General features: G+C 43.1%; 6 protein-coding genes and 3 long non-coding RNA genes across 13 annotated transcripts; 5 read left to right on the forward strand and 4 right to left on the reverse strand.

Moving 5' to 3' along the window:
• Positions 1 to 14,612: 14,612 nt before the first annotated feature.
• Positions 14,613 to 32,731, forward strand: RIPK1 (receptor interacting serine/threonine kinase 1). Its single transcript, XM_068198552.1, has 11 exons — positions 14,613 to 14,764; positions 16,439 to 16,592; positions 17,511 to 17,648; positions 19,964 to 20,192; positions 21,001 to 21,150; positions 22,326 to 22,402; positions 25,327 to 25,417; positions 27,619 to 28,176; positions 29,594 to 29,665; positions 31,472 to 31,624; positions 32,308 to 32,731. The coding sequence occupies exons 1-11, from the start codon at positions 14,613 to 14,615 to the stop codon at positions 32,592 to 32,594; spliced, it is 2,061 nt and encodes a 686-aa protein (XP_068054653.1). The 3' UTR covers positions 32,595 to 32,731.
• On the reverse strand, positions 14,762 to 38,370 carry LOC137478526 (uncharacterized). Of its 2 annotated transcripts, XR_011001623.1 has the most exons (5): positions 37,623 to 38,370; positions 22,187 to 22,285; positions 19,152 to 19,244; positions 16,054 to 16,158; positions 14,762 to 15,176 (listed from the first exon to the last, which is right to left on the reverse strand). It is a non-coding gene; the product is annotated as an uncharacterized lncRNA (long non-coding RNA). The 2 variants fall into 2 exon arrangements; XR_011001622.1 differs by lacking the exon at positions 14,762 to 15,176 and having other exon boundaries at positions 15,723 to 16,158; positions 37,623 to 38,366.
• A 2,929-nt stretch (positions 38,371 to 41,299) lies between these two features.
• On the forward strand, positions 41,300 to 60,346 carry BPHL (biphenyl hydrolase like). Of its 2 annotated transcripts, none has more exons than XM_068198587.1 (7): positions 41,300 to 41,480; positions 44,414 to 44,517; positions 46,507 to 46,673; positions 50,852 to 51,005; positions 53,361 to 53,492; positions 57,146 to 57,269; positions 60,125 to 60,346. In XM_068198587.1, exons 1-7 carry the CDS (start codon positions 41,371 to 41,373, stop codon positions 60,210 to 60,212), a joined length of 879 nt encoding a protein of 292 aa, XP_068054688.1. In that variant the 5' UTR covers positions 41,300 to 41,370; the 3' UTR covers positions 60,213 to 60,346. The 2 variants fall into 2 exon arrangements, with proteins under 2 accessions (XP_068054688.1, XP_068054692.1); XM_068198591.1 differs by lacking the exons at positions 41,300 to 41,480; positions 60,125 to 60,346 and adding exons at positions 43,647 to 44,271; positions 58,708 to 58,864.
• A 152-nt stretch (positions 60,347 to 60,498) lies between these two features.
• On the reverse strand, positions 60,499 to 63,307 carry LOC137478596 (tubulin beta-1 chain). Its single transcript, XM_068198581.1, has 4 exons — positions 63,148 to 63,307; positions 62,371 to 62,479; positions 61,989 to 62,099; positions 60,499 to 61,774 (listed from the first exon to the last, which is right to left on the reverse strand). The coding sequence occupies exons 1-4, from the start codon at positions 63,202 to 63,204 to the stop codon at positions 60,714 to 60,716; spliced, it is 1,338 nt and encodes a 445-aa protein (XP_068054682.1). The 5' UTR covers positions 63,205 to 63,307; the 3' UTR covers positions 60,499 to 60,713.
• A 10,843-nt stretch (positions 63,308 to 74,150) lies between these two features.
• Positions 74,151 to 76,797, reverse strand: LOC137478535 (tubulin beta-2 chain). Its single transcript, XM_068198567.1, has 4 exons — positions 76,650 to 76,797; positions 76,033 to 76,141; positions 75,658 to 75,768; positions 74,151 to 75,443 (listed from the first exon to the last, which is right to left on the reverse strand). Exons 1-4 carry the CDS (start codon positions 76,704 to 76,706, stop codon positions 74,383 to 74,385), a joined length of 1,338 nt encoding a protein of 445 aa, XP_068054668.1. The 5' UTR covers positions 76,707 to 76,797; the 3' UTR covers positions 74,151 to 74,382.
• A 13,598-nt stretch (positions 76,798 to 90,395) lies between these two features.
• Positions 90,396 to 96,628, forward strand: PSMG4 (proteasome assembly chaperone 4). Its single transcript, XM_068198571.1, has 3 exons — positions 90,396 to 90,660; positions 90,784 to 90,859; positions 96,096 to 96,628. Exons 1-3 carry the CDS (start codon positions 90,487 to 90,489, stop codon positions 96,215 to 96,217), a joined length of 372 nt encoding a protein of 123 aa, XP_068054672.1. The 5' UTR covers positions 90,396 to 90,486; the 3' UTR covers positions 96,218 to 96,628.
• Positions 96,629 to 97,608: 980 nt separating this feature from the next.
• Positions 97,609 to 207,138, reverse strand: SLC22A23 (solute carrier family 22 member 23). 3 transcript variants are annotated; one of them, XM_068198572.1, is made up of 11 exons: positions 205,701 to 207,126; positions 188,913 to 189,016; positions 183,512 to 183,666; positions 132,889 to 133,057; positions 127,385 to 127,512; positions 120,857 to 120,946; positions 115,192 to 115,294; positions 111,961 to 112,193; positions 109,292 to 109,324; positions 107,383 to 107,506; positions 97,609 to 101,999 (listed from the first exon to the last, which is right to left on the reverse strand). In XM_068198572.1, the coding sequence occupies exons 1-11, from the start codon at positions 206,229 to 206,231 to the stop codon at positions 101,642 to 101,644; spliced, it is 2,028 nt and encodes a 675-aa protein (XP_068054673.1). In that variant the 5' UTR covers positions 206,232 to 207,126; the 3' UTR covers positions 97,609 to 101,641. The 3 variants fall into 3 exon arrangements, with proteins under 3 accessions (XP_068054673.1, XP_068054675.1, XP_068054676.1); XM_068198574.1 differs by lacking the exon at positions 120,857 to 120,946 and having other exon boundaries at positions 205,701 to 207,125; XM_068198575.1 differs by lacking the exons at positions 97,609 to 101,999; positions 107,383 to 107,506; positions 109,292 to 109,324; ... (1 more) ...; positions 115,192 to 115,294; positions 120,857 to 120,946 and adding an exon at positions 126,367 to 127,164 and having other exon boundaries at positions 205,701 to 207,138.
• LOC137478588 (uncharacterized) lies at positions 109,483 to 112,703 on the forward strand. The gene is made up of 2 exons (XR_011001682.1): positions 109,483 to 109,989; positions 112,411 to 112,703. It is a non-coding gene; the product is annotated as an uncharacterized lncRNA (long non-coding RNA).
• Positions 207,139 to 271,470: 64,332 nt separating the features above from the next.
• On the forward strand, positions 271,471 to 273,053 carry LOC137480743 (uncharacterized). Its single transcript, XR_011003072.1, has 2 exons — positions 271,471 to 271,685; positions 272,997 to 273,053. It is a non-coding gene; the product is annotated as an uncharacterized lncRNA (long non-coding RNA).
• Positions 273,054 to 283,236: the final 10,183 nt, after the last annotated feature.

Below are 283,236 nucleotides of genomic sequence, written 5' to 3' on the forward strand. Positions count from 1 at the left end.
TGTGGCACAGGTCGCAGTGCCCAGACAGCTCGACAGGTGACAGAGGCAGGGTATTGCAGCGATCGTAGTTCCCAGAGAGCTCGACAGGTGACAGTCACGGCGTGGCAATGATAGTAATGCATGGAGAGCTCAGGCCGGGACACATTCTCTGGCAGCGATCGCAGGGCTCAGCGCTCAGGCACTGAAAGGTTCTCGGCCGGCAACGATGGCAGTGCCCGGAGGGCCGGAGCAGCGAGAGAGTCACCGGGTAGCAGGGATCGGAGTGCCCAGAGAGCTGAGGCAGTGACAGAACCATCGAATGGCACCGACCGCAGTGCACACAGAGCTCAGGCAGTGACAAAGTCATGGTGTGGCTCGTACATCGTAGCTCGTGGATCGTAGCTCGTGGATCGTAGCGCGCAGAGATCTCAAGCAGTGACCGATTCTCTGGCGGCACCGATCAGGGTGCCCAGAGAGCTGAGGAAGCGACAAAGTCACCTCTTAGCAAGCATCGTAGTGCTCCGAGAGGTGAGGCAGTGAGAGAACCATCGTGTGGCACCGACCACAGTGCACACACAACTCGAGCAGGCAGTGACAAGGTCATGGTGTGGTTCGTACTTCGTACATCCTTCCTCGTAGCTCGTGGATCGTAGCTCGTAGCGCGCAGAGATCTCAGTCAGTGACTGATTCTCTGGCGGCACCGATCAGGGTGCCCAGAGAGCTGAGAAAGCGACAAAGTCACTTCTTGGCAAGCATCGTAGTGCTCCGAGAGGTGAGGCAGTGATAGAGCCGCCGTGCGACACCGACCGCAGTGCTCAGAGAGCTCAGGCAGGGACACATTCTCTACCTGCTCCGATTGCAGTGCTCAGAGAGCCCAGGGAGGCAGTGACAAGGTCATGGTGTGGTTCGTACTTCGTACATCCTTCCTCGTAGCTCGTGGATCGTAGCTCGTAGCGCGCAGAGATCTCAGGCAGTGACAGATTCTCTGGCGGCACCGATCAGGGTGCCCAGAGAGCTGGGGAAGCGACAAAGTCACTTCTTGGCAAGTATCGTAGTGCTCCGAGAGGTGAGGCAGTGATAGAACCATCGTGTGGCACCGACCACAGTGCTCAGAGAGCTCAGGCAGGCAGTGACAAGGTCACGGTGTGGTTCGTACATCGTAGCTCGCTGATCGTAGCTCGTAGCGCGCAGAGATCTCAGGCAGTGACGGATTCTCTGGCGGCACCGATCAGGGTGCCCAGAGAGCTGAGGAAGCGACAAAGTCACTTCTTGGCAAGCATCGTAGTGCTCCGAGAGGTGAGGCAGTGATAGAGCCATCGTGCGGCACCGACCGCAGTGCACACACAACTCGAGCAGTCTGTCACAAAGTCATGGTGTGGTTCGTACATCGTGCATCCTACATCGTATATCCTACATCGTAGCTCGCTGATCGTAGCTCGTAGCGCGCAGAGATCTCAGGCAGTGACAGATTCTCTGGCGGCACCGATCAGGGTGCCCAGAGAGCTGGGGAAGCGACAAAGTCACTTCTTGGCAAGTATCGTAGTGCTCCGAGAGGTGAGGCAGTGAGAGAACCATCGTGTGGCACCGACCACAGTGCTCAGAGAGCTCAGGCAGGGACACATTCTCTACCTGCTCCGATTGCAGTGCTCAGAGAGCCCAGGCAGGCAGTGACAAGGTCATGGTGTGGTTCGTACTTCGTACATCCTTCCTCGTAGCTCGTGGATCGTAGCTCGTAGCGCGCAGAGATCTCAGGCAGTGACGGATTCTCTGGCGGCACCGATCAGGGTGCCCAGAGAGCTGAGGAAGCGACAAAGTCACTTCTTGGCAAGCATCGTAGTGCTCCGAGAGGTGAGGCAGTGATAGAGCCGCCCTGCGGCACCGACCACAGTGCTCAGAGAGCTCAGGCAGGCAGTGACAAGGTCACGGTGTGGTTCGTACATCGTACATCGTACATCTGCTCGTAGCGCGCAGAGATCTCAGGCAGTGACAGATTCTCTGGCGGCACCGATCAGGGTGCCCAGAGAGCTGAGGAAGCGACAAAGTCACTTCTTGGCAAGCATCGTAGTGCTCCGACAGGTGGGGCAGTGATAGAACCATCGTGTGGCACCGACCACAGTGCTCAGAGAGCTCAGGCAGGCAGTGACAAGGTCACGGTGTGGTTCGTACATCGTACATCGTAGATCGCAGCTCGTAGCGCGCAGAGACCTGAACCAGTGACGGATTCTCTGGCGGCACCGATCAGGGTGCCCAGAGAGCTGAGGAAGCGACAAAGTCACTACTTGGCAAGCATCGTAGTGCTCCGAGAGGTGAGGCAGTAATAGTACCATCGTGTGGCACCGACCACAGTGCTCAGAGAGCTCAGGCAGGCAGTGACAAGGTCACGGTGTGGTTCGTACATCGTACATCGTAGATCGTAGCTCGTAGCGCGCAGAGACCTGAACCAGTGACGGATTCTCTGGCGGCACCGATCAGGGTGCCCAGAGAGCTGAGGAAGCGACAAAGTCTCTTCTTGGCAAGTATGGTAGTGCTCCGAGAGGTGAGGCAGTGATAGAGCCGCCGTGCGACACCGACCGCAGTGCTCAGAGAGCTCAGGCAGGGACACATTCTCTACCTGCTCCGATTGCAGTGCTCAGAGAGCCCAGGCAGGCAGTGACAAAGTCATGGTGTGGTTCGTACTTCGTACATCCTTCCTCGTAGCTCGTGGATCGTAGCTCGTAGCGCGCAGAGATCTCAGGCAGTGACGGATTCTCTGGCGGCACCGATCAGGGTGCCCAGAGAGCTGAGGAAGCGACAAAGTCACTACTTGGCAAGCATCGTAGTGCTCCGAGAGGTGAGGCAGTAATAGTACCATCGTGTGGCACCGACCACAGTGCTCAGAGAGCTCAGGCAGGCAGTGACAAGGTCACGGTGTGGTTCGTACATCGTACATCGTAGATCGCAGCTCGTAGCGCGCAGAGACCTGAACCAGTGACGGATTCTCTGGCGGCACCGATCAGGGTGCCCAGAGAGCTGAGGAAGCGACAAAGTCACTTCTTGGCAAGCATCGTAGTGCTCCGAGAGGTGAGGCAGTGATAGAGCCGCCGTGCGGCACCGACCGCAGTGCCCAGAGAGCTCAGGCAGTTACGCAGTCGCTGGGCGGCACCCGCGCCGCTTCGAGTCTTCCGAGCCGCCTCCTTCGCTCCGCCTCCTCCTGCCCCGGGAGCAGGGCATTACTTAAGGGGCGCTGGGGGAAAGCCCCATTACCAGCGGCCCCCGGAGTAGCGGCAGGATTCTCAGAGGCCAGAGCACGGTAAGTCAGGAGCGCGGAGCGGGGGCAGCGCCGTTTTCAGAGAGCTCAGGCCGGGACCAAGTCACGTTGTGGCACCTATCGCACTGCCCACAGAGCTCGAGCAGCGACACAGGCACACGGTGGCTGACAGAGTCAGGTTGTGCCGCCGATCAGTTTGCATAGAGAGCTCGAGCTAGTGCTACAGTCACCGTGTGCTACCGATCACTGTGCCCAGACAGGTCGACAGACGACAGGGCTACCGTGTGGCACAGGTCGCAGTGCCCAGACAGCTCGACAGGTGACAGAGGCAGGGTATTGCAGCGATCGTAGTTCCCAGAGAGCTCGACAGGTGACAGTCACGGCGTGGCAATGATAGTAATGCATGGAGAGCTCAGGCCGGGACACATTCTCTGGCAGCGATCGCAGTGCGCAGAGCTCAGGCACTGAAAGGTTCTCGGCCGGCAACGATGGCAGTGCCCGGAGGGCCGGAGCAGCGAGAGAGTCACCGGGTAGCAGGGATCGGAGTGCCCAGAGAGCTGAGGCGGTGACAGAACCATCGAATGGCACCGACCGCAGTGCACACAGAGCTCAGGCAGTGACAAAGTCATGGTGTGGCTCGTACATCGTAGCTCGTGGATCGTAGCTCGTGGATCGTAGCGCGCAGAGATCTCAAGCAGTGACCGATTCTCTGGTGGCACCGATCAGGGTGCCCAGAGAGCTGAGGAAGCGACAAAGTCACTTCTTGGCAAGCATCGTAGTGCTCCGAGAGGTGAGGCAGTGATAGAGCCATCGTGTGGCACCGACCACAGTGCACACACAACTCGACCAGGCAGTGACAAAGTCATGGTGTGGTTCGTACATCGTGCATCCTACATCGTATATCCTACATCGTAGCTCGCTGATCGTAGCTCGTAGCGCGCAGAGATCTCAGGCAGTGACAGATTCTCTGGCGGCACCGATCAGGGTGCCCAGAGAGCTGAGGAAGCGACAAAGTCACTACTTGGCAAGCATCGTAGTGCTCCGAGAGGTGAGGCAGTAATAGTACCATCGTGTGGCACCGACCACAGTGCTCAGAGAGCTCAGGCAGGCAGTGACAAGGTCACGGTGTGGTTCGTACATCGTACATCGTAGATCGCAGCTCGTAGCGCGCAGAGACCTGAACCAGTGACGGATTCTCTGGCGGCACCGATCAGGGTGCCCAGAGAGCTGAGGAAGCGACAAAGTCACTTCTTGGCAAGCATCGTAGTGCTCCGAGAGGTGGGGCAGTGATAGAGCCATCGTGTGGCACCGACCACAGTGCACACACAACTCGACCAGGCAGTGACAAAGTCATGGTGTGGTTCGTACATCGTGCATCCTACATCGTATATCCTACATCGTAGCTCGCTGATCGTAGCTCGTAGCGCGCAGAGACCTGAACCAGTGACAGATTCTCTGGCGGCACCGATCAGGGTGCCCAGAGAGCTGAGGAAGCGACAAAGTCACTTCTTGGCAAGCATCGTAGTGCTCCGAGAGGTGGGGCAGTGATAGAGCCATCGTGTGGCACCGACCACAGTGCACACACAACTCGACCAGGCAGTGACAAAGTCATGGTGTGGTTCGTACATCGTGCATCCTACATCGTATATCCTACATCGTAGCTCGCTGATCGTAGCTCGTAGCGCGCAGAGATCTCAGGCAGTGACAGATTCTCTGGCGGCACCGATCAGGGTGCCCAGAGAGCTGAGGAAGCGACAAAGTCACTTCTTGGCAAGCATCGTAGTGCTCCGAGAGGTGAGGCAGTGATAGAACCATCGTGTGGCACCGACCACAGTGCTCAGAGAGCTCAGGCAGGCAGTGACAAGGTCACGGTGTGGTTCGTACATCGTACATCGTAGATCGCAGCTCGTAGCGCGCAGAGACCTGAACCAGTGACGGATTCTCTGGCGGCACCGATCAGGGTGCCCAGAGAGCTGAGGAAGCGACAAAGTCTCTTCTTGGCAAGTATGGTAGTGCTCCGAGAGGTGAGGCAGTGATAGAGCCGCCGTGCGACACCGACCGCAGTGCTCAGAGAGCTCAGGCAGGGACACATTCTCTACCTGCTCCGATTGCAGTGCTCAGAGAGCCCAGGCAGGCAGTGACAAAGTCATGGTGTGGTTCGTACTTCGTACATCCTTCCTCGTAGCTCGTGGATCGTAGCTCGTGGATCGTAGCTCGTAGCGCACAGAGATCTCAAGCAGTGACCGATTCTCTGGCGGCACCGATCAGGGTGCCCAGAGAGCTGAGGAAGCGACAAAGTCACTTCTTGGCAAGCATCGTAGTGCTCCGAGAGGTGAGGCAGTGATAGAACCATCGTGTGGCACCGACCGCAGTGCTCAGAGAGCTCAGGCAGGCAGTGACAAAGTCATTGTGTGGTTCGTAAATCGTACATCGTAGCTCGTAGCTCGTACATCGTAGCTAGCTGATCGTAGCTCGTAGCGCGCAGAGATCTCAGGCAGTGACAGATTCTCTGGTGGCACCGATCAGGGTGCCCAGAGAGCTGGGGAAGCGACAAAGTCACTACTTGGCAAGCATCGTAGTGCTCCGAGAGGTGAGGCAGTGATAGAGCCATCGTGTGGCACCGACCACAGTGCACACACAACTCGACCAGGCAGTGACAAAGTCATGGTGTGGTTCGTACATCGTGCATCCTACATCGTATATCCTGCATCGTAGCTCGCTGATCGTAGCTCGTAGCGCGCAGAGATCTCAGGCAGCGACAGATTCTCTGGCGGCACCGATCAGGGTGCCCAGAGAGCTGAGGAAGCGACAAAGTCACTTCTTGGCAAGCATCGTAGTGCTCCGAGAGGTGAGGCAGTGATAGAGCCGCCGTGCGGCACCGACCGCAGTGCCCAGTGAGCTCAGGCAGTTACGCAGTCGCTGGGCGGCACCCGCGCCGCTTCGAGTCTTCCGAGCCGCCTCCTTCGCTCCGCCTCCTCCTGCCCCGGGAGCAGGGCATTACTTAAGGGGCGCTGGGGGAGAGCCCCATTACCAGCGGCCCCCGGAGTAGCGGCAGGATTCTCAGAGGCCAGAGCACGGTAAGTCAGGAGCGCGGAGCGGGGGCAGCGCCGTTTTCAGAGAGCTCAGGCCGGGACCAAGTCACGTTGTGGCACCTATCGCACTGCCCACAGAGCTCGAGCAGCGACACAGGCACACGGTGGCTGACAGAGTCAGGTTGTGCCGCCGATCAGTTTGCATAGAGAGCTCGAGCTAGTGCTACAGTCACCGTGTGCTACCGATCACTGTGCCCAGACAGGTCGACAGACGACAGGGCTACCGTGTGGCACAGGTCGCAGTGCCCAGACAGCTCGACAGGTGACAGAGGCAGGGTATTGCAGCGATCAGGGTGCCCAGAGAGCTCGACAGGTGACAGTCACGGCGTGGCAATGATAGTAATGCATGGAGAGCTCAGGCCGGGACACATTCTCTGGCAGCGATCGCAGTGCGCAGAGCTCAGGCACTGAAAGGTTCTCGGCCGGCAACGATGGCAGTGCCCGGAGGGCCGGAGCAGCGAGAGAGTCACCGGGTAGCAGGGATCGGAGTGCCCAGAGAGCTGAGGCGGTGACAGAACCATCGAATGGCACCGACCGCAGTGCACACAGAGCTCAGGCAGTGACAAAGTCATGGTGTGGCTCGTACATCGTAGCTCGTGGATCGTAGCTCGTGGATCGTAGCGCGCAGAGATCTCAAGCAGTGACCGATTCTCTGGCGGCACCGATCAGGGTGCCCAGAGAGCTGAGGAAGCGACAAAGTCACTTCTTGGCAAGCATCGTAGTGCTCCGAGAGGTGAGGCAGTGATAGAGCCATCGTGTGGCACCGACCACAGTGCTCAGAGAGCTCAGGCAGGCAGTGACAAGGTCACGGTGTGGTTCGTACATCGTACATCGTAGATCGTAGCTCGTAGCGCGCAGAGACCTGAACCAGTGACGGATTCTCTGGCGGCACCGATCAGGGTGCCCAGAGAGCTGAGGAAGCGACAAAGTCTCTTCTTGGCAAGTATGGTAGTGCTCCGAGAGGTGAGGCAGTGATAGAGCCGCCGTGCGACACCGACCGCAGTGCTCAGAGAGCTCAGGCAGGGACACATTCTCTACCTGCTCCGATTGCAGTGCTCAGAGAGCCCAGGCAGGCAGTGACAAAGTCATGGTGTGGTTCGTACTTCGTACATCCTTCCTCGTAGCTCGTGGATCGTAGCTCGTGGATCGTAGCTCGTAGCGCACAGAGATCTCAAGCAGTGACCGATTCTCTGGCGGCACCGATCAGGGTGCCCAGAGAGCTGAGGAAGCGACAAAGTCACTTCTTGGCAAGCATCGTAGTGCTCCGAGAGGTGAGGCAGTGATAGAACCATCGTGTGGCACCGACCGCAGTGCTCAGAGAGCTCAGGCAGGCAGTGACAAAGTCATTGTGTGGTTCGTAAATCGTACATCGTAGCTCGTAGCTCGTACATCGTAGCTAGCTGATCGTAGCTCGTAGCGCGCAGAGATCTCAGGCAGTGACAGATTCTCTGGTGGCACCGATCAGGGTGCCCAGAGAGCTGGGGAAGCGACAAAGTCACTACTTGGCAAGCATCGTAGTGCTCCGAGAGGTGAGGCAGTGATAGAGCCATCGTGTGGCACCGACCACAGTGCACACACAACTCGACCAGGCAGTGACAAAGTCATGGTGTGGTTCGTACATCGTGCATCCTACATCGTATATCCTGCATCGTAGCTCGCTGATCGTAGCTCGTAGCGCGCAGAGATCTCAGGCAGCGACAGATTCTCTGGCGGCACCGATCAGGGTGCCCAGAGAGCTGAGGAAGCGACAAAGTCACTTCTTGGCAAGCATCGTAGTGCTCCGAGAGGTGAGGCAGTGATAGAGCCGCCGTGCGGCACCGACCGCAGTGCCCAGTGAGCTCAGGCAGTTACGCAGTCGCTGGGCGGCACCCGCGCCGCTTCGAGTCTTCCGAGCCGCCTCCTTCGCTCCGCCTCCTCCTGCCCCGGGAGCAGGGCATTACTTAAGGGGCGCTGGGGGAGAGCCCCATTACCAGCGGCCCCCGGAGTAGCGGCAGGATTCTCAGAGGCCAGAGCACGGTAAGTCAGGAGCGCGGAGCGGGGGCAGCGCCGTTTTCAGAGAGCTCAGGCCGGGACCAAGTCACGTTGTGGCACCTATCGCACTGCCCACAGAGCTCGAGCAGCGACACAGGCACACGGTGGCTGACAGAGTCAGGTTGTGCCGCCGATCAGTTTGCATAGAGAGCTCGAGCTAGTGCTACAGTCACCGTGTGCTACCGATCACTGTGCCCAGACAGGTCGACAGACGACAGGGCTACCGTGTGGCACAGGTCGCAGTGCCCAGACAGCTCGACAGGTGACAGAGGCAGGGTATTGCAGCGATCGTAGTTCCCAGAGAGCTCGACAGGTGACAGTCACGGCGTGGCAATGATAGTAATGCATGGAGAGCTCAGGCCGGGACACATTCTCTGGCAGCGATCGCAGTGCGCAGAGCTCAGGCACTGAAAGGTTCTCGGCCGGCAACGATGGCAGTGCCCGGAGGGCCGGAGCAGCGAGAGAGTCACCGGGTAGCAGGGATCGGAGTGCCCAGAGAGCTGAGGCGGTGACAGAACCATCGAATGGCACCGACCGCAGTGCACACAGAGCTCAGGCAGTGACAAAGTCATGGTGTGGCTCGTACATCGTAGCTCGTGGATCGTAGCTCGTGGATCGTAGCGCGCAGAGATCTCAAGCAGTGACCGATTCTCTGGCGGCACCGATCAGGGTGCCCAGAGAGCTGAGGAAGCGACAAAGTCACTTCTTGGCAAGCATCGTAGTGCTCCGAGAGGTGAGGCAGTGATAGAGCCATCGTGTGGCACCGACCACAGTGCTCAGAGAGCTCAGGCAGGCAGTGACAAGGTCACGGTGTGGTTCGTACATCGTACATCGTAGATCGTAGCTCGTAGCGCGCAGAGACCTGAACCAGTGACGGATTCTCTGGCGGCACCGATCAGGGTGCCCAGAGAGCTGAGGAAGCGACAAAGTCTCTTCTTGGCAAGTATGGTAGTGCTCCGAGAGGTGAGGCAGTGATAGAGCCGCCGTGCGACACCGACCGCAGTGCTCAGAGAGCTCAGGCAGGGACACATTCTCTACCTGCTCCGATTGCAGTGCTCAGAGAGCCCAGGCAGGCAGTGACAAAGTCATGGTGTGGTTCGTACTTCGTACATCCTTCCTCGTAGCTCGTGGATCGTAGCTCGTGGATCGTAGCTCGTAGCGCACAGAGATCTCAAGCAGTGACCGATTCTCTGGCGGCACCGATCAGGGTGCCCAGAGAGCTGAGGAAGCGACAAAGTCACTTCTTGGCAAGCATCGTAGTGCTCCGAGAGGTGAGGCAGTGATAGAACCATCGTGTGGCACCGACCGCAGTGCTCAGAGAGCTCAGGCAGGCAGTGACAAAGTCATTGTGTGGTTCGTAAATCGTACATCGTAGCTCGTAGCTCGTACATCGTAGCTCGCTGATCGTAGCTCGTAGCGCGCGGAGATCTCAGGCAGTGACAGATTCTCTGGTGGCACCGATCAGGGTGCCCAGAGAGCTGGGGAAGCGACAAAGTCACTACTTGGCAAGCATCGTAGTGCTCCGAGAGGTGAGGCAGTGATAGAACCATCGTGTGGCACCGACCACAGTGCTCAGAGAGCTCAGGCAGGCAGTGACAAGGTCACGGTGTGGTTCGTACATCGTACATCGTAGATCGCAGCTCGTAGCGCGCAGAGACCTGAACCAGTGACGGATTCTCTGGCGGCACCGATCAGGGTGCCCAGAGAGCTGAGGAAGCGACAAAGTCTCTTCTTGGCAAGTATGGTAGTGCTCCGAGAGGTGAGGCAGTGATAGAGCCGCCGTGCGGCACCGACCGCAGTGCTCAGAGAGCTCAGGCAGGGACACATTCTCTTCCTGCTCCGATTGCAGTGCTCAGAGAGCCCAGGCAGGCAGTGACAAAGTCATGGTGTGGTTCGTACTTCGTACATCCTTCCTCGTAGCTCGTGGATCGTAGCTCGTAGCGCGCAGAGATCTCAGGCAGTGACGGATTCTCTGGCGGCACCGATCAGGGTGCCCAGAGAGCTGAGGAAGCGACAAAGTCACTTCTTGGCAAGCATCGTATTGCTCCGAGAGGTGAGGCAGTGATAGAGCCATCGTGTGGCACCGACCGCAGTGCACACACAACTCGACCAGGCAGTGACAAAGTCATGGTGTGGTTCGTACATCGTGCATCCTACATCGTATATCCTACATCGTAGCTCGCTGATCGTAGCTCGTAGCGCGCAGAGATCTCAGGCAGCGACAGATTCTCTGGCGGCACCGATCAGGGTGCCCAGAGAGCTGAGGAAGCGACAAAGTCACTTCTTGGCAAGCATCGTAGTGCTCCGAGAGGTGAGGCAGTGATAGAGCCGCCGTGCGGCACCGACCGCAGTGCTCAGAGAGCTCAGGCAGTTACGCAGTCGCTGGGCGGCACCCGCGCCGCTTCGAGTCTTCCGAGCCGCCTCCTTCGCTCCGCCTCCTCCTGCCCCGGGAGCAGGGCATTACTTAAGGGGCGCTGGGGGAGAGCCCCATTACCAGCGGCCCCCGGAGTAGCGGCAGGATTCTCAGAGGCCAGAGCACGGTAAGTCAGGAGCGCGGAGCGGGGGCAGCTGGATGGGGCCGCGCTTTTGCACCGAAACCGAAACCACGGTGGCGACCCCGCGAGCGAGGTTGCGAAGCGGGGCTGTCGGGTTCCTAGGTGAGATGGTCCGGCGTCGGTGTGCCGCCCCGTCCCATCCTGCACCATCGTGGAGGGGCTCCTGGGCACAGGGGGTCGAAGTGCTGGGCGAGGGCGCGGTGCGTAGGAGAGGAGGCGGCCGCGGCGGGAGGAAGCCGCCGGGAGGAGAAGGGCGATATGGCAGATCCGGCAACAAGGAACTAGGCCAGAGCAGCCCCGCGTTAGCCTTCCCGGCTCCTCGGCGAGTAGACGCTTTCGGCTGCGGCGGGGCTGAGCGGGAGCGCCTGGCAGCGCCTGGCGCCCGTCTCCGACAGCTGCGGCCTGGCGCGGCGCCGCAGCCAAGACAGCCTTTCCCGATTCCCATGTGGAATGCACACTTTTGTGACCAGAACCGACTGTAACACCTTTGCACGGGTACTGGCTACTGCACAGATGCTATCCTTTCCTCTTCCCACCCTGCCTCTGCTCCTGTGAAAACTTGTGTTGCATAACACCTTTGTTTACCTTGTACTGGCTTCTCATCCCTTTCCCACGGAATCCTTTCTGTAACCTGTTGACGATCTGACACATATATTTTCTTTGCTATTTCCAAGAGGAAAAAAGAAAAAAAATCATTCCTTAGTGAAAAGATACATCAGCTGAAAAATCTGAGCAGAAGGGAAAGGTTTAGATGGAGTGGGTTATGACATTTACAGCAACAGATCTGAGATACCCTGTTTTGAAACATCATTGACAGTGGCAATATTTTTGTTATCAGCTATAGCAACCGTTCTGTTTGTCTCCTGTTGATCATTTGGGAATACCAGCTTTGGCTTCTGTTCTTTTTTCCTTTCCATTACTGACTGATATCTCAGTGCCCACTGAGTTTTGCTACTTGTAAAGGTGCTAATTTTCTCCAATTAAAGTTTGTAACACCTCTTAAGAACTTAGGTGCTGGAAGCATCATTAAACTACAAAGGCTCCATGTTTTTTCATATTACTGTGCTAATGTGCTTAGCGCTCCTCCTTAACCAGACAGGTCACATCATTACAGATTTGTAACGGCATCAGATCAGTTACAAATCGTTAGAACTGAGCAAAGCACTTTTGAACAGTGATTAGGAATATCACGTGATGACCTAATGTCCAGGTTATGATTCTTGTGAATTTATATGCCCTTTAGGCTTTAGAGGAGGGGACGTAACCATGGTGTTAAAAAGAAAAACGCCACAAACCCATTTAGCGCAGTTCTATCCTCTTCTAAAGAACACCAGTCATACTGGTGGACAGAAATTCCTCTCTTCTAGCAACTGGTATTCAAAATTTTTATAACACATGTTGGTACTTGGTAAATATGAACCCAACCGAATACAAATGTTCAGAATAGTATACAGGAAGAACTGCTTTAAACTTAATCAAGTATACAGATGACAGCTACTTCACAGAACATAAATTAACCATTAGAAGTATGCATAGCTTCTATAAGGGTTGGCTAAATTAAACTACAAAATTTCTATTCTCTTAACCACAGATACATAATGCATAAATTGGTGTGTCCTAAGTATTGAGGATACATATCAATTACCCTGTATTTCAATAAGAAACAGTAAGGTTGGAGTGAACCTGAGTCTTTGAGCTTCCATCCCTGCTTTTTTATAATTTGACGTTTCAAGCTATCATAAGCTAATATCTCATGTTACATAGAATAAGTAGTCTTTGCTTTAAAGCCTGGCTAGACATTGTTTTCCTGTGATATTCATTCTATGAAAAACCCCCCAAAACTCTGGGTTTGAAATAAATAATCAGAACAGAGAGCTTCTAGTCAGAGTACCTCATTACTTAATAAGAACACCAAAAAAAAGCAGTAGCATCTTACCATGCCGAAGGGGGAAGGTTCCCTCCTATCTAATAAGAAACTTCACTCTTCTTGAATGTTACCCAGCTCACTTCAACAGAGTTTTAGAAGTTATTTTAGATGATTTAGATGATTTTAGAAGTTATTACTTCTTTTGAATTTCCAAGACTTTTGAATTACTTCTTTTGAATTTCCAATACTACACATATAGTGACTACATGTGGCTTGATTGGAAGGAACAGGTAATTAACATTGTTAATAGGAACAAGGTTCTGCATTTGTTGCAGTTTTGGGCAGAGATATTTTTTGCCAGGTTATATGGTATTGAATGCCAGTCCCAAGCAGTCAGTGGTATCAATGCAACTTTAGAGATTTGCCATTCAAAAATACACATCTACACACGCAAGTCTTATAACTGCTACCTAGATGCTTAATTGCTGTTAGCATGGAAAAATTAATATACATATGTGACTTCAAACTTATTTTTGGAAGGGAGACCCAGATAAAGAAGCAAGATGTTAGTTTATGCCATGTTTGACTCTCATGACTGAATTTAGTCCCTTGTACATGTGACATCCACCCCATCTGCACAAAAGTCTGTACGACCACGCCAACAAATCCAGAGAACCATCACCAGAAACTTCCAGGGAGATGAAAGCTCAGCTATGAAAGCAGCAATGGCACTGCTTTGAGTAATTTGTTATCTATTTTATTTGCTGTAAAGGATTTTAAAAAACAAAACAAAAAACCCCAAAACAAGCAAACAAACCCCACAAAAACCCAAAAACAACCACAAAAAAACCCTACCACAACAAACAAAACAAGAACAATTTCATCTAATCATTATTACACACAGCAGGACTTACCTTCTTACTAAATGAATGCAGCCATGTCCCCAGGCCTGTGCTCATAATGCAGGCTAGCACTGCAGCAAAACAAAGCCTGCATCTTTTTGAAGTCTGTAAAGCCAAAGCAGAGAACTCGGAAGAGAGGACACTGCTCTGGGCGTAGGGAGGTTGTTCCCTATCTGTACTATGACAGCCCGTAGAGTCTCGATGTGTACTTTGAAAAGAAAGCTCTTGGTCTATCTCTTCTACAGGCACAATTCATTTATTTTTTTAAAAATTAACTTATTCTTCCCTGTTTTGGTTTGTCAGTATTAAACTGATCAGACCATTTCCAACTCAGCATTGAAACGTCTGTCTTCCCTCAGGTACCCACCTTCCACCCCCACTAAGTCCTTAAATCCCAGGCTCCCCAAAGAGGCTGTGGTAATGAGGCAGTCAAAATTAGGCTACATCTGATGTTCACAACAACATTAAGCAGTCTTTTCAATTAGAGATTGGATAATACAAGTGCACAGTAGTTTGCAGGAGTTAGCAATCATTTGTTGATCTGGGAAAACTTGGGAGTCCCTTTGCTACACAGGTTAGAGCTCTTAGTTACCCAAACGAGAGCCAATCTACTGTTGCTGATAGTGGCACTTAGAGCAACAGTAGATTGGCTCTCGTTTGGGTAACTGAATATAAGTGTAGTGAGTTGACAGGATAAATCTTTAGGTTTGATTCTGTGAGAACAACAGCATTTTTGGCTTCCAAGCTGAGCATTTGTAAGGGTCATGAGAGTTTATGTTTCTATCCCAGGCCTTAAATGTACACTTATTTAGTGGAACAGCTAAATGCTTTCAATGACACTTATTTTTCCTCACTTCTTTTTCCTCCTTTATACTGCAGGTCCAGAAGCACGAGGGTGCTTGATTTTGTTTTAATTGCTAAGCTACAAAGACTGCAGCCATGTCTCTGGAAGACATCCACATGAACACCAAGGATTTGCTTGAAAAAAAGCAACTAGATGCTGGAGGATTTGGAACAATTTCTTTATGCTTTCACAAGAAACATGGATATGTAGTATTAAAAAAAGTGTATACAGGACCACAGCGCACTGAGTAAGTTACAAATCTCAGTTCTGATTTTCACTTCAGTTAGTCTAAGTACTCTAAAATCAATTAAGATAAACCTAAAGGGAGTGTAATAATTTCAGGTCTTTGGCTTCTGGAGATACTTTATGTAGGGAAAAGAAAACAATACCCACAGCTGTCCTGCAAATTTTCTTCTTTTTTACCTCTTGAGACAAATTTTTTAGCTTAACTCATCTTTGCAGTGAAGTTCCTGGTCTTTGTTACAAGGTGAGCACTACCATGAATTGTTAAAAGTCATGAGGACTCTTGCACACTTAAGGAAATGCAGGAACTCAGTGACCACACTTAAGGAAATGCAGGAATTCAGTGGCCACACGATATTTTCAAACTTGCAGATATGTTTTCAATGAAATTATCCAACTGTAGATGTCCCTAGGAACTAAACGCACATAAATTATCAGCAGGACTCCAACCTCATGTGTGTTAATACCATGAATGTAACCCTCTCTCCCTTGAGAAAGAGTAGAATGAGCCAAGCCCACTGATTTAATTCCAAGATTGAATTAGCTGTTGATTTCAGTGGATTCAGGTCATATTGCAGCTCTACTGCCTCACAGCCGTAACAATCCTAAAACTGTCCCATGAGTCATCCACTAGAGACAAAATTGCATGTTTTTTCTACTTTGGGTTATGATAAATAAATTGAGTTTTTATTTTGCTGATAGAAAGCAAATTAAGAGATTCTAGAAGTTTGCAGCCTGCAATGACTGTTTGGGATGACTACATTTAAAATGGACAAGCCTGCCAAGTGTATTTTTGGGTTTGTGTTTTTATTTTTTCATTACACAGGCTCATAATTTTGTTATTTCTTAAAATATTGAACCATAAGACTTTAGCAAATTTTTTAAACTGAGCCTAATGCAAACAAAACAACCAGTTTCTTCTCTAGTAACACAGAGGAACACAGATGGAGAAAGCAGTTTCCTTTTAAGTCAGAGGGTAGGAAAGCATTAGCAAGCAGTAGAGTTTCAAGATTTTCTTACATCCTTCCATCTGATGACTAGAACGGGAGCAATAATAAAAATACCACCCCTTCTATTCATTATATAATGGATACTATCCATTTTAAGACCTTTAGTGAGCTCCCAGCTATTTACCTGTGATTATTGATGGGTTGTACTGAGGCTGAGGTAATTGATAAACCAGTAATTGTTAGCAAATGCTGTCATCATTTAGTATGTGTGTGGCTGCCTTGTAAGAAATCCGTTTGGAACAGGAAGCCCTTTGGAAACAAGACCTCTCTATGTTTCCTGTACTAGAAGTAGTGGAGTGGATGTGGATCTTGATCCTTCTTGTTCCAAGGCTTGTTCAGCTCTGCCCAGCTCTCACCCCAGTTTAAATATTTGCACACCTACAGCTACCTACAAGAAGAATGCTTATGCAGTTTCTGAAAAGCAGGCCTTAAAATCAGACTGAGCAGACAGTCTTTGTGTAAGGCATTTTAGCAAAATCTTAGAGAATATAACCTGGCATGAACAAATCTGTATCAATTTAAAAGCAGCTGAAGGTATGGTTAATCTTGCAGGGGTTGTAGGGATGTTGACATTTTTGACCATGGTTTTCATGATGAATCAGTGTGATTTTCATCCCTTTGTTCTTTATAGGCTGGCACCTAAATTCAGTGTAATTTCTGTTTTACAGGTACAATGTTTCCCTTCTTGAAGAAGGCAGGATTATGCGCAGACTGCAGCATGACCGTGTGGTAAAGCTACTCGGCGTCATTTTGGAAGACGGAAACTACTCACTTGTGATGGAGTATGTGGACCAGGGGAACATGATGAAAGTGCTACAGAATGTGAGCAGTCAATTACTTCATCCCTTAGGGTTGGTGAGCTGCTTGAAAGGGACAGGATGTTACTGCCATATCCAGAGAACGGATTCTTTAATTTCTTACTCTTCTTTTTGTATTAAAAAGCCAGTGGCAACACTGCCTTCTCTAGAGACAACAGACAATGACAGTGGCTTTCCTGTGCATCACAGAGGATCAAACCAATTACAGATTAAAAAGTTCTAGAAGGGCTGTAGAGATAAGTGGAGAATTTGCTAAATATGTAGCAAGTATTTGTAAATATGGAGTGACTCTAGAATTATTTTAATGCCAAAATGTCAATCCAAGAAGGACCTTAGAACCATAGAATATCCCTAGTTGGAAGGGACCTTGAAAGATCATTAAGTCCAACTTGCACAGGACAACCCCAAAAATCACAACCACCCTCTGGGTAAAGAATCTTCCCCTAAAGCCAACCTAAACCTCACCTAATCCAGCTTCGTGCCATTCCGACAGGCCCTATCACTGACCACCAGAGAGATCAGTGCCAGTCACTCCACTTCCATGAGGAAGCTGTAGACCATGATGAGGTATCCCCTCAGTCTCTTCCAGGCTGAACAGACCAAGTGACCTCACCCCTTCCTCGTATGGCTTCCCCCCAGATTTTTCACCATCTTTGTGCCTTCCTTTGGAGACTTTCTTATGGCTTTACATCCTTCTTAAATTGTGGCCAAAACTGCACACAGTATTCAAGGTCAGGTCATACCAGTGTGGAGTAGAGTGTGACAGTCACCTCCCTCAACCCGCTGGTGATGCAGGTTTTTCTTACCATAGCTTAAGCAGAGGTACCCTTGGGACTGAGGAACTTTTTTTAAAGACTGAGTTTTAGTTTGATTGTTGTAGTTGAATTTTTTAATAGATGGCACTTCTTGTTCTTTCTTTTAGCTCTCAGTACCTTTGTCAGTGAAAGGGCGTTTCGTGCTGGAAATCACAGAGGGTATGCTTTATCTGCATGAGCAAGGCTTTGTACACAAAGACCTAAAACCAGAAAACATCCTTGTGGACAGAGACTTCCACATTAAGGTATTTATTTGAGTGTGAATGGAGAAGGTTGGTGATTTGGATTGAAGAACCCGCCACAGCTATGCTGGTTAGAGTTCCTTACTTGGTGGAATTGGTAGATGAATGCCTTTGTAGTTTAGTGAGCTATCACTGAGAGAGTGGTCCCTGAATCGCTGAATTATGGTGGCCTATACAACCTCTGACTCTGAGATTTGCACAGTATTCCTCCAACTGCGAAAAAAAAAATCACTGAGGTAATTTAAAAACAATGTTGTTGAGAATTAACAAGCTGCAAATAACATAACAATTAAAGGAAAAAATATTAATACGGTGTTTGAAACAAAATAGAATGTTTTATGTATGATGTCTTTTGTTCTTTATTGCTGTATTTTCTCGTCCTGCCTTCACTTCCTTTTTTTATTCCTTTCTTTCTTTTATCTGTTTTCTTCTCCTCTTTTGTATCCCTCTTTTCCCTTAGTCATCATTTTAAAATGACATCCAGGAGCTACAAAAAACCCCATCAGGACACTACTTCAAAGAATGGTTTATAAGCCTATTCCAAAGCCCTTCTATTAACTTTAGTGGGGTTTTGGATCAAGACACATAAATATAGAGGCTACTGTGGAATAAACCTGAGGGGAATTTGCAGCAGTCCTCATGAAATATCCTGTCTCTGGTCAAGGTGAGTTGTTGAAATAATGACCCCATTACAGTTTGAAACTATAGAATAAATTTCTGTGAAGAGAACATTGTAATTTTCTATTTCTCACACATAAATTAGTTAGAAGTTCTTCGACAAGGTTAATATAGTAGCAAGTGCAGTAAGAGCAGCTTGCAGGTAAGAATTACAAATTTTTTTCTTTTCCAAAAATAAAAACCTCATCATGATCTGCTTTAAATGTAAATTTTATGGGGAGTTGGGTTTCAGCTCGCTTATATGGACAGGACCAAACTAGGCTATCATCACATTTCATGACAAAGGGATCAAATTCAGAATCAGATAAGACTTCCTTAAGCAGCTTGATCAGAAGCATAATTTGCTGTTGTATGATCTATCTGCTTGAATGTGTCTAACATTGTCAGTAATTAGAAAGGAAAATGGTTGTTCCAGGAAATTGTAAATGTAGAAAGATTTATGTCATATTCTTCTCTATCACTTGACTTCCTCTCACTTGTAGACATGAATGTGGACTCCTTCCTTAGCAGAATGTTGCCTTCATTTTCCTCTGAATACACAACCTCTAAACGTAGCCCAAGGCTTTAGAAATTCAAGAGGAACAATAAACTAGTTAGAGGCAACAAGCGAGAAAAGTGAGTTAGAAGTGAGGCAAGGTGTCATCTCACTTTTATCTGAAGTAATTGAGTTACACGACTGTTTGACAGCTGCCTATGGCCAAGAGAGACAGGCCCATTTTCTTTCAGCTTTCCTCTCCTGTTGACCTCCTGATCCTTTGTGTTAGCACTGGTGCTAATGTGAACAGCCTGTCTTCATTTAGGAAGCCAAACCAACAGATTACCATTTACCTTGTTGGCAGTGCTATCCTTCTGTTGGGGAGCACTTGGTTCAGCTAGCTGCTTGACTGCCTTGCACTGGGTCTTCCCAAGTAAGTGTCAGTGCTGGAACAAGAGGAGCAGAGGGAACACATAATAGGAGATGGTGGGAGAGGAGGGAAGGACTACTTTCTTCATCACCAGTCATAAGTCTAGTTGCAAAACTGCACCCTAAAGTTTCAATAACGTCACATTGTCAAGCACACAGTACCCAGGTATCTCTGCTTTAATCTATTCCATGCTATTCTTTTCCATGTCTGTCATACATATCACACCATTTTAGATCCTCTTCTTTCCCTTTTCTGAAGGAATATCTAAGGTGGTTGAGTTAAATGTAATCTGAATGGAAAGGGCAGGGAGGGAGGAGGCATATCTGCCCATCTCATAGATTGATTCTAAGGTTTGAATCTTAGATTCTTCTCCTATGAATCTTCTGTTCTCCCATGAGCACTGCAAGCAGACCTCAAATATGATTGCCAATTTGAGTGAAACCAAATTTCTTCTATCCTCACATTGTGCACGTGTTCCACAATTAATAAAAAAAGTTCAGCCTAATGGCTCCCAATTGGCAGTGATACTTTATTTAGAGCAAAAACCAAACCAAAGAAAAACAAGAAAAACCAAAATAATTTGTTTTCCTTTCTTAAGTTGTACTTTGTTCACTATTTAGTTTTTAAATAAGTTATTAGATTCATATTAAGACTTGATAAAATTGAGCACTGAATGCAATACTTATTTATCTCCTCTTCATTACAGCGCTAGTTTTGATGTGTCTCATTTTTCAGATTGCAGATCTCGGTGTTGCCTCCTTTAAGAGCTGGAGTAGGCTGACCCAAGAAGAAACTGTCCGACAGAAGCAAATGAAGAGCACTTACCAGAACAATGCTGGGACTCTTTTCTATATGGCTCCAGAGCATTTACGCTGTGTTAATGCTAAACCAGTGGAGAAATCAGACGTTTACAGTTTTGGCATTGTGATCTGGGCAATTTTTGCTAACAAAGAGCCATACGAAAGTACGTTACTTCCCAAAGGATGCTATCAGAAAAAGAAGTTACAAATATTAAGCATTTCATGTTATAAAATTAAGATTAGTAGATTGTATTACCTCTGGCCTAGAATTGCACTGGGTTGGCGCCTCATGGCCAATCAGAGGAATTAGTTGCATCATTCCTGACTTCTAAGCACGGACAAGAACATCTGAATGAAATGCAGTCATAAGCTGAATCTACTCACATCTACATGGTGTAGGCACAAACCAGACTTGGTGGCAGAAATTAGGCAAACCTCAGGTGGGCCAGGATGGAAACTTTGATGGACACTATTTCCTGAGGTAGACTAGTTACACATGGAATGAGAATGAATGGTGCTGATTTTTCATCATGCACCGATGGGCTTATGTAGAACAATAGGACCCAACTGTAGAATTCCAAAGTAACATGTTTATAATTTTGAATTGCTTTTTTGCTATTTAAATGGCTAAATGTTGCCTGTGTGGCCATCTTTGTGTTCATATCTAATGCAGAGCTGATGCACCTGAGAAGCAGGTTCTAGAGAGGTACATCTGTCACCCTTACTCACACTGCACATGTCTTACATATAAAAGTAAATCCATTAATCTTAAAATAAGTGTCTAATCCATGGAAGTCAGAGCAGTGGATTCAAATTCACTAATATAAAAGATTTGTAGCTGTAACCTGGACCTCTTAAAAATCATGTTTTACATACCCACAAACACACAGGGAGACACTTCATTGTTTCTTTTACCTATGGAAAGGTAGCAAAACCCATGAGCAGAGCCTGATAGGAAATTTTATCTTTCAGATGGTATAAATGAAACCCAGATTTGCTTTGGCATCATGAATGGAAACAGACCAGACATAAAGGAGATCACTGATAAATGTCCAGTGGAAGTTATTGACTTAATGAAGCAATGCTGGGATGAAGATTCAGAGAAACGTCCAACCTTTGCAGGTAAGGGATTACTTTAGGATTTGTATTTGTTTGTGTCCATTGATAGCTTATAATGCAACAAAACAAACCTGAGTATTTTCCTCTTGAAATAAGGTGGGGTTTTTTTTTAGCCATGCACATGTTCTGTAAAGCAGGCTCTCTGTACTATGACCAAAAATGGGATCTGATCCAGCATTTGCAGGTTTGAGAAATCCTAGTAAGTGAATGGAGCTAATTAAGACACTTTATTCCTGATAATTTCTTTTCAGCACAGTATAATCTTATTGCTGAAATTTACATATAACTAATATCAAGGAATATAGTATATCTTGACCATGACTGAGAAAACATCCTATTCAAAATACTCTAGATTCAAAAGCTGTCCTGGTTATCCTTCCATAAGCAATGTGACCGACTTTGATAGCTAATCATCCTTTTATATGGTCAGATGGCAAAACACTTCCAATCAGTAGAAGTATTGTCTGAATGGTGTGGGAAGGAGACTAAGAGCTAATAAGTAAAAATTCTATATCTCATTGTCTCTTCTTTCTGCTTCAATACATAGTGCCAAAAAAACCACCAACCAAAAAAAAAAAAAAAACAAACAAAAAACACTAAAAAAACCCAACAACCCAGAAAACCCCAAAACAACAAAAAGAGGGGAAAAAAATCCCAGCCCACAAAAAAGAGCCCAACAAATAATGGGAAACTGAGGTTTGTATTTAGACAGGAGCACCAACAGCTTTGTATACAGCAGGCATGTATTTAAATACTCACAGGTAATGTGTATCCCATGAGGAACCCACCTACTATCTCCATATTAAACATATATAATCTACTGCTAGTAGATTAAGTTTATACTTGTATTGGATCTTAGCTTCTAATTTTCCCATATTCAAGTCAAGGAAAGATGCTCTCAACTACTGATCATAGACAGATTTCACCCTAAAAAGCAATGCAACAACAACAAGAACAACAAATCCCTAGAAGTCATCCTGTTCTTGTTATTGTTTGAGACTAAATGTACCGTGTGAACAAATTACAATTGTATGTATACCTTTCTTGTTTCTGACATCATAGAAGTCTTCATTCTTCATTCCTTTTCCATCAAGATTGTTAATCAAGATTGTTAACAGTACAAGTCACTTCTACTTTCCTTTGAAACACGTTTTCACTTAGTTCTTTTATTTTTGCAGAAATCAGTGAAAGATACAAGCCATTTTACTATGAAGATCTAGGAAAAAGTATTGAAGAAGATCTGAAGAATTTAAAAGTGAGTAGCTTTCTAAGCATTTTAAGGTTCCCCACATTCCTTCTTCCCAGCCCCAATTATGGCCAGATTCTGCTACTTCAACACTGATGATGCTTGACTGATATGATTTCCTGCTGTGATAAAATGGCTGGATTTGTGATTGAGGGCAGAGCAGTGCATGTCATTTATCTCAACCTTCAGACAGTTTTCAACACTCTCTCCCAAACTACTCTTGTATTCAAGTTCAGATATTGCTGTCTGGATGAGCAGATGAAAACAGGTTGGATGGTGAATCCCAGAGGAGGGCAGTTGATGGGTCCTACTTCACCTGCAGGCCAAAAGCAGCTGCAGGAGTGCAGGGGGCTGGGACCTGACCTGGTTAACTCCTCTGTCAGTGACCTGACAGAAGCGATGAACACAGTGTGCACCAAACTAGAAGGACTAGTCAATACAGTCACAAGGATAAGGCTGATAGCTACAGGCTGGAGGTATGTGGTGACAGAAACCTTGTGAAATTCAGAAAGCACGAGAGGAATGTGTTGCACCTGGGATTAAATAACCCCTGGCTTCAGTGCCAGCCAGCAGATCTGCTCAGATCTTGTTAGTCCTAATAGGAGATGGGACTACTTCAGCCCACACATGTAATTAATGGCTTTGGAGGACAAAGCAACCTGCCCCTATGTGTGAGGAGTTTGAGAAGCCAAGCTCTTCACAGCAGCGCATTGTGTGAGGACTAGAGAAAAAAGACATATACAGAAGCAAGACAGATTTGAACTTGGATGTAAGAGTGAAATTAAAAAAACCCAAAACTTTTCCCTCTGAGGAGAGCAGAGGCACAAGTTACCTAAAGAGGTTGTCCAGTCACCCTCATTGGAGGTTTTTAAACCTGACTGCACAAAGCTCTGAGCTACCAACTGTGATCCCATAAGTGACCCTGTTTTGAGCAGGAGGTGGGCCCAAGGTCTCTTTCCGCCTGAGGGCACACTGATTCTATGATGATATTTTGCAAAAGCTCCTCATATATCCATTAAGTCTCACTCATGAAATAAAATGTTATTCCTATCAATTCAAAAGTGGCAGTATCCGATTTAAAGTAACTTCATAAAATTCTTGGTAATTTTTGCCCTGCTTTCAGGCAGTGTCTAATGAGTCTCAGCCTGCTTGAGGCCAGGAAGCTATTCCATGGTAATATTAACAGGTAAAAGTTAAATTCAGATAGTTTTCCTGAGGGTGCAAGTTAGCTTCTCTTACTTTCCTGGCTGTAAGTTTAAAAATTGTGATTAAAAGAATAATTTCCTGACTGAAAACAAGAGAATCAGAACTTCTTGAACAACTGGGCTGATAATGGAACCTTTTTATCACAGATATTATGAATTTAAGTACTTGACTATATAGACTTCACTCACAGACAATACAGACAGTATTCTTAACTAAGGAAAAAAAACAAAACAAAACAAACTTCCTTGTGAAACCATTCTTTCACATTTTTTAAGTGCTTCCTTCTCACCAACTCTTCAGTTGTGGAATTTAAAATTACTCATTTCATGTGCTGTTTACTAAGCACCGGTAACTGTTCAAAAAAGCAAGAGTTTTACAAAATGAAACTGATGAAACAGATTTCTTGGACTGATTTGATCAAACTCCCAATATGAACTGTATATATGTCTAATTTATGACAGCAGATCCAAATCAGGACCATGGCAAATTTTACTACATGCATTAGCTCTCTGCAGATGCACCTCTCATATCATAGGGACAAAATGACTATTTAGGAAATAGGCTGTGAGTTTATTATTTTCTCAGGAAGGAAAACATCCATTATAATCAGAGCACAGATTGTGAAGAGTGGATCCAGGGCAAGTCACTATGTGAATTACTAGTACAGCTTCAGTAGCAACATGGCTCAGAGAGTTTGGGCATAGCCTTCCTGCTGCCTGCCCAGCAATCATGGAAGCCTACTAACTAAAAGGATCACTGAATCACAGAATGGTTGAAGTTGAAAGGGACCAGAAGTCATTTGCTTCAACCCCCCTGTTCAAACAATTCCATTACTCAAGTAAAATCTAAGGACCAATGGTTGTAATGTGTGTTAGAATGTTACATTTTGCTGTTGGAGAGAAGTAGATTCTTTGGTAAGAAATAGGTAGGAATTGTTGGTTTTTAATCTGTAAAACTATTTCTTGGGTTTAATTAGAAAAAAAACCAACATGAACACAAATGCTACTTTTGGAAATTATTTTGTGAGTAAGCAACACTTGGGGAAGTTGAGAAATAATTTTTCCAGATAAATAAAAAATTACTTCCAGCAAAACCTGAATAATGGGAGCATCAAGAACAGGAGTAGATTTGGCCTTCATTCTAGTTAAGTGAGGATGAGGGTTATAGAAAGGAAATTGCACTGCTTCTTAAAATTTACTCTAAACTCCTCATTTCTGATAATCTTCATAAAAGTCAATGTGCCTATTACCTGAATGTTAATTATTTCTCACCTCTTCTTCCATATTGATGAATGAACTTATTAAATATAGGTCCACAGAACAGGATGCATGTTTGCTACCTTTACCTCAGCAGCATCCCCTCACAGAGATTGCTAGCCAAAAGTCTGGCTATTAAATACAAGTCAGGCAATCCAGAGCCACTCTGGATTAAGGTCACATTCATGTAGGCAAGGGTATTGTTTGGCCAACTCAGAGTATTATATACTGCAGTTATACTGCAGTCCTCCCTCCCTGCATTGGAGAAAAGATTTTTCCCGCCTATAGCAAAGCAATGGGTATTTCCTGTCAGGCTGTGCTATCTTAAAGAGTATGGGATCTTTTCCCAGAGATTCACAGAATCTGTTCATCCAGGTCACTTCACAGTGAAGCTATGCTGTTTCATACTCTACAGGTACACCCTTTAAGTTTTTGCCTATAATTTGATGATTTGTTCTTTCTCACATGCAGAAAATGTTGCCCGAGACAAATGAATTGCTGCATAGCATGGAATCCCTTCAAATAGATGCTGTACCAGAAGATACCAGCAATGGTCAAGTAGGTAAGTCACTAGCACATAATTATTCTGTGTATTTGCCAAAGATAAAGTTGTGTACAAAGCAAGTAACCTTGCCATTAAGGGTTATTAAGAGACTCAATTTTTCAGCACCTCAGAAAGAATTGTAATCACTGAGATGTTGTTTGTTCCCAGAAGTCACAGTTACAATTTCCATCTCCTTTTACACTCTTATGCTTTCCTCTTCCATGCCAAAAATTTTGTTCAACATTAAGCTTTTACAGTGGTCACTTCAATAATTACTTTTCATACATGATCTTTCTTCTCATCTTTTTAGTCGTGCCAACTGCTTGGTTCGTAGGCTTCAATTTCATGAAGACTTTTTTTCCCCTCCATTCTTTCTTATGAATGCTCTGAATATGAGCAAGATACATAATTGTAAAGTATTCCTTTGTTTAGGACCTTGCTCTCTGAGGAATCTGAGGAACACTAGTAGATAGTTTTTTCTCTCTTTTCTCTCACACCTTCATCAAATCTTGGAGGAGTTGCATGTTTTGTGATTTTATAGAGCTGGCTGTCTACTGTGTGATAATATATCTAATATAATAGAGTTGTGTAGTAGTGTATCTGGAATTCTCTTACCAAGGTTTCTTAATGTCAAGGGACACGGGATCTTATTTGCAGCACTGATTTACAGGAAATAATAAAAAATCCAGTAGAAACAAAATTCTGCTGAGTTATCTAAGACATGATTAAATTAGTAATGTTAAACTGTAACATGCAACTAATAAATCTTCCCCAAAGCTAGGTTTCCCACAACTCTCCCTCAGTAGAACTGATGGACTTAGGGCAGCCCCACTGCTGTATTTTTAAGTGAGTGTAGTTACATTTCCTGCACAGAAAGAATTGTGTAAGACTGCTGCAGATTGCAGATGCTCTCATGTTTTAAGTACAAAAGACTTTGTTGTGAATCTCCACTGCAGAAGATGCCATCTTGCCAGCCTGTCAGTCAAAGGCAGAGGTTTCTCTAGTCAATGGGCATCACTCAGACAGTGGTAGTGAAAGGCATCCCACAAGATCTGTTCATACATCTCGAGCTTGCCCTGGAGAGCAGATACCATATAGTTTATGCTAACACTGAATTGCTAAGAGCTGTCACTTTGGATGGGGTTATTTCTGTATTAGCCATTCCTCCCATTCCATGTCTAGCAGTGGTAACAAAACAAGCAGAGCAAGTCCAACTGAAGGTGTTCTAATATACAGCTGTCCAAAGGAACTATTTTTGGTTCTGCCTAATATGGGCTGAAATAATGTAATTTTGGGGGGTGGGGCGGGGTTGGGGGTTGAGGAACCCAGTTCACTAGCATTATCTGAGCTGAATAGAAGCACATAGATACACTTTATTCCAGTTTTACAGTGCTCTGTAAGTGTCCCTTTCTTCAAGCAATGTATGATATTTTCTAGAAAAGTGTGAAGCTTTCAGAACTTTTAAGAAAGCATCTGTAGTCTTACCCTTAAAAAAATAATTACAAGTAGTAACTAACAGATTTTTATGTTTCTTATTTAGTCTTGGAATGCTACAGCATCATACAGATTATAACTCTATCTAGCTCAATTCTGAAGTAGAGCTTCCTTTGATACTGAGAATTATGTTGAAAGGTATAGATGACACACACTATTTTTTCTGGTAGACATTACTTGTAAAAATGTATTCTTTGGAAGAGTATTCATCATGAAATACCCAGACAGGACACTTTACATAATCATTTAAAAATAATATTTTAATGACTAATTATTTGTGCTGTATGAAATTACATCTGTTATTACAGTGGCATTTTCCATGCTGTTACACCTCAGTTTTGCACTGATCAAACTCCACTTAATGCCAGAGGAGACACACCAGTAAATCAGATCCTACAAAGGCCTCCAGGAATGTTTGTTTCAATGGTTGAAAACTTGATATCAATACAAGCAGAGTACACAGTGAATTCTCACACTACTCGAGATAGTGAGATTTGAACACTGATAGCTTAAGCAAACTTGTACTTCCTAGATAAAAATCTGTTCTACTTGTCAGTAAAGGTGTGTTTTATTTTATAGAATGTCTTTTGCTGCAAGTAATGTTTTATTGAAACCTTTTAGATATACAATAATAATAAAGTAGGTTAATAGATCTTACTATCATTGCAACAAGTTAAATACTTGCATTTGAATGTTTTCAAACATTTAATGTTCTTCCCTTTCAGATCAGCCTAAATCTCTACACAGCTCTCAAGGTCCCATGACCAGTGAGGTCAATGAAGCCCTGTTTGCTGCCTCCGCTGAGAACCAGCCCGTTGAGAGCTGTGAGACCTCATTTGCACCTCCTGATAATCTGGAAAGAAAACTTCAGCATGAATACAACTACCACGCATTTGGGAGCCGGATGGATAAAGCAGTTCCACCTGTGGTACACAGCCCTGAAATGCTAGAGGAGGAAAGGAGACAGAGAGTTTCCTGCGATCCATTTGCAAAGCCATCCCCTACTTCTCAACTGAGTAAGCTGTATCCAAGAGCTGAGAAAACAGGATCGAACACTAATCCATATTTCTGGCCAGCTGCAACAACACCAAAATGGGGAAATGTGGATGTTTTTTACGGGCCCAATCCCAACAGTCTTCTAGCAGGAAACCCAGTAGATGTCTATGGATTATGTTCAGCCAGTAACTTTATCCTAAGTAAACCTCCTGTGCTGGAATCTGGACAAAATGTGAAATCACAGACCAATGTAAACTGGAATTCAAAGAATTCAGACACAGATACAGGTGAGATTCCTCCTTCTCCAACACCTATGTTTCTGAATATGTTTTCACCTATTTTTCCTCTGTTTAGCTCATCGAACAACCTGCTTATTGCAGGCTGATCTGTAATACAGAAAGGGTGAATTTATTCCACGAAGTTCTCTTTGTTTACTCAAAGTTAAAATACTCTAGCTCTGACTTCATTATGCTGCTTTCACTGATGTCAGGCTGCCAATTTCAAATGAATTATTTCTAAAGCACCAGTGTAACAGAAGAGCATGAGACCCAACAGCTGACTCTTCAGCTACCAGCCAAGGAAGAACAGATAGCAAGTACTGCCAAAACAGCTCCCAAACCCAGGAGCTGCTACTAGTCATTCTAGGAAAGCTTTGACTCTCAAAACCATAACATTCATACCATAGGTTCTGCTCATGCAGAAACAGCACTTGTAGCATTTCAGAAAATAGATGGGTATTTTTCAGCTTGACTTGCAGCAAGCTTAGAGACGCCTGAACCTAGGGAGCCAGCAAAGAGCTAAGGCTTGTGACTGGTTTCTCCAGGGAGCTCTGCCTGGTGCTGAGGGACAGCTTCTGTTGGTGTTTGCTGGTAAGACATGGAGTAGAAAGGTATGAAGACAAAGAAGGAAGAGAATATTGGGCATTAACAAAACAAAAAAAGTTACAAAGTGGTAACTGGAGACCTACAAGATACAACTTTGAGGCACTAGAGACAGCATGAGATGCTTGCTCCTACTCTTGAATATTTTTAGCATGGTGTTATTTTCCAGGTCATCTCACAAGAAAATGCCTAGCTTTTTACAAGCAGAATACCACAAAGGTGTTATTCTGTTAAATACTTAATGCAGAAGCTGTGATTAGTTATGTGAGTTTATTTACTGAAATGAATCCAAGGGCTGTCATGTCAGAAGGCAGGCATTAAAAATTTCAACATCACTAATAAAGAAAAACCTTCTGTTTGAAAAGAACAAGGAAAACATTTATTATAGAAAGCTGTGTGAAATAGTGTAGCAGATACCAGACTGAGGTGCACAAGAACTGCATTTCTGTTCCTCACTGACTTGTTGGGTGGCTGTAATCCATCTGCTCTTGCTGCCCCAGTATGAGTTGCAGAGCTCATCTGTGAGCATCCAAAAACTCCCACATTCCAGGTATTCCTACACCCACATGGAAGCCCATTGTCCTCACTGAGATCCAAAGATGGTTAAGGTTATTAGTAACTCAGCTAAACCTCAATAAGATCATTGCTTAAATTAGAGTTATTCAACAAGAGACAATGCTGCTAATTAAAAAGCTTCTCATCTCTGTATTTAAGAGCACTGTATACTCACATTGTTACAAATATGGCAGTCAATGTTAAGTATATCTGCTTTTCTATTTACATAATGCTTTTGGCATTTCTTTGGTTTTTTCTCTTTCTACAGGTTACAGGGATTCCACTTCTTTCACAAGGGGAACGTTTGCCTACCATCCTAGTGCACCCAGAGTAAACCCAGGTAAGTGCCCTGGTAGCCAACAGGCCGTGCCTTGTATCCTAACCAGTAAAGCAAAAACCTTCAGGAACTTGAAATAATTCCTGTTATTGCTTAATACCTCTAACCAGTTTTCAGTATCAGTAGGTAAAACTAATTCCTGTCTCTAGCAGGACCTAAACACAAATACACAAATGTGTATTTGATAAATCAAGGACAACATATTCTTTAATGTAAGAACTTTAAAAATATGAGAGCATTGCAAGATCTCCTGTACACCTAAACTAGTAACTTTCTTAGATTAAACTTCAAGTTGCTGTCACTCTGCCCAGCTCTGGAACCACACACACATTTGGGACACTTTGTCCTATCTTGCTCTACATTTTAATACAAATTTCTAGCTACAGGCTTCATGCTGATCAGCCTTCACTGGGGGACAGGTCTCTACAGTTCTACTGGCTTGAACCCCTAAAATCATGTTATATCCTTCATCCTTCAGGAGTTATTAATATATGCTTCTTTAAGTTGTGTTGCTTGGGGCATTCTGAATTCTTTAATTAACCCTTTCAAAGGGTTGTCCAGTTTCTAAGTGGTCAGCACTACAAAGAAAACTTGAAAGAGCTTTCTGTCTTCTTGACTCCACACCCCTTAAATGATGACCCAAGCCTGAGAAGCTGCGAAGTGTAAAGGCTTGGGAAAGGAGATTTATAAGCATAGTAAGTTTTCCTGTTAATATTGTAATATTGACAAAGTATATCTATAAGTTTTCATATCTTATGCTAAATTAATTTTGTTGCCAGATAACAACATAGCAAATATGAGGTTTCTTTATATTTTTAACTACAAATCTTATGTGTTTCCTGAATCCTCTGGCTCTTAAAAAAAATACAGAAATCATAACGTTACGAGTAGAAGTAATAATGTTATGGGACATGATAAAATGCATTCCTTTTTTGCAACTTCATCAATCTAATCATACATACATATAATATTTCTGACTTGCAGTCCCAGGTTAGCATATATTAAGTATACTTAGTCAGATTTTCATACATAACTATAGATTTTCACACTTCACATTGCATTTGAGTGTGTAACAAGGATGTAACCATGATTCCAGGTGATTAAATACAGAGCTTGGTGTATAATTTTAAGTATCTGTACTTCAATTTTGGACACAGGTTGTGAGATTCACCATTTAAGCTAGAGTTAGAATGTTTAGTGGATAATTATCAAAGCAGAGTTCAGACAACACTGTCAAGAGCACAGAAAATTGACATCACCTAAAATGAATAGTGACCTAGCTTCATGCTGCATGTGGAAATCAGACAACAGTAAACAAAAGATCAAATTATGTGTTTTACTAATCATATTTTATGAGCAACATGAAACAATTTGCTGTAGTCTCACAGACTCATAACTGTACTTACATCAAGGAAAAGGAAAGCTGAGAGGCAGAAGTGAGGCTTTAAAATTTAAATAAAAAGAACATTCGAGTCAAGGCTGACCTCCTGAAACTGTTAGGCAGCAGAAAGCAAGACTGCTACTATGTATTCCCAAGGCAGAAAGAACATTATTTACAGTCTAGTAACTATCAGCTTGGTTGTGGCACTCTGTCGTAAAAAAGACTGGGTTTTCACTAAAGTACACTCGCGTCACACTGCATAGTGAAAATGCACTTAAGAGCACAGTTGCCAGTAAATGGTTATTTCTACATCTAGTGCAATGAATATCACGCCCCTTATTAGTGGAACTTTTTCCTCCTTATGTTACTTCTTGACATTTGAAACTTATGCTGTTGTTTGTAAATTTGTGTTAAAGTTCCCTATACAGATGATTCAATCAAGTACAACATAAATAACAGCTCTGGAATTCAGATTGGATCCTACAATCACATGAAAATTGAAGAGCAGAATCCACATGTCAGCACTTATTCTGTTTCTATGGAAGACATTTATACTCATTATGAAGCAGTAGGTGTATTTGGTAAGAGAAATATCTCCCTAGTTTTCATGTTTTCACCCCATAAAATTACCTGAGAATCATTTGGTTTGGAATGTATAGAATACTCACACTAGTAGAAGCAAGGCTAGGATTGGAGATCCTCACCTGACTTCTACTTTAAATCGTAGAATACCCTGAGTTGGAATGGACGTGTGCAGATCATAGAGTCCAGTGCCTGACACGACACACGGAAAACTAAAAGTTAAACTGTGTAAGCAAGAGCCATGACAACTTTGTTCAGAGAGAAGTGGGACAATTTTGAAATGTACTTTTATTTTCATTGGTCAATACTGAATTAAACTATCTCTGTGTATTCCTAAGTAACATTTGTGTCTTAGAATATAAAACATATACAACTCTTTAAGAACTCTAGAAAGGGTTTTTTCAATCTTGCAGGTTTAAGTGACAACCTATGATAGCTTCAGATCAAAGGCAAATCCAGCAACTGACCTGTGAATACACATGTTCTGTCTGGACATTTCTTCCATGCCTACCATCACTGGCTTATGCTGCCTCCATGAAATCCACTTCTGATTGCATCACTAAGATTCCGTCTCTAAATATTACCAATAAATAGCTGGGGGAGGACAGGAGAGAGAGGAGAGAGTGAAAGGAACAGAAGAATTGTTCAATGATGCAATTTTCTTACACTCTTCTTTTTGCAGACAATACTACTGTCCTGACAGAAAAGCATTTGAATCTAGTGAGAGAAAATCTGGCTAAGCAGTGGAAGCACTGTGCTCGGAAACTAGGCTTCGGTGATCCTGAGATTGATGAAATTGATCATGACTATGAACGAGATGGACTAAAAGAAAAAGTGTACCAAATGCTGCTCAAGTGGGTAATGAGGGAAGGTGCCAAAGGTGCTACAGTTGGAAAACTCGCCAAGGCCCTCGTTGGCTGCCAAAGAGTAGATCTCCTTCGTAGTTTGATGAAAATCCAAGAAGAATAAGTTTACTGAGAACAGACTTTCTAGAGTTCTCCTTTTTGCACAGACTTTTTGGAATGTATTTTTTTCACCAACCAGTTAATACCTGCAATAAATCAAAGAGTTCATGTCACAATATTTCATCTTCCAAAGGATAAAAAGAGCATCTTCCTTCCAAATAGAACAATTGCCCAAAGATAACAACAACAAAATGCAAGACAAATATCAATTCAAGGAGAATGCATTACACAAAATTTTTACATTCGAATCTTGAAACATGTTGGTAGTCTTGTTGAGTTCCGAAGATTGACCTATTGCTTGAAAAACTTGTATAGAAACCAAAATCAACCCTTATGTTTTACCAAAAGTGCCAATACTTATCATGCCAGTATTTGACTGGTCTAAGTCAATAATGCTTTTCAAATATTTTTATATTTTTTATTGAATATAGATGTATAGAATTATACAGAACAGCAGCATAAATAAAACCAAAACCTATTTCTGGCTGTAAAAGTCTGTAATTGATATTTTATAATGTTGCATTAGATTTTTACATTGTTTGGTAGAAAAGATTTTCCAGGGTAGAAGTCTCATCTGCTTTATGAAATAATGAAAAAAATAAGTTAAATCAGTATGCAATCCAAATTAAAATCTCAAGAACACAAGAGTTTTCGGAAGGGAAAGGTGCCTTATTACCTCTTGACTGAAGACCCATTCTCCTGCCTGCTCTGAGGGCTCAGTGTCACTACATTCTGAATCTCTTAGGCTGCATATATATTAGTACGTTAAATGTGCCTTGAAATGTTATTAGATGCTGAGGTAAAACTGGCATGCTGCAGCCTGCTGCCAGAATAGCACATTCTTTAATCCTCCAAAATGTTGTGCAAAGACTATTTCACAGCACTCAGGTTGTTTCTGGGAAACACTGGAACAGCTCTATAGTTTAGGTGATGGTATCGCAGTGCCTGGAAATGTTCCTTGTCACTCTGACTTCCTAATATTGACATAAATTCAGTGTGTAGTATCTATGAAAGAAGAATTACTTCAAGTTTTTTGTCCAAAGAATTATGCCAAACTCTTCTTATGAGGGACAATGCCTCCTGTTCCATCAGATTTACAGATATTTCAAGCAGATGTTTTGGAGCACGTAATTGTTTAAGCTGTACATAGAGCACTAGGTGTTCATAATTATTAATTTTAATTGTCAAAAAAAAAGCGAATAACTTAATGGAGCACAGTTAAAATGGATTTCTGCTCCTTGATACAGCACCCTCCATTTCAGTGGAAGCAAAATGAAACTGTAATCAAAGCAAGCATTTTTAAACCTATTTAAAATGTATTGCATTGCCCTACAGTTTTGACTTAGCAACAGGCTAAATTTTCTATAAACTCTTGAGTTTATACAGGCTTCAATATAATGATGTGGTTTGTCTGTCTAATATAATAAGCATACACTTCCCAGAAAAAGAAAAATTATTCTTTAAACAAATAGAGAGAAGGGGGTATGGGGGTGTTCTCTGTGTCAGTCCACAGAGCTACAGCCAGCAGTTACTGTGTTAGTTCATTAAACAGATCCCTGAACAGATCACAAAGTCCATTTATGTTTTGTTAACGCCGGTTGCACTGTATTGCTACATCAATTCCTCAGCCCCCCCTGGTTTTTAAAGTCTCCCATATCTGCAGTCTTTATTTAAACAATATGCAATTTTTCAATCATAATATCTTTGTCTTATTTGGTACACAGAATGAATGGTGATCATTTAATGGGCCTACATTAAATGCTTCATTTGCTCTTTATTAAAGCAAGTCTGGACCTTACTTTCTGAAACAAGAACAGAGATGTAGAGCACAAACATGAAGCATTTTAGAGCAAGACTTAGGCATGAGACAGTCCTAGATCTTTAATTCAAGACTTGGGAGATGAAGGTCATTTTAGCTTTGGTGCTTATCAAGTCCAGTTCTAGACTAGTGCTCATAGTTCATGTGACACTGTAGATGGTACAGAACACAACTGAACTCACCTAGAGACAAACTCCTTCACTACAGCCCTTGCAGAACTCAATCACAGAGAGGATTCAGATTCCTGGGCAGAAGAGCTAAAGTACTACAAGTCCTTTAGCATATTGTGGAAAATCACATAGCAGGACACAATGTCTGAAAGCAGCAGCCAGGCATGCCAAATTAGAATACATATTCAATCATAAGGATGATGAACTACTGGGATAAACTGCCTAGGGAGTCTGTGGATCTTCTTATTATCTCTTAATTAAGACTGGTCTTGTTTCTTAAGATAGCTATAATTGAAATCAAATTTGTAAGTCTCAATACAAGGTTAACTAGGTGAAATGTAAAAGCAAATGGTGTACAAGAGGTCCAAGGAAAAGTTAGTGTTCTCCTCAACCTAAAAATTTACAGAAACATTAAGTATGGAAGAGAGAGAAGCTAATACGAACTTATTGGATTGCTCATTTAATCCACCACCCCATACCCCTCTCCCCCTTCTCAAAAAAAAAAAAAAAAAAGGAAAAAAATTAAGGATGGAGCTGATTTTTAAAAAGCAACCTTTCACAAGAGATAAAAAATGCAGGAAAATAATGGGGACAAAGATGAAAGAGAGTGATGTATTATGACATAGATCTGATACCTTTCTTGGCAAAACAAATGAGAGAAAGGACAGAAGAGAAATTTCACATCAAACTGGTGAGCTATCAGCCTCAAGGGCAGAGGCAGCAGTAATGCAGCAGCCTTACAGAGATTTTTTATAAGATTGGTGAGGTGCAAGACGGGGAGGAAAAGGCTGTGGGTTGCAGCAGCAGCCCTCCTCATGGTCTCTCCTTGAAGAACAGGAGGTGAACTCATCCAATTATGCACAAGGACATTATGTTTTCCCATTTTAAGAGAGTTAGTGCTTGGAGACTTTAGATCAAATACAACTCAAGCACAAACCCTGCCCATTAGCTACCCTCATCACACAGCAGCCAGTCTGTGCTGAAACTCTTAAATGCAGAGAGGACTGAGTCCATGTAATTTAGAGCATTTGTTCAGTTTTGTTACTATGTTGCCACTAACAGTGTACAAGCAGCTAAGGAATATGAGGAACTTTTGCTCCTTCCAAAATAGTTGCTAAATAATACCAATTAATAATGTTGCATTAAAAACTCAGACATTGTTACAAGTGTTTGATATGTGACCTCTGAACTGAGCTGGCAACATACAACTCCTCTTCCTCAGAAGCCAGTTTCCAAGGAGAGGCAAAAGTCAGCACTTAACCTCTGACTGATCAAACAGCTTTAAGTAAACTATGCCACTTTTCTCTGATGGATTTTTCAGCACTGTTCAATAATAAATGAAAACCATCTATCAGCATGGAGGCACACAGGAAATTGAGCAAGAATCCCTAAGCCTCTGAAACATGCCCAGCCATGTACACAGTGAGAAGGAGCTACAGGGAAACAAAGTAGGAAGCATCATCCAGTACAAGCAGGGACACATTACAGCTAAGTATAGAATGGGAGAGCTTTCTTCACAGGATCCTAGTGTCCTCCAGGCATTTTTTTCCTACCCCTTCCTCATTGCAGCCTCTACAGGCTACAGAAAGTGCTCCTTGCAGCATGCTAGATTTCCCTTCTAGCATACCAATTAGCAATAGGAGTCAGCCGACCATGCTCATTTGTTCCTCGACACACAAGAGCAGCTAATGAAAGTGCAGCCCCTTAATACAGCCCCTGGGAAAAAAGGAAGGGGGAAGGCAGGATCAGAACAGGCTCTAGGCTGTACAGACTAGAAGTGATCTTTGTGCTGGAGGAAGTATTGCCTATGAGTGAAACAAAGCAGACCAGAGTGACTTATGCTGGGTTTCCCCCTCCTCTACAACTCTTAAGTAGGTCACTTCCTTTCTCTTTAGCACAGTTTCCTCATCTTTTTGTACAGACACTAACTTCTGCCAGAACTAATATGTGATCTGATAATAAGCATTGTAGCCTATAGAGCTCAGAGAGATGCTTGATAAAAGCCACTTGAAACAAAACCCCACACTAATGTCCTTAATAAACCAGTAATACTGCTGGATTTTGAATGATGGGTTGCAACTCCTGTGCACCCTACACACACCCCTCTCTCATTAGCTGAGAGACCTAAATGCAGCACTGGAAAGGATGTTTTGGTCACTGAGTTCATCAAAACAGATTCACACAACCCCTTCCATAAACAAATCAAGAACTGTCTTCTAGATGTTACTCTTGCCTTCTCCAAGGGACAAGCTGTTTCCTCCTTCATACCAGAGTATCTGGAGTCATTTCAAGTCTCTGTGTCTAAAATGTCCTAAATAAGGTCAGAAATTATACCACAATTATGCTTGGATTTACAAGATGGAGATTATATTCAACTTTGAAATTATGAAACCACCTCCCATTAAAGTGCCCGAGTGCAGTTGTGTCAGATTTATAAAGCAGTTATTCATGAACATACAAAAGATATGCAGACACTGCTTAAGTTGACAGACACTATCCTTTGTGAGCATAAGAAAACTGCAGGCAAGAAAATAAAATTATTACATACTGTGTTTTAGTTTCTTCCTGAGTCTGAAATGTTCTCTGAGCCAAGGTATCTGAGATCTTTTTCTACAATCTGTTCTGCTTATGACAAAGCATCCTTTCCTTTGTGTTTGGTTAATATTCTAACTAAATAGGCCTCCTGCTACAAAACCGCATACTGCCACTCCCCACATTTCACAGCTTCAAAAGTCATGCCATACTCAGTCTTTCTCATTTGGAAGGTCAATACCAAATCACAGAAATACCAGTATTTTCACGTCTTTGTTCTGAATTTGGCAATTCCCCACTACCGAAATCTTACCTTTTTGTGAAGCTGAAGTTGATTTTTCTGCTAAGGTGAAAACATAACAATCAACATCCAAGAGTCACAAGAGCCCAAGCAACAAAACAGTCCTGAAATAGCAGGATATTTCACCTCATAGAAGCAGCTAAAATAAATGAGGCAAAAATAATCAGCCAGTGTGTTCACAGACTCAGGAAGCAATGTCTACAACAGTACTTGGATCACTGGAGACCCCAACAAGTCACAGACATGGCTGTAACACAGCTGGAGCAGGGGCAGGGACTGATGGCACTGTGCTGAGCTGAAATTAGGCTCCAGGACCCATGAGCCAGGGTGTGGGAGAGACCTCAGCTGAGGCTGATTGTGGCCATTAAAGCCTCTTAGTGCCTTGATGGTCCTGACAAATGAACTCCTTGAAAACTCCAGAGTTAAATCCCTGCTAATGCTGATGACTCTAGTGCCTTGTATGGGATTGCAGTTCCTGATAGGACAATCCCATGTGTGGGTGAAAATAATGCCTCTTGAGAATTGGAATTAGTCTTTCTGCCTGATGATCCAGCAGATCTCAAGGGACCCACTATGTCAACTACTGACTAGGTCTTCTAGATTTTCTACAACCTGCAGAAGTACAAAAATAACAGATACATATTTTCTATCCAACCATGAGTCAGAACACTCCTCCTAGCAATTTAATAGGCATACTGAAAATCTCAGTGTTGTGCAGTTTTGTCCCTTACAAGAAGCTTTGGAAAACTTTTCCCCTGGTGTTCAGGTCTATAAGGAACAAATCCATGCAGCACCATCAGTGCAGCCTGGCTGCAGGGACTATGACGGTTCCTCAGAGGTGACAAAGTCCCACTGTGCAGCAGTGATGCCCTGCAGAGCATTACCTGGATATGAGGGAAACCCTGCCAATAGTAGATGACCACAGTGAAGAGATGGTGCAACACTAAGGGGGTCAAAAAATGAAGGGAAATCTGTCCTCAGGAACACATCACCTGCAGAGCAGTGCTACCTCTTCTAAACATTGCCTTTTCCTTTTTTTTTTTTTTTTTTCCTTTTTTATTTTCTTCTCTATGCAATGGCCAGAAACAGGTAGTTTCCAGCCTGAACCATCAGAAGTAATCGGACAAATAAAAATATTTTATGGGAGTGGTCAGGAAAACTAGTGCTCCAGTTGTTCTCAACTCTTTCATGTGTGTAAAAGCAAGCCAAAAAAAGCAAAAAGCTTTGAGCAGCCTGTGTCTGGGTCGCTCAAAGCTTTTTCTCTCCTTTCAGCCAGTAATTTATGAAAACATATTTGAGGAAATAGTTGAACTGAAATACTGCATTCTCCCAGGTGCCCATCATTATGTGCAAATCTGCTTTACTAATAAGACTGGGTGTTCTGGTGAGCTGAGTAGGTTGAATAGAGTTTGAATCTGCGAGTTTACACTGTTTGTCCTCACATCATCCACCACCTGCATTCAGCCTTGGCAGAGTCCTGCTTTCACAGCTCTACCTGGGGCCATTTCCCTGTGGGCCCAGACAGCAGCTCTCCTTGAACTGCTCCCCTCACAAGGCCAGTGATTTAACACACACACAGACAAGGGTCTTTTGCCAGTGCCATTTCTGCCCAACTGCCACACTATTTTTCTCTCTTCTGGCCAAAGAAAGCAGGACACTGCCTGTGGAAGGGGTTGCATGGTCCAGGCACTTGGGAGAGGAATGGCCACTTTAGAGGCCTCCTATGCTCCAGAGCTGCGATTGCAGCTGGAGATGACAAACGGTGCAACAGCTCAACTGCGACAGCCTTTTCTACAGAGACACCTCCCAACTTCTGTCACACTGACTATTGAGTTAACCCACCTGAAACTTTCCCAGATCTAGGTGGTACATAAATCTCCCCATCTCCCTTTTCTCTCATCTGGGAAGGGCATTTGGATTTACTTTTCTACTTACCTCTTCCCCCACCCCTACACTGTATGACAAACCCTTTCTACCTCACCCTTCAGCACACATTCTGAGAATTTGTTATGTTTCCTTCAGCCTTAGTAAGTAGTTGATTTGGAGGAAGAATAGATTGAAAGGCATTTTAACCAGCATGAAATTGGATACAAGTTGGAGACCTTTCCCTCTGAAAGCTCATAGTGACACACGTGATAGGAGCCTCTTTTGATTCACAGAAAATGCAGAGTTCAGGAAAAAAAAATTACATTTTTACAGCAGTAGGCCAAGCTACTTCTTTGTCCTACAGAATAGCCAGCCATCTCCTTCAGTCATTTTTTACCAGAAAGAAAATTAGGCAGTGAGACTCACAACAGAGATGAGCCTCTGAAAGTAGCCTAAGAACCAAGGAAACTGCAGGGGCTTGTAAATGTCACCAGGCAAAAGCGAAGACAGCTTGTGCTGATGAAGGATTGCTTGTAATTATCCATACTAAAGACCTTAATCTTAAATGGTTTGATCTGCTCAGGGGATAAACCGAACCAGTATGCTTACACAGTTGAGTTAATCTCTTTATGCACTGGGATTTGTTATGACTGTCATTCGTCTCTAAGTCTTGTTAGTTCCATGCAAACATATGGCAATGGGGTGAGAAGGATGACAACTATTCACTCTCAGGGCAGTCACTGAGCTTCTGCTGGGCTGGAATACGTAAAACTGACCTGTCCCGAGGAAATTCCTCTCATCCAGGTATAAGGCAGGAGACCTTTAGGTCTGTTTCAAGCTTTATATCAGCTCTGCAGCTTTCTGCTATTTTCCTCACTACCTTCTTCACCATCACCCTGGCAGACTGTGACTCAGACTCATCCATTCTCCTCCAGGCTTGGAAAACAGACACCAAGGAACACAGCTGGACACCAAGGAAAGCAGTTGGTCTCCTTGGTGTTTTATGTGCAAAGTGTGAGAATATGCAGAGGAAAGCCGGGTCAAGTGCTGTGTTAAATGAAAGCAGACAGGCTGCTTCAGAAGTGGCCAGCCCTGATCAGTACGGGGACTTGCCAGGGCAAAACCTTTTGCCAGATGTTCCCCACAAGCAGGCCCTACAAAAATGGTGAGGCAGGGTTAATGATTCCCGCCAAGGGCTTGGGAACGCCTGGACTCTGAGACGCTGAAGGCATCGCCATCGGGGAGCCTGCACTATCCAGAGCTCAGTGCCCCAGCTGCCCAGGGAGCCGTTCTCCAGGCAGACCCGGAGCCACAGACGACCCCGTGTCCTCTGTATTCTCACAGTCCACGGAGCTTCTGCATTACGGGCAGTGCTGGAGGGGCAGTTCACGGCTCCAATTCCCATTCTCTCCCAGGGCTGGGATCTTTGCTCCCGGCACACACCCCGGGCGCTGCCGTGTCTCCGTCTGTCTCCGCCTCTTGAAGAGGAGGGAGGCGCTCACAGTGCCCCGCTCCCCGCCACGGCCGACGGCGCAGCCAAGCACCTGTGCCGCGCTGGGCGCTGCTCTACTCTTGGAGGAGGCTGGAGAGGGCAAAGCCCTCAAGCCTCGCCTCGTGCTCTCAAGCGGGGGCAGCACTATCCCTTCCCGGCTCCTCAACCCTCTCCTCGTGCTCTCAAGCGGGGGCAGCACTATCCCTTCCCGGCTCCAAGGCGGGATCAGGAACCTGGGAACGACCCGGGAGGAGGGACCAACAGGCCCGCTCCGGCCCCACTGCTCCCGCCGGATGACCAATCAGCGCCGCGAGGGGGGGCGGGGCCACAGCCCAGAAGCCAATCCCTCCCAATCCTGCTCTGAGTGACAGCGGCGGCCACCAATCAGAGCGCGGACAGCGCACCGCCCCTCTCCCTGCACAGGCCCTGGAGGTGGCCCCTCCTCCCGCCTGGCGGGGCAGGACACGGGAGAGGAGGGGAAGGGAGAGGAGGGGAAGGGAGGGGAGGCGGGCCGGCCCCGCGGGGGCAGCACACGGGAGGGGAGGCGGGCCGGCCCCCCCGTCTCCTTCCTTCCCCGCCGCGCCGGCCTCGCTGGGTGCGATGTTTTGCTGGAGCGGGGGCCGGGCCCTCCGGGCTCTGGCGCTGCTGCAGTTGCAGCCGCGCGCCCGGGCAGCGCCGCTCACGCCCCGCGGACTGGCCGCCTGCTACGGGTAAAATCCACAGCCGCCTCCTTCTCCCTTTCTCCAGCTCCCTCCTCCCTTCCCGCGGCTTGGGGAAGGGGATATTTGTCAGACAGGCGGCGGGACGGACAAAGCGTGTTAGCAGAGGGGGTGGTGAATCGGATGGGGAGGGCGGAGGTGACAAAGCGGGGACTCGGGCAGTGTCCTGAGGAGCCTGCTCCTGCTTTCCCTGCGCTGCAAGGACCCGCACCAGGGAGGCTCCGCAGCGCCGTCTGGTCAGTGCCTGTCACCCTCTCCCCTGTGGCGGTCCCCGTAGGGCAGGACGTGCCGCTGACCGCCAGCCCTCGGCCACCTGCTGCTGGTAAGGGGCTCCCTGGAGGTCGCCGAGAGAACACATGTATCTAATGTATATCGTACTGCTTATTCCGCAGATCCTGTTGAGGAAAACTGACATAGTACCATAATATGTTTCCCCTGCACAGAAAAAGAGCAGGTCGCATTGTAGCACAGCTGGAACAGAGGTAGTTCCCAGATTAAGCTGCACTTCTACAGAGTACGAGGCACAAGATCTGCCCACTCTGCATCGGTGCTGCCTTGGTAAACATAGGCAGTATGTATCCAACGCTTCTCAAAGAGTTGTACACCTTAACATTAATAATTCAAAATACCAGGGTGGGTTTTTTGTTTTGTTTTACCAGAGTTTCCAGTTCTTTCAACCAATGAAAAAAACATTCTTTACGAAAATTTAACAGAAGTGAAGTCATCCTACTGACAAGCACACTGATGAAGCCTGAACATTTCAGGCTCCCAGAAATTTGGTATTGGAAGGACTAGATGCCTTGGATGTTGCCAATTCCAATACAATTTCTCAGTGCATAAGAAACCCAACTCATCTGTTGTTAGTCCAAAAAATATTGAAAAACCCTCTGTGTGAAACTCCTGGATTTCAGTAAACTTCACAGTGAAGCATAATCCAAGCATGGAAAGGCATCACAGACTCGGCAAAATTCTCAAGGCCCAGATGTTAATAATTAATCCTAAAAACATAGAACTGTGTGGAAAAAAATCTGAATAAGGAAAGTAGAATACGTAACTGTCTGTTAAACTGTACATTGCTAACCCGTTTCTAAAAAAGTAACAAGATATTCATTATTTCTGTTTTGTTAGAAACTGAATGTGGGTTTGGCAATCATAAGCATAAATCCCATCACATTATTTTTAAAATTTAATAAGAGCAATGTGCTGGTATACTGTGGTGAGAACTATAATAAAGTACCCGTTGAAATTGATGGCAAAACACAAGATGGCATATGAAGAATAAAAAAAACCCTTATAAAGAAAAAAAGTGAAAGTCAGTGTTCAAAAAGGGGGTAAGGCAGCCATATGAGTGCTACATTCAGAATTTGAATTGTGAGATGCAATAAACCACATCAAATGTGATACATAGACTATGGACTATAAGGAAGTGCTCATTATATATATATATATGTATATTGCATTACAGGCAAACTATAATTTGGATCTCATTAGCGTAGCAATTCAGCAAAACTCACTGAAGTTATAATTACACAATTAATTTCTTTGAGCTGTACTCTTGCCACAGATCTGCATTTGTACTCCAGTTCTCAAATTGGATTCTTCACAGTCACAGCTTTTATTCGGGCATGTGGCATGATGGGTTACACAGACCCAAGATTTTACTTAAAATCAAAATTGGCTTTGTGTTGAAGAGGGTCTGTGGTTTAACTGCCACTTATGTATTAGGAACCTGAGTTTGCAAGCTATTGTTCATTTTTCTTATGAAAAGGGCTTAAATTAGTGGGATTGTTTTTACCTTTAATCCACTACTTTCAACTCTATACGTACTGTAAGTAGTTCAGACTTTATATATTAAAATTAAATTGTTAATGAATTGCCCAGTGCATATAATGGAATAGATATTGTTATTAAATCTAAGACTGGAAAACAACGTGTCTCTATGCACATGAAATTCACAGTGATTAAATTCATAGGGCATGAATATTTAATCTAGGTGAAATTATGATTACTCAACAGGTAACCAAATGGCAAGATTTTTATCATATTAGCTTTAAATAAAATTAATTAAGCTGTTGAAAAGATGTTTTGCAACCATTAGGGCACAAATTTGCCTGGGAGAACAGATGTAATGGTCTATACTGTTAAGGAGATACTCTGGATCTGTGGTACTTCTGCTTTCTCACTAGAGGTTTGTATCTGGACATGGTTTCTTAGGTCACTTATTTGCACTTACACATATATCTTTCTTTGTACTGAAGATTAGTGTAGGGGTTTAAGTGTTGGGGCTGAGAGATGGCCTGTGCAGTCGGTTTCTGTGGAGATTTTTTAGTGGGTGGATTTATTGCTCATGTGGTATTTTCCAATTAAGTGTTATCTCCTGGTGAGATTACACTGACAGAAATATTATTATGACATTCTTCATCTCCATTCTCATCTCAGTGCAAAGTGGTTTTCATTGCAGACCCTGTGGTTCATGAGGAGCAGCAACAATAGATTGTGGTTTCTCTGGCAGATGAAGAGGCTCAGTTTAATAACAGCAAGGTGAACACCAGCCATTTTGAAAGTTATGCTGTGAATGAAGGAGCTTTCTCCTCTCTAATGTATTTGTTTCAATGTTTCTGTAGCCATGTAAAGCTGCTTTTATATTTTCCTGGTTGCACCATCAAGACTGTTTTCCCACACCCAACCCTTTAGCCCAGGCATGAATGCTACATAGTGGTCACAACTGAATAATTCTCTGCTCCTGAGAAGCTTTTTTTAATATTCTATGCACCCATGAAAGGCAAGTGACCCATTAAAATCTCATAGTGCTGTCATTAATATCTAGGAAAAGTAATGATTCTGTATTCCTGGAGTGACCAGGTAGTAATAAAAATTAACTCTCTGAATGTTTTCCTAATTCTCTCCTCTTTCCCTGTCCCTAGTACTTCAATAACATCTGCCAAAATCCAAGTGAATGGAGTCCACCTGCATTATCAGCAAACAGGAGAAGGAAGCCATGCAGTTCTTCTGCTTCCAGGAATGCTAGGTTTGGAGATTTTATCTTGTCTTTGTAGAGCAACAACCTCTTTATCCAAGTGGTCTCCAGCAAGAATGCACAACACTTTTGTAATGTATTCAACACCTGATTATGGAGCAATGTCATTAAAAAAAATTGCTACCCTTAAAACAGAAGGAAAATTGCAGAGTTGTTGCCATCAGTTAACAGTCTTCAGAAGATTTCATTTATCTTACCAGGCACCTTTTATACAATGTCTTGACTTATCTAGTGGTCACTTGGACTTTTGGATTTAACTGTGCAAAGGCGGAGTCCAGGACAGGTGGCAAATAGCTACACAAGGTGGAAAATAGCAGAAGGGGGGAAAAACAGGTCAACTATATTTGTTACTCAGACTGAATTATGCATTCCTTTTTAGAAGCTGTATGGATTCCAACTGAATTTATAGACATAATGTAACCCTTACAGTTTATTGTGGAAAAGTCAGTGTTAACATTTATTTTTTGCTTAAAGATGTATTTTCACGTTTTGTTTATTCAGGGCAACATCATTAAGATTCTCAGTGATTTTTTGAGATGGACAAGAGGTTCTGCTAGCTAAGTGGTGTCTGTCCATCGGAAACGCTGTTTTTGATAACAACCTTTTAAAATTAACACAGCCTATTTTTTCTGGGTTCTTGCAGTTCTAAAGGATCCATCAGACTTACCAACAGTTCATGCGAGGCTGTCAGTAGGACTGTTACTGTGTTCAGAGTTGGGCGAATGCTTAATTGAATTGCTGGATAAGATGATAAAATGTCAAGAACTGAAGAGCAGGAAACATTTGTTCTTCTTGGCAGCTATGTTTTCAAGTCTTCATGGAGTGGTTCTTTCTTTCAAAGAATTCTCAAGGGGAGGATGGAAAAAGATTAATACTAGTCATTCTTCAAGTAGTCATATGTTTCAATCTATTGATTTTAAACAGCTTTTTAAACTAGCAATACTGTTGCCAATGCAAACTCTTTAAACAGAAATAATGTATTTCTTCAGTTGTAAGCAATATTATTATTATTGATTATTATCATTATTATTATGCACACATTGCTATCATCATAGCAGGCAATATAAAGCCTCTTTTATAACTTAGACCTGCTGATGGTATCTGAGGACTGTTGACTCCAAGTCAACAGAAAAAAATCTCTTAAATTCCTTCAAATAGCCTTTTTAATATAGCAACAGATGGCAAATTTAATATTTCAGCACATTAAATTTGAACAAGTTTTAATCAAATATCATTTGATACTATTACCACATGACCACAATACAAACAACACAAACTGGAGTCTTACCTTCATGCTAGGTTACTTTCATTCACAGATAGCTTAGTGCAATAGACAGGAGTATTTATTTTTTAAATCCTTTGAAGGTCTGAGTCATTTATAGGAGGAATGGTTCTGCATCAGAAAAAAAGGCTGTGTTTGGCTTAATTTTACATATTAGAAAAATAAAATTATATAATTTTATGTTTCTGTGTCACCAGTCTCCTCAGGCAATAAAGTATTTAAAGGTCAGCTTTAAGCACCAATAGAGATGATTTATCAAATAATAACGGTCTGACACAGTGCTTTTTCACTTACAAATTTGTAGCAAAATATTCCTGCCCTCTCAGTGTCACCTGTATTGCCCACGTAAACAGCAATGACCATGCTGGTGCTTTAAATATGTCATATATAAATCCCTACTCATGTACCTCAGTTTAAGATACTGTATTTAATCATATGTGAGAATGCTGTTCTTGATGACCTTTCATATCTACCAGAAATGGTTTGCTCTGAACATACTGCAGATGCTTCTAAAGATTTTAGTTGTGGCATTTCTGTCTGAGAGTTGCAATGGATAGTTACAATTAAAGATACTTCACTGTTGGATAATCTCTTATTTGGAGATTAAAGTTAAAAGTTTTCCCCACTTTCCCTTTAGAGTATGTATACTATGTATGCAGTATGGTGGTTAAAAAAATTGAAAAATTATTATGTTTCAGGGAGTGGTCAAACTGATTTTGGACCACAGCTTAAGTCTATGAATAAGCAACTTTTCACAGTTGTTGCTTGGGATCCTCGGGGTTATGGAAAGTCCATTCCTCCATCTCGAGACTTTCCTCCAGATTTCTTTGAGAGGGATGCAAAAGATGCTGTGGATCTTATGCAGGTAAATCTGAGATTTTTATTATTTTTTTTTTTTTTAAGTTGTTTTCCTTAAATTTTGAGGAGGAAGGTTGTTTCCAGCAGACAGCAGATTATGAAAGACCATACAAATGAAGGCTTAAAAGCATATACACACTATTCTAGAAAATATTTTCTTCTTCCACCTATTCTGCACAATACATAGAGCTTCAGCAGCGAGAATTAATAGAAAGCAATATGCTTTTGTTCTGAGGCCCTGCCCTAAGTATTTTGCAGCCAAAAACCATATAAGTTTAGTTAAATGTGTGTATAAGAAACAAAGTCTCTGCAAAGTAATTTAATTGAAGGGACTACCATACTGAAGGTCTCATAGGAAATTTTCTATCTAATAGAATATTGGCATTTTGCCTTGAGCAGCCCATTTTAAGCTACATTTGATTCTAAAAATTAACTTGATTCTTTGCATTTTACAGCATATTACTGAAGTAATTTTTGTGGGAAATCAAAGGCTTCCTGTGACCATACCAAATCTTACTAATTAATACAGCTATTGTAGTTATAAAAATATGGCCTAAAGCTGTTATTATTTCTCCTTCTTGCAGAACTTTTTATTCTGTGTTTCTGTGTTCCTCTTTTATTCTGTCCTATAACTGCTGAACACTATTTTCTAGTTTAGCTTTAACTAATATTCTGGCTTTTTTATATTAAGATACACAGTCTCTTTGGTCATGTTAAGAAAGTTGACAGAGCATTAAAATTCCAAAAATACGAGGCAAGATTCAGACAGTCCGTCCAACTGTATTTCTGTAATAAACATTAACCTGGCTGAAAACCCATCTGAAACTGGAAAGGTGGCCTTCCAGGTGGATTCTGCATAGTGAAACAAAGTAAGTCTGACAGCAGAATCAGGATTAAGACACAGATTTGCCCTCTAAGCATAAAAGATATCTCTCTGTACTGTAAATCTTCTATTTCTTCTGCTACACTAGCAAAGAAAATAAAGATGCTGCCATGAATAGGTGACAAACTTGCGATCTAAATGGTTGTCCCCCTTTCTTGTCTCTCATCAAATATTAATAAATGCAAAATATTAAACAGAGCTTTCCCCACAGGGAATGTAACCATGTAGCTTCCAGTCAAATGGAACAGCAGCCTACCAATCTCTGAAGCTGCCAAAGCAAATGAGGCATAGCATTCTGTTTTTTGAAGATGATTCTCAATATAAGCATATAATAACAACCTAGTAAATTGTTTCCAAGCATGCATGGCTTGCTTCTATTTTAGGATATTATAAAGGATAGCACAAATCCCAAGGAATCATTCCAACTATGATTTCCAGAATATAATAGTTTATATACATCATCCAGCCTACAATAATCCAAAAAATACATCCATATGGGTGAGCCTTCAGAACCTTGGTTCTAGTCTCCTTCAGATTCTGGTGTCTCTGCTGGAGCTGTGAGTGATGCAAGGTTTCTGTGAAATAACAAAAGTTGAAATTCTGTGGAGTATTTAGCACCTTTATGCAGAAGACACTGTTCTGTATCTCCATTTGTCTTCTGTGAAGGAGTTTACTTGAAATAAAAGGAACATAATGCACCTGAGTCCACTTTGCTGCCCTCCACTCCAATGTCTAATGCTAACAAAGTCAATAGCATTAAAACAATCATTAGGGAAATAATTAGTGTTGATATTTAAGAAGTTCTTACTCTTCAGAGCCACTGTCCTAGCAAAAGGATGGGCTTGGGCTTCTGTATGTTTTTGTAGATCAACTTTAACTTTTGCTTGTGTTGCACTCCCTGTGATGCAGTGAAAACATACATGCAGTGCAGAGTGATGTTGTGTTGCAGCTCACTGTTCTTTGTGGTCATCAGATTGCATTTCACATAGGCCTGGATGGAGAAGGTGACTTCAAAAGAAATTTTGTTCACTCACTGAGTAAAGGCAGCACAAAATCACCCACAAAACTGTGCTGTGCAATCAGCTTTCAGGTTATTGCCCATGTTAGGTTAATGACCTGTACTGTAAGTAATTAAAAATAAAAGCAAGCAAACATGCACACCTTATCCATCACACCTGTTACATCACACTGTTTTTCTGAAGGCTGCAGAGGATAAATTAAATTCCTCCTGCTGGAAAGGCATCCTGAGATACCCCAAAGAATGCATCAAGATAAAGGCTATTAAACACGAGAAATACTGGAGGCAAATAGATCTCAAATAACCTGGCATGAAGAACAAGAATTTAATCAGCTATTCCATCCATCAGCCAAATTTGAGCTCCATCATTTGTTACTGGCAGTAGGGGAACAGTAGCAACATCAAAAATTTAGCTTTTACAAGCACTGCTGCCAACCCCCAGGATCTGCCAGGATACCAGGAACCCTTCAGGAACACAACAGTGAAAGTTGGACACAGATGAACTACCTCTTCATCAGACCAAGGCCAGATTCTGATCAGCTGCAAAAATTCAAAGTTCTCTTTTCTTGTTATCAGCTCTTACTTCACATGTCCCTTTCTTTTCCCTACCTTATTTATTTTCTGTTTAGTAATTACAGCTTTGCAAAGTGAAATCAAAAATTGATCAAAACTACAGTGAGCAGAATACTGAGGATGAAGCCAAAACCAGAAAGGCCTTGTAGGGATAGTAGTCTGCTAAATATTGAGTTGATTAGTGAAGTTGTGCCTCACTTGAGCATCAAGTTTACAAGCAAAGTAGAAACTTTTTTTTTCTCCCTCTGTATGAGGGAGAGTTGTCTCTGTCATTGCCTGAATTTTTGCTTTCTTCTGTCACAACAAAGCAGGCCTGGATTTCTGACACCACCAAGCACCAAAGCAGCTCATTCAACTAACTTGCTCTTTTTGCTCCAAAAGTACAATATCCTCCTTAATTACATCTAAAAGGCTGTAATTTCTGCAGAACAAAAGCAAAAAACACTTTGAAATATATTTTCTTGTGAATGAGTTCACAAACTGCAGTTCCTGTATGCAAAACTTCAAGTATTGCTTAACCATTGAACCATTGGTTAACCATTGTCCCTCTACAACCTTCAGATGAGTGCCTTTACCTTCCCCAGTCTTTCTCTACTGAACATAACATGCACAAAATTCTCTCACCTGTGACTATCAGTACTCCCTACAACATATAGTGATTTATGAGGAAACAAGTGTTTCAAATTCTAGTAGAAAGAATCACAGAATATGCCGAGTTGGAACGGACACATCAGGATCATCGAGTACAACTCCTGGCCCTGTGCAGGACACTCCAAGGCTCACACCATGTGCCTGAGAACATTGTCCAAATGCTTCTTGAACTCTGTCAGGCTTGGTGCTGTGACCACTTCCCTGGGGAGCCTGTTCCAGTACCCAACCACCCTCTGGGTGAAAAACCTTTTTCTGATATCCAACCTAAACCTCCCCCAACTCAGCTTCATGCCATTCCTTTGGGTCCTGTCACTGGTCAGAATGAATTAAGGTCTTGGTTGTCATATTTTTTGCCCTAAGCTTTCCTTTTGAAGAAAGAGGAATTTAGTTATTAATGTTTCAAATCACAACTGACCATGAAGTAACATTTCAAACATACACTTACAAGCTTCAGAAAATGTGAATAAGCAACTAAAATTTGATACATTCCTTTAGAAAATACTTTAAGCATTTTTTGGTTGTTACCAAAAAGCAGATTTTTTTTTTTTTAGCTCACATAGCATCAGTAAACCAGATCACTGGCTTCCATTTTTCAAGTCTCACACTTTTCTTTTTCTTAAGTTTAGCTTAATCTTGGATTGCTTACCATCCACACTGTGGTATTCTTTGCCAGCTTCACACCAAGAGAAGCCACAGATTTTTCATATCATCAGGCTCTCTAAAAAGGTCTTTACTCTCCATTTTAAATCAACTTTTCTTTTTTCTTTTTTTGGAGGGCTTTTTAAAACGCAGCAAGAATCTAGTAGGAATACTGCTTGTTTCATTAAAGAGTTATAGAAAATTGAAATGGCAGGTGTAATTTCTTGTTTTCTAAATATTTGACTATTTTTAGCATTTTTATGTATAGTAAGAAAATTATGTTTTCTAATTATAAAAGCTAACTATAGTTCAACTACGTACTGTTGTGCCTAAAACACTACAGTTAATTTTCAAGAAATATTTGATGTTTGACTGTAAAGCCAGCTGATGACTTGCATATACCTTTCTTGTATGAATCAAGGCACTGAAGTTTAAGAAGTTCTCCTTGCTGGGATGGAGTGATGGTGGAATTACAGCACTCATTGCTGCTGCAAAGTACCCAAATCTTATCCACAAGTTGGTTGTCTGGGGAGCAAATGCCAGCGTTACTCAAGAGGATGTGAGAATTTACAATGGTATGTACGAACTGCATGTTGTATTCTAAATGAATTCTTTTATTTTCTACTTGACCCAAGGATCTTAGTCATGTAACAGCTAAGTGGAGACAGAGCTGAGGACAAAACAAACCTAAAGAGACAGGACACAAAATTCACTGCATTGCTAGGTATAGGGATAGATTAAAGTTACAGTGAGAAACTCTCTAACAATTACTGTAAGGGTAATATAATAGATTTTTTAACAAGCCCTTACCAATTTACCCTGATGAAAAACAGAACTTACCATAGCTTATCAGCAGTTTTCAGAAAGTCAAAGTTTTGTTGCTATAACAAATTTCTAAAAATAAATTCCAAATAACGCTATCAAAACCCAGGTTTGATTTCTTATCTCACATCTTGCACAACCCTTTTAAAACCAGGTCCACAGATAATTACTGGGCTAGCTCATTACAGCTTTTGCCTCTAGGGGCTATATAATACAGACAGTAAGAAAACAAGTTCATAACTTACCTTTTAAGTTCAGGAAGCAAACGAATCATTCAAGTAAATGTCCCAAGGTGTCTTTACCAATTGCATTCCTTCAGAGTTAATTATTATCATTAGAAAACCTTTGCAAAGTAAAGAAACATGGGATTTCTGATCCTTATTCCACTCATGTGAAACAGTATCTGAGATCACTGCTCACTATAAAGAAAAATAGGAAGAAATGGCTGGTGAACTCCGAAAGGGGCCGTATTTCATGTTGAACATAGAAATGAAAAGAGTTAACTATGTCAGCTCTCAACAAATATAACCCAGTATAGTTTCATTTTAGTGACTGGAGTTTGATTTATACCAGCTGTGAAATCTCTCTGGCTTCAGCAAAATTACAAGTGCATATATTGCACATCTGTATTTAACTCACCTATACTAAAACTTTAAGTGGTAGTAGTAATAGTAATATATTTTTTAGTTCAGAAAGAAAAATGCTTTTTAGCTCTGTAAAATGCTTTATTTCTTTACATGTTTTTATAGTTATGATTTTTTGTTGTATAACTATGAAATGGACATCTCCTCCCTGCACAACAGAGTAAAATGTAAAAGAAAAATTAAAAAAAAACCAAAACAACAACAAAAAAGAAGCCCTATTTACATGGAGCACACACTGCAATATTGACCTCTGTCTTTTGTGAATTGTTGCTTTCAACATCTCTCCCTGGCTGATAGAACTCAGAGAGTAGCAGCACAAGTCTTCTACAACTTCTGCATGCTTATCAGTGCATGTCAGCTGCATTGGACAGTTTAGCAGGAAAGAAAGGTGTTGATTTGGTATCTGTGTCCTTTCAACATTGGCTTCTCCCTTCTTTTTTTAAATTAATGCCAATCACAAGGACAAAACAGTAGATTATATGGGAAACAGTTGTTCAGTAGCACCTAGCCTGAGATGAGCAGACTCATTTCCAATCAGATGCTGTTATAAAATACTTTCAGTCACTGCTACCTTTGTCATTTGGCTGGACAGGTTCTCTTTGTTAATTAACATCTCATTCCTTTCTTCCCTTAATTCCCTTTTGAAATCAATTAAAACCTTTGCTAGTAGCCTATTTTCCAGTTTGATGATTCAGTACTGTCCTGGTCTCTGCTATGCCAGCTTTGTTTCAGATTTTGTCAGTACAAAGCTGCACAGCTGGAATATAGTTTAGTGAAAATAACCCCTTTGAATACGTAGTTTGTGAGCAGTACCGAAAATTTTAGAGGAAAAAAAAAATAGAAAAATCTGATAAATATATAACAAAAATGTCAGATTATTTGTACAGTTTTAGCCAGCCTGTCATGAGTCACAGATCTGTACTGAGTCATTTAGTCACTTGTTTTTGTGTAAAACTATGGCAAATGTACCATGATGTCAGCTTGCTGGAATGCCTTAGTAAGAGCTTCCTTCCTCTGAGAGTTGGTAGGAGCCATGGAAGAACTTCCATCCATGATGCGATGCAGAAGGCTAAAGGATATGAAAAAGAACTGCCAGGTCTAGAACACTGTTATAAAACAGTCCCATTTTTATACCCAAGGTAGCCCTTGGACTTCTCTTGTGAAAGCCTTCCAGAAAGAACCATCAGAAGTTTTAGGACTGAGTCCTTTAAATACTATGTTTTTTCTGTTTTTCCTTGTGTTCCTCTACAACTCTGATGTTCCTCAACAACTCAGAAGACCACAGCAGAGGTTGTACCACTGTCATTTTTACACTTTTTCCATACTATGAATTACTTAAAATATCATTGCATTTGAGTTTGAAATATATATTTGCAGTCTGGTTTGAGAACTTCCCCATATTAGGTGTGGCTTGTACCTTTTTGCTGGAGAGGACATGACATATTTCAACTTTATTTTATGTAGGCATCCGAGATGTTTCCAAATGGAGTGAGAAGGTCAGGAAACCACTGGAAGAGCTGTATGGACATAAGTACTTTGCAGAAACCTGTGAGGCTTGGGTAGATGGAATATCGCGCTTTGCTGAAAATTCAGACGGTAAGGCTTTCACAATGTTGAACTGAGGCAATTAGAGTAGCAGGCAGTTTTGGATTAAAAAAAAAAAAAAAAAAACAAAAAAAAACTAACAGTACTTCTAGCAGCCAGTAAAGGAAGGACTCTGCATATAGCATTAAAAGCTGGGTCTGACTCACCCTCAGGAATAACACAATTTCTCTGTAGATGGTTCACAGAACCAGAAAGGTACGGTAGGAAAACATTAATGGAAAATGTTAGCTGATGAGGCTCTCCTCTTGTTCCACCACAAAACTGCATTAAGTCATTGCTTTTGTGCAGACTAAATAGGAAGGATTCTGCTCAGGCAGAATCTTTCGCTCCTCTTCTGTCTCTGTGTCAAAGGATTATCTCTTGGTGACATAGTTAAGATCTACCAAAAGTAAGGCATGCTCTTTCTACTTATTGCAAAACAGAGCTGAAGAACTCTTTCAAGCCTTGTAGCATCTGAGTTAAAAAAGAAGGTACTTCAGATTTTGAGAACTTGGAATTAAAAAAACACATTTTAAAAACACTATTGAAGCAGCTCAGATGTTTAAGAATATAACAACAAAAAAAGTTAAACTAGACAATATAATTGTTTATCCCTGAAGATTTCTGCAATTACTCTACATAGACCTTTTCAGACAAGGATATTATGAATAAGAATCTGCAGTTCTATTTTGATTCAGAGGGAATTTGCTTTTAATTTGCCTAAAGCAGTAATACATAATGTATAAAAAAGAAGTTTGTAACTCTTATCCACATTTTCCCGTAGCTCTCATAATGAAAGATAGAAGGTGATGTACATTAACAGGCAGCAGGTACTACAAGGAAAGTGTTCCTTCATGTCATATTTTTTCCATAAATTTTTGTATAGGATCAACACGGGACTAGGATTTATCCCAGTAAAGTGATGTAACAAATTAGGTTCTAATTTTATTTTACCTTTTCTGGAATCTCCTTAAAACTATTTTTTTCTGAAGTGCAAAGCCCAGGCTGGTGAATCTGTGGCTGTGACATCCCTTCACTGCCTGCACATGCCTCAGACGCTGAAATAAAGTGACTGTGAAAAACAAGCCACCAAGAAACATGTAACAAGGAGCTGAATTACCTAGATGCTGAAACTGGGTCACATACTGGGGGAAGCCTAATGTTTGCTGCAAGAGATGAGCAGCTATCAGACTGCAGGTTTTTTTTCCAGGGGAAAACCAGTTTTCCAACTTAGATTACAAACAGGCCACCTTGCAATTAAAGTTAAAACACTGCAACAAAAGCACAGATACAGCAGATATAAGAAAAGGTGTTAATAAAACCCATCAGAGATAAAAGGAGGACAGCAAACCCAATGTTGGTCAAAAACTCAAGCTCTTTTTAAAACTAGACTGTTTTCCCTAAATGACACAGCTTTTAGTGTAAAATACCATAAGAAATGAACTTTTAGAAGGAGCCAACAATTAATAAAACTGAGTAAGTTGCATAAAGTTGCAACATTCAAGATTCTTATTGCTGTTCCATGCTTTTAGAGTAAATACAATTTCGTGATTATTGTACAATACAGTTTTAGTAATGAAAATAATAATGGAAATAATAGTTTGACTGTCAACTATGTTCCTAGATAAATAACCTAAATTTACATGGTACTTGTTCTGAAAAGTAGTCAACATTTCTGCAGGTGTTAGAGGACTATGGGTAAAATGTTCTAAATGAAATTATTTAACCAGTAGAATGGCAAACAAAGGCTGCATAAATAACCAAACAATTGGAAAAACTGTGGAACAGTCTCTGACTTTGGAGCTAAGGAAAGTGTGCATGTATGAGCATTAATCTTAGAGCTGTTGGTAGTTGCAATGTGACAACTACAAATAGACAAAATTATCTCAAAGAAAAATGGAATGTAAAGCCCAAAGAGGTTTTGCCCAAAGATTCCCTTGCAAAAATGTGAGAATTTAGGCAATTAATTTGGAAACTGGGTTACTATGAAGTGAGGAAAAAAAGGGGAGAAAATTCAGAAAAATCTTTAAGCAAAACCATTAAAATTACTTCTCATGAGATTAATGACTAGTAAACATAAAACTATAAATGGGCAGGGAAAATAACTTTTGAATAGCTTTAGTACAATTAATATCAAATGGTTATGCATTTGTACTGGGTTTGCATGGCCAGGTTTTGGTACCAGGGGAGTTGCAGGGCGCCTAGAAGCTTCCTCAGTGTCTGGCAGTGCCAATGCCAGCCTGCTCCAAGATGGAAATACCACTGGCCCAGGCCAAGCCAATCAGTGATGGCAGAAACACCTCTGTGGAAACATATTTAAAAAGGAAAAAAAGTTACTGCACAGATGTTACTACAGACAGAGAAGAGCAGAGTGAGAATATGTGAGAGGAACAACCGTGCAGCCACCAAGGTCAGGGAAGAAGGAGGGAGAGGAGGTGCTCCAGGTACTTGAGCTGAGATTTCCCTGCAGCCCATGGTGCAGACCCTGGTGAGGCAGCTGTGCCCCTGCAGCCCATGGAGGTCCACAGGGATGCAGAGATCTACCTGCAGCTCTTGGAGGAGCCCACACTAGAGCAGGTGTAGGCCCAAGACCGGGCTCTGTACCTGCTCCAGCAGGCTCCTGCTGGGACCTGTAGACCCATGGAGAGAAGAGCCCACCCTGGAACAGGTTTGCTGGAAGGACTTGTGACCCACTGGGGGACTCATGCTGGAGCAGGCTATGCCTGAAAGACTGCACCCTGTGGAAAAGTGACTCACCTTGCAGCAGTTTGTGGGGAACCATTGCTTGTGGAATGGATTCATACTGGAGAAGTTCACAGGGAACTGTTGCCTGTGGGAGGGACCCCACATTGTAGCAGTGGAAGGACTCCCTGAGCAGCAGCAGGAACTGACCACAACCCCCACTCCCCATCTCACTGCACCACAGAGGGACAGGAGGTAGAACCCAGCAAGAAGCTTCTAAGATTTATTTTACTTCTCATTATCCTGCTCAGATTTTGTTAGTAATAAATTCAGTGAATATCCCCAAGTTTAGTCTGTTTTGCCCATGATGGTATTTGGTGAGTCATCTCTCTCCTGGTCCTTATCTCAACTGGGGAACCTTTCATTCTGTTTTCTCCCCCTGTCCACTTGTGGAGGGGAATGATGGAGAGGCTTAGGTAGTTGCTTGGCATCTAGCCAGGGTCAGTCATTAGAACATTGCAGACAGCAAGGGGCCTGGAAGGTGCAGGTATGAGTACAGCCTAAGTTAATTTGTTCCAAAAAAGTAGCAAGTCTTGTAACCTGACAACTGCTGTAACAAAATGCAGCTTAAACTGATGGCCATAAGACTCTAAGGCTGAAAAGAACAAAGCCGAGAATGAGATCCATGTATTGGTTTTGAAGAGTCAAAGGGAGGCTGGGGGAAATGTGGAACAGAAATACTTCATTCTCTGTATCCTTTTGTGCTAGTATCCATTAATGGAGCAAATTTCAGTGAAGTAAGATTTTGGAGAAAGAAATGTTAATCATAGTCCTGCTTATGTAGTTCTGTAAATTAATCACACACAATCCAAAAGGAGAGGCAATAGCTAGAACCCAATGGAATTCAGAGTCCTTTATGAAAGCAGTTTCATCTTCCATACAATTTTAAACCAAAGTGTGACCTTTGTTTGTTTTCTCCCTAGGTAATATCTGCCAACAGTTGCTGCCAGATATTAAATGTCCCACATTTATAATTCATGGTGAGAAAGACCCTTTGGTCCCACAAGCTCATGCAGAATACATTCATAAGCACATCAAAGGCTCTCGGTAAGTTAAATGATGGAATTTTTATAAAATTCCTTGTTGAAGTAATGAAGTAGTTCAAACTCACTGTTAAAAACGTATTTGGACAAGTTGTCTCTGCCATACAGAGAGCGATTCTGAACTTCCCTAGCAAGTTACAATGCAAATAGGGTAGCTGGACTTTTCTTGCAATATAAAAAGTATAATATTTTAATAAGCTCCTTCCTATAGCCCTCTGAGAGAAACCAAGTAAGTTCCTTTTCCTCTTTCCCCTACACAAACAAAACTACTGCTCCCTAAGCTTTATCAAAGCAAGCAAAGTTGTTTTTTATGACCATTGCATTCCTTTTGCTGTAAGAGATCTCATTTCTGTCCCATTCAGTAGAACAGGAAATTTAGATGCTATAAATGGAGATTCCCAGTTACTAGAGAGAGAAACACAGTTTACTTCTGTTTGCTGCGCCCTAATAGTGTGAATAATCTCAAAGATTCTATTTCCACCTGTTCCATTAATTTTCACTGTCTATAAGAAAAGCAGAATGAGGAAAAAAATGTACAGGTGTGCTCAGAAACCTTATTATATAAACAAGAAAAATATCAAGAAAAATCTGCTTCATGTGTGTTGTGGTTTAACCCCAGATGGCAACTCAGTACTACTCACTCACATACTCATGGGGTCAGAGGCAGAAACAGATGAGTAAAAATGGGAAAAAAAACCCCTCATGTGTTGAGATAAAGACAGATTAATAGCTAAAGCAAAAGCCACACATGCCAGCAAAGTAAAACAAGGGCTTAACTCACTCCTCCTATGGGCAGGCTGGTGTTCAACCGTCCCCAGGAAAGCCAGGTTCCATCACACATAGCAGTTACTTGGGAAGACAAATGTCATCCCTCTGAACATCCCCCAGCTCTGTATGCTCAGCATGATGCCATATAGCATGGAATATTCCTTTGATCAGTTGGGATCCGCTGTCCCAGCTCTGTCCCCTCCCAACTCCTTGTGCACCCCGAGTCTCCTCCCTAGTGGGGCAGTACAAGAAGCCAAGAAGGCTTTGATGCCATGCAAGCCCTGCTCAGCAATAACAGAAACATCTCTGTATTACCAATACTGTTTTCAGCACAAATCTAAAACATAGCCCCATACCAGCTGCTGTGAAGAAAATTGACTCTATCCCAGCCAAAACCAGCACAACTTGGAAAATTCCAGAAAGGCTTCCTATAAAAAGCTGGGATTTTACCAGCTGAATTTTCTTCATGAATTTGCATACAAATGCAAGCATTCTATTACTACTTAATAACAGACTGTGATGATTAGCACTGGAGAACAGAAGTAGTGAGAGGGGAAAAAAAGCATTTTTATGAATGCAAAGTGTAGGAAACTGTTTTACTGGTGTCATCTCAGTGCAAAAATGAATGATCTCAAAGTCAGCCCTGTGGATCATAGTAATGCATTCAGCTACAGGAAAGATGAGAACAAGAGATCTTCGAAACAATCACATGCAGGTGTTTTATTTCATGTCTGCTGGTTTATCACTCCTACATGCCCTGTTCAGAACAGCTTGGTTTCACTGAGCTCCAAAGGACTCCAGATGCTGACTGACTAAGGCAAATTATCCCAAGAAAATAGACAAGAATCTGATAGCTTCTCTTTGGAAGACAAGTCAAAGAAGAAACACTGTTAGAAAGTGATTCTTTGCATGCCTTTGTGCTGAAGGGCTCCCCTGTATGCTTATTTGTCAGAAAAGACACCAGACTAATGATGTTCTCAGAAATTAATGTTTGGGCACATGGTCCTATTCCTCCCTGGTTGCATTGGAAATGTCATTTTCCATTGTGAAGCAGAAAGAAAAGCCTAAATTCAGTATGTCTTCAGTAACACAGGCTTCTACCATCAGTTTTTCTTGCCTTGACTTTCATCTAGTAGTAAAATAGAAAAGGCTTCTTCTGATTATAGTGCAGATACATTGCTGGCTTCTCTCATAGTGAAAGAGTGTGCCATCATTCTGCATTTGCATGGTATGGCTGGAGTTCGGTAGCATTGCAGTAGCCAGAAACATGAACAGCAATAGGAAATAGCATGCACAGTGCTTCGCTTTGTGCTTATCGGTGTGCTGCTTATCTTTCAAGAAACAGACTTAATGAAATTCAGACAGAATTCACTAGAAAAGCTGGATATGTTCACATGCTGCTGCTTTTCTCCCAAAACAAAACAGCACTTGTCACCACCAAAAGGAGGTTGATTCCTCTTGCTATAGTGGGACTTGGACATGAAGGCAACATGGTATCAGTCAAAATGGTTTTAGCTCTATAGAAACTGCTTAGGATGTGGCAGAACAAAACAATATAAAAAAAATCCAACCTCCATATAAAGAAGTGCACATCCCTGATGTATAAAGTTTTTCTCAGAAAGCAAAAGTAAGTAGAATTTTAGACATGTCAAATTCATATTCATATTACACAAAGTACAAATACTAAGTTTAGGTAATGACAAGAACTCTACATTTCACTGCCCGGCACAACTACTGTTCTTTGAAAGAGGCAAAAGTGCTCAGGTCCTTTACATACCTTTCAAAGAAGCATCTTAAGTTTTGGAACTCATCTTCTCTGAAGATCACCAGAAAGTTTTCTAAAACTGAGTCTAGGACACAAAAATTTGGTTTAGGCTTATTTTATCCTCCACAGAGTGGGATAAGTAGTATGCTTGGTGTTCCAACTGTTGCTGTGGTTCACATTCCAACCACATGCATAAGGACAGTACTTAAGAGTTACTACAATTCCTTACTGGGTAACCAAGAGCAAGGAAAATTCAACAAGCATTTTAATTACCTATAATCACAGAATAAAATGTATAATCAGTGGGGTTTTTTTTCTCTTTTAAGGTTGCTTCTGATGCCAGAAGGAAAGCATAATTTACACCTGCGTTTTGCAAAGGACTTCAACAGAGAAGTGGAAAATTTCCTACACTGACATGAACTGTAAAACAAGTCAGAGGTGCTTAGCCTTTGCCTTGCTTAGGAATTTTGGTTGGCTTTCCATTTTCAATGGAGTTATAGGTAGGTTTGAGTCATGTAAGAAAAACATTAAACATATTTGCATGAGAAGCATATGTCTTAAGAACACGTAAGCCTCAGCAATCAGAGCATACCACTGTAGTGCAAGATTTCTGACATGTCTTAAAACTTACTTGTTGCCACCCAGGCTGAACAGCTGTTCTTTGTCCAATAGAAGTGTTAAAAAAGACAGAAACCATGACCTTGAATACATGCCTTTATGTGCTCTTAATATTAAAGGACAAAAAACACTATAAGAATTAGGATTCAGAACTGTTACATTGAGAAATCTGGCAAAGTCACAAAAGCTGAGAGGATAATTGGGTACATAGTTTCTAGAAAACATGCTTCACCACCACTACCAGAAGTCATTCAGATGCATGCCTGCTTTACAGAAGTTCCTTTGATACCAGGCAGCTTAAGCCTCATCCTCCTCTCCTTCCTCTTCAAACTCACCCTGCTCATCAGCAGTGGCATCCTGGTATTGCTGGTATTCAGAGACCAGGTCATTCATGTTGCTCTCGGCCTCCGTGAACTCCATTTCATCCATGCCCTCGCCGGTGTACCAGTGCAAGAAGGCCTTGCGCCGGAACATGGCCGTGAACTGCTCCGAGATCCTCTTGAAGAGCTCCTGGATGGCCGTGCTGTTGCCAATAAAGGTGGCCGACATCTTGAGGCCGCGAGGGGGGATGTCGCAGACGGCCGTCTTCACGTTGTTGGGGATCCACTCCACAAAGTAGCTGCTGTTCTTGTTCTGCACGTTGAGCATCTGCTCGTCCACCTCCTTCATGGACATGCGGCCCCGGAAGATGGCGGCCACCGTCAGGTAGCGGCCGTGGCGGGGGTCGCAGGCGGCCATCATGTTCTTGGAGTCGAACATCTGCTGCGTCAGCTCGGGCACCGTCAGGGCGCGGTACTGCTGGCTGCCGCGGCTGGTCAGCGGGGCAAAGCCCGGCATGAAGAAGTGCAGCCGCGGGAAAGGCACCATGTTGACCGCCAGCTTGCGCAGGTCGGCATTCAGCTGGCCGGGGAAGCGAAGGCAGGTGGTCACGCCGCTCATGGTGGCCGACACCAGGTGGTTGAGGTCCCCGTAGGTGGGAGTGGTCAGCTTCAGGGTGCGGAAGCAAATGTCATACAGGGCCTCGTTGTCAATGCAGTAGGTCTCGTCCGTGTTCTCCACCAGCTGGTGCACAGAGAGGGTGGCATTGTAGGGCTCCACTACTGTGTCCGACACCTTGGGCGAGGGCATCACGCTGAAGGTGTTCATGATGCGGTCGGGGTACTCCTCCCGGATCTTGCTGATCAGGAGGGTGCCCATGCCGGAGCCCGTGCCTCCGCCCAGCGAGTGGGTCAGCTGGAAGCCCTGGAGGCAGTCACAGCTCTCCGACTCCTTCCTCACCACGTCCAGCACAGAGTCCACCAGCTCAGCGCCTTCCGTGTAGTGCCCCTTGGCCCAGTTGTTGCCAGCCCCGCTCTGACCTACAGGGCGGACCACAAGCCAGGTGCCACATTAGCGCCCCAGGGACAAACACAGATGATGCCACTGCCCCCTCCCCGTGGCCCCTCCCCTCTCTTCCATCCCCACTCTGCTATGGGGATTGAAGTTCCCCAGGGTCACTTGCATGCCCACTCCAAGCCTTTTCTGTGTGTGGAGTTCCTACTCTGGGAACTCCTCCATGCCACAGTCACTCACCAAAGACAAAGTTGTCAGGACGGAAGATCTGTCCAAAGGGGCCGGAGCGCACGGAGTCCATGGTGCCGGGTTCCAGGTCCACAAGGATGGCACGGGGGACATACTTGTTACCTGTGGGAGGAACCAGCAGCAGCATTACAGCCCCGCAGTCGGCAGTCAGTGTCACAGGAGCCCTGCTGTGCTCTCTTCCACCTCCCTGCATTTCTCTGGAGAGGCACTGTCACAATCAAGACTGCCGTGTTATCAGAGCCTTTCTGAGAACAAAGGTCTCTTAGAGGAGTCACTGGCAGATGACAGCTCGTGCTCAGGGATATTTCCAGCCTCAATGAACTGTCATGGCTGCCCCATTTATTTGAGGACATCTGATCAAGCAGGCACTTACCAGCAGCTTCATTGTAGTAGACGTTGATCCTCTCCAGCTGCAGCTCACTGTCCCCATGGTAGCTGCCCGTGGGATCAATGCCATGCTCATCGCTGATGACCTCCCAGAACTAGAGGAAATTTTTGAAAAACTACAGTTAGCCATTTTCAGTGCCAGTGGAAACAGCTGGCCAGTGCCAATCACACACCCCCGGTGCAGCCCATGCATTCCGCGGCCCTGACCACTCCCTTGCATGGCAGAGCAGCTGCCGGGTGGGAAGGTGAGTCAGTGCACAAGGGCTTCGCTGGCCGCAGCAGCTGAACTAGCAGGAGGTTGATGAGCAGCCATAGCACTGAAGTGCAAGTTAATTCCTTTGTAGCTTGTATTCAAAGGGTAGCCATATCTGGCTATATCAATTTGGTGTCCTCCCATTGTCCAGCCTTGGCTTAAGAGCCTGTAGCCAGTACAAGATGCCAACACCTGCACACGTTCAGTGGTTCACTGAAACACCTCCCGTTCCCCCTCCTCAGCAGCTGGCGCCGTGGCCGCAGAGGGGCGAGGCAGCACGGTATGGCCGCGGCTGCCTGCGGGAAGGCCGGGCACGCCAGACGGGAGCGCGGGCATATCCCTGCCCCGCCCAGCCCCAGCCCCGCAGCAGCTCAGAGCGGCACGGACGGGGGGGCAGCACGAACCACGACGCCTCAGCAAATTCCGGGTCGCTTTTCATTTCGGGACGGGCTGCGCGCCACCCTCGGGTTGAGACCTGCAGGAGCGCCCCGCTTCCGCGCCCGTCCGTACCTTGGCGCCAATCTGGTTGCCGCACTGCCCGGCCTGGATGTGCACGATCTCACGCATGGTGCCGGTCTCTGAAGCTGCTCCTGCTGCTGTTACCACCTCCTTCGCCGCCACTCCCGCACTCGCAGCTGCGGCGACCGCGCCCCTCGCTGCCCCTTAAATCGGGCGCCGCGCTCCGCCCCGCCGGTGACGTGCGGCGGGAGCGGCGCGGGGCGGGCCCGGGCATTGTCTCCCGCGCCCCGGTCGGGCTCCGCGTCCGAGTCTGGTCCGGCCTGGGAGAGGCAGGCTGCGGGCCCCTCCGCATGCTTGAACGCCGCTGGCTTGGGCTGCTGGGGGAACTTCGCCTTCAGCCGTCGGGGAAAAGGCCGGGATCGGATACGACATGGCTTATCGTGGAGTGAAAAAGTGAAAAAGAAAACAAAACCGCCTAACTCGTCTTTGCACACCGGTTGGAATTCGGGCCCTTGCTTCCTTCCCGTCTACTATGCCACAGCAGCAAAGCACATGCTGCTATGTTTTATTAATACCCTCAAGCCTGTATTTCTAGCTCAGGCCTGCTTAATCATGTTTCAATATGTTTGAAGCACAAGCATAATTTTTCCATAGCTTGGGCACCTGAAACAAGCCGAGATTGGGTGGTGATGTTAAAGCCCACAGCCAGTTTCAAGCACAAAACTCTGTTTTAGATAGTGCTGCTAAACGTGTATACAAGAGGCTCTAATTTCAGGAACACAGAGGGCTGGCATAAAATTTTATGCTGCTGCTAAAGAATGGCTTTTTCTGGGAGTTACCCAGCAGTGATAGCAGTTTAACACACACAGGAATGGACTATGTTTCTTTTTTGAATGTGAAGTTATGTTTTGTGTTACCAGACACCTGCCACACACCTCATTTTGGAAAACTTTGAATCCTGCTAGTAGCATCACTGCTTGATTTCTCATAGAAAAACAAACAAACAACAACAAAAACAAAAACACAAAACAAACAAACAAAACCTGAGAAAAGTACATGGTGGATGACCAAGGGAGGAGGGACAGTTCAAGGACAACAAGGAGAATATAATTGAACCAGCTGTGATACACACCTGTGTCTGCACTGCTGCCAAGGCAAGAACATCTGAAATAAATTTCAGCGGACTCTGTAATCGATTGTGCAGAAACTATTGAACTTGATTGTAAAACAGTACTTGAGTCACAGCTTTAATTTTTTTTTCAGAAGTGAAAATAACTTTGCTACCCATCTGGCCACCCGGTTGAGGACAGCTTTACACTAGCAGCAGGGAAGGGAGATGACAGCCCAAAATGAAGCAAGGAATAAGCTGGTAAAGAGGATGCAAAACAGTGTACCTTGTGTTCAGCATAATGGAACTGGAGAGAGTTCACCTTAAGCACAACATTAAAGCACCAACGGGACAGCATGGTGGTGCAAGCTCTAAAACTTTGCCAAGTATCAACAGGCTCAGCATAGTTAACCTTGTTTATTTTGTGAAGGCTTTTGAACTGTCTCCTATAACATCCCTGTAGGCCAGTTGATGAGGTATGGCCTAGATAAATGGACAGTGAGATGGAGTGGAAACTGGCTGAACTGCCAAGCTGAAGGGCTTAACATCAGCAACATGAAATTCATGTTGAAGCCAGACACTGGTGCCATACTCCAGTGGCTGATCCTTGGCCAACACCATTTAACTGCTTCATTAGTGAGTTAAAGGGCTAGAGAGTGCACCCTCAGCAAGTCTGCTGATGATACAAAACTGGGAGGAGGGTCTGACACACCAGGGGATTATGCTGCCAATCCAGAGTGTCCACAGTAGGCTGGAGAAATGGGCTGACAGGAACCTCATGCAGTTTAACAAAGGGAAGTGCAAAGTCCTGTACCTGGAAAGGAACAACCCATTGAACCAGTACATGCTGGGGACCACCCAGATGGAAAGAAGCTTGACCAAAACCAGCCTGGAGATCCTGGTGGACACCAAGTTGAACATGAGTGAGCAGTGTGTCTTAACAGCAAGGGTTGTCCAGCAACATCCTTGTTTAAGGAAGATTGTTACCAGCAAGTCAAGGAATGGGATAAGCTGTGGTGAGACACATCTGGAGTTTTACATCCAATTCTGGGCTCCCCAATATAAGAGAGAAATGTCCATTTTGGAGTCAGTCCATTGAAAGGCCATGAAGGCAGTTAAGGAAGTGGAGCATCTGTCATACAAGGAATGGCTGAGAGCTGGGACCAATTTTCCTAGAGAAGGCTCAGGGGATTTTTATCAGTGTGTATAAATGCTTGATGGGAAGCAGTAAAAAAGATGGAGCCAGGCTTCTCTCAGAGGTGCGCAGTGACAGGAGGAGAGGCAGTGGACATGCCTGAGCAACACATGATATCACATGATTATCAGCGGATGGACACAGACTGAAATACAGAAATCTGAACATTAAAAAAAAAAAAATCCAAACCCAAACCCACTTTGCTCTGGTACAGGTTGCCCAGAGAGATTGTGGTGTGTCCAGTCTTGGAGACAGTCAAAACCCTGGAGGGGACAACCCTGATTAACCTTTAGCTGACCTTGTCAGGCAAAGTAAAGGACTAGACTAGATGATCCCAGAGGTTCTGTCCAACCTCCACAATTGTGTGGTTGCATGAAAGGGAAAGAAAGGAATGGGAGGCTGTGTGTGATCAGCAACACCAGACTGACAGTTTATTCATCTCAGTTTCTCACTACAGTATAACATTATATTGCAATTACAACACCTTCAAAACAAGAAGATTTTTGCAAAAGTGAGGTAATAATTGATGTGGGAAATCATTACCACTATCAAGAATAAAGTCAGAATGATCAGAATAGTTTACATAATACTCAGGTTAGCTATGCTTAACACAATATAAATCAATGCACAATGTCACCAGTTTCACTCTCTTTATTTTTTTTTTTTCATCAACAGCAGGAAATCCTAGTGGCTAAAGAAGTACCATATCTTTGCCTGGAATTTGGCTGCTGTGACCTTGAAAAAGTGCTTTGGCTGTATTTTCAAAAGTAGCTCTCAGTTTGCTCCAGTGAATTGACTTTCTTATCAACTGTAGCTTATTTTCTTCCCTAGTGCAGAAACCTCAGCTGCTGTGAAATGTCATGAGCACAGATTGGCTTAAGCTTAGCAACACAGGGAATTAAGTATGGTGATATTCCATGTGGCTTTTGCAATCACAAATATCCAGGACTGTCACTGCTGGCACTGAGATTTTTTCACCAAATTCTTTAGGAGTTTGTGTTCTTTATATCCCAGCTGTCATCAGTATTTTCCTTTGACATATTTTGGCAACACTTAATCACAGGCAGCTTTTGTTATTGTTCACACCACTTATGCATATACATTTGTACTTGCTCTAGGCATGCCCACCTTTTTGGGCAGCAGCAGGCAGTTACATCTAACTACTGGTGGAACTGCAACATAACTGCATCTCTGGTATCTCTGAGAGATCCACACAGACACTGAAGAGCTTTTTGGGTGCCAGAATATTCCTGGTCATCCACAAAGACCCGGCTTGAAGCATTATGATTCTTCTCTTGAAGACACCTGGACACTCCTTGAAATGTTGTCTTCCCACATGCACACAGTGACCTCCTTTAGAGTTATTCCACTAAGAATTCTTTTATTAGGAAATTAATTCTTAGATACTGTAGTAGTGGTCTCTTTGTAGATTCCCACTGTTTCTTGCAAGGTGGGGATGTAGCTCCAGGTTTTATTCTGTGTACCTGGAGGGAAGTACATATTTATGCATACAAGTTCCTTCATCTTCAGCAATGCTGAGCATCCATGAACACACAGTGAACCGAACTAAATGTCAATTACTTGAATGTCGATTCAGAACCTTTCCTTATGGCAAACACTTTAACAAATCTTAGCCATCAATGATACTTAGATATGGGAGTTCCCTATTGTTCTGGTTTTTTTTTTTTTTTAATACAGCTCTATATAATCTAAGTTGTCAGAATAGCAAATGAAAGTGAAAATTTTCCTGTTCATGCAAAGGCAGGGCATGTGCCCAGGAACATCCGTGGACCCCTCAGCAGCTGAAACTCTGCCACAGCCTCCTCCCTGCCTACCCAGTTTCCAAGGCAACGGTGGAGCCTGGCGATGGATGCACAAGGGAGGCAACAGGGATCCCACAACATTTTCATGTCTGTCTGTGATTTCCCATTGTTTGAGAAAGAATCACAAGTGTACAGATAGGAAAGCTTCTCATGCACACAAAATGTCTGCCCACGGCTTTATTCTCAGTTATTTGTTATGGGTGATATAATGCGTTGCTCAGATATTTGTATCAGAGACTACATGGCTTTTTGAGTCCTTCTGTTGGTACTCAAATGAGCAGGCTCTGTTCATTTTGTTATCGTTTGCCTTCTACCTGGTAACTATGACATTACCAGCTGATGAGGACTGTATGAAGTCACCTTTGGAACATGATGCTTAATCATTTGCAATATGCATTAAGATAGAAGAATATTCTGCCAGCAAGAGGATGGGATGATTGTGAAAGTGATTTTATTGCTAATAATAAAATACCTAAAAGGGAAATCTATTTTTATTTCAATACTACAACTCACTGCAGGCATCAGAAGCTATTAACTACAACAACGCTGAGCATGTCTTTATGAATGAGCAAAAGCACTTTCATTGTAGAGCCCTCTGGACTTGTGTTTATTATACCTGAGGGTCTATGTGTTTCGCCAAGAACAAAAGAGGAGAGAGGATAAGTGTGTGAGAGAAAAATCACATTACAGAGCAATTCAAAACACAGTCAATTCTAAAATAACCCATGCACCTTTAGAAGGGAGAACAGTTTCTCAGTGAATCTAATATTTCTTCCACACCATATGGCTCCTCTTGTGGATTTAGATTATAACCTCTGAGAGTCAGGCATTTCTGTGCATGTGCTTGTACAGGACACAGCAAACAGAATCTTGCTTCTCTGGCTTTCAAAGTCACCATAATAAACATGATCACATGTCACAAAACGATTCCAAAAAGGAGAAAATGTGATCATCATCAGGCAGTGATTTACTGAGAAGAAAAGCAAAACAATGCAGCCTCATTATTTCCTTTTGGCACACCAGATGTGATGTGGTAGCAGCCAGATGGCTCCTGCCCCCATCCAGGCTGCATCTACCTTTTTTAGATTGCTCAGTAGATGAAACACATCTCACATCCCTACGAATTGGGTCCTCCAGTCAAAAGATGACTAAGATTCCAGCATCAATATAAATGAAATGCTGATACCATATTTTCCAGGGCAGTTCACTTCCTGCACGTCATCGAGAACAGGGTAGAGATAGAGACTTTGATCTTCTAGTTACTGTTTCTTTTGTTCCTTAGCCTCCTTGCTTTCTTGCAATCTGATAGTTACTTGTAACTCAAACTGACACTGGGCAAACTCTGAACTACTTCTTGTGAGGTTTGCTAAGAGATGCCTTAGTTTGTGGTGGGATTCAGCGTACATTGTTTAAAATTGCTGGCGTTCTCTGCAGGAGAGTTTAGGGTGATGTTGCAGTAGGTGGCTGAATCAACCAAATACCTTGTTTTGCTCTCTCCTTCCAGCTGCCCACATTTCCCTCCTTCTTTGCACATGTTCTCCCTCTGGCACACCACCTAATAGAAGAAAAACCTTCTTCCACCCCCTCAGTTTTCTGTCATTAACTGTGGAGTTAAAGAAAAGACTGGTAAAAGGGTCAGACATGCCCTGGAGTTGGTAGAGGAAATGACACAGAGGTAACACCTGAAGAGGGGCAAGGGGAATAGGAATTCTTTTAGGCTGTTGGAGAATACTGAATCAGCCCCAGCTATGGATGTAGCAGTTTTCTCAATCCAATAAAACCTCTAATCCCTGCCTGCTAGGGTGGAGCTGGAAATTTCTTGGCTGAAGTTTCAAAAAAACAGCCACACAATAAATTTATTAATTATAAGACCAGCATTAGGCTGCATGCAGAGAAGCATGCTGTAAGAATTCAGTGCATGAATTTCATTAAGTTTTGTAGAGCTTGTTGTGAGAGCATTTCAATTCTGCTTGAAACCCCTGTTTAATTATTCACTATGGAGGCAGGCAATATCTTTCTATTACATTCATGGAAAATGGGAACACATTTTTCACTGCAAAACAACACAGAACCTTTTACTGAATAAGCTACACAACTTCTGTCAGGGTAGCCACTTCACTTTAGCCACTCTGGAGCAAGTGTGGTTTTTTGCACATTCTGTGTAAACTGAACTTAACGATAGAGGCATTATTGTGAGGGAAAAAAAAAAAAAAAAAAAAAAAAAAAAAAAAAAAAAAAAAAAGGAAAAAAGAGAAAAACCTATGCCTTAAGCTTTCCAAGGAGGCCTAGTGAGAAAAATAACCTGATTATAAAGGATGACAGATGGATAAATTGAGACCAGTTGGAAAATCGCTACACTAGAAGAATCAAATGTTAATAAACAACAATTTAACAGAGTTAACTTGATTTCTTCCCTTACAAGTGGAATTCTGCCCGTAAGGGAAAAATGACTTTGAGTGGGGAGGAGGGAATGACCTATTATTAAATTATTTCTTTTTTTACCTAGATACTGTAAATAGATAGCCTTCTTATACACACACTTCAAAGAGACACAATTTTTCTTTCTGGCAGATTCACAATTAAAACTCTTAAAATAGGAGTGAAGCCAGGAGCAGGGAAACAGTTCACTTCTTGTCAAACTTCTCAGGGAGAGGAGTTGTCATCTGCACTGTGTCCTTTGCTGGCAGGATGTCTGGGGATGGGCAGGCTTTCACAGTGAACCCCACACCCTCCCTCTGCCTTGGTTTCCATTGCTCAGAGGGCTCCAGCTGGACAACTGTCCAGGAAACTCGGGGCCAAGAAATGCCTTTTTCCAAAATCCATCATGTCCTGAGGCATTTTCCTGTGACCAAATGCTTCAATTTTGAATTTTCTTGTAGGCAAGCTAAAGATAAGACCCATTTAAGTGGGAGTATCTGAGAACAAATTGTCTGCTCTTTCCCATTTTAATAAATAACAAACAGACCAGGACAGGTGATCGCTGAAGTATCAAAAGGCAGGTGCGTAGTATGAATGGATTTTATTGGAAGGTGAAAAATTCTCAAATTTTTTTTTCTTTTTAAGTCACATACAAAATCAGCTCCTTCTCTGTAGAGATTTATTTTTAGCTGAAGAAAGGGGGAGAAAAATAACCTTTACTCAGATTACCCCAGGCACATATAAAGCATCAAAGGTGCCACAAGCTTTGTTCTGTGGAAATGTAGAAGCAGCTGAAAAAACAAATGGGACCATTGAGAAGGGGATTATCTGTAAACAAAAAACAGTGCCTTCCTTACAATGAACAGACTTCGAGGAATAATGTTAACTATTACTCCTGTGCAGGCTACCATTTCTGAAATTTGTTCATTATGCTTTAATGTGGAGAGGAAAAGCAGAATAACATCCTTTGGGAGAAAAGTTGTGTATCAAATAATAGGGGATAGTCACATGATTTCTCCAGAGAAGATTTTACTTCCTCATAGCTACAATAGCAATGAAAAATATTAGGCTTCATTAAACAGAAAGCAGTAGTTAAAGCACCTCCCAGTGTGAGGCAGAATCTAATATAGATTAACAGCCCTTCTTAAAAAAGTAGTAATAAAACGATGAGATGTGGGGGGTTGTGTTTGGGTTCTTTTGAGTGGGAGAGAGGAGGGGTATGTGGAAAGTGATTTCAGTAGAATCTGGATTATCTTCTTTCTTCAGGCTTTAAATCCTATTGCTACTTTGGTTTATTCTGTTCATCACCTCATACCTTATGGAAGGATACACGTGTCAACAGAATGGGCCACCAGGACCATTTAATACTTAATGCAACCAAATTTTTGATTTATATAGGCACTTCATGTATCTTGGGAAGATGAGAATCATTATTGCTCCCACTCGAAAGACTGGAAAACATGCGTTGGAAAACAGATCTAAGTTTACAATCCCATTGCAAGTTTTGAGATATCAAACCACATACTGGATTATATTTCCACCACACTGTTGCTACAATGGTTTAGACTGAAGTTCGAGAAATTAGGAGAGAGGGCATCCCAGTGCTACCATGACTCCTACCATTTCTATGTAAATTAAACCTGCGTGCTGCCTCCTTGTTTTTACAACCTTGTTTATCTTTACCGTCTTGCACTTAACAGCAGTCAAGCACCGATTTGCTTCCTTGGTCAAGACACTACTAACATGCTTAAAAATTCCACACATTTAACAAAAGGGAATTAAAAAATAAAAAAAAAAAGAGTCTGTTCCCTTCCCCAACACAATCAGCTCCAATTGTCAACAGAAGAGAATGCTTCCCTTCAGGCCACAACTGATCTATTGAAATGAGAATAAATTGCTCTATACTATTAACTTACATCTCAACACAAATCAGTCATTATAGGAGGCTTAATCTGCAGACCACTAAATTTGTATTATCTATCTCCATTTCTTCCAGTCAGGATGCCTCATGCAAGACCTTTAACCCTAAATGTATTGTTCATTACATGGACAAATATAAATCTACAGCCAGGAGAGGTTAAGGCAGTCAGATAACCTAGTCTGAAATCCTTCCAGTGGTTCTGCTTTTTTTGTGAAACAGAAAAATTGCAACCATAAAGACCGGTGAAGATGCATCTTTGTTGTTTGGCATATAGCAGTCAGCTCCAGTTTTTATAATGAAAGGTCTCCTGGGCAATAAATACAGCTAAAGATCAAAGATAAACAAAAATAGGTACTGCAGTCCCAGGCCCAGAATGAGACTCTACCTCCCTTATATTTGACTTACTGTTCCTACCAAGCTTTCAACCTTCCCTTCAAATCTTTCAGTAACCTCTTTTCCTATATTTCTCAACTCCTACTGAAATGATGGCTTGATTTTTAATTTTTAATTATTATGATTGGCAAATAAGGCATGTAGAATTTATGAAAGGACATGTTTCTTTCTAGAGTATTTCTATTTCTGTTTTTTTTTCCGCTAGAAAAGAAAAAAAAAAAAAAAACAGACGACAAACAACAGCAAGCCATGTAGGATGGTGTCCCACTTTCTATTAAGGGAGCTGTAGTGAAATGTGTCACTTGGGTAGCTATATTTAAGGATTAGCTAGAGACAGAGTGTAATTACACTAAGAATTAGATGCTAGACATGTTGAATACTAGTGAAAACTGCTACAGTGTCACAGCTGAAAGGAAGATCTCTACTATCAAAGATCAAGGTCTTCTCTTTTAGTGAAACTGTTTAGATTCGTTTGCTGACTCAAAGCTATATGATCAACAGTTTCAAGTGCAACCCAGCAAGGTAATTTCAAGGCAAGGTTACTGTGGCAACCAGACACAGTGTTATTTCCCCAAAGGGCCTGAGGCAGCATGTTGTTTTAGCAGTTACTAAAACAACCTCAATTTGTCTAATGTTTAATCCTTGAACGGCTCAAGTGTTAAGAAATACAAGTACTGTTGTGGATATACACAGCTGTATTTGTTTACTGACAGTCCAGGTAGTTTAAGAGCTTCTCACTCCTCTGTACACCAGAAACCAAACCTACAAATGAGAGAAAAGCTTTTGCAAGTGCCTGTTGTCCCACACATACCAGTGCAGCCAGGCCCATCAGCAAAGAACAGCGTACATTCAGAGCAGTGTCCACACGCAGAGGACTCAAACAGGCAAGATATTAGTTATGCACAGCAGCTCCCTTTTAATTCTTTTTTCCAGTAATGCCTTGCAAGCATTTCAGCAAAGGCTCACAATAGAGGCTGCACACATGTGAATACCAGCTCTTTCAGAGCAGTAAGGACTGCAGTAATTGTAGCATTGGTAGCAGTTCTCATAGCAACACTTTTTTTTAGTGCAGGACCACTCTCCTAAGTGGTATTTGGATGAACTAAGGACTAAGCTTACATACTGGGTAACTGCTAAACTCCAGGAGGGATTTCACTCTTGCTCTGTAGGAGGATTAGGATCTATGAAACTTTGCTAACTACTGTTAACAACATTGTAGATTCATTCAGGGTTCTTGCATCCCATAAGAACTTAGGAACACCAATCCCCCCCCTCCTCATTGTAAAGGAATGACACTTACCTTTGCAAAGATACACAGCAGGGCGCAGCTGCACTGCTCTCCCCTGCCTGGGTAGAGGTTCATCTCCTGCTGCAGGGACCAGGAGCAAACAATTGCCCTGTAAACATGTAACTTGGAGACAGCTGTTGTCAGGGGATCTACAGGTGACTAAGATTGTGTGGTATGCTCTGGACACATGTTTGAGCCTAGAAACCTGCCCATCACCTCCTATCTCCTAAAGGGAATTGATTGCCCTGTAGAATCAATCCCTTTACAATTAAGGGCAGGTTAGTGGCTATTTTTGGGAAACATAAATTTTATTCTTGAAGAGAAAAAAATTGGGTTTTTACTGGAGCTCTCAAGTTGCCTGCTAGTACAAACCTATGCTTCTCTGCATGGAATGTTTGTATTTAGAGAGGAGAGATGAGGGGAAGAGAAGTGAGCTCAGCATCAAGTCAAATCACAGTCAGCCACCCATATGCCTGTACTACAGTCTGTGGAACAAGTTAAATAAGCTGCTGGATGGCAGTGGGGAAGCCTGCAGCTCTCCTGTCAAATCAGTTTTGACAGCCTGTAATGTGGAATTCAATACCTTATCTCTGACCTCTCTAGCATGTATGTCCATAAAGACGAATTGCACGATTCAAGTGCAGTGACTTGTTTTTATCAGATAAAGCAGCTTTTGCCTCAACAGTTAGCTAAGCTGTTAAACACAGCAGTTTCTATAAACTACCTGGCACCTTAAGCTGAGCTACTACACGAGTTTCCACGTGCTGCTAAATTCACAGCCTGAGAAATCTTGTTTTATTGAGTTTAACCTTTCACTGAGGTTCAGGAATAAACTGAGAAGCAAAGCTACAGAAAACTACACAATAATTACTTGCTTAATCTAGAGAGAAATAAAGTAGAGGAGACAGTTTAGGACACAAAAAGCCTTTATGTTTGAGAAGTTAACCATTTCAACAGAAGACTGTGAAGTATATTGCAACTACTGTTACATTGGACAGTCAAGGATACAAAACTGCTGACAGAAGCAACAGTGGAGAGCACCAAATTAAAAAATGCATGCTTCAGCACAACTGCACAGATTCCTTCTCTCAATGAATACTTGCCTGCTCAGACTATACTTAACTCCTACCCATCTCAACTTTATGCCTCATCCTCTTCTCCTTCCTCTTCAAACTCACCCTGCTCATCGGCAGTGGCATCCTGGTATTGCTGGTATTCAGAGACCAGGTCATTCATGTTGCTCTCGGCCTCCGTGAACTCCATTTCATCCATGCCCTCGCCGGTGTACCAGTGCAAGAAGGCCTTGCGCCGGAACATGGCCGTGAACTGCTCCGAGATCCTCTTGAAGAGCTCCTGGATGGCCGTGCTGTTGCCGATGAAGGTGGCCGACATCTTGAGGCCGCGAGGGGGGATGTCGCAGACGGCCGTCTTCACGTTGTTGGGGATCCACTCCACAAAGTAGCTGCTGTTCTTGTTCTGCACGTTGAGCATCTGCTCGTCCACCTCCTTCATGGACATGCGGCCCCGGAAGATGGCGGCCACCGTCAGGTAGCGGCCGTGGCGGGGGTCGCAGGCGGCCATCATGTTCTTGGAGTCGAACATCTGCTGCGTCAGCTCGGGCACCGTCAGGGCGCGGTACTGCTGGCTGCCGCGGCTGGTCAGCGGGGCAAAGCCCGGCATGAAGAAGTGCAGCCGCGGGAAAGGCACCATGTTGACCGCCAGCTTGCGCAGGTCGGCGTTCAGCTGGCCGGGGAAGCGAAGGCAGGTGGTCACGCCGCTCATGGTGGCCGACACCAGGTGGTTGAGGTCCCCGTAGGTGGGAGTGGTCAGCTTCAGGGTGCGGAAGCAAATGTCATACAGGGCCTCGTTGTCAATGCAGTAGGTCTCGTCCGTGTTCTCCACCAGCTGGTGCACAGAGAGGGTGGCATTGTAGGGCTCCACCACCGTGTCCGACACCTTGGGCGAGGGCATCACGCTGAAGGTGTTCATGATGCGGTCGGGGTACTCCTCCCGGATCTTGCTGATCAGGAGGGTGCCCATGCCGGAGCCCGTGCCTCCGCCCAGCGAGTGGGTCAGCTGGAAGCCCTGGAGGCAGTCACAGCTCTCCGACTCCTTCCTCACCACGTCCAGCACAGAGTCCACCAGCTCAGCGCCTTCCGTGTAGTGCCCCTTGGCCCAGTTGTTGCCAGCCCCGCTCTGACCTACAGGGCGGACCACAAGCCAGGTGCCACATTAGCGCCCCAGGGACAAACACAGATGATGCCACTGCCCCCTCCCCGTGGCCCCTCCCCTCTCTTCCATCCCCACTCTGCTATGGGGATTGAAGTTCCCCAGGGTCACTTGCATGCCCACTCCAAGCCTTTTCTGTGTGTGGAGTTCCTACTCTGGGAACTCCTCCATGCCACAGTCACTCACCAAAGACAAAGTTGTCAGGACGGAAGATCTGTCCAAAGGGGCCGGAGCGCACGGAGTCCATGGTGCCGGGTTCCAGGTCCACGAGGATGGCACGGGGGACATACTTGTTACCTGTGGGAGGAACCAGCAGCAGCATTACAGCCCCGCAGTCGGCAGTCAGTGTCACAGGAGCCCTGCTGTGCTCCCATCCGCTTCCCCACGATTTGCTGCTGAGGACATGGAGGCTGTGGGAATTTGGAAACCTCCAGGAATAGGAAAACAAAGCAGCCATTTAAGCTGTGCTGGGGCGTCTCCCACTGCAGGGAGGGCTGGGGGACCCCTGCCTGCACACCCTTTGCCCCCTCCCCCGGGAAGCTCATTACAGAGGGGCGTTACCGGTGGCTTCATTGTAGTAGACGTTGATCCTCTCCAGCTGCAGGTCGCTGTCCCCGTGGTAGCTGCCCGTGGGGTCGATGCCGTGCTCATCGCTGATGACCTCCCAGAACTACAGGGACAGAAGGGTGGTCAGTGCCGCCACGCCCCTCTCTCGCCCCCCGGTCAAATCCCCGCCACGTGGAGCGCGGGGATTTGCCGCGCGTGGGCGCGGCCCCCCGGCCAGACCGAGCCGCTACCGCGCCCTGCACACTCCCCCCGCCACCGACGGGAGGGGTGTGGCACTGCCCGGCGCCCCTTCCCCCGCCCGCCTGGGAGCCCTGCAGCCCGCGAAGGGCTGATGGACAGCAGCTGATGCCCCCGCCCTACGCTTCTTTCCCACGCCATGCCGCACCCACGGCGCGGAAGCCCCACCGGGCTTCCCCCTAAGGTGGAACAGCCGGGAACCGTCCCGCGCGGACCCTCCCAGGGACGGGCGACCCCAGGGATGGTGCTCCGCAGCGGGAAGCCGGGAATTCTCCCTCCCGGCAGCGCTATCCCCGGGACACGCGGAGCTCGGCTGAGCGGGCACCGCCCCACGCGCGGAGTCCCGGGCGGACGAGCGGATCGCCAGTCCGTACCTTGGCGCCAATCTGGTTGCCGCACTGCCCGGCTTGGATGTGCACGATCTCACGCATGGTGCCGGTGTCCGAAGGTGCCGCCCCGCTGCTCCTGCCGCCTCCACCGCCTGCTCCGCCCGCTCCCGCACTCGCCGCTGCGGCGGCCGCGCCCCTCACCGCCCCTTAAATCGGGCGCCGCGCCCCGCCCCGCCGGTGACGTCAGCGGGATCGGCGCGGAGCCAATGAGCGCGCGGGGGTGGGGCGGGCCCGGGCATTGTGTGGCGTGGGGGGCGTGGCCGGGCGCGGGGGGGCGTGGCCGGGGCGTTGCCGGCGGGAGCGGTCGGGGCGCGCCGCCGCCGCCCCGGTTCGGCGCTGACAGCGGGGACAAAGGCGCCGAGCGCCACATGGGGTGGCCGAGCCGGGCCGAGCCGCCCACGTGTGAACCGCGGAACCTCCCTGCGGCCGCCGTCCCGCTCTTCGCCCTCCCGCGGCCGCCGCCGCCGCCTCAGCCTTTTGTTCCCATTGAAGAGCAGCCTTCCCTGCCGCAGCAGCGGGCGTTGCCGTCGGGGGGGTGGGAGGGGGAACCTCGCGGTTGCCTCCGCCCCCCCGCCAGTGTCTCGTTCACACGGTGCCGGCGGGAGACTCCCTCCCCGTGGAGGCACCGTGTACCCGCCGGCATCACCAGACGCCCGTGGTTGCCGCCCGTCTGCCCGCACAAGCCCGCACCGGCGGTCAGGAGCCCCGCGCCCTGACCCGGTTTATCCACCCCCGGCACGACGCGGGTGGGCTTCCCTCCAGCGTGGGCTGCGGTGATCGCGTCCGCCAGCCCTGCCTGCCCTCGGGCGGTCCCCGCCTGCCTCTCCTCGGTGCCGAGCTCGGCTTCTCTTTCTATGCCTAAAAAGTTCGGATTCGGTCCGAGGCTGAGCCAGGAGCCGCTCTCCAGCCAAGCGCCCTGCTCCGCGCCGTCACCCGTCCGGCCGCAGCCACCCGCAAGCAGACAATAGCGCAGGTGCTGCTGCACAGGGCCGGGGGCTTGAGGGGGGTGGTTCCCTCAGCTCTGCAGCAAACGGGTCTTGCTCTTCGCCGCTTCGTTGCGGATTTACAGATGCTGAGGGATGAAGAAAGGAAAGAGGGGAGGCGGGGAGCAGGAGACGGTTGAACATGTGGTCTCCAGAGATGCTTTCTGGTCCCTCACTTTATTTTCGAGCAGCCCCGTATGTCACCGCGGGCATTACAGCGGTGGCAGGGAGGGCAGGCGGGGGCCGCGGCAGCGGGCAGGGCACGGCACTTGCCCGCGCCGCCGGAGGAGGAGGAGGAGGAGGTCGCGAGGAGGAAGAGCACGGGCAGGGCGGCACCGTTCCCGCCGTGCCCGGTGCCCTTCGGGGCGGTCAGCCCGGAGTGGCGGCTCCACCTCGGCATCGCCTGATTCTCACCACGGTCTCGGTGTGCGTGTGCAGCGGAGGGAGAGTGCGGTTCCCTCGGGAGGCTGCTCCGAGCCACCGACAGCCCGGGCAGGCTCCCCGTAGCCAGCGCCGGGCGGGACTCCGCTAAACCCCGTTTTAGTGACCCGCTAGATGAAGGCTACTTCATCTATTCTACACTTCAGCTACTCTAGAGGTGCAAGTTAAAGCATATCACCATTTTCAACCAGTATTTCTTCAATATATTTCTTCTTATTTCTCCCTCCTTTGTTCTGTACACATGCCGATGTCCCTAATCTCTCTAACCTAGTTTATGCAGATCGATAACCTTGCCTATGCCTCCAGATCTGATTTTACCTTCTTCCAAGGCAATCCTCAGCACAACCTGGTTTCCTCTGATTAATATGCCAACGCATCCACACCTTTCTTTTGTTCGCCTTACGGCAAGAAGGCATCCCATCTACAAAAGGCGTGCTAGAAAATACAGCCCCATGTTTGTCTCTTCAGTAGTGATTTTGAGAAAAATTAATCCGATCATTTGCAGTCCCTGTGAAATCTGTTTTTACTGGCCTAAGCCAGGAACAATTTAATTGTTTGGTTGACTACTCTTCACAAATGATGTGTAGCTGTAATTCCAAGCGAACATTTTTTTTGTGGCATGCTAAGTGCATAATCAACATCCTCATCTATAATTATTTGTTCAAGAATAGCTTGCAGATTAGCAGCTCCAGGGGACCAGTGACCGCTTCACTAAATGATTCAAAGTAATGCCAGTCTTTCCCATGGCTGCGGCGGGTGTGCTCCTGAAAACCTTGTCACGGCAAAACTCGGTTACAGCAGAGCTGGTGCAAAATACAGGTACTGTGACTGTTTGCTACTATTCTTTCCAAGCATCCTGCGTGTTGTACACTGCATATTAGTTTTTTACGAGGAGAATGACATTTCTGTGAGAAGGGGAGTAGCTGATTTTACACATCCTCCATACCTACGCTAAGCTCATTCCTAACAGCTTGAGGCTTCAAAGGAAGCCATTTTAAAATCCAATTCAAGGAAAACAGATTATTAACAGTGGAGGAAAGAAACCCACCCCAACAGCTTTGCCTTAAAATAAACTAATACACCTCTCTGAAGCAGGGGAGATTCAAGAATATCTACTGTATAGAACTTGTTGAGACTGTAAGAAAAAATTAAATAGGCGAAATGTTTCTTTTTAAAATAAATAGCTGCTTTTCAGAGGGATGAGAGAGGAAACCCAGGTCTAGCTTTTCTGCAGCCCCCAGACCAGACTCCTTAGAGGTGAATGGCAGCCGTTCAAATCACTTCAGGAGACTTCAGACAGAGTCCATTTTAATTCTAAGATGAGTGTTTGGGACGGAGGGCTCCTCAAAGGTTCAGCACAGCTTGTTGAGAATTACTTGCAGGGAAATGAAGTGTTCAGCTGTTGCCTGCCCGTGCCTCTCTCCCCCCTCTCCGGATCTGCCTCACACTGCTGTGTCTGTCAGCGCAGCCCCTGCCCCAGCCTCGGGGCCGGCCCCGGCTGGGATCCTCCATCCCCATCTCCCCGGCAACCGCCCCCCCCCCGCCCGGCAGAAACGAGCTAAAAAAAAAAAAAAAAAAAAAGGAACACCAAAAAAAAGAGCCTGCAACGTTTTCACTCGCCAGGCTCATTTCCCAGGGAGTAAAGGCACTGTGGGTAGGGGACTGCCGTTCACAGTTGCTCTCGATTTTAGAGGGAAGGACATTAGAAGAAGAGAGAAGGATATTAGAAGAACACAATCACAGTCAAGAGTTTGTTTAACGAAACTCAGAGGATCGGGCCAGTTTTATCTAACATGTCCTCTCCTCACTCTCTTTTGCGGTTCCCATTCTCCCACTACAAGGTTGGGTGTGATCACAGTCAGAGCCTCTGTCTTACGCTATTGAAGTGAGCACTGATGAAAGAAAGTCTTGGTTTCCTTGCTGGACGCAGAAGGTTGTAAAAGCCAGCTAACAAAAGCCCAAGGGAACGACTTAGTAATTTTAATTTATAATAGAAAATATGTGCTTTTGTGGAATGTGCTGCAGCACAGTTTGTGGGTCATTAGAATGTTTGTTCTAAAAAAAAACTTGGACCTGTCCCATGGCTCAGCATCACATTTCATGGAGATCCCACGCCTTGTCTGTGGCTCATCTCAGAAGGATGGAAATTCCTTACAGACCTTGCCCAAACCCCCAAGAGAGGCACCTAAACCTGCTGTATATTGAGGGAAAGGATACTGTATTATACAAAAATTAGAAGTTTGGACTCTCATGAGTTGGGGTCTTAGACCGTAGACCAAGCTGGACGTCTAGGGTGGCTCATTAGGTCATTTAGGGTAAGCCAATATTTTGCTCCTGAGTGTGAATCATTGTAACTCAGCAGAGGGTCAGTGATGGACAGGCTGGGAGGACCTTGGGTGCATTTGAGAGGAACTCAGGGTGGTGCAGGTGGAGAAGGAACATTCTGAAAACAAAATTTTGCTGAGTATCTCTGTTTCTCTGTGTCTTCACGGTTTTGTGTACAGGTTGCTTGCAGTCTGCGTCAGTGGCTGGAGCCACCTGTGCCGGCTGCTGGGACAGGACAAGGCTGGTAGTAGCCACAGCTGTGTGCTGTGACCCTCATTACCCTTGCTCCCAACAAAACCCCTGGCTATAACATAGCCCAACTGCATCACCCAGAACCAAATTCCTGAGAAAATTGCTAAGCTGTGGGAAAGCCAGCAGCACAGTCCCCTACCTAACAAGGAAAGGTACAAATGCAGGCAGAGAGAAGATTATAGGAACATGATCATCAGTGGCTGAAGGACAGGGTAGAATCAACACCAGCATGGGAAGCTGTGAGGCCTAAAGGTAGAAAGCAGAGAGGCAGCGGAAAACTGCAATGCATCGACACTGAGGGTGCTTTCATGGGAGCAGCAAAGTTCGGTCCCCCTCCCTCTGTCTGCAGCTGCCCGGCCAGCACACCAGAGTCTGTCTCTGCCCATCAGTGCAATGCTTAAACCCCACAGCTCATCAAGGCCAAGCTGCCTTCAGGCCACAGTACCCCGGGTTAATGCCAATGTGTGCCCGATGTGACAGGTGATCACAGGGTGATCCAGGACTGGACAGAGAGGGATGGTTACACTGTCAGCAGTGGCCCCACACCATCCTGTCTGCTGGGTGAGCTCTGGTCACCCAACAAGCCCCAGTGGGTGAGGTCTGGGCCACGGTCCTGCTGTATTCACAGCCACCATGTCCTCTCAGGCAGCCCCCCAGGGGAAACAGGGTCACCCCTACAGTGCTGCCATGCTTGCCAGCAGGGCCCAGGGCCAGGGCAGCTGCCCCGTAGCCCCTGCCAGTGCTGCCCATCCTGGGCCATCCCTGGCCTCATCCCTGCTGAAGCCAGGAACTTCTGGTGCATCCTCCACACAATGGGCTTCAGCCACATCGCAAGATAATTTTTTTCTCTTTTACTGCTGCTACAAGTCATTGTTCCTAGTGAATAGTTAAAACTCTGTGACTGTTTAATTTTTTTTTTCTGAGAGCACCTGTATGCTCACTGGTTCCTCTTTATTACAGAATATAAGGATTGCTTTTGCAAAACAAAAGCTGGAGCAAGGCAACCACTCAGTATTCTCAGAAAGGAAACCCCCCAGCCTCAGCTTAAGGACTCTTACTGCAGCACTTTGTCAGCAAAAATTACAGCAGTAAGAAGCCCCAAAGGAGGCTCTAAAGGACATCCCAGGACCACATGACACCTTTCATGTGCATAGTGACACATATTGTGCACTCGGTTTCCCATAGCACATAATGGATCTGTGTCAGTGTTATTTCCTGGTTCATCTCGTTCACACTAAGGCTGATGGTTATGCCCCCATATAAGCAAATGATAATATTAATAATAATAATTCAAACATCTATAAAGTCGTCAAGAATATATAATACATGGGAATATCAACTACAGAAGTGCAAAAGAGAGATGAAAAAGGGTTTCTCTAATTAGGAAATTACTAGATGACGAGAAGCAAAGAGCAGGTAAGACGAGGCAAAGGGCAGTTTGCCTACTACCGGGTGAGAGTGTTGATGAAAAATTGATCTGCTCTCTAATAAATCCGCTTGCCTGGCCCCAAACGTGTCAAGACATTGAATGGACACTGGGCTCCCTGAACCAATGATGGGAAAGCATTTTGATTCCTGTGTGCTCTGCTTGCCAGGCATAAATATTAATAAGGTTCCAGCCTCAGTACTGTTGCTGATGCAGCTGTTTCTACATTCATGTGGAACAAATTCAGTAAATGCAAAAGAGCAAGGCATGAAAGAAAATATTCACTTGCTTGTCTGAGTTATTCTTGAAATCTGGTCTTGTTCCTTTCTTTCATAAGCAGGATTTTTTTGGGGTGGGTGTGTGTGTATCTTCGGGCTGAAGTAAAATGGGACAAATTTGCACAGTTTGAGGATCTTGTTGCAAATGGTAGTGTCAGAGGGTAGAAATGCTGGCAAGACCCTCAGTTGCAGCCGTCAGGTTAGAATCTGGAACCGCAGCGCTACAGGAGCCACATGCCCAGCAAATACTCCTTTTTTGTTTCGATTCTCCTTGGTTAAAAAAAATTTCTTTCCACCCCAACGACTCATCCTTGAATCCCCGATAGCACCACGCTGCCCTGCATCAGTACTGTCTAATTTCTACTGAACCCGCTGCCTCCCTCGAGCAGCTCGGATTTGGTATGTTAGGGAAGCAGGCGCCTTTGTAACCGCTTTGAACAAAGAAATTTTTTTCAAGGTCTTCTGCCACCACCCTGCTCTCTCCTCCCTGCAGTTACATTGCGGCTGGCAGCGCTGCTTGCCGTACGAAAGAGTGTGCTTGTCAACTCGGTAACACGTTCTTTTTCCCTTTGCTAAAGGCACGATCGTGCAAATTAATCGTAAAGACCTTATCAAGCAGCTGCGTTGGCACTCAGGTACCTCTGCTAAGCATTTTCAGAAGAGTGCAAAGAAATATGATTTTGAAGGCTGAAAAAACCGGTCCCAGATCACACATGCGTGTATTAAATATCTGTCTTACTGGCAAAGAAAATGACTGAGAGATTTGTCTCTCCCCGGCACCAGTTGCCGTCCCGTGTTGGGCTGGAGGGAACTGATCTGGGTGTCAGGAGCTCGCAGCTGAGAAAAGCAGGGTTTGGGGGAGCTGTGCTGTGCGGTCAGTGCAGCAGCACAGCCGTTCTCCTGATGGCAGGATTTACACAAAGGCTTTGATCGTCTGATTTATTGAAGCTGGAAGCATCCTCACCAAGACAGAACCAAGAGCACAGCTGAAAGCACCATTTCCATCCCTTCCTTCCCCTTGTGCTTTAAGGAATCCCTGAGCTGGAGCTGCAGTGATGAGGAAAAGGCGGCAACATTGGGGTGTGGTGACAGAGGACCACTGTGCCAGCACCGACATTGTCACTCGGGGACATCCGTGTAGGTAATTGATAGGCACTTGTAGGGGAGCAGGGGAGAGCCAACCTGTGCCCGCAGAGTTGCCTGGGTTTTATGGGCTGAGGCCTCACCTTGGCACAGGTGGGGATGCAAGTAGGTAAGCAAACCATCCAGCACTACCTCTGAGCACACACTGCAGCATTTTACACAATGGCTAAGTGAGGTTCATCATTACAAGGTTTATCTTCTGCTCACAGGAGCAGCTATTTTTTCAACCGATTTGTGTAGAGGCTGGCTCAGATTCTGAATGCATTAAAAAAAGGTATCACTTCCAAATGGCATTAATTCCTTTGTCCTGTTCTCTCCTCCCATTTTTCCATTTACGGGTCTTCACAGGATTTAGGCATACTTTTCACCAATTTGTGTTTGCCTCATGAAAAACATTTAACTTCGTGTACAAAATCTTTCAATCCTGAGGAAGGTGATCATCCACCCCATAACACTGTAATAGCAGCAACTGTGCCTGGCACCAGCTTTTTCAAACACACAAGCTGAAAAGGGAGATAATGGGAGATACTTTCTCATGCTTTCTGAGAGGCAGAAGAGGAGGGTATTTTTCAGCTGCTGTTCAAGGGTGGGACACAGACTTTTTGAAGATGCAGTTTCAGCCTCTTGGGATCATACTTTGAAAATGCAGTATAGGGACTGATAACATTTTCCTAGGGTGATATGTTCTGACAGCCAAACTATTCTGTCTGTTCTGTTGTCATGCAAATAGGGAGCATCCCCATCTTTGGCTACTAGTGTGAATTATTATTTTAAATGTTTTTTAACTCAGGAATTTGGAAACAGATCACTGAAGTGATGTTCGCAAAAGTTATGTCCAGTGTAATCACCAGTAACATCAGATATACTGATGAGGTGTCAAACAGTAGCTGTTTGACATACTTGTGCTAGGAAATAAAATACACACCAGATCTAAATAATGATTTTCAAGAACTGTACTAGGAACTTGGAGATCCTGGCCAAAGCAACCATATCCTTATGGATCAGGTGACATTTGCTGCTCTCTAGTTATGTACAAATTATTGTTTGAGATATTTACTCCTTCTGCTAAACCACTGTGTTCAACAGAGCAGGAAGGAAAAGCCAAGAGAAAAAACTGGATTGAGCTGAGGAACTCCTGAGTGAAGACTGGGAGGCTGCTAAGGGACAATGCCAGGCCTGTTAGCTTCCCGCCTTGCCCAGGGAAGAGGATGGAAAATAATCAAAGCTGGTTTTGTACAGCTAGTTTTGCTTGCTTGCAAATGGAAAAATAAAAAGGCCATGGCATCACTTTAAAGAGAAATGAAAGAAAGTGGCTGTTAGGAGAACCAGACTGAGAGGCAGGCCCTTGCTGGCATGCTGGAGAATGGGATAAGCTGTACGCAGGCACATCCAGCTGGACCTGCAGGTGAAGGGTCTTGTGACAGAGACTAATAAGTCCAAGGCTCAGTGTAAAGAGCAAAAGAAGATTCATGGAAATCCTGGCATCAGCAGAAGGAAAGTACCCAGACGGGTGGGGAAGAGACCAGAAGTGCAGCAAGTTCCATAACCATGGCAACAGCAAACTATCTGTCAAAAAAAGGAATTTCATTCCACTCCCAAAGCAGCCTGAATCTCGGTCAAACCTTTGTTTATGTGGCTGCCAGTGCTGCATTTTGAATCAGTAATTTCCATGACTATGAACGTGACTCTCTGCAGCCTGAGCAGACAAGTGAGCCCTTGAGTCTGCAGCAGACTGACATTCCCTCTGGTTCAAGGACACCACATACCCTCTGCCCTGGCCTTGCACTGGTCTAGGTGACCCAGGGACAGAAAAATATCAGGATCCACCAAGTGTGTTGTATGTCACATCTAGGAATTGAATTGAGCAATATAAAGGAAAACATTTTTCAGTACTGTCTCATGGGGCTTTTTCCTTTCTCAGTTCCATCAGCCTTTCACACCTGTGCCCTTCCCTGTCAGATCGCAGTTGCGTAATATCCCATTGCTCCTGCAGATCTCACTACAGCTGCTGACATCTACAGGGAGTTGATGTTGGTAAGATGCTTTGGGATTCTCCACTATGAAGTGATCTATCTGCATACAAAATATGATTTCCAGTTGACTGCATAAACCTCTTGTCCCCAAGGGGAGCAATGAGTCACTCCATGTTAGTGCCTCCTGTCCAGCAGCTACAAAACCACACATCTCAAATGCTCCAGCAGATCTAAGGCAAGGTCCTCCAATGACTCGTACGACAAGGAAAGGATACTGTCTGATTTGATAACAGCAGAAATTTAGTCTGGGCTCACCAAGGTCCTTATCAGCTGTGTGTCACACAGAGTTGTGTTCAGCTGCAGGGAGATCAGCAACAGTTATTGTGCTCTTCTAGTCTGCAGAGGAGTGAAATAGAGCAGGATAGAAGGGATTTGCAGGAGGCCACTGCGTCAGTTGGGCATAAAACCTAATAGACACGATTTCTAATCAAACACACTGTGCAGAGGATCACAACTGACAGAGAATTGCTGTGCCACCTGCATTCCAGGCTTCACCCCACATGTATGGAAATCCTCACAGCTGAGGTTACAAACTCAGGGAGGGAAAAAAAAATCTGTTACCTTAAGTCTTTTGGGAATTAGGAACTTAATTTCCTTATAGTAATGCCTGCCTAGGTACCAACATGTATGATGAGGCGGTGTTGTAGCAGTTCTGCTAACACCGTCACAGCAGCTACTGCAGATGTGGAATTGCTCGTACATCTATATTTTACATCTGCTTACTAGTGTTTTTCAGAGAGAGCTGGCTTTGACAGTGCTTTGGATTGCAGGATTCATAGCATGAACTTGGTGCAGTCCCCTTGCAGATCTCTTAAACTGATTTTCATACAAGTTCACAAGTCTGATTCCTCCATTTCCTGCAACTTTTTCAGAAGTTCCAGCCTGGATTCTCTTTGCATCTCTTTTTCTGAGACTACAACTCAGGCTGATCAACACTTGACAAAGTGTTTTGTGTCCTCAAGTTACCCCTATGGCCATAGTTAGATGATTCAGAAGCAATTCCCTATCACAACTAACCAACAACCCATGCCAGGATCCCAGGAAAAGGTTTTGACCAGTTTGATTCCCCAGACTGACTCATCATCATGTTAGATGAGCATGAGAAAGAAGGACTGGGCCAGCCCCACCTTAAACTGGTTTAGATAGCCACAGCCTCACAACCGTGGTAACAGTAAAGTGTAAGCAGAGGCATTTCTCCCTTTCTTACTTGCCTGATTCTGCCTTCCATGATGACAGCACAAGTTTTTGAGCAGTGGCACAACAATCTACTTCAGAGGATGGATCCAGCTGAGAAAAACCATTCAATGGTGGGGGAAAAAAGAGGGGGAAGTGTTTTTTTCCAGATCCTCAGGTGCCTTGATGTAGAGGGAGAGAAAAGAGCCCCTTCAGCCATCAATGCCACTGATGGAAGTCTACATACAATGAGCATCCAAAACTCCAACAAAGTAGATCCCTGGAAGCCTGGGACTGCAGCACAGCTACTGCAGGAGTAGCCTGGTGTCATGGAGCCTTAGCAGAGCAGCAGGAAGGTTTTGCTTGGCTTTATCAAGGGCCATTTACTCCTCTGCAGAGGGATGGCAAATCAAGAAAACTAAAACCTCCTGGGCATCAACAGGATGTTCACTGACACACACTAATGGTTACCTGCCTTCTCACATGTCAAATTCACTCTTTATTCATGCAGGAGCCAAAGCACAGAATACATTTTGGAATCAGAAAAAATTGCTGGTCTCAGTGATATCCCAATTCATAACTGTGCTTTATGGGTCTTGACTCCTCAGTTACCAGGAAGAAGATTTACTCCTCACTTAAAACTATACTGGAGGGGAGATGATGATCAGTAAAAATCAAGGTTTAGGATCTAGTGACTCTTACAGGCAACATAACTTTTGGAGAAGAACAAGGTAGATAGAAGTACATACCTTTAAATCACCTCTCCCTGATCTCATCTGAGCAGGAATACATACACATCCATATAAACATGCAGTGCTTTTGCCAAGGTGTGTTTGCTTTGTCGTTATTTTTCTCTCCAGTGTGTCACTACACCTGAGACTCATTGAAGCCTCATACCTGACAAACAAGGCAGACTTATGGATGCTGCTTTCAAGGCCACAGGGAAAAAAAGATGAGCATTTTATAAGAAATGCAAGAGAGTCCATACACATATAGAGTGCTTTCACCTCTCATTTTGTAGGGATTCTTATGGCCTTGCAGTGCTGTAATAAATTAATTTCACACTTGATGGTCTGGTTCTGCACAGCTCTACTCACACACCTGCACTGCAAATAAAAATGCTTAACCAGCATTTTAGTCACAAGATGAATGTTTTTCCTTTTCTGAGCTTAAACAAGGATTTAGCATGATTTACAGAGAGCAGCTGCATTTCACAGAAAAGCATTGAATACACAGAACTGCTAATGTGCAGAGGAGCCCTGTGACTTACTTTTAGAGGTCTGCAGGGTTTAGGATAAGGGAAGTTACAAGCACTTTGGAGAAGACTCCTGGTGAGAAGAGGAACAGATCACAGCATGATGAAATAGGAGCAGTTCCCTGTAGGGAGAAGCAAGTCAGGAGGCAGTCTCGGAAGCAACACCAGACATTTGCACCTGATGTGGAAAGACCAGTGAAGAAAACTCTTACTTCAGTCCAGCAGATGACTTTAACAAAGGTTCAACACACAAACTTCTACTTTGTAGGAAGACACACTGAGCTGGAACTGTTAGAACAGATCCTCCACTAGGACTCCATTGCAGAAGCCAACTCTGACCCAGTATAGCAAAGAAACTGGCTCTGAACACTTAAAGAAGGATTAGCCTGTATGAATAAATCTGTCTGCAAAGCGGTGCAATGCCTTACCTTTCACTCTCACCTCCTTTCAAGTCAATGGAAACCAGACAAGAGGGGTTCCTTCTCTCTCAAAGAGGGGACATAAAGCAGCTCAGGTGAACTGTGCCCTAATATTTCCTCTTCACTGATCAGGCAAGCCTGGGGCAAATTCCTCCATCACCTGCAGGTCTCAAACCACAGGAATCTCACCACCACCACCTGTGTAGCTGCCAGCAGACATTTTATCCTGTTAGAATTTTATTCCTGCAGTGCTTCTGGCTCCTGGCTGTTTTAGCTGGCAGGCCTGCCTACCCAGCTGCAGAGTGAACTTGCAGCTGCAATAAGCAGAGTGCATGCAGCCAACACTCTCTCCCTTCCAAGGTGGCTTTTGTCACCTATTTGCCCGTTTTCACAGCTGTCACAGGTGAAGTGTCAGTTTGCAACAGGCTGTGGGGACAGGTTTTTGAGCCCCAACACAAGACTCAGCTTCTGCAGTATCTCACCTTGTGGGAGGCCAGCCCATGTGGAGGGAAAGAGCTGGGACTGGCTGTACAGTCGGGGGCATGGGAGGACCGGCACAAGCCTGATGCTGTTTCAGCAGTGAGGCAGGGGACAGACATAGTGGGGGTCTGACACCATATATACCATAATGCTTTGTGCAAGAAGCAAGAGACAAATGTAGGGCAGGGGAGGTGGTGTGCAACCCCCCCTCTCTCCAAGCTGATCCTGTGCCATGGGATGTCGGGGTATGGCAGCTGAGCCGGGCTTAGCTGCCTCCCGGGATTTAGTGTCAGAGCGGCAGCATGGGCAGAAATTAGTACAGGGCTGAGGATTTTCTTTTGGCAGACGCCAGGAGAACTGGAGCGGCTCAGGGAAGAAAAGAGATGAAGGGTTCCTTTCCCTCCACCCATTTCTTCAATGGGACAATGAAATCTTACCATTTAGAAATAGAAATTTTGTTTTCCAGCGGTATGTAGGAAACCGGAGGCAGAGGAAATGCTGATTAAAAAACCAATCTGTACCCTTAAAGTGCTTGTTCTTTGTGCAGCGATGATTGCCCTGCCGGTGGCGTGAAAATACACGTTTCCAATTGTAAAGGGCCCACGGCCATCAGGGAGCCGACAATATTCTTATCAGCAACAGACGGTACAGTTACTGAAAATCCTCTCCAGTAATGACCGACTTTGGTGTGCTCCGGCTGAAAGAGCGATGAGCACAAAATTCACACCCAAAGTAGGGCTTTTAATTATTCACGGCTCCGTATTCTCCAGAGCTATGCAAACCCAAACCACTTGCTTTGTAGATCCCCAACGCCGAAAACCTCCACAGCTGAATGAAGCCAAGGTCGCTGTGACCTTCCTCCCCCTTCCCGAGGCTGCACAGCACCGCGCTATCCCTTTCCCTTTCGTCTGAAACACCGGGGCTCCTCTCGGGTGACTCCCCGGAGCCAACGATGTGCCGGCGCGCGTCCGCACGCAGGGGTCACTTGCCACCTAGTGGGGTTTGCCCATCCCTGCGGCTGCCTCCGCTTTATCCCTCTCCCAGGCGGGAGCGCGGCAAAGCCCGGGGAGGTGTGAGCCGCGGGAAGCCGTGCGCGGAGCGGGTGCTCACCGGGGCTGCGGGTGTGTTCCCACACTGGGGGTGTGCACCGGCGGGCTGCCTGCGCACCGGGAGGGGGCTGTGTCTTTTGGGATGGGAGGGGAATAGTCGGAAACGGAGGGGGTGTGCACCCACCGGGGGAGTGCAAGTTCAGGGGGTAGGGGGCACGGAGGGGGCGCGCTCCCGGGGGGCCGTACCCGGCGTGCGTGTTCGTGCTGGCGCGGTCTGTGCACGGACGGAGGGGAAGCTCGGGGAGGGGCGTGCAGGGAGCGGAGTGCGGGCACCGGTGTGCGTGTGCGGGTATTCCCTGGGGAGTGGGAAGCGTGCATCCCCCGGGAGCCGGACGGGGCGGTCGGCCGCGCTGGGCCGGTGCCGGGGGCGGTGCCTCCCGGCGGGGCGGGGCGGGCACGGCGGAGCGGAGCGAGCGCCGCCTCCCCGGGGCCGCGGGGCGGGCCGGGCTCAGCCTCCCGCTCGGGCCTTGCGTGCTCAGGCCTGGCCGCGCCGGGGGAAACGGCGATGGAGGCGGCGGGCGGCGGAGCGGCGGGCGGCATCGCCCTGCACGACTTCAGCGGGCAGCTGGGCGAGCAGCGGGTGCACTTCCACGCCATGCGGCTGCGGGACTCGCTCTTCCTCTGGGTGGGCGCCGCGCCCGCCCTCGCCAGCCTGGCCGTCGCCATGTGCAGCCCCCGTGTGAGTGTCGCTGCCGGGGTCCCGCCCGCTCCCCGGAGCTCTGCGGCGCTGGGGGGCGGCCCCGCCGCACCTACCCCGTGCTGCCGGGACTAAGCCGTGCCTTGTGCTGTGCTCCGCTTGCAGGACAGCATCCCGGTGGCCGCCTCGCTCCTGGGGGACCCTTCGGACACCGCCTCCTCCTGCCTGGCGCAGCGCTTGGGTAGGTGCGGGGGTGCGGGGAGCCGCCTCCCGCCGGGAACGCGCGGGTCGGGACCGGGCCGTGCCTCTCTCGTGGCCCTGAGCCACCAGCCCGGGCCGGGTGGGTGCAGAGGGATGCGGTGCGCGCTGCCCTGGCCGCGGAGCCTGCGCTGCTGCAAGTTGCGGCAGCTTCGATGCAATCCATCGATTCACTTTTATTTTCCCATCCGTGTAGGGGTCTGTGGCACCTGAGTCAGCGGCCATGAGCACGCTGTGCCCTATCAGAAGTGAATTATTTGATATCTTTATCCTGGCTTTGGGTGCGAGGCAGGGCAGCACATGCTGCACCTGCAGAGTGGGGTTTCAAGTGACCTCCGCTCCGTAAACCTGTGACAGTGCTGTGCTGGTGGGCGGGGTGGCCGTCGTGCCAGGCACGTGCATTTTACCTGAAGATGAAGCCAACCCTCATCACATCTCACACTTTTTAGCCCCCACATTCCAAGAAGTTCTGGCCTGGGAAGCCCAGGGTTGTCTCACAGATGCCTGGGCTTGATCTGACTGAGCCAAAAGGGGACCGCTCGGGATGCTTCCTTTTCCATCAGGTGCAGTGTGCTACAGCTACTGCAATAGCTGAAATCCTAAATCATAAGGACAGCTTGCAAACTCCCATGTCCATATAAAAAAGATTAAAAATACACGGCCTAGTGCATCCTATCACCTTCACAGCTCTGACAGCTGTGTCATGCTGGTTACTCATCATCACCCACCAGTGGCTGATGCAGCTCCAACTGGTGAACCGCTGATGTGCTTGTTACCAAGTTTTAAAAGCAACATGCTGAGCTGCTCGGTTTCATCCTACTTCCTCTGTTTCAGATGGAAAGGCCACAGAATTATTAATGATCTGTGTGCTGAGCTCAGTTTCAGACAGTATGTCCTGAATTTGTATTGTCAGGCACTTCCATGAGTCTACAGCACCTGCTTCTCCTTCATGGCCACATATAAAAAAGGCTTGCTTACAAGACCAATCTTTGAAAAATGGTATTAGCATATTTTCTTCTTCACAATAACTTGTGTTTTAATATACACTGTTTTAGTCGACCCTGGTGGCACAATTTTCTCTACATACTGAGTTCAATCCTTTCTACTTTAAGTAATAATTTTATGGCGTACTGTTTAACACAACTTCTTTATGTGTAATTAATGCCTTATCCTTAGGAAGTCAGTCAAAATGTAGTCAGAGAGGATTTACTTTGGATAAAATGTAGTAGTTTATTCCACTATTCCAGTTTATTCCAAATGGAAATTTGGTCTCCTTGTCATTAATTTCTTCTGAATCTTGCTGTAATCTTCTGTGTAGCATTGCAGCCCAGCTGACAGTTCTAAGTTATCTTAGTGATTGCTGTACTCCTTTTGTTGTTTTTTTTTTTTTTTTGTACGTGTGCTTGCTATCTCTCTTAAAACAATTACATGTTTCATAGCTGAAGTTCATAAGAACTTGCCATTTCTTCTGTTAGCTCTTTCAGTGTTCTAGGACAGAGGCTGCCTGAGTCACCTGACTTTTCTCCTAGTGAGTTGTCTCAGTTTTGCTGCCCTTTTTTCTTATCCTTTTTTTTTTTTCCTTAAGATGCTTTTATAATTTGCACTATTGATTTCCCATACTTTGTTACTGAGAACTGATACTGTTGCTTGGTACTGGTCTATAGGTTACTCTTTATCCTTGGACTATAATGTACCTTCCTCTTTTCTTTTTCTTTGTGTGCTTAGGTGTCTTTTGTTATTTCATCTTACATTTCTGAGCCGGTTGTGGCCCTAGCTAGGCTTTTGGTCCATGTTCCTCTGTATCCATGACATCTATCCACTGGGTTGCAGGTTTCCTTGCCAGTCAACTCCTTTCATATTTTTTTAATATACTGTTCTTGCTTGTGTGATCCTGGTAAAAATATATTATTTTGGGGAAGGCCTATAGACCTTTTTCACCATTAGTTCAAAGGGGAAAGTCAATAATACACTTATGGCTTTGAATAATTATGTGCTTGCTCTTTACCTGAGCTTCTAGGAAAAGAAATACATATTTTTGAATCTCATACCACAGTGTTTAGGCTGGCTTTTGACAGTCCAGCAATTTAGGTCACTTCCTTGTCACTTAGTCCAAATTTATTTATTTATTCATCTATTAAAAAAAATTAAAAAATATTTAAAATTATTTATCCTGAGACCAATGGATCTGCAAGATCATCAACAAGCATCCCTTATCTTTGTTTCACAAAGTGTTTGGTAAGGAAATCTGTGCTCCACCTCAGCTAGAAATACGCAGCTTTGCTGTTATTGGTGTTTAGTTTTTCTCTGGGAATTTAAATCCTTGTTACTCCCACACAATCTGTAATAGCAGAGATGCTATTCACAACCAAGTCTGACTTGTAGTTGTGCTTCCTAGGTCGCCTTTTTAACCATCCTGACATGTGGTAACCTTCAGGCAGGCAGTTTTTCTCGCCTCTCTTGCCCCCGCCATGCTTGTCACCCTTTTTTCTGTGCAGTTTTTGTCTCCACAGGCACTAGCAGGAGTAGCATGCAGTGCCATTTGCACATAACTATTTCTATTTCTTACACTTGCTAGTCACATTCCATCATCTGCCATGTGTTCCTGCAATGTCAGGTTTCCTGCCCTGGAGCAGGAGTTTCAGTGCTGCTGTGCATCACAGTGCACACATTCTCCTTTTGTTTTCTGGATAGTTTGGTAGTGGTCCTAGCCACAACAGCTGCATTTTGTATACTGGCTCTATCTCCCTCCTTATTTCTGATTTTTTTTTCTTTTGCTGAAGACACATGTACTTCATTCTCATTCCTCTTTCTACAAATATCTATCAACATCTGCTTTTATGAGGTGCAGTTTCCCACCACCCTGCCTGATCACTTTGGCACAAGATGTGTCTCACTAGTCAATGAACCCAAATTCTAAGAATGTTTTCTGTAGGATACTGGAGGCCAATTCTTGAGAAAGTCCTTGTCCATTAGTGCCTCCCTCACGTACATATCCTGAAATCACAGTGCTTTGGGCTGCAGTACTGATTAGGGCCATGTCTTCAGTCTTCCTTCTATAGGGACTGGCAGACTCTTGGTGAAGATCACCTCAACCTTTTCTTTGAGTATTTTCTTTGAGTATTTCTCAGCTGGGCACTGGTCACTTCCATCAGCTCTTTTCCAGCATAAATAGTCTACAAACTCATACGTAACATTTGTCCTGCCTCTTCTGCTCCTGCTGGGCTCCTCTTCAAGCTTTGGTTTGGGCCTTTGCTCTGTACATGAAGTTGTAGGAGCAGGTGTGTGCTGCTGTAGTTTCTCCTGGTACTCAGCACATCTGGGACGATGGCTGTCAAGGATGTTTTTCCTCCACTTTGAAGAGCCAGTGGAACAGGGGTTATTAACCAGGCTGCATGGGAAGCAGTCCTGCTGGAGGGTTTTTTAGGTAAGTCTTGTCCTTTGCAGTTTTCTGCCTTACTCTGAAGCTGCAGATGGTCTTCCACAGAGGCATAAGATCTGCCCTCTTTTGTCCTTTTCGCGGGAGTGCACATGTCCAACTGAATCCTCAGGAAGCAGGGACAGAAAAGGTCCTCCTGCCCCTCAGAGCTGGGGCAGAGCCCTGGGACTGGAGGTCCTTGGCACAGGAAACCCAGAGGGACTCCCAGATTCACACTGTTCCTGGGAACTGGAGCAGCATCCCAGAGACTCTATAGGCAAACATAATTAAGAAGTTGAGTTTTGACACTGCAGTGCACTATATAGTTTTGTTAGCTAGGATAATGGCATTAATTAGTTCAGAATTAGCATTGTATTCATTTAGGCCATGATGATGAAGCACTAGTGCTTACAAAACATGCTGCTTTATACCACAAAAATCTGGTGCCAGATGCTAATTTTTGCAATCGGAGCAGCACGCTGCATTATATCAGCATTTTGTAGTGCCAAGTCTTAAAAGGCAAATGAATCCTTGCAGTTCAGAAGCAGCTCTATTTACTGAGTCAGGAAGCTGGTAACCTGTTAGGATAGAAAATAATAAAAAAATGATTTGCATAATAAAAATGCCTTAAAGGAGTTGTTTAACTACATTTTATACATACATATATATGGGTTTCTGTATTTAACTATTTTGTTTCCTGTTTAGAAAGGATTAAAATCTTAGAAGTCCGAGTGTCTCTGTTATGAATTGTTAAAAATTCAGATGACATTTTTGAATATTCAGCAGAACAGTCTGATTTGTATCTGGGATCATTTGCTCCCAGCTCATTCCCGGACAAGAATATCTTGTGACCCAAATACTATTTTTTGTCTTCTATTTTACACAGCTCAATTTAAATTTAGTGCCTCTTTTTCCTGTATAGTGCTTACATTTTTCACAAAGTTTAGCTTCAGTAATATATAGGGAGAGCCACAATTTTTTTATATTACTGTAGTAAACTCTAAGTAGATGTTTATTTTTTTTATAAAACACTTCTTGGTGTTGTCTCTTCTACTCTGATAATTAAGTCTTCTTGTCCCACTGGACAGTTTTTTGGTCACTGTTAATTAGCTCTGTCATGGAAGGCAGCTCATAATTTTTGTAGCACCTCTCTCTAGGTACTTGTCATTACAGTAGCCTGGAACTTGTGCTTGGCTTCATCATGTTCAGCAAAGGCTCTCCAGCTCCTCCTTGGGGCATTCATGGACACCATATGAAAAAAAGTTAATGGAAACAAAATTGATAGCAAGCTTAGACAGAACTGGTGCATAGCTTTTTGGGGCCTTTTAAGGCTTATGAACCTTTTAAGGTTCATTAAAATAACTAATTTGGCCCAGTGACTTTCTTGAGCACTTTCCCTCTAATGTTTTACACAGCACAGATTTTCAAACTCTGAATTTCAGTGCTAAGAGTCCAGTACAGTCTGTGGTGTCACTTACAATGTAAGATATTTAAGAAGTGTCCAAATATCCACTACAAGCTGTGCAAGGCTCTCCAGTGACTAGTGCTGTCTTGCATCAGGTCAACAACTAGTTGACAGTCACCAGTCTTATATTGTTCACTTCTGTGATGTGCAAAATATTGCCCAACTCCCCTGTGGTCAGGGACTTGTTCTGCTTTTCATTTATAACTGCACTCAGCACAGCAGGAATGGAGAACATCTTAGAAATCTGCATGATGTGGCTTTTTAAGAGGCTTGCTCAAATACCATAATCTCTTTAATATAAGAATAAACTCTGGCTGACTACTCTGTTTTGTGTTTTAGCCAGCAAGACCAAAAAGCAGATATTTGTCAGCTACAATCTTCAAAACACAGACAGCAATTTCACCTTACTCATAGAAAACAGGATCAAAGAAGAAATGACAGCTTTTCCAGACAAGTTCTGATTGTGCATCATTGTAAAAGAAGATGAAGGTTTTGTTTCAGAAAAACTTATTGCAATTTTCACACTGACATTAAGTTAGTATATTTCTTTTGTATTATTTTGATTGAATTTGCAGTTGTTATTAAATATAGATACACTTGACTTGGATTTTCTTTTTTTTCAAATAGAATTTGAATTCTAAAAACAAAATTTTTTTGCTACCCTGCCAAGTAGGGTGGCAAATGGATGCTGCAATGGATGAACATGATTGAAAAAGTGCATGTGGTGTGTGGCCCCTACACAGTACTGAGATCTGATGGCAAATCAGTTCCAAATTCTATCTGTACAATTAATCTACTGTGTACTAACACTGAACATAGTATAGCAGCTTTTAGTGTTCAAATAAAGAAACTCCACATTTTTGTATGGTAAAGCTGTGACATGAGTGTTACTTTTTTCCTTTTAGCCCCTCTTGGTCATAGTACTGGTGCTAAATAATGGATTTCCTCCCATCCCTTGGGCACTTAGAACACGAGAAGGATTTCACAAAGGGTCATTTATGCATCCCTGAGGACTACATAGAAGGAAAAAGCACAAGCCACGTTCTGAGCAATAAGTCAGGCTGCTAGAAGAGCATAACTTGTAAAATTAGCATATACATAAAATCAGAGAGGTCTACTACCATGACCACCAGTGAAAAGCATCCTGCTGCTACATCTCTGGGCTTGCTTTCAGGTAGGATGGGTATCTTTTCAAAGGCAGATCCATCGGCTGTTTTGTTTAATGAAACAGCAGCCAGGCGTTAACTATCCAGGTTTTCCAGGTTTTGGTGTTTGTTTTTTTTTTTTTTTTTCTTTCATTCCCCGTTGAGCCCTGACTCGAGCTCAAGCATCAGCTTCTGATACAAACAAAAATTAAACTAGTGGTGCTGCTTCTAGACAACTGTCCTAAGCACCTGATGAATTTACCTTGCTGTGGTGCAACAATCAGCAATTAAAACCTGTAACTGAGAGGCTGCTGCTGTAGAAGGATCAGCTGCTGAGTCTTTTGTCCAAAAGGGTTTGAACACCCAGTGGCTTCAATGTCTCAGATTTGGTGTGGGGGCAGAGGGCCCCTCCTTACCTGGTGGGAACAGCTGCCCATCCTTGGCTGCAGTTCAAGATCAGAATAGCAAAAAGCAACTGTTGAAGGGTATTTTCTTTTTAATTTACATCACCCAGGAAACAGTCAACTATGCTTCTGTAATTGACTGTAAAGGATAATTACTTGCAAATCAATGTGCTGTTTTAATTAGCCTGGTTTACAAACAGCTCTTTCTGTTTGTAGAGCAGGGTAGGGCTATTTGCTGAGGTATCAGCTGCTGCTGGGTGTTTGAGAAATCACTGCAAGGGAGCCAGACGAGGGAGAGCAAACTGATGGGACAACGTCATTTTATTCTGTACATTTACATACAAAGTTCTTCTCAGTAGGTACAACAGATGTAACATCATGCAGACATTTAGCTTGTAAGACTGTTTTCAGTACTTGATTTAAGCTTGTGCTATGAGGAAGCACCACCAGACTATTCATGATCAAAACATACAGTAACACGATTCTTTAAAACTTCATCAGAAACTGAAATGGGGAGGGAGATCTCGCCCACTAGACAAAACACACCATACTCCTTTCCCGAAACATTTTACACAATACATTTAAAATGAGGTTTGTAATTCCATTTTTTCTTAAAAAATAAAATAAAAAAAAAGTTACAGTGGGGGAGATCATCCCCCTACTCAATAATGTTGTCTTATGTGCCAGCTACAGGCGCAACTTGACTTGACATTCACAGAGTTCAGTTAATGGCACTTCTGCTTCCAATTTGGTGACCAATAAAGTGTTTGTCTCCAGGAAATGGCAACAGTTAAGTAAAATACTTCCACTAAAAAGGACAACAACAAAAAAAAGCCTGCTCAGTGAAACCCAAAAGTAAATCACACAACCCCCTTTCAGAGTGGCCACAAAACACTTGCAAACAGGTGGTATCCATTTGCAGAGTGTCCAGCAACAAAAGCAGTACTGAAACCTTACAAGGGGGACAAAGCCCCCAAGATCAAGCATAATGTCACTTCACATTTTTGTTTGAACTTACAAAGATGGAGAAAGCGCTTAAATGGTAAACCCAAAGAAAAACCTACTGATGGGCTTAGAGGTTACTGAAGGGTCACAGAAAAAGGCCAAACATGGACAAGACAGCTTGGACTGCTTCTCCTGTTGTGGTGGCCAGAAAGAGCCACCTGAGAAAAGCCTTTCCTGGTGATGGGCTGCAGAGGAGACATGGCCAAGGAGCCAATGGTGCAGCAGGCTGGGACCCCAGCAGAGAGTCATGTCCTGCTGCAGGACTAGACAAGGCAGGGCAAATATCCCCACGCTTCCTTTCTGCCCTGCTGCATCACCTGGTACCTGGCTCCTCCACACAAGATAGGTTTAGTGAAAGCTTTCCAACTCTGTGAGCATGTGTGGAAGAACATAATCATCACAGAAGTGTTCATGTTTTCAGGAAAAGGAGCAAAATTAGAACTGCCAAAGCAGAAGTTAGTTTTTACTTTATTGTTGCGACAGAGGCAGAGGGCCAGACTGACTAGAGAAGCTGGGGCTCCCTTCATTGCAGATCAGTACTGACTACCTGGTTTCAAGCAAAAAAGCAGCAAATCAAATCAACTTCATAAGATCTTTTTCTTAACAAAAAAAAAAAAAAAAGTTGCTGCATGTTCCTGTCACCTAATGTATTTATTATCTAAATGTTGATATGTTTAAACAAGTATTCTTTTCCCTGTGCCTGTCTGTCATCGGAGAGCAACCACCAGAATAGGAAACGATAAAGCGCTGTGGACAGCAGCGGTGAGCTCACCAGGACCACTGACATTGCTGGAAGCAGCCGGGTTTACAGGCCTGTGGATGGTCTGCAAGAGCTGTACCACAGCTTGAGCACACGGGCCACGAAGAAGACCATGAAGGAAGGAGCCACTGGCTCTGCAGCACGATGGATGGCAGGGTGCTGCTTTCTGCCTCTGCGCTTGCACCTTCTCCTCTCTCAGGCCCTTTTTCTCTTCCCTGAAGCCTTGCTTTGCTTCTTCAGCTTTTTGTCATGAACCCATTTCTTTCGTCCCCGAACATGTGTGGCTTGCAACAAGCATCTCATATTGAAGGCAAAACGTATTGCACAAATTTGGTGTGTGAATACTGCACGAGTGGGGAAGGGCTGGGTTCTTTCCTCAGGTGAACACAGATTGCAAAGGCCTCGGCACAGAACAAAAAGAAGCAGCCGCACTCAAGCCTAACAATAAAACTTGAGTGTAAGGAAGATCAGGCTCTTGCTGTTACAGCAAGTTTAGCAAAGGTGAAAAAAACCAGTAGTGTAACCCTGGGTGAAACTACCATCAACTGGTCCAGTGTTTCTTACCAGGCTCAAGAAGAACCCAAATGTCCACATCATCCTCTGTAAAAATTAGCAGCTTTAGGACAACATTGTTACTCTGAACACAACCACCTCTGTTGCTTCTGTAGGTCTGCCTGTCCCCTTGCATCCGTCAGCGTCTGAGGCTGTGCTTCTTTACTGCATGGCCTGTCGGGAAGCATGGATTTTTGATTTATTGGGAACTGTAAGAGGACATCGGCAGCCTAATGGAGGATGGAAATTGTTAGGTACAGTAGTTAAACGACAATATATACAGCAAGGGAGGAAGGGGGAGGGAAGGTAAAGGAGGAGAGTGCAAATGAGCACTTCCCCTGCATATGAATGCAAGATGTACATCAAACAAAGTGGCAATCATATGGACACTCAGTACAACACTGACATCCTGCTGCTCTGCTTGAACGTCTGCACTACCGAGCAATCACAAATGGATGGCCTGAGTGGGAAAGGACAAGAGGGAGGGAGAGAGGGGAGAGTTAACTACAATGCAAGAAAGCTGTTTACAAGGTCCTTGCATTGAACTAGATCCTCAAGTCTGAGTGAGAACCAAAAGCCAATGGCCAAAGGAAATAGTTTGGGGGCTGGAGGAGAGAAGTCAAGTGGCTACTATCAAAGTGCCATCTGCACAGCAGGAGGTAAACTGGATGTTCACTTTGTGTAGAATTAATCAAATTTAAGTAAACTTTTTTTTTTTTCCTGAACTAAAATCTTACAAGAGCAGTTGGGAAAGCGGGGAAATAAGGGTGAGTTCATTGTATATTCTTGGGTCAGAACCAGAACACATAAGAGCCCAAGACAGTTCATTAAGTCATTATTCACAGGCTACCAATTAATTCCTTTCCAACAGTCATTTAAGCAGTTTTTCCACTTAAATTGAAAACCCAAACCCTGATTCTAAAAACACTTAAGACAATAAATACCAGGAGCAGAAACACCCAGGAGCAGAAATTCCAGCTATGCTGCCTTTTGGAATAAAGGTATAGGTCATTGCCCATGCTCCTTATTATTTATCACTGCTGGTCTATGCTTTTTTCCTGGAGCAGTCAGAGATCCTGGGCCTCCTGATAATTATAGCCATTCTAGACAAAACTCATTTTTGCATCATTAGTCAAATCATTTGCATCATCTACATTATAATTAAGGACCAGTGGCAACCACCTAAAATAGATTAATATATTCTTAAAATGCAGAAAGCTGATTCTTATTGAAAAACCAGCTTGTTGGGGTAGGATTTTCTCCAATGCATTCAGTGGAAACAAAAAAGGACTAATTTAGAGAGTAACTTTTAAGTGCACATGGGCTATAAAGACAAATATAAGCTGCCTAAAATGCAGTCAGAGTTTGAGTCACAACAGTTTTTGCTTTGCTTTTTCTTTTTTTTTTTCTTTTTTAGTGTATACAAACACAGCAGGCAATCTGGGCACTTGGACTTTCTAGACAGGCAGAAGAATGTTGCACAAGTCTAAGTTTAAGTCAATTCAACTTTGCAGTGAATCCCTCTTTCCTTTAAAGAAACACAAAAACAAAACAGAAAACAACACTCCCCCTCCCCCCATGGTTTCTTTCTTGGAATGGCTGCACCTCTTAAAAGATGGCTTCATTTTTGTGATCTATGAAAGGAAAAGGAAATAAAGTGCTTCTTGAGAATAAATCAAAATAAATATACATATTTAATGGCAGGAAAAAGAGAGTTCTGAAGGGCTACTGCCAGCCAGGTCTTTTCTCAAATGAGTCTTTTCCCCCAAAACTTTTCAAGAGTTATCTGCACAACTGTTGAAGATGCCAAAATTTGCTTTTGTAGCACAGTTGAATTCCTCTAAGTTTGTGTCTGCTCCATCACTGGTTTGTAAAATCTGTGCAAAACACCTTTGCCCAAAGTGCAACTCCTCCTGCACAACAGCATCAAATAAAATACAAAAGGATGAGAAGAAATATAAGAAGGGGAAATAAAATAATTAAAAAAGAAAAAAAGGAGAAGGAAAAAAATCCACCCAGTTACATCGACTTCATCCCGTTGGCAGTGGTGTTCTCCGAGATCCCGTCACTCACAGCTGCTGAGTCATGGAGGCCAGAGTAATCCTTGAGTTCAGAGTTTGTCAGGAGCAGGGGCTGCTCCCCCTTCTTGTGCGGCAGGAGGGGCTGCCGGGTGTAATGTTCCCCATCCGGGATGTTCTCAGGCAGGTTCTGGTTCTTGCTCTCGGGCAGCAGTAGGATGCAGATGATGCAGATGAGTGTGCAGCAGGCGAAGATGACGTGGTGGAGGAAGTAACCCTTCTGGTTGTGGAGCTCCATGATGGGGGCGGTCAGGCGGCCGAAGCCCGCGCTGGCCAGCACCAGCCCCAGCCCGCCTCCCCTGCAAACACAAGCAGAGGGAGAAATAATTACACTCAAGTATCTTTTCACACCCATTTAACTGCCCCCACATAAGAAGAAGAGAAGCTTTACCATGTGAGTGTGTAGAGGCACTCTAAAGTACTCCCAGTCCCAAGTATTCCCACATTCAGTGAGGGAAAACCTGATTTTGCTTAGCATGCCACCCTTCTCCACTTCGACAAAGCACACCAAGGAGCAATAAGTGCAGAAGTCAATTTTGACTGCCTCTAAAGTATCTGGCACCATTCAGCAGTGGAGGCAGGAGATTAGACTTTACAAGCCACTGCCTTGATCCATTTTACCAAATACTGAATGCTGGAATATTTTTCTACATAAAATCATGTTATGGCTGGAACTTCTCAACACACTGGAGATCTAAAAAATTGCATAATTTTCCAAAAAAAAGAAGTGTGAAAATAAACTCATCTTCCTCCAGCTAGAGGCACAGAATCTGTTTGGGAAAGGCTAGTTCAGTGCTCTCTCCTGATGCTTGGCTATGCAAGCAAACTCTCTTGCAATTCCTTGTCTTGCTCATCAGCATCTCTCCAGACCCTGGTGCAGGAGGCCTGGCACACCTCACAGTCCCGGGTCTGTCTCTGCTGGCTGCCCCCAAACAGAAATGGCACTGTAGGTGTTTCTTTGGGGTGGGCCATTCCCTCCTGCTGTGACAAGACTGAGGTCTCCTGCCAGCAGAGTGTCACCCTTAAATCATTCATTTTAACAAAAATCTGTGAGAGTGGCAGCTCGTCCTTCATTTTCCAAATACTCTGCTGCCTGCAGAGGGAGACCTCCCTGTGAGTTTAATCACTGGCACCCTGCTTCCCTACCAAGCCTGTGAGGGCAACACACTTCCTCCACTTCCTCAGGGAGATGCCATCTATTTCCAAACCCTCTGCAGATCAGAGGGGTTCAGTTCCTGGCCCAATGCAGAACTGTTCCTATCAACAAAAACTGGCTCTTACAGAAGACGACTTGCAGAAGGCAAATGGACTGCTTTATGTCAAATATTTGGGAAAAAAAAAAAAACAGTTTCCCTGGCTATTAAGCATCCTGGAAATCACTGTACAAATAAACCTACAAATGCCAAATTCACTCAGCCAACCACAGTGTTAAAGCTAATCTTCACTCAATCCTTTCCAAAATCCACTGCTGCTTACTTGACAGCTGAAGTACAGCAAAAATAGGTTTCAAAAGATGCTCTTGGGACACTAGCTGGATCAAAAATTCACGTATGTATGTTCCAGTTCTTCGGACTCAGCAGAGCATCTTTCACAGACAACAGTGACTTCCCCAAATGCTGCGAAAGCCCTTATTAAAAACTTGCCAGCTTTCTGATGGCAATTTAAAAACCCAGCTGAATGCAACTATTGTGCAACTGGCCTCCCTGCAACTTCATTAATACACTCACATGAGTAATTGACACAACCAGTCCCAAATGCATTGCAAATCTCTCTCCAAGTTGGCTCTGGAGCAAGAAAAGCCTGGCTCATTTACATCAGTGATTGCAATGGCTAAATTGTATCTCAACCCCCCTGAGAAGGACCTGAGGTGAGTTTTAAATGCTGCTGTAGAAGGACATCAAGCAAGCTGAAAGAAAACGGGAAAAGGCAACAACAAAGACAGCTCTGTCATTTATGGGTCAAGTGGCTTCAGATTTACAGGGGGGGAAAAAGTTTTTCCATATGACGTCAGTAATTAGAGTAGGCATTACTTTTTCCAGTGCCATCAAAACCTGGCAGAGGAAGGCTTGAAAATACATTTTGGAGTGTTCTAAAAGGGGTTTCTTTAAGGTTTAACTATACTGTAGATGTGAAAATGTGAAGGGGAAAAAAAAAAAGAGAAAACTGAAAATACTGTCAGGAATTTTTGTTGTTTCTGTGCACATCAGGAAAAAAGCTAAAGGGCAAAAGAGGCAGCATGCTCATGATTCACACCGTTTTTGCAGGTGACAAGGTGCAGCAGGTGGAAAAGAAAAACATTCTGAGTGCTTTGGGGCATTGCTCCTCCTCAGCACAAGGAATCCCATGGCAGGGGCCAGCGTCTGTACTTCAAACACTCCAGATGCAGAGTAGAGCCTGGAGAGGGAGTGCGAGGGCTGCTGGCACCCACAGCGAGTCCCAGCTTTCTCCCTTGCACCTCTGCCTACCAGTGGCTGCTGTGGGGGGGCTTTCCTATGGCATGGCCCCATGGATGATCAATCACAACCACTTTCCCAACTCCTGCTCCCCCACTGACAGTGGGGAGGGATGGTTTGCATGAGGTTTACGGTCCTAACGTGGGCAAATCGCAAAATTGAAAATTCTGTCCTCAGAAAGGACCTGCTTGTTCATGGGGTAGAATTTCCTTGCTTGCTGCCTCAGTGTTTTGCCAAAGAGCAGCAAGACATCCTCACTGACATCCTAAGGGAAGGGTCTTGTCCTTCTCAGCACCCCTCAGGAGAGCAGAGAATTGCTACTCCTGGCTTCAGACAGCATGTCTGCATTGAGCAAATGGGTCAACACACAACATGACTCAGAGTACAAGTGAGCCAGAGAGATGCCCAGGCTAAAGGAGGCTTTGGGAAAGCTCCTGGTCCAGCCTTCTGCACAAAGCAGGGCCAGCATTGAAATCAGATCAGGTTTTCCACCTCAGCCACTTCTCAAAGTCAGCCTGAAAACCCCCACAGCTTTTCCCTGCCCATACATAAGGGACATTTTGTGCACTCAGTCCTAGGCCAGAGATTCAAGTAATACACCAGCATACCCTTGGTCTCATGGAGCAAGCACCACCTTTGAGAAGCCAGGCCTTATTCAGGTCCCAGTAAACAGCTCTGCATCCCACTGTGTTGAGGAATACATTTAGTGCAGGTGGCTGGGTGGGCAATATGTGGTGTCAGCTGCAGATTGAGCCCTGGGGGGTGGGACCCCAAGATGAGAGGCTGTGAGCTGGTGCAGAGCCTCTGTGTGAATGTGAATGGCTCCTGGGTGGTCAGACAGGAAAGTTTCCTCAACAACTGGAAATTTGGCTTGAGGCAGCTTTTGATGGGAAAAGACCCTAATTCAGCCATTGCTGCCCAGTCTTTGGCTGTGTGGGCACAAAAGCAGGACACTGAGAGAAAAAGCCAGAACCATCTTCTACTTGATAGTAACTGAGTATGTGGAGGATGAGGAGAGGACATGCTATATTTTGTTTAGCCTATTCCTATTTAGTAGACATACAGGCTGTAGTGGTGTGAAGATTATTCCATGTGGATTATCAGTGACACTTGGTGCTTTAATTCAGCATTTGCATGGAGGTCTGCACTGAAGTCCCAGGACAAAGAAGGGTGGCTCCTGATGAAGCCCCTCTGCCTTCTGCCATGAGACTGGGGTGCAGGGCACAGATCCCAAGGACCTCTCTGTGACACATGACAGTGTGGAAGGTTCATATTGCTGGAGCAGGTGTCACCTCTTGGTGATGAAGATCTGGCTGTTCTCCTCCTGGAACCGTTCATCTCAACACTACAGCAGCAGAGATAGATGGGTGCTGTGGGTTTGCTATCATGCCACTGCTACCCAGGTAATGGCAGTGCTATTTTCCACTCTCAGTGATTTGCAGACAATGGATTTGATCAGGAAAACCCCAGAGACAGCCCCAGTGCTCTCTTTGCCTTCCTTTTCCTTAAGGTTGCTTGAGATCCAACCAAAAGCATATTAGTATCATACAATGGTTTGGGTTGGAAGGGACCTTAAAGATCACTTAGTTCCAACTCCCATAGGGTATTCATTGTGGCATTTTGGAAAGCAGGTTATGAGGGAGTAGCCAGATCCCACCAAAAGGCAAGACAGAAGGCAGCTTATGCACATCTCTGCATGAGACAGACTTATGCACTGTCCTATACAGTTATACCTCCTAATTACAGTCATCAGGGGATCTTATTGTGATGGTAGGATCACAAAGTAGTGCAGTGTGTCATCATTTCTATAAATAAACAGGGACCCTGAGGCATATCTAACTGTTGTCACTCGCCTGGTGTCAGCCAGCAGAGTCAGGGGAAGCAGAATTTTGGCTCCCAGCCAGGATTTTGTCCCCCTCCCTGTAGCAACATAAGTGATTTAAGGGAAAAAAGCTTGCTAAGTTCAGACTGCACATCTGACCCTACTTGGCAGATTCTCTTCTGGCTGACATGGTCAATTCCTTATCTGTGTGTCTTTCAAATAGAGCCAAGGAGAAAATTAAAAAGGCATAAAAACACCAAACTGATTGACACACACATAAATAAATAGCTGTTAGTGTTTCAGGCTGCTGTATAATCTCACTCCTCACACTGCCTTTTCCCATGGAAATAATGTTATCCATAAAATACATTCACAAATTTAGATTGCCTGAAAAGAAAGACCATGGAGCAAGGAGACTCTGGCTACTCAGAGGACAGTTTTGCAGTAATACTTTTGTGAAGTTACTGAAAAGGCATATAATTTGGAGGGGACCAAAAAAAAGTATCCTCTTTCCTCCACTCTCTCTCCCTCCCACCCATATGACCTACATTCCTGAGAAATTCAGTGAAGTCAGAGCAAACTCCTGAATTGCTGTGGCATTGCTGAAAGCATAATCCAGGACACAGAAGCACAACCTTTGTGCTGTGAAAGATAACAGTGCATGTATAAAATGATACAAACCCCTGACCATACAAAGATGTGTTATGGGAAACTCTCCAACAAAGACCATTTGTCTAATTTCTCCTATTTCCCAGAATGAAAGTGTTCCTCTTTAGAAAAACTTTGAGCCTCTGCTAAGATAGGTCTGTATGTGAAAAGAAAGACAGCTTTATCTGAAATAAAGGCAGAGAGGCAGGCTTGCAGAGGATCTCTATGCACCAAAAGCATTTATACCACATGCTTCAACACCTTCCTTCCGCTGAAGCATCCCTGTAGCTGTCCTGGTTAACCTGCCCTATGGAGTCAGGGATTGCTGGCACCTATGTCCTCCTCTGCACAGTCGTGGAATTTCTCCTTCAATATCAAGATGCAGACTCACCTGATTGCTGCTTGAACAAATCCCGCAGAGTTAGTGAAGCAATGACAATGTTCAACCGTACAGACTGGTTCAGCTGAGTATTTAAGACCCTACCAAGCTGCAATTCATGTGCTGCCAGGCCTGCTGATCATCACCACGATGGGACACAAGGTGGAGCCATGGAAAACAAAGCCTCTCTATAGACAGACACACATTCACTTTGCACAGACTGACTGCAGCCACTGCAAAAAGCAGCCCCCAAGTTGCTCTGAGGTCTCCAATTATGTGAGGCTTCCCCTCCCATACAATGTGTTAAGTCACACAGCCAGTTAGGGATTAAATGAAGATAATTTTGTCCCCATCTTTTGAGGGGGGCTTCAAAGTCTCACCTGATTACTGTGGGTGTGATTTCAGCACAGAAGAACACGCTGAGGCTTCCAACAGCATGCGAAGAAAACATACCCACGATGGAAAATGCAACAGAAAATTTGTCTTTGACACTGTCACTCATACCTGGCAAGACAAGTGCGTTCATAAAAAATAAGAATGAGGTCAAACTTCTAAGGAAGAAAACAATCAATGAAGTTTATATTACTCTTTTCCCTCAACAGGAATTTGAGTAATTTTGTAATACTAATTTAAAACTGGTATTTATAAAATCCATTACCCAAGCACCTGAGATACAAACACACATGAAAAAAACCCATAATGTCATGCCAAAAAATGGCAGTGATCTCTGATTTTTTTATGTTCAGCCACCACATGAAAGGTAAAACCCATGAAAAACCAAAACCTTTGGCCAGTCTTTTAGGCACCAGCCTCTTCCCTCTCATGTTTGACAGACAAGTGGAGGCAGGCAGTGTTCCTCAAGCTGCCAAACATCTTGTACAGTGGGGCTTGGGCACTGGAGAGGCTTCCAGCACAAGAGAGGAAAGAACTAGAAGTGCTCCCATCTCTGTGCTAAGCCTCTGCATGTGATCATTCTGCAACCTCTGTTGTAACTCCCAGCTTGACAACTCTGGGTGAGAGCAGCCGATGCCAAGGACGGGGAGGCACTCCTAAAGTCAAGGCTGTTTGCTTAATCATTTCATGGCTGGATGGCAGCAAGGTTTCCAGGAGCAAACAGTGTCTATCAAGCACTTGCAGAAACTCCAGTAAATCTAAACAAAGCTCAAGGAAACTGTCTCTGGCCATGATGACAGTACATCTCTCACTGAATCTCTGCTTGCCACCTTCTGTGGGCAGGGGTGGGATCTCTGACCAGGGTCGTACAAGCTCACGTGGCCTGTCCTGGCCAGTGAGGAGGCCACATCACTCACAGATATTATTGCACTACACAAGGGGAACACATCATGCCTGACAGGAGCACTGGGGAAAGGACTGGAACTTTGCAGCCAATGCTCCCTCACCTTTCTACACACACATCCCAAGGCCTGCCTGAAGAAAGAACTGCTTTGTGCAGTCCCAAGCAGGCATGCTGTCTGAGTTGGATCCAGTGAAAATTAACACCTGCTTTTGTTCTTGCTGAATGTATCAGCTGTCAGGAGAGCAAAAGGTATTTGGGAGGTCTTTGGTTAGATCTTCTGAAACTACTAGCAGGCTACAGCCTGCTCAGGGCTAAGCTCTTTCTGCAATGCATCCCAAGTCTGGGGGAGAGAGCAAACTCTGCCAGTTGATGAGGATGTGGGCACAGCACCTTGCAAACCATGGGTCTCTGGCCACTCTTTCATAGCAGGTGAGGCTACACCATTGACCCTCTCAGAGAGTCATGGCTGCTCAGCAGAACAGACCTTGGAAAAGCTGGGCAAGGAGAGGTCCATCAAATCTGATACACAAAGGTAAATTTTGTTACCTCGTAGTTTGTTACTGCACTGCTTCTACAGTACTTCATCTTGGGAAAGTATTTTTTAAGGTGTTTAACTCCCCTTATCTAAAGAGTCCTTAAGGTGTTTTAGTTCCCTATTCTTATCTGGAAAAAAAAATCTGAGATTCTTGAACTGGGAATGTTGCTTCTCAGAAGGAGACTTTCTGAGAAAGCCTTACCCTGTATATCAAACCTTGGGGGACCTCTGCACCCTCTCTTGACATGCAGAGTGAGCCTGTGTGGAGGGCATGCTACACACAGAGGCTGTGCATAGATGAGCAGGCCTGCCTGTGAGTGGGGTCTCAAGGCACTGCACAGAAGTGGACTTTCCCCCCTGCACCCCTTGTGGCAGCAGCTCTGCTCTGGGTGCTTTGGATCTACCTGTTCCTGGGGGAGTGCTTCCCACATGATGCAGGTTTGTCTGTAAATCATACCTGAGTCTGGAAGCTGACTGTATTTTCCAATCACTGGATCCAAGACCACGGAAGTCAGAAAATGACGAGAAAGAGAAAAAAAAAAAAAAAAGAATATATGGTTTTTATATGTTTATTTATCTGAAAAAAGAAGGGTAAATCCCACATGCCACCCTCACCCACGCTCTGACTCCAAATCCGTCAATCCATGCCAAAACCATCACATCTTTCCCTGGCCACCAGATAGAACATGCTGTTTCCAGGCACATCTCAGCTGGAGGACAGCATGCTAAAGAGACAGTGATAACAAAACCAGCAGTAAAGCATATTTAAAAGCCCCAGAATTACCACTGGGATTAACACAAAGGCCTCTGTTGTTAATGAAGGGGGAGAAGAGAAAATGCCCTCCTGCTGCAGCCCTGAGGGAATGGCCAACAGAAGCTTGGGTTAGAGAGCAAAATCTGGGCATCAGTGCTGTCAGACTGGTGGGAGACCTATTCCTCTCCAAAAACATGAGCTTATGGTCCATGTGTCACACTAGTCACCAATCCTAACCACAGAGGAGCACATGGCAGCACTGGGCAGCAAGGGGAAAAGCATCAGCACAAGCTGGGCACGGCTCTGCTGGTCATCTCCCACCCAGATTCTGTGACTTTCCAGGTCACACTCCAGAGTTCAGAGGAGGGGTCAAACAAGGAGAGCTTCAAGGTCTGCTGCAGGTTTGTGGCTGGTGAAGAATACCCCTCCCTCTCTCTCTCACCATTCTCAAATTCTGATTTCATTTTCTGATTACACCCAAATTATGCTAAGTTAAAACATGAAAGATGCTGTGACAGGTTTCATAATAAACAGGGTCACTGCTTCTCTCCAAACAACGTCTAGTTCTTCTGAGGAAGAGGTGGCCATGGTCAAGAGTGGGGAGAGCTGCTCTGAAGTTTGAGGCTGCCTTTGCCTCCTCTTCTCACAGAGGAAAGAGTGGAGTCAGAAAGGCTGACAAGGGCACTGCATTGAGAGTGCCAATGTAGCACAAGTCACCTAAAGCCGTGCCTGATCTTAGTTCTAGCAACTTGTCTCACAAAACCACCTAAGCCTGTTATGGAAAAGGTTGTAATGTGTCCTACAGGGTGTTGCCTCCCACCTCCCTCATAATTTTTTTTGAAAAAAATGCAACCAGATTTTCGTGGCTCTGGAGCAGACTAAGGGCTCTTACACATTGTCTCTCAACTAAGCAAGAGCGTGTTTATTGCCTTGACATCCTCAACAAACATCTCCCATCCTTAAAATAAAAATTAAAATGGGTAAATTCAGTGTAGAGACACCCTGATGGACACCCTCAGAAGAACATGGAGTTTTGGGAGGTTGCACACATGTACAGTACAAATTTGCATGTGAATGGTCTCAGCCCATCAATAGACATGGTGAGGTGCAGCCACGGGGCTTCTTCCACTCTCAGCTGGGATTGCTGGACATGGTAAATATGTGCTCAAAGGGAATGTAAACATCTGTGCCAAGCTGGGAGCAAACACACATGATGCTGGAGTTTCCTCCATGTCATGAAAGAGGATTCCTGTTTCCCTCCTACACTCCCACAAATAGCTTGTTTGCTAAAGGCGAACTTAGTAAATGCCTCCGGGAAACAGAGTCTGTAAATATGAACAATTCCTGTTGGCTCGGAGCTGCCCTCAGTATGCAAGAATGTGAAAGCTTTCCATCCTCAATGCAAAAGGTCTTTCTTATTCAGGCCCTCAATTATTTCTAAACTTAGAAATTAAAACCAGCAATAACCAGTGTTCTGGTGTTCGTCTCACATCCAGTTTGTCCAAAGTATGTCTCAACCCTCTTCCCCCTTCCTTGGGGTGGGGTTTTATGGGACAGGGGTCTAATGATTGGACACTGTGAGAGTGGCAAAGCACATCCCACATTCCCTCGGCTTCAATACCTCTCTGATTCATTAAGTTCAACCTCCTCTACCAACAAAAAATGAAAAGAAGGAAATAAAATTGAAAAAGGAAAGGGAATATTTTTATAGCAGTTTTAATATCTGAAGCAGCTCAAAAGGGCCAGACAATAGTTACTGCCTGCAAAGGAAGAGGTGGGACACTCTCACTTTTTGCAGGAACAACCATTTGAAATGCTGTGTCACTTCCCAAAATCATGTATATACATTCACATGGACTATACATACACAGCGTGTTAAAAGCAGGGTCTTTCATCTGCACGATTCCTGTGCTACCTTTTTATTACTTGTTCATAGCAAGATGCTAAGAGCAGCAGAGGACATAACACCTACTGCTCTAACTGCATGGTTCAGAGGCCTCTTGAGAAGCAGACTCGACTGGGAAAGTTTTCCCTTCCCAGTCTTGATACAGCTCTTTCCCTGGCGGATGTTGCACTAAAACAAAATTGAAAACGTTTCTGGTTTCCTTGCTTGTTTTCTTGGTGACTACCCCGGATACAGCACCAGAGCTCAATAAGCTTCGCCATGGGAATCATCCAGAATACAATGCCTTTTGTTAATGAGCCTGAGAAACAAGTGTTTGGGGAAACCTTCAAACAAATTCAGATTCTAAAGCTATGCAGGTGTATCACATGACAAATCTGGGAAAGGCAAAGGAAATGCTAGTATTTCCTGGTCCCTTATTTGCATGTGAAGCTTGCATGGTCCTGAAAAGCTCTCATCTCCAACTTACAGTTGAGAAGGCCCAGCTGCAGAAGTGATGCCAGAGCTGTAAGTATCATGAAGAGCAGGAGTCCTCCTCTCCTCCCCAGAAACCCGACCACAGGGCACATGGCCAGGCAGGATGCCAGCGCAATCCCAGCCATGGTGTAGTAGTCCGCATAGAAGTTATGGGTAATCGCCATCTTCGCTTCATGCCCCATCATACTTTTTGCAAAACAGTGGTGTATGCCATAACCAGTCAGCCTGGGGAAAACAGAAGAGGGCAAGAGAGACCATTGCAGAGAGGGCAGAACACACACTGCAATGTTTTTCAGTGTGGGGAGGCATTAATGCAGGAATACAACACCTTAAGTTAAGAAACATATCTCTAGGTGCCACTGTGAAAATAAGCATTGATAAAAAGAAGTAAAAGGAAAAAAGGTTCCGTTCAACCAAATATTTGCTGTCTTTATTGATATAGCTACTGCTCATGGTATGATCAAGGCACGGGGAACTTTAGAAGAACTCCTAGTGTGTGGTAGGTTTTCCCATTGTATTTGAGAAATCCCATTCCCAGAGGAGCACATCTTTCTGTTCCCAGTGCACCTGCTGACAGCTACAGAGCCAGCATTGCTGTGACGAAGTAGCCTCTGTGCTTGGACAGGAAAACACCAGGAACACCCACCTGCCTGTGGCATTTGGTCATACTAAATACAAGCATTACACCTCACTTCCCAAGCTAACCAGTTAAAACTGAAAGCCCCTGAGAAAGGAGTATTTGAAGTTGTATGTGCTGCAATGATTATTACAATTATGAAACAATAAGCTCTAATTCAGTCTACACTTTACATCACCCTTCATAGCAATGTGTTTCCTCCTCTTTGAAAAGTTTCTTTGAGATGCCACTGATCAACACCTTATCATCACATTTCACACATCTTTCTCCTGTCTCACCCTGTGCCTCCAAAAAATAGAAGAGGAAAAAAAAAAAAGAAGAAAGAGCAGGGGGCAGGAAGTACAAAAGTCAGTTGAGAAGCCCCAGCATCACCCCTGATGTGGTACAAAATAGCAGCAGGGGTGCAACAGGAGAGGTCAATGCTCTCAACTGCACCCATCACAGCTCAAGTACCTCTGCCAGGAAGAAACTCCTGTCCCTGGCACTTCTACAAGATAAATCTCATGGCACAAATTAACAGTGCCTGAGAGAGTGGGAGGTACAGATCCAGGTCTCAAAAAAAAAAAAAAAAGGTAAAAAGGCAGGTACATTACACTGATACACTTCTATACTTCTGCAGGTCAGGAATTTGAAGGTCTGTCAGTGTAAACTGGATATCAAAATAAGCATAGAAACAGTGGCAGGGGTATGAGTGCATGACAGCCCATGGCCTGAGGAGCTTTTCTTGCAAACTTATGAATCAATGCTCCAGTTCAAAACCCTACCCTCAATACCAAACATCTTGCCCCTGATAAAATCCTAATACAAGTACTTGCTGCTACACAAAAATGACATTTGCTTAGATTAACTAGATTATAGCTGACTCCTCCCATAAGACAACTATTAATCAGCAAAACAGTAGTAATAAAAGGGCAGAGTTAACCAGCTTTTCTTCTTTCTCTTCTATGCATGCAAACACAGTTGCAGAAGTTGCTATTGAGGCCATGACCTATGAAGTAAATTATTGTATCATTTGGAATTTGCTTTCCAGCCTGTTTCCTAAGAATTACTCTATTCTCTTCACTTGGTAAGCAGCTTAGAATAGTTACTCTTAAAACTGAATCCTTGTCTTCCTTAATTTCATTTTGTTCCCTGCAAAAAGTTCCTTCTCCATGTACTAAAAATTCAGCACAGTCCTGTCTAACAGGAATAACAGAAGTAAAATTAAATATTTTTTTCCACCCCTTATAAACAAACACGAAATCTATTTCCTCAGACATACATCTGCTTCATGCTCTGCTTGGATGGCAAACAGCCTTCATGTGAGAATGCCAGAAGTTTTTTTTTTTTACTGTCTAGTTCTGATTTAGGCTGGTTTAGGGAATTTCCAAGTATACAAATTAATGTGGGTGAGGGAAAAGGGGAGAATTCCCCATGTAAACAGTTTTCACAAATACATTTAATTTTCACAAATACATTTAACACTGTCTCTTAAATGTACTTGGTGAGCTTAAGGAGAAAGCACTCTTTCAGAACAGAGGTAGTCCTTCACTCGTGGGTGGAAGAGAGACACAAAACTCATAAAACAAGTGTTGATTCTGCAACCAATAACACTGGAGACTGACCCCTGAAGTCTGTGTGCTCCTGGGTGACTACTTGCCCAGCATGGGGGCTGTCCCCTCTGGGTGATGACTGATCCATAGCCTGCTAACAGGAGTGAGGGCTGCAGAGTAGTGCCCCGAAGTGAGGAAAAAAAAGCTACAAGAGAGCGACATACTTTGAAACTTAGCAGAGAAAAGGGATTCCCAGCCTTCTCCAGTCCCACCTCCCATTTGAAAAGAAAACCATGAAAAATTCAAATGGGCATTTTACAAGATGGAAAAATTAGAAAATGCACTGCTGGTGCCCTTCCAGTATTTTCAAGCCAATATATTTCCTCTTTAGTAGGTGTTCAGTTCTGGACAGAAGGACTCAGAACCTGTAACCTGCAAACCCCTCAGGCTGATGCTTTTTTTTGTCCACATGAGCATGTCCCAACTGAAGCCTTAGGAGGCAAGCACCACATTATTCTGTTGGAGACTGCACATTCTCCCTGTGACCCCCTGCACATAATTTGGAAATGCTGAGGCACTTTGTAATCTGCCTTTGAAGACCCACCAAGCACAGCTGTTATACGAGGGAGCAACTTGAATTTACTGACAAGCAACCTTTTCCTCTGCACCACAGCCCTATCAGATGTAAACAACTTGAACCTGTACTCCTGGGGCATGAATGGTTTCAAAACTCCCACCTGGGAGGCCAAGCAGCTGTCTGCATGCATGAGCACCTATCAGCACGTGGCCACATGAGACCACTGGTGACAGCAACACAATTGCAGCACGGCACCTGAGAAGATGCAGTTCTGCTGCCTGAAACAGCCAGTGAGCTCCTCCATGTTTGCCATAAAAAATACAGTTCCCTGCAACAGCTGGTGTTTTTCCAGGATCATTTATCAGAGATGTTAGTGAAGGGTCTCACAGTAGGAAATAGTGGAGCTCCCTCATCACTTCCCATTGCTGCTCCAGTTCACTGACCATCCAACTATTTAAACAAAGAGATTGGACTTACGAGTTGACACACAACACTACGATGTTTTTCCACAGGTTCCTTGTTCCAACCACTTTAACAATACAGACTTTCTTCGGTCTCCTGGTGATTTCCTTTTCAAGCTCTGAAACAAACCAAATCAGATTATCCTTTCACTGAGGAGAATGAGAAGATTTACTTGCGAACTAAGATATTCTGAGAGATGTTCTGGAAAGCAGAACACTATTGATTACATTTACAGGAGCTATTAAAACTCTGAACTGCCTGCCTAAAGTCCAGCACAGGTTCCTCCTTTTCTTCCAGGCTTCCCTTCATCTTCTTGGGGCAAAAGAACTAAGAACTCCTTCATACTCCAAACCTTTTCCCAGTTAAAAATGTGTATGTAAAGTGGGAGCAGTATGGAGCTTGGACCCAACAAGCATGATAGCAAATTTCTTGAGGAACTTCAGGATTCTGTTAATTTTTAAACCCCTCCACAGAGAGGACTGCACTCATGCAGCTACAGGCTCTGCTACCTTTGTGCAATGCATACCTAAAAAGCCATGGAAAGGACTGGAGCTCAAACTCATTTTTCATGGATCATCTTTTGAAGTTTGTTCAAATGCAGGTTTCAGAATGAAGTGACTAGGACATTATGTCAGCTCATCCATCTTCCACTCCACTCCCTTTTCAAATATTTTAGATTTTTCTGTTGGATGTCCTAAACCTTAAGAAATTTCCTTAAAGAAAAATCATTGGGCATCAGCAGCTGAGGTGTCTGCATTTAAGAACTAAAGCCCCACCATGTCTTTCCAGTGCTGGGCAGCTTCAAGTGAACTTTTCTTTGCAATGCTGAAATAACACACAAGCTTTACAAATGTTGCCTCTGATGCCCTTATTGGCATGGGACAATAATGAAGGCCACTGCTTATTTCCCAATTATCATTAAGTTGGAGCTTGAACACCTACCTAAGCGTGCCAAAGCAGCCACTGTTTCCAAGCTACCGGATCAGTGAGCAACAAGTCCAATAAAAGCAGGAGAAGCTGCAGCTATAAAGAAACATCACAAAAATAATGCCCACCAAGAGCACAGACTAGGTCTGGTTTTTGGGGTGAAGGCTTTCATTGCTGCTGTCTAGCCTGACTGTGTTTAAAGGCAGCAGCGTGGCCCCGTTGTGAAGGGTGCACGAGTTCACTTTGTGCATACTCAATGAGCTCCGGTGTCCTCAGTCGCCCACACTGGCCTGCCCTGACCCCTGCCTTACTCTGATGAATAGCAACTCCCTAAAGAGATGCAAGACAGGAGAAAATAAAAGCAAGCTGGGGTGGAGGAGGGGGTTAAAAAAAAGTCACCTGAATTCACAAACAAAACAAAACCGACATTTACCAGATATTGTTTGAAAAGTGCATCACAGAAATAATAAATCAAGCAAACACTATTTACATGCAAATACTTGATCTATCAACTGCTCACAGGTCACTCCTGGTCTTCTCTCTAGAGTAACTACTGGGAAGGCTTCCGACAAAAGCAGCAAAGGGTATTTTACATTAGTGATTGTATTTAGGCAGAATATTGCTATACTACTTTCCTAACAACCTGATAATGGCCATTTCCCCCCAAATTCTATGCAGCATGAAGTGCACAAAAGCAGAAAAACTAAGGTGGAGCAAAAGAAAAAATTAGTTAAATTAATATTTGTCATAATATTAATTTAATAATTGTTTATATTAAAATATAAGCAACAATATTTAAATTTAATTAATTAATAAGTACATAATTAATCTAATTAATTATATTAATAACTTAATATAATAATTGCTTATATTAAAATATAAGCAATAAAAAATTGGAGCCTAATCTCAAAGAACAAGGTCAAAATCGTTTTTGTAGCAAGATTCTAGAAAGGAATAAGTGGGAACAAAATAATTCAGAACAATGGAAGCAGTTAGATAAAACATAATTGTAAAGGCCATGATTGAGCCCAGGCCAAACCTTCTACAGCAAAAAAAGTCAAAGCAAGCACTAGAAGAAGCACAAAGGTTTTGAAAGGCTGTTGGTGGGTGTTTACTATTTCAGCTGAAGGGCAACAATGAAAATCACTACCCAAACAACACATACTGCACAGATTTCATGTGGACAAAAGGGTTCACTCTCAAACTAAGAATGACCAGATCTGGCCTATAAAGTAAAACATATCATCTGTCAGCTGAAGGTACATATGCCATATTCTTCAGATTTTCTTAATCTGATAGGGTTTTTTGTTTCTTTGTTTCTCAGAGAATTTTTTTTTCTTTCAAGACAGAGACTAGACTTGTAAATACTTGCTGTATTGAGCCACAACTTAATAAAATCAAGAGAAGCAATGATCACCTTGGCTACACTTTTCTTTGCAACAAAACATTACTTTGCCCTCCACTCCTCCATTGTATATCAGGGCTTTCTATAATCCATATGTTCTTTGTTTATTGTCATGCATCCTTCTCACCTGCACTCAGATCCCCCCTTTTAACCTTTCTTATAAGTTAATGCTTCTGAACTAGTTCCCACCAGCGTTTTTCACTGAACTGCTGTTCTGCCCTCAAGTAAAGGCTCACTTGGTTATGTAGACTATCAAACAGCTCCTGTGTCAGCTGCAGTGAGGATCACACATGATAGGGGAGCTCACCCCTTCTCTACCCTACTTGCAGCAGTCTTTCTGCAGTGGACCCTTGCTTCTGCTCTCATGGGGGTTATACTCCATGGATACATCACAGCATTATACAAAAATGTCTCGATTCCAGATGTAACAGCATCACAAGCATTACAAAAAGGGGAAAAAAGGGGGGAGGGGGGGAAAGAGGGAAAAAATAATCTGGTCTCAAACCTTACACCAAAGAATGTAAACAGAATCTGGCTTTTTATTGGGAGCCTTGTGACTCCACCAGCTATTTACACCTCCATCCCTCTGCGATGTTGTTAAAACTCCAAATCTAAGTCATCTGCTTTAGATTAATGACTTATCTCCAAGTCTCCAACAGAATCTGTCTTTCTGATGGCTTTCTCTCTCCTTTGCTTCTAAGAATACTAGTGAGATATTCACCAAAAATCCCCACTGCACTGCAAAATTAATGACCTGCAATAACCAAAATGTCATTCTAATAAGAAAAAATAAGCTATGTGACTTGCAAAAAAGTCATCAGCTACAGAACTGGCTCTCACTTAGGTGACCTGCTGTCTTTGGAGGGAGCCTGTCTGCATGAAAGGACCTGCTCTGACTTTGATGAGCATCAGGACAGTGACAGCTCTCAGGCTAACTTCGTAAGTCAAAGTTAAGATATTAAAAGTCAAGCCAAAGCCTATTAAAACTTCATAGAAGCAAACTATTTCGCTTTCAGGACTAACACCAGAAAAACTCCCTGTACCCCAAACTTACTCTTTGATTTTACACAGAACTCACCAGTATAGAAGGAATTTGGATTAAATGTTTCAGTTTTGATGTACCAAAAGGGAGAGTGTGGAATATAAAAGTATTTCTACCCATTTATTCAGAGGTTCCTAGTAAGTTTTCCCATACTCCAGAGCCTACACACACTCTAGGTTTCCTATTCAGGGACTCAGTAGGAAAACTGCCAACAAGCTAACTCTTTATATCTCAGTGGAAATTAGAACTATTCACTGGCAGACTTTAAAAGTCTCATGGGAAGGGGAACCCTACCAGCTCCCAGCTCGCAAAGATGCTGAATTCTCAAGGGACCCTTTGCATTTCAGAAGCATGCCTTTCAAAATCAGAAAGTATGTTTAGAGGCTTTAGATGAAGCCACCCTTCTCTGCATCACTTGGCATAGACAAAACAGACAAAAGCCCAAATCAAGCTGCTGAAAAATTATGTCCAAAATGACAAGTGTCCTGTGGTGATGGACTTCTGCTGGATTTTTCTGGCTGCTAAACGATACTGTCAGAAGCTCTTTGAACATTAAAAGATCTATGGAAGCCTAGCACAGAGACTCAATCAATCTCTGAAGCATGACAGCTCTGCAGCAGGAGGTGGACCAGTCTGAAACACAGAGGTGAAGCAATCTATTCTCAGGCAGGCAGAGTTACTGGTACACAGGTTTATTTATACCTTCCAGGACTTTTGTCCAGCTCCCAAGCCATATACTGAAATTATGAGGTAGGTAAAATATTGACTGATGGGCAGAGAGCAATAAGGGATAGAAAAAGAGAAATTATAAGTGGATGGCAAAATATTAGTAGTGGGATGACTCATTTAAAAAAAACATTCTTGTTTAATAATCTGAGTATGGAGCTTGGTAAAAACCTCAGAAATGCACCAATAAGACCTGCTGGTGACAAAGTGAGGCACTACCTTACTATCAAAGGTAAGTACAATGCAAATGGGCTGTCAGAGGGAACCGGGTGAGCTTGAGGTCCAGCGTGTGGCAAAAGCATGTGAAACTGTGAAATACAATGCAAAATTCTCAGTGATTAAGGGGAAATGTTTCTGGTGGAAGGTAAGCAAAACCTGTGTTGGACTTGGTTGTGTACTACTTGAACACAAGTGACTACGTGGCACCAGTTTAATGCAGCTATGAGGTATTTGCAATTCAGACAATGAAATACTGGAATTCTTTTACAATTCTGATCATCAATATTTGAGAAACTAAAGCTCTGGCAAGCTGAAGTATTGTATTTATAAAAGGAGAGGAGATAGAGGAGAACTTCATCTTAGTACAGGAATAGGACTGCTCTCTTCTCATATAGCATGAGGAAAAAAACAATTTAAGATAGGCACAGACAGGACCAAATGGGAAAGGGAAAAAAGAACAAAACCCAGACAGCTATAGTGTATTTGAATTGAATGCTAATATGTATCTGCAGTACAAGAGGAATATAGAGACTGGCTTTCTAACAAAAATGGAGTGGCTTTCTAACAAAAGCACTGGACATAAGTACTAACAGCATTTAAAATGAACCTCCTTTCAGGAGAGCAACTCTGTAACTCTAGGACTATAACAGCTAAGGACTGATTGCAATGATTTATTTCAATGCTCTATCTCTAATTACATTCAAAAAAGACCGAAAAGTCAGACATAAGGTTGCTGTTGCAATCTTCAATTGCTCATGTGCATTATGATACAGCATTTAGATCATCACCGATTAGTTTTCCCCCCAGAACGTTCACTGCAGTCATCCAAGGGGCAGGTATTAAAGACATCTCTGCCTTTCCCATTCAACATGTATCCCTCAGCCTCATTATCCAAACTTCCCAGTGAGTACAAAAAACCATAGATTTCCTTAGAGACATTCCTACAGTGCTGTCAGAATATACATGTATTTCATAAAGGCAAATGAAATCATCCCTACCACCTTCTTTTAAGAGTAAGGGCAAAGATTACTCCTGTTTTGCAGGCAGGGAGATAAAAAAGTGAGGACTTGTGTCCAGAATGAGAAAAAACCATGCAGCAATATCCCTTGTAGGTGTTGATATAAATCCTCCCATCTTTCTGCAAATCAAGCCCCAGAATTACATGCTAGAGACAGACACTGAAGAAATTGGGATTAGTGACAGCACTGAAAGGGCCTGATTCTAGGGAAATCTCCATCATCATACAAGAACATCCCTGACAGACCCAGAGAATGAGTGCAGCTCTTCAGGAGGTATTCAGCTTCATTTCCCCAACTCTGTCCTTTTTCTTTCTGCAACCCTCTGCCTCATTCACTACACACCTTCCAAATTCTGCAACAAATGAGGTACAGACAACAGCTTCATTCCCACATCATCGTCCATCCTATGCACTGATTCGTCCATCCTATGCCCTGTGGAAAAAATAGGTTGTAATCATGTTATTAAAGGCTGTATCATCATGCTTTCATGCCAGGAGGCCAAGCAGGGGTTGCCCAGGCAACCTGACTTCTTGCATTTCCCAGAGCAGAGTTTTCTAACATCATCAGTGTTAAAAAAAACCCCAACAACAACACAAAGAGCACCTCCGATGTCCTTGTGTGGACCTGTGGCCATCGGGAGATTGCAGGTACCCACACATGCATTGTTGCTCTCTGTTGCGGGAGCTGCGAAGGGAACCTCAGCAAGCTGAGCAAGTGAGCTGGGTAGCAGGGAGAGGGAAGCAAACATTTTAGGAGTGGATTTTGCAGAAGAAGTGTTCTGAGAATGAATCCTTGGGCTTGACAGCTTGCTCTGGAAGGAGGGGGAAGCAAATGATTGCAGTCGCTTTGGTCTCCATGCTCTAGCTCTCCTCTGTTCTTCCTCTACAGAATGTTCTTCCTCCTTTGCTTCTCCCCAGTCCCCTGTTGACCTTGCCTCTCTAAATCCCCTCCAACTATCTTTATTCTTTGCTCCCATAACTTTTTAAAGTCTCTTATTTCCTCTCTTCTCTGGCCACTGGTTCCCTCTTACTGCTCTCCACTTCCACTTGGTTCTCGAGGTCTCCCTCCTACCCTTCACATCCACATCCGGACTCACCGGTGTGGTGCCCGTGGGCTGGGGAAATGCCAGCAGCACCAGGGCTTGCTGCCAGCCCTCTGCACTTGGTTCCTGCCCTGTAAAGCTGGCTCCTCTGGGAGCATAGGTACCACTGTGCACAAAGAGCCAGTGTGCCAGCGGGGCACAAATCAACAGGCTGGAGTGCAGCCAGCCAGAGTCTGCAGAGGACTCAACTAGTGAGAAAGAATCATTCAAACTGAAATAGAGGCTGGCAGCCCCCTCTCCTTTCTTTTTTTTTTTTTTTTTTCCCTTTAAATTTTCTAGCATATTTGGCTTTTCCCAGTGGCATCAAAAGGCACATTCTCAGTAGGCACATTCTCACCCTTTTCCCCCTGATTCCTCTAAAACCTGATACTGTCAGATATCACTGCTACCTTTGCTAAGAATACAGTCAGGGCATGCACGGGCTCCCCTCTTCCATTACTATAGACCCAGCCAGGAGAGGAAGACCTAACTAACTTGTTTTGCTCTTGTTAGTCACTATGATGTACTGTGCACCCGGAAAGAGTTGCTCAAACTCCACAAGTTCCTGCTGCTGGACAACAGGGGCCCAGCAGGAGAAACCCAGACCCTCCTGAAACTGATTTAACATACAAGAGGAGAATAGAAATTACTTGCTGGGTTTTTTTTTTTTTTTTTTCAATTTTGAGATAGAAATCTCTGTGGCTGACACACAGCCTTCAAGCAGCACCTTTAATTGTTTTAACTACATTTCCCACATTTACCTAACCACCCTCTGGGAGCTGCATTAAGTTAGCACCATTAAACACCCAAGAAACAGGATCTGGCAAAAGAGCAGATCTGGCAGGTTTGTGCTTCACTATTGCATAGAATCACCTGTATTATAGAACCAGGAAACTTGCTTTTCTTCTCCAGCTAATACATTCCTCATGTATTTCTTCTCCTACATTTCTTCTCCAGCTAATACATTCCTCATCTATCCAGTAGTGTAGTGATAGGTGTGAATGGTCTAAAGATATGAGTAAAGCTTTATAGGGAAAGAGACTGACTTTCAGACACAAGGCATTTTCACCCTTCCCCCTGCTATTTACCCAGTGGAAAAGGAAAAGGCATATAATTACATAGATTCAAGCCTCATGCTTAGGGAAAAAATATCTATGTAGCAAAACCAAACAGAAAAATAGCTTATGTTTAAAGAAAAGTAATGGCAGCATGTTGTTCAGCAGCAAGAAAGGTGAAAGATAATTAGTTTTTTTTCTTCAAAGGGAAACTCCCTGAAAACCACAGCTTTCCTAACTGCAATCCACACACATACACACACAGAGTACTTATCACCACCGTACCCCTGCACCTTCTCCATGTTGTGTCCTACATGCTAAAGTACTGCCATCTATTTGGCTGCTTCACCTTTGCTGTCCACCTTTTGTGATTACATCAATATAATTTCTCAAAGCTCAGAAGGGATTTTTGGGAAGGAAGAACTATAACCTCTCTGCCCACATGAGCACGGCTAGTTTGTGTTTCCATCCAGAGAGGAGCAAAAAGGGAGCTTTGTTTTTTCAAAGCTGCCAAGCAGTTATTTTCATGTTAAGGAACACCTGAAATGTCTCCCCACACAGGGGAAGCCAAAGAGAACAGCACAGGGGTGGGTTTCCATGGAAGCATCATGTGTGACACTTGGGTAGCTGCTGATACAGCAGTGTCTCGAGTGGAGCATTTCCCAGCGGAGCATTTCCCAGGACACCCAAACACGGCAGGGCTGGGTGCTGGTGCAGCCAAGGTCAGCTTGCAGCAGAAAATGTGTTCCAGGCAACAAACAGATCCTTCAGCCCCACACAAAGAAAAAGAATGCATTCTATACAAAGAATGAAAGCCACCTAAACTGTAACACATCTTCAAAAGGTGTAAGGATGGTTGGTGCTTTAGGATTTCCAATTCCCCTAAACACTCTTTTCTCCTGTTTTTTAAACAATCTTCATACTTCCTTATAATTTATGACACTAAGGTCAAAATGACTGTCCCGCTGCTGCACTGAATTGTATGTTTGTTTCTTGTTCTACAGGAAAACAAGGAAGAGATGGTGAAGCTGCTGGAGAAATTGGTAGTGAAAAACCTGTACTGAATTAATATTATCAAAATATTTAATTTGCTTGTGATTAAAGCTGACTTTTTTGGGTAATGCTTTGAAACACTTGTCAACAAAATTCAGCAAGCCTGTTTTAAAAATGACATTTCAATACACAGTTGAATAAAAATAATTTCCCTGATGCAAAAACAGATTTAAACTTTTATTTCTAAAAGAGGGCAAAGTTTAAAGCCAACTGGTGAAATTTTGAGTCAAAACATAGTAGGGGTAATTTAACCAGATCTAATTCACCTATGTTTCTTAAGCATTAAAGAAGAAAACACAACCACATAAACCCAAAAATTTCATTATAAAGGCAAATTATTCCTGCCCAAAATCACAAGGTACACCAAGCACTCAAAAATAAAGCCACTTAAAGCTGCTGAGGAAAAAGGTCCCTTTATGCAATCAACATCAGTCCTGGGACAGGCTAGTGAAGATAAGGGCAATGTAAATTTACAACACCCTAGACTGCTATCAACACCCCTTGTCTCTCTTTAATTTGTTTCCCATGTAAGCACACTCCCACTCCATCTTGCTGGCTGGGCATTGCCCATCAGCTTCCCACCCTCATTTTCTCCTGGCAGGGGTTGTTACAGCAGCTGCTGGACCTTTCAGCTGCAGCTGGATCACTGTATGGACTTATAGTTCTTGTCTTTAGAGACATCTCCCAGGAGAGCACTGGCAACCACCCCAACCCAAAGGACTTTCAAAAACAGCAGATAAATTTTGCTCCCTTTTCCCCCCCTCCCACCTCACACATGGGCCACTTCCCCATGGAGCAAAGAGACCCTACAGATGGTTAGTGGCACTCTCCACTAAAGGCAGTGTAGCCAACGGACAAGCAAAAGCCTTCAGAAGGCAGTGGAAATGGTACAATTCTTCAGAAAGGAATATCAGCCTGCTCATTGCTCAGAGTGCAATTCAAAATTAAATTTTCTTGCATCCCAGAAATACTTTGAAATACCTCTTGAACACTGCTTCTTTTTACTATGGGACTCATATCAAGTGCCAAAATAGGTATATATTAAAGTCCTGTAACTCCTGCAATGATCTATAATATTGGATACACTAATTTGACTGGTATGTATGAGCAAAATTACAGTGGGATTTTCAGTTGGAAGGGACTGCAAGTGAGCAGTTTGTCATTTAAATGCATTGGGAGTAATTCAGTCACAGGAGGCTCTTACAACAATGCAGTGAGGAATAATAAACAGCAACACAATGGCCCCTAACTAGAGCAAAGAGTTTCCAGCCCTTTCAGATGGAAAACAAAGAATAAAACAAATCACAAACAAAAATCCCTCCACACAGATAGGAAAGCTCAGCAATGGAATCAAGGGAAAACAAGGCATATCTGCATCAAGCTCAATGGCACCCTTTCTCCCGCACAAGTACTCGTTTTTTTACCCATTCCACACTAGAGCAACTATGGGCATGTTATTACAGCACACAAGAGCAGAGAAAGGGTTCCTTCTCCTTCCTGACCCCCTGCAAGATACAAGGCCTGCAGCTTGATCACATTCTTAATTCAAGAATCCTACTGTTTTCCTGTCCTCACTCACACCATCAATAACCCCATGCACCCAGAATGAGAGAGATGGTCCTTCCTTCAGTAGTTTGTAGTTAATCTTATTTAATTCTTTTGATATAGTTCCTCTCTTACTCTTCCTACAGAAACACAGCTTCCCTCCAGGGCTGCATCAAAAAAGCCTTTAAGTGTGGGGCTGTAGAAAGAGTTTAAAGAGAAAAAGTGAGGGAAGAAATAATAGAAAAACCCCTACAATCTCATCATCAACAAGGAGGTAGAAATTACCATGTTCTGAATAATTTATGAATTGCAAATGATGTTCTACTGACAACTGCTATATCTAAATGTATTTGCAGTCAGAGGATCCATAGCATCAAGGGGTGAAATAATGCTCTGTTTTTCCACATGAAAGGAAGTCTCCTTCTTAAACAGGAGTGTACTCTTACCATGAAACTGCTCAGAAAAGTAATCAGTCACAAATAATAGTCATAAAGCCATTATGACATTTAGCATTCCTCCATGGGCAATATCATTATACATGGCTTCAATAAATCCCTCTAGCACACAGTTGTGTCATTATTTTCCTTAAAGGAAACTCATGTAATTAGTTTTTTCTTTCCCCTAAAATACATTTTATTATATCTGCAAATTCAAGAAGCTGACTGACAAAAGTCAAATTTAGGAATTGGTTGGGAAACTCCAAGGCCAATTTTTGGCTCAGGGACCCATAATTTTTCAAGATCCATAGTTTATTCCAAGGAAGACCTGCAAAAATGAGGTGGGGGGGCATATCAACAGGTTAATGACAGCTCTCACACTCCTAATGTTTTTCAAAACTTTACCAGAAAAATGGCATTTACACTGCAAAGCCATGTTGTGTGATGCAGATCTGTAACCCCAGATGCACAACTACATGCAAGCCAGCTAATTAACATCAGTGGGCTGATTGCATCAAAAATCACACCAATGACCTGGATATGTATACCAGAGATCCTGAACTGGGCTTTCCATCTGTCACTGATGGAGACTGCATTATTCATTAGGCACTGATGTTAATGGTGACAGTTTTCTATCCTGGATTAAGCCTGTTCCAGTGCTGACTGATGGAAACTACAGTTACCCCAGAGATCTTCGACAAGGATCAGACAAGTACAGGAGCATCACTTCTACCCACTGGCACAGCTACTGGCTGAGGTTCCCCTGCAGCCCCTGGGGTCACAGCAGGTAGTGTTGGAAAAGTGAGGGAAAAGTTTCCACCATTTTCTGACAGGTGGGTAGTCTGATACAGATAGCAAATGGCAGTGCAAAGTGGGTGTTTATGGGCAGAATCAAGCCTGTGAGAAGGAAAAGCGGAGCCTGAACCAAATCTGACAGGTGCATTGGGGAGATAAAGATCCAGAAGCTCTTTGCCTTTGTTGTAATTAGACAAACACACATACACACACACACACAGAGTCTCTTCTGCACAGCAATCTGCAAGACAGGATCTTGGCTATTTAAGTGACAATTTTGTGATGAGGCGAGCCAGCTCTTTCTAAAAGCATCAGTAAACCAAGGAATTGATACTTCAGACTCTCAAGCAAAAACTGCACCCTACCACTGTCACTTGCAGCAATCCTCCATCCCTAAAGCAGAATCACTCAGATGATGCAGGAGAGGAAAGCAAAACAGCTCTTGGAGCAAAGCTTTAAAGAGAAACTCTAATGTGGTTTAAGTTTCCAATGGGGCTAGCGCTTTAGAAAAGGGGGTTTGAGTGCTGCTGCTTCTCCAAACCAACAGAGTAAGTGTTGGGTGATGGGCAGGATCCCAGCAAGCAGCTTCCTCAAAACACAGTTTCCAGAGGCACACAGAGCTGAAGGCGCACTCTTGTAGCCATGGTAAAATTCTTCAAGAGATGTCTCTAAAGACACACGGCACTGCAAGACAAGACTATAATTACTAGGACTGTTCAACAGGCCATGTAGTTTTTAACACAATGCTGGAGTTTGGAATGGATTTTCCAGAGCAGAATGAATGAATGAATGAATGAATGAGATGATTTACAGGCAATAAATAGATAATTTAATTCCAGGCAGTAATGCCATGTGTGGCCTTTCGAGAAGAGCTGGGGGATTTGCAGTTGTCTGTCCAACTCACCGGGCACCACTCCTTTGATGTCGCTTTCTGTGTTCATCCTGTTCTTGTGCGTGAACTGAAGGATCAGGTCCTTGGATGCCTCAAACTGTTGTGTAGCCATCAACCACCGAAGAGACTCTGGGAAAATACTTTAAAGAGGGAAAACAGGTTAGGGCTGCTTCCAATTTTCTGTCAGAGGAGGAACAGGTAGAGTTTTAGCTGTTCATTTAACCACTCAGAAGCTATGTAATTCAAAATACAGAAAAATAACTTATGAAACAAAAAAGAGGGAAAACAGATTCAGAATGTGCAAATTTATAGTATTTTCTTTTACCCTGATTCACAAATCATAGAGCAAGTATCCTATTACATGGAAATACGACACATTGGAATTTTATAACATATTACAGGTGCTCTGTCCATTAATATAACTTGAAAGAAAAGAGAGGAAGAGGCAGTGCTGTCTGCAATAGACATTTGATGCCAAGAAGGGAGTGAATGAGATGAGCAGATCACACATGGTAATTCAGACCAAAGAAAGGAAAGAGTTGACAGAAGTAATTTGGGTTCTCTTTTAAAGACAGAGGAAAGAGAAGAATTACTTAGGATGATAAGCTTCCCTGACTCTAAAGATAATATTTTTTTAGTTGCCTTAAAAACATATACATGCATGCAGTTAAAAAAGTCCATTTTCCATCCAACTGTTTCTTTCAAGCGCTCATATTAACCAGATTAATGAGCTTAACTGGTAACTCTCCCTTTTTTTTCCCAAATGATTTAATTTTAAGGCAAAAGAAATACATAGCTCTTAGAACAAACCCCCAGACCCTCCCATACTTCTATGGACATGAAAACTTTCAGATCTCACTCTGCTTTTTTTCATATTAAGACCTCGTTTTTACTACTCTTCCAAAAGACTTTACTAAAAACAAATTTAACAACTACTTTTAACTTCAAATACATATTAAACCTTCAAATTTCCTTCACAAAGCACTGATCTTTTCTGCGGATGCTGCCCAGTTCTTGTCCTTCTAAGCAGTCAACTGCACAATTATCATACTATCTCTTAGGGCTGATACAATTTGGAAGACACCTTAGCAAAGCCTCCAACTGAGACAGAGAAAGTATTTTTGGAAGAAGAAATAAAAAGTAGGGAAATCAGGCAGACTGCAATCTAAATGATATCAGCCAATAAAAATATATAACAACTATGATGACAGCCATTCAGCTTGACAGCTTATTTACTACCCCCTGTGCTGCACAGATAATTTGGCACATCTTCCAGCAGAAGGTCTTGTAAAGAAAAAGCATTTTTTTAAAGTACTAAGAATTTTTTGAATGCAAAATCTCTGCATGCTTGGCCCTAGTGAGGGTACAGCCTCAGCCACCAGCCTGTAAGTTTTAGATTTTCAACAGTCTGCCTACAGGTTCTAAACAACAAGTCCTGTGATGACCACTCACACGTAAGGAAAGGAAAGGAGCCATGAGGATGGGCATCACAGGCTGGGGACAAAAAGATGTCTCTTATCTTCTGGATCCTGCAGGTTTCTCAGACTGGAAACGCTGAAGCCTAGCATCTTTCAGGTGCTCCATCACTCAGTGTGAGCAGCGAGACTTGGGGACACTTAAAAATCTGTGGGCTGCCTTGAGTCCAGGCACATTCAATATGAGCTCCCATGGTCACAAATTCTCAAACAGTGTGACACACTAAGTCTGGTTGCACCCAATGGACTCTCATGGCCAGAGCAGAAGTCCAGTCACGTTCAACAAATCTCATGCCAGCTGCAAAAGCGTCACTTACTGAGCAACAGGAATGCAAGTTCTTGGGTTGCTGGTGATAAATACGTTGTCTGAGAAAGCACACACCAATAATACTCAAAGTATTGAGTACTCAAAGAATAATGCAGCCATTGACAAATGCATTAAATTGTGAGATGACTAAGTAGCACTAAAAGTATGATCACAAACAGAAGCTTGCTTTTTGAATTTCCTGAGGAAGCACTCGCTATTGCTGAGTGTTCAAGTCTTACACAACAGGTGGTGAAAGATTAGATAGGTATAGACTGTCATCGGTCCCAGGATACAGAGGTGAAGCCACCTCTGACCTCCTTCCTCAATTAAGCTACATTTATAATGTTTTCTTTGAGGGAAGGGAAAAAGTAAAGTTACAGGTGATATCATTTCATGTTTAGGCTGGAATTTGGGTGACTTCAGTCATTAGCATATGGGGGTATGTGAAAAGTGATACATATTTTTGAGCTAATGTCACAAAATTCAGCTTTTGGTCACCTTTTGGGTCATTCCTTTGGCTTACAGTTCCCATCATCTGCACTGTTTAATCAGAGCATGACCACAACCCTTCTGCGCCACTCCATCCTTTGTTTCCTGTCTCACTTAGAGCATTACACCAAAATCCCTCAGTGTTCCTGCTCCAAGGTGTGCAGACAGTTTGTGCCTGGTGCACCACAGCCAGTGCATGCACTCCTTCCTGCTGACTTTGATTTTCAATATTTTCCTTGCATAGATGGCTGATAGTCTGCTACCTCCTCCATCAGGAAGGAAAGGACCATGCTTTCACTGTCAAGGAAAGAACAGGGGGTGGGGGTAGGGTTAAAATTTCATCTCCTTTTCCACAGCTGCTGCTGCTTGGGAGAGGAGAGGAGGATAACTGGAAGGCACACTGGGGAAAAAAGCTCTTAAATTTGAGAAATCCTAAGAGGAGAGAAGAATCCTTGATAAAGACCAGGAAAGTACCACATGTAGCTGGAAGAAGAACTGTGATTCTGTGCAGATGGATGGAAAATTGATGCCCATGGAAAGGCTGTAATGCGCTGTCAATTAGGAGTCTGCCTCAGGTCAACAAGCACAGTTATTGCAACTTTGTGTCTTGGTGTGAGTAAATCCTATCTAAAAGCACCAGAAAAGAACCAGCCACCTCTTCCCGTTTCTTCAGTTTTGGTTAGAATGAAGCAGGATTTTATTTCAAGTTATTGATAACCTTTACTGACATTCATGGCCTCATCCTGTCTGGAGCTTCCTTTGTGCAAGGGAGAAGAAATAAGGCCTGTATCACTAGAGTTCCCCTTCCTTTACGGCTCTTACACACACACACACTTGAAAGGAGTCTAACTTCTATTACATTATCTTTATACACCTGTCACAAACCCCTGTACCCATGTCTGACTTACATGGGTGCCTTTCTGCCCTTCCAGAATGACCTAAGAGCCCAGTAGGGGTATCTGTTCCATACTTTTGTATCCAAGCCCATCTGCCCATCCCTCCTAGACAAATCTGCTGCCTCGCCCTTTTCTCCCATCCATGCCCAGTTTCCCAATCCACTCAGCCATGCACCTCCTAGGGACTGTATAGCCTGCCATGTGCATGTGGCCAACAGAAGAACAAAACCATAGGTGGGAAGAGGGCTAAGCCCCAGCCCGGAGGGGCAAACAGCACTCTCACAGCAGGAGATGGAAGTAAAGAGAGTACAGAGGAAGGAGGAGGCAGTGCAGGGGCTATTTGCAGCATCTGTTGACTCACTGCTTTGGGTACATGATGGGGAATTAGCAAGCAGTGCAGTTTTCCAGTTCTTCTTTTATTACTAATCAGTTAGTTTTCTTCCTTTATCTGTAACACATGCTACGGGTCCATGTTCCATTTGGAAGGAAAGAAAGAAAGAGGTAATAAAATGGTAATGCTTCCCAGAGAATATGCAACAGATGGAAGCAAAGTACGTACTGTGCTGACAATATAATTAAAGAGACATCCCGACCAAGGCTCATTTCTGCAAATGCAAAAACCCTGGGCAACACAAATCCTGATCCTCTGGCTATTACCACTACTTATCAAGTTGCTACGCCCCACAACATATAAAGGGGACTTATTTGCTTGGTTTGCCTGCCCTGCCCAGCTAAAAAGCCACAGAGCTCTTGCAGATTACAGAATAATTTTTAGCATTTCCTATCCCTTTCAATGTCACTCAGGAATGACCTCTCATTCCTGTCTGAGATTCTGCCAAAACTACCTGAAAGATGTGTGGCCTCCAGAAGACTGCTGAGGGGTGCCTGTTCTCCATGCCATCCCCCATGTTCACTAGGCATCTCCATACTACTGTACCATACTTTTGGACACAAATGTCTCTAAATATTCTGTTTGATATTGTGTTTCATCTAGTGGTGGACATCAGGTATTCCAGTTGACGGGCATTACTACTTGAAGCTTTGGAGCAGACCAGCATGTGTATAACATACAGCAGGTAAGGGAGAGAAAAACAGCATCACAGATTAACAAGAACACTCTTCATTATTCATCGAGATTAACACTGTCAAGATGACAGCTATTTAAATGCTGTATGTTGGAATACGGGGTAACCCCCCACCTTTGCTGTCATTATCTTGCAAGGGACTTGTAACTCTCCTGAGTGCACATTTTGCCCATGCTGAGGCACGTCTACCTTGGGAATAAGCAGTGCAATAAATCCCCACTGAGGGTTACCACAGTCAACACAGGAGGGCTCTGTAAGAAGTTAATACAAAAATACAACTGTTACACACTGTAACATGTTTTTACATGTTGTAACTGGTCAGGCATTACAACTAGCAGCCTAGCTCGCCAAAGTACATAACAAGCTTGGTCCTGCACAGAGTAGTGGTCTTTTCCCTCATTTTTCTCAGTGTACAATAACGAAATATTTTAGACTTGTTAGTGTTCTTATTGTTATGGTTTTGTACAACACTACTCTGATAAGCCTCTGTTGTCTTATGCCACCACTGTGTGTCACTATTAAGACAGAACAACAAAGAAAGATTTTTTGGAATATTTATAAAGTCATGGTGGAGATGGACCTGACACTATTCCCAAGGTGAAAGCCATCCTACTTCTCTCAGGACAGCACCACAGTGCCACAGGCAGAGAGGAGTGGGACCGGTTGGGAGTGGGGAATTCCTTGTAGGAACAATCCTGAGCCACTGCCTGGCACAGACCAGCCACCCAGGCTTCAGCATAGCATGTGCTAATTTGGGCAAAATCAAGTCTGGTTCAGGGCTGACTACCTCACGCATACAAAACATCCAAGTGTGCTTGTTCCAGGGCTGACAGATGTTATTTGTAACTTTTCTTGGATCAAAGAAAACAACAGTGTCAGTCCAGAACCACAACATAGGTATTAAGGGAAAACATAGCCATGCAGTCACAATCTGACAACAGCTAGGCTGGGATGCATCCTCTCAAGAACTATTTTAGTCTTTAAAGGGGACAAGACAGCCAGAATAATAACAAAGTGCAACTTCACCTCAGTGGAAGGGGACTGTCTCACAAGTGCCCACCGTGTTGCAGGGTGTAGCGTATGTGCATGCTACAGCAGATTGTAAAGTTATTCTTTCTTATTTCAAAGTCAAGCTTTGCACAAGGTGAGTGGAAGAGCAAAGGGAAAGGCTCATACGTATTGTGAAGAACACACACTTCCCGACAGTGGAGCATCTCCCAAATCCAACATGAGGAGTTCGTTGGCAAGAGAAAGAAATACTTACACCCAGTAAAACAGCATCAGCAGGAAGGGACAGATGATGACTGCCTGGAGGACCTGCCAGTCCCTGCAGAGGGCAGCCAGCCCGGGCATGAGGAACTGCCCCGCCATCTCGATGAAGCTCGCCACCATGGTGACCATGAACCGGTGCCCGGGAGGACAGAGCTCTATCCCTGAAACACAGAGTACAAAGGCAATCAGCCCCCATCAGCAAGGCCACCCCCAGAGCATCTCTAGGAAACTTTAAGGGAGTTAATGTCCTTCAGGAGCTTTGGTCAAAGCTATGCTGAATCAAATAAATTTTGCTTCCTCCCATATTTAGGCTCTAGAGAAGCCCATTAACAGCTGTCTGTGGTGCAAACATTGCAACTTCCATATACCTGCTGTATCCTCATTGCCAGATTTCTTTCAGTCTTTGCCTAAGGCAGAGAAGTATTTTACCTAACAATAAGGTGGTTATTTTTAAAAGGGAACGTATAGTTAAACACAAGCCAAAGATCTTGGGTCATGGCTTTTCACATTTCTCAGAGACACAATCTGCCTTTCCAAACAGTTTGCTGGGAGGTGGAAGAGCACAGCAGGATGCAGGCACCCAGGATGCCACCTGCCCACACCTTAATATGCTCTGACTCAGCCAATTCCAAGCTGGATTTTGCTGAGTGTGTTGTTTCTGGGTTTGCTTTTCCCAATAGCTTATCTTGATCAACTTTCAAAGAGGCCAACCTCCCATCTGTCTTATCCTGCCTTCCATCCTTCCTTTTGCTGTGGGGCAATTTACCATCACCACTGATATCTCTGGTTGCCTCAGCTGTCTTGTGACAAGCGAGTAGATAAAACACAGTTCACTAGATCAAATGTTTCCTTAAGCCCTGAATTCTGGTTAACTTTATTCAGTCAGAAGATAAATTTATCAGAATCACAGCCAAATAACAAAATTTTTAAAAGTCACAGAAGAAATAGCAAACACAAAAATGGGACTGGCTTGTGGAAATTTTTTCTCCAGTAAGAATGTAATAGAAGCCTCTATATCATATTTCCCATTTGCCCACATTCACTTGCACAGACTAATACTTTAGCTCAATAAACCTGCCACAAATGCTGTGTAGCACTTATTGGAATGCTGATACAGAAAGAGGCCTGGAAACATTAGTGATATGTTGCCGTCAGCATTGTTGCTTTTCTATGGGGTGTTTCCTATGGTGGTTTTAAATTAGAATTTAATGGTTATTAAAATTTTTACTGAAAAGCTATATGAAAATAGGAAGAGATGACAGTTGCTCCTTCATTCACTCTCTAACTTGCAGTTTGCATTTATCACTGTAACACAGATTTAAACTAACAGACCAGGAATTAGCTTGTAGATCAAATGCAGGATTAAACACCACACATTTTGTTCCATTTCTTTTCAGCCAATACAAAAACTACCAATGGATTTTTGCCAATACAAAAGGAAACTACATCTGTTGTCAGGCAGCCCAAATTTTCATTAGCCTAACCACAAACACAGCAGCTTTGGAAACAAAAGGGGGAGAAAAAGCTCTCAAAGACTCTCACATGCTATAAAAGGCTTTTACGTTTTAATTTGGTAAAAAAGATTAAAACACAGAGCTCCTTATGACATTAATATGGTTTCATTCTTACTAATGAAGTATCCCAAGCTTAGGAAATTTTTCTTGTTCTATGCAAAGAGGTCACTTCAGTTTTATTTCTCTAATCTCCAAATATAAAGTGCTTCCGTTTGTTTTTCGAAACCTTAAAAGTAACTGACAGTCCAATATTCCTTCATGAAGTACAAGGTGGAGTTTTGTTGCTATAGAAACAGGAAGTCTGCATTAGGTATGCTTTAGCATTTCAATTGCATTGCTCAGGTTAGTAGCAGGTAAAAAGAAAAATAAGTGAGATATCAACTTTTATATAAAGTCAGGAAGCAGTGACCAAATAATAAAAGTATATTTTAGTAAGACACTGGTACACAATACGAAACTCTACATGCAGCAGTTATTCATTGTATAGAAAGGAAATAGCTTCAGAGATTGTTTAGCATTTATTTTCTTCTCTGGAATATCACATGTATATGATCAGTTTCTGCCCTTTCCTCTAAGAAAGCTGGAGATGACAAGAAAATAATCTCTGCTCTAGCTGGGTGAGTGTGACTTTCAAGCAACATCAGTAGCATATGAAATTCCACATCTCTGTTGAAATGCTTAACGTATTAGGACAGCCTACTGACTTTCCAACATACCCGGCTTCAATTTTATATGATAAAAGATTCAGCACTGCAGTTTTCAGCAAGCATCTATCTGTCAACCCTTTCCCACCTCTGCAGCAAAGCCACCCTCCACAGCAGCCTTGCCCTAGCAGCAGGAAAGGCACCCAGCTGATGGTCACATTGGGGCCTCGATGCACCCAGGAACGAGGCCTCTGTGGCTGCAACAATTTCCACCCAGTTCACATGACAAAAATACTGACTCAGATAAAATCACTACAAGACTGAGATCAGCTCTACCCACCCATGGCAAATCGAGCAAGCAAGTTCCAGCTCCCCGAATCAATGAAAAAGTTTCCATCTCAATTACTTTGTGGAGCATGGAGCAAACCCTCATCATACACACTAATCATGGAAATTACCGTCAATACCAAAAACTCCCAGATACATCCATTTGCTCTATTTGGAAAATTTTGTGTGGGCAAGGAGACATGCATATGAAGGATTTTGCTTCCTTGCCCAGTATTCCTACTCTATGCAGCTTGGTCAGAGCAGCAGATGCACATCAGAGACCTTATTTCCCTAAGGCCCACGTAAGTGATCATATGGGCAAATGGAATCCTGTATGCAAAGCCATCCTACAGCACTCGGGCAGTGAAATCAGGCATGCTCAGGCCACATGGGGCGGACTCTCCCATGGTCAATGGGCACTCAGCAACAGTGGACAAACAACCTGGACCCAGACAACCCCTAAGGCGAAACTGCTCCCAGCCTGAGGGCAGCTGTCTTGCCACAGGTGTGTCCAGACCTGGTCCCCACAGGCATCCCAGGCACAGGGCACTGAACACATGAGACTTGCCGCACAGCATTACTGCACCTCAGGCTGGGAAATGTGGAAACCGGCTCCTAGGGCCAGACGTGTTATGACCACGAGCACTCAGGTTTGCTGGGGTGTGAGTGAGGGAGCTACTGAAGAAGCTCTGCAGCACCCTGGGGGCTCAGCCCCACTGCCTTGCGCAGGAGGTCACTGCCCTGGGCATCAGCAGAGAGAGGCATGGTAAAACCAGAGGTCAGACAACAGCTTAACCAATGCAAATGCAACAGATACTGGTGACAAGAGGTACAAGTCTCTACACTAGAAAGGGCAAAATGTCTTTGCTAACAGCTTCTCTCCCTGGCACTGGGATGGACAAACTGGGCTGGTGGCCTTTATAACAGTTTTTCAGGCAACCTCTTCTGCAAAGAAGATGGGAAAATGAGATAAAATCACCACAAGTATGCCACAGCCTGACATCTGAAATGCTGTCCTCTCCCCTTTCCAACTGTTTTTTATCTCCCATCCTCTCCACCTGCAGCTGTGGAAGCAGCAGTCTATGAAGATACAGACAGGACACTGGGAAAAACTGCAGTATTACTGGGTTAATATCAGCTATGTACTGATACTGTAAGAGCATGGCCCTGCATAGCCCACCTCCTCCAAATCCCACCAGGCAAGCTGTCACTGCCATGGAGGGACTAAGAGCCACATCCTGTCCTTTCTCACTCGATCTCGCACTTGCACACTGGTAACAACCTGTTTCAGATTTCAGAAACCCTCTCATTTTTCTTAGAAGGCTGACATTTATTCTCAGAATATTTGCACAAGGATGAAAGGCAAATACTTTTATTAAAAAAAAAAAAAAAAGAAGTTAAGTCATTTGCAAGTAGCATATCAAGAGGAAAAAGAGGCAACATTGTAGTGCTTGAACAAAACTCTCTAGCATTCACTTGCCCATCTCCAGACCGAAAACACAAAGCAATTCTTGTTCTGCAGCCCAAGTTATAGCTCCATCTGAAACCACAAGGTAGCAGCTTTTTGTGCCTTTCCAGGGTTCTCTTCCTGCCCAGTTTCCATCTGTAAGCCACCAAGACTGTAATTATATAGGAGTATCCCTTGGAGAAAATGGCCAAGTCAAAGCATCTGCTGGCTAACAGCATTCACACTGAAAAAATCCCCAAGGAAACAGTCTGATTCTAGATTCACATTCACAGTTGCACATTATATTTAAAAAAAAAACCAAAACAAACCAAACAAAATACCCCAGTTTCTGTCAGTTTCCCTCATATTACTACATAACCAATACTCTTAATTCCTTCCATCTTAGCACCCCTCTGAGATGTTCTTCTGCTTCAAAAGGGAAGAAAAAAATGAGATGCAGGTAAACAACACTCATAATTTGAGAAGAATTCTCTGGCAACATAGCTTTAGGAGTAAAATGTGGGACACCAGAAATTCCCAGTGGCAGTAACAGCCTACAGCACCAAGGCTGTGTTTGCCTCAGCCCCAGCAGTTGCTCTGCTCAGCCAAAAGTCAAGCGCAGGATGTGACCCTGAGAAAGAATTCTGCATTTGGACTCTGCTCTTCATCAGAGCACAAAAGGAAAGAAAAACTCAAAGAGTATTTAGTTTCCCAAGCTGTTCAGCACCTCCAGCACGTCCCACCACCTCCGTGCTCCCTGAGGTCACCCTTTTGGCACGATGAGCTCTGCCGCCTCCGTCACAGTGATCCTGAAGACTGCTGGGAGGTGACCCTGTCCCTGCTGCTGCTGTGTTTCCTAATTCCCACCAAGCTCGCTCAAACCTCTGGGACCTTGTCTTCCTCCAACACTCTCTGTGGGATTTGCCCTCTGCTGTAAACAAATGGTCTCACTGGATACTCCTAGAATAACATGGCCTCCAAACTAGCTTTTGGCTAGCTGACCAGATAAAATTGCAGCAAAAACTATCAATAATTCCCAGACAAGTTTGCAGCTGGCTGCTAGGGGGACAGGAAAATAAAATCCAGCATATCTGCTTATATACACAAATTTCCCTTTGGTTACTAGACACAAATTTCTAAGAGCTGCAAGCCCTACCCATGGGCTATGTACACTTCTCATCTCTCAGCACACTTCTGATTCAGACCTGGCTGAAATGGCCCAGGCTAAGCCAACACTCACTCCTGCTTGAATTTATACAAGGAGCACATTATCTTGATTGCCTTTGCTGTCACCAGAAGGAAAGAAGCATTATGTGTAAATACAGTTTATTAGGGAACAGCAAATGAAGTAACTTGTGGAAGTAAAGGTTATCACACACACTGCAGCGCACAGACAGCCACCGATTGATGTAAGCACAGGACAGAGACAGAGTGAAAGGGAAGGAAAAATCTAATTTCATCTCTGGAGAAATCCAATCCACTGCCAAGAAAAGAGAACAGCAATAGACTGAACCTCCAGTGGTGGAGTAATAGCATTATTTTCCCCTAACAGCACATCAGGACAGAAGTTACTTTAAAATACACCTGTGAAGTGACACAGGTGGTCCTTCAAAGGTACTTTTCTACACATCATCAATTTGGTGAGAGTTCTTTTAAACAGATGCTAGCCCACCATTTAATTAACACATTTAATATGTGTCAAATCAGTTGCCTGAGCACTGACATAAGCTGAGCTGACAGTGCCGTCAGGCTGGCACCAGGGCAGGCAGCCAGCACGACACCTCACCAGATGTGCAGCAACACATTTAATTTCTGACCTCAATAGATTGCCTGGATCTACTGCATGGAGCTACCTTGATAGGGAAATATCTAATCAGAACAGAATTTTTTCTTATCAAAACTAATTGGTATACAAAGACCAGGATAGCGCCAAAACTGATGCCAGGCGAAATACCCTTTAGATATACTGTGGAGCCTCACAGAGAGGCATAGCAAGAAAAAAGTAAATATAGCTACACCTCTCATGCAAAATCCAACTTAAACACAAGGTGCAACCTTCCCACTCTTTACTTTCCACATGCCTGACTTGCTCCTGTAAGGCACAGATGAGTAACACACCATCCCTATTTCAGGCCTGGTACTGCTCAGCTGCTTCAGGGTATTTTAGGAGGAGCTCTCCTCTGAGTTGCAGACAGTCTGTAGCTACCCACAGGTGAGGGTTTGGACCACAAGCACAGAGCCAGGTTAGATTCAATGCAGGGTGTTTACTCAATCCTCATTAACTTGGTCACAGGAGCCAGGAGCTGTGGACTTCCCAGGCACTATGTATATGCAGCAGAGCAGGGCAGGGCAAGGCTGACCTCAGCTCCTCCAGGGACAGGAGACCCTGAGCAGAAGCTGCCTGACCAGTGTGTGGGATGCAGAGATGTCTGCAACCATGCCCTGGATGCAAGCTATCGCCCAGGGAGCATCAGTGGCAGAGAAAGAAGCACGTGCCATTCCTCCATTCATCTCATGGCATCTGTATTTGCCGAGTTTTACATTGCACAAGACAAACAACATCTTACAAAACAGATGGCTGGCTGCATAAGAAACCTTTAATACACCATGCTGCCTGCCATATACAAAGCAATAAACCCAAAGAAATGTTAAATCACATTTGAGGTGCTGCAGTTGCCATCTATCCTACTTCCAGAGGAAAGCAGCAGCAGCATCTCTGCAGCTCCCAGCCAGCACTGACTTTTGGTGACAGTTCCTGCATGTGAATAGCAGCATTCTGGAACAACACAAGGAGAATGCCCCTGGAAACCTAAACAGCAGTGACAAAGACCATGAGAAATGGGTAGATACAGAAGACACTAATTTCAGTATAAAGATGGCTTAATTGAAATGCGATTAAAAAGTGATTTAAAAGCTTTACCATGACACATGTTTTTATGTATGTTAACTGCCATCTATAAAAAAAATCTCCCCCACCTCCAGTCTAAAATTTCCTACCCATCTTAAGATACTCTCCAAACCCACATAAATATTTGATTTTTTCTGAAAAAAACTGAGATTACACATATATATATAGGACTCTTTCTTGTTCCAAAAAGGTGTCTTTCTCTAAAGGAAATGCACAATTGGTCACAGCAATGCTTTGCAAACCTAACACCTCTGCTGTTCACGACAGCTGGTGCCTTTTCTCTTAGCAGGATCTAAATCATTATTGACATATTTTTGACAGGAGTGCATATGAGAGGAGCTGAAACAAAAACTGATGTAGGATGTATCAGAGAAGCTCATTTTCTTTGATGCTTTAGTTGAAAGGGATCTGCATCTGTATTTGTTAGTGAATTTTTAACAATATTGTAGCTACTTAAAATAAGAACAGAGAAGAAATTCAATAGCTGGAAATCTGCACTTCTCCTAATTTATCAACTGGCAAACAATATTCCAACAGCAGCTGTTTCAAAAGCTCAGTTTGCAACCTGCAGATGGGTGCAGATGGATGATGGTCCTCAAAGAAGCAGGAACAAAGAAGTAACAGTGTAACACCTTGTTTCAGGTCTATTAAACGCTTCCCAGCTCACTGAGACAGCAGGGCAGCCCTCTCTCTGCAAGCACTGATCTCACATGAGGTGCTCCTCCAAGGAGGACTTTTTCACCATTACCATCATGCTGTTGGATGAGTGAATAGATGCACTGAGCCCTGGCTTTGAGCACACTGTCAGCAGAACTGCATATTGCTATCAAGAATTTGACAACGGGAGACTTGAGTTGGTTGCAGCCTAGCTTACCAAACAGAAAGGACAAGAATGGAAAAAACTAAGTGGAGGATCAAGAAACATACTTGGTACTTTTTAGGTCATAATAAAGCTTTGCCTGCCCTGCATCCTCTCCCTCAGATCAAAGGGAGACAGCTTGTCTGAAGCACCTCACATCCAAAGGCACAACCCCTGGAAAGCACTTTGCTCCTTTCACTGGTGTCAACTGAATGGGACTACATCCACAGAGTCTAAGCAAACATTGGGTGCTGCTTATTAAACTCTCATAAATACAATTGTAACCCCATAGACATGTGCATATATATAAACTTATACACATATTTATGGATATGTGTATATTTACACTCCAATATAACTGTAAAGGCAAAAGCCCCTAGTTCCTTCTCCTCCCCTGATCCCCCTGTGATGTCAGAAGCAATTAGTGAAAATTAGGGTGAGGCCCTGAATAACCCATCCCATCTCAGAGGACCTGAATTGCTCAGGTGGCATCACCACGTCGGAGAGAGCCTGGAACAGGGCAGCACTGGCTGACAGCGCACAATGAGGGCCAGCAGAAGTGAAGGCAATTTAATCAAAAGCAATTAGTGAGCCTCTCTGTGAAAGGCTGTCACACATTTGGCCCCCAGGGCAGCCTCGTTTTTAAAGATTTATGCCACACACTCTGGATAGATATTTAATGAACACTGTGAAAGGGGAACTGCAGGGATGCAGAGCCAATGAGATGCTGTATATTGGGTGCTTTAAGCATGCATTCACATGCATTCACTGGAGAAGGAGGTGCCACTCAGACTAAGGGGTGACTTTTGCATTAATAACTCTGTCTCCAGGGTTCAGCATTAACCCTGACACAGGTCTGGGGAAGGCAAAGGCAAGCAGACAGAATTGGGACACCCACTCAACAGGAGAGAACCATGCCAAACACTGCACACAACCACTGTGCCTGAATAAGAACAGGCAGGACAGCCCCATGTCAGATCTCTAATTTTAAGCACATGAGGATACAAAAAGAAAAATGAGGCTGTGGTAATGCATGGATGGTGAGAAAACTTCTCCTGATACAATAGCAGATGGTGCACAGTTAGAAGTAGTACAGATATTGTTCTTCCTCTTCCATTTCCCAATGAGCCTTTATCTTTCAAGTAACATTCCCATAAGGAAAGAAAAAATGTATTCTAGGGAAAAAAGAGGAAAGACCAGTGAAAATTTCCTTTTGGTCAATTGATTTTAAAGTGAAAAAGATATGACTTCCAACCTTGTGAGAAAATCTCCTTCCTGAAGCAATGAAAATTCTATTTTTCATTTAAAATCAAGTCTTCAGTATCTGGTTACAGGCTTTTATTCCTTATGTTAAATGCATGATCTCTGTGCTGTAGAGAACACTTTCCACCACTCTGTGCACACGGAGTGCTCTGTACGGCAGGGTCTGCTTTTGGCTGGTTTGTGGGCAGTTCTGCAGTGAAGAGTGTGATCTAATGGGCTCTGTGACAATGCACAAAACTTGTCAGGGAAAGAGCATTCCCTTTCCAGCCCTTTTCAAGCACATCTCTTCAAGCCAAGGGGAACTCAGCAGGTTAGCTCCTGCAGGTGCACACACACAAAGGTGAGCACATCCCTCACTGTGCTGTTGTCACATATAACATAAAATGACCTCAGAATTGCCAAAGCTTAAATATTCCTTAATTTTCTTCCTTGCTATCTTTAAAAATACCAAACAAAAGCTTTTGTGAAAGCTCTTTTCCTGTTAAGTACCAGAATTCTTTGATTTGGTATAAAACCTGATTAGACAGTGAAGAACAATAAAGAGGGAATTGGCATTACAATGCCTCCACCATCTCATATTTGCATGTAAATTGCTGTGCTAAGGATGTCTGTGCAACAGCAAACCAGACCACCCAGAAACATCCACTGGGATTCAAAGTTTATCCAGAATCACAACGCTGAAAAATGTGTGAGTTTATCACAGCCAAGATGAATATGTAGTTTCAAATAGTAATATATCCTGTTAAAACTGGGGTAAGAAATAAATGTTTTTGCTGAATGGATGGAAAACCTCCTATTGCTTTGCAATAACTTTGGAAAAGAGAAAGACAATGTTTCTTCACATCTTCCTTCCACGGAAGCAGGCAAGTAGGCTGGGAATAGATGGATCTTCCTGAGTAGAAGCCATCCTCCCATGGGTATGTTCGCTTTTCTGTGGTGAAAGACTTCTTTCAAGAAAACTCCTGCCACTTACAGAAGAGTTCAAATATGGCAACACTTGCTGAGTTGCTCCAAATAAAACTAGAATGAATTGCTGAGATAATTAATAGCCCAACACTTAAAGGAAACCAAGCTCCTTGGAAATAATCCAGCTGCAATTCACGAAAGCGGATTTCACTTGTTTCAATTGCAACAGCAGTAGACTTTGTACACATCACAGCTACGGCTGAAATTGTGAAGATATATGCCCATACCCACACCTTGAGAAATGAATGACTCTTAGCCTTCTCTAAGCACCAGCTAACTATTTCTTTATGTGATTTTCTGTTTCAAATGCAAGCTCTTTGGCTGTGCTGCACCTGTGGTGGTACAAAGTCAAAGAGAAGATCTGTGCTTAGGGGTAATGCTTTCTAGAAGGCCACCCAGCAGAGCCTGCTGCAGACTTCACCTTGCCTAGGGACAGTCAAGCTGTACTCTTAAGGTCAGAGGATCTTAGGCAGGTTCTCTTTGCAGTAAGTTCTGCTAGTGACTTTGAAGACAAATGCACACTGCAAGCAGTTTCTCCATTATTTGTATTTTTATTTGTGCATCAATACTTTGATTGCTTATAGTACATAATTGGCAACACGAATCTTATGTGCTGCTTCCTATGCAAGAGTTGCATCATGTGTGGTGTTAGATCATCCCCGCTAAGGGAACAGTTTCAGGTACGTCCAAAAAACCTCCTATATCTTTACCACCCTTTTGTACCAAGAGTAAAATGTATAGAAGGTGGAAGAGTGAGAGAGAACGACAGAAAGAAGATTATGGTCATGAGAGGGAAGATAGATAACTAACAGAAGGAGTGCCCCTGGCTCATCATATCAGATTTCCTTCCCACATTCAGCTTTGAATAAATCATTCCATTGCTTGACACAACAGAAATAATTCAGTTACTGTTTCCAAATTTTCCTTTGTATTTTCTTGCAGTGCCAGCAAGGGAATAAAAAAGGACTGAACTGGAAAAGTACAGGAGAGTAGATACAATTTTCAACTCAAACACCAGTTTGTTTCCTAACCGTATTCAACCATATAAAGGAACGTGATAAACCACATAAGAATTCCTATCCATGAGAAAAATGCTGAGAGATGGGAGGAAAAAATCCTTTGTGGCTGATCCTGCCTTTCCTGGTGTGACAGTGGATCCTCAGCACCCCCATACAGGGTTCAGACACCACCACCTCCCAGGGCAGGTCCCTGAACCTGCAGGCACACAGCAAACCTGAGCACACTGTGGGCATGTGCTCCTCCTGGCATAAACAACACAGGAATGTCTTAGGGGCTTGAGTATTTCCCAGATCAGGTAACCACACATCCAACAGAACAGGAAACACTCTCCAGGACTCCAGAGCAGCACCAGGCACATGGCTCAAAGGCAAAGCATCCCCAGGAAAGGAGGGCAGAGCCCTTTGCCAGACCATTCACTCCACAAGCTTACAAACTATTTTCTCCAACACTTGTGGGAACAAGGAGAAACTGATTTCAGGCTACAAACCTATCTAACAAGTTGCACAGTCCAATTAGGAAAATCACCTTATAGCTTATGTCCAGATTTTACCAAGTTAGCAGCTAAAGAACTATATCCAAAAGGTATTCTGGGTTACATGGGAGGTAAGCATAACTAAACCTTAAAGATCTATTTTTGCTGAAACAAAGTCTGTGAACACAAAATTTGAAAAAAATAAACATATACAAATGTAAGTGAACATTAATTTTATGGAAGCAGAGAAGACAAAAACTGCTCTCCCATCTCGCTGAGTGATGTTTCTAATAAAAATTAGAATTTCTCCAGACCCCTAGAGAAAGCTGCTGCACAAGGCTGTCCAGCACTGGACAGTAAGCAGGTCTCTTTACATATCCCTGTCCACTTGCATGATGTTCCCAGACACAGGGAAGGTTTAATCACTGTTTTCTCATCTAAACACAGGGCACAGCCAGAAAAACTGGAAAACTTGGAATTCAGGCTGGAACCACTGAGCACTTGGTCTGCTCCAGGTGGCTCCTGAGGGCTTTGCATGGGGAACCACCTTCGTCCAGCATTGCCTGCCTCAATGCAGAACACTAGATTTCAGCTCAGGTTTTTAAGAATGGGGCCTTCTGTTATTATCACTATTTGCTTATTTTAACAGCAATATGAGGCTATATTTGGCCTATGCCACAATGAGATATAGAATTTAGAAATCAGAGCTACAAAATAAACAAATAAATAACAATTCAGTTAAGCAATTTCTTCAGCCACTTCCTCACATTTATAATTTAGCCAGATGTTTCACACGGAAGCAGGAATATCTTTTCTACCAAGAGTATGAATAGACAGAAGTAAACAAAAAAAAACCCTTCTCTAAATAAGCCAACTTCCTTTCCAGCTCTTGCCCATAGAAGAGGAAATGTCAGGCATTCACAAAAGCTGGGTGACATAACACCCTGACTTGCTCCAGATGAGTGAGGTGCCAGATACCTGCATCAGAAATCACAAATGTGAGAGCAGCCCAAGGCACACCGAACCTGCCCAGCTTTGTATCCAATCTCAGCACGGTACAGGTACCACCTTATCCCAGAGTAGCAAGCAGGGAAGGGTCCTGTTATTTTGCTCGCTCTGCCTCTTGCACCCATTGTGCAGAACCAGTGCACTGGTGGTGAAATAAAAAATTACCTTTTCATGAAGAAAATAATTGCAAAGCAGCTAATTAGCTTTTGCCCTCTGTTTCACTCTGCAACAAGAGACTGTCAGTTCCCAGGGCACTGGGATGTGCTGTCATACAGTAGATCTCACTCACCTGCCCTCACCTCCCTGCTTGTATTTTCCAGCATACACTGCCAGAGGGTAAATTGCCAGTAAATACAGTGGATGAATACTCCAACAACACACAACCAGCCTCCAACAGTTTCACTACCAGTAATGAGTTTCCCTCACCCCAAAATCAGACATCACACACCCGCACCTTTGTCTACATAGAGTTAAGTTATTTGTATAACTTTCACCCTGGGGTGGTTTTTCTTTTAACCTGACCAGGAGCTGTTGCTCAGATCACTTTGCACCTGACTGCTATGGGGCTATAAATAACACATCCACATCACAGCCTTGTACTTACACGCATTTGATTAAAATAAAGTCAACTAAAAGGCAGACCACCTCTGAAATGGAAACAAATGGATACAGAAGGGCTGAGGAGTTGAAAGACAGAATTTCTGAGCTAGTTTACTGTCAGGCTGCCATCTCCATTGCCGTCTGGTATCACCAGTTTCTGTATAATTACTTAAACAAAAATCAAAGCAGAAAGAAAATACCAAATTTTTAGAGGGTGTAGAATTGAGGACAACACATCAATATAATAACAAAAATACCACCATCACGGAGGGACAACTTAACCACATTAATATATTCATTCATGACTGGCAGAAAGTGTTATGCAAGCCCCAAAAAGGAGAAGACAAACAAACACTGGTAAACAAAAATGGAACAAAGCAAATGATCACCCCTGCCTTGCCCCAGGCTGGAGATGGCTGAGCCTTGTCACTTGTGGCCTTCCTCCCTTAAAGGGAACTCAATTTATAGCCAGTTTTGGAACTCCAGATATGAGAAATTGGAGGCACTGATGGGGTTTAGGCAGCATAGCTTGGTTTAATATTGACCCAGCTGACTGGCAAAGTATCATCTGCAAACAGCAAGGAAGATTAAGATCTGAAGTGCGGCAGCAACTTCATTTCCAAATCCTTCTGCAACACAGGAAAACTCCTTGTGCAGTTCACCACACAGAGGAGAGCAGGGAGCAAAAAATATCCAAGCTGTGTTTAAAGAAGGAAAAGTGTAGGCGTGCAGGGCTTGCACTGATTTATTACTGGCTTATCAGTAGCTAACATATAAAACCAACTATAAAGGCAACAGATGTAACATATTTTCTATTTTAAAAATCATTGCACACTCTTCCTTCCTAGAAGGTACAAAGACTCAGAGCTGACTTTTCAGTTGAACAAATGCCTGCACAAGCATAACAAAGAGGCAAAAAATGTTAAGGAGGAAGGAAAAAAACTCTTAATCCCAGACTTGTTCTCCCTCACCTAATCACAAATAACGTAATAAGTGTCCTTGCATTCAAGTACAGGTCCTAAATACACAAACTCTAAGTTTCATTTTTTGGGAAAGTGAATTCATTGAGAGGCACGCAAAATAAATAAAAATGTTTGAAATTGTTGCTAATAAGGACATCTTCTTGTCTAAATATTAAAAATATTTGTATCACATTTAAAGCTCTAAGCCTAACCATTAATTTTCATACATCACACCAGATTCAATTCTGTTAAAAGGATCTTCCCTTTTACTCAGCAGTCAATTATTCATTAACCTCCTAGAAACATTCAAAGAAGGCACAGTTTATTTCAGAGACAGATAGGAATTTGTAATTATAAAGATAACAATTTTTTTTTTATGGCAAAAACAAAACATGAGGCAACAAGACCCCTAACTGGCCAACATCAGGGTGAGCTCCATAAAAATAATTTTGGGCATGATTTTTGATATTGAAAGACCCATATGATCACAGCATCTGCAAACATTTTCAGCTAATGAAACTATGCCCAGAAGGAGTCTTACATTAAAACCACTCCTGCAGCCTGTGAAACAAGGACCTGGACCCAACGCTTCAGTTATGCTTCCACTTAGTCACTGACCACATTATTTCTGCTTCAACAAAACATGCTGGATGTTAAAGGATCCAAACAGATATTTGTATGTACCACTGCAAACATCACCACGTGCAACAGACAAGGCTTAATTAAAACAAGAGTACAGTGTATATCCAACCACCCTAAGAACATGTTTCTCTTGATTATATCTCTCATCACCAGGTATTTCACATCAAACCGGAGAAAGTGTCTCTGTTCCAACACCTTCCTTCCATGGTTTCACACATAAACCACTTAATGACTATGTGCTGCAGCATATGCAGTCAATATTTATCCACACTTCCACTACCTACCTTGTATCACCAAAGGACCCTAACACAAAACCTACTGACTCTCAAAATATGCATCAGCCTTTTTGCTTGGGACTGCCAGCTCCTGGGACAGGATAGAGCAGCTTTGCGCAAATCCACTGCAATAGTTTATTTCCAGCTCAGAAAAGCAGCAAATTAAAAAAACAAACAAACAAACAAAAAAAAAAAAAAAACCGAACAAACAAAAACACCACCACCAACAACAACAAGAAAAAAAAAGAGAAAAAAAAAGGAAAAAACCCATTATCTGCAATGAGATGGTGAATTTACCTAGGTATGAATGCAGCAGCTTGTAACAAACCTTCACTATGAAGTAGTCTGGGTTTCTTTTTTCACATCTTGCCAGAAAGGTGGTGGGCTGAGGGAAGAGTATTTCATCTTCATGTCCTGACTTTTCTGACTCAAGTAGGGCAACAACAACTGGCCCATGGATTTTGGAAGCAATTTATAACACTTCAGAAGAGGGGGAAACTACACATGCCTCAGTATCAGTAAGCATCAGAATACAGCTGACTTATATTGCACTCTCCAAAATCTAGGTAATTAAAAATATCCAGTCTCCTAAAGATTCACAAATTGGGCCCCACAACAGCTGAAGCAAGTTTTCTAAAATTCAAATGGGTAGAAGTTGAGAACAACAGGCAATATTTGAGACATGATTTCATTCTGAATTCAACAGAACTAAGATATCATATTAATTAGAAACATGTCTGAAAACAGTTAACTGCAAAATTCTCTGGGGTGCGATTAACATGGTGCTGTTTGCTGCTGGGACACTCAGACTATTTGATCCCCTTTACTGGAAAATGGACTACAGTTCTTCCACTTGAGTGAACTTCTCCCCTCTTTCAATTTTTTTTCGCAGTGAGAACATAAAATTGTTTTGGCATTAAAGAGGGATTTTTGTTTTGTTGGTTTTGTTGCTGTCTTTTCTTATTAAAAACAAACACAAAACTACTGCAAGCTTTAAGCAGTGATGAGCAGGAGTGGGCGGTCTCCAGCAAGGGGTGGCAGATCTTTCTGCAAATGCATATATCTAAGAACACCTTGTGCACGCTAGATCTGGCCAGAGGTTGCCTGGAAGAAGCCATGTATGGCTGTGGTGCAATGAGCAGCAATCCTCTAGCACAGGAGTTTTTGGGTATTTGCACAGATGCCAACCCACTCAGGGCTCTCATCCCTGCCCCAGATCTTGGGGCTGCTTTGACACCAGGATGATGGTGGAGGCCATGTGGGGAACAGAGCACATCACAAGAGTGGAAGCAGGGATGGCAGCAACCAGAGGCACCTTCTCTAAATATAAAGAGGAAAACAAAAGCCCAAATTTGGGGCTAGCCCTGCCACACCGCATGTCACTACTGTCTGAACAGCAAGCTGTTATGTCAGAAAGACTGCTGGTCGTGCAGCCCTGGGGAATGATGTTTGTCACCAAAACACCAAAGGCACAGCATGAAAATATGAGGATCATGAAATATGATCCTCACCCCATTCCTTGTCAGGTGAGCAACCAAAGCACTGAATTCCCAAACACACATGCAAATGTAGATAAGATGGGGTGAGTAAGGTCTGGTTTCCATAATGCTTTAAGATAACTGGTGATGTCTGCAAGTGCTATAGATTTTTAGATGAAGCACTTCATAAAAGAAATCACAAAAGTTTAATAGTACCAGCATTTCCCACACATACTACTCCTTGAACTAGCTGATCCCTGTAATAAGTTACACACTGAAGGGTATGAAGATCCAAAGCCCAAGGTCTAATGCACTTTATATAGGATTAGAAAAAAGCAAAGCCATGGCTGAAAAAATGAAGTTCTCTGTGACTGCATTCCCCATGAGAAGCTCACTACAAAGTGCTGTACGAGCTCCAAATGTAAATGTCTGTTGGAGTGAACATAACAGCCTGGAACACTAAGGGGCTTAACATCTTTGGAACGAACTAAAGAGAGGCAATAGAGAAATAACTTCTTAGTACATTTACAATGCTGGCAACACAGCAGATTCCTGTATTTTATATTAGAAAACAAAGGCATACCAATCTGTGGTGTTACAGACTTAGTGTCGTGGGCCAAATCTGCTCCTAATCCAAAGGCATGGATCTGAGTCTTAATAAATAATCCCCCAAAACAAGCAGCCTGACCTGCCCTCTTTCCCTCTTCCTATTTGCTTCTGTGTTAGATGCTTGATGGAATTTTTTCCCAAATCTAGACTTGCCATTGCATGCATTGCAAATGCTTCAGCAGGCACCACCAGATGCCTCTTTGAGAGAGGCCAGAGTCTCCTCTGGGATAGCTCTTTCAAAGAGTAAGATCTTCCTCCCTTACATATCATAAGCACACAAATGCAAGTGACTGAAGAAGTGAGAATTTGGAGAACTGTAATTTCTTTTTCAGGAAAAAGATGAAGGATGTATTCTTCATGGGAAATCAAGGAGCACAAGTGGTGATGTGAAGGAATTAAGGCATTTCTCTTCCTTGGAGATACTAGCAAACAAAATTTGCCTATTTCATTGGTGCAGTCCTGTTTATTTCCAAAGCAAGGCAGCGTATCAGGTCTGTGCACTGAGCAAAGAGAAGCATAATTTTTCAGAGATCCTGGTTCTCTCTTCCAAAAGAACTACATCCCAAGCAGCCTGGCACCCAACCCCTTCCCACAGCCAAATGCCATACACCCCAGACATTCCTTGCTTCTGGTACAGGCTTATAACCCTTTGTACCATTTTTTTTTAGCTATGGCTAAATTGTTTCCAGCACCTGAGAACACTTTCTATTCTATTCCATCTTCAAGGTAGACTTCGACAAAGATGCTTTTAAATCGTGACTAAAGCTTGCTGAAATCTAAAGTGCACTGAAGTAAGCTGGTGACCTTTGACTTGACACTTTCATTCAGACATCTCAAAAGAAAAATTAAAGCAAAAAAATTAAAATCAACAGTTAACAGGAACAGTTAAAGAATGGGAACAACACTTAAGACTGAGACCACTTGGGTTTTTTCCCCCAGAGAAATTCAATGCATAAAATAAAATATCCTTATAATTTCTTCTTAAATCACTGCTTCTCCTTTCCCTACTGGGTACACACCCATCCACTCAGATAAACACTGACCTTTCTCATTCCCAGACTCCTGACAGAGGATTTGTGCCAATCTCCCTGCAAACACCACTCAAACAGCCTTCCCCAATGCAAGAACTACCACACAGCACAGGAGTCAGATAAAGTACAAAGGTAAATTTACAAAGTCAAATACATTGAATGACATTTTTGTTGTTGCTCTTGCACACCCTGAGGTGACCTGGGCATCCCGAGATGGGGTGAACGTTGCTCCTTCTTACACAAGCAGCAGCTGATGACAGGCTTCAGTTTTAACCTGCTGACAAGTGCACTGCAGAGATACCAGACAGCCCAAGAAAAACTCACTTTATTTTCAGACATACCCCCTTGCCACTTACTTTTTATCTCCAATACTGCACTGCAATACGTAGGACTAGTCTTCCTTTCTAGAAAACACGTTCGAGTGTGTGGCTTTTCATCTGCAGATAGTTCAGGTATGACAGCTGGCTGACTCTTATTTTCAGAAAAGGTTAACAAGCAAAGGCAAGAGCTGCTGGGGTGGGTGGGGGTTTAGGAAGTGAGTGGGAGCCCTTGAAATACAAATCACACTTTTCTGCAGTTTTAAAGCTGGAATTATATCAGCTCTATTTGAATCTCTAAATAAAATCCTTTTAACTCTACATTTGAAAAACAGTACCCTTACCATGAATTATATTAATTCTAAAACACTTAAAACTATATTAATTCAAAACACTGTTGAAGGAAACAATGGTTTTCTTCTCAAAGATTTCAAGCAAGGCAGACAGGCAGACACTGAGCTTGCAAAAGCTATAGACCAATGCTCTGAAACAAGAGTTTGCAGAAGGTCTAACTCAGCTCCTGACAGCTGAACTTTTCCCCAAATGACAAAAACACAGTTTGCAAATGTAAGTTTGTTTAAATTAACATATTTCTACGGGCTTCGGAATGTACCACTGAAAGCAAGCTATGGGAATTGGGAAGTTTCAGGATGTGGAAAACTTATGCTTCTCTTCCCTCCGGTATCCACTACGTTATCTACTCTGAAGGACGTGATGACCAGAAACAAAAAACTACAATACTTCCTTTGTTTAATGACAGGTTAACCTGAAAGAGCAAAACCATATTTTGGTAAACTTCTATTTTGCTCAAAGAGAAGATAATTTGAACAAGCTTTTGTTTCACTAATAATTGGTCTTTAAATGAAGTGCTTTTTAATTCCATTTTCCATCCAAGCTCATCTTGGCAAAGACCGCAAGGGAAAACAACCATTAATCAGGGATCTGAGCAAATGTAAGCTGAGCCCTACAACTACTTCAGTGAGCGCATGTACACATCCAGCATGCAGCCACCCAGTTCTCCAGGAATAATGACAAATGAATGTGACAACCACATTTAATTACGAGTCAACACATTTGAATTACTACCAGCCAGTGACCACCTATTTCCTCTCAAAAAACATCTTAAATAATGAAATTCTAACTTTACCTTAAAGATGCAGCCTTGCTGTCTGAAGGCAAGAATATAAAATCTATAGCCAGTCCCTGACTTTCTGCTTACTAAATACCTTGTCTACTTTAAGATGCAAATTTGGGATTTTAGAAGGACAGAAATCACCTCATGCACTGACTAGCAGACACTCTGCAATTTTGGGTATTACACGAAGCACTCTGACTACTTCACTTCCTCCGTTTCCCACCAATTTCTTCTTGAATTCTGGCTGAGACACAGAGCATTCAAGACATTTACATTTTAAAACTGCTCTGGCCATCCTTTCATTACAGACAAAAGAAGGTTTTCTGGCTCAGATGTTGATGGTTGTCACCAGCCATGTTAAAAACCAATCAAGTGAATCTTTAGACCTTGCTTCATACAGCCAGCAAAATCTTAGTCTTAGGACTAAGTTAAAAAAAAAAAAATTAAAAAGCATCAACATCACAGTCAAGTATGCAAAACCACTCATGGTTCTCTTACAACAACCAGCCAAGTTCGGTGCTGGACAGGCTTGAACAATATTGTCCCAGGCAGGACAGCAATATCTGATAGGTAGAGTTACAGTGGTAGACAGATAAGAATGGATCAACATCTTCTTCTGAGAAGGAGGTGGGGTTTTAAAAAAATTAAAATAGAGTTCATATGTTCTAGTGCATGCAAAAGAGATATGTCAGAGTGAAATTGTCCTGAATAAACTTATCAAGCCCACAGGGTTGCAAGGTGCCTCTGATCCCACAAAAGCCATCTTAAATCCAGATTTACTGAATCATAAACTTACAACCTTCATATTCTAGGCCACTGTAACAATATTTTATGGATATGAGTTTTGTTGAGACAAAGAGCTGTGCAGCTATGGGGCAGCAAGGTGAGGCCTGACCACTGCTACAACTTCTTGAAATTTTTTAATGTTAGAAAAGCTCTTCCTCAATTAGTTTGGAGAGGGGAGTGAGGAGGGCTGTTTATTTTACTACTTTGGCTTTTTTATGTTTGGAGATATAAGAAAGACAATGTTCAGAAACAACTCTGTGTGAAGCTTTAAATGTGCATTAAAGGGAAAAAAAAGAAATAGGCTCATATCTCAGGGGCAAAAATTATAAAACCATATAAACCATAAAGGCACACATATAAAACCACACAAAACCAAACTAACAGGTAAAATGCATTTATGGAGCAAATTACAATTTTGTCAGAGAGATTAGATAAATATATTTAAATACACTAAATAAAATTTAAATTGACTTGCATGTGGGTTCACTACAGTCTCCCTCTTTAAATATATCCCTAAGCAGATCCATTCCATTTCCCAACAGAGAGTCTTACTGCCAGACGCATAAATTCAGCTCAGTTTGATGATCATGACACATTCTTCATTCTTCTCATCCTCTTGTTTAAGGGGAAGTCTAAAGATTACATATCCTCACAAACAGCTTGCTCAGGCAGGAAAAATGTGGAGTCCTGTCAGACAATGGTCTTTGCTTAGAGGATGGAGACATCTCACTGTGAATGCTGTGCTGCCCCTGGCTCAACTCAGCTGCCATGCTTGGATGTATTTTTTCAACAGGCACCAGCCACCTCTGACCAGCAGATTACCTCCACCTGCACCACTCACCAAACCTCCAGAAGACTTCATATGAGCCAGATATCCCAAGCCCTGCCCAGCATGGGTTTCAGTCTCCTGTGAAACAAGTCAGAAGAGCCACCAGCCTCAGAGCTCTGTGCCTAGTCATTTAACCCAAAAGGAGAGGCCTGTTCCTTTCATCTCCAGGCTGTGCTACTTCTTTTATTCAGCTGCCTTTAGGGGACTCCTCTGCTCCAGGAGTAGGAAATATTTCACATCACAGCAGTTTGTCCAGGAAGCTCTGAGACACTCAAGCATTTTCCAGCCTTGTCAGCCATGCAACAAGGCTTGATCACTAGAGTGTAGTTCACAGAGTCATTAGGTCAGTCATTGCCTTGGTTATACACAGGCATGTACAGGGTTCTAAGTGAAACCTCAATGGCCACCTACACAAAAGGAGGGTGGAGGCTGACATATTATTTACAGGAGCACTCAATGTTCTAAACATGAGGAAACTTGGCAATGGTGAGCAAAGCTTAAATGACTTATGAGCTTTTACCTATTTAGCTAGCTACTTTTAAAGCACATGCAAATGCCTCCTCCTGCCCTTCAGCTGAAGCTGAGAGCCCTCTGAAGGTGTCAAATGCCAGCAGTGTTGGAGTTGGTGGGATGGTATTGCCCTGAAACAAAACACAAAGCCAGGCTAATATACTTTGCTCTGTAGGTCTGCTGACCTCTCCGATTCCAGTTGAACCTCCTCTTTGATTTCTCCTTCTGAATTCCCCAATTGTCAAGCCTGGCTTCAGAAAGAAGGCCAAGGTAATGAGGAGGAGCTGCATGCCAAGTTTGTGGTGTGTTGCTGGCAGAGATCCTTGTAAATAAAGGAGGCTGAACCAAATCCCCAGAAAGGATCCATGATTCATCATGGTATATATGGTACTTGGGGCAGCCTACGTTGTCTTGTCTGAAAGACCAGCTCTCACTCCAAGATAGGGCTTAGAAGAAGGCAGGCATATTCTTCCTAACTGCGCTGGCTCTCTAGTCCTATTCTTCTCTCTGGATGGCTTCTGCTGAGCATAGAAGCTACCTGTAAGCAGAGCCACTAACAAAGCCTGAACCATTCCAGGTCCTTCCTCCACCCTGAGGAAAAACCTTGAGGATTTTGTCTCAATTTTGTGTGACTGAATCCAGTCAACAGGCTTAAAAGTGATGCAGATACATGGTAATGAGAAAGTAGTGAGGCAAGGAGGAGGATACACTGTGACTTAATGGGTTGCATGAGTTAATTTTTCTTAGGAGAACAAGTTTTTAAAAAGTTAAATGGAACAACGAGCACCTTGGCCTAGAGGCACAGAAAATTTAAGGCAAAGTTGTGATATTTTGAGTACTGTTTTAGATTGTGGTCTGTGGTAGAAGCATACAGCAAGACTTCATTCAGGATATTTACTTTACAAGGCAAGTCCCCACCTGATGCAGCCACAGAAGACAAGTGACAAAGCTGCTTTTAAACTACAAAGCTAGAGAAAGGATACTGCTAAAGGAAAAGCTCATTGCTTTTGTGGGAGCTGTCACACCTTCAAGACTGAGTGTTCTGTCCTTCTTGGCACCTGGAGACCTGTCAGAGCATTTAAAATGGTTTGATTCTGATTAACACTAATTTACTCTGTCACCAACTTAAGTAAGCCGCAAAACTTGCCTGAAAGAACCACATGAATAAGTTCAATTGAAGATCTGTGCTGCTAAAATTATCTACCAACCCATTAGAAATATCCATAATTTAACCTTGGTGCAGCAAGGGTGGGTATTTTGCTCTGATGTCCACCTAGTCCTAGCAGGTACCATAAGCTGCTCATGACTCTTCCCTTAGGTTCTCTACTTGTTTTCTACTGGAAGATTTCATCTTAAGAGTATAGAATCAGTTAATATAGAAAATGTATAGAAAGCTTCAATATAGAAAAAAAAATGTTTTTCCTTCAGGTCAAGTTGGTTTGATATTTCAGAAAAAATCTGGAGTTATTATACACAATATGAGATCGTACGTACTATGGAGAAGGGAGAATGTGTTGGCAGCAAAGAACATGAAATGATATGGGCAATTTGGCTGACAGCAGGAAAGATTGTTTGGATTAAATAAAAAGAAGTGTTGAATGTTTGCCTGTACCAAGAAAGCTTGACCCTATCTTTTGAGAGTGGTATATAAATTGGTTCAACAATTAACAAAGTTTCAGTTATGCAGTAGTTAGTCCCTGGGAAAAAAACCCCAACCCTTTATATTGCTACTTGCAAACTGCTGCATCTCTGCAAACATGTTTGCTCAACACTTAGTACTGCAAACACAACACCAGGAAGAACTATTTTTTCCTCCCCACTTCTGCAGGGGTTCTCTGCCTTCCGTAGGTTTTATTCAATATTGTCACAGTCTATCAGTTCTGTCTGGCACAGGGCAAAATGAAAGCAAAACAAAGTATTTTCCCCATTCTTTCCAAAGGTTTACTGATACAGATAAACTAGCAAACTGGATTTCACTTCAGCACCTGAGAAGCAGCAGTGAGTAAACACCTTACAGTAACACACTGGAGAAGCAGTGCTCTTTGCAGTAAGTTGGATGTGACAATGCCCAAAAGAGTATGGAGAACCTATAATGCTAGACAAATCCAGTCTGATACCTGTATTTCTGCATCAATTCTGTCAGGCCCAGTCTTCCTACTGGTACAAGTAGCTATAAGCATTTACCCTGAAGGAATAACAGTGCTGCCTTACATAAATAATGAACAATTCAGGTGGAAACAGAGCTCAAATAGGGAATCAAAATCAAGAACAAACAAAACAAAAGATAACTCCAGTGAACTAACATGCTTTGTCAAGCTGGCAGCCAAGCAATCTGTCTTCCCTGCACTCCCACCTTACTGTCAATTATCTGATTTCACTGCAGTTACTTTTACTTCACATATTCCAATGTGTCACCTCCCTGCTCACAGGTACATTATGATACCAATAAAAAAGACATGGGAAATTCTGTTAAATAACAGAAGCTCAGTATGCAACTTGCTGGTCTTTCACAAGGCAAACTGTATGACAATAAACAGAGAGAAATATATATTGCAGCAACAAGGAGAAAACCCACAAACACACAGCCAACACACATGCAGTGGGAATCTCTGTTTGGGAAGCTTTTCTGTGTTTTTGTAGGGTTTGTGAGGGCTTTTTGTAGATTTTCTTTTTGTTTGCTTGGGTTGTTGTGGGGTTTTTTTAAAATACTTTTTTCTTTTTCATTTGCAAGTAAATAAACTTGAAGTTTAGAGTTTGCTGATACCTCTCTGTTTTGATCCAGAGCTGCTTGTCCTCCCCATATGTAAAAAACTTTCAGTGGGCAGAGAATCTCACCCTGAGTATGAAGAAACTGCAGTTTATGTGTACCTCAGGTCTACATGAAGCAACCTGCCAGTTTGCATCCAGTTCCTTCAGATGGCTCTCATACTTGCCAAAGAGTGCCCAAGCTGCAGGGAGTGAGGGATTTCACACACCCCATCAGATCACTGCTTAGACACTAGCACATCAACTCTACTGAAATAACATTGTAAATTTTAAAGTTACAAGAATAAAAGCTATTAACTGTTTCCAGAGTCAATTTAAGGAAAGGTTTTATGTTTGAGATGACAGTCTTCCCTCAGAAGCTCATCACAGTTTTTCTGAAGGAGGAGCGGAATAACCCCAAAGAACAGGTAAAAATTAAGCAAAACTGCAACAGTTTGGTCTACATCTTGCTGATTCTATATTTAAAAAAAGAAAAAAAAAAAAAGACTTGAGTGACAGTACAATCAAGAATATTCTCCTACAAGAGGAAGAGGACATAAACAATTATTTGGGCCACATGAACAGTAATGGACTCCCGTGCAGAAGAGTTAAATGTGAGGAAAACCAGAGCATTTCCAAATTAGCTGGAACACAAACTGAGAGCAAGAAGCCAAAACTACATTAGGTAAGGAAGTGTCTGAACTCAGCACATGGTGAACAGAGGTAAATGAAGCCTCCTGTGACTTGAAAGGTACAAGAAGTGGAGCAGGCTAGAACAACCAACTAGAGTATTGTCCCAGGACATAAGATGATATGAAAAGGCAGAAGGACCAGAAAGATGTTTGAAGGACACAAACAGAAGGTCATCCACCAAAACCAGAGCACTTCAGAGCTGTAGCAACACAAGATGAACTATAAGATAACTATTTAGTTATTGACAGAGGCAGGCACATTTCTCAGAAGAGGTAGGTAGGTAGGGACAATCATTTTGGGGAAAGAAATGTGCACTTGCTTTCCCAGTTTCACATGAAGTCTCTGCAATGTCTCCCAGGCTACATGTAACATACAGAAAAAACAGTGGCTTCCACTGTAGGCCCTGGATGATAGTCTTTCTTTTTGCAGAAAGCCATTCACACTTTATTTGTACACCTACCTACACCTCCCTGCTCTCCCTCCTCCACTGTTATTTTTCTGGTTGAGAATCAGTCTCTCCTGCAGCACAGAAAACAAGATACTGCCAAGAAGCATTACTGAATATAAATGAATTTATCAAAAATGAAGGAAGCCTAAAATACTATCACAACCTGAATGTTCCAAATAAGAATTTCTTATCCCTGAATCAGCATATTTTACAGCTCTCTGTATGGCTTTCTTTTCCTGTTATTGCTTCAGATGAGCTCTGCGTCATGTGAGATATTTGTATCAAGTACACACAGAACAACTTATCAGGAAAAGTCTTCTTTCACACTTCCCCCAACCTTCCCAAGTATATCTAATATAAATCCTGTCCAAATTGTTCGGGTTTTCATTTAAAACTGAAATTGATTTTCATTCCTCAGAGAAAAGTTCCCTCTCATTTTTTAAAGTTTCTGTTAAAGACTTCTTGCACATATTTTAAAAACAGATCAAGCAAATTCTAAATTTAGAGTTTTAGCTCAGATGATCTTGCAAAAATATTCACATACATTTTTCTATTCATGTCTCTGTCAAAGTTACTTGGAAAATAATTAGCAGTATCTTTGTTGTGGCTGTCTAGGAGCTATATATATATGCACAATGGCAGAAGTTTCCTGGGTCATTTCTAGTTCATTCCATTTTTGGTTCTACAAATGCCCGCCCACACAGTGATTATTATTAATTAATATAAGAGAGAAAGAGAGAGACAAGTGGGGTCAGGGGGAGGGGTGAACAGAGAAAGGCACAGAAGAGCTTTGTCATCCTAGCAAACACGTTCCCTTACAGCTTCAAGAGAATTAACTACTACCTTGAACGCAGACTGAGCCCTAGCACTTCTCAGAATTAAATCACACTGTTCTAACATCTGAGCTTGTCATCAGTTAAGGCAAGACCTTCATGTTCATGAGGAGAAATATATTGCCTGAAGCACTACTAGTGATAAACAGAGAAAACAGATTTAACAGGATTTTAAAAACCTTGCTAAGACCTGGTTCTTGAACCCATCCTTTCCACAACAGCATTAAAAAAGACCAAAATAAACAGGAGGAAAACCTTGTCACTCAGTCATTCTAAAGCTCTCAACACATCATTCACCTTTGCTCTGAAATGCAGAAGATGCATGCCACTCGCTCCAGCAAGAGAGGCAAAGCAGTCACCTCCTCTAAAACAGAGTCAGAAAATAGGCTGTTGAATAGAGATGATCAAAAAAGGGAGAGGCTGTGAACTAAAAGAGGAAGCCATCAATTTTTAAAACACTGATGGAGATTCAAGCATATACGATTAACAGCTGGAAACAGAGCTCATGCAAGAAGGGGATACAAAGGAGGTTGACATTACAGGAAAGCCTGATATACACATTTACAGGACAAACAGCAAGGAGAAAAACAAATGAGAAAACCTGGAGGAGGTATAAGACAGCAGGTGCAAAGTGGTTCCAGATTAACTGGCAGTGCCGTTACCTATTGCTGATACAGACTAATTCCTACTTTATTTAAGCTGCTGGAAAACAAGTCCAAAGTTGATGAACACCTGGCATTATCCTTAGGAAGAAGGTGCTGTATGCACTCAGGCAGCTGCCAGCACCGAGCTAATTGAGAGTGTGGTCTTTTCCCAAGACCACAACTATAATTTTAGCTCATTACAGCCTGCATTGGGGTGTGCTCAGTTTACATCTTTGCATACTCTTCTTTTAATATTCTGATGAAGCCCTTTCACATTCAGCCATTTTTTCAAGCCTGTCGATGTGGTTCCAAAGTATAGAACTGGAAGACACCCAAAAGGGGCTGTATCTGTTCCTCCCTCCTCTCCCTGTATTTCCCCTGTTCTGTAAAAAGCAGAATGCAGAACACAGGGCAGCCCAGAACCTACAGCAAGATGCATTAGCCTAAGGAAACTGGAAACATTGCACCATCCTGGTTTGAGTCACAGTGGAGCTGAAGAACAAAGGAAAGGCAAAGTGCTTTTATCTCCCTGAAAAGCGTGCTCACATAATTCATTTTCCCAAACACCCAGCATGCATTTGAAGGCTTGCCTGAAACATGGTCAGGGGGAGCTCACAGGGGACTCAGCTCCACTAGGAGCCAAGTGACAGATGTATCAGGATCAGCCTCAAGACAGCCAAAGGAGGCTGCGGGGTTTCCTCTCGCTGTCACTTTGCAGCAGCTTCCAGGTGAGCAGGCAGGTCCTGTTATGGAGATCCAGCATCACTTCCACTCATGGGTGCCCCCTATGTGTCTGTCGCTGGCAGCTGGCACCTGGCTCTTCCTCTCACCTCTGGCACCCCCTTCCCAGTAGGAAAACTTACCTTGCAGATGACAGTACACATCAGCATTTGATTTAGCAGTGAACCAGCTGATTTCTTGCACCACAGAAGCAAATCCTCTCCTGCAACGTCCAGGAGAGAGTCTACCCAAATTCATATGGCCAGAACAGAGAAGGTGTTACAAAGGCTTTTTTTTTTTTTTTAATAAAAAAAAGTAGGTATTATTACAGCATATGCTTGGTATAATAAACATCCTTCCTCCTACAATCCTGAGGTAAACTTGAATTTCTTCCCTTACTGTGTGGAAAAGAATGTCATGAATATCCATTTTGCCATCTCTAGCATGCAAAAAAAAAAAAAAAAATTCCTTCACTGCTTTATTTGTCAGCCTGACCACAAGGAAGCCCTGCACTTTGGCTGCTGAAGTCCTTCACACACACACAGACACTCACACACTCCCTGCAACATGAAAACTACACCACATTTCCAAATAGCATCACAGGTTGTTTACAGAGACAGGCTGACTAAAGATATTTTTATCCTCAGCTCCCAAGACCAATTTATAATTAGTGCAGCCTTTGAACAAGATGCACTTGCAGCACAGCATCAACACACAGACTCAAAATAGGGCTTCTTGTAGTGCCAGTGGCCTCCCCAGGGCAGCTCTGCTTGATGGCTTTTGGTACAGAATGCTGGGCCACAATAATACAGACACGGGCTGGCTCTGGGGCACAGCATGGCCAAGGAGCTGGGCAGTGAAGGAAAACACCTTGCTAGTAGCCCTGAGAAGTTCCTCAAGAACTGGTATTCCTTCTGCAAGTGGACAATGTAGCTGCCACCACAGCTCTCTCTGGCCTCTGTACCACTGGTCAGATGTCAAAGAAGTTTTCCCTATTTCATGGATATCCTTAGACTCACTTTGCTGCTCTGCAGAAACACTTCCACAGCACAGACAGCCAGTGTGTTTCCATGCAGTTCACATTACAGCATCCTTCCTGTACCCCTAAGGCCTCCCTACAGCTCTGCTGCTCAGCTCAGAAGGGTGCTGGCCATACAGATCCCCTCGGAGACATCCCCAAGCACAGTCTCAAACATAGGCAGCTGCCACAATGCTTTTCACAGCATTCAGATACAGCACTCCAGCTAAACAAAGGCTCTTTTGTGCTACTGCTGCATGGCCTGAGATGGGGTGAAAAGAGCATGCCATGGAATATGACTGCCAGGAATTTAGGGAGAGGCATGAGGGGGCAGGAAAGCAGAGGAACACAGCCAGATGAGGGTGAACAAACAGGCAACCTGGATCGAGCTGCCTCCTCCTCCTCCCCACAGCTTGGTTTGAGTGAAATACCCACAAAGCATGGCACTTTCCCCCCCGCTCTGCACTCCTGAACAGGATTGCTGAAAATCTGGAACACAGCAAGAAGGGCCTTCACAGTACCAAGTGCTCTGTGGTGCTCCTCCTAAGAGATCTCCCACTGCTCCGGGGGCAGGGAACAAGCGGGCACCACTCAAAGAGCAGCATTTCTTCCCACCTCTGTCCAGAGGGCAAGGGAAGCAAAGAGAAGGCAAACCTTTCAAGTCTCATTTGTGGGATAATAGAATTATAACCCTTTGTTTGCCCAGGACCATTGATTGTTTCACCCAGCAATTAACCTTCCCTAATAAATCTATGCAGAAACACAGAAAAAAAGAAAACGAGTGAAGTCTATAGACATCCACCCTGAATTTTTCTCTTCTTAAAAAAGAAAGTCTGTGGGCCTAAATGTGACTAAAAATATTGATGACAACCTAACAATCCTCCCAGACATAATTAGCAGTCTCATTTTATTCAATTATTAGGTCATGGAGACTTCTTTCTATACTTCACCAGCTTTTGCTATGGGAAAAAAAAATAAAAGCAGCAGAAACCTCACGAGTGAAGCCCACATTAAGTTAGCTTGGCTTCTTGGACTCCTTTGGCTTCAAATAAAATCATTGCCTAGGTACAAAGTTTGACACCTGCACTCATGCCATTCTAGGAGAGTTTCAATACAAGTGAGAAACCTGATTGAAACAACCACTGAAGTGACTTGAGAAACATTGTCCAGGGAGAGCTGTTTAATTAAGTTGACCCACACTCTTACTGAGAAAATGTTGTCCAATGTCCATAAAGTAGGCATTTCCAGACCACTGAAGGTAATCCTTCAATGCTAGCTTTGCCCTTCCACCAAGCCAAAACTTGCTTTATTCTGTTCTGCTGTCAGTTAACCAAAAATTAGTACAATCATTTCCTACAGCACACTCTGTAATCACAAACCAGCATTGATCTCTGCAAGTAAAACCCTCATGTTTTCCAGAAACACAAAAGATTAGTTGCATATGTGCAAGAGATAGTGCTTACTATCTGCCCGGATGGGGCAGTGCGCACTTCTGGGCTGCAAACCAAGGTTTCTGAGACCCCAATTAGCCTTGGTGCCCCAAAACCAACTGTTGCATTGCTTTGCCTAAACCCTCCTGACGATAACAATTATAACAAAGAGAAGTAATCCTGTGGAAAACACTGGCCAGTTTCCAAGACAAATAAATGGTTATAAGCTGAGAACAGCTCAAATACTAATTACAGACAATAGTAAGTTGTGTGGTGCATGTGGAGTAGACAAGGAGAATGGATAAAGTCTCTAATGCAAAGGGAAGCAAGAGGGGACACCTTATTACCCCTACAATGCAGGTGGACTACAGCCAGGGCAGTATAAAAAAAACCAGTTTGTTGTTTCAAAACAAACCTCTTGAGATTCTGTGGATACTCTACATAGAACTGGCTCCCTAAGAGAAGCTGTGTCTAATCCCAGCACAAAATCATCCTCTTCAGCTCCTGGAAGGAAGAGTACTTGAGCCTGTGCTAACATCACCAACACAACTAAGCTGTGAGCTATTAGGGCTTTGTTCTCATTTTATACAACTATTCCTTACAGAAAACTAAATTTCAGAGAATGAAATTAGTAATCACTGTTTATAATGTAAAATCCATATGGCTTTACAACAGAAAAGCAATATTTCTGATGGTTTAAAGTGTCACTGCTACAGCAACCAACCAAGGTAAATTGTGTAACATTGCAAATCTAGAAATTTGTGCGCTCAACCACAGTTAAAATAAAATTAAGAACCTTGTATTTCCATGATTGCCATGGGAATGGCAATGACTTTGTTCTGATGCAGCACCCTTGCATTAGAAGCAGATATTCTGCTGCAGACTGACCAAAACGAATAAAGAAGCACTCCAGATTGAAAAACAGTACCAGTGCTCCTCCCAGCCATCAATTGTAGCCAGTGCTCCTTGTGTGTGTAGTTACAGCAGCTCCACAGGGAACAAAGCAGCACAGGCCTGGTTTAAGTGAAAACTTGCCCACCAGCAACGCTGGGCAGTACAACCATGCTGCTCCATTACTTCTAGACAATCTGCATGATGTCATTTGGAGACTGAAGAATGCCCTAACTGAATTAAAAACAGTTCAATGAGGCAGAAAACCATAACTTTTTGCCTCTGGAAACCTGGGTTAAAACCATGGCTTCATCCATGAAGGTAAACATCATGTGCTCTTAACTGCATGGGCTGCTGCTACAAATAGGGAAAAAAACACCACCCATCTAGGAAGATCCTGCTAAGATGCAATTGGAGGTGCTGAAGAGACCTTCAGAATTGAAGCTCTGCATATATGAAAAAATTAAATGCAAACACAACGTGTGTGTGGGGGGTCTTTTAACAAAAGGATCTATTGGCCAATAAGCAGCTCCAAGTACTAGCTGGAAACAACTCTTATCAGCAATCAGGACTCCATATTTTCATCTCTCTTTTCAGTGTTTCAGAAATACATGACAGAGTCAGAATCCTGTTGTTACTTTTTTCTATCCTAAGTTTCCTTGTCCTTCCCTCTCCCCAGTGCACAGATGCAGCTTCAGCAGCTCCTATTTTCATTCCTTCTGCTTCAGTCACTCTCCCACAGAGGTATCCCTCTATTCATAGTTAGGAGGGCTTGCATAACTGGCTGCCCCAAAGCAATTTCATTCAATCAAACACTTCCTTCTTAGAAGCACAAAAACTACCTTGAGACGAGTGCCTCTGTCGCTCTCCATACTTCTGTTTTCCCACATCCCAGCCTCACTTCTCTTCTTAGCTTTATCACAGGGATCAGAAATACATCAAACAGACCTTAAAGGATAAAAGACGTTTTCCTTCATCCCATCTTGCCTAGAATCACACTGAACACACAGATGGAGATTCTTCCTCCTTAATGATGCATTGGAGCATGCACAACATGCAATCCACGGCAGTATCATTTACATTTGATGGAAGTCAGAATGGTGAGCAAGGCAGACTGTGAGCATGGCACACAGTATTGATTCTCCACTTGACAAAAGCAAGAGCTCCTCATTTCAGAGAATTCCATCAGGAAACTTAATGGGATCTTCACAAGCAAATGGGAGTAGCTGAGCATGCTGCTTCATCCCCCCTTTTGCTGTAACAGACATTATATACTAATTCAGCACTTTTCTACACCAACAAGACAGGAAAGGAAAAACACAAAGCACACAGGCACCAAAAAACTGCAGTGCCTGCTGACAGGTCTGAGGAACATCTCACCAAGCAAGGTCTCTCCCAAGAAAGCACGGAAAAGCCCTGAACTGGCGCAGTCATTGACATGGGGGAAGGAGTTTATCCCATAGGCAGCAAGATTTGTGTTTAAAGGCACACATTTCCCCACTCCTAGCTGAAGACAGGAGTGCAGCAGCCCTTTCAGTCATGCACATGCCTTCTTTCATAGCCTAGTTCAGAGAAACCTGCCATTTACCATTGCTAGTTGCTAATGCACCAGCCCTCCAAGCTAATGTAGAAGAGATTTGTAGAACAACACTGGAGATTTTGTGTCTGAACCTGGCAGCAGAGAGGGATTAAAAATGCTTTCTATGAAGACATACGAACACACGATCAAAGATGGAACAAGCCCCCTGCAGCAGATTCTTGTGGTACCACTTAGCTTTCAGGACAAGGTGGTAGACATGGGGAAGTTAAGAGTGCATTAATCCTGGGCAAAAAGCCTGCAGCTTCCAAAGGGTAGATTAATTATTAAACCAGCAGCAATAAAAATATTCAGCAGCTCAGAGATATATACCTATATTATAGACAGATAAGAGCGCCAATAACCTTGAAATTCAATTTATAGATTCACTCCCCCTTCCCTGTAGATAGCAACAGTTATATTTTCTAAATTGTTCTTACAAAGGGAAATTGATGAAAATGGTCGTTTAAATTGGCTAAGAGGCACAGTGTACACAGCAGTAGCATTTTTCTCCATCTTTCTCTCTTCTCTCCTGTCAGTACCCATAAGAATAGAGTATGTTTGCTTCCCTGAACAACAAACAAAAAGAGGGAACATGACAATGATTAAGGGCTTTTAAGTACATCTATTTTTCCTTTAAAATAATTGGGATGGAAAATACTGGGACATAAGAGATTAGGCCTGTTGAAGTTTGAAGAGACACTCCTTAACATCCTTGCCTTTCTAAAGTCAGGTTAGTCAAGTTAGAACACCTGAAACTCAGATATTCAGAATAGGGATGGGCACATGTGCCCTCCAGACATTATAGTTTTGGGGTTGCTGATATGTACATGCAAAGATCACCCAGTTTTGTGAGTAAAGCAGAGTGTATTCTGTGTTTGAATGAAGAATAGTTGTTATCAGCTGACAGAAATTCAGTTTCACCTCAGTGTATTCAACCCAACTGAACTCCAAACCACCCATTTATAGATAGAAAATGCAAAAAAGCAAAAATAATGTTTTGCAGTGTTTGGCTGTGAGTCACTGAGTTGAGCAACTCCGGCTAGCAATATTCAACATGGTTAAATGAAATTGTTGGTAGGGAGGCTGGAATCTCAGCAATTTCTCAACAGATTAATTTACTGTATTGTCTCTCAAAGGGAGGAGCTTGAAGTCTCTAATGTGTGTATCACTATACACTGAGTATTAAACAGGAGAGGACAAACAATGGCCAAGCTGGCTGTCCTCCAGTTAATCATCCTGCTTTGACTCAGATTCATCTGCGAGTTGCTGTTAAAAACCAATTGCTTGTTTAATGGGGCAGAAAGATGAAATAAATTTCAATATGCATCTCTAAAGTGTCCCTCTTGTGTAAAAGTGCTGCCTGAGGGAGCAAGAGACACATACATTTCCTTCTGCTTGCGCCAGTTTTACTTCCAATTTGCTATCTCTACAGGTACCGAATTCTAAAATTATGTGGAGGAAGAAGCAGCAGCTGAATGCAAACCGTCTCTCTTTAGTTCAGGGCATTCTCAAGACAGAACTTCTCCAGGGAGGTGACAGCCATACACCCAAGTGAGATTAGTTAACACTGACTCATCAGGTGTTTCATTAAGGAGCTGTGTCAAGGAAGAAACCAAGTGCGGTGAGCAATGCTAACGCCAGCGGCGCGGTGCTCTGGGGAGAAGTGGCGGCTGCTGGGGTGGAGGACGTTTCAGGGACAGATGACACTGGCACAGGTGGGAAAGTCAACCCAGGCCTGTCTCCAAACCAGCAAAAGCCATTAAGTGGCACTGCCCGGAAATTAGGATCAATAGTAATGCAGAAATACACACAAACATTATGTGCTTTTAGTCAGGTAAGGAGCATTCAAACCAGATCAAAACAGATTTGCTGACTGCAGGGCATCCCATAATCTTTTTCCATACCAATGCTTAAAGGCAATAGCATCGTTTGGGACTTCACCTTTTTTCCTCTTTCTTTTTAAACAAGAAAACTTTCCTAAGCCGAGAAATAATTCAATTTTACATTCTAACTTGAAAATTACAAGTTAGAATGTTAGAAGCATTAACAGAGAACACAGGACTTTGCTGTTGATTTTGCTGTTGTGTTTTTTTAATTACGATTTTATGACAGAACATCCACACATGCGCAATTTATGTGATCCTTTGCTAACCTAAACCAGAAATTTATGCTGCTTTAGGAAAGCATAAGACAGACCAGTCTGGACTAGTGGTCAAAACACCACTTCCACAACCCACCCTCACGCTCCCTGTGCTTTCTAGCCACATTCCATTAGTCTGTAGCTATCATACAAGGAAACATTCCTGTGTCAAAATGCCTGTGTACCTGCTGGCCAGGCATTGTACAGCACCTATCTTTACACAAAATTTCGGGGTGCCTGCCCAACTTTTGCAGTTAACTGGAAAGTTGGTATTCCCAGAAGCCTGGCTAGCTCCCTCTGTGTCCCTCACCACAGCTCCAGGAGCAGCCCCAAGGTGCTTGAGGCAATGCAAGTGACAGTGGAGAGTTTGTCAAGGCATTAGTGTCAAAGGCTCCAGGTTCACAGCAAAGCTGCTTGGTGTGCTTGGTGCCACCGTAAGCAATTTCCATCACTCCAGACAAGCTGAAGAGATCATGCACATACACAAAAGTCTCCTCTTATGTCACATGCAATGCATTAACATTATAAAAGGAACCAAGCATCGAGTGTTCTACAATTAAAAAGCCTGATCTCATATCAATTTTATCATTACATGAATAACTAAGTTTGCACTGTGCTTTTTCACCACACTGTCTTAAGGGGATAAGGTACATAAAAAGACTAAATGCTTCCAACTCCTGCAAAAAGGATACAATAGAAATGAAGAAAACATGGACGCCAGTACTTGGGAATTTGTTTCAGTAAATTCCAGCAGTGTGCAGGACACCAGGAGTAATGTCTGCAGATCTGGGGAGCAACTGCCTCTCCCACCAAATGTCCACACTGCACGCAGTATCAAATGAGACACCATACTGAGCTGGAAGTGACCCTAAAGGATCGAGCCCAACACAGCCCTGTACAGGGCATCCCCCAGAGTCGGACCATGTGCCTGTTCCAGGCCATTCTGGATTACAGTGTTTTCTGAAAGCCAGTCTCTGGTCACTAAGAACTTGATGAAGAGGAAGACAGGTGAAGGAATTGCGTGGGACACTATGCCAACAATAGATTATACATGCTGTCTGTGTGGGACGAGGAGTTTCTATCCCATGAGAAATTTTAATATTTTGACATCTGCTTTCACCGAATCTGTCCATGTTGCTTAAAGAGTCCCATGATACGACAGACTAGTTTAGCAAGGAAAGAATCTGCAATGAAAACATAATCCAGGAATCCAGAATGAGGAATAAAACACACATAGCACTTAAAAGTAACACATTATCACATTTGAAAGTAACACATTCTCTCCAGAGACCAAAGATATTAAATGTGACCCTAAACAAAACACCCATGGTTTCTCCAGCACAGGAAGATGCCAGAGAAGCCAAATATTTTCTGTAGAAAATTTCTATCACAATACAGTACAGTTTTCAAGGAAGAAATGTGTGTATATGTGCATACATATACACACACGTGTGCATATATATTAATTTTTATTTACATATTTTTATTTTTAGGCAATCTTCCCCTCCTCTAAGAAACATGCTCCCATATGCTATACTTTCTTTTTAGTGCTTCATCATGTGCCTTTGACCAGTTTGCTGCCATTCACTCACTCATCTGCCTTTGGTAGGTCTGCTGCTAGTATTCCAGAATTCCAAATGAAAAAAAGCCACAACTTGCCACTAAAAGCAGTTGAGTGAGAGTCTCTTCCTCTCCCTGACCTTTCCATAGGAGGAGGGTGGCCAGCTCAGCTGCAATCCATACATGCACCATTCCTCACCCATCACTTCTTTCACTTCCTTTAGTGGGGGTCCAAAGACTGTAGCTATGTCAGACAAGGTTGTGTGGTGCCATTAGAAAATTTTACACTTCAAGAATTCAATTGTCCTCACAGAGGGGTACTCTGATTTTTTCCCTTTTGATTTTGCTCCTCCTGAAGTGTACTCTGCAGTACACAAGAAACTTATCTAAATATAGTTCATCCTGAACACAGAGACTTTGTGGTATGAGAAGGAAAGAGCACAGTACGGGTTATGGTTCCCTTATCTGCACCAATTCCACTGCTGTTGCAAACACAAAATACTCCTGGGATGGATCTGTCAAAAACACAGAGGAGAGAAACGGACAGTGGTGGGAGTAATATTTCGAGAAGTATTTTTGATTTATTTTGTTTAAGCCACATCACCTCACGCAGTTGATTTTAAGTGTACCAGCCAAATTGGCAAAATTCAGGAGGTGTCGACATGTGTCAGAAAATTCTGACACTGGCAGTGTTTTTTTGAGAGCCGTAATGTATGGCTACACCTTTGTTCAGCTTTCAGATTTAGATTCAGGAGATAATGCTGGTCAGGATGCAGTTTGTCACCCCATCACGGAAGTCCACCTTCCAGCATTGTCACCTCCCCTGGCATTTACCTCCAACATTTGCATATGTTTGCTCCCTAAATGGATATTTCAATAAAAGAGCAGGAAATCGGCTCACTAAATTGAATTTTTGTTAATTTGTTGGCTGGATTATGAGGCTCAACTAAGCCAGCAGAGAGGAAGCAGATGCAGAGTGGAATGCAGGTGAGCAGGGCTGCTCCTCCCTGCATCAGCAGCTGCTGGGATTCCCCCAGCTTGGGAGTTAAGGTGCAGTTACAGGAATGCAAACACATTTCTCCTACATGGTGACCACATTAACAGGAATATCCTGTTAACAGCTATATCCAATAATTACTGAGCATCGGTATCTTAGTAGGATACAGAGTTGCATCACAGATCACAGTCGCAGCACAGTTCCCATGCAGTAAGGCTTTTCCTTAAAGACCTCCAGGGGAGCACCACTACTCCGAGGAAGGGGCAAATGACCACCTAGGCAGCAGCTCTGCTGGCCCCCAGACTCACACCACACTGACAGCACCTCTCTCCACAGGTACCTGTGCCAGGGCAGGATTAGGCTGTTTCAGAGCTACCTGCGCTGCTGCCAAGATCTCCAGGTACAGACAACATGGAATGGCTTTGCCAACCACATCCTATACCTGTCTTCATTCATCAGTTTGCAGAACAAACAGAAAATGGAAATTTCAACAAATTGTATGTTTAGGTTACTCAAATGTGTGATAATTTTATATTTACAGTTAAGTGAAATTAAACCTAATGAATTTTACACTGAAGGCCTGTCTTGAAATTGTCTCAAGGTTTATATTTCAAAAGTACCATTTCATACCAATTACACATTGTACAAGTGTAACTGCCATGCAGTATATTAAAAAATCAGCTTAAATATTGTTTGCTTTGGCATTTAGTCTTCTTGCAGTAGTAGCTTTAAGTCACTAAAATTCTGTTTGAAATTAGAATTATGCATAACATTTTGCAGACCAGTATTCCAATTCAGAATCATCAGGAAAAACTTGTTTTCACATAAATCTTAGTGAAGACTCCTAATATATTATAACAAGTGTTGTAGTGTACCTTTCTCATGGATGTCTTCTCCAAAGAATAAGCACTATTTCATTCCACTGTTGAGAAAGTGAAACTCCTTTTTAAGTGAGTACAGTTTTCAGTACTGCCATTTATAACAAAACAAAGAAGAGACACTGCTGAAGCCTAAACACATAAATCTAGAAACTTTCTTTTGTATTTCCCACTTCACACAGTACATTTTAAAATAGAAATGAGCATGCTGTAGTCATTCTCAGGCAGCCACCTAACTAGCAATCAAAATTAATTCAGAAAGCAGTAATAATAAATTAAAAAAACAAAAGAAAACAACGAAACCCCCAAACCACAAAAACCAAAACCAAACCAAACCTAACAAAAACACCCACACGCTTTGACAATCCCAAAGACTTTGAAAATGTTCTGATTAAAAGACCAAGGTTATAGGAGCTCGATAGATAATTCAGCACAGAGAACATCTTTCAGCATCTTTATCCTAGACACAAACATCATCATCTTGACCCCCCAGTTCAAGACGTAACCTTTCTTATCCCAAAGCCAAAAAATAAAATTTAATCTCATTGAAGGGTGAAATTTACTGAGTAAAACTGATGGGACAGCAACAAAATGACCTTTTCAAAGCAACTCTTTACGGTACTGAAATATCAGATTGATGGTTTGCATTTCTGCTCTTCAAGGTTAGCACTGCCAAGTTCATGATCAAGATGCTTTGGTCTGAATCACAAATTTTTTGTTGTCATCGGCAGACCGAAGGGTTTTATTTATTCATTAATTTGGATGTTGCTAAGAGAAGCCAGCCAGAAAAGTGGAAATCTCATAACTGGGGCCTGATCATATTTGGTTCTCCAGCTGAGCTTCAGAAGTTTTCAATAACTCCAAAGCCAGGCTTCTCACTGTGAAAGCTTAAATAAATAAAGTTAAAGCCATACAGATCTCTGTAAATTATTTTTAAGAATTGCTTTGCTCTGCTGCCAGTTTATCTGCGCTTCTCGAATTTAGTCAGTGCCTAGAAAAGGTGGAAGGACTTCCATCTGCTACTAGTTCAAAGACAGCTATCCTGAAAGGAAGCATCACCCTGTCCAAGACATATGTTTCTCAATGTATTAGACCTGCTGTCTCTGCCAAGATGCAATTAAACACTGTCTAATCTTTAAAAAGCCTGCAAGAAATTAGTTTTAAATCCCACATTTGAGAATGACCCACACTGAATTAAGTCAAGCTTCACCATGACTTGCAACAGACTAATCTGTTTACACCAAGGGAATTTCCTGACCCGAGGTTGCTGCAGTAAGCTTGCAAGAATTGATTCATTTGCACTTCAAGCAAGCCGCAAGGGCTCTTAAACTGCTTCGACAGCGGGGCATTATGGCAAGGCAAATTTATACCACGGCCCTTGCAGTCCCTCCTCTCTCCTTGACTCCTCAGGCACCTTCTCTCCACCTTTGTCTGCCTAGGCTTATTCCACCCTGCAGTGGGTTTTGTGAGGAGAAAGACCAAGAGAAAACTGCCTTAAAACCAAACAAAACAACCAAATCAACAGCTTTCTGCTTGTTTTCACTGCTGAATCAGTTCACTGTGGTACCAGCAGTAGGTGGGAGCACCAGCCAGGGCAGGGTGGACATTCCCAGACCAGGCAGAGCCAGGTCAACTTCGGCTGTCCCTGAGCAGCTGCCAGATTCTCCTGCAGGGCAGCAGCTCCAACCTGTCCCTCCTGCACTGTCGTTTTGAGATTTTAACTGCTCCCAGAATCATTGCAGAAAGGATCAGGCACATAAACCAACCAGCGGGTGGGTTATTTCTCCCAGAAGGCCACTCCTGCGAGGTATTCCACCTGCACAGCGCTGCCATGGGCCAAGGCACACTGCAGCTACTGGCTGTCACCTGAGCAGCACTGGACAAGCAGGACATGCTTCTGGGGCCTGAAGGAGGCATAGAGATTATAGGCAAATAAAAGTATCCTAGTAAGAAGTCAAATCCAAAGTTGTCCTGGCAGGAAAAAGCACCGGTATGCCCAATGCAAGTCCCAGCAGGTACAAAAAACTTCCCTGCCAGGATCCCAGCAAAGGACAGCACCGAGGCAGCAGTGCTACTCACATTCCCACATGCCAGCATGATGTGCTGCCAGCTTTGTCTGGCCATCTTTTTGTTTCCAAAACAACTAGGACACAAAATCTTTAATTGCTGCTCTTATTCTTCATTGGATTGGAGCAGATTTCTTATTTTAGAAAAATATCTGCCACATTGTCTTTTATCACAGCATGAGAGAAGAGGCAGTTGTGGTACATACTGTATTGTCTGGGTTTTTTTTTTTTATTTTTCCTCTTTGGGTCATGCATTAGCTATTCTTCTTCTCTTCTTTGGCACGTGCTACTAACCTTAGACCCACACGAAACACCTATCCTCAGGGAAAGACCACCATTAAAGAAAAGGTCAGGAAAGGAGGAAAGGCACCTGCATGAATGCTTTTTTATTGAAATATAACACTCAGTTAAAAAGGATGAAGTCTGTCTCCTGAAAAAGTCAAATCCATCAGGTTAAAGGTTTGCAAGATGCAGACTGGATTTTGCATATTTTCTTCCAGACTTGGCACAGACACTAAAGAAAAAAAATAAGCAGAATGGGACAACTGGACAGAATAGGACAACGGCTGATTCATTATTCTAAACTCACACATGACACCTGAAAAGACTAATATGAGTACAGTCAAGGTTGATATAATCAAATCTTCTCCTGCCCAAATTCCAAAGCATTGGAGTTCAGTAATTGGGTTTCTCTGTTGTACAGATACAAGAGAATTTTTTTTCAACAGATGACAAACACTGACAGTTTTATTTATTTATTTAGCTTTCAAAGCAGAGTCATTTTTAATGGATGTATAATTCAAAAGCTCTTTAATTAATTTTCCTCAAGCTTCCTAGAAAGACAGATTTGGCTTTCTGCATTGAAAAACAAGTCAGTCAAGTTCTAGGCAAAGAACCCCAACCAAACCTTTCAAAGTCAAAGCTATAAATGAAACAAAAATGGGATGTTATTAGGAACACCGGTTGCAATTTCAGTGCATAAGCTACTTCCAGCATTACACAATCTTTAAGTTGCTCTTATTTTTCCTTCCTGCCTTCAATCCATTTTTGTTTGCTACAATAATAGTATAAAACCCCACAGAAATTCTTCCCTTATATTGCTTTTTGCCTCACCACATTATTGATTCTGCTTCCTGTGCTTTTTTTGTTACTTTACTTTCTTCTGTTAATCGAGTGCTCCATATCCAGGAGACAGCTACAGTGCCTCCAAGTACAGGACTGAAATCTGAGTGGAAGCAACAGTGGAACTGGAAAAAGTCCCTGAAGAGCTGGCAGGCTGACACTTTGTTCCTTCTGGACAGCAGTTTCACATCAAGCAGAAAACTCTAGGGATCCGTTTATTTATTTATTTTGGACAACAACTCTGGTGCTTAAATATCTGTTAAACTCAGCACTTCATAGAGAAAATGCCCTCCTCATTTCCCCATGGAATTAATCTCAAGTGTCTGGATAAGAGCAACATAAAGTAACCTATCTATGTCTTAGTACCAGGACACACAGGTTCTCCAGTCTGCATTTTTAATAAAATCACAATTCCAGTGCACAGTGCTCCAGCAGAGCTTGCCCTCCTCCACTGCACCACGGCATTTCTCAGGTCCTAGCCTAGCCGAGGCATGCACAAATGCTGCTCTCCCCTGCTGCTTCTGCCAGAGATTATTCTCCTCAGAGAATAAACAACAGCAGAATGAAATGTATGTCCTTAACCTAGTACACTGATTATGTGAGCTAAGCCGCTGGTGGAGATGTATTTGCACTTAAATCCTGACTGCAAGGGAGAGGGTTGAGGCATCGCTGTACAAGAGGGTGGTCTCTGTCATGGGACCAGAGCAGAAAGATGGAAGGAGAGGCCACAAGAATTGTTGGCCTGCCAAGAATTCCTACAAGCACAAGCCAGTTAGAAAGAAATGCTGGGACATCCAGGAGCTGGGGATATCACCCAGAGAGGTGCAAGAACATGGACCTAAAATTTCTGATGCAAGTACTGGATTGTGCTTTCTTCCAGAGTTCAGCACAGGCACTTCATCAAGGGACAGCTATTTTTCCAAGCCACTGAACCTTCTTCAAACACCCTTTTTCTCTAGTATCTGGGTTTTTTTTTTTACCAGGCTTAAATTCAATAATTGTCACAAGAAATGTTGAAAGATTCCATACTGAATGTGTACATGACTAAAGCAGACATACAGCTTATATATCCAAAACTGGTGTAGTGCAAAGATTTGCACATCATTCATTAGACTTCAGTAAACTGATTTCTTCTCTCACAATTCATACAATAACCAGAACTCAAAGAATGTGAACAAACAAGTTTCCAAGATATTAGCAAGCACTTAGGTCTCAACTTATCTCTAAAAACTACAAAAGTGTCTGTACAAGTAATTTAAGAAGGGACCAGATGTTCTCAAAAGACAAAAATATAGCTCATACTTTTAGGTCCATCAATAATTGCAGCATATAACATATGAACAAGTTCATTCACAATGCTACATCAAGGAGTTTGCTTTAAAAAAAAAGAAAAATGAGTGATACGAGCACTGGTATGGTGTGTATGATTAAATTCTGTACACTGTCAACAAATAAAATGAAGAATTAAAACAAAAGTGAACTTTTTATTGTATCTGACTAAATAATACACACTTGCAGAATTACTGCAATGAGCACTGCCTGCATATTTCATGCTTTGAGTGAAATTTAATTAACTTGAACTAGTAAAAATCCCACAGGGTTATCTTATTTGTAAGTGAGAAAATAGGAGTCACGTCTGCGTGACTAGGAATGGGAATTTGGCTAGCCTTGTTTAATTATGGTTCCTCTTGAAAGGCACATAAATATTTATGCGAATTTGTGCACTGACATTTGTTGCTGGACTTGAACATTCAAAGTCATTACAGATAACTTCTATATGTACCTTCTACATAGACACAGCTTTTCCTCTATGCACATCCTGTTGCTATAACTTGGCTTGTTTTCCTGACAAGCTAACCTGTAGGGATAGGCAGGAAAGGGAAGTAAAGCACTGTTCATTGCTCGGTGATTTATGAACCTGTGCATCCTTCCTTCTGCAGCAGAAAGTTGGCACACGCACACACAAAAAAATGCGTGTCTGTCTGTGCCCTCACTGGAAGGAGCATGTGGGGGAAAAACAAATCCAGCCGTGAATGCTGCCTGTCTTAAGTGCAACTCCTGAGAACGTCACTGCTTGTCTCATTTCCAACACTAGCCCATCCTGTTTCCAAGTGCTGCCAAGTGCCGGGACACAGATGAGGAGCAGGGCAACTAAAACTTAGTAAGCAAACAGTCTCAGCACAATGGGCTTCATATGTACAACTTCTCGCTGATACTTTCTGCAAAAAATTTAGCTTCCTGCTATGAAATTTAACAGGATTTGAAAAACCAAAGTCACTTGGACATGGCCTGCATGGATGTGTGCACATGTGTTACAGGAAGCTTTTACTACCAGCCACCCTACACAACACAGAACATGAGCTTGGGTCTATGCAGCAAGAAAAAGCTATTTAGCAGCTGTCTTACAGCAAGAGGGAAAACCCCCAAAAAACCAGCAGAGGGAACAGACACTTCACAATTTATTCTTACAGTGAGGCTATAACACCAGCTGAGTCAAAGAGTTGCAAGTGAAAGGCAACTTTTTGGGTTTAACTATCTATTTTAAACATTCTCTTATAGTCTAAAGTCATTAGTTGTATGAGCAGCTGAGACAATGCAAAGGAATTTGGAGGAGGAAGAGAAAAGTCCCTCTCATTTCCTTTTAGTGGCATCAAGCTTTCAGCTGTGCAACAGACTTATGAATCTATTTGACATTGCTCAGAATAAAAAAAAAAACCACCAAAACCCCACCAATTAAAAAAATCCCTAAAAGTGTAATTACAGTTCTGAACTGTTACATATTTGCATGACAGAAGGTAAGATTTTGCAGACTGAGCAAAGTGTTGGAGCTGGTCTGGAACAATTAAATGACAGACACTTTAAATGGTAAAAATGCAAGCTGTGTTCTGAGCTGGGGAAATTGCAAGTGTACTGCAATCTCATCTGATTGTCATCATCACAAGTGTAACAACTGCAGTGTTCCATCTTAATTGCATTCACAATTGACCAGTCATGCAAAAAGTGCCTCAAATAAAATTAATTCCTTAGGCTTTTTGTCACATTGACAACATACAAGATTTTCAGCAACTGAAATGGAAAAATTGATTAAAATTATATTTGCTGCAATACCTGCATCAAGCAAACATCACCTAACCTTCCAAGGAGCTTTAGAAAGAGCCTACTTTTATTCTCCTTTGGCATACTTGAAGACTTGGTATAAATTAATTTCAAGTAGGCTGCCTTCAATGGTACACTTTTTCAAGGATTCAGGACAATATATTAGCAATGCTTCAAGGGCACCTCTGCTCCAGAAGACAGTATGTAGGAGTTAAAATAAGGATGAGGGTCCCTGTGCCCTAATGGAAAACATTGTGTCCTTCAAAAGGGCACCTACCTACCTACTCTGACCATCAGAAAAGGGAAGGAAATTCAGCAGAAGTACTGAGGAAAAAGAGACAGCCCACTAGGAGTTGTGATCTGACTGTAGTGAGGGAAGCAACGTAGAACAGGAAGATTTATACTTATAAGGAGAGTACTGTAATTCTAATAACCTTTTACACTCTTGCATAAATTGAGCCCCAGGCACTTGATAAAAGGCATGCACAGCACTTTTCTTGAGCAACTGGAGAGCTCCTAATGCACACTACTTTTTTTTAACAGTTCTCCCACAAAGCTATTGAAAATTGTAGCAGTGCTGTTTCCATAAAATCACATCCCGGCTCAATGATAGAACAGCCTGTGGTGGCTATATAAGCAAAGTGGTTCTGTATCATTCAACAATTAATGGTCACTTTAAGGTGAGCCAGTTAGCATTTTTCGTTCAGTGGATCCCTCTGAGATCACTCCTACCAGATCTGCATCAAGTGACTCAGACAAAGGAAGGCTGGTTACATAAACAGAAGGTAGGTGGCTTAACAACCTTGATCTTATCACAGACCTGTCAGTGGAGAGAACTCCACGTTACTGCAGAGCTAACTCACATGTCAATGCACTGGAAAGGAATCAGCTGTTTTCCACATCCTACAATTTGGGAATGCTTTGCAGGGTTATTTATTGAGCCAGTTCAGATTACACAGAATAGCTTCAGAGCCTGCTGTTTCCAGTGCTTCATCTGCCTTACCAGGGCCATGCTTGCTACTGAAGAGTCATGAGAAGAAAATGGAGAATGAAATCAATTATAAACTTGGAATGCTTCAGGATTTCAGAGTCTATACACTTTTGAAAAATAAAGGAGAAAAAGAAAAAAACATAAATCTCACCCTTTCTATTAACACCTGGCTGGAAGCAAAATTATTTTACAAATCTGACATTACTACAGCCCAACACTCAGAGCAGCTCCATTTTGGCACTTGCTTATTCTTCAGTCAGCAGCAGACTTTCTAGCACTCTACTCTAGCTTTCCAGGACACAAGTTAAAAAAAAAAAGTCTTAAGAAGCCACATTTAGCCTCTCAGATCACTGCAATTTACAAGGAGTAACAGGTTAGACTGACCTAGCTATAAATGAGAAAGATACATCACAGATGGACATCCTAACTGAAAGCCTTTGCCAAGCTTCCACAGGCTTTTGAAATACAACCTATGATTTTCAACAGTGTTTCTACCTTTTTTCTCCCAACAATGAGAGAGAAGAAACATGCCCACTCATTCTGCCAGCTATGCATTGGAGGGACACCCCTGCTTCCTTGCTCCAACCTTAGATGTCGTCTTCTTTACAGCAAAGCTATTTCTAGAGCTTATTTACCAGTTCATTCAAGTCTAGACTTTCTAATTTTGCAGCATAATCTGTAGCTCAGTCACCCGTGAAAGTGCTGAACAGCCTGCAATTGTGTGCAAATCCACGCTGTGGCTTGTGCTGCCAGAGCTCAGGTACAGTCATTAGTGACAGCACTTTAATGGGAAGCTCTTTAAACCTGCCGGGAGCATTTGCCTGAAAAATATCTCTTCCTTTCCTCTTCTTCCCCTTAAATAGTTTAATTAATACCAAATACTTTGGCTCCAGAAAGTGACAAAAGCAGGGATTTTGACCATGAAACAGATACAGCATAGGACAAGAACTGGAAGGGAAGGCTTTTTTCCCCTTCATTCATTTAATGGCCCTGCCCAGTGTGAGCCCCCAGTCCCACTGTATCCCCCAGGCTCAGGCAGCATTGTGCCCAGTAGATCTCCCAGAGGAAGCAGGGGACAAGAGCAGAGGGCACAACCCACTGACAACGGCACACTTGGTGGTCTCCAGAGGGAAGGTGGATGGCTTGCCTGGCAGAGGGCTCAGGCAGCTGCTGGCACCAGCCTGACTTGGGCAGCTGCATGTGAGAAGAGAGGGCTGAATGGGGAACTCCTGCCCTCAGCCATGAGAGCTCTGGTGTCAGCTGATGGCAACGAGCCCTAAGGAAGGGAGCTCTGCTGAGCCAGCCAAAGCATCTGCCCTTCCCCACAAGCACCCAGGAAAAGGCTGCTCTGTGGTCAGGGCCAAGGCAATGACCCAGTGAGACAAAAGTGACCCAGATGAAACACCCTCCCCACCCTCCAAGTAATCAGATTTGCTCTCTCCCATGACTTCCACATTTGCTGAGTGTACTTGGTCCCATGTGAGTTGCAACAGCAAGCAGAGCTATCTGCAGTAAGACTGGCACGCCTCGCCTGCTGCTGCAAATCCACAGATATCAGCAGAGGCATTACTCAGGCACCCGTGACCCTGCTCAGGGCCCCCACACCTCTTCCTCTCCCCCTCAGTGTGTCCAAAGGACAATTCATCTCAGGGCCATCTTAGGGCTTTCCCCACAATGGGTAAACTCAAACCTCCTGTCCTTGGGCTGAGCAGCAGGCTGTCGCATGGTACATCCATCCGTGCTGAGCTAACAGGGGCAAAATGCTCATCCTTCCTCTCTGATATGCACACAGCAACAAATACCAAACAGAAGGCACTCTGAGAAAAAAACAGCTTTTCCCTTGCCTTCTCTTAACCTGTCTTCCTCCAGTCTCCAATCTATACTCTCTTCTACGTTTAGCTGCTGGGCAGGCCATACATGCCCTGCCAGCCACCGTGGCCAGAGCACTTCTTCTCATCCCTTTACCATTTCTCTCTCTAGGAGATTTTGCCACTGGTCCCAGCACCCTGCTCCAACAAGAGGTGGCCCATTACTGCAGAAACCTGCTAAGTAAGGATAGTAGGGGACCCACCCGGCATACCACAGCAGGCAGTTCCAGCTCTGTGCATCACATTGCTGCTGAGTGTGACATACTGGGAGACACTGTACCCTCCCTGACCATACAAGATGTGTGCTAACTGCTGAGAAACATAGGATCCCATGAAGATTGGTAGGAAAACCCATTTCCAGGCAGGAAAACACTTCTGGAAGACAATAAATGCTCCTCCTGTTCCACATCAGCATGAAAGAAAAGCCTTTCAAAGCTGCATGTGTTTGCTTAGTGGAATAGGATCTGCTGCATTTCATTCTCCTGGATGATGCAAGGACCCAGAGCAGCCAGGAGGTGAAAGTCCTGGGCTCATTGCTCCTCTGCTTCCCTCCCTCACAGCAAGCACTATCACCTACACAAGCCTGTCTCTTCCTGCACCTTCACTAAAAATTTCACCTGAAACACCTCTTCCAACAAAACTATGGCAGCTGCAGGAAAAATTTTCAGTTTAACAAATCAACATCCCAAGGTGGTTCCTTCAGATAAGCTCTGAGCAGCTCCAAGCAAGAAGAGGCTTTACTTGGAGGCCACAAGAAGCGAGCTCAGCACAGCACTGAGGAAAGCCCGCAGAGGAGCACAGCAGCTCCGTGCAGTTATTTCATGGAAGGCAGGGCGCATCCCTGGCACACTCTGCACCTTGGGGCACACAGCTCTGAAAACAGCACTAGGTTACAAAGAAGAGTGTGGTTTGGATGGTGAAGGCAACCCCATCTTGGCAGCTCTGTGTTTTAAAGACAGCACTTTGGTGTTCTTCTCACTCCCAAAGCATCCTGAACTGTTATTTACAATTTCCCCCAGGCAGGCCATAAATCCAAGCACAACTAGCAAGCTCAACACAGTGTAAAAGGATCCCAGAGGCAGACTAATTACCTTTGCAGGCTATGCAAGCCTATGCAGTTTTCTTCTGCACAGTAGCTTTGGAAATTTTGGCTAATGGCTGCCACTAACAGGTCAAACTTTCCACTTTCCATTGTTCTGATCAGGGCAGCCAACTGGGAGTTCAGGGGCAACAAATCTCCAGGGGAAGAAATCAAGGCCATTAAGGGAAAGGGAAGAGAAGCTATGAATCATAAGAATACTCCACGCACTTTTCTGATTCCAGCAGAAAAGATAGTAAGTAAAGACTGAGAGGAAGCCTAACAGATTTTATGAGGACTAAAATCAAAACCACCACCAAACAGAAAACCCTACAACTCCCATTCTCTTGAGACCTTAGGGATCACTTCTCTCCGAGTACTTTACAGCAAGGCGGCAACTACGTTTTTGTTTAAATTATTTAATACAGTAAAAACTCACTCTCCTCATCTCTTGAGACAGAAGGTCAGAAGATTTACTAGAGGCACAGGTGCTGCATCTTTCACATTTTCTCACCTCCACAGAAGTGTGCTGATGTTCAGCAGCTAATTTCACACGGATCTCTCCTAACACCTACTAGCTCTGTTTAGGCACTGTCTATCCAGACAGTAGTGGTTATAGCAAACACCTGAATTTTAGAGGGGGTGGGGATAAAATACCAGACTCGAATTATTGCTCTGACCAAGTAGTGCATGAAGCAACCAGAATATGCCATTTTCTGAATGAAAGCCTGGACTGACAAGCTATTGTCTGGTCTAAAGCAACACATACACTCTTTCACTCCAATCATAAAAATGTCCAGAATCAAACTTCTACTTAGTTGGCATTTGCCCATGAAAATCATCAGTTACAATCTTTTAAAAGTTAGAAAAAAACCCTCAGCACGTAGGAAAAACTAACATGCTGCAACTGGGCTGTGAAAAATCCTGACAAGTCCATCATCCAGGTGAACATCACACTGGTAATTGCTGAAGCCCCCTCCCATGGAAGCCACACAGGTTAAATTACTTCCCAATAAAAGTGTAATTCACTTCAAGTGTAAGTGTCTTCAGTGGTAGTTTCATTTTTTGGTATAAGATTCTCACTAGAGATTACAAGAGCAAAGGCAAGAGAATTAAAAAATAATGTATCTTGGATACCATGTCAGGTATAACAATGAAGTGCAATATAGAACAAACTCTTGTCTGTTGCAGTCAAGCCTCTGTCCCCATGGCACAGACCAAAAATAAAACAAAAACTGTGAAACTTAATACTACAAAATACTCTGGGCAAAGTAAGGATACTGTGCTAAATCTTGATGGGTTAGAGACCATCCACAATAGGAAGTAAATAAAATTTTATGAAGATCTGTACAGCAACTTCCAGGATATAATTAGATAATACTTTTCCAGAGACATAATAAAGAGGAGAAAATTTTGTGTTTTCTTTGGTTGGTGTGGTGCTACCTGTTAATTACAAACAGCCAAGGAAGCAGAAGATGCTCCCTGGAACATATCCAAGGGACACAGATTAGGCTGGTGGCATAGTGGATACACCTCCAAAGGCAAGGCCTCCAGAGGGGATTTTCAAGTGCTCTGGCCACAAATTTACTAGTCACCCCAGACGGGAGAATGAAGATGTTTCTTACAAGCTTTCCCTCAAGTTTCTCTCAGAGATTTTTTTTTTCTCCTCATGAAGCAGACAAAAACAACAACACTGCCCAAACAAAAACCCAAAATTACACAACCAAAAAATAAAAAAGAGTTGATAAAAGGACTTCATGGTCTTCTAATACACTTTTGCTGTAACTTTACAATCCTGAGGCAGGGACACGGGATATTTCTGCAAGTTATAGAGAAAGTTCTGAAAAAGTGCCAGAGTGCAAACTGCTAGAGGCAGCCAAAGTGGTCAGTCTCCCACTGAGCTCAATATTGCAGGGTGAAATCTACTCCCATTACACATTACGGCCTCGACCCAAGTAACTTCTAGGTTTAACAAACAACAGACAAACCCAAACCACCTTATAACTTTTAAAATGAACTCTGAGACAGCTTCACAGACTGCTTTGTAGTAACCTAAAGAGACAGCTGCAAAATCCTCCTTAGCAAAATTCAGGCTAAAACTTTTGCAATCAATATGATTCCGGTTTGATCTGTTTGAACAAAAGCAGGAAGCCAGAGAACAGCAAACCACATACTCAATAAAAACCCGTTTGTATGGGCGGTGAAGGAATACTCACGCAGTGCATACAGGGAGAGGACTATTCCAGCCAGGCAAAATCCCTCGAAAAACCTGAGTGTGCTGAACATGGTCACATTCACTGAGAGTGCCACAGTCAGTCCAAATATCAAAATGAATATGACAGAGAAGAGCAGTACAGGCCGTCGACCAACCCTAAAAATAAGGAAGTATGGAGAAACAGTGTTAAAATCCAGGATGGACATAATGCTGGATCATTAAAACTGGCAAAGAGTCAAGCAAGTCAGGCAATCCCTTTCAAATACTGCTACCCATTTTTAATGTTTGTTTCATTCTTCTCTATTTTTTTTCTTACTACATCCCAGATTTCTCTGCCAGCTTTGCATTGACAAGTCCATCTCAGAAAGGATTAAGCAGCACATTGTATTGGTGCTTGATTCAACCAGCATTTTCAAAACAATGAAGATAAACAAGGAAGCATCTAGAAACTACTGTAAGGCCATAAATAAGACCTTTGGAGATGAAAATCAACTTCTCAGAGTTTTTTGTGGTAGCACAGAAGGATATATGGTATTATAAACTGCATGGCATAATGTATTTTTAGCTGCAGAGGTCTCCTCTTCCCAAGAGACATGTACTTTTCAGTCCCATCTACAAGAACAGCCAGCTCAAGAAACTACTTTTCTTGGTCTCATTTGTCAAGGAGAAGCCTAACAAACACAGACTGAAAACAGGGCTCAGATCACTTCACTGAGCCTTAGAGAATCGATAATAACACAGGAAAATTGTGAGCTCCAGGTCCCTCCCATTGTATCCCCATAGCCATTGGAGAGACCCACAAAACTAGCTTGACTGGAGGGTAGGGTGAGGAATAAGCCACTTCAAAAACCATTACAGGCAACAGGGACAGGGACTTGTAGCCCTCCTTTGCAGCTGCAACCTGTAGTTGCGTGTATTGGTACAGTGCTGATGAAGAGGAAGAGTTATGCTACCACTGAACGTGGGGGCAACCACTGCAGAGCTTGTCTCTTTCATGTCCAAGGAACATGCCATTTTTAACTTCTCTTATTCACATGTTTAGTGTTTATAATTCCATTTTCTCTCCCCTTTTTCTGAGCAAGGAGAATGATATGAAGCACCAGAGCGCATGGCTATTTTTAAGCAAGAATTGGATCATTATGTGGAGATTTCCAAAATTTTTCAACTTGTCAACTCCCACAAGTTTTCCAGTGGAACTGAGGATCCCTTTTAGTCAGCTCCATATGCCATTTTCACAAAGAATACATGAACTTGCTTTTCGTAGGCAGCTTTCACAGACCCATTCAAAGCAGACTGTCAGCTACAAGCCAGCCATCAGGTTGAATGTCAGCACAATAAAGATCATTTAAATCTCACAACTTAGTCCAGTTTCATATGCTGTAGCATTTCTATTCAATTATTTCAGCAGATTGTCACCAGCAGTTATAAAATACATTATACATATGCATTCACAATTAGAACTTCGGATTTTGCAGTACTTCAAATAAAGTAAGGAGTGAAGGGCTGAAAAAGAGACATCATTATAATTTTTTGCATTTTTGGGAACTGGAAGAGTGCACCAATCATCACTCAGGCTTTTTCAAAGTCACACCTAAGAAAGTATTATCAAGGCTGCTTGCATGAAAACAGGTTTATTATTATTTTCAGCTATAGTATCACCTGTGAGGCCCCTCAAAGATTTAAGTTGTTGGCATTAGACATTCAAAGCTTTTAAAACATAACCAACATGCAAGCTGGAGAAAGCAAGGTCAAAGCAGGCTGCTCTTCATCAGGGTGCAAGCACAGCACCCTGGAAGGTGAGCTGCAGTGGGAACACGAGATCCCTGGTTCTGTGATCCACAACATACTGGGGACATGCTGGGCATGGGGAGTCACTGCTATCTGCGCTTCAGATTTTGTATTTATGGAACATAGCACTTGGGCAGGGAGGGGTAATGATGTAAATCCTCGAATCATGTAAAACATCAAATACAGAAAAAAAAAAAAGCCTATGAACTTTGTGTTATCAGCTATCTGCACAGACTTTTGCAGCCCCATTTTTGTTATGCCAAGCTGTAATTCATACCAATTAGTATTTGTGGAAGTGTTTTGCAGATGAAAGGCATTATGCAAACACTCAGAATTAGGAACTTAATTCTCATCACAAGCCTGACCTGCCATTCCCTGATGTTGATTGAAAAAGACCTCATGCTTAGCATACTTCAGTTCCCTTCCTCCCCTCCTCCCACCCCCTGTACTCAAGGTTACCCATCATAAGGACACAGAATTTCTTCTACCATTGTACAAGTTACACAAATGAATGGTTGCTGCTAATGAAAAAAAAAATCAGAAAATCCAAGAGCCTGCTGAGCCCGTAAAAACCAACTGAGGCCAGAAAAGCCCTCTGGTAAGAGGCATTTCCCCACAAGCACAAAACTAGTCATCTTCTTCACCAAGGCATGCAGCATATTTCTCAGAAATTCAAAGCTCCAGGGCAGCTATAAGCCATATATTTGGTGATCCAGCAGTGTTTTGACAAGATGGTGTCTTACAGCATTAAAAAAAGCCTTTTATATGCAGACATAATTATTTGTCTAACAGTACATGGAAATGCTTGTGAGAAATTAAACCATACACAATTTCCCTGGTAAAACAGCCCCAGGATGCTATCTGCTGCCATCCAAACTGTTCCAGAGAGAGATTATCACAGAAGTCTCAACCTACACCGCATGCTGTTATCTAGATCAAATGCTAAATGCTGCTTGCACAGGTAAATAACCAGGGATACAAGCAACCACGGGCTTTTGAAGAATCTGCAGCCCCTACACAGTATGATAAGCAAATACATCAAAAAGATATTCCTAATGTCAGAGTTGCACTGCAGGAAGAGAGTGAATGGGCTGAGGACAAGACCTCCTCCTCCCATACTCCTACGCATGTACCTTGCCACCCAGAGATAAGCAAGCTTTGCTCTCCCAGCTGATCAAATTGCCCTTCCCATGCCATTCGTTGCAGGTTCTCTCTTGCCTTTGGGGCTGGAACTACTCAAAGGCTCCAAAAGGCATCAGAGCCAGGTACAAAGCAGGGGCACTACAGGGCAATGAGAGGTACAGACCTACTGTCTTGGTGCTGCATGAACACTATGCCCACCTGCTCCAGGAGGAAACTTTCCACACAAACCTCAACAGGCTCTGTCCAGAGCAGGCAGAATTGCCAGCAGCACTCTTTGCCTGTGGAACAAGTAACTTATTCAGGCACTGGACACAGCTGGCCATCCCACAGCTGAGCATGTGTGCAGACCTTCCTCCTATAGATTTTCCACACAGAGCCGTCCCAGTGTGCACACCTACTGTGTTTTGAACATGGAGCACTCAGTTTACTTAGCAAATTGCCTTAATACACTCTATGGCTTGGCCTCATTCAGCTTTAAAAGCTTCTTTCAAAGAGGAAAAGCAAAGCCCCTAATGGCACAAAACCCCCAAAACATCTTCTAATTATCTGAACTGGAGAGTGGTATATAAGTGAAATGAAAACAGATTTTGAATTTTTATAACACTTTTTATGCATTACTGTTTAATGTCCCTGGCTCTTGCTTGGGACTGACATTCTTTTTCCTTAATTTTCTCTTTCTATCAGGTACAATCTGTACAACCCCTTTGTATCCATCTCTTTACACAACCCCACACCTTTAATCACAAGATGCGATTAAATAGCAAAGTAAATTCCATTTAGGTCCTCTTTTATCAGCCCCAAATGCTACTGCTAAACAGCAAAAAAAAACTATTGAGCACAGGAGTCCTGCTCTGTCAGGTGCATCAGCTGGCAATGTGGACCAAACAGGAGTATGAGGACCAGTTTTGGTGGTAGCAAACCACGTCCATTCTAGTACTCCACAAAAGGGTCACTGTTCCCTCCAGCCACCAAGTTACTTTTTCTCCTTTGCATCACAGCTGGAAACCAATTCTCCTAAATTCACTAAACATTTCTAGATATTTGAAAATCAAGGTAATTTTATGCTGCATTAGCTCAGCTAAGCAGCTTGCAGAGGGGTCCAACAAGCTCATGTGGCAGCACAAAGTACACACTGGGGACAGAAATAGATGGAAGCACAGGATGCTCGTTTTGGTGGCAGACAGCTATTAAATCCACTTACTGCAGTTCTCTCTCCAAGCCAGTGCCTTAGGCAACAAGTTGTTCACTTATTTGTGGCTTATTTGTCAATTATAGCAGCACTTTCCTAACTTGGTAATAAGTCTGCTTTCTCCACACTGATTCCATTTTAGGAAAGCCAAGTAAGATTCCTTCATTCATTTCCCCTCTATACTTTCTATGAGTTCTTAGAGCCCCGTTTTACTGTGGTATTTTAATCAAATTCAACTGTATTTCATGCATGTTCCCTACTTCACTGAAAAGTCATGAATTGTCTCTTGCCCAAAAATTTTCAGTGACTAGTCAGGAATTAAGATGCAATTTTGCTAGGAGTGCTTGATCCATATTACTGCAGTGTTGCAAGGGCCTTTTCTCTCCCAACTGGCTGGCAAGTTGCTGAGGTTTTATAAGATTTCCCTAAAAAGGCAACTCTTCTTCTTTTCCTGTTTTAATGAATGGCAAAAGAGTTAACTTGGAGCCATTAAAAGCACCAACACTGGCAACTGTGCTAGAAGGCACTGAAGTGACTGGGACAGCACTGTAGAGCTATTGCTTCAGATGCTTCAAGTTTCCGCTGAAATCGTTTGAGTCATCCATGTAATTTTCCCCCCCTTCTGCAGTACAAGACCACCTTTTTAAATTAAAGCTGAATCATCAGCATCATTAAATTAAAGCTGAATCCTCACCAATGCTTTAACTGCCTCAATTCAAGGAATTGTGATCTATTCTTTTTAAGTTTAATACCCCAATACTAGCAGCACATAAGTCAGCGTTAAATCCTTAACACTACATCACAATGTTTGCCTAACAAGAACTTTAAAAAAAGAACAATTGAAAGGTTTGCAAAAAATGGCCTTCAACTCACCAAAAGGTACTGTGTAAGCACAGGGCTCCCATTACATTAGTCATGTATTCAGTGAAATCAATGCCGCTTCCAATTTCTTTTGGTCCTCTTGCTTTGTTAAGAAAACAAAAATCAACCCTAAACTAAAGGCTTCGCTTGTATAATTAGAAAATACTTAATTTACAGCTGCAATAAATTGTATCAGTGGGAAACAAGTAAGCCGAGTGTCAAACAGTTTGTGCTACTTAACGTGACGTAAATTAGTCAGGAGCAATTAACACACTTTTACACTGTTTGTCCATCATGATTGTTTCAGAACCTTAAAAATCATTATGCAAAGGTTCCTAATGAATGTAAAGTAGGAGACAAAACAATATTTAATACTGTTATTTATTTATAGTGACACTGCATTAAAAGATTTTTCACTTACCAGTCGGCTATACATCCTGTTATCAAGTGGCCGAAGATTAATCCTACAAGCAGGGAGAACTTAGCAATGTGGACTTTCCAGGCAGAATCACAAACAAGATCCCACTGAAAGAGAAAAAGAGATAGATAAATTGAAATAAATTAATATCTCAGATGTGTTTAAACATTCTAATATGGTGTAGAGTTCCATCCAAAGGTCAATCCTAGCACAAGTGCAAGGAGATGGCAGAGGAAAGCTTTCCCCCTCAAGTCTAACCCCAGACCCCAAGAATCAATGCAAGTACTCATTTACCTCAGTGAGTTTTATCAGATCCTTAATTATAAGATGACAATATCCAACAATTAAGGGTCCCCCTCTCTCCAGGCCACAGGAGGTTAGCCTAAGGGGAAATCTCCATCAGGCACTGGCAGTACCACTGGTGCTGCTGGAGCATCTCACCATCTCAGCCCCAGACACCTATTACCAGAGCCCCAAGAAAGCCACCAGCAGCAAGTCTGACAATTTAAGAGCAAGTGCTCCAATTAATCTCCTCAGGGCTGCTTGAAAACTTGAGGAAAAGCAGCTCATTTACTACAGACCCCTAATGGCCATTTGCTCCAGGCTCTCACAGTGTCAAGATGCTTTTGCTTTCAGAAAAGCATCTTGATTTCCCTACATGGTGGAAGGGAGATGAAGACTGAATAAAGGCACAGCTTGTCAGGACAAGTCCTGACGTGGAGCTTGACAGGGCAGCTGGAAGTCCCAGTGCAGCCATGCAACTTCTTGGGACAGTAGCCCCACAGTGACTTTTTCACAGCTCAGAGACCAGACAGGAATTGAACCTCCACAATAAAGCTATGCTAAAACTGAAATTAACCTTTCTGTCCAAAGAAAGGGGAAATGGACCATTTCAGGTAACCTGTTATTAAGTAGGCCACTGCCTCATTCCCAGGAGAAAGATAGGAAAAAGAAGGTTTCTAGTGAGGCTTCCTTAAGCTCCAAGCCATTTTCCTCTGAGGCAGAGGAAACCAGAAGAACCAGACTGCATTCCTGGCTTTAGCCCAACATCCTCATTGCCCTCAGACATGTAACGTAATCTTTCTTATGTGTAAAGTGTGGATAGTTACTCTTATACCCTTGAATAAATGTAAGAAGATATGTTTGCCCGTGGTTTGTGAAGTGTTCAAATATTGATGGTAATGGCAGCCACACACTTTTCATGACAAATAAGTACAGCTAACTTTGGAGAGTCAGATAGTCCAGAATTGAAATAAATGCAGAATAAATGGCTGCTTGTGTGTAATGTAATAGGAGTGGCCTTTCTGACACCAGTAACTGAGGTTTCATAGTATGAAAAACACAAAGTAGAAGTATGCAATTTATTTTTAAAGGTCAGATGCAACTTCAAAAAAAACTTCCCTCAAAAGAGTTCAATTAGGTGCACTGCACTTTTAAGCATTTCCATGACGCATAGCCCTTCCACAAACAAGGCAAGACTCTGGTCCAACACCACAGATGTCCTCGCCACAATATACACCTCACCAAGACGTATAACAATTTTGTGGCCTAAAGAAATGTGCCAGCACTCAGGCTCAGGCTTTTTGTTTAAGTTAAATGTATTTTGACTTTCCTACTGCACTGATTTGCAGAAGTTGGGACATATATGTCTCATCTTCCACCCTACAGACTGGAGACACTAAAGAACCATAAGCAAGTAGTACGAGGAAGGATTTTTTCCACCAAATAGCTATGAATAATTTGCAGCAAAGAACTCAGCAAGGCACTGTGGATTGCTCTCCAAAAATGTTGACTTTTCAGAAGCAAGTAGAGGAAATGCAATTACCAATACTAGCAATTCTAGAACAAATCTCCAGCTAGCAAACAAAAATATCTGCCCAGACAAACTACAAACAAAACAAAATTCAGAAGATACATCTGAGGCGAGGCAGGCTTTAAAATTCTCCAGACTCATTTTCACAATCCAGAAGGTGTATATGCTTGTTTAAGCAAAGAAATAATTTTTTTGTAAAAAATTATTAAAAATATTTATATTTATACAAAACAGATTTAAAAATTCAATCATTCATTTTTATATTAGTTGATGTCAGAGGAACAGTAGTGACCTCCAAGTGCAAAAATAAAAAGGAGATATCCTGGTGCCTTTCCATTTTCACAGCTTGCTATTGCTAGCCAGCGATAGCCGGCCCTCACACAAGCCCCATGCAGGGAACGCGCAGTACCAGATTACACATGGGCAAAGGCTCATGGCTGGAAGAGCCAAAATCTCATGAAGGGCTGTTGTGAAATTTCGGTCCAGGACAACAGATGTCAAAGCCCTCTGGCACACTGGCACAGAGAGCAAGAGTTTAAAAGCAGGAGAAAAGTCAGTCTCTCTGCTTGTCCTTCAGTGGTGCCCAAAACACACCCACTCCTCTCGATAACTTATCTGCAAGTCATCCTTTGTTTGTTTGTTTTTGAGGCTATTGTCCAACTCCCCAGCTGCTCTGAAAACAAAAACATCTATTTCCTTGCAAACCCTGCATCTGGCCCTTTCCTGCCCTCTGTTAAAGCCTCACTGCAGGCCAGCAGAAATTGGAGCTGATCCTCCAAGCCCACATGGGCAGACTCTTGACAGACCAGGCAGCCCCTGACCTTCCCAAAATATCTCCCTCTGCAAAACCCTCCAAATTTGTAAATACACAAATAGTGAAATATATCAACAGTTGCTTTAACACGCAGTTCCAGAGAATCTGCCATGACCCCAGATTACTTGCTCAGTACTAAGAGCTGAATTATATCCTGATTTCTCCTCTGGCAGCTGTCACAAACCAGAGAGAGGTCACCATGAAGCAGTTACCCAAAATAAATTTGGCAGGACAGTTGTAGGTGCCACCAGGGCATTCAACTTGCAGAGGGAGATGAGAATAAGGAGAGGGGAAAAAAATGGATGCTGGAGTCAAAAGCAGTCTCAGGTAAAGATGACATTAATAGGACAAAATATATATTTAATAGTGAGCATATCATTCCCACGTATCTTAACACAGCAGCAGAGCAAACCAGCAAAGCTTTGTCATACTGAAAGCACAGAGATTTTGCCAGAGACCTGTGTTCCCCCTTCCCTTCCCCATGGAAAAGCCTCATCTTTGAAGAGCTAGAAATAAAGCAGAAACCTTTATACAGCAGTGCTTCCTCTCTCCTTACATACACCTGGGCCTGGCAGAGCAGGACAGAGGTGACATGTGCCCACGCGGCACAGCTGTGCCCAGAGCCAGAGCACAGCTGTGGCAGGTCCTGCTCCAAGCACCAGTAGTTTCATCCTGCAAAGATGACACTCAGATTTGCTCCAAGGAAAAAGGAGTGCCAAGTTCCCATGCAGAACAAAACACTGGGGTGGGCAGAGCTGATGACAGTTCAAGTGGCACTCCAAGTAAATCTGCACCAGGAGATCGTTTTGGCTGGAGATTGGACAGTAATCCTCTACCACCTCTTGCAAAGGGTAGATTAATCTATTACAAGCAGGGAAACCATTAAATCCTATAACTGCTCTGGCTGAATCCCCTGGTATCCCACTTGGGAGCCGACAGCATCAAGCCTGAAGAAAGAATGCTTCTGACCTTTCCCTGGGATTTCTCTGTGTGTCTCTGGGTTTTGTATGTCTTTCTGTCCTCCATCCATCCTCCCAATACAAGAAAGAGATCGGATAAAGTGACTTGCTAAACAAAAAGAACTGTATTGTTATACTGAAACAAAAATAACTATATTTAAAATATATTGGTGGAAAAGGAACATTAAAGAGCAAAAGCCTCTTTTTCATAGCAGTACAGCAACATAGAGAATTTGCCACCTATGCAGATGTGCAATGTATTGCAAGTGTTTTTTCATGTTGTGACAGGATATTTTGGTCAAAGCTGAAGGAGTCACACCTTCAGGAGCCTAATATTTAACTGGTATCAGTGAGTCACCACCCATGTTGTGAATCACTATAATTGATGGAAAGATGGAGGACTATTTAAAATATGGGATTCTTGGGAAAACACCTGGCAAAAGGTAACACATCCAAATAGTAACCGTCATGTAACTTCTTTACAAAGGGTGAAAATCTGGACAGGGCTCATGCAGTGCCTCAGTATTTGCACTGCTATAAGTTATAAAAGTAGTCTGCTGCATGTTTGCAACTAGAAACACAAGCTGTCTGAATTGAGGGCTCTTGTCTCAAAAGCCCTTGCACTCCAGTGGCCATAATGTTGTCTGTGGCACCTAAGCACACTGAATACCCACTGCTGAAAGGTAAGATGCCTGTTGAGGATTTGGCTGCTTCTACCTTCACCACCTTATCACAAGATATGCAAGGCAAACCCTTCTGTCCTAAAAAGGAGCAATGAGAAAGCAGGAGAGATTCTCTGGTACAGTGCTAACCCAGAGTGGCATGAAAAACCCACGAGAGGGGCACTGGACACACCCCCCCCATCTTCCCACACTGTGGTTTCACAATCTGCTTCCAATGCTCGATGTCCAGATTGCTGCTGAAAGAAAGCAGCCCCTTCCCCAAACAGTCTGCAGGTGGATTGTATCTCTGCTGTGACTGTTCTCTGCAGGGGTTTCAGCAAGAAGACACCAGAGAATCACCAGAGATGCTGCGGTGGAAGGCCCTAAACCGGGCATGAAGCTGCAGCCTTGGTCCTTCCCCAAGCAGGCAGCACCTGGCTGCTGTGTCAGCCTTCACACTCTCCATCTTGATGTCTCAATAAACCACCTATGACCTCCCAATCCCTTGAGTGAAGGTCCCACTTGGGGAGCCTTGTCCTCTACGTATCATGTATGCCACAGCAGCATCAAACCCTGCTTGGGGAAAAGCCACCAGCTTGCCTGCTCATTAGGAAATGATTTTAGGACAAATAAATGAAAATAAGAATCGATTCTTCATCACTGAAGTATGCTAGGTCTCGTCTTCCTTTGTTCCTCTCCTTCTTGTTCCATCAACCAAACCCTGTCAATTTACCCTACACAGAACTAGAATCCATCTTCTATACAAACATCTTTTCTAGTGAGACTTGAAATATGTGATGCCGTCATATTATCTTAGAGTGGTTTTTTTTCCTAAAAAATCCCAACAAACTGTACAAAAGTTATTTTTTAAAAATCATAAAATAATAAAAAAATACAGTTCTGTTTCTCATACAATATACATTTAAAAAGGCAGAACAGTCTCCAGGTACTTATTCCTGGAGGAAAAGCTCCAAGTCATCAGACCAAGCACTATTAGGAAAAAACCCCAAAAACAAATAGGAAAGCAAAGCAGTCAGTAGTTCTAATACAATATACCTACCTTTTCACAGAACTGAAGTATCTGAGCAGTACTCATAATTACAGCCACAGGACACCACTGTACCAAGATTTCCCTCTAGACTGCTAAAGGACATAATTTCCCTCCTCCCTTCCTCAGCCCCCCACAAACTTGACACTCTGTCAGCATTTAATGCTAAAGAAAGTGCATGAGACCCAGAAAGTGGTGTGATGCTCAACTCTACAGGAAATAAGTGTGCAGTAAAACCACACAAGGGAGGTTGCAGAAGAAGCCTCCCAGAGGAATGCTCCAACTGCAACACCTAAAGCTGGGGGCGGGTTTAGTGCCACAGGCATCTCTGTATCTCCTTCTCATCCATGGCAACATGAGAGCATTTCAACTATTTAACCTTCAGGGTTTAGAGTAAGGGTGCCTCTCCTTTGAGATCATAGCTGGGCAAAGTACTCCCGATCTGTATTTTAAGTGTCAAAAAAGTGTTCTTGAGAGCACATGGCATTTTTGTGACCATCAGTACAATCAGCTGGGTGGAAATATCAAGATCATGTTAGAAAATAAGAAAATTAGGTAGAGTAGAAAACTAATAAATTTAATCCTAGAAGACTTGAGAATAAGATATAAAAATGAATAATCTTATCTTTTTTTTTTTTTTACCAGCCACATTCAGAACCAAACCTCTCCAAACAACAACTTTTCTTATGTTTTCAATCAGACACAAATGGACTGTAAACCAGAAGAGGCATTAAAAACACAACACACAAGAAAAACAACAAACCAGTTATTGAGAGGTTTTGTTGTTTGTTTTCTTGGAACAGCTACTCAAATAAGCCTACACCACACCTACGTTGGAATGCCTCAACACAACACAGAGTCAACACCTGACTTTCAAGCTACTTCCTCTCTGTATGATGCTAGACCTCTAAAAGCCAAGTACATCTAACATTGCTCAGCTTTATCATAAGTGGATGCTTTTGCTGAAATCTTTGACCAGTGCCTAAGCGCTTAGAACCTCAATACTTCAAAACAAAATTTTTACTGAGCAAGTACACACTGGTATTTTGAGAGGTTTATAATCATCCGGATTTGCACGAACTTTTACTCAGGTGGCAAGAGGAATATTGCTGGTACCACAGTAAGACCTTTAGCTCAACATCTGCCTCCTTCCCACTCCTAACAAATCTGGGGCTCGTATCCCCATACACTGGAGCTTGCTAACTCAACAGACGAGAGGGCTTGTTTGGTTCAGCTTCTTATCCAATCTGTCTTTCTTACATTGGAGACAACGTTTTCTGTACTTTTCACTTTCAGAAACCAGTAAACCATTTCTGACCACAACAGACACCTGCCAAGGAAGACTGCAGCCCAGAAAAATTACTTGTGAACAATGAACACAAGGTCATGTACACAGAAATTGTCAGATTGTTTTAACAGACATGACAGACCACTTGGGCAACACACCATTTGAAAAGTAAAGCAAAAAAACAACTTTTGATACTACCACAGGGACAAAGGTTTTGAGGGCATGGGGAAGGAGAGGAGTGGGGAGACAGAGGAGGTGGCACATGAGCCAGAGGACATGTGCTTAGCTGACTTCCAAGAAAGATATAATTAGATTGTGCAGTATAATATGAACCTATGAAAACAGCTCCCATCCTCACAAAATAGTATAGGACTGCATAACCCTGGACTTAACAAGTTTCCTTAATAGTTTCTGAAGTTTACCATAGTTTAAGTTGCTGAAATACATCTCCTTGAAAACCATAATTTTCTGATGTGCACGTCTTAGCGGTGTAATTTCTGCATTAATTTTTTAAGTGCATATTTTTTTAGTCTGGTATTTCAGCCTTAATAATAAAGCACAAATGCTCGGTGCCACGTATTACTGTGTGAACACCGACACAGAACACAGCACTTCCTCCTGGTGTGAAAACTTTGACTTTGTCATCATAATGGGAAACCTAAGGCACAGGTTTCCTTAAGCTGCTTGAAACAGGTGAGGCAGAGACATGGTGTCTCTTATATTATTTACCTCGGAGTAAGCAGGCTGTGCCCACTGTGTCCCACTGGGAGATGTTGTCCTGCTCAAAAGCAGTATAAGCATGGCTCCATTCCCCCCCAGGAAGCTGAAAGGCCTTGCTAAAGCCTTTCAGTCATGGCTCACCTTTAAGGGACATATCCTCAGCTTGAAGAGAAGGCTCAAGCAACATTGCAGTCACAAAACAAGCTCGGAATTTCAAATATGCAAAAGGGCACACATTGACTCCATTTCAATGCCAGTAAATTAACTTGGAAAAGATTTTAAATTTAGTGTTCTGCACTAAATTGTTCCTTAGTCTATGCCATAAGCAAAAAAGACCCTCCAAGCTGTCCACTGGGCACATCAAGAGAATGCTAAGTTAAAGCCCCCTGAGACAATGCAAAGCTGAAAAATTTCATCTACCCTTCAACTTCGCACTTTAGTCAGGAACAATTAGCTCTTTTATTCCCAAACTTGCTTTCATCACAGTTCTGTTTTTTTTTCCCCATTAGGAGAGGGAAGAAGGAAGTTTGCTAAGTAAATAATAATTGCTAATACACTAACAATTAAAATATTATTTGTTAATCATATGACAATCTTCTGAATGCTCAACATGATTAAATCAACTTTAGTAGCATCCACGTACCACCCACTTCTCCATCACTACTTCTTTTATTTTCAGTAGGAGTTCCCTTTATTCTGAGACATTTAGATCTTTTCCAGCCTTCGCCATCCGCAGATTAGTCAAATAACTTGTTTCTCAGCTGATGTGATCTGCTTAGATTTCCCAACTCCATAATGTCATCTAACATCAAAGAGTTGGGAGATACAAAATCTTGCTTGCAGCTTTCCTGCACAGTATTCATAATATTATATTAATAATTTTCCACAGAGTAGCATCAGGATATTTCAATATCTCTTTTACATCTCTGTCTTGCAACTAAGTAACTTTTCTACATGTATTCTGACATGGTTAGAAGACTTCACCACAAAACTGACTTTAATTTTCAATCTAGTCTTTGCTGTAAGACCTTGTAACTGTTAGCCTCCCTCTGGCTGCATGAAAAGACCATGAGCAAGCACGCCCATCCCTAGGACTGAGACACATGCACTGAAAAGTGGCATTTGAGTGCCATTCCTCTGTTTTCAGCCAACAACCATGTGTATTCTGGACGAGGCGCATGCTGCTGAGACTGACTTCACAACCAAACAAAAAAAGTTAAACTAGCTATCAAATTTGTATTTAGAACTGGTCTAAGCACTATAAATAGAAGCCACATGTAAAAAATCCTGCAACACTGTAGTTAAATATTAACTTTCACTATTATCTCATTATCAAAAATAAGTTAATGCTTTGTGGACTGGTATTTTTCAGGCTGCCAAAACATGCATGCACAAAATATGTTGCAGGCTTGACAAGGTTGACATGGCAAAACCTAGTTTACTATCTAGTTGGGCTTTTTTAAATCCAGGGGGAAAAAAAAAACAAATTCAAACATGGCATAAAACTCTGCAATGGGAAAAGGTGAAGTGGTAGACAAGAGGACAAAGTCATTTCTCATGAGACATACTTGCCTCCTTAGATAAAAAGATCAGACACCTTAACTCTGACATGCAATTATTGCTGTCATGACCTTGCCCTCTCATCATTTGCAAACTATGGCTGTTGCAACTCAGGCAAGAAGAAAAGGAGGGAGAAAAAAAAAAAACCCTGGGGGCTCTGGTATTAATTCAGACCTAAATAAATATTAAGGGTAGGGAAGAAGGGAGAAAAATATTCCACTTGTTTTACGAATCAGAAGGTGAAACTGGCCTGTCAAGCTTGTATTGTTCAAGCAGACAACATTTTACATAGCCATGGAAGACACAGCAGGGAAAAGGTCTTACAGTTTAATTTACAGTCCCTATCCTTAATAATATTTGTAGGGTGGACATTGCAACACTGTCTGCATGATCATGGACTTTGGCCTGAAGGCCAGGAGGAAAGCAGGCAACTCCAGAGTGCTGCAGAGTAGCAGGGAGACAGCACTTGGGCCAAAATGAATTCCTCCACCACTGTCTGGAGGTAAAGAACCTTTTTTAGGGAACCAGACCACCCTGCTCTTAAAATAATGCACAAGGGTAACTATAAATCACTTGCTGCTGGAGAAGGGGAACACACCGCTTTCCTGCATCTCACAAGCAGCATTCCTGATCCTCACAGCTTTGCTCCTGGGGAATCCAGATAGGCATCCCAGAATGAAGATCAAGATACAACCACTCACCAAATCTTTTGTCCTTGTTTTTCAGTGTTAACAACTGGCAACTGGGGCTCTCCCAGATTATAAGAACAAATAAAAATGCTAACAAAGCCTTGTACTACCCACTGAAATTTTCTACCCAGTCCATCATGCCCAGAGCACATTTAGCCTCTCCTCATCAGCTCACAGGACAGGCAGGAGGTTCCACCCCAAGCATGCCAATCACACCGAGCACAGCACTGATCTTTCTTTGTGGGAATAGCTACAAAACTATTGCGTGTTCCCAGCAGGTATGACACGACATGGATCAGCAGGAACAACTTAACACACGCATTAAGCCCTGCTGCCTGCCAGTTTTTACAGGCTAGTGTGGGGGCAGGCTTCCCAGCACCAACACTGGGTGTGGACCAGAGCAACTCCAGGAGTGCTGAGCAGTTATCAGACACTGAAATGGGGCTTGCCTGGAAACCTCTGCAACACACCTCAGATGACATGGATTGAAAGGGTGTTGAAACTCCTTTCTCCCTCCTTCAGGTTTCTTCCTTCCTCTTTGACTTTAAAAGGGAATTCAGCACACACACAAAGTCATATGCTGTCAAAAGTCAGCTGGTAAAAAATATAAAAATAAATTACATTACAAGAGCTAAGTACACATTTGAGTAGAGGTGACCAAAATCTGAGAAAAGCTGTTTTGATGGAAATTTGGTGCAAGAACTGAACACTCAGCACTGCTGCAAAGCTGCAGCTACAAAGGCTACTCTGATCTTCTACACATTGTCTGCAGCAAACACCAGTCCTTTGTTCTGTAGCAAGATCTCAGCCTAATTAATTCCACAGTTACTTGTGGGTAAGCCAGCGCCAGCCTGGCTGCACTGAAGAAGAGTGGGAAGAGGAAGGAATATGAAAGGGATGGAGTGAGAGTAGCTATCCTGAGCAGGGATGACAGGTAGGCAGGAACAAATAGCCTGACAGAAAAAAAGATACACAAAAAGGTATCAAAAAAAGCACTGTATCTCTTTCAGCATTTTCTAAATCTAGCAGCTCTCAAGAACTGATTTGTTAAGATTTAAGACTTTTCACCATTAGTATGCCCAAAGTCTTGAAGTTCATAAATCTTGTGCTATTCCAGATGTTGTTTCATTAAGAAATGAACCCCTGAAGTTTGGCTGTCCTGTAAGCCTTATCTCAACATTACCATCACAACTGGCTCCAAATTATATGCTTTCCTGAGTGCCAAGTCCTTTCTTTGACAAATGCTTTAAAAAAACACGAGGTCACCTTTTCTAACTGCAGTATTGTAGCCAGGGTAAGAAGAGGTAAAACTGTTAGTACACTTCAGAAATTTGGTGTTAGACTGCCTGCACAGCTGGTAAACATTCACCACAGCCAGCAATTTCTGTCACAACATGGGCAGGGTCGGTATATTTAAATTACGTGACAAAGATACAGGATGTATTAAGGAGTGGAAACAAAAACAAACAGAACCCCAAGCATTTAAAACATCACGTCTATCCAGGAGGTTAAAAAAAAAAAAGGCAGTTTTTTGACATATATACAAAAATGACCGATATGAAAGGCGCATTTGGAAAGCTGAGAATGTCTTAAAGAAATTTCAATACAAAATTACCTTCCTGAAGGATCATTGTTAGTTCTAGCAATGCTACAAACTATTTACGGTAAGTTGAAATCAGATACCTGTAACTGAGATGCTTTATCTTAAGGGTGATAATAAACATGAACTGCATGTACATTTCCTGTAATGAAAAATAATCTATGCCAGACAAAAACTCAAAACTACCCGAGTTGTGATGTCAGTAGCAGTCTTAATCCAGTCTCTGCTTTCTAGACCAGCTACTTTAAAAGGCTTTGGCCAGTACATAACACCCCCAAAACAGTAAAACCAGTATCTATGCTCACTAAGAATCTAGGCTCACCAAGAAGACTTGTGATATCACACATGGTTATTTCAAACATCAGATTATTTACTGTTTGCAGACAGAGTTCTTCACATGGGAAGTTGCAGGTGCTGTTTCCAAAAGAGCCATCCCCTTCCTTGATGCCCCTCAGCCAGAAACTCACCCTGTTTTTTCAGGGTGTTGCTCACTTGCGCCCTGATAATCAGGAGGCTCCATCACCACACTCAGTGTGTGCAAGCAGGCATCAGGGCAGCTGCAGCAGGACAAGCCAACAGCTCCCCTTTGCCTCCTTTTTATCAGAAAGATTTTTCTTAAGTCTGTGAAGGCTCAGAGCAGTAAACACTGACTCTTTATCAGCTAACTTGGAGAGGTAAGAAGGAAAAAAAATAGTTTGGGATCTCTCGCATAGCTGAGGAAGCCATGAAATAAAATAGTTGTAGATGTTTGCTCTGGTCTGGCAGTGTCTCTGGATACCTCTGACCACAGGGACTTGTTGAGCCCTTCAGTACCCATTAGAAGATGAAAGTCATTCCAAAGCTTTGGTTGAAAGAAATTTAGAACAGACTTTCTGCCCTCTGCAAGTTAGGCCTTGCACTAAGGTCCCTACACCCCTTTCAATCTGTTCAGCGGAAACAAAGTGAAGTAGTAGCTTCAATATTGCCCCTTTGACCCAACTACTGCAGTGGGTACAATAACTCAAGGTTTTCATTGATTTGGGACTAGGTAGAAGCCAGTCAGCCAGGAACTAACACTGACAAATCCTGTCCGTTGCAGGGAAAAAAAAGAAGCATCAGCATTTCTAAAGTCTCTTTGCAGAGACCAGCCAACTGGAGAATATGCAGAAACAAATGAGATTACAGGGACAAATGGGAAGAGATAAGGGTGGCATAGTTCTTATTTTGGGAAGGACCTTGTCAGAGGGATCCCTTCAAAGTAATTAATAACTATATTCTGAAAGTCCATTTAAAATGTACACCTATCCTCTACCCCAAGAAATATTATTCTGCAAACCATGCCAAATTCATCATCACTATTATCACAAAGAAATTTGTTTGTTTTATCATTTCTGGCTACTTACAGATACCAGCAATAATCCCACAAGGCAACACCACAGACTAAAGCACGTGTTACTACAGAGAACAATTTATCTTCAATTAATCCAGTAGAACACCCAGGAAAAGAAGAAAAAATTTGTTTTAAGAGGAAGTTTTCTACCAGGCTAATAAGCTGAATCAGATGAAGGTGTGCCCAGAAAAGTGCCAGAACTGCAATAAAAGCAAGGAGAAGGAAGATCAGTTGAGCATAGACATCTCCCCTTGCAGGAGCAAAGAGCACCAGTCATAGACCAAGCCAATCCAAATTCAGACATCTTTGCCCCTGGACCATTTGGCTCTTCTGACTTCAGCTCCACTTTTTTGGCAGGGACAATTTGCTAGAGACTCAGCCAAATTGGCATGAAAATGTTTGAACCAGTGGCAAATAGGTAAAACGATTGCCATATCACTTTGGAAAGAAGATGACTCAACCCAAATCAAGTGGGAAGTTGAGAGCCAAGCAAACAGCATTGCAGGAAAACAAGGCATCTGGAGCATAAAAGCAGTCACAACAGGAATTCCCTTGTGACTAAACATGAAATATTATTACATAATTACTCCAAGTGATTAAAATGCAGCCTTCAACTAACCACTTCCATCTTACGCCAACCCCAAGAGGTGGAATGATCTGGAACATTGCAAGTGCACACAGAGGGATGTTGTGCCATCAATGTCTGCAATTTAATCAAGTCCAGTCCTTGCCCATCACCAGCTCTTGGTCTCCATTATACAAATCAGCATGCAGAACAGCAAACAACCCCACCACTTAATGCAATCAAACACAGAGGATGGGTCATCCTAGTAACAGAGCGAAAAAACCAACAACCATCAATCCTGTAACTAAGAGCTTCCATGAAAATGTTTTCCCACTATAACAGCTGGCTTTGCAGATGGTCAGAAGATGCAGGCACTAAAGAAGTTAGTGAGAGAGTGAGAAAAGTCCCTGCTGAGTACACACTCTTAGCTTCCCACTAAGCTTCATGGCTACAAATATTTAGTTGTCACAATGTTGCTCATTGTGTTAATGCTAATCATTTACCTGAAGCACCACTTTGCAAAGAGTTAAAAGGAGATCTCAGGCTTCCCCACAGAAAAAAAAAAATAAAAACAGTGTTTCTCAGCATCCTTCCTTTGGACACAGGTGAGATGATACATGAACAATTAAAAAGACTTTTTTCTAGTCTTTTGCCTAAGGGCTGGTTTAGGATGTACCTCTCAAGAAATACACATGCACGCTGTTTATAAGAGTATGGTGATGTTAGTGTTGCGATAAAGAACAGATGAAAATCTTCAAAGAATCATTTAGCAGTGAAAAAGCCTTGCAAGTGAATTGTGCTACGGGAAGATATTTATGTACAGTCCAAGCTAAGGACCAAGATTTATGCGCCAAGTCAGGACATTAGCTCAGAAGGGTGATTTAACATGGCCACTGGAATCCCTGTGGTTAAATTATGCATCTGACCTCTTCGCTACATGTATTTCAGCAGTGTTAAATAATAAGCACTATGTCCTTTATTACCATTTCCAGTTCTAATGACTGGCAGCACTATAAAAAGCACCATTCCCAGTGACTCAGTCAAGCAGGTCAGGATAATGACAGCGTCAGAGACAGCAATGCCAGTCTTCAAGAAAGGTGCAGGGCCACTGCTGGCTCCAGCAAGCACTCAGAGAAGCGGGGCTAAACAAGGCACTGAGCAGGGCTGGAAATAGCAAGACCTCCACTCCATCAATCCCAAGCATGACATAGGCTGGGGGAAAATAGGCACCAAGGAAGGGACAGCTGAGAAAGCCTGGACAGGGATACAACATCTGATGAAGGGTGTACCATTAGAAGAGAGGCTGTGGAGACAGTGGAACTTGACATAGTTTAGGGACAGCTATCCTACCCCTGAGGAATGGGGGGAACAGTGATGTCTCATATGTACGCACCTCAAATATACTTTGTGCTAAATAACCAGAATTGTTTCATTGTTTCTGAATACAAAGCAATGACAGAGCATCCAGCAACTGTTAGCTCAGACCACTGAAGGTAAGTACAAGAGGATTTACTTGCCAAACAAAAGTACATTTTTTATTAATATACTTTTGGCTCTCTTTACGATATTTCAATATAACCCCTGGCTACTACACTGATGAGCATATATTAGACTAAGATTTAATAAAACTCAATTTAGAAAGATGAGAACATTGCATAATACATTACAGAAATAAATGTATTTTTGAGGAGAGTTAAGGGTGATCTGAACATCCAGTCTCTTGAATTCATACAGAGCAGCTCTTTCTCACAAAGGGCAGTGAGATGCATGTAAGAGGAGTCAGCAGTTACAAGAATTGCTCCCACAGTATCAGAGCTCCTGGGGATTGATAAGAAATTAAGTCCAAATCAAGCTATGATGATGTTCTGTCTGGGTTTTTCCTCTCTTTCTTCATTAGAATAAAAACAGAGAGCACCCCCCACCCAGAAAACCCCCAAAACAAAAAGCACAAACTAAGGAGGAATCCTGACCCCAAGAAAACAATCTAATTATAATTACATGGGATTACAAATCAAAGCAAAAAAGCTGCCAGGTTTTTGGAAGTGAGCATACAATAAAAATAAAAACTTCACACTGGAAAAACCCATAGTCTCAAAAGATGATTATTATTCTTTCTAATAGAAAACAAGACAGCAGGGGCCACAGATGTTTGTTTATCCCTTAAAATTGATCTGCCCTTTACAGCAAGTTCTTCCAAGGAACACTTTTTTTATTATCTCTAAAGAAGCATGCAAGATAGCAAACTAACTCTCCCTTGACCTTTTGTGGCCAACTTGATGATGACCTTCAAAAGATTCAAACATTTCAAATTTTTTTTTTTTAAAGTTTAGACTAAAAAAAATATTTCAAGATAATTTTTTCATGCTAAAACTTCAGTGTTAAACCCCCAAACATATGAATTGCTCAGTCTCTGTATATAAACAGAAGAAAATCTGACCTTATTAAATGTCTAATTTTCTTATACATTTCTGTGTCACAAACCAATCAGACCCAACATGTGCCTATGCTTCTCTCATGAAAGGAATGTAGCTGGGCTACCTTCCTTTTTAATCCTTTCTAGGTTCAAGGTATTGAGGGATTTGCTTTTTCCCTGTTGCACACACTTACAAGGGACACAAAGAGAAACCGAAGTGATTTTCAATGATTCAATATAAGTGTGTGCTAGCTGACCAAAGCACAATTATGTTGCTCATCTGATTGTTGCCTAGTTTCTTTATCCCAAATAGATAAACGCAGTTAAGCCAAAACACTGCTCCCAGGCAGGAAGTAATTTTTGCTGATCTTAGGAGGGGGTCTTGAGATTAAGGGAACTACTTCCCTGGTGTAACCGTTTCATTTTACATTTTCAGGAGCTCCAGCTGCCTGTTAATATCAATAAGGCCCATCTGCAGCCAGCGGGGCTTTTGCAGGGTCAATATTATAAACAAGCAAAAGCTTTCTGGTGAAAAGGGAAGGTGATTTTTTGATATGCACTATTCAGCAAATACGAAGCAAGAGCAGAAAGTGACACAGTCTCTTCACTAGAAATTTTCCTCATTAGTCATTACATGGGGAAACACAAAACACAGCAGCATGCACTTTCTGCTTCTGGAGTAAAACAACTTGTGTGAGACATTTCTTTAATTGCTCTGCCAAGACAGTTTTCAAGAGAATAAGTACAAAACCAAAAGAATTCGGGAGAACTTTTGGCTTATTTTACTCACAACAGTCACCATTTTTTCAGCTTCCCCAAAAATCAGCCTGTTTTTTGATGTGTAGGGCTGCTTTAGTGTACTTGCACAAAGATCAGCCGGAGCCCTCTCCGCAACCCTTCCCCCTTATCAGCTGGGGTACATGCCTACAGCATCTTTCCCACAGACACCCAGAGACAGCAGGACAGCACCAGCAACTCAAAGAGACACACAGGATCCCGTTTCAGGACATAACTTTGCAGCTTAGTGCTGCAACCAGTGTGCGGGTACAAATCCACAGGCTGGACACCTAATGCGACACCCCGGGAGGGAAAGGGCTGCGCAGATGTGGGATTGATTTTCTCCGGGTGGAAGGTTAACCCACGGGGACTCGACTGACCCAGCTGCAGCACGCAAGGACAGATCCGTGTCGTGTCCAGCTGCTCCCCTTGCCTCGGAAAGAGCGAGTGTCGAGAGGATCTTTGAGGGCTGGACTGGACAGGGAGGGGGGCCGAGGGAAGTCGCCTTTCTCACCTTGCTCACGACGTTTTGGACGAGGCCGGCTCTGATGCGGTAGTGCCACTCGCGGCAGCCGCACTCGCTGGCGTTGCCACCCGCGGGGGTGGGCAGCCCGGGCGGGGGGAAGATGCTCCCGTTGCCGCTGTGGTTGGCGTGGATCGGCGCCAGGGTCCCGCTCCAGTTGCCCAGCCCGTCCGCCTCCCGGCACCAGAAGTCGGGCTGGTCCAGGAGGAAGGAGTCCGAGAACTTGCTGAAGCCGATGACGAGCGCCGGGACCCAGGTGAGCAGCACCAGGGTCCGCTGGTACCGGCCGCCCAGCCCCCCAAGGAAGGGTAGCACCGAGCCGTCGTAGTCGAGGAGCAGCGGGCTGCAGGCGGCGGCGGGCGGCGGCACCGGCAGCGCCTGGATCTCGGCCCCGGCGGCGTTGGCAGGGGGAGGCCCCGGGGGGGCGGCGGCGACCCCCCCCACGGCCCCCGGCACCGAGCCGTTCTCCTCGGGCAGCGGCCGGCCCCCGCCGCCCGCCTCACGGCGTCGGTCTATCGCCATCCAGCCGCACGGGGAGGCTCACATAGGGGGGGCCGGGGCAGCCCCGGCTCCCTCGCGAGTCCTTCCCTTCCTCTGCTCCGCGCACACACACCACACACACCTTGCAACGTAGGATATTGCACACACGCTCCCAGCCGGACCCGGCAGGAGACGGATGGGGGAGGGAGAGAGGGAGGAAAGACAGGGGCGAAGAAAGGGGGAGGCACCGAGGGAGCCCCTCGCTCTCTCCGTTTCTCACCCGCAGCTTGCGGCCACGAACCGCTGCAGCTGCCGGCGGTGCCCTCCCGCTCCTCGCCTGTGCGTCAAGCTGCACTCATCCCCGCTCTCCCTTCCCCCTTCCGAGAGGCACCGGCGAAAAGCAAAGGAAGGATCCAGCCGGATCCGAGCATGCGATGGGCCAAAGGAGAGGAAGGGAGAAGGCGGGGAGGTTGGAAGAGAAAAGAGAAAAAACAAAAAAAACCAGCCACCCTGAGAACCAAACCCTGCAACAACAAACCAAGCAAAACCGGTGCAGCAAGGCACCGAACACGCCTCCTCTCCCGGTTTTGGTGAGGAGGGGGAGGAGGGAGAAGAGGGAAGGCAAAGGAAGGAGGAGAAGAAAATAACAGCTCCCGACACGGCTTCCCCGCTTCCCGCACAGCTAAGGGCTCCCCCCCGGCCGCGGCAGCAGCGGCGGCGGCAGCCCCCAGCACCTCCCCGCCGACCCTTCGCAGCCCCGCGTCCCGCACATCTGGTTCTGCAGCAAGGGGCCCCGCCGGCCCCTCCGCGGCCCGGGCTGCGGACGCGGTCACCACCACCACCGCCGCCGCCACCACCGTGCGCCTCCCGCGGCAGCCCGCTCGCCACGCCGTGCCGCCGGCCGCACCTCCAGAGACGGGCGGACAAACCCACCCGGCTCCTCGCCCTCCGCCTCCCGGCAGCCCCCACCTGCCGGCCCGGCGCCGGCGCCACCGCCCCCCGCTCCGCCCCCGCGGTGCCGGGCGGCCGCACCTGCTCCCGCCGCGCCGCCGGCCCGGCCCGGCCCCCCGCCAGGGGCCCGCCGCCGCCGGGGGCGGGACGGCGCCGCGGGGCGGGGAGGGGAGGGCGCGGGGCGGCTTCGCGGGGGCTCCGCGCCGCCCCGCGGCCGCGCCGAGCTCCGGCGGGCCGGGGCAGGTAGGGCCGTGGGGCGAGCAGGGCGAGGGCTGGGGAAGAGGAGGAGGCGCTCCGGCTCCGCAGCGCGCTAGCTCCGTATCAATTATTTACACGGTTTATGTGCCTTTAATATCGCAGCGCGGCTGCAGCGGGCTGGGCGGGAGCGCACCGCATCGCCGAGCCGCAGGAGCACCCTGTGTTGCTGAAGAAAGGACGAGACTCAGAGGGAAGAACTGAAAGGTGAAGAAGGCATTTCTGAGACCCAGAGGGCGGCGAGGAGACGTGCCTGCATCGCTTCAGTCAGCCTGTCACATTAGTACACACTTTGAAGAAAATTATATCCTGTTAGCACCTGACGTTAATTGTAAAACAGGCATTTCAAATTTGTGAAGGTTATTTTTATGTTAAGCTAAATTTACTTCAGCGTGTAAGTGCCTCTATTTTCATCGTAGAGCACAGCCCGTGCATTACTGTACTGTGCAGTTATTTTTTCCTTTGTAAGAAGGGAAGGAGAGAAAACAGATCAATATACGCTTGTACACGTGAAAACAGTTAGTGAGCAGAAAATGCTTGTGTGCATTAGAAGAGGATGGGTGTCATTGCCAAATATAAATGGAAGAGCTAGTTGTTGATGGAATTTCATGTACTTGATCTGGTCTCTGCTAGCAAATTATGGTACACCATTAACGCCTTAGATCTTCCTCTCTTTAGCTCTTTGTCTTACAGAGGACACCAGAAAGGTTTCACGTCTACACCGCTTCGGTGTGTCTCTGTGTGCCTTTTGTGGGGCTTCCCTGGATTCTGCTCTGAGGAACACTCAGTACTTCAGAGGCCATACACCCTCTCCAGGTGAAACTTTATCCTCCTCTCTGAATATTCCTTGCTGAATTGTGAGTGTGGTTGTCCCTGACAAGGGAAGTCTCCTCTTTCTGTGTTGCAGTGTCCTTTTACATCTGATGGCTGCTATCACATCCCCGTGCAATGTTTTCTTTAAGAGGACCATCTGCAATTTGTCTGATTCTGCTGCAGTCTCTCTGGCCACTGACTGCCCGCAGCTCTCTGGTCACTCCTCAGCTGGTGTCTGCAGCCAGTGCTGAGCAGTGCCCCAGCCTCTGTGTTTGCAGGGGGTAACCCTGCCTGCAAAAACAATTCCTTTCGTTGCTTTTCAGCCATGGTCTTTGCTTTCCAAGCAACTTAGGATTATTTTGAATTCTTATTTCATCCTCCAATGTGTTTACAGTTGCTCACCAGTTAATGCCAGCTCAGAAGGCTGGTAACGAAACACCCCCTTTGGAACTGCATTTATAATCCACCCTCTTGCTTGTAAAACGCTGACAACTGTTTCCAAACTTCTGTACCCCCTGCCCAAATTTTTCAAATAAACTGAACTCCCTTCCTTGTAAGCACATGCATAGAGCCTAACTAAGGCACAGATGAGTGGAGTCCACTCTCTCCTCTTCCATAACACAGTCTGTTCTTCATTGCCCAGGAAAATTTACCCAGATTGTCCCAGTTTCTAGCTGACAAGTTCATATTAATAGTTGCTTACCCTATCGTTTCCTTCTACCTGTCTACAAATTGTGTGTCTATTTGTACTAGATTTCTGGGACAAAAGTCTGGCTTATTTATTTATTTTCAAATGCCACTTTTAAGGACAGGCATCAGTTTGTTAATTTCTTGCCCATCTTCCCTGGATTCTCAAAGATAAACACTAATGTTTCCAATTCTGTTTGAGCCACTTCCTTCACTACCCTGGCATAAAGTGCAGCCAGACTGTTGCTTTGAACATCTCAATGTTACCTAAGTACTCTTGTAACTGGTTCTGCCCCTGCCTGGGCTGAAGCCTTATTCCTTTGTCATTAATGTGTATCACATCAGTCACCTGATCAAAACTGACCTCTTTTAGCCAAGACTGGTGCAAAGAAGGCCTGAGGCCTGATCCCTCTCTGGCAACAGTCAATAGCTTTTTCTCTCTAGTGTGTAATCCACTTGATTTTGACTTCCTCTTACCACTGATGTACTTATTCAATGATTTCTCATTACTTGGGATGCTCTTGCTAGTTAAGTTTTATTTCTTGTATTGGCTTTATTTTTTGTGTTTGTCCTTACCCATTCTTGCCAAGCAGCATTTCTGCACTCATCCCATGGAAAGATCTGCTTTCTCTGTGCTTGCTTTTTGTGAGCTCATGATTAGCCCAATTGCCTGCCTCCTAACATACCTAAATCTCTTCTGAAACATGATCATTTGTGACAGGTCTTTTAGAAACTCCCAGCTACCACTCACTCTCTTTTCCCACTAAGGGGAAAAAGCCTCATCATGGCTTGGGTCTGGCAGGTTGAAATGTTGAGGGGAAGAGAACTTTAGGAATGGAGGTCTCAAGTTGAAGTTCTGAGGATAGAGAAATTTGACTGAAGAAAGCAAAGAATTGAAAACTGGGGAGAAATGGGAAGGAAGAGTCCTTAGTGAAGCAAGTAGGTGTAGTAGATTTGTAGAAAGAGAATAAAGTCATACAGTACAATGAAAAGCCTGTAATGAGAGGTTACAACCCTTACTCAAACTGATTTTTATCCCAAATACCTTTTCTGGGCTGCTTCTGCATCCTGAGTTTTTGTTTGGAACAGAAAAATTTCAAAGGTAGCATTTTCCTGAGGGTTACATATTTTGCATAATAGGAGTTCTGCCCTTGAAACAGTGATCCTCAAGAGACTGTTTCTAAGTAGAAGAAGGTTGCAGACAAAAGAGGAAAGAAAACACATTTCTAGGAGCTAAGAAATAAATTTGTGATGAAGTAAGTTCTACTGAAGTGAAACATTATAGGGAAAAATCTTTCAAGAAAAGAAATGTCTTTACATATTCCTGTGAAAACTGTTTTTGGTTTAAATGAGGAAATGAAAGTAGTTTTAAAGGAATATTCCAGATGGGTGGTAGATCCTACACAGCAACAAATGCTGAAGTTAAGCATCAAGACTCTCTCTCCTGAGCAAGTCTTCATGAGGAGCTACATTTTGTGATCAAGCAATGTTTCTCCAGCAATGCCTTTTTGACCTGAAAGAGAAGAACCAGGATTGGGGTAATCCTCCACAGAAATACAAAAAGATACAGTTTAAAAGATAAGTTGTATTCAAGAATAAAACAAATCAATCTATTTTTATTTATTTTATCCACCTTCATTGAGTTATATTAGAAAATTTGTGCATCCTTATGATCTGGGTCATCAACAGTTTGCATTGGAGGAACAGAGAAGGTGACTATGACCTACTCTGACAGGAGCAGTTTGATTGCCCTGTTGCAGAACAAGCCTCCTGTTGCAGAACAAACATCCTGTCTATTGGCACCCACTGCAGCTCAAGAGGGTTTCAAAGCAGGACACAGAGAAATATTATCATGTTTACACAAAGAAAGGAAAAAAAAAATCAAGCTCCCTTAGCCTCGGTGTTAACATTTTTACATTGTTGGAAGGCCAGCCACAGTACTTTGAAGAACTCCTGGTATAAACTCTTGGTTTATGTGGAATTTGCAGCAACTTCATTCCATAGCAACAACCATAGCTATATTTTATTGTTTTATGGGATGCATGCTTCATTGCCTTTTTTGTCTAAAGGAATCTTGTACTGTAGAGGTGGAATTGTCACAGTGTAATAAACCAAAGCTATTTGGTACAAAGTTTGATTAATAAACTTACCTATTGGAATGAAGACTACTTAAATACTGGAGAAAAGCATGGTGTCTTCATAGGATGATATGAAAACTCAATTTGAAAAGGATCAGAAGGTCTCTAGTCTCCCCTCCTCTTGAAGCAGAATTGGCTATGGGGTTGGATTTGGATGTGCAGTGCTCTATCAAAATGCTATAAGGGATTTTTCAGCTCAGGAGGATCAGGTGAGTACTGTCAAAGCTGGAAGTGATGTAAGATAAACCAAAAGAAAGAAGAATGAGTTGAAAGTGGTAAAAGAGGCTAAGCCACCTGAGGAACAGCTAGAAAAGCCTGTGCTTATTTTAGTGTGCTCTCTTATGATCCTGACTGAACCAACAACACCTGACTTCCACTGTTGTTCTGATGTCAGCAAACATTGGTGAAACTCACTGGCAAAATGCTCTGTCCCTCCTGATGCTGACTCAAAAAAGATGACAACCAATTATTTGTGTCATTTACTCTGCTGGCAGAGGTATGTACACCATATGGGGAAGGATGAAGCAGGAGAAGGGTTCCCATCCCCTGTCTCCTACAGATGTGACTGAAGAGTGTGGATGACTTTGTGTATTATCCTAAAACCAGAGAAAATTATTTGTACACAAATTATTGGGAAAAATCATATGTGTTGCAAAGTCAAGCAATGTGACATTGGTAAATGCTGTAACTAAGATTGCTTGGGCAATGTCAGTTTGCGCCCTAGATCTGGTGCACATACTTTCTGATGCAAACTTTAATGAATAGTGCATTATGCTACAACCTATAATTACATAATTGCTGACTATTTTTCTTGCAGATCTCCTGTTTTCTTCAGTTGAAAGTAAATGAAAAAACAATAGATGGTCACCTAAGAAGCTTGATTCTCAGCACTTAAAATACCTTTAAGAATCTGTATCTGAATGAGAAGCATTTCAATACTTTGTTTTCTCCTTGTTTGGTATGGAGACCCATGACTTATTTAATGTACTATCTTCCACCCTGCTTTCAAAAACTAATGATTAATGCCCTCATGGGACTTCTTGTATTTCTCCCCTTTGAAGTATCCAAGTGCTTCTCAAATACTGATGCATTTATTTTCATGTCTCTGTAAGGGGAAAGTTTATTACCTTCTTTTGATATTGGTAATCTCAGAGGCAGATAGGTTAAGGTGAAATCCTTGATGTTTTGGGTACTTGCAGCTCGTAGCAGTTTAACATTCTAGAGCATGGTGCAGCATTTTGCATTTTTGAAGCCCAGATGCTGTTGGCAACTGTGATTGTGCAGTGTTTTTGCAAGTCAAATTCCAGAGTCTCAAGGCATGCACTTGCAAAATTAGACAAATGCAACTGGAATAGTGTCATACAGTGCTTTGAGGAAGAGAGAGAAGCCTGAGATCACTCCTGGGCAAAGTGATGGAGCAGCTGATACAGCACTGGATTAATAAAGAATTAAAACTAGGTAAGATAATTAGAGTCAGTTAACCTGGATTTAAGGAAAGTAAACTTTATTCTACTACCTTTTTTTAAAATAAGTTTGTGAATTTGTCTAATGAAGACAATGGTACTGGTGTGGACTCTTAATGACTCTACAGCAAGATAAAGATTCACAACTTGGACCAAGATGTTCTTACTGGTGCCACCAGAAGAATTTACCTCCATCAGCTGCTTTGACCATTTCCTATCTAGAAATTGGTTCCCTTTCCAACCTGCCTTCAGGGCAGTCCCTACATGGATCCCCTGCCTTACAGTCATGTAGATCAGTGAGGTTCACTCAGAACAGCAACCTGGATTGCATAACCTTGTCCAGATAATTTTCCTTGAGGGGAGTTCAGGAGCTCTCTCAGATACCTCTGTACCTGTCAGCAGCCAGCCAGTTGACTTTCTAAGTGATGAATTAAATTTTCTGGAGAAGCAGTGACTCTTCATCCAGTCTCCCACCTCACTTGTGATTCACCTGCCTCTACAATTAACAAGGCAGTGCTGTACCAGGAACAGCTGCCTTCCCAGAAAGGTGACCCACATGAAAAGCAGGTCTATCCTGTTCACTCAATAAAGAAACACTCTGTGGACAAAAAAGTAGTCACGTAATTAAAGGCTTTTCTCACTGTATATACACAGGTATTATACACTTTATATAAATGTGTGTATAACACACAAACATTATGTGAACACACAGAGAAGCCAAATTAGACTTACACAAGCTATTTTAGTAATTTCTGACTTTCAAGTGCCTAATTTCGCATTCTCCATGGTGTTTAAATGTAGGGATTTTTGTTTGTGTGTATACATTAAAACAATGCAAAACACTAACAAGTGCTTACACAAGACAAGTTCTACAGTGTACATAATTTCTAGACACAGCTTGTTTGAATGCCTCAATGGACTGCAGTGAAATCAAGTAGGAATTAAATCAGTACAGGGGCTTTTTTATTTTAAACAGACTTCAAATACTAGAATTAAATAAATTAAATTAAATGAACAATTAAATTAAATTAAATTAAATTAAGCAGGCTTTGAGCTGGATTTCTGCTTCAAAAGACCAAAGTCTGTAACAACATTCATTTTACATTCCCTTGGTCATAACATGGTAGCGGAACATCTGATGCTGAAAAACCACTTAGTGCAAATATATGTATATATTTTCTGCATCCTCCTCTAAGGCTGCTGACAGATTCTTAACAGAAATACTCTGGCTGAAATAGTAATACTTATTTCAGGAGCAAGATGGGTGCATTTTCACGTATAATGGGAGTCACAATTAGCTACATGTAGATACCTACTGTCGCTTTCACTGTATAACTCAGTTTCTAAAGGGAAAGCAAAAACCAAATAGCACCTAGGACATTCCTTAAGGATTATTGAAGGAGAGGAACCAGGATACCCTGAGGGAACTCAGTGACTCAGAGTGCAGTCCTCAGACAGATAAATTACACCTTGCTTGCAGCTTAACTGTGCAAGTGCATGTATATGCTACAGAAAGTAACCTAACAAACATAAGGATGGGAACTCAAAGACTTGTTTTCTAAAATGTATGAATCACCAAGTTTTCCAATCTTGCAGGACCTAACTGGAATATCTAATAAAAATGGAACCTTTAATCAAGAACCTTATTTGCACATCAGATATTTGCCTTTGATTTTTTTCTCCCCTCTACACCTGGTTAAGAAGAATTCTTGATGTGGAGTTCTTCCTTCCCTGCTTGCTCCTATATTGTATATGCAAACTCAGACTCACCTAGCATTCAAATGGTTTTATCCCTGAGTCCATGCTGGCATCAGACGTGGGCTGCTAGGTTCAAAGTACAACAAAAGGACTTTAGCCTCTTCTATCTTTCAACGCAGGCCCAAACTGGATGTTACTCATGGAGAAGCTGAGAAGGGGCAAAGTCTCAATTAAATCAGCTTGTGTAGCCACATGATGTTGACATATATATACCCGTCTATTTGTGTGTTGTCTGGCACTCACTGCTGCTTGCACACTGCAAGACCTGATTGCAGGTAGACTGGCCATTGTAGGTCACTTCCAACTCCCTTCCCTTCCCTTCCCTTCCCTTCCCTTCCCTTCCCTTCCCTTCCCTTCCCTTCCCTTCCCTTCCCTTCCCTTCCCTTCCCTTCCCTTCCCTTCCCTTCCCTTCCCTTCCCTTCCCTTCCCTTCCCTTCCCTTCCCATAGCTATTGATGCTCTCCCACTGCCCATCCACAGTGGACACCTGCACCTGTGGCTCAAAGCTCAGCTCATTATTCTCCTGATAAATCCTTTCCAAAATGTCAAGGAGAAGAGCATATTCTCTCTTGTCTACATACAAACCAAGTATGGCAGCACACATAAAGCTGAAGAGGGAAATAAGAGCATTAATTAGTTCCAATTGTGGAAAGAGCATGTTGATTTTCCTCAAGAAAATTTTTATTAAACAAAATAATTATCTTAAGAACAAAAGAGAGAAAAAGAAGTTGGGGAAAAAATCGTAACACAATATTTAACAGTTTGGTTGTGTTTTCTATAAACATTTGAAGATTTGAGAGATAAGAGGCTTGCGCTGCTACAGTTAAATAGTTTGTAATTATCTAGAAGCCAAGCCAGTTTGTGCAAATACAGCTCTGCAATGTGGTCAGTCTGGCAGACTGTGTCTCTTCAGGCATAACCACTGATTTATATCTTACCTCATAAAGGTCAAAACCCACTTTCCAGCATGCTAACAATGATGTCTTGAGCTGTTAGCCACTACCCTGGAAATACCAAACATTTCTATCATAATGGAGTTTTTTTACTTGAATTTATGCAGCTTGAAATTAAGGTGTCTCTGGACTCCTGAAATAAATAATAATAAAAAAATAGAAAAAAGCAAAGAGAGAGAAAAAGGGAGAAAGGGAGAAAAGGAGAGTGGTAGGCCTCTTTGTTCATCCAATGAGCTCTATATTTTACACTACTAGAGCCCCAGGACCTGGTGCATCTGAACTGAAGGGTGAAATTCCAGCTAGTTTTGTTCTGGACCAGTAGGGTCTGGCTGACACATGCAGCTTGCCAGGATGTTTGCTCAACACACACCCAAGTAGCTGAGGAAAGGTAAGGAGCATTAGTCATACCATGTATACTTCAACAAATAACCCACTGCAGACTTGTCCCAGCTTTTTTTCTTTCTGCTGCCCAGTGAGGATGCTGAGTCTGAGAGGTTGGAAAATTCCTTTGCAGCTGCAGATATCTAGTTAGAAAAGTTTTGCTAGGATGGAAAAGCTGCCAACAGCAAGCAAAGAATGAGATGTTACACCTGGATCAAGAAGAAATGCTACGAGGGATGAGTCAGCTGGATTTGGAGAGGTTTGGCTTAAAAAAAGAACAAACAGCAACAAAACCTCCCCAGGCATAAAAAACCCAAAGTAAACAGCAGATTGTAAACAATAGCATGAAGAAGAAAACCTGGTATAGGATGATGTTGGAAAAAGAAATTAGACTTTCATCCAAACAAGATTTCTGTTTGTAATTAAGAGATAACAAAAGATAAGTCATGAGCATCTTTTACTGTGGCCTTTCCCTGCTTCCCACTACTCACTCAACTGGTCAATGGGTGGTCAACCAGCAGAACAGGGAATCCTGAACAGGGCCTCAATCGGCAAGGAGGAGGCTGAGTCTTGCTGGCAAACCTGTTTCTGGTGTCAAGCAAACCTTCTTTTCGGCCATGCTAGGGGTTCAGCCATTTTCCTCAGGAAGACATCAGCTGGACAATGAGTTTTAAGCAGCTAGCATTTACAAAGTAAAAAAGTCTCCACTAGTGATTGCAGATGTTGCAAATTGTTCCTACTTGTGGCAGCGTCATGCGAGAACATCAAAGGCTTCCACCAGTTTCGTGGTTGTTTGGAATGAGATAGGCAGTGAGCCCAAACCTACCTTGGCAAAAGCCTTCTATGTTTTTTTAGCTGTCCTGCCAGCTGTCTTAAGCAGAACATTTCTTATCTCCAGTTCTTTTCCATAAGGATCAAGTGTTCCTGGTAATTTGGCTTTTGACAAAAGGCTTTGTATGGTAATTAGCTGTAACACTATTCCTGGGCTTTAGGCAGGAGGGAGATTGTTAGGCTAGTAGTGTTTACCTACTCAGGATCTCCTTATTCAGCATCAGACTGTTATCCTGACCAGGCACCTCACTGGCTCCTGCTTAGTTTTATAAGCCTACCTGGAGCAGATGATTAACTGGTGCCCCATTCAGCTTCTCCTCTGAAACACGCTTTTGTGATTAAGAACCCCCTGGTAAAAGATGAAGATGTATTTGTGTAATTATGCAGGATTTCTCTGTTAACCTCCCTCAATTATTTTTAAAAGCATGTTGCTATGGGAAAATGCTTCTGGAGTCAGTTATTTTAAAGCTTTCTTCTTAGATACTAAAACACATCCTTCCACTATTTTCAGATTTGAGGGCAAACCTTTATCCAGCTGGTGAATGTAGATGTAAAGGATGTTGTTCACTCTGTTGGGAATGAAGCATCATGCCCAATGCTCTAAAACCTCCAGGCAAACCAGTGCAGTGCTTAATGAGCACTGACCTCTATTAAAAACTGAAGAAAACTACAGATAATAAGTTTTAAAATTTAGGTCAAAGTTTCTTTTCCTCACCATCTTAAAAGTGGACAAAGTAGGAATGGTACAAAGCTAATAATTACTTATTTTAAAAACAGAAAAAGAGGAACAGAGTCCAAGTTGGACAGAGTTCAGGGGCTGTTGTTTTCTTTAAGCGAATTTACCTAAAACTCCAGTGAGCTCTAAATCAGACTTTTCATTGCACAAGGTGCAAGCTCTGAAGTTATGACTGATACTAGGCATATTCCTATGCCTAGTATTATTCTATATTCCTTCCATTTTAAGGGCTGGCCACTACTGTCATGGAAAACATTAATGTCAGCTTCACCTTTTTGCAAAACAGTCAGCATTTGGTTTGGCTGAAGAAAAAATATTTTGGAATGGACCTCAGTAACCTTCTGCAAATTGATAGCTGGCCTGAAGCAGGCAAAGCTGAGTCACCAGTTGCACGGGGTTGAAATCCAACCCATACATCTGTAGCACATCTTGCATAGCCAGTGTAATTGACGTTGTGACGTTCTCAGGCTTCAAAAGAACCTTGAGAGCCTCTGATCAGATTTTGTTTGGATACTGCATGTTACACGTAATCTCTGGGAGGAGATGAATTTAGGCATATACTCTGTAAAGTCTGGGTATTTGGGAGTCTCCTGTTCTGTAGGCATTTTCCAGGGAAATTTCCAGTTCCTCAGAAGGAAGGAAATTAGTGGATTCCCAGTGTTCTGGTGGATGTGTTCCATCAGGTTTTTGATTGAAACAGTGAATTCACTGTCTTTTATTTATGTGCCTGTATCTGACATGGTTTTGATGAAGTCCACAGTACTTGCAACCCCTTTTCAAACAAATCCAATATCCTGGGGAAATTTAAGCTCTTCTGGGGTGGGAGTGTAAGGACTCCATCACTGATTTGACTGTAGGTATTTACTGAACTTCCAAACCTCCTTCAACCTCCCACAACAAGTAGCATGCAACAAAGTTTTCAGCAGAGGAACCTCTTTGTTGTTGGCGGGATGTTGTATTGTCTAGAGACGAACAAACTGTAACATTTTACATTTCATGTCCCAACTTGTAGCCTCTCCTTGAGGAGTAGCTTTAAATCTGTTCTGTTTTCAGATTTTATTAACAATTTCAAAAGTATCCCCTGGGTAAATACATTCTGCAACAGTTTCCTTGCGTGCCAAATTCCCAGTTTACAGCCCTCCCTGACTGCAAAGGCTTTACTTTAATATTATTCTCAATAATTTGGTAAACCCTAGTGTTTGTGGGAATAATCCAGATCCTGAAAACTCTTCTATACCCAGTAAATGATCTGGGAGCACTCATGCTGTTACCCTCACATAGCAGGCACAGAACCACTTGTACTTTCTTATAAAATGCTATAATTTTGCCCACCACAGTTTAGTTCTTTCTCTTCTTTTGGAAAACTTCCCTCGTGGTTTTAAGAGCCATGGTTTCCATTATCTCATTTTATACAAGTGAGGTTGGCTATTTGTTGAGATTCTCTGAAACACCAGGGTCACAGTCTGCTTGCACACAAGGCAGCTGAACAGAATTTCAAGTCTACATCTCCAGTTAAGGGTGTATTTTCATGTTGCTCAGCATATAATGGCAGTGCTAGTAAGATTTTATTTTTCCCCCCAAAATAAAGTGCATTGCTTTTCAATCAAAACATTACAATTCTCATTTTCCTTTCTGGAATTCAGAAAATGTAATGTATCACTGACTTTCTTGTTTACTTTGAAGAATCTCATCTATTTTTTAGGGATATACAAAAGCCCAACACCTCTAGAATTTGCCTCAAGCAATATTTTTTTTTCCCAAAAAAGGAAAACACAGAAACAGTATAAAAGCTTTCTCTGGGCACTTAGTTACAAGTAATTTGATCTTCAAATTTGCAGTTAGAGAAACTAAATCTGTTGTCACTGGGTTTCTGAATAGTAGAATCACTGCTGGAAAAAAACCCTCCAAACAAACCAAACAAAAAACCTCAGGGCAAACAGAGAAAAGTTGTTTTCCAGAGCTGTAGATGAAGCAAAGCATAAATTATGGCTGACAAAGTACCTTCAAAGTACCATGAAATACCTCAAAGTCCCCAGTAGGCGATTGGCATTTGTAATCACTGGTGGTTGGGGAAATCTTGATCACTATCCAATCTCTCTTGCCTTTCCAGCATCTAGTTTAAATCCAATACAGATGCCTGAAGGTAGGAGCCTAGCATGCCTTTACAGCTGAAGGTCAGGGTTGGATGCCTCCCGAGAGATACACAGCGTGCACAAAGCTACCCTACATGGGGTGTTACATGTCTATTCACCCTAATCCTTTCAGTCAGTCATGCTAGCACGGGCACAATAAAGCATGTGCTTTCCTCTGTATTCTTTAAACAGCAGGAAGAGTCTAGGATTGCAGGATCTTAAGGAAAATGCGTTTTCAAAAACATCTGCAATATCCAGCTAATATTAATTGTTTTGTTAGCTTTGTGTGCATGCACGCACACACACACGTTATTTTTTTCCAAGGTCTAAGATGTAGTGAGGTACAAAAATCATGTTCCTTACCTATGGATTGTACTGGAAAGGTGATTTCTGTAGTTCCTTGCAAAGTGAACGCCCCAAAGACATAGGAGGCAGAGAGAGGTGACACCCTCCATCCCTTTTGTCTTAGCACGGTGAGTCTTTGGTAACCATCTGCAAAACCAAGCTCCAGGGAAGCAGGGTTCCCACCCTACCTTGCTCCCCCACTCTCCTTGGTGAGATGAGGGCTTCCACTCAGCAACAGGAGAGCTGAGAATGTCCACAGTCATTTCACTTTGCCTTAGATCTGTGGGGAAAAAAGTGGCCACATCTCCTCCCTTATGGACTTGGCCCAGGAGGAGAGGATGCAGTAAGGAAAGACTAGCCCTTTTTGAGACCTATTGCGGCAACCTCGTCCAGCTTTTAATTTCTTTTTCCTCTTCACTTCTTCACTTTTCAAGGAGGGGTGAGAAGTATCACAACATATCCCAGTGATCATCAGCTTGGACCGTGCTACTAACACTTGGCTGATACTCTGGGGAGAGATGATCTGTCTGAAATTCCTCTGAGGCTATTAGGAGACTGTGTTCCTTTAGGCATGAAGAGGACAAGTTTTATGAGTCTCTGGAGGGAGTGTGAAAAAGAACATGTAACTATTTAACCCTACTGTTCTCCCTGAAAGTAGAGGAAGAGGATGTGAGTATCCTCCCACTCACAGGAACCTTCTGGCAGTGAATTTTCAGTCCCTATGTACAGCAAGAGAAGATAATAAGGACTAAAAGACCTTGACTTTCCACCAGAGTCCATATACAAAACCCACCTTTTTCTTACTTCCAGATAACAAATAGGTGGCAATTAATAGGATCAGTCTGTACAATCCTGCTTGGGACTCAATCAGAAAAGGATTCAATAGTACCGTGTACACTCTACTGGCTGTACATGGAATGCAGTTATTCAACACATTGGTTGTTTCCAGGTATTTGTGATCATGTCTTTAGTTGTTTTGTTTTTTTGTTTTTTTTTTTTTTTTTTTCCTGAGAGGGGAAAAATGTATCTATCTACTAAATTCTGTCATCATTATAATGCTTAGTCCCCAAGGCCAGAGAAATTATTTTTCTTTTTCCATCTATATCTAATACCTTCCAGCTGCACTGTAGATTAGCAGACAGAGGTGCTAAATTTAGTAGAATTAGAGTGCAAAAGTACTAATTAAACTAGCCATGACAGCCATTGCCTTTAGCAGTGATGCCTTCCAGGCATCCTTGGGAAAAAGAAAAAAAAAAAAGAAAAAAAAAAGAAAAAAAAAAAAAAAGAAAAAAAAAAAAAAAGAAAAAAAAAAAGAAAAAAAAAAAAGAGAATGAATTTACAAGTTTTCCAAGGAGCTGTGCTGGGCTGGAGTGGCACTTTTCCTTATGTTATCTCACCTGTGAGGTTCAGTGCCAGCCTGCAGAGGACCAACACACTCATAGCCTGGAAAAAGAGGTGCATTCAGCTGTCCTGAGGTGAGTGGGGCACTTGGGATTTGTGCTAGCTGGATAGAAGTTCAGTGTGCCCTGGATCCTGTCCACCTCTCTTTTTGGAGCTTGTGTCTGAAAGCATCATTCTACTCTGCAGCAGAAATAGCAGCAGGATGGTGTAACCCAGCAAAAGAAAAGATAACTTCCCTATTTTCCACTGCTAAAAACACAATCTGGGGTCACTGCACTCAAGTGAGGACTTTCTTGGATTTTTTTCACTCCTCAAGGAAGAGGGTAAAAATGAATTTTCTTTGAGTAATTTCTACCCTCATTTATGCAAGAGCAATGACATTCCTTTTAATGATGCCTTTCTTTTAGTGACACCAAGGAAACCTTGGAATTTTTAAAGGATTTGAACAGCATAATTCATTGGGAGTTTGAAAACAATTCTCTCACTGTGCCAGAGAAAAGAAATCAGATTTTTCTCCCTGAAAGCAAAAGTAGAAGTCTTAAACTAAATCCAACAAACAAAATCGTGAGTTTGGATCTGCACTTGCTTGAAGTGAAATTTGTGACTAGTAATGATCTTCCACAAAATGTACCAGTTAAGTCCTAGCTGAGTCCTCCAAATATGTGTTCAAGATGCATATATTTTGTGCCTATACTCTCTGCAGGAGTGAATTACACTTCAAGTTTTGTTTGTTTGCTGAAAATAAGAGAAAGCCAGGAATGCTTCCTGCAGATCCCAAGCTTACACTTTCATAGCTCACTCAAGCTTCTGTCATTTTGTGAAATAATTAAGGAATGAGTACAAATGCATTTTGGAGTTCGAGTCTATCACGCTATCGATATTTAAATGTACCGTGTAGCTGTATGTAGCTGTGTGTTCTAATTGTATGGCTGCGTTAAACTTCTCCAGCAGGTGCAACATGCAAAGAAAACCAGCAGATCCCTTTTTAGACAATTTACACTCAGCTGTCAGCAAGAGCAGAAATGGACTGATAAGTAGCTGGTGTCATCAGCTGTCTGCAAATGGTGATGATACCATTGAAAGAGATGAGATGAAAACAATACGAGAAGATGCAGCAGGAGTGTCCCCACAGGCCAAGTGGTATTTCATGTAATTGTATGAGTGAGCTCGTATTGTTTCCTTGAAATATAAGAACTTATCTTAAACAGTAAGTGCAGCTTATCAGTTCAGCACAAGTAAACTGATAAATTGGGCTCAATAGATTAGACTTTGAATATTGCTGTCATCTTCGATTGGCATAATGGGAAAATAGAGAAAAGCTCTTGAAACAAGAGGGTAAAAAAAGGATCATGTAACATTTTGAATTTGCAATCAAGTGAATATTAATATAACATGGTAGATCCAGTGGTGATCTGGCCCTAAGTAATAGTTTTACAAGACAATTATTTTTATGAAGTATTTTTTTCTGAATGGAACATTAAGTTATTTTCTCCAAGATAGAGCAGGAAAGCTGCATATGCCTCTGTGTCCCTGAATTCTGTTGTTTGCTCTTTCAGGTAAGCAGTTGGCACCAGTATGTTACACTACACATAAGAATTTAAATCCTCAGTAGCTGAATGCTAGTCCTTTGTAAACAAATTCTGGCTGTTTTGTCCCTTGATGCAGAGCCCATTGTGGCACACCCCTGGACTTCTATCTCAGCTTACTTTTTATCACCTCCACATATGACTAGGCTTTAGTTTCACCAGAGCTGTATTCTGAGCTAATTAGTGTAGCAGTGAGCTGGGGAATAGTTGGGTGACATCCATTGTCTGACACAGACAGCAGCTAAAGGTGTGAAATTTCAACAACAGGGTTAGGTGCATGGATAAATTACCACAAGGCAAAACTCATGTTAATAAATCTTTCTCTGTTAGATGACACACAACTAAAAAATAACCCCCACACCACTGCTCTGCTTACTATTATGTGTTACATGGACAGCAAGTTTCATTTCAAGATAATAAACCTGCATTCAAAGCTTATTCTTTGCAGATGGCCATGTCAATATATTCCCCAGGGTCATTTCACAGAGGGAGTGATGGAGGAGGCACAGAGAGCGATGATTTGCACATGTCCCACACCATGATGGTTTCAAGTCTGGCACGAGGATACAGAGATCGTGATTGTCAGTACTAGGGGTGTAATGCACACCTCACCCATCCGCCTTCCCCAACTTTAACTTCATTTACCCCTGAAACTCAAGAACTGCCAGACTCAAGAATTGTGTTTGAGCAAAGCCTTCTCCCATGCCCCTTTAAGTACTCACACACCACTCATGAAGACTGTGATGGGTGAATTGGTGCAATGGCTGTGGAATTATGGTGGAACTACAGTAAAATATACTGAGAATACAGACTGTGCTGTACTGTCCATTTTTGTAAGCATAATAATGAGTCCTCAAGAGACAGCCAATAAATCCCAGTTATTCCATCCAAATGGTCCAGCTCTCAGAGATTGGCAGGTTTGATCACTAATTGTGTGCTGCTGGAAAAATCAAAAAATGAAGTAGGATCCTGAAGTGTTACTAGGAAAAACCCAACTTTGATTACACTTTTGATGTTATTTATTCTGCAAATCTTCTAGTTCCCCACTGGAGATCTGACAAACAATCCCTTCCTCCTGCACTGTTGCTCCTAGAGAGAAAGTGCTTGGTCATGGCTGGGCAAAAAGCCCACTGGACAGCAATTACTTTTCAGGATATAAGCACTCCTTCTTAAATTGACTATAGCGATCATTTAGGAACAACGTGATTTACTTTCTCCCCTGACAGACATTGTGCTGCCTGTGCAGTATTCTCTATGGGGCCAAGTCCCATTCCACTCACTCAGGTCAAGTGCCTTATTTGAAGTGACCTATGGGGTCATGAACTGATATCCCTGAGGGGGTAAGATCAGGGATTTAGGGTGGGAATGGAAGTCTGTATCAGTCCCGCCATAAGCCAACAAGGGGCCCAACCCATTAAGCCACTAAACAGCCTTGAATTTTAGATTTAAGTTACACCAGTGGTTTTAATAGTCTTATTCAAAGAGCATCAGAGTAGGGCAGGTATTTTACTCTTCCAAAGAAGGTATCTTAGACCACAGTGCATTTACTCCAGGGCAAGTATGTCTGCTTTATTAATTGCAACAGTATGATATTTCACCTCAGCCAGGTGCAGCCTCTGAGGGTGCCTTTCCTTTCCCTCCCCTGTCACCCACAGCTGGGACCTGCCATTTGCATGGACAGTGGCAGATGTTCTCCTGTTTTCCTCATGTCTCAGTGGAGAACTTGCTCTCAGCTCGCAAGTAGCTTCATCATAACTGTCTGTTATTTGCAGACATCTGGTAGATTATTCTACCAGAATGATCTTTTTCTTTTAAGAATATAATTTTTAAAATATTGCAGCTATTTTAGCTAAACTGGCACAAATTAGAGCAACAGTATTGAGAAATAATTCTGTAATGACTGGTGATAAGTGGTACACAAAGACACAGAGCTTCCTCATCTGCATGTGCTGGAAAGTCACAAAAATCCAGAAGCCGCCACACTGCAGAGAAATTACCTTGCTGATATTTAAAGGATCATCAATATCATCGAATTCAAAGAGATAGAATTTCTAACTTCCCTTGACAGCATGCTACCTAAGTGCAGTTAAAAATACAGCCAGTGGCTTTTCAAGTGCAGGGTAATGCAGTGCTAGCAATTTAATGTTTGTGCTCTTACACACAGAAGTTGCACACTCAGCAATTTTAGGTTTCAGTCCTAGAGGTTGAACTTGGAGATTTATAGTGGATGACAAATGTGATTTTGACCCATTGTCCTTTTCTGCCACTAGTACCTTTGCCCTTCATGCTGTTGCTCTTGAATAACATTTGCGACACAGAGCGTGGGTACAGCATAGATGCTGCACTGGCACCACCCTCACCAGAGCTCAGAGCAGCTCGCTTTCAAGTGTGAAAACTAAGTCACAAAGCTGGAGAGTCTTCCCCAAGGCTTTTCATTAAGATTAGTAAGTAGTCATTCCCCACATTTCTCAGCAGGTTTCCTGTTTTCAGGAAGCATTGTTGGCCACTGCATGCACAAGTGGGGCTGCAGAATGCTCCATGTTTCCTCTAGCCCATTGAGTGAAGTGGCTGCATCATCACCATGTGTCCAAAGCCTACCCTCAGTACTCCACTTGCATATATGTATATGTATATGTATATGTATATGTATATGTATATGTATATGTATATACATATACATATATATGTGTGTATATATATATATATATATATATAAAATTTAGTGCTGCTCATATCTTGACAATACAATATTTATTTTTTGCATGCCCTCGGGCATGTAAGCCTGTTTTCTATAGTAGCTCTACAGATGGAAAAATTACAGGCACCTCTTTTTTCCGTGTGGATTCTCTGCTGTAAAAGATCAGTTCACTAGCTTGTACCTTAGAACGTTAACACAATCTTTCCTGCTGAACTACCATTTCTTTCCTGAAAACTTACAGAAATATAGTATCATTGATATCTTGAGAACATTTATCAAGTTAAAATTGAATTTGTCAACAAATTCAAGAATAATTGTGTAGGAAGACAGACAGAAAACATGACTGTTCAAGCTTTGCTTATCTTAAGAAACAGGCTACGAAACCCACAAATGAATACAACAAAGACAGCAGAGGCAAGCTCTCTCTCCCCCAGGTCTGTAAGCAACTACATCCTTCCTTTTGGTAAAGAAAACCAGCATTTGTCCCAAGGGAGAGGAAGAAAACACAATGTGAAAAGCAGTCTGCATAGGAAGTATTCTTAGCAGGCAAAAAACCCAAAAAAGACGTACTAATTCCAAGTTCTTTCTCTCATGCCTCAAAAAGCTCTTCTCCTCCCAGGACTAATTCACAGTACTGAAAGAAAGCCTTCAAGCCAGGTGTGCTCATACAGCGCTGGATGTCGTCTGACAATGTCAGGAGGCAGACCTGCCTTGTGGTCAAAATGGACTTGCTGGTTTGAGGGCTTTGAAGACAAAAGTCCTTTGACCATTTCAAGAACAAGTATAATCCATTCAGGAGAAGGAATTTCAACATGGGCCACTTTTGGCCATTCAGTGCCTGTGGCTTGCTGCTGAGGGGTAGAAGGTTTAGCCACCAGGCAGAGTAAAATCCTTTTGGAAACAGAAATCTTTTACTGGAGTCTGTGGCCAGGCTGCATGCTACACATAATGGGACAAAAAAAACCCACTGCAGGAAGTGACAATTATTTTGTAAGTTAAGCTCTCTCTTGTTAACAATTTTGAGAACAGCAGTAAAAATAATTCTTTATGGGAAACTCTTGTGTAGCACAGAGAAGGATAGGAAACTAAAAGTAACTAGTGATGCAATAATATTTTAAAATTTATTTTTTATTTGCATCATAATTGCTTTGTTTGCTATAGTAATTTCTCCTGCTATAACTTTCTTGTTTACATTCCTAGACCAGACATGGCACAAATTTCTACATTCCAGCCCTCAGTACCATCTCAGCATTTGTGTCTGCCTTGCTCTGCCCTGCTGCTTCCTACGTCAGATCCTGTTTCACTCAACACACAGTAGAGCTCTGGAGTGAGCATTTCTGAACTACAGGAGTCCAGCTGTGGTCGGTAACTCCTGCAGAATGAAGAAAGTGGTCTGTGTACCGGCTATCAGTTTGAGATACTGGTGTTCTGGGGGACAAGAATGAAAGAGAATTGGGATTTTTCCAGCCTTTTGTAAGGTTTAAATACTGTACCCATCCCTACTACCTCCAATATTTGCTTTGAGCTATGTGAAGGTGAAAATAGCTGAGAGCTGGAGGCTGCATTTTGAGAGCAGGTAGCTCAAATAAACCACTGCAACTGTAAGTGTGATCCTTAATTGAGATAGATGGGCCAAGAGTTCATGCAAGGAGTTGATAAAAAACCAGAGAAACCTCTTTTGATCTGTTCCCTTCCCTTCCCTGGTGAACTTGCTTATGTCCTTGTAAGCACTGGTGGCACTAGCAGCAAAAATGTGTGTCCTGCTGTTGCCAAACATACAGATGCTGGCCATATCCCTTACCCTGGGAAACTGGGACTTTGAGCTGGGAGATCACATGCCAACCATTATTTCATTAAAGCAATTACTCTGGGATGCACATTTCTTCACAGATAAGGGACCAGTCCACAGCGTCACTGACTTCAGCAATCCTAAATGCAGTCCCGGGGTGAGGCAGTAGCTCAAACTTACAGATTCCCGGTCCCTGAAAAGTTCTAGAATACCTTAAAATCACTCTAAGATCAAATTACCAGTATTTTTACAGGCTGAGCTTTGCTTTTCCTCTCCCGCTTCTGACATGCTCTCTTTGTACTTGGAAGACAGAATAAAAACAACAACAGGGAAAAAATTGTTGTGCAGAGGTGAACCTCAGCAATGTAATCTTTCTGTGTCAGTGAAAACTCACCCTCCTCTTTTGTTACTTGGATAATAAACCCTTCAGAAGGCTTACGCTACCTGGCAACCACCAACGAAACAAGAGTTTTGGCTGGCTCTGGTCAATGCTCTGCTTTGTGCCAGTCTGCAGAGCAGTATGAGCCCAGAATCCTAATCTGGTTTAGGTGAGGTTCTCCATCACCCCCTCCTTTCCCTTGCCTTATTAAATCCTACATCAGGCATAGCTCTTGTGAACCAAGCCTCACTGTGCAAAACTCAGGCATACTATCAAGCTTGTTGTGCATATAATTTCTCACCTGTGCTGGATCCTGAATACTGCATGAGCCTTCCTCGGCTTTCAGGTGGATTTTAGGTGCTGAGTGCTGCACAATAAACTGAGAAGCTACTGAGAAGCAGTATTGCTTTCACATTTCTGTTTCACCCCATGGTTAATAAACATTAAACTTGCTGACACTATAAAACAGCATCCAGGGGACGGTTGATACACTGGAAGCGTTTGTACAAGCACAAATTTATAATTACATGTCCTGCTATCCAAGTGCATGCCTATATGCAAAAGCCTGGAAGTAGAGTTATCCACTAGATCTTAATGAAATTGAAGGTTAATAATGCTGTGATGTCAAAGGTCTTCAGGATTCTGCCTCTTATATATTCGGCCATAGCTTCACTCAAACCGTGATTTCCTTATTTGTTGCAGTATTGCCAAGTTACAGATATAAAATTCTGGGGGGAAAAAGTACTATGAGCAGAGAAAAAAGGTTAGCATTTCTGTTTATCTTAGCCTTTTATGTTGGTATGGATTTTATTTCAAATAAAAACCCATAGTCTACTTCTGCTCCTAATTATCTCAAGCATACACCTCAGATCTAGACAACACATCTGTGGGTCAAGTCCTTAAACTTTGCATAGAACAGTAAAAACTGCCATGTGGGTAAGGGAGAAATAAATTCTTTTTTTTTTTTCCTCTATCCAGATTTTTCTTTTTTAATACTTAATTTACAGATAAATTAGGGGAAAATGGACATGTTTTTACAGTCTACACAGTTCAGTGAAGTTGTATGCTCAGTCTCCAACTCCTGTCAAAAGGAAACAAGAATAAGCAATGAGATTAAGATTATCATGCTAAAAGGTCATATTGTTGTAAGAGGAATAAATGAGTGAATAAATGGGCTAGCCTCTTGCAACAACATGCTCGGTGCTGCTTATCCTAAAAAATGGCTGTGAAATAACCAAATACTTTTCAAAAAGGAAAAAGAGGGGCAGTCGAAGACCTTGAAAGGCTCAAGTTTAGGTGATTAAACTCACAGCATTTCTTGTTCCAAGGAGGAGCTAGAAATGGGAGATGGAAAAGTATAATAAATTGTGAATAATCCAAGGTGTAGAAATTCTGTTCTCTCTAACTGAAGACACAATGGCAAGGAGATACCTGATGGCTCTAAAAGGTGATGACTACAAAACTGAGAGGGCAAGGAGTTCACAAAGAGCAAGAACTTCTGTGCCCCAGGGTGTCATTGATCACAGCAGAATTCAGAGAGAGACTAGACCATTTCTGTGACTACTGGGAATAAAGCTATATATAATTACACATATTTAAGAAGAGAAATTAAATGTTATGCTTCAGATCTTAAGCCACCCTGCAGTTATTAGAGAACAGAGTTAGACTGAGATGGGAAGGGTATCTTGTGCATCCTTCCACACATCACCCTTGGGGAGGAGATGCTGGAGTGTGTGTGTGCTGTCTGTTTCAGGTGAGAGGTTTTGTAAAAGTCTTTGCAGTTCACATGCACACTAATGTGACTCTGAGGGCTTGCTTTGGAGACTGGGCTATTCATAAAGATACCTGGCCTAGAAATTCTTGGTTTCTATTAATATTTGGGTGACAGTATCCCAGAGGTAGTTCGATACCTTTGCCATTTCCTCCCTGCCTCTTTTGTGGACACTTACTTGATTTACGGGATTTTGCTTTTGTATGTATGTCTGTGCTTTAGGATTCACTCCTTGCTCACCGGTGGTGCAGCAGTCACAGTTGGCTGATGGTGCTGCAAGCTACCTTGGTAGCACCATGAGCAGGTGCTGGCTTTGCCCTGTCCTGCTGACAGAGTTGGAATTATGGCTCCAGAGGAGCAATAACCCACTCCTGAAGATGTTCTGCAAGAGGCCTAGCTAGTATCACACTGCAGAAAGATTTTATTATTGTTAATGAGGAAGTTTTGGAGTACAGTGTCACAGAACTCCATGTGCCCTCCAAAGTATCATTAATATAATTTTTGAGTTAAAAAAGGGTTACAATATGTTTAGCAAGAAACCTTGAAATTAATTGCATTATATTCCAAATATTATTATTTCAAGCTTCACAATGAAAGAGGGACCATTAACTGAATACCTACTGAGGATGGTAGTTACAATCAGGAAAAAGCTGATTTTGATGTCAGCACATATTGAAAGACTGTAGGATCTCTGTTTATTTTTCAGAGAAGCAATACTGCAGACAGTGACAAATTGTTGTAATTACAGTGTCTCAAGCACTAGATGCAATGTGTTCAAGTTTAAAAAATATTTAAAATATAGATTTTTCCATCTCTAATTGGGCAGGGTGCTCTGCAGTGCAAGCATCAATAGCATCCGTATAGATCTTCCAGGTGTGACCTTGTGTCCTTGGCTGCAGCTAAGCCAGGGCACCAGTCAGAAATATCTGGTGCAGAAATGCATTACGGTAAATGGGGGCAGAAATTGACTGAAATGAGGAATTTCAGCTCTTGCTTTGCTATTGCTTTATTAGAGGGTTTTTGTGATTGAAGCAAGGAATTCCCAAGCACGCATGGAAAGATGCTTCTATTCATTCTAAGTGTGTCTCATCTGACTAATTTACTCTGTAATCTAAAATTAGGGAGTCCCAGGAGAATATAATCTCTTTTGGTCTTCTTTTCTACTGATCTAATAATTTTTGATCATAAGAAACTATACAAAAGAATCAAGCCCGTTGAATGGAGCTGTGGGCATAGTCTGACTTCTTATAGACTGCCTCCTCCTTAGTCAGCTGTGAGATCAGTTCAATGTGTCAACAGCCTCAGGTGTTGCATCATTTGCCTAATATAGACAGCAAGAAGGAATGAGATGTGTTTTACTGGAGGTTGCATCATTCTTTCAGGTTTTTCCTGAAGAGACTGAAAAAAGCCTAGCTAGGATCAGACAGGAGCCCATCATTATGCTTTCTTGTCATACCTGTATGCCGGCTGCATCCATGTGGGAACCTGTACCTTGCACTCTGTCCCTCGCACAGTGTATTTTTTAGAGAATCACAGTGTTTCTCACATGCCTGGCATTTTATGATATCCTAGATTATGGCCTGCAAAAAAAAAAAAAAAAAAAAAGATGTAGGAGTGTTTGGAGGCAAGTTACTGGAATGAAGAACAAAGCACTCATGCTCTCCCTAGAAAGATGTACATTCACAGGGACACTGTTAAGAGACTCAAATTTATCCCCGAATTTTAGTCACTAATAGAGTGATTAAAATAAATAGAGCAGTATGATTTTGTAGGAGAGGCTGATATCCCCTTCTTCTAGCACATAATTACACTATACATAGCAATTTTTAGATGATTGACAGAAGCCCTACATTTATTCTTGAAGTTCAGAGAAAATTCGGGAGTCAGAGCATGACTTAGGTTTGCTGATTGCCATGGTTGTTACAGTAAGAGATTTTAAAGCTTCCTACAGTTTCTGCCTCATAGTCTCAAGCTATTTCTGCAAGTACATACAGAGTGACAGGATATTGTAGACAGAACTGCATTTAAGATGCCCAACACTTCTCACAAAAAATGCACAGTGGTTTGGCCATTTATGCAGGATGGGGTTATGAGAAATCATTATTTTTTTTTAATTTATGTCTAAGATGATCCAGTGTAGTTGGGCAGCCCAAGACAGTAACAGAAGGTACCAAAATCTTTTCAGGGAAAACAAGCATAGAACAAAGACTGCAACAAAAAACGTCTATGCCTTCTTCAGTATGCCTCCTCCCAAATCTGAGATAAGGTCACGCTTCCCAAATCCCCTGCTATGCATCAACATTTATCAACATATAACTGCTGGCAAAAGAGCTCCAGATCTCTAGCACTTACTAGCCTGGAAAACGTCAGCTTGCCATTGCTGTCATCTTGTCTGTGTGCAGGACTGAGAGATCCAATACCTGGCAAATGCCACAGACATCAAATTTATAGAGCTGTATCTTTTTGTTGTAGTTCGGGTTGTTTGTATTTCTTAGTTTAAGGTAGATGCATGTGTGTAGCATAGGAATGCTTTACATTCCTCACAAAGAAGCAAGTCACCCACTTTAATACTCATGCGATAGGAAACTGAATTATTGTACAGTCTTCAGTAAAACACTCCATGCTACGTTTCCCCTGGTGTTCCTGCTTCATCCAACGCAAGGAATGAAAGGTTGTCACTTAATCAGAACTCATTCAATGTTTTGTCCTCTTGTCACTCAGCTTGTAGCCCTTGGCTTTCTTTATGGTGCACTGTTCAATCCCCACTGTGGGGATAAAATTAATCTTTTCCTTATGGCCCCATCCTTACCACACATCCCTACAGCCTCCAAGTGCTTTGAAGTATTAACACACCTACTTATGCAATCCCACTGAAAATGCTGTATTACCCTCACTTTACAGAAACACTGCTGATGCACAGAAGGATGCAGCTTTCTGGGAAGGTCAATATCACATATTCAGGGTGCACATTCCACTATTTTAGTTTAAACATTTAGGGTTTAATCCTCCACATGAGACTGCAGGTGGACACACACAGAATGCCAACTGGAAGCAACTGAGAGCTGCAAAACTTCTGCAGTGCCTTGCAGGATGGGAAGGAATGCCTTTCTTTAGGACCATATTCAGCTGCCAAAGGCTCCTTTCCCCTTCTACCAATGGCTGCCCCATTTGTCATGTATCTCCTAACTTTGGTTCTTAGTGAAAAAGAGGTGTGGAAAACAAGGATTCAGAGCCAGTGGGATGGGAATGTGTGGAAACCAAGTGGAAGCCATCTAGTCTGCTTGCTTTCTGTGATGCAGAAAGAGGTAGGTCTGCCTTACTTTGAGCTCCAGGACCAGCAATTCCTCCATGTTTCCAGGTATGCAGCATTTTGCTGTTTGCAGAGCTGTTTGCTGGTTGCAGAACTCTTTGCATTTTCTTCATGAAGCCTAACCTACATTTCCTTGCCATGGCTAAAAACTTTGGTCTACCTACTGTGGACAGAAAGAGCACATGTGTCCTCCTTTGGAGAAATTGGCTTCTTCCCTCAATCCCAGCTTCTCAGAGCCACACTCAGCATTCACGGTCCTGCTAGGAATGCAGTGTGTGATCAAACAAGAACTGTGCCCACGATACATGGTGGTAGGATGACAGGAGGAGCAAATCGGGATTTGGCAGGCATCCTTGAAGATAGTATTGCCTAGCTAGGTCTTTGCTGCCCACCACGACAATGCTATTTTAATATCATTCTTCAGAAGAGTATTTACATACATGCATATTTTTCTTCATATCTATTTATGAACACATGTATTTTAGTAAGTGCCCCACAAATTCGGAAACTGATGCAATAGGGTATCACTGCAGCAGCCAGAGAGCACAGATCTGGTGACAGCCCTTCCCAGAAATGTAACCAGAGTATTGTTTGAAGTTCTAAGACTTACTCTTTGATGCTTCAAGCACATACTTCCTCTAATGCTCTTAAACAAACATCCAATTAAATTTATCAGCCACTGACATTCACGTGTTTGATGTTGATTAGCAACTCTGCATTAAATTAAAATTTATGTCCAAGCTATTCTACCACATGGTTGGCCACAAACCAACTGCCCAGGAGCAATTGTGCTCTTTTAATCCGGTCCCATTTTCTCAGTACAGAGCTGAATGCAGTGGGAGGCTGTCTCTGGGGAGAGCCTTTTCTGCTCATATTAGCTAAGTTCCCAGGAAAGGATTAAAGCAGATTCTTACAACTGACAGGGAAAAAACCCTCAAATTCTAGTCACTGTATCTCAGTGCATCTGGTACCATTTTGTGTAGCTCCAGAGCATGTCCAGCCAGCAGGATCTTCTGGTTACAGTTGAAGAGTTCAGTTGTTCAAGATGAATTTTATGAATGCCAGATAGTAAGGAACAGCTTGCAAAATCAGTCCTTAAATCAGCTGCCCCAAGGCTCCCTGCCACTACTGTATGTTTCTTCAGCTGCAGAGTGAAATAGCAACAAGTTTCCCTCTGTGAGTCTCTGCTCAGTGGAGATCTTGATGTTGATTGTTTCATCCTGCCCAGGATGAGGCTCACCGCGAGGGCTGGACTTATGCCTGGAGAGCCACACTTACTTGTAAGAGGGTGTACTTTCAGCTTGCTGAAAACACCTCTGAGGCAGAAGTGCATATATGTTAAGGATGAGGGGGGATAATAGTTTAAGATGTTTAATAGTATAGAAAGAGAGAACTTATGTCATTCACTATGCTCAAATGAAGTCATATGTGGCTTAAAAAAATAAAACTAAAAAAACTCCTAGATCTTGTGTATATACTGTATTCAATCTTTGTAGGTATTTCTGTTCTGTGATACAGATTCAAAAGCTTGCAGCAATAATTTCATTGCCCCAGAGTTGTACCAAACACTTAACTCATCAGCACATACCTACAAAATAAACTCTCCACTTCTGCATCATCATCCCTCAAATGCAAACCACTAATGCAAAACAGTTGACCTTCCAGATTCCCTCAATTAGAAGAGTGAATAATATTCAAATTTTATCAGTACAGATAAATTTATTATTAACATCTGTTAATAATAAAGTGACTGACGATACAAACCATAAAGAATGAAAAAAAGCATATGTCTTTTAACAATGTATATTGTATATTTTTCTAATTATCTGAAACAATCAATTTCATTGCTGCTCATAAAAAAAATCTTTAGCAATTCACACCTAGGGGTGTTTACAACAGAAAACAAGACAAGTAGTTTTGACAGTTCAGTGCTGAGAAGCTAAGGAAAGGACCACCTGTCCATCCCTACTCCTAATGTTGCTATTGATTGGCTGTCTTGTAAGTGCTCTGGGAAGAGACAGCAGGAATCCAAAAGGAAAATTTAAGCTCAATACAGAAAAATTGCACAGTGAAGCTCTCTATAGAGTGATGTCTCTGAACAGCTAGTAGCAGTCCAGCTAGCTGGGTCATTTAGGAATGGACTGGCCAAAACACCAAAGCATACAAACCCCCATGGTCTCAGTCTTTATACAGGTAAGATAAAATGAACCTACTCAAAAGCTTTTTCTCTCTTTAGCTATTATTGGGGGGACAGTGGGAACAGAAAACTGCCCAATTGTAAAGGTGTAGACACTTTTGTGGATGCGCCCCAGCACTGAAACTAGTCCATCATTCCAGAAAAAAAACCACATTTCCTGTTTTTGCAACAGGAAGCCAGGGTCTCAGCATGATATTCCACCAGGAAAAATGTCAGTTTTCTTCCCTGCTAGCTTTTCCTGTGATCTTGTCATTCAGTTGCAGGGCCATGTGACAGCCACAGGTAATCATCAAAGCAACCCAAAAACTATAAGCTTTCTACAGTCACGTATGCTGTCACTTAAAACACAGCTTATGTTATATGGGTCTGGAGCTTTGCTCAGAGTGATTGTAGAACTCAGCCTTCCAAGCCCAAGGGACATTTTTATGCTCCCACTTGTGATGCACTGCCCACCTCTCCCCTTATGAGGCAAGGCCAAAACTCCCTCCATAGATGTAGCTTGTCAGTGTCATGTCTCTGGATTATAAGTCAAGTCCAGAACACTGTGGACTGTGTTTCTAAAAGAAACATTTTTTCCACAACTTCCCTTGCTCACAGCTGAACTTGAGAGCAGTTGCTTTGACATAACAAGGGGAGGCTCCTGGATTGTAGGTCATAGTACTGGCTATATACAAGAAATAAAGAATTTCCTTTGCTCCCACTGTTCAGAGTTGATAGTGGGGATTCTATTCCTCAGGTGCTGCTCAAAAACTTTTGCCCACTTGTTCTGCTTCAGTGACCCTTGGTTTAAGTGTTACCTGTCAGCAATACAGGATTAATGAATAGACACAAAAACCAAGTGTATTTAAAAATCCCACTTCAAACACTCTTAATTTCTTCTGTTTGATGCTGATATTTCTGCTGTTTCCACTGTTACCTACAGAATCTACTGGCAGCAGAGGGCTGAAAGTAAGCTCAACAGATGCTGGAAATGCCACTGCTCCCACTGAGCACATCTGAGAGACTGGTGTCTCTAATGAAGTGCACTGAGACGGGGAGCATTGCAGAAGGAAATTATGCTTCATTCTGGAATTAGTATAGCAAGACGTACTGTTCACTCAAGCTTTCTCCAAGCTGTGGTTAATGTAAATAGACAAATCCACTAGTCTTTGGCAGTCACCAGCCTCTTTATAAGAGCATATCAGTCTGAATTTCTGCCTCCTATTGGCGAAGGCCACTTCATAGGCCTCTTATTAGAGAGTGGAACAAGCATCTTCTTGCCCTCTCCATGGGTTGCCTCCCATGACTAGACCCAACTCTATACAGCCAGCATAGATCCATCTCATCCACTTACTCTCTCTTCTCTGCCATGTGGACTACACAGCGCTTGGACAACTGAGTTCATGTGCCTCAAGGTCTCTGCTTCCAGAACTGACAAGTCTTGTCAGTCTTGTGTCTTTGTGCTTCCTTTAAACTACTTTCTCATTGTTTTTGCTCACCTCACTTGGAAGTTTTTTGGGTCATAGACCAGCTTTTGAGGCTGAACAGCTTCCTCAGGTCCTGCTGGTTCCAGCACTTGAAATAATAAGCCACATTGATATCTGTGATGGTAATGTGGTGCTGACACTGAACAGCTTGGATTCTGACCAAAATATCAGCCTGACCTCCCAAATCTAATTCCAGACCTCCAGTCATAGAGTTCTGATTTTAGAGTTTGTTCTAGACTTCTTTTTTTTTCCTCTTTGAGAGACTCTTGAACAACCGTCAGAAAGACCTGACTTGTGATTCAGAAATGAAAAGGCTTGGCAATCACCCTGGCCCCTTTTTAAACAACATCTTAATGCAAGATGCTAAAAAGTACTTTTAAAACTCATGGAAATACGTTCTTCCACACATTCCTAGTGAAATAGCTAAATAAGGTGCTAGGCATTCATTTCAAAGAAAATAGTGAGAAACGTCACTTCAGTTTAAAACATCATTGGTCATTTTCATATAGCAACTGCTGTTCATGAACTACCATTTAATTCAGCCATGTATTTAAAATCACTAAAGGTTTTGCCCAATATGTAATTTTCTCCATCATCCAAATATCATGGCAAACAACACTCCACGGGAAACATAGTACAGACAGCAAACCTGCTTGATTAGAATTGCAGGCTGTGAAGCAAGCAACACAGAGCAAAATTAAAGGTCACATGTGATCCCACAGCATTAACCCTGTGCCTGCAATTAAAACACACAGATATTAATTTTAAAAAGTCTACCACAAGAAAACTCCAACACATCATGCACAAGGGATCTGATGCCTCCAAACCAGAACGGGACACAAAGAATGAACCCATCAAAGTGGATGCCCAAAAATTTACCAAAGATTCCTGAAATCTGAAATACTACCAGAGCATAATGCAGGAATGAGAGAAAAAGGGAGTTGGTGGGAGGAAGGAAAGGGAGGGGGAAATGTCCTTTGATAGCAGAGAGAGGATGATGTTTTTTGGTACAGTCAATATGCCAAAAGAATGAGAACAATGAACAGTCACTGGGGACCTGTGGTCAGATCACGACATCTATTAAATGCAAACACACAGTCTCACTTTGACTATTTCCTTTATGTTTTATTGCATCATGAGGAGAAAAGGAGTTGAGATGAAAAGTGGTGAAGAGATGGCATGAAAAATTACAGATTTTGTTGACAGCTGAGAAATGAAAATGCTCTCAAGATGGGAGCCCAATTGTTGATGGACACCTGATGGCTTTGCTGGATTGAATGGTTCTCTAGGTGTCTTCACCTCTGATGTATGGCTTCTTCAAGCAAGAAAACATTCAAGCCTGGGAGTTCTTGTTCAGGTCTCAAGTTTATCCACTCAAAAGTTTTTGTAAATTAAAAACATGTTGGCACACACAGGTCATGCACTATGAAATAAGCTTTCTTGAAACCCAGGCGAAATTTTCCACTGGTATAAAAAAGAATTTGCCCAGAAGTCCTCAACACATTAAAGTATGGAGGAGTAAGCAGAGAGGTTGCAAACAGGAAAAACCCTTGTTTGACCATATGAATAGATATATATACCATTTCATTCTCAGGAGACATCACTTAATTTCTTTTTAAATTGCTGATGTTCAGAACTGAAATGCTGGGGTTTGTTTCTCAAACTGTTAAGCATATTGAGTTCTGAGAGCAGCTAAAACATGACTAATACATTTTTGCTCTTCTTCCTTTGCTCGTTTGTATTGCTATGGTTTATTTTTTCCAAGATGCCGGTTTTTCAAGGTAGTTTGTTAATTCCTCCTCGGGTGTGCCTTGCATTTGCTCTTGTTCCCATGTTCCCAGGAGCATAAGGGGAAGGAGCCTAGCTCTGCATGCTGAGGTTTAAAGAGATTAAATGAGGCTGGAGAGAGCCTGGCTCTGTTGTACTTGTCAGTAGTTCACCCCCAGCTGCTGAAAGAAGAGGGAAATTTTTTTCCAGTTTCTTCTTGGACTGCAAGACTTCCTTTAGCAAACTTCATTACTTGGCTCTGGAATAGTAATTTTTTAAACTGGGTCTGTGAATATCTAAACCTAAACAAACAGGAAACAATTACGGTCTTGGGCAATTTAGGGACTATCAACTGCTGTGAACTCAGACAGTGGAAGCAGAAATTTTGGGTGTTTGAGAAAGGGGGGGGAAATTTTGTTCATTTTCCCTTGCGCTAGACTGACAAATGAAGAATATCCATCTTCTGGAGTGGGTGAGGATTCTCCAATACCTGGATTTTTCCCAATGACTGTCACAGAAGTTGAATATTCCTGCTTAGGTGCATCCTGAAATCCAAATGCATGACTACAGCAAGACTGGAAAATAAGCCCCTAAATGCAGAACTGTAGCTGATCATATATTTGAGTCAGGTTGGAGCCTTTGTCAGGTAATGGGATTCCACAAACAATTAATCATTCCAGCTTTACTTAAAAACATCTAGTGCAGACTATTTAATTGTGACAGTACAAGACTGATGATGTTTTGTATGATCCCATCTCCTGCTGAGCCTCTCCCTTCACCCCCTTGTACTGTGTGTACATTCAACAGCATTTGCTAGAACAAGACTTCTGGGAATAGAAATTGGAAGACATCCAGATATTTCAAGCTTGCAGGCTCTTTGCATCATATCCTCTGCAAAACAAGCTTCCTTTATGAGGATGAAATAGGCAGCCCATTGATGCCTGCATTAACAGGACAGAAGACCACCAAGCAGCAGGCCTCACAACAGCAGCAAGTCCTGACAACTGCAGCAATTTGCAGGAGGTGCTACAGACCTCTGCAGCATTTTTCTCTGCTGAGAACATGGACTCTCATTCCCCTTTCTTCCTTGCCCACTCCAGACCAAGTGTGGTCTCAGCGTCAGCACCCTGAAGGGTGGAGCACCCAAATCTGCATCCCACCACTGCTTCCTGCTCCTCTAAAGTTTGGTGGAATCAGGTGCTCCACAAAGGGAGCACGGTACACCCACTGATGGAAAACCAGCCTCTCCTTGTGGAAGGGTAGCCTTTCCACAAAAAGGCTATCCTTTTTGTGGATAGCCATGCCAGAAGCAGCACTTTGCTATCTACAGGGCAAGCGTAAAGAGTAGAAAACCCTTGTCATAGCTCTCAGGTCGCTGAAGACCATTAACTATGAACATGATGGCTCTGGGGAGGGGCTCTGAGTACCTGTGTGCTTGCCTGGAGAGTACCAGAATGCACCAAATACATAGGGCTGATGTGAAATATGCTGCAAGATGTGATGCAGACACTTAATTTACCTGGCTAAAAAAATCAGGCCCTGCATCCACAAGTGAGCATTGATGACAATGGCCAGGTTTTCAGGAGCTGCAAGGACTGTGCAGAACTCCTTAAATCGGGGATCTTCCTCAAAAGGTAGGGCACATAAAAACCTCCAAAGCAGAGTTTGATGCACAGCATTTTAGACACTGTTGTTCCGGGAGGCAAAAAAGTAACTCTTGAGAGTTCAGCTATAGAAACTGTTATAAATAATAGCCACCCATGTGTAAAAATTTGAACAAGTAACTAGTAGCAGCATTGGACGTGTAACAATGTTTGGACTTTACCTTACACAGGGTCAGAGTCATAACCAACGAGGTTAATCAGAGGCACAATTATTGCTAATTATTTTCCATCCACAAGAAGGGCTGTAAGGAGACTCCATGGAACTACAGGCCTGTCAGCTTGACTTCTGTGGCCAAACCTGGAGATATAAATGTTTATTTCTCAAAAAAAAAAAAAAAAAAAAAAAAAAAAAAAAAAAAAAAAAAGCAAAAAAAAGCAAAGCAAACATACAAAAAAAAAAAACAAAACCCAAAAAAAAAAATCACAACAAAACAAATCAACAACAAAAAAAGCCCAAGAGCAAAGTAATGGAGAAAGAGAAATTCTGAAATTCTGGTTTTATATTGGCTTAATTTGATTTACTAAAGTTAAGCATTTTTAGAAGCTTTCTGAAATAAGCAATTAAACATTAAAATATAGTCTAAATATAAGTGTTTCAAGTTCTTTTTATTCAGCTCAGCCATTGACTGACTTTGACCCAAGATACTAAATAACTATGTTCTAAATTTTTCAATTAGTCTGCTGCTCATCAGAAATGCCCTGCCCCTTTTCAATTTGGAGTTTGTCTGGCAAGAATAACAGATTCTGATTGAAACTAGACTTCACTTAATCATATTGTGCATCTGAACTTGAGTTCCCTTTAGATGTTGAAGCTAAATTTAAAAAGTCTTTCAGGCATGATTTCTAGATAATCAATCTTCTAGAAGAGGACCATGCATTCATACCAAGCTAGAAAGAAAATCACGCAGAACTGAACAGAGAGCATCAGTTAGAGGACACTAAGCAAATTATCAGCATTATAGTTTCCCTAAGCAAGGGGCATATATTGTCGCATTATCTATCTCCTTTTCAACCTCTGGTAGTTAGGGGCTCTTTCAGGTAATTTCAATATGCTTATTATACTTATAGCATTAGAGTAAGTGTCCAATCAGGTGGAGATGCCCCAAGCAGACCCACATCAATGTCCTGCCACGACGAATGGTGCCATGCAGACTCCCACCTTGACAGATGATGGAGAGCCATCTAAGGAAGGACAAACCTCAGAGATGCCAAACTATGAATGCAAACCCTTCAGAAGATAAGGCACTATCAGTTCCCCAGTCCACAGCATTTATTTCTAGTTTATTTCACCACTTGCCAAAGATCCCTAGAAGACCAAAAAGGTAACCTGCAGCCATGCATTTGCAGATGAAGGATGACTCTGTTCCTCTTTTTAGGAGTTTCACACTGTTAACACTTACTCAGCATAAGATCTGCTCAGGGGTTGGGTAGAGGAACTTGGAGCACAGCTCACTGGGTAAACCCCAGCAGCATTTCTGGCTCAAACAGTTTCTGTCCCCACCTCCTGCCTCCAGCAAGGGGTCCCTGAACTGTTCTGGGGAAGTTGCAGCTCTAGGCTGGGGCAGTGCCCAGATCAGATGTGGCAAAACTGGCACGAGGTCAGGCCAAATTAGGTCCTCTTCTGCAGAGGAGTGTTCAACAGGCTCATGGCTCAAGGTGCATGAATACCACACAAACATCTTGACTGTCAATGTTTTTTCCCTAATCTATCCGCACTTATCTTACCTACAGACAGCGAGAAACAGTTTTTAGATCTTGCTGCACTACTCCACCCCCACATCCCATTGCTTATCTGGTTTCCTACAGCAGAACTGGGCAACTTCCAGCAGGCAGCAGATGACCCAAAGGAAGACTTGTTCTCATCATTCTTTGTAGCTCAGCAAATTTGCTCAACACTTTGGTATGTTATTCAGGCAGCTGCATTGTCCCTGATGGAGCACCAGATTCAGAAGGTACCACAAGAAGAACATTTTTACCCTACACCTCACTAAAATGAAGCTGAAGAAGGGAGGTGGCATTGCTGAAAAATTGTCTAGCAAGATGCAAGCAATTGCCAGTTATAGTTTAAAAAAAAAAAAAGCAAATCAAGCAGAAAAATTCTCAATAAATATTCTGTTTGGAAAACATTTTGAATGCAAGTGGAGAAGGCTGCAGCAATAACAATGGGCTGTGGGGAGCAGCAGAAATGCTGTGTGTCTAACTCTGTGTCTCCTGAACAGTCCAAGGCTCCAAAGGGCAGCATATCTGCAGCACTAGGACTTGATACCAGGAAACACAATTACTGATAACAGTCCATGATGAAGATATCATGACCTCACTGGAAATATTCCTCAAGCTCCTTGCCAAGGAAAATGGTTGAGCACAAGCTATTAAGCTGCAATAGCTACCTACCCACTTTATTAGTGAGCACTGAATTTGTTTCATTTTAAATGACTCTCAGGGGAACAAAGAGCGGAAACGGGCATTACACTTGTTGCATATTTACTGTTGAACCCATTCAGCTCCATTACAAGCAGGGGAAGATTTCAAAGCCTTTGCTCACAAGTTGGAATGCTTACCGAGAAGACTATTCATAGATAGGAGCTAGGTCAGCATTTCCTAACTTTTTTGTTTAAGTGGAAAAATTTAAGGATCTGAAAAAGTCTTACATAGCAAGATCACAGTTTTCAGTAACAACCATATAAAAGTCAGGATAATATTAGTGTTCAATTATTGCTTTTGTTCCATTCCTACCCTTCAATTAAATTTGTTTGCTCACATGACTAATGAGACATGCGAGGATCTACTCTTGATTTTTGCCTCCTCTCCATTTGGATATTCATCTGCTAATGTCTTACAAAGCACAAATAAAGGACTACACTAAAAGACATTCTCCCTGTCAACTGGGTAACTCTGTTACACAGAATAAAACAAAACTTAGCAGCTGCAATGCTCAGTGTGCATTTTCCACACAGTATCTATGAATTGCTAAAACAAGCATTTGAAAGGTCTGAACTTTCAATATTGCCATTAACTCATTATTGCTACTGAAAATCCTGAATCAGGGTAATATAAGTCTGACACCATCTTTGCCCCATCTTCTGGACCTTCAGGATAGTCAAATTCATCCAGCCTGCAAAATGACTTCAGCTTTGACCTATCAGGTGTGAACTGCATGCTCAAACAGAGCAATGCTTTAAAACCTTACAAGGTGAAGAGGTTCAGAGTTGTTTTGCCAGAAAATTAACAGTCAAGCTTCTGCAAAATCAGACCAGAGTCAATTTATGAGCAAAACAGATGTAACTTAAAAGCCTGATTCTCTAAAAATACTCTCTATTTTAAAGACAGTTTAATCCTCTTGGCACCTTCCTCTTGGACATGACACTGAAGTTAGAGGGTCAACATCTTGGCTCCTTTTCAGAGGGCTTTTAGCTGTACTCTAGTAACCCTCACCAGAGGGCTAGTCCTGGGAGTCATCAGTGCCTGCATTGCTTGCATTAGTTTTTGCCCCACTGGGAGGAATATCACACCTTCAGACCTGTATCACACCTCCAGACATCTGTGTAGTCCAGGTAATTAAACAGAGACATTATGAACAAATATTTAAATTTTAAATAAAGAAGGGAAACAGAACTTGGAAAAGCAGCAGCTAATTTCAATGAGAACTGCTAACTCTTGTGTTTCTTTTATGATCTAAATACTGATAGTCAGAACTGTTAAAAAGCAACCCTAGGCACTTAAAAATTAGGGAAAGGATAAATACATGTAGAGAGAAGGAAGAAGAAAAGAAGATCTTTGTAAAATTAGGTCTTATCTATCATTAAACAATAGCAGATTAACTATGCAGAGCACTTCATTCCAATTATTATGTCATCAGAAAAGCCAAATCCAGGAATAAAACCCAAGCAAATATGAAGGCATGTGTTCATGTTTGCAGATTTACTGTTGCTGGACTTTCCCGTTTCTTACCAAGAGTAAACAGCCTCTGAAAGACCGAGCACACGGGGTGACTAACAACTATAACATGAGTGTCCCTGGGGCTGCCTGAACTTCTTTCAGAAAGTAAAGGAAGAGCTCCATAGCATTCTTGCCAAACTTGTCCCTTTTTTTTCTTGAAATTTTCAAGCTTAGAAGCTGGCAGACTTTAAAATATTGCTTACAGCTTAGGAGAAGTCATATTATTAGCAAATAGGGTAGAGGGACGGAAAAAAGAATGCATTTGTTTTTTTCTGTTTTTTTGAAAACATCAGCCTTCCCCTAAGCTGTAGCTCCTCCCCTTCACTTCAGAAATAACATTTCTGTGTTCTGCCCAAAGGGAAAAAGTAGCCATCCTTTGTGGTGTGGCATGTGTACAGTGCTGCAGCAGATATTTGTACCTTTGGGCACAGGCAGCTGCCAGCATGGTTGGCCTGGTCTCTCCCTCAGAGCAGCCCTGAGAGGCACTGATAAGGTGTTTTCCTCCTCCAGCAGCGACTATCAGCATCCATAAGGCAAAAGAACCACCACAGATGCTGGAAAAGCCATTTGGAACACAGAGCTAGAGGCCCTCATTTCCAACCCCCCACTCCCACTCCCAAGCAAGATAAAAAAAGCACCTGATTTGATGGAACAAAGCCAGGTTTTCTGGCCCGATTATTTTCTACTGCTGAACAATGACCATTTATACTAAAGATAAAAAGCAAACTCTGCAGTGAAACAGATGAGGCTGGGGAGGAACAGCACAGGCAGGCTTGGAAGGAGTCCATGGAGGAAAGTCCCACAAAATTGCCTTATGACAAGCCTGCAGTTGGGCTTTGGAGACAACTGTTTGCTGGACAAGTGGTCTAATTCCCTCCAGAAAGCTGAAGTAGGTGGGTACAAGCAGAAATAAATAGAAAAGCCAAAACATAAATACAAAAATATAAAACTCCAAATCGTGTTTAATATAAATAACACTAACGTCTTACTCAGAAGTGGGATTCCCCAGTTACTGTTAAAAGTCAATGTTTTGGGTAACTGAGAAAGCCAGATTAAAGCAAAATTATTATTTGGAGACATTAAGAAGGTAAAACAAGCCAAAGTGCTCTTCATTCTCTCTGATTCAGTTTAAGGGGGCAAGGTACACCACAGCACAAGTTTTATGCTGAATCAGTTCTTTTACTGTGGGTTAAAGGTGAGCAGGACAATTTTAAAGGTAGAGGAAAGTCCCACATAGGATATTGCTGAAAAATGCAAGAAAATGAAAGCAATACTTCATTATGGAGGAGCATCCCCAGCCCTTACAACCACTAGCTTGTAAAGGATCGGAATGTTTTAAAATGCTCCAGAAACATCCTTCTCACTGGTAGCTCTGGATATTTGCTAAATATTTGCTTAAATATTTTGCTAAATGTTTGCTAGCAGCCCTGTGAGTGTGAACCAGGCATCTGTGAGCAGCCAGCTTCCTTCTCTAGAGCACAGCAGCCTGTCCCACCAGGGCTGGTGGTCGGCCACCTTCTCCACAGGAAGCATGACCATAACTAGAGGCAGACATTTTAAAGAATAAATTCAGCATGCAAGACAGGGATTAGAAAACAGGCTTTATTCCCTATATCTTTTAACTAATTTTGTCTTGAAGACACTGAAATCTAATTTTCCACAGCAAGGGGAAGAGAGTGGGTCTGTGATGCTCTGAAAGCTGGCAAAAATTCAGTAAAAAATTCCTGAGTAAGTAGGAAAGACACAACATTGCAACTAAATGAAAGCCTCTGGAAGGTCTGAGGAGGCTGGTGTTTCCAGCAGCAAAGGTTTCATTCTAGGTCAAACATCATTTACCTTCCTCATTCATGCTATAATTTAATGGAGAGGAAGCCAATTTTTCTCAGACAACCCCTCCCCAAAACCTATGCCTCATTTCCCCTTCACAGAGGATGACTTTGCACTATCAAAACTGCCTGCCTGCCCAGCAGGTCAGGGGAATGCCACCATGGCTCTGCAGAAAATGGCTATTTTCTCCAGACACTTTGATGCCATCCCTTCCACCTTGTCCCACAGAAAGGCTTTCCAACCCCACCCTTCTGCCACAGTCCTGAATCCCCCTGCACCCCTGTGGTGCTGCCACACTGTACGGAATCTACCCCCACTGTCTTCCCCCTCAATGCTGGGCACACGCCAGAGAGCCAAAAAAGGGAGCAGCTGCTGTCAAACCCAGAGATGAACCAAGACTCCTCCAGAGCTGTGAAAAGTAATGGCAAAGGTGACACACACAGAGCCACAAAGAGGTAACGCTTGTGTTGGATCATTGGATTTTGTGCATTTGTCCCTCTGGGATTACCCAATGGCACACATGCACAATTTAGCACTGCCCCCTTCACCCTTTCTCAGCTTTCTTTAGCCATTCTGGTTTTTAAGCAAAGTGGAGCTCTGTCCCAGCCTACGAGCAAGAGCTATGCTGGGACTGCAGGGGGATCAGCCCTCCCTGAGTCAGGTCCTCCTCATGCATCTGGTCATCCTAAAGCTAGGAACAGAGTGTTGATTCTCTCCCCCACAACACCTCGCTGCTTCTGCTACATTATTATCCTTACAAAGATATACGGACAGAAAAACTCTCCAGAATAGTTTGGGAATGAAGGATTAAAAAAAAAAAAAAAAAAGAGTGACACTGTTGCAGACAAGTACACAGAGAAGTCTTTGTGTGCCAGAGCAAGGGAGCCAGCAGAGATATCTCCATCAGTTAACAGTAACAGTGCAAGCTAGGGTGGAATTAGCAACAAACTCATTAGAATGCAGTTTAATCACACTGCACTGCCCAAAGGCAGGCCCACTAAATAATCTTGCTGGTGTGCTTTCAAACATCCTTGGGCATTGTTTGATAACTTTACTTGAGGCAGGGTAGCATTTTCTCCATCACTGTTGTACTGCAGGATATCCCCCGCAGTTTGGGATTAGGCAGGTAAGGATCAAAATCCCTTCCCTACCAATTTGCCTAGCACAGCAGCTGCAGATAGAGGGCAGATGGTTTACTGCAAATGTCACTGGGTTGTACCTTTGATAGTCCCACCACAGGCTGGCTCCTCTTCTTCCTCTCCACACGTTTTCCAGCCCCTCCTATCCGGTGCGAACTTTGAGATAAGCACTCAGGACTGAAGAGCAAAACATAGGCAGAGGAGCCAGCCAGCACCCCTCCCACACACCCTGCAAGCCCAGAGGTCATCAAAAGGGTGAGGCAAATGAAGTGCCACTGAAGTCAAGCCCTGCTTGGCTAAAACAGGAAGCTGAGTGAATCTTTGACCTCAGCTTGTGGGATGGTCAGATGTTTTTAACCAGGCTGTTGTAGCCCAACCAACTCTTGTGCCTCCTACAAATGAGGCTATAAATACCTATTTTGTCAGCTGGGCTATAGATTCAAGTTCCTCAGTTACTGAAGAGAAAAATCCAACATTCTGTGAGCAAGTCACTGAGCTGTAATCAGACCTTTAGTGTTTGGCTTGTATAGACAAGTGCCCAGCAAAGAGGAGCTTGGCTTTCCCCAGGGCAAGCAAGGCATGTTACAGAGCCATGTTGCCAAAGCTAAGACTGCCTGGCCTCATTTTGCTGGAAAAATGGCAGCATTAGCATTTGACATGTGTACCAGTACCCTACACCATATGTCAACACTTATTTTTTATAGACTTGTATGACAACTGCTATCAGCAGCCAAATATAGAAAGGTTCCCTAAGGCTAGCTCTACACTTACCTGAGATTTATTACACTAATGACCCTGTTCTCATATTAGTCAGTGTAATCTGTGAAGCATTCAAAATAAAGCCTTCAAGTGCCCTGGAAACCAAGATATGTGATTAAGGCCAGATAAGGGTAGAAGCTTTTCAGTGATCTCCTGCCACTGTTGTATTCAGAGCTCAGCCAACCCATTAGGTTACTCTAATTAAAACATTTCTGCTGTCTTTCTTAGCAAAACTTATTCACTTGAAATTGTGCATAAAGGCTTTAAGGATGCAGTTTGAAAGCTCTGCAAAAGGTAGTGGAAAGGGAAGATTGCTATCCTTGCATACCAGTGCTAGTCAGATTCTTCATTAGAAACGGGAGCAATCAGCTAGAAAATGAAACAGACCGTGATGTAAGACGTCAAGGTACACTCTGCAGAAAGACATTCTTCACTGAGACACCCCAGGACTTGCTGGAAATTTCTTGCCATTGCCAGGGAAGCAATAGCAGAGTGCTCAGCCAGGGGAGCAGCAAGCCCTCAGTCTGTCTCCCCATTCTGCGGAAATTGCCACCAGCAGAATTTGGGTGTTTCATCCATTATTCAGCGGCTGCTGCCAGCTCTCATTCACATATATCACCTTGGGCATAAATAAGTAAAACACTGTACCTACAAACCAGTGACAGAGGAGAGCATTAAAAGGTAACGAGCAAGCAGGCTTCTTGCCTTTGCTTGTACTACAGTCTGACATTTCAATACAGCAACTCTTAAGCTGAGATCCGGATCTTGGACCATTTTTATTCAGCTACAATCCAGAGAAGCTTTTTCACCTTTTTCAGTGACAGTTATCTTCTTTTTACCTGGAAAAATATTCCACTCCAACCTATTCCAAGAAATAATTTTAGAATTTTAAAATAAACCTATAATAATTTCCATTAAAAGTGTTACTATGGAGTATGGCAGGCTCCAACCTCTCACTCCTGCTTACAAGGATCCTCATAGCTTAACTCAGCTGTAGCATTATTTCTTTTCTCAGGACCAACCTAACAAAAAAGAATCAAATCTTTTCAGTGTTGCTAGACATTCAAAGGAGATTTCTGCACCCCTAGGCTTTGTGTGCAGCCTTGACTTCAAGCTATAGGCTAAGTCCTGAAGTAGCAGATCTTGCTCGAGAGACTGCCTCATTAACCAAGGCAATAATTGCAGCCAGACTTTATGATCCTCATTCCTGACCTGCTTCCATGATCAGTGCACTGCATTAGGCAGGTTAGACCACTCTTCACTCTCACATTGCCAGCTAATTCTGGGAAAGGCTTCTGGATGCTACCTTATTCCCGAGAAAGATGTTGCAGTATGCTAACAACACATGCAATGTGGTACACTGCAAATTTCATGGTTTCTTTTTGCCTCTTCTCAGAGTGAGTAGCTCTCAGGGCTCTGCTACAAAGCTGCAGAACCAGTGTAGCCAAGCCATAGCCAAGATAGCCACTGGTCTTACATTAAATACAAAACCTAAACAAAGCAAAAATATGCACAGAGGTTTAATTATATACAACCACATTCAAGTGGTACCAAAACTGATCAAACTAGAAACTAAACCTGAAGGGAAAAAAACCAAACATACTTTTCTTTCCACCAGGAGTCAAGATTGTCACTTGGCCATACATGACATGTACAGTATTAAAAAGATAAGAAGAAGAAGTAGGAAGTGGTCAGGAGGACTCAAACCAGCTGCCATTCCTCATCAGCAAGTCTTGTAAGTAATTGCAAAGGAATTTGTATAACAAAGGCTTTCAGAAAAGACATCTAGAACAGAAAGTAAATTATACCTATCATGGGTTGGCCTTTGGTCATCCCAAACCTTAGTTATCTGTTTTGGTTTATTCACGCAGAAGGTAGCATATTTGAGATTTACTTGGAGAGTAATTTCTCATAGAGTATATTATTAGACTATTTAGTATAATATTATATACAGTTATATTATATAGTATAATATTAATATTAGAATAGTGTATATATATATATATACACTATATATATAGTATATATACTATATATATAGTATTAGATATTCAACCATTCTTAGAATGCTGATGACACGGTCAAGGACACAAATATTTTACCATCTGCTCTGCCTGTATCTATTAAAGATAGCCCAGAAATTTAAAGCATCTTTGAGTTTCATGCAGGAGTAAGATGTTTCTAAGGCAGCACAACAAAATGAAGATATTTCAGAACTTACTAGTTCTGCAAAACTGATCCAGGTACTTAATAGTTCATTATATCATAGGGAAAGTCAGGAAGAGCCTTTGTTCAAACTGTAAAGCCGGACTCACTTATCTAATTTTCAGCTTACTGTAAGGCAATAGAGATTTTTAAGAAGCAGATTACAGCTAGGCTCTACATATAGACACATTTGTATTGAGGAAAAGTAATTTCAACCTTGGTAGCATGTGCAAGTATATGTGAGGACCACTACTGCAATGCTAACAATCTGGATAATGCATTCTTCAAAATCAACAGTAGACTAAAACGCTTTCCTTTTGGAAACAGGGTGTGTTTCTAGATGTTCGCCTCAGCTGCTTTCCATCAACATTTTCCTCCTAAATGGAGAGATTCCTTTCAATTTGTTTGATTGAGGATGTGTTCACTGTCATAGGTCCAAACAGCAACTGCATTAATTTCAGCCATATTTTATGGAAGATGACATTTTTTCTGAGACTTCTGTTAGTCTGTGAGTATTTTGAACACACTGATTTAACAGAGGACTCTGGACTCAGAAATTTGCTGCTCATCATACAAGAAAGGAAGAGCTCTTAATTAAATCTAATAAAAGTTTGCCTGCATGTAAGTAGACCCTGGAGAGGGCACAACTTATGTCTACCCAGCACCTACCTCAGCTTCTCTCCATCTATCAGGTTCTAACACAGCAGGAAGGTCAGTCCACTGGCCGAGTCTAAACTCTCTCCAAACACAAAGTCTAAGGGCAGGCACCACAAGCCCCTTATCCACCAGTGTGAGATCCAGCAGCAGGGGCTTTTCTTCCTAGCTGAGGGATCTGCCTGATCATGAACAACTACAATCAGCTGCCCAGCAAAGACTTAGCTCCTGAGGCATTACAAGGCATCAGATTTTCCCTCAGGATCTCTTCTAACCTGGTTTCACCTGACTGCTCCTTCAGCCTTCTCTTGATCTCTTGCAGTCAGCACATTCACCTCCTCTTTAGAGCTCTTCCATGAGCAAAAGGTTCTCTTTTGTTCCCGCTTTACATATTCTTTCAGGAGAAAAGCCCCATGTTTGAGTGTCCTGTCTCTTCTCTCAACAGCTTCCTTCCTGAGCTGTGAATTCATAGACCCCTGCCAAGGCTTTAAATAACCTTTCTCTTTCCTACCCTATAGATTTTTCTTCAGCCTATTCACAGACAGCACAGTTTGATCTGAACCTGCTGCACAGACAAAAGAGTATCAGCCTGGAATTTGCTCTTCTCCTTGGAAATTTTGGGTTCAAATCACAGGCAAAAGACAAAATGGCTCTTGACATAGATGGTTGCTTATGAATTTAGACATACAGAGATACATGGCACCACAAAAATAGTCCACTCCAGCTCCCAGCTTTCAGTGTGCTTTTGTGTTTTTTCACCCCCTGCAGAAAATGGAAGAAGTCTTGGGTGATCAGGAATTCTGCCCTAGTGGGAGAGCTCCAGAAAAGCCATTAGGACCATATCAGAATTAAGTCGTTGCAGAATTTAAGACAACAAACATTTCCATGTGTCTTTTGGCTTTCCATAACCTGGTGTTTCTACAGCTAGATGTCACTTGCTTGGATTGTACAAAAAAAAAAAAAAAACAAAACAACAAAAAAAAAAAAAAACCCAAACAACCAAAACTCAGCAAGCCCAACCCCAAAAAACTCTAACAACAAAAATATCCAGTCGAACGGTCTGCAATTTCTGCTATGGAAACCCTTTATATTATAAAGTTGAAGTGTTCTGTCTCCTTTATGTTAAATAAAAAAGAAATAAATCAGAACTGAAGTAATACATACTCCCCAGAAGAAAGGGCAAGACATGTCAGGGTAAGCAAAGTCATCTCAGCTGGCAAGGATCAGTGTCTCAGAAATGCCTACTCACCAGTGAAATACAACAATTCACTGCACAGGCAGATGCGTGTCCAAGTCTGCTAAGAGATTATAAAACCAGGCTGGAAATGAGTTCATCCTAAACATCTGCGTATACACCACAGAGCTCTCATTCATCCTGGGGGAAAATCTGTATGCCTGTTTCTCATTCCAAGAGAGTTAGCCATCGTGCTCTTGCAATCAGTCAGTTCACCTTGCCAGGCCACAACCTAGGTAGGAAACAGCATCAATCTGTTCTGGCCACTCAAACTTCTCTGAAGCAGCTCCTGTGCAGTTTGACAGGCTCATTTCCCAGGAATATCCACTAGGTATCTGCTTACCCTGGCACAGGGACAGAGAAACAGCAATATAAAATTTCAAATAGAGCTTGTCAGGGCTTGTCAACTTGGGAAGGTTTCACTATTTCTCTTGGGGACAAAAGCTCTGGCACCTCCAAGAGGCTAATTTTCATGGTGTGACCATCACTTGGGGAAGGGGAGGCAAGACATTTGCCATTGCTGTTGTCTTAAGAAAACTTTTCAAACAGTTGATGCTTTTACAGCTTGGCTGTGGGGAAATGCCAGTTTTTTAAACTTGAAGTCAGAAAGGGAAGCTGGGTTAAGAGGGAACCCACAGAGAAAGGCTGGGAGACAAATGCATGCCTGGTTAACACCACCTTTCCAGGAGCTGCTTGGCTCACTAAAGCAATCAGTGTCACCTCATGGCAGTCTTATCTCCATTTGGTTCTGGTTGGGTAAATTTCCATAACATCAAGTGGCAGCTGGCACTAACTGTATGGTCAGAAAACTGAGTAAAGTCATGAAGAGAGAAACATCACTGATATATCCAGAAGGGATATATTCCTTTTGCTGAGTGTAAGAAAGGTAGCTAATTAGAAAATCAAGAAATTAGATCTACCAGGAATTTAATTTTTGAGATTACCAAAACAACAGAAGCTACACAGTCAAAGTGCAATACTTGTTTTGAATATATCCTTCAGTTTCACTTTTCTAAGATGCTACTGTATGAAGACTAAAGAGATTTAAAAATCAGGATTTAATGTAGACTCTCCGTTATGACCAGTCAAGACAAGGTACAGCTAGACTACAGAAAATCAGAAAGGAGGATGTATTTAAGAAGAATTTATCCTGATGTTCAGGAATACCAAGTAGGAGCCAGGGCTCCATCAAACACTGGCCTCTTGTCTCAAACATAGTCTCTGCATATTGTCAATATAGATCTCTTTTCCAGCTTTCAGACCACATCCTGTATCACTTATTGCTAATTAATCCCTGAGGGGTTTAGATATTTAATATTGCAACATGAGAAGATGTCTTAGGAGCAAAAAAAACAACCTAAATCAAAGGCACCTAGGCTTTAACCAAAGAATCACAAAGGGCCAAGACTGCCTCTGGAAGCAGAGCTCTGCTCTGTGCAAGAAAAAAAATGGGCATCACCTCCAGATACACTGGAAATCTCAAGTCCAGGCCTGGAAAGAGCAGAAGCAGCCCAGGAAGTGCTCCCATTTCTGACATTAGCCTGAACTCCTGCAAGGATACTGTGGGTGAAGGATCAAACAAGCCCACAGCATTCACAACTCATGGCAAGAAAACCACTGGGAAATGGGTCTGGGATTTTGCCAGAAGCAGTTTCCAGGTCAGAAGGAGATTTACAAACAGTCACTTGTGACTGAAAACTAATTCACGGTCTCCATGACCTTTATGATTGATAGAAATATAAATGTATGGGGGAAATGCTTGTAGAAAAGACGCCACAACAGAATGATTTGACAGGTAGAACTTCCCTTGGTTCTGCTGGTGAAATATGCCAAACTGACAGACAGAGACAACTCCAAAGATTTATGCCCACTTTCAAATAAAAAGGAAAAAAAAAAAAAAAGAGTAATTTTGCCTCTCTGCAAGTGTTATTGCCCTGGCAACAACCCTCCATGTCTATGGAATGGCTTTAAACGCCACCAGTAGGCAAGACATTGGTGAGTAGTCCAAGTTTGCCTCTGTGGAGAAAGGCAGCACATTGCCTTTGTAACACCTGACCTGCCCCACCAGCTCTGCTTCTTGAGCAGGGCCTGAGAGGATGCAAAGATGTGGCCCTTACGCTCTGTGTGAGGAGGCAGTCCCCCTGCCTGGAGCTCTGACATGACAAAAAGTAGCTCCCACATTCAGGGCAGCGACAGTTTTTGCATTCATAGGAACAGATTCGTAGTTAGGGTACAGATGGCATCATTATCTACTCCTCTTTGGTTTCCTACAGAAGTATACATTTAAACAGCACGAGAATGAGGGCCTGTCATGGCATGGTTTGTCTGAAATTGTCATTGTCTCTAAATGTCACAATGTCAAGATTGAAATAAATGTATCAGCACTTTACCCAGTTGACAGAACATGACACCATCTAAGGAGGTTGACAGAAACGGTAGGTAAGGCTGAAAAATGTTCCAGGATGGAGTAGGAGAAATGTAATAGCACATAAAACCTTGGGAATACTAGGTTTCCTTGTGTTCCCATTACCACAGGATAATGTGGAACAGCTTATATGCAAGGTAAAGGGCACCCACATGTCCTGCCATTACAACTTGGGGGTCCTTAACTCCACAGGGTGCATCAGGGTCTCTTTGACTACAGTCACAGATAATTATAGAGCATGAGCAGCTTTCTCTTAAGCCCTACAGTGGGCTCTAAGATCGGTTTCCATCAGTCAAGCCAGTGTCAGATGACATTCTAGATTCACAGCAGAGATCACCATTTGCATTGCCAGCTCTAAGAGCCTAATGACATTCTGAAGTTGGAAACTATTTTAATGTGAGCACACAAACACAGGAAGTAGTAAAAGTTTTCCAAAATACCCAGTGGGGCAGAGCTCTCTCTCATGTCTGTGGATGCTAGCAAATAACAATGACCACATTTTAATAATTACCAGGTACACCAGGCCACCAGATCATGGTGCCCTGCACAAAGATACAGGCTATCTCCACAGTGTCAGGCAGCTGCTCCATCTGCTGGATTAAGCCTCCAGCTAAAGCGGTTTATCTCTACGTGTGTCTCGTGAATGTGGTCCTCTGTGTCAGTCAGCCTGTGAATTGTAGCTATGAACAGTTTTAGCAGTCCTTGGGGAGGTCATGAGTACTATGGAGGTCCTAAGGGTGTGGGTGAGTTGAGTCACTGGAGTAAGGAATAAAAATGGTAAGGCCATGGGCATGTTGGCCAGTCTCCAGTTATTCTCTGATGAGACAGGCTCTTGAAAGATAATTTGTGAAGTGATGTGACTGAAGTCAAACCATAAATGAAGTTTCTTAAAATATATAAACAAATAAGCATTGATGCTGCTGTTTCTGGGTTTCTAGGGTACACAGAATGTCAAGTGACTAATGATGCATACAGAAAGCCTTGCAACAAAGGAGATCAGTATTTGCTGAAACAGAGCACATTATGAAGTTTTGCTTTTGACAGAACTGAATGCCAGCTTGTTCAATCTTCCACACTGATAGATCCAGTCAGCTCAGAGAAAAAAAAATCTGTATCGCTCCACACTGTATACGGTCACTTTTGTCAGAGTGAAATAGGAAGATTAAAAAAATATATACTCACTTTGCACAGCTTTAAATGTCTACCCAAAGATGTAAAATAAAGAGCATTAGCTGCAATTGAAAACTAAAAAAAAAAAAGTGGGTTGGGAAAAGATAGATACCTTTCTTTAAGGTGACCATCATTCTTGGATACTGAATAGGATTTTCCAGATTATTTGCACAGTGAATATTTGGTTTAATTTGTGTCTTTTCTTCCCAGGGCAGATCACATTTATCCTTATAAAATGTAGAAAACCCCCCCTCCCCCCCCGAAATTGTGATGAAAATGAAGCCTGGGACAAGGCAGTAAAGAAAAGAATGAAAACTATGTCAGAGTACAGTGCACCTGTCTCAATTCTCCATCAATTGAGGCAAACTCATCTATAAAAAAAGACTGTGTAGGAGACAGCTACTAATGTACAAAGGTATACAAAGATTGTTAGCCATGTAATAGGTCTGCATATATTTTTTTTTTGGTGAGGATCTCATTTGGGAACCACTGACCAACTGACTGCTATTTTCCTCCTAGCTATGATGGAGAGATTTTGTACAATATTGAGTTATAGCTGTAATTTCCCCATCTTTGTGATGGTTATTGTAAGTAGAATCTCTGCAAAGCCACTTTCATCCTGGAAGTTTCAGCATACATATAATATATCATTATTCTTAAACAAAATTATTTACAACACCTGCAAACTAAACTATTATCTGTATCCACCAGAATTAATTTCACACTCTGAGAGATGTCACTGAAAGAAATCTCAAGATATGGAAGAAGAAAGTAGCCTTCCTAAAAATTGCTGGGATTGGCACTATCTTTTGGATCCTGGATATCTGTGCAGCTGTTTCATCTGCTGCTTTCCCAGTTTGGTGGGATCTGCTGAGAACAATCATCTCCTGTCCTCATTTATGTTCTTTGGGTTAGAAGCTGGAACAAAAGAGTAATGGCAGGGCTAGGTCTTTCCTGTCTGTTTTGATGATTTGAAAACACAACTGCTCACTAGCCAGAAGGGCCCTACACTTGCTGCCTGCATTTGCATCCTCATTCCTAAACCCTGAGTCATGGTGGGAGCACTGAGTTTAGCCAAAGGACTTCATGATATGACTCATGCAGCATATATCCCTGCAGGGGTTCACAGCCATGCACCCCTTTTCCCTTATTGTTCTTACTCTTCTCCTTCTGCCCCAGTTGTTTTAGTATTTCTTTGCCATGTCTGCTCCAAGCAGACCAGAAATGCTGGTATTCTATGCGTGGGTGGGGGTCTCTGGGCTGTAGCTCATCATGTGATTGCAGACGACTATAAGACTCTCACAGTAGCACAGCCCTTTCTTGGCAAGGAAAAACCCTTCCAAACCTGACTAGTGAAGTGTAATTTAGAGTACTACACAGCCAGGAACACAAGTCAAATAAAAATACTCAGTATTGTGTCAAATGTCCTAGCATATTTTACTCCTACTGCCTCTCAATGACTGGCAGAGATATCTATCAGAAGATATTTGAGAGACAGCTACATCTAAACACAAGGTACGTGCACAGAGCCTTTTATGATATAAATAGGATGTCATTAAAATTCTTTTTTGCATGCAATGATGAACACACTACTTCAGATTATCAGCAATTATTTCAGATTCAGATTATTTGCAATACCATCAGTGGTACAGGAGAAGAACCCAGGGCATTTCCCCTAAAAACACCAGATGCTGACAGTGTTCTGTAGCCAGGGATTGCTTTGTATTTCTTTTGTGTTTGATAGTTAAAGTAAGAAGGAGATAAAGGACTATCTTTTGAGGCTTGCAAGCTCCTAATGAGCTTGGTTCTGTGGTGAGAGTTAGTGGAGCCTGATGCCTTCCTTGAACAAACAGTCTCTGTCTGTGCAATGTGTACACAGCTCAGTGAATTTACTCAGAGTGGACTGGGAGTACATCACACTGCTTCCCACCCTCTATCACTGACTCCTCAGAAACTGACACCCATCCTGTCATACATTAATTTAGGGAGAAGGTCCAGGCTGACAGATTGTTAATAAGGGCATGGTGTCTTTTACTTGCTGTAGTGAATTTAATCTTGCTCATTGAAATTGTTTAACTGTAAAAAAAACCCAACCAATCACCAAAACAGTGCAACCAGAGAAGGTCAGAAGCCCCTAAATCCTTGCACCATAGACAGAATGAGTGTGAGCTGTCTAGATTCTCACTTACTCCTTCCCTGACTCAACAGAAATTAATCTTTATGTCAAATCCATCACAAAGCTCTCTGCCAAGAGGACTGTCAGAGGTGACAGCACTGATCAGTGTATGATCTGTGTTTCATGATCTATAAGAGATTATGGCATTTTGTGCTAGCTGAGGTGGTGGCAAACTCAGCTTCAAGGTGTACAGGCAGTGCTGTAGAGCCCAATCCTGAGGTGTGGAAGTCAGGCCCACAGAGCCAAATTTTGGGTCCTCCCAAGCACAGGGCTGGGTGCAGGGTCAGAGAGAGTCTGGGCTGGGTACACCGCCAGGCTCAGCTGGAGCCTGCCCTAGGTGCTTGCATCTGGTGGGGAAGGTTGGGTTGCCCTTTGCAAACAGATGATTTTGTGCCCATTAAACCACACCTTGTTTACACCTGAACATGGTAGTGAATAGCTGTTCCCATTACCATCAATATTCGAGAGGAAGTTTTGAACCCTATCCATCTGGTTGCCTAAGGGAATGCTATCTGACTGATACCCTCCAAAAATGCTACAAATTTTGTGATCTGTGCTCTCACTGCCACTGCCTTAAAATATTTGCTGACTTTTTCTGCCCATACACAGCAGGAGCACTGAGGACATTTTTCTCTTCCACATCACTGACTCAAAGCTTTCTTTGAAATCCTGTTATCTTTCCAAGAAAACTATACCACACCACAGTATGTGCGTGGCACAACCTACCAACCTCAGTCAGGGGACAGTGGAGTAGTATAATGCATACCCTGACTGTTATTTCTTAAGATAGGATCTAAAAATCATTAATACTGATCCATGCCCAGAGCAAGTCCGATAAGAGATTAGACAGTCTCACAGAAGCACACTTCTGTCAGAAGATACAATTCACATGATAACTAGAGCCAGAAGCATCTTTCCAGATGGCAAAGATAAGCAATAATTGCTCTCCCAGAGCCTGCTGAAAATTAGATGCTTCATTGATATATTTTTAGGAAAGTGGAAGCAACATAATTTAACCACACTGTACTAACAGTTTGTGGTTGTAAGCATTCTTGATTTGGTTTATGGAAGATCTTGGTGTCTTTCCAACAACAGCAAAAGAAATGGTGGTCTGCTGACACATGAACCTCCTTGCAGAGCAGATCTATGTGTGAAGCTCCAAACAGTTGTTGATGTTTCTCCTCAGGTGCTGCTGTGTAACTCTTCACCTGATTCACTGTGAAACCTCCCAGCCCCAAGGACTGGTTTACACAAAATAGTTCCTGCCAGTTTAACTACAATCAGTTATTAAACTGATTCAGTTAATCCCTTAGAAACTCCTTTGGGGACACAGATGTAATAATTTATATCAGTTATGACTTAGAGCAATTAACCTTTCAGTTGGTAAGATGTCATATCAATTTAAAACTTTGATTTCAGGTTCATAAAATACCAAGTTAAGACATAATTGCTATCAGTCAAAACACTGTGTTTCCAAGTGATGTTTTCCATAACTGATTACAGTTAAGTCAGTTCAACTATTTGCACACATCAGCCCAAAATGTCCTGCTCCAATTACATGGGTTTTGGTTTTAAATGTTGAGCAATGCACAAGTGAATGATCCATCTGTTCCTGTGGTAAACAAAAGGGTAAGGCAGGCAGTACTTGATCCTGTTTTCAAAGCTGCTCAACATGCAGAAAATGTGTTGAGGAATCAGAATGAAATGACAGCAGTGAAGAATTTGACACACAGATAAGCCTTGCAGTCCATCATCCCACAGCTCCTCAAAGACCCCAGCTTTAAGTCCAGAGCATTTACCAAGTTTGGGTTTCATGTACATATTTCTCTCCTGTGGTTGTCCCAGACATGAATTATGGCCTTGTCTGTGTGGTGTGGCTACTCTTATGATACACAAGGGAATAGGTTCATGTTTCCAGAAGCTTGGAGCTGGCATTGCTGAAAACAAGTTGAAACAAAAGCAGCAGTTTAGCTAAATGCTAGTGCTCCTGGTAGAGTGATCATCCCACTAGTAAAACTAGTTTTACTTCCAACCACCAACTTCAGATTAATTAGCTATAAAACCTAGTTAAATAATTCAATAGAATTAATTCTAATAAAATTAAATAACATTAAAGAAAAAATATTTCCTCTAGGATTTCTAGGATGGGAGAGGACCACCAGGGAAGACAGTACCTATGCTCTTACCTGATGGTTCTGCCAGTGCAAAAACAAGTGGTATCAAGCCCTTTTGCTTATTTATCTATGGTTCCATCAGACCATCCCCTGCTGCAGACTTAGCAGGAAGCAGTCTGGAGCTCACTGGCAAACCAGTTTGGGGAGGAGGGTGCCCTCAGGACAGGCTGGGGTGCATGGGAAAGGCAAGCTTGCACTGCCAGGGTGGCAGAGCAGAGCTTGCTGCTGGCACACCTCAGGCTCCTCACACTGCACAGCTGCTTGCCAGGGTCGGGGCAGGGAGCCAAACAGCTTTTGGAGCTGCTTTCTTTTACTGTTCTGTTCTTAGCTAGCAGAGGGAGAAAGCAAGAAGGGGGTTGAAGTAGGCTGAGTGACAGCAAGCAGGGTGGGTGAAGTCTCAGGAGGGGCTGATGTTCACAAGAAAACAGAATAGCTTCTCAAGAGGTGACTAGCTCTGCTCACAGTTGTTCTATCACACTTCAATTGCACCTGCCCCAGGCCAGCACTGCTGTGTAGGGTGACATTTCCATCTGCTGTCCACTGCAACCTGCTCTGCTTCTTCCTATAAAGGTTTTTAGGCTTTTTTTTGTACCTCATGGGGCACTGGGCTGGGTTTGACAGCTTCTTGGAGAGTGTTTGTATATTTCACTTCTGTTGTATTTTGGCTCAGTGAACATGTGGTAGGTTCTTAATTTCATCCCCAGTGGAGGATTTTTTCCATTTGATGGACAAAAGTTTTTTAAGTCCTCTACTATTTTGGGAGGGCATCAGATGTCACAGCTGTATGCCAAGCTATGTCAAATTATTTTGTTTCAGCTAGGTTTCCTTACAGAGTTGAAGTTAGCCTCAGTTTTTCCTGGATTAACATCTTTCTCTGGGGTTCCCTTTGGAACCCCTTTCTATGCTGTCCAGGCAGAGAATTCAGTTTTATTGCTACTGTTTGCTTTCCAGTGTATTATTACTGCTTCACACGACAATTTCATGACTGCAACAGATGCAAATCCAATAACCTTGCTTTTGTTATTCTTTAGCTTTTAGTGTGCCACTTAGCAGCAATAAGTGGTCTAAAGTTTAAAACCATCCTCATTGTCTCCTACACAATGTCAGCCTGCACTGCTGGAGCCTGCATTGCTTCTTACTCACCTGATGTAAGGTGATATCACAGAGCAGTAAAGAAAGAGGTGCTAAAGCTAAACCACTCCTTTCTCAGGGCACCTGCTCCTGCACTGCTCTGCACATCTCTACACTCTTGGAGCTGTACTGCTGAACACCTGATGGATGGTCCCATGCTCAACCATACCAGCTTTCAAATGCCTTTCAAAAATCAATTCAGACACAAACAAGGGGGCCCCTCATTTTGCACACTCAGTGGCATGTCTTCAGCAGGAACATGCAAGATGTCTCAGGGTTGAAGCCAGCCCTGTTTTAGCTTTGCAACCATTTCTTCTTTAATCTGTGACTCTTGTCAAACCTCATTAACACTGAATCCCCAAGAATGAGCCTCCATGCTCTCTCACTCTCTAATTATACATGGCATTCCCTCTCACACCCAACCCCTCCCATGTTGGTAAGCAAATACACTGATACCCAGGCCAGCCTTGTACAGCTTTGCAGAGACTTCCTGCACCCATACTGAGAGCAGCCTGCTTCTCCTCTGCAGCCCAAATCTGCCAGGCAAAGAAGAACCCAGGTGTCAGATCTCTCTGATGTTAAGACTAGGCTGAGAATGGTTCTTTGATGGGAGGAGAATAAATAAATAATGTTCCAGGGGCAGGTGAACCACAGCCTTGCTGTTCCTGTCATGGCCTCTGCTCACCCTGAAGGTAATTCCTATGAAAGCTGCCTTTGCCAGCCTTGCACAGCTGCGCTAGCTCTTCTGAAACAGGGATTCTTCCTTGAGCGCTTCTGCAGCCCCTTTCTACCCACTGCACTCACATGAACAGCAGTCCCTGAACGAACTGGAGAGGTAAGAACAGAAGAGAGAATTAAAAAAAAAAATCTTTAAGTGAGGCACTTGCAGGTAAGTGTGCAATAAAAAATGAGAAGCTCTGTGTCAAAGTCCACGGTAGTGATTCACTTTGAGGCAGCACAAAGGGAGAAAGAGAGAAAGGGTAATTTTTCCTCCAAAAGCCCAAATGAAAAGAAATCTTGGGCTTGTGGAAGAAATCCTTGAAAGGATAAGGTGCTCAAGAAACAGGAGGAAAGCCACAAAGCAAGGATAACAAGACTTATTTTCCTTTGGAGAAATAGACAACAGTTCTTCCTGAAGCATCAATACAGCATTTAACCAGCTCTGAACTGTTCTTGCCATAGCTTTGTAGCCTAATTCATAAGACTGCCATCATTCACAGGAGGTTTTTCTTTACCTCCTGAACAGAAAAGCAAGACCCAGCTAATAAATGGTTCAGTATCCTGCATTGCTTGGTATCCATTTGTTAGGTCCAAACAGTAAAAAGCACCAAGAAAGAAACAGACAGCAGAGAGACACTTCCTAGGGGACCAGCACTGAGAGGGACAGTGGCAGAAACCACTGAAAGATTGTCTCATGCTGGGGCCAGCAGTGGTGGAGGATGTAGATAATGCCAGATGGCACAGCATAAAGTGTAGTGCCTTCCCTTACAGCACAGGGCTTTGAATTGTGCCTTCAGGCCAGTGCCCACCACAACCCTCTGTTAGCAGCACTACAGGATTGCCAGAATGCTATTTCAGGCCCAGTGGCTCTTTATACAATGGCTGGTTTCTGCCAGGGCCTGACACAGCTGGGGGAAGGTGGCTGTAGGCAATAGGATCTGCCCTGCACAACAGAAGGTGTTTGTTTGCTTATCTGCCTCCTCAAGAAACACATGATTTCTCATGGCCTAGTTTTCAAATAGACTGCAGTAGAAAATGCATCAAATGAAAAATGGGTGGACTTCTGCTTATATGACTTTTGTTTATAAGCCTTTGAAAGTATTGTAAATGACTGGCAATCCAAACCCAGCAGGTTTGATGGAGTTTTTGATTCAAAAGGTCTTGTTTTATTGTCTGTATTAAATGGGGAATTCAAATAATGTAAACAAAAAGAAAATTGCCATCTTAGACGGTTACAGCACCGGGACCTTGCAGTAGGCTTGGTTCTGGATCTGCTGTCTTCTAGCAAAAAGTCACTACATTCAACCCAAAGGAGAAAGCATTATTTCTCACCTAAGCTCAGTCTCAGCTGCCACCCAGTGGAATTAGAAATCTCTGCATTATACCAGCGGCCCCTGCTGCTGCCACATCACACTTGTCTACAAGATTTTAGTGACCAACAATAAGATTTGATTTGTCTGCAGTGTTCCCTGCCCATAGACTCATCAGAGAAACATCACCATTTCTATTTCTCACAAGAGAAACTGAGGCACAAGAGCCAAGCGCTCTTCCTGGTCACACTACAGGCCAGAAACAAAGTTTGGGATAGACGATGCCTTTCATGATGATGCCCTAAGCATGGCTGGCTGCTGAGCCAAAGAAGATCCAGTGGGTTCACAGTTTGAAGCAGAGGCAACAGTGCCAAGCATGGGTAAGAGACGAAAACACAGTGGAGGCTGGAGGTGGGATTGGACATGTCACTTATAACCTGGACAGCCAGTTCACTTCTCTTTGTGGTCTTCTGTGTTTGCTTAAACTGAAATGAGCAAGCAGTGTGGTTTAAGAGATGTCTGCAGGGATTTTGCAAGCTGTCATGAGTTATCTTTTGCTCTAGGAGAGCATGCTCCAGTTACTGCAACACAAACCTCGGCATATGGTAGGATGTAGAGGTGAAAGACAGAGCTGTCTGTACAGCTGGAGGTGCAGCTCCTGGAAATAAATGGTCAGCCAGAAAGCCAGAGGTACTACGGATGAAGAGGAAGTGCTACATAGAGGCAGGCACAGCCCTAACAAAAACACAGACAGAAATTGTCCTTGCCTTAGGCTGTGACCACTTTATATGCAAAGGGAACACAACATACCTATCAGGTCTTATGGGAGCCCTGGTGCCCAGCAACCCCTCAAATGTTGACCCATAATTAACATCAGCTTTAAGCCTCTATGAGTTATTTCAGTGAAAGAAAATTAGGAATAGCTGGAATGTTTCTTCTCCATCCTAGGCAGGCACAACTCTGAGCTGCAGCTCTGTCATAGCAGGGACAAAAGCTGGTAAATGCCATAGCCTGGGATGTATGGAAGGCCCCTAGGAAGAGGTAGTGACAGAAAGAGAAGGTATTTATTTCTAAAGACAAAGTGTATGCATGCATACACTTTAGCATATATATATATATATGTATGTTGCTTGAAAGATTACAAACAATGTCATTTTTACAAGAGACAGAGATTCTGAAAGTGCAAGTAAAACTCAACCTTCTCTGACCTAAATGACAATGTCAGGATAAACAAATAAACAAGTTGTTTTTCAGAAGAGGAACGCTTTGTGCCTTCTGCTACGCTCCTGAAGAGCACTCAGAGGAATATAATCATCAGTAAGAAAAAAAAGAACATTTCTATAAGCTTATATCTTAAGGAAATAGCTGAATTTGAAAAGCACATCTCCCAGGCAGTCAGATCTAGGTAGCACATAACACAAAGAAGTGACCATTGGGATTTAAGGGATTCAGGGGAGACTGCTCAGCAGCTAGCAACTCAGGTTATGCCTAGTCAAATGAGAGGCTTACTTTTCAACCCACTTTCCAATTTGCTCTGACTTTTCTCCTTTTACAAGGAAAGGTGAAGCAAACACTGAGCAGGAGGTGGACACACACATTCAGCTGGTCTCCAAAGTCACTGAAGACCAACTGTAGTTTCACAATATTTTCACCTTGCTACTGAAAGCTCATACCACTGAAAGCCTACTTCAAACCAAGAGCCAACAGTGACCCTGTGCCACAGAGTAATCCCAAACTGCACTAGAATTATCTCTATTTGATCGCATCATCAAGCAATGACAAAAATACCTCTTGTGAGATTTACCAAGTGGATACTATTTCAGGAGATTTCATTATCAAGCTTTATATCTTCAAGATAAAAAATGACCTACTTAACTTTTCATCATACCTCTGGAAGGAAAGACACTTTCTAGTGCTGTGTGAGAGAATTTTAAAACAGTTTCCATAAAAAAAGTAAATCCCTGAATGAAATGTGCAGCAGCAACAAGCCTCCCTTGGTATTACCTACTTAACCTTATGCACCACTGCATCAAAACCACAACTGCTGCAAGTCAGTGGCTGACTGATTTCACTGATCAGAGGCCAAACCATGTTGATGAGGAAGATGAAGGGAATGAGCTGTGGTCTGAAACACAGGCAGCCTCATGCAGCCAGGTCTAGGTAGAGACAAGTCCAAGCAGAGCAACTCCATGAAAGTTGCAAGGTTCATTGTGGGGGGAAACAACTTGAGGAGGGTGGGGGGAAGGAAATCTGTGCAAATAGAAACCTTATTTACCCAACTATCTTTGTTATTTAATCTGTTGCTCTGGTTTCCCTGTAAATTAAATCCAGAGAATACACTCTGCCAGCCAATCATGTAATGCTGGACAACATGCCCAGGCATACAAGCTGCTAAATTGCCACCAGCCTTCTATCTGGAGTCATATAAGACACACAGCTGGGCTGATGGGCTTGTCCTCTCTGTAAACAGGCCTTGACAGGTAAGATACCATCATGCTCTGACTAGACAGTTGGACATGTAGGCAGCAGACTGCATGGATGTGTTTGATTTGGCCCAAGAAATCCACAGATCAAGACTCTTCAGTATGAGGGGATACCTCCTGTTCAGCTTGGTGTATTGGAAAGAGTTGCTGCAGCAGCTGTGGTGGCTGTTGCTACAAATGTTTATTCCCAAACCAGAACTGAGGGATCAAGGCACCTCAAGAAAACTACCCCTGTATCCTCTGGCCAGGGCATTGGGCTCTGTTAGAAAAACTCACTTTGAGGGCATTCCTTTTGGACCTGCAGGTCCAAGCTGCTCCACACAGCAAGAAGAACATGCTACATGGGTCTCAGTGACCCTTCCCACTCCTCAGTCTATCTTCCCATTCACACCTGGATCCCAATGAGCTCCTTAGCCAGGTGCTTGCTGAGGGTACTCCAAACACAGCCACTCCAAACCAAAAAATACAGGGTTAGTGATCAGAAGGAAAGTGAGGTTTCCAATTTGATTTTCTATGACAGCTAGAAGTTAGTTCAAATAAACCTACTTCAAGTCTCAAGCAATTATAATTCTCCCCAGACTGCTGTCAACCAGAAAACTCACCTGTACAGTACTACAGCCTTATTTTTGCTCTGTCAACCACATTGTAATGAATCTATAGGTGAATGTCCAGCTCATTTTAGGAGCTTTTTCTTTACAAATACCCATTTTTTCGCCTAAAACATTAGTAACCTTTTCATCATATTCAGACCCTAGGTTTATGATAATTTGTTTATAGCCATAAAAACTTAGAAACTTCTATTTTCAAGACTTTTCTTCCTCATGATCTATAAACGCGTTTGAAATGGCAAATGACTGTCCCAGTACATTAGTGTATGGCTCAGCTCTGTCCTATGTATTGATCTTTGAATGAGAGCTATAGATAAGATTGTTAAATACACCAATGAAATCTTTTTTAAGGCAACAAAGCAGTGAAACACAACCCACAAAGAGTAAATATATCTTAGATTTGAAAAATAAGAAGATACCACAGGCATTTAACTTTCTCTATGAAGATTACCCCTTCAAAACCACTAGGGTTTGGAAGTATCTAACTTTGGTCCTCTCCATTGTCTCATAAGATAACCAAAATTGGCAGTTTAACATATCCATCAAGAATCCAGCTTCCTCATAAGAGAAGTTGTCTATTGATTGAAAGGTGATTTTCAACTTTACCTATGTGCAAAAGATCCAGGTAGCCTCAGCCTGCAGCAGCCCCCCTCCTGGACACAGTCTCTGTAGCTGTGGACATGATATATGAGGATTTTAATTCTGAGCAGAACTTTGTTCAAAAATGCTCTCTAGACAGCCTGTGACAATTCATCTATCCTTTCTTCTATTGTTAACCTGCCATTCAGTAGGGAACAGCAAAAGAGAACAGTTAAGTGGAAGGGACAGCCGAGGAAGTATTTAAAACATTCAGAAGTGGGTATCAGGAAATGACAGTTTCAGTGTTTGCTTGTAACATTTTGCTTTAGCACAAAAGAGTCATTCTGAGGATATAGAAAATGCCACAGTTGTTCTTTGGAAACTCGTATTCTAAATGATACATCAGTGTTTTGCAGTTTTTATGATGTCCTGGCCAAGAGGAACGACTGACTTGTATTAGCTTTAGTACAATATGACAGTTCCTGCCTCCAAGTTGCTTAATGAGTCATTAAATTATTGAACAGACAGGCTACCAAGAATACCAAAATAAACCCCACAACAACAAAAAAAAACCAAACCACAGGGAAAGGGACTTATTTGGTTTTGCTTTTGAGAATCATTGTAATAAATGAGAAATATCTTGTCAATGTTAGTAGCAAATGCCAACTCTTTTGCCTGCACGAATTAAAATTGCTGGCAAGATTAAGAGGGAAAACTGTTTTTAAAGAACTGTTCTGGCTTGGTCCAATGACTATAGGAGGGTGGCTTATCTCTGGAAGCTAGTGGGATTTCTTTGCATTTCAGGTGGAAGAAGATGGCATTTTCTTGTAGCACTCCTATGCCTCCCTATAAAGTGCTTCTCTGATGGATGCAAACAAGAATACAAGATCACCATGCCTATGCCTGCTTTCCCCACCTTCAGGACAGCTGCTTTGAGGACAAGCCATTGGTCACAGATTCCAGTATACAGATATTGCCACTGACTTCTCTGCCTGGAGAGCTGGAAGCAGACTTCCCAGGACATGCCTCCTTTTTTGCTCACTTTTGCATCACCCTGAGGCCATCTTCCTTTTTGAAGGTTGTAAACCCCTTTTGATCACTCAGTTTGACACTGATCTTCATTGTTACTCAAATTACTTTAAACAGCAAAGCTCTAGTCCTGCTCAGAGTAAACAGGCATTTTCTGCAAGCATTTCCTCATGACTATAACCTGCCATCCCAAATCAGCTATTGCACGGGCACACCATATTTGGTGTGCACCAGTAATCAACTTGGAAGCATGACATTCTGCAAAACCTCTGACTGAATAATGCTCACACAAATACCTGTTTCTGGTACATTGTGGAGAGAATAATGTCACATTTATCACTGAAGCAGCTGGAATGAATAGGATTACTTGAATCAATGAGATGATTGCTTTTCCTCCTACAACTCCCATTACATTCACAGCATCCTAAAGCTATCACAAAGACCAATTCCTTTCATAATAACATTACCAATCTAATCTAATAAAGAGCCATCAGCCAGCAGAAAACTACAGAAACAGGCTTGTTTCTTGATGAAAGGTTACAATTTTTGTCTAAATTTGTCTGTTAAATTCCAGGCTAGCCCCTGCTAGCTAAGTGCCCTTGTGCACACTACTATTGCTTCATGTAAGAAGACAAACAACCTCAGCAAAAGCACCACCTTTGAGAAATTCCATCAGGCCCATGCCTTGATATGTCTCATGTTTGAAGAAACATGTTAAGTGTATTGGTTGAGTCTTAAGCTCCCTTCCATAGAGAAAAATGAAAAGCGAGAAGCAGCCCAGAAACAAACAGGGACAGAGTTAATGAAATGAACTGATTTTAGTCCTGGCCCAGAAATTGTATCCAAATTTTCAAAATCTTAATTTAAAGTGTAAGGCCTGTTCAGCATATGGAAACATTGGTGAATATTCAAATATACATGTGTATATGTATGCATACAAATATGCATGTATATGTACATATATTTAACTCAAATATTTGTATCTGACTTTATGAAGCATTTCATTCCTTTAATCACACTAGAAAAGGACATTTCTAAACATATTTTCCCTAGTAACAGCACTACACCACTAGAATGACATGGTGGACTCTTTCCAGACTGTCATATTGTAATTGTGATGGTATAATTGCAAACAAGAACAATGTGTAATCACAATATTGAGTACATCACCTAAAATGTTCAAAACTATATTTCTTAAACAGCTGAGATAATGTATTAGCTAGCAAAAGGGAACATTAAAGCAAGAGCCCTGGCTATTCCCACAGCATGGGCACAGAAACAAAGATAGAGGGCAAGCTAGAATGGGGAATACAACTACTGAACAAACTGATACCTGCAGCAAGGAAGTGATGTTAGTGTTTATTTTATATTTGTTTAATAAGCTGCAGTCCTGAAAAGCCATATGTCAAATCAGATTTGGAATTCCCAACTCTCACAACTGATGAAAGAATGACCATTTAGAAGAACAGCGTTACATTTTTCCTACTAGGCAGCCACAGCAGGCTCAAAGCCTCCAACCTAAGAAATACACATTACAATTTTCTTATTTAGTAGGTTTTAATAAAAGGCTCTGTCTAGCATGAATGTGGAAGGCATTAATATTTATGCCCAGCTGAAGAGGCTGTTTGTCACATTGTGCCATTCTTCCACTGAACACCTTAATCTCCCTAGTCACTACCACTCATATTTCTTTTCTTTAAATTTAACTGCTTTTCTTGCTGTGACCTATTTTCTAGAGAACACATACTCAGCTAAAGCTGGTAGATCAAATCAAAACTGTATCTATGATTCATTGGAATAGAGATACATACTTTTTATTTGAAACATAACACATCAGGGCTTTTTCTGACATTTATTTCTAAATGGAAATGCTAGATCTGCTTAGCCAGGCTAGTTTAAGCCTACCTCAAACTGAAAATTAGTTATCCTTATTACACCATCAAAGGCTCATTATTGTCCTCAAAACAGGCTGGAGTACCTCTACTACTAATTCAATTGCTATCTCTTACACAATAGGCACATGTTCCACAACATTCAATAAAAATTGGATGGGAACAGCTCTGCAGGTCTGATTTTTGACACATTTGAAACACTGCTCTACCTCTGTGGATTTGCTTGCTGTTTCTAAACCTCACCAAAATGATAAAGCTGAAGCCAGTGGGAGGAAATGCCTTTGTGATTTTCCCAATCAGCTCAGCACCAGACATGCTCAGCTCTGCTTCAGCACCTGGTTTCAGCTCAAAGTCTTTTGACTCTTTAACCTATTGCAAAATTTACCTTTATTGCCCAGCAGCAGCCCATAGCCTACACAAAGTGTATCCATCTGTGTGAACCCTGGGATGATCAGGAGTTCTTCCCATCCAGCAGCTTAAGCAGAGCACTTTGAGGTGAGGCCCATGTGCTGTGCTCCCCCTCACTGCAGAAGTGCTGCTGAGCACTCATGGGAGCTGTGGGAGCAGGTTCCAACCATCCTGCATGGGGACAAGGTGCTGCTGCCTGGAGCAGTGACGTGCAGAGGAGGCAGCCTGATCCACAGCACCAGCAGGATCCTGGGAGAAGCTTGCAGCAAGGGAAGGCAACACAATGTCTTCTTGCAGGGATTCAGCAGGAGCTGGGATCTTTCTTCCTGCTGAAGCCAAATTCTCCCAAGAAATGCAGTCTTGCCTCTCAGCTATGACTTAGAGCTTGTCTTCACTTCACTGGCTCCCAGTTAAGTGATCTAAGTCACACCTCGTGGGGATCCCCAACTTCCAGAACACATGCATTCTCCCCAGCTCCCATGACAAAGAGGCTGTGCATTAGGAATGGAGTTTTTGGATGTGTTTTAGCAGGGGAGTGGGGACAAGTTTCTGTCTGGTAAAGTCAGACCTTCATATCTCCCACTGTTGAGCTGCATCCTTGGCCATATGTTGCCACATGGAGAGTACAGATCCTTAGTGGGTCTAACAGAGCAATTCTTTCTCATTATTTAATAACTGCTCCTTGAGCCTATGTTAGACCTGCCTTTAGAAGGCCTGTCTCTACTGCTTCTCCTAAAGACTGTTTATATGAGTTGTACAGAAGCCTTGATCTCCACAAATTTGGATTTCTTTTAAAAAATATCTCTTTCCTGTCCCCTGCAAAAGGGCATTGGTGTCAGACTGTGAGAAATCAGGGCAAACCTAACTACTAAAAAAGGCTCCATTAATTCTTTTGTCATGGGCCATCTGAAGCTTTTCTCACATAAATGGGCATCTTTCCCCGTGCTGCACTAAGAGCTGGATCAAGACCTTGGCTTTTGTCCAAGACTCAGTTTTCAAGTGCAACATTTCCCCAGAACAGTCACCTGTGTTTCAGGGGTGAAACACAAGAAAGGAAAGGAAGTGGAAGGAATTCCATCACATTACCCCACTGATAACCAAACTCCCTACAGCAGAATTCACAGATTTAAGCTAATCAACAGTTCCAGTGCAGCCAGGCCTGTGGCCCAGTTTAAAGAGGTAGCCACTGCCACTGCTGCTTGCATGAGATTTCAGTCCAGTGAAATGCTTCTCTAAGCTGCTTTTGGAAAAGCAGATGTAAGCTCCTCACACACTTAGATGTTACTGAAAATCTACCCTGTTCATATTAATTAAAAGGAGAATAACTCTCATTACAGATCCTAATTAGCACTAGATTTGGCAGAGGGTATCATATATGTGATGTTTAATGAGCATGAGGCAGATGTTACTCATCTCATTTAACACACAGCTGGCAGAACAACTTCTCACAGAGTACTATGGTGAAAAAGAAACAGCTACAATAAACTGTGCTTTGCAGAAGTATTTCTGGCTTGCTGGTTTGGGGTTTTTTATGTACCCTCCACCACTAATTCCTGAAGATCCAGTTTAATTTTTTGTGGAACTAGAAGAGCCCCACATTTTTCCGGGACTGCTGCATGACTATCAAAGAAGAAGGCAAAGCTGCAATAGGTTATTTTTGTGAAGTAAAAGGGATAGAACACCACAGAGCCAGGCAAATGCTAGTTGACAGAGGTACACACACAATTACTACTGCACATCTCAAAATTCTCCCCAAATTCGGTGTGGCTACAGCTGTGCCCTATGACTGCCAGCAGCATTAAAAAGTTATATCATAGGCATATCTGTTAGGTGATTAAGAACACCAATAAATATCAGCTACAAGTTCTCCCATCAAGGGGCTGCTGCCCTGTCAAAAGAACCTTGTGGCTGTTGTGGTGGCCAAGCATCAGCAGCAGGCTGTGCCTGGCTGAAACCCATCCATCATGGCAAGCAGTCCCTCAACTCTTCAGCACTGGCAGCAGTAAAAGAGTATGCTATTAAATATGAATATCTTATGGTGTTAAGCTGCCACATTCTATAAATAGCAAGGCATTCATTTTAATCATTTTATTGGAATATGGAAGCCTGGAAATATCTTGCTTTGGGATTTGAATATTTATTGCCTTTTGCAATGTTCCACTGCTTGGTAAGCTTCCTTAAATGGTTAGCTGCTTATTCCATCAAAAACTCATTTTATTTTTCTCAAGTACTGCAGGAATCTACTGTAGAAGTTGCAAACAAAAAGACATCTGCAACTTAGGCTTTGTAAGAAAAATACATTTTTAAAATGGGGTGGGGTTCTGTGTGTATTTAGCTAAAAGGCTCATTTTCTACTAATGTAGTTAACTGAAGGATTTATAACAATGAATGAAAATAAAACAAATTAGAATAAATCCTTTGATAGTCTTGCCTGGAACATCAGTTAGTCCTCTGAGTGTTTCTACCAGCATCTACGAGATGCAGCTACACTTACCTTGAAACTTGTGTTGATGCTTGTTCAGATAAGCAATTCTGCATTAAAGTGGCAAAGAACTACAGTTAAAATCTGTGGAGGAAGAAAGGAAGAGAAGTCACAAAGTTTCATTTCTAATGTAGGATTCTGCTTTCTTTTTTGCTTTTTCTCTCCCCATTCTCTTCCCTATAGTCAGGTCTTGCAGGAGGGCCTTAACCAAAGTTACCTGATTGGCAATTACCACTTCAGAATAAAACGTTTTTCTAAAGGGTGGCTCAGTTACCCACAAGCTCCTCCCACGAGGCTACAAGTGTATGCAGAGGCTCTGTACTGACCTTTTCAGAAAGACATGCTAATTCACCTCCTGCATTTGTGGTGAAGGCTTCCTCAAATTTTGTAGCAGAGGCAGTGTGTTCTTCAGTGCCAGTTATGGGAAAAGGCTAGCTTCAGGTTTACAACAAACTTAGTTTCAATGCAGCTACTTCATAAGAATATTTCTGTGCATACCCTGCACACCTCTAGATGTGCCCAGCATTGTTCCTGGGTTCAAACAAGTGCTCTACAGAGCTGGTCAGAAGCACAAGTATTTGACAATGTTACCAAAGAGTGTAAAGACAAGGACAGAACCCTTGCTCCTGTATTTCCCTCCATTTTATTTGGAGGAAAGAACAAAATGGAAGTGTACAACTCTAATAAGAAGGAAAAAAACCATTTTCCTTCTTAAATAAGAAAATTGTGCAACTTGGTTTAGTAGCTATTTTGCAACATACCGTTTCCTGCCCTTTAATACTTAAGGGACCACAGAAATCAATGTCCTTTCGGCGATCTAGGAAGACCTAATGGTAAAGGAGAGCGCTACATTTCACAGGACGACAAGGGGGTCAAGAATAACATCTCTTTTTCCAATTTCATATCGGCTTCTAACCGGGGAGGAATGACCATTAAGGATACAAAGCACATTTTCCCTGTCCCAGATGCAATGGTTTTTCTATTTGCTCTCTGCAGATTTCCCACTCCAAGAGCAGCCGTATCCTTGTAACCATGGAAACCACTCAGGGCAAATTCCGTCAAAATGCAAAAGCAGAAGGATGGAAAGGAACAAATATTTTAAGAAGGTTGCACATGAAGAGAACGACAGCATCCTGTCTCCATAAATGCAAGACAGGATAAAATCACAGTATCTTCATGCTGGAGGGCTTGCCATTGGATTGGCGACTTTCCTCACTGAACAACTGGCAAAGTCCTCTGTTTCATCTTTAACATTACTGTTGTACTCTGTGAAGATTTGCACAGTGTCAAACCTTTTCTGAAGATCTGGGAGATCAAAGGACACAACAGTGAATTTCCATGGCAGTATATGACAACTTTGCATCACGCCTAGGACAGATGTGCTTTGATTTCAAAAGAGTAACTTTATTTCAAAAATAAAAAACAAAGATATGAACCAAATCACAGAGAAGGTAGAGCTATATCTGAGCAGACATTGGTCCACCTAGTTCAGTTTTCTGTTTCCAACAGTGTCTGTAAATGAGGTAAAAATCAAGTGCCATTTAGAAGATACTTTCACAATAATACTCACCCCAGCCTTAAGGGACTCCCTGAGCCTGCTGTAGTTTATCTAGATAGAAAGACTCAAAGAAGTTCCATTCCAAACACTTTTCCAGGCTCCTTTCCAAACCATCCTTTGGCAGACAGTACAACAAGCCTCATTCACTTCACAGGAACAGCCACCTCCTGTTTGCATTGAGCCTGCCTCTTACTAGTGTCACTTGGTGGGCCACGGTTCTCATTCAAGAAGAAATAAAAAGAAGTCAATCTCTACTCCCCTCTTCTGTGTCACTCATGATTTTGTAGATCTCTATCACACCATCCATCCTTGGAAAGGGACAATGTAAATTTCCTGCTTAACTGTTCTTGCAAGGTATCATCTCATACCTTTGCTCATATGAATTACCTTTCTTCAGACTTCCTCTGCTGTGATATATCTGAGAGGAGAGGATCAAAACCGCATTTGTGGGGGGGTGACCCTTGGAGACAGACTTTTTTATCCCTGTTCTCTTTCCACAAAGTAATAGTATCTAATCTTTTATTCCGTTGCTACTGAGTACTAGCTGATGGTTTCATGGAACTATTACAAACTGACAGTTTCACTCTTATATGAGAATAACAAAGTATTAGCTCAGAATATTATATGCAAAGCTAGGATTAATTTTACCCAGGAATTTCATTTGCTATTTTACTATCCATCTCTCAAATTCAGGGGATCATTCTTCAGCCTACCCTTGAGCTCCTCCAGGACACTTGGGTGATTAGTACCAGCCCTGGCAATCTGCTAATTTTCATGGTTTTTATTTGTACTTCAACCTGTTCCATAATTACTTCAAATTTCAGGGTGAGCATTTGCTGAATCACTGCTAAAAAGAATGGCATAGGGAATCTCCCCAGCTTCTTCTACAGTAAGCAGACACAAATTATTATCTCTGCAGCAGTCTTACCCACATGGCTAACAGATGACCTTACTGACCTTCTGGTGAAAGTTTTATTCTTGGTGTTAGGTACTGCAGCCTCTCCTTCCCCTCCAAGGGCTGTTCAAGGCTGGCTCTGAGATGCTGCAACTGTGTGACCTGACTGCTGAGAGCCAAGCTGGAAGAAGCCTCGCTGGGGCTCTCTGCACCTTCCAGTGCATTAAGCTCAAGCCCTTGCTCTCGGTCCCTGTCCAAGCTATGATGTAGATGACCCTGAGCCCACTCTTGCCTGTCACAACCCCAAATTTCACCCAATAATTTAACTTCCCAATTCTGCACTTTCTTGTCACAACAAACTCATGTGTCCAGCTGGACTCCTGGCTGCCCCTGGACACCATCACCCAGCCCACTCTGCTCTCTCTGCCTGGGACCCACTGTGAGGGCACTGTCCTAATTTGCTTCACCTTCACTCCTGGCTCCCTGTCCCCCTGCTGCAGCCCCATTACTGCTTGGCAGACAGGCTGGAAGGACAACCAAGTCCTTTTCCTATCCGATTCTCATATTTGTATTATATTACCATCAAAAATTTCAAAGCCATGATGGCCAAACCTGAGGAATGGTTTTGGAAAGAGATGTGGAGAGGAGGAAAAAAGGGACCTCCAGTTTATTCTGGTGTTAGCAGAGAAGGCTCAGCTGCTGCATACACCACACACAATCCCTGTGCGTGACCTCGGTCTGGTTGTTTAACTGCTCCCTGTCAGTTCCTCTTGCTCTTAAAGGGGATTAAACTTTCCTCCTGAGAACAGAAGAATGCTCCTTCCTTCCTTCCTCCCTGTAACAAATGTCAACAGCAACAGACATTTCCTACAGCTAGGAAATCCTGGAAGATTGCCATTAACTTTAGCAAGTCAAGAAAGAGGTTTCATTTACAGACCATGGACAAGATGAGCTTTTCTGTAGAAAATCTACCAAAAAAGATAATGGTCCTCCTCTGTGTTCAACACTTAAACTAGCATGTGGTTGGGCATCAGATATCCCTAAGCCTTGTCAAGATACACTCAAACTTGAAGAAAACAGCTTTTCATGCTGAAGCACCTAAAATTTACTCATCAATACATCATATTGTGTCAATGTAGCCAGCTTGTAACCTCAGCTAGCACATCTTCCCTTTTAAAAAATCTGTATTTTGGCAGCAATTTTACTATGCCAATCAACAAAGGAGATGGCCTATAGTCTTCTACTGACTATGCTTTAGAAAATTCTCTTCTACAACACTAATTATTAAATAGCCTTTAAAAAGAATGCTAATGCAGTATTGATAATTCTGTGTTGAAATACATACCAAAGTACAAAAAGTTAAAAACAAAAGTCAATCTAAGCTCTATAGGTAGTTCTCAGCAAGCTATAAGTGAACAGCAAGGGGAGCAAAAGCAGGAAAAGCACCTCAGAAAGACAGGCTTTCAAAACAGCAGGTTTTATTGGTATAAAACCCATCCCTGATATTAAAATATCTTATAATTTCTCCTGATTCTATTTAAGAAAACTAATGGAGTTTTATGGTGCTCTGCATTTTAAGTTTTGTTTTCCCCTCTTATCTCCTTCCTCTCTCTTTTGCTGCAGCCTTCTTGCTGGTAGTGACAGGAGAACAGCAGGGAGAAAAAAAGCAATACAAACATCAGGGGGGAAGAAAAGAAAAATCAGAATATATCTTCTTATAATGAAATTGTTCAGGGTAAAAATTGCCCTAGGAAAAGCCTTGCCATAATGATATGTATAGAAATATATGGAAAACCAGGCAAGGAGGCTGAAACAATATTTGTGGCTTGTTTTGTTTTAAAACAATTATGATTGTTTTAAATGGTAATGATTTTAGTAAAGATTTTAGGAACACAGTAAATCTTATGAGGGAAGATTGTATCTAAAATTTCACCTTTTCTCCCTCCCATCCATATAATTTCCTATTAATATAACTAAACTCTATACAACTTTTGGCTCCTAAAGTTGTCGTGCCTACATTCATGTCTACTAATGTTTAGTAGCTCAGCTGCCTAAAATATTTATCTTAAATCAGATTCCAGTACCATCTCTAAGACTAAGCAGCACTGGTATTAACAAGGTAGAATGAAAACAAACATAATTGTCTCACTTTCAGCTTTTAACATTAATCCTGCATTTGAATGTCCTGACTTGGCTTCTGAACAAGGAATTTCATACAGCATCTACACAGAGTATGGGAAAGGTTATTGATGATAATACTTAGAATGGATCACAAGACACTCCTCAGCTCTGAATATTAAATGGAATGAGGACTTGTAATCCTAGTCTAAAAGGTTCCCAGAAAGGGCTTTTTTCCATGTAAATGCCTCAGACTGTATAAACCTAGGACACAGGCCATAGTCAAAGGAAGAGGGCCTAAGGAGTCAGTATTTTTCATTGCATGTCATATCCTTTCTCCCAGGTCCTTGCCATTCAAAAAGTTTAAATTGTTGCACTGGATCTAAAGAGAGAGATACAAAATCCTTATAGCTGCAGGCTGGTGCATGAAAGGTAACGGATTTAAATTGGGTGAGTAGCAGATCCTGCTACAGGACTTGCGCTGACACTAATTTAGAGGTGAGTTACTTGGGAATAGCTTGGTATATAAATACCATGCAGGACTGTGCAGAGCAGAGTCATCTCAAGTCATCTAAGCAGAAATTCAATTTCACCACTTCTTGAAGTGTAGCAACAGCCAGGTGGGAAGCTGCTTTTCCCACCTGGGGAAATCACTCCTATGCTCTAGACAGCTCACTACAGGCTTTAATTGCTCAGAGTCACACTTCTTCCAGATGCATGCCGTGCACATCTGCTTTAACCAGGAATTCGACATCCATGAGTGCTGTAGATGTCTGTGTGTCTAATCTGCAGCCATGCCCTCTGCTGCAGTTGTAAGCAGTGGGCAGCTATTTTTAGCACAGCAGTCCCAAAGGATGTGTATTAGGCTGGAGGCTGCTTTAGCGACCAGAATGGTTAAGAAAACAGGACTGTACACAGCAAGCATAATTTCCCTCTTCAGGCTAATTAAGTGTACTAGGGGAGGCTTCCAAGTGAGACCATCTAACTGCATATAGAATGAATGATATTCATCTTCCTTCACAGCTATTAATGAATCACCATTTAGATGTCTAATAAACTTGCACATTAAATTCTAATAGCCTCCTGCTTCCTTCATAAACCTGACCCACTCTATCGGTGAAAAACCCCTATTCTTCTACTAGGCACTACAGTGCCTGATACTCCCTGATCAGGCTAAAACCCTAAGTCTGTATCTGCAATCTCAGAGCCACCTAAAATGGCAATTCCATCTTTTCTATTTATCATGCCTATTTAACTGCTCTGCACCTCTCCTCTGACTCACTGAGATATACAATTCTCTGCCCTGTTGCATGCTTCATGAAAATCCTGTCTGGCACTGTAGCCCTATGGAAAATCATGTCTGTTTTCGACTTAAATGACTGCGACGTCTTAAGCCAAAGCCCAGTAGGTTCACAAGATATTGCCACAGTATCTGTTACTGTATCCCTTGACTGGTATTCTTGCTCCTGTTCTGCTGGTATCTGCTTACACCCATTAGCATCCAGCCTTTTCTCCCCTCAGTCATGTATCTAATCACCCATCCTCCACAGCTGGCCTGCCACCTTCATGATTTCTCACATTGTTAAGCACGATGGAGAAAAATTTAATTACAAGTCTTCTGACAGCTCAGAAGCTGCAGTTCTGCACATTTCAGTGCGGATTGGGTAAATGTCCCTGCTGTCTCCTCAACTTGAGGAACAGGACTACCAGCCCTCTTAACGTGTCCACAACTAAACCCAAGGATGTTATGATATTAAGTAGAAAGGAGATAAAAATTGTTCTTTCTGAGAAACTTACTGCTTGCACATTCAACATGCCCAGCACCAGTGGCTGTGCAGGCTCCATGGTGATGCCACACTTATCAAGCCCCTGACCTCCGCGGGTCTTCTGGCAGGGAACACCTCCACTCTTCCTCTGGCAATGATCATATTTACCACCTGGAACCACAGGTTATATAACCAATATAGGTTCAAATTTCTGCTTATTATAAGGTCAGCTTGCTTATTGGGTTAGATATTTACTAACTCTACAGAGAGAGGGTGCCAATAAGTCAAGTGAACTGCCCATTGACTTCTAAAAATGGCCGGAATCAGAGAAGAAACACAAGGAAATCCTCCAGCCATCAAAACCTGTAACTCGATTATTTTTGGAAACTACATGTGAATAGATGATGTTATTTTATACTAAAACCCAGGGCAACATTAATTTATCATAAATACCAATGTCACATCAGTGCTTTCTAGCAGCTGAGTCACCAAGCAGCTATACTTTCATGAGGAAGCTAACTATACTCTTAACTCACATGCTATACAAAGAATATACCTCCAGGCATATAGTCTCTGTAGGCATTTCTGGAAAGTATTTCTCTAAAACAGGAAAAATCATGCTAATATCAAGAAATGCTTGTAAAGATGAGGCTTATCATAATAAGCAAAACAGGGGAACTCCTTGTGAATGAAGCAGGATGGTCATCAGTCACCTGAGTGAGCATCAGGCATGACACATCTCATGTCAGAAGGCAGCCCAAGGAATCCCTGCAACAACTCTGGAGCAGGACTAGAGGCAGCTACTCTTGTAGTCCACTTTAAAAATGCTAGAGTCGTGGATGGAGCTGAAAAAGAGTCCTTGGTTGGAGGGTGTGGGTGAGGTCCCAGCTGAGGTGAATGGCCAGGGCAATCCAAGCCTGTGAGGGGCCTCATGGCCATCACCTGCAGCCATCTGGATTTTTAATCCTACACATATGGGCATGAGGCATGCAGAGTAAGGTGCATGTGAGAATAACTGAAACAGAAGCTGAATTCCTAAACCATTTACATGAGCTGTGCAGTGCTTTGAAGTGGTAAGCACAATCAATTTTGTTGCTGCAAAATATCTGTTTCTAGAAAGTTCAGCATATTCACTTTATACAAAGGCACCTGATCAGACACAGACATCTCCTTCTTTCAACAAAACCAGCCAGGGCTGGTAACATTCCTTGCAGGATACTGGGTGAGGAACAGTATGATTCAGCACCCAGACAGTGCCAGACCAAAGCTCTCTGACAAAGATGAATTATTTCAGCTTCAAGACTGAAACTATCCCTGGAGACCTCCTCTGTTTGCATTACAACTCTTCTTTTATTTCTCATTCCTTCTCCTTGCAAGCCATCCCTGTGCCTCCTGCCCTCCCTTTGACATACACCTGCTGCTTGTTTTCCTCTCTGAAGGTCACTTTGAGATGGCTGGATGCACCATGTGCTATCACTGTGCTCAACCACTGAAGCCAGCTCCCATAAGACAAAGGGAAACTTGGCAAAATTTGGGACATTGCTCTTCTAAAATGAGCCCATGTTCATTCAGAAGTCATGGAATCTGTTCAACTTAATTTTAATGGCTACAAGGGAAAATAATAGGCAATGGTTGTTTTGCTGTGGTGGTGCTGATGGTGGTTTTTTCCCATTTTACATAACAAAGTTGGCTTCCGGTACATGTAATTATTTCTATTTCCAGCCTGTCCAGTACAAGGTGATACAGCTAAACAAGATTACTTACAGATGGTTTCCAAACTGAACTGCAACGCTAAATGGAGCTAACTTACTAATAGAAATTATCAAAGCTGCTTGGAAACCCCAGAATGCTGGAGGAATTCTAATGTGACTGCACAGAGAATTGTAGAGAGGACTGGTGTCTTCAAGGAATTGAGAGCCTCCTGCAAGTTGCCAGGAGATCCAAAGGAAGCTCAGTACCTCACAGATCTTAAAAACACACATGCTGCAACTGTGGCCAAGCAGTGATTTTTACCAGGTTGTGTCAGAAACAGCTGTATCAGAGGCCTTACATGGAGTGCCAACAGATGCTGTAAAACATTTTAGTCAGGAATCTTCTAGTTTCTGAAGTTCACTGGAAAATGCATACACAGAGCTGGTGCTGGGATGTTTTTAATCAAGATTCCCTGTTCACATTTGGGTTTTCTTCTTACCAGAATATCAGCTGTGACTTCCACCTAAAAGTTTCTGAAAATTGTTTAGCAGAATTTGAGGACTAAAAGAAGGATGGTTAAAGGCATCTCCACAGGTCAGGCCAGGGCTGGGCTCTAATCAAGGACTTTCCGGCAGAAGTGGGCACTTGTGCAGCTGAGAAATTATTTCCTACCAGCCAGTTCTTCAGTTCAGCCACGTAGGTATCCTCACAGGACAACAGAAAATTAACTTTACTACTCTGGAAAGTTAGACAAGGTATCTTCAGAAAATAAGGAGCTTTTCTCTAAATCCTTACCTGAGCAGGTTCCCTTAACAGCAGTCTGTGAAGAATGACAACCCAAACCTCTGCAGCAACTCCTATCCTGCAGTGCAAGGCATCTGCATGATAGATGTCCTGCTAGGACAAAAACTAAGCACTGCAAAATTCTGTCTCAGCCAACTCTTGGTGTTCCATCTTCCCTTCTGTGATACCAAAGTTCAAGCTGTTCTTTGTCTCAACAGAGCATGGTGGGGTTATATACATTAACTGTAAGAAACAGAGGCATGATAACAGGGTTTGAGAAAGCCCAGGAAAGTCTGATTTCATACAGCTCAATTGTAAATGCATCCCACCAATATTCACTGCTACTTTTAGGTAAATAGGAATTCTCCATTTCTTACATCTAGATATATTATGTTTATTACCTTGGTATTTTGCCCTTCCCTAAATCCCCCAATGTATGTATTACTAACAGAGTTAATTAGCATGAGAATGGGTTTAGAGCAAGAAGAAATTACCTGACAGCACTGAAAATGGCAATGGTTTGTGTGCTATAAAACTTGAGAACTGCATGTCAGGGTGTGAATATTTCCACAAGAAAGCAATTACATTGATGAAAGCTGATCAGTAAAATAATCCGAATAATTTCCATATATGTGGGGAAAGGAATTCAGAGATAGCTGACTGGAGCAAGAATGCATATTACAGGAAGCAATTAGAAAAAGTTCTTTTTTTTCCCCTTTTTTATTTTGGAGTTTGATACTGAGCTACAGAATGATATGAAGAATGGACATGGAATCCAAGACTGAGTTTTCAAAAAGTAGTTTATTTAACAAAAAAAAAAAAAGAGCCTGGTGGACAAAACATAGCATAGTGTGATACACTTTGTCTTCTCTAACTCTCCTATGATTTGGCAACACTATAATGTCAGCATATTTCATGACTCGAGAAATAAAAACCAAATTATTTTGTCATCGCTGCTCCTGCCAAGAGCATACCTCCTGCCCCTTCCCTAGACACCAGCACACTTCAGCTCTGTTCTGCTCAGGCAGCTCATAGCAAGGACTGGCACACATAATCTCCACGAGGTGCGCCAAGGGCAGAAGCCAAAGTTGCAGAGAAAACACAGAACAGCTTTTCAAGGACAAGCTTTACATAGGAAGCGTCTTGGCATTGTGTGGAGAGGGGTTTGGGGACAAAATCCTTGTGCCAATCGCTTCCTTTAGAATCATCAATAGGTTAACTAATTAATAATGATGCTAATTTTTTACATTTCTGGAGGACCACACACAATACCCATCTGGATGGAAGCACTTTGCAGTCCCTATGACACTTCTCACAGGTATCAGCAGACCTGCGTGTAAGGGATTTTACCAGCTACAATTGGTGCACAGGGGAGAGGTCCAGTTAAGAAACCTAAACCATGGAATTTTATTTCCTTAAATGATGAAATATTTTCCTTAAATGATGAAAGACTGATGTTAATTTGTTGGGTTTTTTTTTCATGCAATAATGCAGCATGAACTGAATTCTGCACCGTTTCATGTCCCCAGAATACCAGGGTACCTGGCAAAAATAAATATACTTCCAAAACATGCACAACAAAAATCCCGACCATCCAGCACCTGGGCCCAAGGACACCCACAAGTCTGGCTGTCCCTACGGACCCTTGGTTTTCTGCCACTTACTCATGGCCCAGGATCCCATGTCAGTCCCCCCAGCCCATCAGCCCCTGCCCCAACAACACCATAGCTGGGCTGCTCTCCCGTTCCCCAGTGCTGAGCAGAGCCACGTCCTGGCCTGCCCTTGGCCCACCCTCATCCTTGGGGAGGTGCCTGATGCCACCCTGTTGCCTGGTATCATGCTCCTGGCAGGGTGGTGGGACAGGCCCCAGCTGCCCAGCTCTGCCTGACAGCCCCATGGGAGCCCCTGCTCCACTGACCCTCACAGGGCCCTGATATTCAGCTTGGCAGACTGGAAATGCACACAGCTTAGCTGCCTTTCATTTGGTGAATGTGTCTATCCATTTTAAAAATGAGCAATTCTTAGCTATTTATTTTTTTAATTCATGCAATTTAAAGTGCTTTAAAAGATAAGTATTTACCATGTGGTCAATAATTCATAGGAAAATTCAGATGAATTAGGGGACAACATTGCATCAAAAGTTCATATGAGTATATCAAAGATATACTCAGTGATAGGGAGATGAAGGAGAATTACCCAAAATAATGTGGTAGGCTGACAGCAAGGTCAGGAATTGAGATAAAATATTCCAATATCCAGTCCAATACAGATGTCTACCAGATGCTATTTCTACTTCATTGTGGTTAACTAAGAACACTAGAAGAAGAATTAAAACTAATGAGAGTAAAACAAAGAAAATCTTCCCAATTCTAATTCAAGAGGCTGCTCAGAAAGTCTTTGAGTGAATGAAAACCCTTCTACTAT

The sequence above is a fragment of the Anomalospiza imberbis genome, chromosome 1 (assembly GCF_031753505.1).
Source record: "Anomalospiza imberbis isolate Cuckoo-Finch-1a 21T00152 chromosome 1, ASM3175350v1, whole genome shotgun sequence".
NCBI lineage: Eukaryota > Metazoa > Chordata > Aves > Passeriformes > Viduidae > Anomalospiza > Anomalospiza imberbis.

Bases quoted from the DNA above. Each gene is read 5' to 3' on its own strand.
- LOC137478535 (XM_068198567.1), bottom strand. From the start codon at position 76,706: ATGCGTGAGATCGTGCACATCCAAGCCGGGCAGTGCGGCAACCAGATT. The intron at 75,769-76,032 runs GTAACGCCCCTC...TTCCTCCCACAG, and splicing joins CTACTACAATGAAGCCACCG to GTAACAAGTATGTCCCCCGT. The intron at 75,444-75,657 runs GTGAGTGACTGT...TCCGCCCTGTAG, and splicing joins TCCTGACAACTTTGTCTTTG to GTCAGAGCGGGGCTGGCAAC.
- PSMG4 (XM_068198571.1), top strand. From the start codon at position 90,487: ATGGAGGCGGCGGGCGGCGGAGCGGCGGGCGGCATCGCCCTGCACGAC. The intron at 90,661-90,783 runs GTGAGTGTCGCT...CTCCGCTTGCAG, and splicing joins TCGCCATGTGCAGCCCCCGT to GACAGCATCCCGGTGGCCGC. The intron at 90,860-96,095 runs GTAGGTGCGGGG...TTTGTGTTTTAG, and splicing joins CTGCCTGGCGCAGCGCTTGG to CCAGCAAGACCAAAAAGCAG.
- BPHL (XM_068198587.1), top strand. From the start codon at position 41,371: ATGTTTTGCTGGAGCGGGGGCCGGGCCCTCCGGGCTCTGGCGCTGCTG. The intron at 44,518-46,506 runs GTTTGGAGATTT...ATTATGTTTCAG, and splicing joins TCTGCTTCCAGGAATGCTAG to GGAGTGGTCAAACTGATTTT. The intron at 51,006-53,360 runs GTATGTACGAAC...TATTTTATGTAG, and splicing joins GGATGTGAGAATTTACAATG to GCATCCGAGATGTTTCCAAA.
- SLC22A23 (XM_068198572.1), bottom strand. From the start codon at position 206,231: ATGGCGATAGACCGACGCCGTGAGGCGGGCGGCGGGGGCCGGCCGCTG. The intron at 115,295-120,856 runs GTGTGTAGTGAA...GGTTTGTTTCAG, and splicing joins TTTGTTGCAGAATTTGGAAG to AGCTTGAAAAGGAAATCACC. The intron at 112,194-115,191 runs GTAAGTCCAATC...TGTTTTCCCCAG, and splicing joins GTAGTGTTGTGTGTCAACTC to GCTGACTGGTTATGGCATAC.
- RIPK1 (XM_068198552.1), top strand. From the start codon at position 14,613: ATGTCTCTGGAAGACATCCACATGAACACCAAGGATTTGCTTGAAAAA. The intron at 21,151-22,325 runs GTAAGGGATTAC...TTATTTTTGCAG, and splicing joins GAAACGTCCAACCTTTGCAG to AAATCAGTGAAAGATACAAG. The intron at 28,177-29,593 runs GTGAGATTCCTC...CTCTTTCTACAG, and splicing joins GAATTCAGACACAGATACAG to GTTACAGGGATTCCACTTCT.
- LOC137478596 (XM_068198581.1), bottom strand. From the start codon at position 63,204: ATGCGTGAGATCGTGCACATCCAGGCCGGGCAGTGCGGCAACCAGATT. The intron at 62,100-62,370 runs GTAAGTGCCTGC...TTCCTCCCACAG, and splicing joins CTACTACAATGAAGCTGCTG to GTAACAAGTATGTCCCCCGT. The intron at 61,775-61,988 runs GTGAGTGACTGT...TCCGCCCTGTAG, and splicing joins TCCTGACAACTTTGTCTTTG to GTCAGAGCGGGGCTGGCAAC.